Source organism: Camelus dromedarius, chromosome 6, assembly GCF_036321535.1.
Source record: "Camelus dromedarius isolate mCamDro1 chromosome 6, mCamDro1.pat, whole genome shotgun sequence".
Taxonomy (NCBI): Eukaryota; Metazoa; Chordata; class Mammalia; order Artiodactyla; family Camelidae; genus Camelus; species Camelus dromedarius.
Genome location: NC_087441.1, coordinates 8343051 through 8631408, shown reverse-complemented (window position 1 = coordinate 8631408; position 288358 = coordinate 8343051). Strand labels below are relative to the sequence as shown.

The 288358-nt window shown below is 43.8% G+C and overlaps 3 protein-coding genes and 1 non-coding gene across 10 annotated transcripts; 3 read left to right on the top strand and 1 right to left on the bottom strand.

Moving 5' to 3' along the window:
• The first annotated feature begins 8355 nt into the window (after window positions 1-8355).
• On the top strand, window positions 8356-103570 carry SNX9 (sorting nexin 9). Its single transcript, XM_031456611.2, has 18 exons — window positions 8356-8647; window positions 47444-47530; window positions 49996-50070; window positions 51263-51388; window positions 68197-68362; window positions 69964-70114; window positions 73376-73460; window positions 75550-75675; window positions 75795-75912; window positions 83631-83761; window positions 86824-86927; window positions 88161-88264; window positions 91063-91140; window positions 95551-95627; window positions 96686-96775; window positions 98590-98704; window positions 100701-100792; window positions 102032-103570. Exons 1-18 carry the CDS (start codon window positions 8636-8638, stop codon window positions 102077-102079), a joined length of 1785 nt encoding a protein of 594 aa, XP_031312471.2. The 5' UTR covers window positions 8356-8635; the 3' UTR covers window positions 102080-103570.
• A 4707-nt stretch (window positions 103571-108277) lies between these two features.
• On the top strand, window positions 108278-108350 carry TRNAV-AAC (transfer RNA valine (anticodon AAC)). The gene has a single exon. It is a non-coding gene; the product is annotated as a tRNA-Val (tRNA).
• Window positions 108351-125828: 17478 nt separating this feature from the next.
• SYNJ2 (synaptojanin 2) lies at window positions 125829-215614 on the top strand. 6 transcript variants are annotated; one of them, XM_064486530.1, is made up of 28 exons: window positions 125831-126409; window positions 151609-151695; window positions 160848-161118; window positions 165288-165513; window positions 171582-171665; window positions 180605-180666; window positions 182856-182952; window positions 185413-185585; window positions 186758-186839; window positions 187570-187719; window positions 187795-187960; window positions 190367-190558; window positions 192046-192127; window positions 192794-192934; window positions 194733-194925; window positions 197771-197929; window positions 199563-199719; window positions 200764-200881; window positions 202057-202275; window positions 202359-202437; window positions 203000-203168; window positions 203621-203797; window positions 205812-205946; window positions 207391-207503; window positions 208610-208718; window positions 210331-210482; window positions 210942-211073; window positions 212063-212142. In XM_064486530.1, the coding sequence occupies exons 1-27, from the start codon at window positions 126283-126285 to the stop codon at window positions 211062-211064; spliced, it is 3843 nt and encodes a 1280-aa protein (XP_064342600.1). In that variant the 5' UTR covers window positions 125831-126282; the 3' UTR covers window positions 211065-211073; window positions 212063-212142. The 6 variants fall into 6 exon arrangements, with proteins under 6 accessions (XP_064342597.1, XP_064342596.1, XP_064342595.1 ...); XM_064486529.1 differs by having other exon boundaries at window positions 210942-211091; XM_064486527.1 differs by lacking the exon at window positions 210942-211073 and having other exon boundaries at window positions 125829-126409; window positions 187843-187960; window positions 212063-215614.
• An 8042-nt stretch (window positions 215615-223656) lies between these two features.
• Window positions 223657-282694, bottom strand: SERAC1 (serine active site containing 1). 2 transcript variants are annotated; one of them, XM_031456613.2, is made up of 17 exons: window positions 282586-282694; window positions 261943-262040; window positions 259677-259713; window positions 257457-257593; window positions 254978-255067; window positions 253752-253883; window positions 251739-251860; window positions 250624-250752; window positions 242575-242688; window positions 240598-240760; window positions 232469-232619; window positions 231055-231196; window positions 229955-230049; window positions 228598-228695; window positions 227224-227406; window positions 225917-226060; window positions 223657-224254 (listed from the first exon to the last, which is right to left on the bottom strand). In XM_031456613.2, exons 2-17 carry the CDS (start codon window positions 262031-262033, stop codon window positions 224118-224120), a joined length of 1965 nt encoding a protein of 654 aa, XP_031312473.1. In that variant the 5' UTR covers window positions 262034-262040; window positions 282586-282694; the 3' UTR covers window positions 223657-224117. The 2 variants fall into 2 exon arrangements, with proteins under 2 accessions (XP_031312473.1, XP_064342593.1); XM_064486523.1 differs by lacking the exon at window positions 282586-282694 and adding an exon at window positions 279865-280004.
• Window positions 282695-288358: the final 5664 nt, after the last annotated feature.

The window sequence follows — 288358 nt, the reverse complement described above, 5'->3', positions numbered from 1 at the left end:
CACTGGGCTGGGCCTTTTGTGTACATAAATCCAGTCAACAACCTAACAATTGCCAACTGAAAACCACACTGTTATTCTACAAACGTTGTCATGGACAGATAACTGGTAGATAGTGACTGTTTATAAGGATCACATGTGAACAGTTACTTATTTAATACTTAAAAAAAATCAAGCTTGGAATATCTCCATTTCTACAAAGCAAACATTAAACTGGTTACATATTTTGAAACTAATGCAGAGCTTGCATTTGTAAGAATTGTGAGTTTCTATGCATTTATTTGCTTAAAAGAATATTTTGCATTTTGACATTTCCTGACTTAAGCAAAGGTTTAATGATCTTAAGAAGCAGAAGAATGGCTGAGGTGCTGTAAAAATTCTGAGAAACCAGAGTACAGATGTGAGACACACTGAGAGATTAAATATACCAAGTGACTGAAATGAAATACAATGAGGATGAACAAAGAACACTGAAGACAGAGAAGAATGACTGGGAAGGAAAAGAAGACAGAAATGCCATAGGAGTGAACAGAGACAGATACTGGATGTGAGTGAGAAAACATCACATCACATGGGTCAGCTTCCTAGGAAATTTGTTACAGATCTGAGAACCACAATAAGAAATTGGCACCGAGGAGTGAAGCCCACCAAGCATATAGTTATTGATAACTGTTTCCCTGAATCTTCTAAGTAAGCCTCAGGGCAGCATCGGTATAAAAGAAAATTGAGGATCAAGATTAAATAACCTGCTCAGATTCACGCAGAGAGTAAGCAGCAGAAATGAGTGTCAAGCCAAGGACTGTCAAGTCCAGGGCTACCTGCTCACATTCAGCACTCAGCAGTGGGTGGCTTTTCTGACCAAAGGCTTCAGGGAGAATAGGACCCCAAGGGACAGAGGTTATAAATCACAGTTCCCAACTCTAAGTCAGGGTGGTAGTGGCGAATGTCCTGCACTTGTGTTTCACAACCACTGTCTCCAGAATTGCCTTTCCCAAAGAAGGAATATAGGAACCTGTGTTTGTGTAGCTAGCATGATCAGTGGGACTTCAGCTTTAAAAGTAACTCTCCACAGCCTGTGACTTGAGCAATGACACATAAGCTAGCAAGAAGTCCTTTGCCACTATTCGTACCCCCACCACTGTTCACTTTGTGCCCAGACACTGAGTGTAAATCTGTTTCTGAGAACTCACACCAGAGTCTGTCCATGACAGGTCAGAGAATCGAAGCAAAATCCTAGGGTAAAGTTTTAGGGGACGTCAGTGATCCTGGAGGCTGGGAGCTCATTTTGGAAGCCAATTGGTTAGCCAATCTTACCTTTCCTACCCTGATTTCAATCTCCTATCCCAGCCTTCCTTCTGGGAATCAGGACCACCCAAACTGAGCAAACAGTCTTTTATGGGACCCGGAGCAAACAGTCCCTGCTGCAGCCCAACCCTGGCTGCCTGTGCCATCCCGGCCATCTGTGCAGCCTCACCAACCCCCAGCCTCTCTCCACCATTGCCTCCCGTCCCTTCCTGCCTGCTCAGATCCTAGCAATCCAACTCGCACTAAATCGTCAGTTATGAACTCTGTGTCCCATTATTATATATAGATTGTGTCTCCCAGGCATTGGAGAGAGAGAAGTGACTGAGTCAAAACGAAACAAAGATTAAACCAACAAATTAGCCAACAAGCAAAAATAAGTTAAAAAAACCAAACATTTAAAGACATATCATTGGCTATCATAACACCAAAGGAAAGCCTTCTTCTATAAAAGAACCTCTCCCACTTCTCTTTATACGCTTGTTTGGCTTGTTTTTCTTCAAAGGACTTGCTAAAGCACCGGACATGTTGGATGCTTATTTGTAGTTTATTGTCTTCCTCCACCCTCTGCAGATTGCAAGTTCTAAGGGAGCAGGGACTTTTATCTCAGACACCTGTAACAGTGCCAGGGACACGGTGAGGACTTAATACATTCATTGTGGTTGGAAAGGCACCTGCTGCACCCGTTTCTGCTGTTTATGTTCAAGGCCACCCCTGAGGTTCACTTAACTCATAAAGTGTATGAAAAAATATCTTTGTGCTGAACCCAGGCTGCCTCAGGGGTACGTACTATTCTCCCTCTTCCCATCCCCCACCACGTACAATGGGTGACCATCACGTTTTCATCCTGTTCACATTACTTTTCATAGTTTCATAGTCCCACATTAGTTTCACATTAGTTGACTGTCAACTGAAGAAAAACACACAACCTGGAAGTTGCAAGTTAAGTTTGATTTGAGGACCTTACTGAGAACCACAGCCTGGGAGAGAACCCCTCTGATAGCTCTGAGGAACTGCTCCAAAGAGGTAAGGGAAGACCCAGGATGTATAGGAGTTTTTGCTGGGGAAAAAAAAAATGTAGTTAAACAGCAAAAGATTACTGCTAATCACAAAAACCAGACATCTCAAGTTAATGATTTTAGTGCTTTTCTGTGTATGGGAAGATGCAAGAGTCTGGACTCATTGAAATTACTCCATAGAATGTTTCCCATTTTTCTCCATCCTTAATTCCTCCCAGGGCACACCTTCAAGGGGGCTGGGGCAGCTGCAGTGGCTGATGGCTTGATAGCGGTAACATTCTTTGTTTCCTGGAATGACAGGCAACATTCCCTTTCCACGTGACCTAGCACTCAGTTGGGCTCTGAACTATTGGAACATAGGACAATCTAATTTTGACTAAAGAAAGAAACAAGAAGACTTATAACCAATATTTATTGGGTGCTTATTCTGCTAAGTCTATGAGCTTATTATTTAGTTTAACCCACACAACAAACCCATGCAGTAAGTACTACTATTATCACCATTTTGCAGTTCAGGAAACTGAGGATGAGTGAAGTAATGAACCTAAGGTCACACGGTTTGTAAGTAACAGCAGCTGGATCTGTCAACAGGGGAAGTCTGCTCCTAAGGAAGAAAGGAGGAAAACAGAGAGAAAGGAAACGGGATGGGGACTGTACCTGTGTTTTGCTGAACCATCATAGTTGTATCTAAGAAATCTTCAGGTTTGTAAAAGATGGATTTTTAAAAACTATCATTTCAGTGTGAAAAAATGAGTTTGGGGCTAGAGAGTTTCTGAGTTGCAATAAGGAAGTTAATGTTAATTTCTGCAGTTAAAAAGGCTTTCAGTTCAGAAGTGTATAGTCATGAGGTTTAAGCGTTGCTGAACAAACCCAGAGCAAGAGCTAACGGCCATTCTTTCCCCACCACTGCCAGCTGTGTCACTAGCACAGGCTCCCTAGGAATCTTTATCTCTCAGTTTCCCTCCGCTTAATAAAAAGAGTGCAAAGCCCAAACGGAGAGGCTCTGTTGCTCTGGCTACAGCTCTTTTTTCTTTTTAAACTGCAATCTGCTAATAACCAACAGAGGTCTGCAGATGCAAATCAAATTTCTTAACCAATCAATTGTGTTCTCATCAATGGGAGTAGAGGAAATAATTGAACTTGGCATGTGCCAAGCTCAACATGAGGGCTCTGGCATCTGAGGGCCGAGATGTAAGTTGCCACGTCTGTGGAAGCCTGTCGAGGAAGGAGGGGGATGGGAGGGAAGAAAGAGGTATGAATGGGTGATCAATGGAAGCAAAAGACAAATGACCTGCTTCCCAACTTTGCCCAGGGCTCTTTGTGATGATCCTGAGTGAAGTCACTTTCTAGTTTGGGAGAAGCCACTGTTCCACAGGGTGGCTGGACTTTGTGAGATGAGAGGAAAGAATGTCATGCTTTCTCTGTCCTTCTGGTGTGGGTGGGTGGCTCCTAGTACAGTTCAGGACAGGAGTCTTTATCCTGTTCTTAGCAGTGATTTTTTTTTTTCATATTCAATTTTGAAAGGTTACTTTCCATTTACAGTTATTACAAAATGTTGGCTGCATTCCTCATGCTGTACAACACACCCGTGAGCCTGTCTTACACCTAACAGTTTGTACCTCCCACTCCCGCACTCCTATATTGCCCCCACCACCACTGGTAATCACCAGTTTGTTCTCTGTATCTATGAGTCTGCTTCTTTTTCGTTACATTCACTAGTTTGTTGTATTTTTTAGACTCCACATATAAGTGATATTATACAGTATTTGTCTTTGTCTGACTTACTTCACTTAGTATAATGCCCTCCAAGTCCATCTGTGTTGCTGCAAATGGCAACATTTCATTCTTTTTTATGGCTGAGTAGTATTCCATTGTGTATACATACTACATCTTCTTTATCCATTCACCTGTTGATGGACATTTAGGTTGTTTCCATATCTCGGCAGTTGTAAATAATGCTACTGTTAACATTGGAGTGCATGTATCTTTTTCAATTAGTGTTTTTGTTTTTTTCCAGTATATACCCAGGAGTGGAATTGCTGGATCATATGGTAGCTCTATTTCTAGTTTTTTGAGAAATTTCCATACCATTTTCCACAGCAGTTGCACCAGTTTACATTCCCACAAACAGTATAAGAGGGTTCCCTTTTCTCCACATCTTTCCCAACATTTGTTATTTGTAGTCTTTTTGATGACAGCCATTCTGACAGGTGTGAGGTGATATCTCGTTGTGGTTTTGATTTCATTTCCCTGATGATTAGCAATGTTGAGCATCTTTTCCTGTGCCTGTTGATCGTCTGTGTTTCCTCTTTGGAAAGGTCTATTCAGTTCTTCTATCCATTTTTAAATTGAGTTGTTTGTTTTTTTTAATGTTGAGTTGTATGAGCTGTTTATATATGTTGCGTATTAATCCCTTATTGGCCATGTCATTTGCAAATATTTTCTCCCATTCTGTAGATTGTCTTTCTGTTTTGTTGATGGTTTCCTTTGCTGTGCAAAGCTTTTAAGTTTAATTAGGTCCCATTTGTCCTGATTGTCACAAAACTCCCTTCAAACCTCTTATCTAAAATATTTTAAATTTGAAAATGATATGTTTTGAAGACCTGTGATAAGGGAATGGGCTCTTGTCCCTGCTCTGGCTTAATTTGTGGCCATGGGTAAGTCATTTAACTACCCTGGTCTTGTTTCTACACCTATAAATGAGACGATTGCCATTTTATCATTCCATGTACTTGGTAATTACTTCCAAGACAAGCAAATGCCAGCCAATAACTAGAAAGTATATAGGAGATGTGCACTTCAATGATAAGTCACACTGAAGAGTATTATCTTGAACATAATTAAATCTTTATTTATTGCATTTTTAATAATGAATTGGGCACTATATCTCCAGTAACTACTGCTAAATTTAGCAGTTTCATTTTCAAATGTACCAATCAAAATCAACATTACCTCATAAAATGTCATTAGAGGAATAACACTTCTGCAGAGTATTTTTTTAAAAACACATCATTGAATAATAAAACTTGCAGAAAACTTGTATTGTACAATGTTTCACATAAACTTAGGTAATGATAGACCACAGTTTTCAAATGTGTTCCACAGAATTCTCTGACTTGCTTGAAAGTAAACTCAGGCAAAAGCTGGACTGCAGATTTGTGATTTGCAACTCCTCTCATCCATTCATTATTCATTCATTTCACAAAGTATTAGCGGTGCTTACTCTGAGCTTGGTGTGGTGCGAAAAGGCAGGTGCAAGACGCGGGCATAGGGCCTCCTCTCCTTAACTTAGTCTGATGGGGGAGGCAGGTAAATGGTCACTCTAATGAATTACAGACTGACATGTTTCCAAAGGCAAGGAAACCAGTACTGTGAAAACTTTTAGACTGGGGACAGGGAAGATGTTCCTGAAGAATTTTAACTGCTGTGACAGTTCTGAGGAGCTGTGAAGGAAGAGCAGGAGGTTAGCTGGTGTGTGGGAGTGCTGGAGAGGAGTGGATGGTTGGTGGGTGGCAAGTATTTCAGACAAACAATCTCAGGAACATTTGAGAGTCCCAGAGCAAAATGAAAATGTGAGGCCCCTTCTTCAAAACTATTAAGAATTTCAAGACAGTGAGAGCAGAGCATTAAAATGAGGCTGGGACCCTGCAAGACTGCACAGGTCACATGCCCCAAAGCCAGTCCCGGTCCTCCCCATGGAAGAGAGTGTGATGCTCAGGAGTCAGGAGGAAGTGAGAGGTCAGCGTGGTTGGAGCAGAGCCCCGGGTCAGTGGTGTGAGGTGGAGCTGGAGGTCAGGTTCCTGTGAGCACTGTGTCAGTGACTACGCCTCCAGGCTCTAAAAAACAATGCCCACGATGTTGTTACCACCTCAGTAACATAGGTAGTGATTTCACTTTTATTTACACACTTATATTAATTTGCATTGGTCATCCTGAGTTTGGTGTCACCTAGATTAATCTAAAAATGAAACCAGGGCTACAGAAATCGTTCATGTTGGAAAAGCTTGGACTCTGGTCTTCCTGCTTTCTTGGTGCCAAGTGCCCAGGATGATTGGTTCCCTAGATCTTTGCCAAATAAGCATGTTCCCATGGAGGTCACAGGAGCGACCCTGAACTTGTACCCTCCTATGGAAACATGCATGGTTGAATTGCTGCGGGGAGCTGTATCCGGCTTTTAAATTTAAAAGAATAAGGAAAATTTATTATTTATAGTATCACCCAAGTTCAAATCCTGGCTTTCCCATATACCAGTGTGCGCCCTTAGTCAAGATAATTGTTTAGTTGTTTGTTAAAATGTAAACTTGTTTTTAAAATAAAGTAATATAAAACCAAACCAAAATAAAAATAAATAAAATTGATAGGATGAACAAAGAACATGCAAACAATGAAAATCAGAAAATTAAGAGAAGTTGAGTTTATGTAAATAAATAAATACATATGCATATTCAAAAATTCTGACAATAGCCTCTGGTGAATCTCTTCAGCGATTTTCTAGGCATATACAACTTATTTTCCTATTTTTAACAAAAATGGACTATATTATACATAATGTTCTTTTTACCTTTATTAATATTTCTTTAAAAACTATGATTTTTATGGGCTTCCTAGTATTTCATTTGTATGGATATACCATATTTATTGAAACAGTCATATTCGCAAGGATATAGGTTACTTTCTGTTCAGGGTTATTACAGAACAATGCTTTACTTTTTTTTTTTTTGCTCACTTCTACAGGTCTGATAGCAGAATATATTCTTAGAAGTAGAGCTGCTAGGTTCAAGGTTATGGTCATTTCTAATTTTGGTAACTATTACCAAATCAGCCAACTTATGTAAATGAGCCTTGATTTCTTCATGTCTATAAATAGTGGACAACAATGACTCTCAAAGATTTCTTATAAGGATTAAATGAGATTAAGGCATGTAAAAGACTTACTTAGACTACTATTTAAGAATATTATGATGACTATAGCTTTAGCCATGAGCTCAGCAAAGATAAAAATTCACAGAGAACTCTGTAGTACCATACGCATTCTAAACCCCATTGTTGATGGAACCAGTGAAATCTCTGAAGGTCAAATAGAACATTTTCGAGGGGACACAATTTGACATTAAATACCGCTTTCTTGGGCCAATGTTGATTTTTGATAGCTGCCTCTTTTAACATACATATATATACCTGATGATAAAAACAAAATGTATTATATTAAATATATCCATCAATATATGTCTACCAGTCATGTCTTTTGTACTTGAGTGAAAATCTTGCTGCTCAGTTTAAGTCATTTATTTATCAATAAAGCCCATACATCCAACTCTGAAGAAATACCTTTTGACAAGAAAATGTAAAATTTTAGACTTCACATATCCACTTCAGGAAACCTATTGTGTCTCCCTCAAACCCCTGGGGTCTTGAGACGTTTTTAAATTGATCAAGAGTCCAGAAGGAGGTTAATGGGACGCCTCAGAACGAAATCCCCAAGCGTCTGGGCCCAGAAGCTCCAGCCAGGATCACAGCCTGTGGTGACACTCCAGGCTGGAAGCACAACTTCCTTGAAGGGCCAGTCGGACCTGGAAGCCATTGCTCCGCGCCGTGCTGGCTGTTTACTGAACACTCATTCCACTCAGCCCCGAGCACCGCCGCCCCCACAGCAGTCCCGAGGCGGGACACAGATCCCGTCGGTTCCCCGTGCCCCGTGCCCCGCCGGGAGACGCAGACTTCTGGTCGCACCCTGGGGCATCTCGAACCGAAACTTTAGCCGCGGTAGACGGCCGGGGGGCGGACAGGACTCGGCTCTGCGGGCAGGCGCGCCCCCCAAAGAGTGTCCCCTCTCCCCTTCACCGTCGCCCGTGGGCGAGGTCCCTGACCCGGCGGCGACTCGGGCCCCGGCCGCCACTCGGGGACGCGGCCCCGAGCGGTGGAACAAAGGGCGCCCAGCGGCTGCGGCGGCGGGGCCCGGGGCGGAGGCTCCGGGCGGGGGCGGAAAGTGGGAGAGGAGGCCGGGCCGGCCGAGGGCACCGGGCGCGCTTCCGCCGGCCGCGCCGCGCACGCCGCGGTAAATGGGAGGCTCGGCCGGCAGGGGCGGGGGCCGCGCAGCCGGGGAGTTTCAGGAACTGGAGGAGCGGGCGGCGGCTGGAGTCGACCAGAGCCGAGATTCGGGGCCCAGGCGGAGCCGCAGTCGCCGCCGCCGTCGCCGCCGCGCCGGGGCCCAGCCATAGCCGCCACCGCCACCGCCCTCGCCCTCACCCGGACGCCTCGGGCCGACAGCCGCGGCGTGGGAGAGGAGCCGGCCGTCCCGGGCCGGGGGACCGGCAGCCATGGCCACCAAGGTGAGGGGTGCGCGGCGCAGGCCCGGCCGGCCGCTCGGCCCTGCGGCGGCGCGGGGAGGGTCTGGGCCGGGGGTGCGGGCGGCTGCGCCGCTGGGGAGGCCGAGGGGTCGCGCCGGGGCCCATCCAGCCCCCGCCCGGCTCGGTCACGCGAAGAGGGTGGGCGGCCGGGGGCTCGGGCGCTCGGGGCTCGGCTGGAGGTGCGGGAGGGTCTTGGGGCGGGACCCCGGCCGCTAGCGGCGCCGTCTGCAAAGTTTGCGCCTGAGCGTGGGTCGCGGCCGGGCCGGGCCGGAGGGAGGGAAAGTTCCCGCAGCCCCGGCGCCCGCTCCGAGGAGCCGCCGGACCGCCGGGAGCCCCGACTGTCCCGAGTGGCGTCCACTCCCCGCAGCCCCGCGCGTCCGGCCGCCGCGGGGAGCAGCGTCCCCTCCCTCCGCCAGAGGGTGGGACCCCAGCGCCGCGGGCCGCTGTCGGGGGCCCGACCCCCGCTGGAGAGGGTTGGGAATTTGAAATCCAGGCCGGTGAGCGAGGGCTCCCGGGGATGGAAAACGCCACTCGGACGCCCCGCGCTTCCACTTCTTTCAGTTTTCTGGGGTTTTTCCTTTTGTTTTGTTGCCTTTTCAGTTTGAATGTTATTTCCAGCATAAATAAAATACAGAGAGGGAAATGACTAGGCTTTCAGTTACGTGTTTTCTTGAAAAAAGGTCCAGGCCCGAATTACGTGGTGGAACTTTGACTCGCGCTTGGTAATTGGCCAGCAGTGGTGGCTTGCTTATTTCACAGTATTGCTGGTGGAATTAGCGGTCACCTTCTGCTACCTGAGTCTGCGGGAGCCACCCTCCCCCGCTCCCTTTGCTGGGGCGTTTTCTTTAGTTCTTGATGTAAACTAGTAATGAGAAAGCCAGGCCCGCAGAATGGGGACTAGAGATAGGGGACACCACCCCCCACAAGCCCCCACCCCCCCCGGAGCCAGTGATACGGTTTGAGTAGACTTTTTAATTTGATTGACTTTTGCAGATAGTTTTTATAATATCCTTTTTATACATATCAGGCCATTATTCCATATATATATGTATTTGAAAGCTCAAAGCTTCTCTTGGGTTGGTGAAAACCTTAAAATGTTTCTGTTGTTGGGTTTTGGGTAGAGAAAGAACTTAAAACTGGTAAGAAATTTCAAATACCTTTGAAAGGTCACGTCGCTGTCATTTCAGTCTGTTGAATTTTGTGCTCTGTATCTGTTCTAGGTGCAGTGTTTATTTAAAAAAAAACCGATGGAGATTCTTGTCCAGGGAACCTGTTGTCTGCTGTTACTTAAATAATTACCTTCTTGTTAATCTATTATTGGCTCCACTCTTCCTTGGTTTTATTAGATGGGCTAGAACTTTGCTACCTTTTTAAACATATATCATTTTGTATTGAAATTTGTGAAAACAAAACTTGAGCGAAAGGATTTCTAAGGAAATTTGATTTTGAGGTTTGTTGCCAAACGTTCCAGAAATTACCTATTATATGTCCTATTTTACACTAACCTTTCAGTCTTAAAAAGCTGTTGTGGTAGATACCTATGCAGTGAGATCAGTGTTGTTTTGTACCCTGATCTGTTGACACATTTTACATATACCGTCTTTTAAGTGGGGCCAACTTAGCAAATAGTGCTAGTATACATAATGAAAATTTTATTTAGTACTTAAACATGAACTTAGTTTTTCCATAAAATTAAAAAGAAGAATGTGGTTCTCGTACTAAACATGAATTGCATATGTTCTCACTAAGCACAAGCCCTTAAAGCGTATGTAAGCACTTCCTGCTTTATCATCTGCATTCCTCTGAAGGCAGATTGCAGTAATTCTGAGTCTTGGTTTCTTTCACCTCTCTAATCACTATTCCACATGGTACTCCTTTCCATGTTTACATTGTGACAGACCACTTCCAGTTTTTAAAAAAGGAAGAGCAGAGAGGCACTTATTAAAAAAGGACCCTTCCTCAGTTCTTTGGTTTTCCTACTTCCTGTTGATTCTTGTATCAAGCCAAGGTCTTCTGTTTTAATTGTTCCCAGAGGGTATATTTGTCTCTGTTCCTCTCACCCTGCCTGCCCTTACCAACGTCTGGGTAGTTTGGGGTTTTTTCTTCCCCTTCATTAGTTGAGTAGGTACTTCTAGCAAGAGGGAATATACTTTTAGTAAGTGATAACATCTAACTTTTTATAAAATTGAAGATTCATATAACACTCAGGCTCCTGCTTGCTACAAGCATTAAGCAATGAGAAATAAATACAATATCTGGATGTTTTAGGTCATGTTGGGTTTCCCTTTGAATTTACCAGAGGATGGCTTCAGTTCTCTTCAGATATAATTTTCTTATGTATTGTTCTTACATATTTTCTTGAAGATGGAGTTATCTTTGAACTGTCTTTAAAAAAAAAGCTACACTGGTATATTCACAATAGAAGGAAATTCTAGAAGAAAAACTTGGATTCAGCAGTTCTTTACTGTCAAAGAAAATTAATCTAACTACACAATTTAAAGAAATTATCTGTTCTTTGCTTCCAGTCATTACTCAGGAGAATGCTGAATTCACTTGTGAGTGCATGCATCACTCAGTCCCAATCCTATCTCACTTACTAAATACAACAAAAGGCTAGAGTGTGTAGAGTACTGACTTCCACTAGAAACCTCATAAAGTTATGTTTTGACACAGTCATATGGTGAATTTAGGAGTAAATCAAGTTTTATTTATTAAGTCTTGGGAAAGGAATTCTCCCCCCCAGATATATCAAAAGGAACATGAAGAGAATAGTCACTGGAAGTTAATCCATAGCTATGTAATTTCCCTGTAATTTCCATGTCACTGTTAACCTTTGGTAGCTAATGTGTATCCTTTTGTGCTCACATGGTCACTTTTAGGAGTAATCATTAGAACAGGATTCTAGGATGCTTTTTTTTCTTTTAAACTTTTCTTTCCAACCCCAGTATCTAAAGTTACACACTTGTGTTAGAGTCATTGGTTGAATTAAGTGAATGTGGAATGAAATTACTGGTAGGAAACGAGTGAGTTACTCAGGACTGTTCCATGATATACATTAGTGAGAAGAGTTTAGAAGCATACTTTGTAGTCTCTCCTGAGCACAAACCTCTTTATTGAAAAGGCTTATTGAAGAAAAGAATAGAAATATCTTTCTGGAGGGCTTTAAAGATTAAGTTGTTTTTTAGACTTACAGACACAGAAAACAAACTTATGGTTACCAGGGGGGAAAGAGGTGAGAAGGGATAAACTGGGAGTTCAAGGTTTGCAGATACTGACTGGTATATATAAAACAGATAAACAAGTTTATACTGTATAGCACAGAGAACTATATTTGATATCTTGTAGAAGCTTATGGTGATAAAGAATACGAAAACGAGTATATGTATGTTCACTTATGACTGAAGTATTGTGCTGTACACCAGAAATTGACACAACATTGTAAACTGACTATACTTCAATTAAAAAATAGTAAAAAAATTAAAAAAAAAGAAAGATTCAGTAGTTTAGTTGTTTTTGATAGGTTTTTTCCCCAAAGTATGGAAAATGCTAACTGTTCAATTTTGTATGACAGTAATATTTTTTAAAGTGTTTTCATAAATAGAATATCTAGACAGTATTTGTACAGTCACAGAAAAATTCTATGACAGTAGGAAGGTCAGCCAATTTCTTATTAAAGAAGGGATAGATGAGAAAGCATAACAATTTTGCAAACATTTCTACTGTGCCCTGCTTTTATATTGACCATCTAAAAATTTAATTACAGTTTTACTCTGATTGCTCACCAGAACCTTTAAACTTTGCATATGCTGTTCCTTTCTTTTTTGGAAAGCTGTTCTCTAGCTTCTTCCCCTAGAGCGTTAATTCCTACAGAAAGCTTTCTTTCTTCCCTTCCCCTGTTACAGGGTCACATCAAATGTCCAGACTGCCCCAGACTGCGGTTTTACCTGGGTGTCTAGGACCGGTGCGGTCTCCTTTAGGATGTTGTCAGCCCTAAGAGGCTGGAATTGAATGCGTTTGCTCATCTTTGTATCTTCTGTGGCAGGCACAGATGAGGATCTTGATAAACTGTCATGCTGCGAATGAATGTTGAATTTTCTTGCCTTGGTTCCTCCCTCTCCAGTTTGAAAGAGCAAAAAGATGTTCTAGTGAGATAGTGACTGCTAAAACTATTTATCTCCAACTGTAAGTTTTCTTTCAAGTGTGCATTTTAGTAAACATTTATTTTTAAGTACACATGTAAAATGGAAAATACATATCTACAGCTTAGGTATTAGCAATGTTTTTTTAAAAAAAATTTGATTGAACTAATGATTACATGAGAAATTTGTTCTTATGTTTTAAGGTAATTGGAAGAAACCTCATACTTCTGAAACTTTAAAAGAGTTCTCTCTAACCCATGAGTTGTTAGAGATGTGTTTAATTTCCAAAAGTGTACGGTTTTTCTTTGTATCTTTTTGTTAGTGATTCCAGACTTAATTTCATCATGGTCAGGGAATCTGATTGATACTAATACCATACCTGAAAATTTGTTGAGGCTAACTTTATACATAGCATATAGTCAGTTTTTATAAATGTTCCACCTGTGCATAAACAGAATGTGTGTAGTCCCTAATCAGTGTGTGTATGTGTATTTTGTATAGGTCCATACAAACCTATTAACTATGCTGTTCCCATCTGTATCCTTAGTAATTCTACTTGATCTGTTGTATCTAACATCTTTTGTCTACTTGACAGAGATGTTAAAATGGTGGATTTAAAAAATTTCTCAAAGTATAGGATTAGTATTATCTTCTAGGTGAAATGAACATTTTATCATAATGAAGTGACCCTTTTTATAGTGCATTTTTTCTTAAAGATGATTTTGTGTAAACGTTAATGTGGTTTCATTAGCTTTCTTTTGGTAAATATTTGCCTGGTCTATAAAAGTCTGTGGCTGTATATTACCTTTTCATCTCATCTGGTAATCTTTGTGGCTAGAGGGTTTTGTCTGCTTTTATTTGTGTTTATTGATGTGTTTGGATTTCTGGCCACCATCTTATAGTCTGACTAAGGATTTTTACCCCTTCCTCTTATTTCACTTTTTCCCCCTCAACTTTTCAGAAGGTTAGTTCTTTTTCGGGCAGACTTCAGAGATGTTGTGGGTTTGATTTCAGACCACTGTAAATAAAGTGAATATTGCAATAAAGCAAGTTGCATGAATTTCTTGGTTTCCCAGTGCATTTGAAGGTTATGTTTATACTATACTGTGGTCTATAAATGTGCAATAATAGCATGTCTAAAAAAAAAGGTATATACCTTAATTAAAAAATACTTTATTGCTGAAAGTGTTGTAGTAACATCAAAGATCGCTGATCACAAATCACCGTAATACATATAATGAAACAGTTTGAAATCTTGGTAGAATTACCAAAATGTAACAGAGACATGAAGTGAGCAAATGCTGTTGGAAAAATGGTGTCTGTGGTTGACTCGCTCCACTCAAGGTTGCATACACCTTCAATTTGTAAAAAGCAGTGTCTGTGAAGTACAATAATGCAAAGCAAATAAAAGGAGGTATGCCTGTTTGTCACTTTTTTCAGTGGTCATCAGAAGCATAAATGTTACTGTTTCTAAAATTACTCAATATCACTACCCTCCTCCTGAGACCTTAAGATACTTAACTGCAGTCATTTCTGCCAACATAGTCGGTTACTGACCAGTATTATAATTGTCTTTTCTACCACAAATTTAACATTATTTTTGGTTTTTTATACAGTTAATATTTATTTAGATTTTTTAACCACTTTTTAAATTGAAGTATAGTTAATTTACAATAATATGTTAGTTTCAGGCGTACAATCACAACAAAGTCATTCAGTTATACATCTATATATCTATTCTTTTTCAGATTCTTTTCCATTATAGGTTATTACAAGATTAAATATAATTCTCAGTGTCATACAATAGGCCCCTGTTGTTTATCTATTTTGTATAGTAGTATATATATATATATTAATCCCAAACTCCTAATGTATTCCCCCCCATTTCCCACTTTGGTAACCATAAGTTTGTTTTTTATGTCTGTGAGGTGAATCTATTTCTGTTTTGTAAATAAATTAATTTGTACCATTTTTTTTAGATTCCACATATAAGTGATACCATATATTTGTCTTTCTCTGTCTGACTTAGCTATGATAATCTCTAGGTCCATCTATGTTGCTGCAAATGGCATTGTTTCACTTTTTAATGGCTGAGTAATACTCCATTGTATAAATATACCACATCTTTATTCATCTGTTGGTGGACATTTAGGTTGCTTCCATGTCTTGGCTATTGTAAATAGTGCTGCTGTGCGTATTGGGGTGCATGTATCTTTTTGAATTAGAGTTTTCTTCAGATACATGCAGAGTGAGATTGAAGGATCGTATGGTATTTAGATTTAATTAACTTTTACCATTTCTTTGTTACTGCTCTTCTTTACTTTTCAGTTCTTTCTGAAATAATTTTCCTTTTGCCTGTAATGAATCCTTTGGAATTTCCATTAGGGAGGGTTTGTTGTTGGTAAATCTTTTATATGTGAAAATGTATTTTGCCCTATGCTTGAAAGATGGTTTTCTAGGTACAGAGTTCTGTTATTTGTTCTGTTTCCTACCAGCTTTCAAAGTTATTGCTAAGTAGTCAGCTATCTGATAATGATCTGACTCTTCCCTGTGCCTGTTTTTAAGACCTTCTCTGTGTCTTTAGTATTTTGCAGTTTCACCTTAGTTAAGTTCATGTGTGGATTTTATTTATATAGTCTGGGATTTATTGGGAAGCTTGGATCTGAGAATGGGTGTTTCAGTAGTGCTAGAACCGTGCAGTTCATTACAACTTTCTGTGATGATAGAAATGTTCTACATTTGTGCAGTCCCATGTGGTAGCCAGCTGCCACACGTGGCTAACGAGAACTTGAAGTGTGGGTAATGTGACTGAGGAACTCTGTTTTAAGTTTTAAATAGTCACATGTTGCTAATGGCTGTCATAGTAGGAAGTGCAGTTGTAGAAAATTCCCAGTGTTTGTATTTCATAAATATTGCTTTTTCCCCATTCTCTCTTTCTGGAACCCTAATTAGCATGAAAAGATCCAACACACATCTAATTTCCTAACTCTCAATCTATCATGTTTTCTTTGTGCTGCATTCTAGATAATTTCTTCGTCTCTTACCTGCAGTTTACTACTCTTTAGTTGGACGTAATCTGCTCTCTTACCAATTTAATTTTCCATTATATTCTATTTTTAGAAATTATATTATTTGGTTCTGTTTCAAATCTGCTTGATCATTGTTTATAGTCTCTCATTGCTCATATTTTTAAGCTTTTCTTAAGTATATTAAACATTTATTGTTTGTGTCTGTTAATTCTAGTATCTGCAGTTCAATTCAGCTCTCTGTTTTTGCTCATTCTCACTCGTGGTCCCTTGTTTTCTTGTGTGTTTTGTGATTTTATTTTCTTTCCTTCTCTGAGTTGCTCATTTTCCTGGGAACTTCAACTGAGGGTTTTGATACCTAAATCAAAGTTATATTCTTCCAGAGAGAATTTGTGTTTGCTTATGCCAGTCTCTTGGGTACAGTGTACTCTTGGGGTCACTTTAATTCCTGGCTTAACGTTTTTCCAGCCAATCTCTGGCATTAGTAGGACCTCAGGTCTCAGGTGAAATCTCCCTTGTTCCTCTATTCTGGGTCAATAATAGGACAAGTTTCTTTGCTATTCCCTTTTGCACAGCAGGTTCTTTTTCCTTTGTTGAGCTCCTTTTGGGGATCCCAGCTTTGAGCTTAGTACTGAAGTCTTCATCTCTCACCTCCTGCCTCCCCAGCATAGGCTGCAGAGTACAGACCCAAACTCAAGCTCTCCAGGCTTGGAGGAGACTCCTAGGGTGGAATCCTATCTCAGAACATTTTTCTCCCAGGGTTTCTTAGTTTCTCTAGGTCCTTTCCTTTTGTGCTGACTCAGCAGTGTGTTTTAAAAGGTGTTTGTGTGTGCACACATGTCTTTTGCATTTAGTGTTTTATTCAGCACTAGAGTTTCAGTCTGCTGGTAACTCATGATACCAGCCAGTCACGCGTGCCAAAACAAGATCCAAGTCAGAGCATGTTTTTTTCTTCTTTCCTTTTTTTAGGGGGAGGTAATTAAGTTTATTTATTTAAGTTTCTTTTTTTTTTTAAGGGAGGTACTGAGAATTGAACCTAGGACTTCATGCGTGCTAAGCATGCGCTCTACCACTGAGCTATACCCTACCCCTCCCTAGAGCATCTTTATAATAGTAAAGTGAAGGGATGGGCTATCTACACAAAGTGTGATCTGTTCTTTGGAGGGAAAAAGGTGAAAAAGCACAGTTGTTAAGCATTTTTGTTGAAACTAAACCCTAAGCCATCAAAACAACAGACTGTGGGCAGTTCACTTTCCAGTTCTTTTCTCTTTCCTCCCCTCTATTATCAAAGACACATGATAGATTTAGCCCATCTTATTCATTTTTAGGTGTCGTAAGTACAGTGCTTGCGGATGTTATTCAGTATGACTCAGTTCTTCTAAGCTATTTTTAGTCTCTGCAAACGGAGTCATATAGTAAGTAATATTACCTGCAGAGGCAGGATTCAGAAGTCACCTGTTTGTGTTTGCTCATTAAGTCAAAGAGACAGATAACTTTAGATATAAGTTAAAGAGGTGAAAAATGCACTTTGTTCTGGGAACTGTCCTCCATCATGATTCACTGACTCCTTCATTTGAACTTCAGTTGAGCTCAGTGCCGGATCCTCTGCTCCTGTTGCGGTGTCAGTCTGAAAGGCCTTGTCCTTGGCCCAAAGCTGAACTGTCCTAGAGGAGGGCGGGCTTCCTGCAGGGCACAGGGTTGCTCCTGCCCCAGTTTCGCAAGCCAGCAAGGCTTTCCAAGGAGCTGAGTCCTGAAATGTCTATTTTTTTCTTTAATTTATTGAGTGAACTTTAACTCTTATTCTGTCACATCAGTCATTTAACAAGTACTTACATAGTACGTCTTGACAGTCTGCAAGTCCAGACTTCGTCGCATAGGATCCCCGATAATCAGTTCAACAGACATTTCAGTGTCTACTATGTGCCCTCTTACGCTGGAAGCAAGGATAAGCTTTGGATCCTTGCCTAGGAGAGTAGACATTCAAAAATTGATGAACTATTTAAAATGTACCAGTTAAAATGCCAGTTTCAATGTATTTCTAATGCAAATTCACAGAAGAGGGCAAAAAATACAGATATGTGTGCTAATAGTAGTTATTTATCCCACACATAGGAACTTTGTTTTCATCTTCCAGCCTGTTTTGTATTCTCAAGCTTTTGAGTAATGAATATTGCTTTTGTAATAAGGAAGAAAACAAGTTAATTTTTTTAAAACTTGAAAGCTTATTGTCATTAACCAGGCCTCTAAAGCAGATTCCCAGATTTATCACCTTCTGTTAATTTGTTTTGAATTATGCTAAGATAAAAAAAAGGTTTAAATTAATGCTTATACATAGTAAATGGCACTTCAATAGAAAAATGCTAATGCATTCAGTACTACAAACAGAAACTTAAAATTTATTTTACTTCCTTAAGCACCGTATTTACTTCTTCCAAAGAAGAAAAAGTATGGGGTTTTTTTTAAATTTTTTTTACTTTTAAAAATAACTGAAAACTTTCTGAACAACTAGCACTGAACCTGACGTACAAGTTGCTCTGTGTATTTGACCTGACTGTGCTCTTCCCTCGGGAGCTTGAGGACTCCTGTGAGAGTCAGCAGCAGACCATCACCTCTACTCTCCCCACCTTCATCAGATTTCAGAGTCAAGAACTGAATTTTCAGATTTCACAGCCTCTTTGTTGATGTGTCAGACTTTGTCTCGTGATTGCCTCTACCGAAAAGTAAAGTATATTCTATTTCTTGTAACCAAAAAACCTAAAAAATCAGTAGACTCTAGACTCCTGAGATCTGTAGTTACATCAGATTGATCTGTCTAATCATTTAAAGTCAAAATGATACCAAAAAATCTGGGGATTGTTTTTTTAAATTGTAATATTTAAAGCTACTTCTGGCTCTAGCCTTTACTATTATATCTACGGTAGTTAAAAACCCACTCTCCTTTTTGGTAAGTAAAAATATCCCGTGCTCTTCCTGTGCTTTGTATTACAAAAGTGAAATGTGGTGGTTTTCTAAAATGCAAGTATTAAATATTTTCCCCAAAACTCCCCTCTTCTCTGACCCGTTAGGAATGCCTGCTATAAAGAAGATTATGGCAGTGGTAATAAGCTTCCATCTAAGAGAGAAATCGAACTCTTAGTGAAGTGCAGAAATATTTTATAGTGGTGATCATGTTTCCCGAGTTTGGGGCACTAAAGATCGAGCTGTGGTACCCTCCCTGGCTGCATCACAGTCCCCCACCTGGAGAGCTTGTTAAATCACAAGCTGCTGTGTGATTTCTGAGCGTCTAATTCAGGAGGTGGGGCCAGAACATGCATTTCTACCCATTCCAAGGTGATGCTGATGCTGCTGGTCTGGGGACCGCAGTTTGAGAACCAATGTTGTAGAAGATGGAGAAAGGAAGAAAGGACCTGGGTTCTGTCCTTGATTCATCTCTAGAATCTGTGGACTGTAAAATGTGTGGGCTCTAGCAGACTGTGCAGTGAATACTTGTTTCTTGCTTGAAGTATTCTTCTGAGTTCAAGTGATGCTAAAAACTAAAAGTTTGGTATTCTCAAAAACTGTTTAGTTTCTCATCAAATTGTGGTTTTCAATAACTTTTCAGTATTTTATTGATTGGTTATTTGATTGTATTATATGCAAAATGACTCAATCTGTTAGGGTCTCTGATTTTTATGGTAGTGAGGTGACCGTGGCTGGTTGTTACTTTTCCTGTTGCTTTTTGGTTAGCCAGAAAACATGCCGTACACTTTTGAATATCACTATGTTTCACAGCACTCAGTCGTTTTATTTGCTTTGTATTACATATTCCTAAAGTGATTGTATAATGAGAACAATTTTTAATTCACTAGGAGGGATTACCATGTAAAAGAATCCTGTCTTTTAATTATTTTGGTCATCTGTGATATTTGTATAAATCCAGTTTTTTATCTTACCTGTGTGGTACGCACCTATACTTAATTTTGATGAATTTAAATTTCACCAGATTCAACCATCCTGTTTGCCTACTTAGACGCCTCAAAGAAATAAAATGACAAATTTTTTTAAAGCCAGAGAAAAGAATGAGTATAGTCCGTTAACAAGAAAAACCTACCTTTGAATGACTGAGTTGATCTAGGACTCATATGTATGCAGGCAAGGCTGTGCTTTAGAAAATGGCCTGTGATTGAGAGGCTGTCCGTGTTCATGTAACCTGCCTAGGTGCTGTCAGTAAGAATAGACGTGTGGTAGACACCGACAGGTATATATAGTGGATAAACAAGTTTATACTGTGTAGCTTAGGGAAATAAATTCAAGATCTTGTAGTAGCTCATGTTGAAAAAGAATATGAAAATGAATATATGTATATTCATGTACGACTGAAAAATTGTGCTGTACACCAGAAATTGACACAACATTGTAAACTGACTATAATTCAATTTTTAAAAATCACAAAAAGAGGTAAAAATATTAATAAAAAATTTTTAAAAAGAATTAACTTGTGTCTATTTAAGAATAGTGCAGAAAAATATTGTGAAATCCTTGTTGGCATTTACACCATTCAGAGTCTTTTTGCTGGTCCACAAGCAGTATACACTGTTAGTTATGGAAGGAATACATTTAATTTTCACAGTCTGAATATCAAGGGATATTTACAGGAAATGTGAAGTATGCTTCCCCAAATCAAAAACATGTTTTTTTCATTCAACAGCCTCTCTCCAGAACTTATAAATACTGTAAGTGAACAATGCGTGCACATTTCCCTACTCCCAAAGAATGTACAGTCCAATGGGGGAAACAGGTACTTTAATCTCTTAGTTAGGAGTTCTCTTTGCTGTGGTGGAAGTTCTGCAGTGTCCAGCAATGGCACGGAATCTAGAGTCAGGAGACCCTTTGGTCTGTTTTCCTGTATTCACTGTGATTGGAAACTTAAGAATAAAAATGAGTTTATGTCAATAAAGAGGTCACAGTTCAAAATTTTTATGTAAAAATAAAAACTGGTTAACTATTCTTGAAGCAGGAAAACGGACGTGGGGTGTGAGGAGGGCCATGTACCAGGTCTCGGTTGAGCCCCTGGGACGTGCCCCACCAAGTGTGGGTCCTTGGCTTTGCGCAGGAAAGAATTCAAGTGCGAGCCACCATTGAGTAAAGGTAGATTTATTTAGAGAGATACACACTGCATAGAGTGTAAGGCAAGAGAAAGGCAAGGAAAGAGGTGTGGGATTTGGGTGCTCAGGTTAAAGTAAAAGCAGGTACACACTCCATGGACAGAGTGCGGGCCATCTCCAAAGAGGAGGGAGCGAAAAGGGCCACTAGGCTTGGTGTTGTCACTTTTTATGGTCTCAGTAGCTTCACACACCTACAGGTGGGATCAATCAACTGCCATGGGGAAGGGGCTGGGGTTCCCAGGGATTGGGCCACGGTCCATTCTTTGGCCTTTTGCGGTTAGCCTTGGGGCTGTCATGGCGCCTGCCGGCATCTTATTTGATCACGCTGTTACAATGAGCACATAATGAAGCTCAAGGTCTATTAGAAGTCAAACCTCTTAATCCTCAAGGCCAACTAGGAGGTGAATCTTCCACCATTTTGGTGTTAAATTGCTGTCATTCCTTAAGTGGCTGTGCCCTGCCCCCTCCTCTCCTGCCTCACTCTGACACACATCAGTCAGTGTAGAAGCTCAGCTCTCTGGGTGAGGTGGTGAGGGAATAGTGTGACGTAAGTGAGGATGCATTTAGTCTCAGGTCTTACAAACAGTTCACGGTGACTGCCCTTGCAGGACAGAAAGTACACTTCAGAGAAGGCATACATTTCCTGTCTCCCTAGTTGTGATCTAAAATTTTATCTAGGACTAGTCACACCGAGGCACTTTTGGGAACCAGTGAACAACACGTGTCATGCAGGTATTCTGATTCTGTGGCATAGCTGGTTCTAAATCCCTGTGGCCTTGGACGCAGTGTCTTGGAATGGTTAAAACAGGCCTGCTCCTTTGATTTCCATGTTAGCAGTTCAGTTAAAATATTTGGAGTGTTTCAGTTGCCTGGTTTGCAACACCCAGAGTTTATTCTAGATTGGGGATGCCCAGCTGATGAGTTTTCAAGGGATCTTTCAGTCTAAATCAGCAAACACTGTTATAGACTGTGTGTCTTCAAATTTGCAGTACTTTTAAAAAAAGATGTAGATTATGTTAGTAATGAAATACAGATCCATTTGAAAATGCTGATGACTTTACAATACTTCTTTGGCATCATTTCTTAGTGAATTGTACTTTTATGTATTCACTGTTGCTTATACGGTATGTCTGTCTGCAATGAGCTGACTTTGAGGTGGTTGGCATTCCTTTATGATTCAGGTCAGCTCTTAGATGAAAGCCCATCTCCCTTGTTTCTGTTTATTTGCTTTGAATTTTGTATCTAGAGGAGAAATATTGTTGTGTGTTCTGTTAGAGATGCAAAGAGTGAATAGTATCAGTTCTCTGTGATTACGAAATTTATGTATTTCAGTGCAGCAGTTGTGGTGTAGCATAGAGATTAGGAGTCTGGGTTCAAATCCCAATCAAATCCAGCTACGTTAATTTGGAAATTACTGCTTCAGCTTCCTCATCTGTAAAATTCAAGTAATAACATGAACTTGGTTGTGAATTCCATTGCACAGTCCAGACAGGGGGGAAAAACAACTTCATTTTTCTGTAGTAATTTACAACAAATTATGTCCACATCCTCCTTGGTGAAGTCAGCTGTAACCCGACCTCCTCTGCTTGCCCAGGGCTAGGTAAAATTTGAAGGTGGGGATATTTACATAATGCCTGGGGTGGGGTGCTCCTGTCTTGCCCTCCAGTAGGCTGCGCTTAGGTGTGGTCATTGTGTCACCCCTCCCGTGCTGTGCCTGAAGGAACGGAGCCATTCTGCTGTTGCCCCGCTCTAGTGGACACACAGCTCTGCTGAACCCAGGCCCTTTCTGACCTCATGCAGTAAATCGCTCTTTCCCCCTCCCATCGATTTGTTGTTTTCTCGGGTTCTGGCGCCCGTGGTAGGTCTCTGTCCAGGTCTCACCAGTGCCTCTGGACTCTGTACTTCCCCACTGTCTTTCCCCAGCCTAGATCCTCTTGTCTAGGCTTTGAGAGCGGAGGTGAGGTGGGAGAAACAGGGGCCTCGCCTTGTCTCTCTGTTGCAGGGCTGGCGTTCTCTCCATTCTCCATGCCTTTGGAACTCACGGCCATGGAGACTGTTACTGTGTTCTCTACCTTGTCATGTCCTCTCCCAGGACGGTGGACACAGTGGGCACTGCTGGTTTGGGTTGAGGAGATGGGAGAAATGATAAGGGGAAAAAAAAAACCCTAAAAATGAAAAAACAGCATTTCAAAAATGTTATCTCTACCAAATTATCTCAAGGATTAAGTAAAAACTTATTTAAAGGGCTTACCAAAGTGTCTGACTTGCAGCAAGGGCTAGTAGTTGCAGTTGGGTAGTGTTATTCATACTATTATAAAAATAAACTATAAACTGGAATCTGTTAGACTTCAAGATCTAGGGTCTACCTTAACTGTATTCAGGGAGGTGCAACAAATTTTTCTGATTTCAAGTTACTCTTGTGGAGGTGATGAACTTTCTATCTGCTTCTTATTTGTTCCCAAACTTTGTTAATCTAGTTTCCCAAATCTCGGTATCTGGCAATTTGAGTTTGATTCTCTTTGCCATTGCCTCATTGTGCCTTGCTAATTCTGGTAAATTACCTTTCATTCATCAAAACAAGATAAAAACAAGGCAGAATGTTAGCGGCATAGAGGCCAAAAGTATGAATGAGATTAAAAGCACATTGGCGTTTCCAGAAAGTCTATGATATGATACCATTACGTGTGTTTAGCAGATCTGTTTACTACGGTCACCCATAGCAAGTCGCATTGGGTCTTCATGTGGTAGATCATTATTATTTTGCTCCTTCAGTAAATTGTTGAGCACCTCCTATGGACTGGAAACTGTTGGAGCATCAGGAATGTTGTGGGACACACATGGGTTTGGGGTCAGTGGGGGTGGGGAGACTGGTGACATGGGTTGGTAAAAAAAATTACCAGAGACCAGAAAAGTTTAATAGGGACGCTGCTACAGGCACCAGCGGGCCACACCAGCCAGAGGTGCCTGCATAAGTCCCGAGGGCTCTGCGTGCAGGGTCTTTTCCTGGGGGGAGGAGGCTGTGCACACAGGGAATGGGGGCTGCGTGATCAATTTGTGCACAGGTACCTGATTGGTTGTAAGATCTGTCAGGGACTTCTCTGAACGATAGATTTTACAACTTTGATAAGTGCAGGATGTGAGGCCTGTCCGCCTAGGGTATTTCGAGGCTGTATCTTGGGGCGGTTTAGCTGTGTTAGGGTAAATACACATCGAGGGAAGATGTTTTATGTCTTGCAGAAATGCAGGTATGCGGAGGGTCCTGCAGTGGGGAGTGGGGGTTAAGGTGTCAGTGGCTCCAGGCACACAGAGAGCCCAGGAGTGGGGGTTTTATGACTCCAGAGAGTGCCAGCGGGCTCCACAAGGAATACAGCATTAAAGAAAATCATTTTAAATCTTTGCACTCAGACACAAATCCCTGCTCATGGACCTTGCATTCTAGTGGAGGAGATGGCAATAAATATGGTCAGTAAGGAGAAAAACACAGCAGGGAAAGGAGAACTTGTTAAGGGGTGTGTGCGAGCACACAGTGTTAGGTGAGGTGGCCAGGGAAGCCGCTGGGAAGGTGACCCTCAAGTCCAGACCAGAGGGAAGGCTCTGGAGGGAGCCCTGAGTCCCTCAGGTCACAGAGGGTGTGGTGATGGTAAGGGCAATGGCATTTATTCTAGGGAGATATGGAGCCACTGGAGAGTTTTCCACAGACCTAGAACAACTGACTTCTTTTTTCTTTAGTTTCTTCCTTTTTTCCTTTCTTTCTTTCCTTCTTTTTGGCCAAAGCTAACTGCAGGGAGCTAATGCTCCATTCACTTTTATATTGGATTTAGGTCTTATTTTATCCCTTCTTGAAACTAAATCGATTTTATCTAATTAAAGTCATCCTAGGAAAATCCAAGTACTTAAGCCAATCAGTGCACAAAAGGATCAGTAGATTATCCTTTTATATATGTATGTGGAATATCCCAATCCAGTCATTTGAAAATAATTTTTAAATGAAATTTAAAGCATCTCCAGCATACTGAATTTCAGATTCTATCTGATAGAAAATTTCACATCATGTCTCCTGGATATACTGAAGGTAAATACATACACCAGCCAGACCGTTTTTGGTTTGGGTGTCATCCTCCTATTGACTTGACTGGCGTTCCCCTAGACAGGAAGTAAAATAGTTCCAGACTGGCAGGTTTTAAGCAGATACAAAAATATTTATAACCAATTACAACCGACTGCATTCCTTTTCTAATTGGAATCACTGCTTGCTAAAGCAGTTTCTTATGTAAACTTTGTGAAGTCTCAGCAGTTTTGAGAACAGCAGTGTAAGAAAGCAGCTGGGACACTGAGAATTGGGTCAGAATGTTCTCATGGGCTTAGAAGAAGTGGCTCATCCTGGCTTAGGATTTTGAGATTCAGTGAATCTTTATTCTTTTCCTGGTTCCATTAAGTGGGGTGGGGTTTATTTGGGTATGAAATACATTGAAATTTCATATTATTTGTGCTTAAAAACTCTATGTCTGAGTTTTTAAGATGTTATCTGAAGCATTTGGCATAAGTCAATATTTTTTATTTTAACTTTTATTTATAAAAATTCCAAACATAGGCAAAAGAATAGGACAGTAAACTCACTGTGTACCCAGCATGTCCCCAGCCTCAACAGTTACTAGCTCCTGGCCACTTTTGTTTCCTCTAGCCTTCCTCCCGCATTTTCGTGTTTCTTCACTATTTTGGAGCAAATTCCAGACATTTTATTTCACGAAATATTTCAGTATATACCTCACAAAATAAGACTTTTTAAAAACACTTAACAATCTCTGTTACCATACTTTAAAAATAAATCCTTAATATCTTGAAATACTCAGTCTGATGGTATGCAGTGTAAACATATTCGTAAATTAGTAGTTTGATGTATTTCTGTGGCTTAATGTGCCTTAAGGTAAGGACAGTGCCATCTAGTTGAGCTAGATGCTTAGGTGACGCTGTTTAAAACGATTATTACTTGGCATTTGTATGAATCTGCCAGTGTTAATTTAAAACGAATTTTGCCTTAGGTAGTGTGACTACAGTTAACATACCCAAAGGTTTTAGGACGTGTGTTTGTTACTTTCCTCTTGTCAACTCCACACTTAACAAAATCCTCAGAGACAAGGCCTTTCTGTGCAGTTTAGGTGGTGCCGGCAATAGGAGGATGCTGACAACCGGAGCTGAGAGCAGGATTCAGTGTGTATTTATCAGAGGTGGGAGAGGCCTGGCCTGGCCGCTAGCCTCCAGGTGGTACCTGCAGTTGGTTTAAAAGCTGATGAAAATGAAGATTGAAAAAGAAATACTAACCATCTTATTTTAACTTAAAATACACAAATATATGTGTATTTACCAATCCTTTGATAGAAAGCCAAGGTCTGTTCTTTGAGTATGTACCTCTGTGGTGCTAAGTGATCCATCTTGTATAATATAATGCATTGCATATGGTTTCCACTTTTAATGTCTTTTAAAGAGCTTAAAGAATTTAAAAATAATTTCAAAGTATTGTGAATACAAAATCTTAGATTTAAAAAAATTATTTCCCATTTGTCTTAACTGTTGACTATGCTTACTTTGAAAGTAAGCTTTTTAGCAACTTATTCTTTATCAAGGCTTCTCAAAACATTCAACTTAATTTTCTTAGAAGTAATTACTCTTTTTTCATGCTCTTTTAATATTTTTATTGAAGTATAGTCAGTTTACAATGTTGTGTCAATTTCTGGTGTACAGCATAATACTTCAGTCACATAGGAACATACATGTATTCGTTTTCATATTCTTTTTCACCATAGGTTACTACAAGATAGTGAATATAGTTCCCTGTGCTGTACAGTATAAACTTATTGTTTATCTATTTTATGTATATTAGTTAGTGTCTGCGAATCTAGAACTCCCAATTTATCCCTTCCCACCCCCTTCCCCCACTGGTAACCGTATGTTTGTTTTCTATGTCTTGTTTTTTCACACTCCTGTTTCATTAGTTTATGTAATAATTCAATTGCTTAGCTACAACAGTAACTATAGCTTCATCTCGTGGGGTTAGAACTTCCCCTGTATGTTAGGGAATAGCCTGCTAAATGCAAGGGTTTGTTCAGTGTGCCATATGTTTTATATAGAACACAGAGCATGTCAGTAAATCTGGTAAATTGATCATGGAATATAGGCTGCATGATTCACTCTTGTTAGTGAGTCATATTGTTGAGATCTGTAGCTGATTACCTGGGACTGCTTAGGTTAGGGTATGGTTCTTGTGGCCCCATCAGGCTTTGAGGAGAAGTGATGGTGTGTGATGAATTTCCATTTGTGCCTTACTATTTTAACTTGATCAGCTGCCGTTATCAGTATCCTAGTGCCATATCATGATTTAAACAATTATCAGAAGTGCTTTTATAACAGTTTCAGTGAAAATGAATGTTGGACAATTATCTAAAAAAATAACAAAATGTAGTTTACAGAAGTAACTTATCATTTTCTATTTTACAAAAGAAAATGGTATCTTAGCTTTTTAAATTTAGAGGATCTTACAAGTAGGGGGAACTTATAGTTACAGTGTCTGCATTAATCTTTACTTTTACCCTAGAAGTAAGGGAAGACTTTGGAAAGAATACATTCTGCTGGTGGTGATGGGACATCATCTCATCTTTCTTGCTATTTCAATTTAGCCTATGTTCAGTGCTATTTATAATTTGCAGCTAAAGTAGCTAGGTTTACTAGAGAGGATATAAAGGAAGTAATCATAGCTTCTGTTCTTGGGTCTCTCATGGTTTTAGTACTTAGAAAAAAAACTATAAAGACCACATTCAATGGGAAAATAAAAGATACTGGTCAAATCATTAAGGTTCAGAGCACCCTCCCCGCGCCTCTCTCTGATCTGCCCCCTCCCAGCCCACAGAGCAGGTGCTGCTCTAATACTTGTGCGCCCCCTTTACTGCCCCGCGTTCTGGGGTAACTAGCGTTCTCTCCCACGGACCTTGGAGGGCAGTGGCTCTTCCTTGTCGTCATATCCTTGTGGGGTGTTCAGTAGGTGAGTTTTTGAGTAAGAGCGGAGCTGCCTGGGTGGACTGGAAAGGACAGTCCTGGGTTGCAGCCCCAGCTCGCTACCCTGGGCTCCGTGACAGTGGGCACACTAACACCCTGGGCTGTGGCCGCTCATCTGTGATTATGCCGGAGCGTGTCCAGGCTAGTCCCAGTGGAAAGGCTTGTCCTCCTCTGCCCAAACACTAATTAAACCACTGCTGAGAAACACTGACCTAGTCTAATCAGGCCTGGATAGTCCTGAGAGCTGGGCATGGGGTACCTTACCTGACTCACAAGAGGGAGAGATGAAAACCTGAAAGAAGAGCTGGGGGGAGTTCTACCCAGTAAAGAGCATGAAAGCTGTGAGTACGCCACAGCATTGACGCCAGTGGTGTCTGATGGAGTGAGAGCAGGGAGTCGATCTGGTACGGGGGTTAGTATTGTGGAGTCGGAGGCGGGGTTAGATTTTTAGGATGGAGTCAGATTATGGAGCATCTCGAAGTCCAGGGAAATGAAACTGAACTTGATCCTAGGGAACAGGGAGTCATTAGGATGTTTTGATACAGGACTTGATGCCTCTTTTATCAAGAGAGCCTCTAGCAGCAATGGGCAGATGTGACTGGCAGAGAGGAAGTTGTGGCAGGAGGGTCAGTTAAGGGGCGGTATCGGACCTGCTCCAGGATAACTGACTTCCCAGAAGATGTAAAGCAAAGAACTGGGTTAAAACTCCAGTTCTTCCGTTTGATGGGCATCCTGCCTCAAGACAGGCTACTTGATGTATGTAACTGATACTAGCTGCTGTTCCTCCTGGAAAACTGAGTAATACCATCATTGAGCATTGTTTTGAAAATTAAGAAAGGACATCTGTGAAGTGCCTCCTGCCTAGAAACTCGTAGCTAGTCCCACTTCACCTTTTCTCATCTGCTTGGTTTCTCTTTTTGTAGTGGTTTTTCGTTTGCAGAAGGACCAACTAGAAAGAGAGAAGAGGTTGCTGCACAACCAAACCTGTCAGAGGCATATTTCCTGCGTCATAGAAGGTGTCTGGTTTGGACCCACTAAGGGGCTTTTCTAGCTTCTCCATCTTTGCATGTGGTGACTCCCGCTTCTGAATTTTTCCCGTCTCTGTCACTGTTTCGTCTGAATCTCTTCATTTAATTAAGCATGATTCATTCTTCCATTTTTGGTGTAATAAACATTGTTAGCTCTTCAAATTATATTTTATTTCATTAACTTAATTCTCTCTGGCAGTCTTACTTTATTTACTATATCTTTTTAACTTTACACATGTGATAAGATAAAAACCAGCTGTAGTTCTGTGGTGAGTTTTAGAGAAATTGCTCTAAAGAGGAACCACTGATAAAAATAAAACATAGTTAAGAGTGCTGGCTTCCATCCAGGTGTCAGTTTGAAGCAGACACCCATATTCCTCGTGTAACCCAGTTGTATGGGTGTTTATGTAGGTGACATTGAGGAGAAACATCATTTTGAGTAGTTTATTTTAATTTAAATTCTTTAAATAGGCCCAAGGGACTTGGAGGTCATCTTGTCACTTTTCATGTGTGAAAAGTGAGACCTATTCAAGTGTCCAATGTCTTTTACCTTGTCCAGTAAATACATGGTGTGATGGAGACCCTGAGTCGGTAAGAAAAGACTTTTCTTCATGAATTATACTTTCAGGGTAATCTTTTTGAAACCAAGAAAATGTGTCATGCTTATAAAAGAAGAACCATGAAGTATATATTCTTTAGGAGTTTTCTAACTTAAAAGAATGTTTTAAATTTTATCCATGTTGGTTATTGTACTTTTAGAACAGAGATGGCAAGCAGGAGGGGTCTGGAGGGACTGAGGCCATGTGCAAACTGCACTGATAGATTAGTCCTTCCTGCTGTGGGCCCGGGAGGGAGGGAAGCCTGCATAATACATTCCACAGCTTCTGTTCTGGTTTTAGCAGTGCTTAATTCCTGTAACTTACTTTCAGTATATTTTATTCATAGGCTATATAAATAATATCCCCTGATTTCTACTGAATGCTAGTTTATTTGCATAGATATAAGAGAGAAGCCCTGCTAAAAACAAGGTGTTAATTTTTAAATCTTTTTTCTTTTTATTATTATTTTTTTTAATTGAAGTACAGTTGGTTATAATGTGTCCATTTCTAGTGTACAGCACAATGTCCCAGTCATGCATATACATACACATATTCATTAAATATATTCATTAAATCTGCTATTTAAATGTGCCTTTGTGTTTATTTGACCTCTGACTTGTGTTTTTACGCTCAGCTTTACACCGCACTTTACGCGGGCCTTTGCACTGGCTGCTCTCTCCTGCATACCTGGCCTTGCGTCCTCCCCCACAAGCTAGGTCCCTCATTCACAGGTCTCAGCTCAGAGGACACCTCCTCAAAGTGACCTTCCCCAACTACCTGAGAGTAGCCCTCTGCCACTGTCACAGCCCCTAACCAGGCTCTTGAATGGCGCCGGCCGCCGCCTGCAGTTGCCTTGTGTGTTGAGTAGCTGCCTCCTCCTCCTGAAACAAACACTTGGGAGGGAAGCTAGGCCACCTGACGCATTTCAGCACCGGGTCCACCTGGAACGGGGCCGGGCAGGAGTAACTGCCTGTTACACGTCTGTCGATAAGAGGAATCCTTTGTGGTAAATGGATTAATCATTCTTTCATTTAACAAATATGCATGTGATGTTTACTGTGTCAGAGACTGTGCTGAACAAGACCAAGAAGGAACTTACAGTTGAGTAGAGAACGCACCACAGGTAAACAAGCGAAAATAACACTGTGTGAATACAGTGACACTGTGGACAGCTTTTCTTAAAATTTAAATTTCTTAGAGATACTAAGAGAAGGCATTGGTCAAAGGAGTATTTGGCGTTGAGGGAGGATTTTTTTATTTTTAAAGATGTGACGGACATGAGTAGTTTAAAGGCTGATGGGAAGGAGAGAGCAGAGAAGTTAAAACTCACGGACCAGTTAGAAAGCGGAGCTGGCTGTGAGCGTCCCAGGGTGTGTATCTTAGAGTTCTTAGTGCCTCCTTGTAGGCCTACTTTGTTCTTAATTGCTGTATCACTGTTTACTTGAGCTGTTTCTGGGATGCAGTTAAGATTTCTCAGAAACTGTGTGATCCTTTTGAGGCTTGCTTTTGAGTTTTGTAAGGCAAGGTCAGATCAGCCTTTAGGTAGGGCTGTTTTCTCCACACTGCCCAGGGGGATGCCTGTGTGAGTAATCGATGGAGGCTGGTGGGAACAGCAGCTCCAGGTGAGCTTTTAGATAGTCCCTCCTGCTCGTTCTGCTGGTCCTTCCTGCGCCCTTGGGCAGCTTTATTGTGTTTTTGTCCTGATCAGTTCTCAGTGGGAGGCTCAGAGGGAGGGTTCAGAATAGTCTCTGTAGCTCTTCTGTCTCCCACACTCTGCCCTGTGAGCACTCACCTCTCGGGCCCCTCCCAGTTCCCATCGTGGCTCCACAGTGCGAGACTGACAGCCTTTGCCCGGGTCTCCCCTCCCCGCAGGGCAGTTCCTGGGCTCCCCTTGTTTTCCCCCTCTCAAGAATTAGTGTCCTGCTGCCTGAAAACTGTTATTTCATAGGTTTTGGTCAGTGTTTGATTTGCTGAAAGTTGGAGAGTAAATCCAGTACCTGGTGTACTATTTTTTCTCAAGTTGAAGTTTGCCCACTATTTATTATGAACTTTTTGTCTACTTTCTAAGGTATATTTTGTTAAGTTGGCCTCTTTCCGGTACCAGTTATCGTCAGAAAAAAGGGCCCCGGTATCCTCCTGCCCTCTTCACTGCTCACCCTTTCCTGTCTCTTGGAAGGTAGTTTTATAGTAAACATCTCCCTGCCTGCTTCTTCCACACACATCCAGTCAACTCGTGCAGACGTTCAGAGATCCTGAATCTTGGTTCTGTTAGGTGGATATTTGATGTGGTCACCCAGCTGGCTGGCAGAGCGATTCAGTCCTGGTGAGAAGTCTGCATCCACCTTTCCTGACTGCCTCTCCTGAATCGATGTGAGCTGGAGCCCCAGCAGCAGTACTGCCATACCTTCTTACTTTCAAGTCTTCTGTCTCTTTATACTTAAAGTGCATTTCTTATCGATAGCATATAGTCACGGTCTTGTTTTTTATCAGGTCAACAATCTGTCTTTTAATTGGCATGTTTAGACTGTTTACATTTAATATAATAATTGATTTGATTTGGTTCAAGTGTACCTTCTTGCTGTTTGTTTTTTATTTGCTCCATCTATCCTATGTGCCATTTTTTTCTTTTCCTGCCTTCTTTTAGATTATTTAATAGTGTTCCTTTTTATCATCACCACTGGCTTATTCTATATGCATGCATATATGTTTCTTTTTTTTTTTTTCTTTCCGTGATTGCCCTCAGGTTTACAGCTTGCATTGGTATCTTAACACATTCTAACCTCAAATAATATTCCAGCACTTCACATATAAGAACTCTGTAACAATATACTTCTATATCTCCCTCCTGTCCTTTGTGCTATTTTTTGTTGTACATTTTATTTCTCAGTATTATAAAACCCACAATACACTGTTTTTCTTGTTTCAAGAGACAGTTATCTTTTTTAAAAAACAGCTTTATTGAGATACAATTCACATAGTCATTTTTTAATTTTTATTTATTATTTCTTTACTTGTCTCTTCTGTTTGTGGGGGAGGTAATTAGATTTTTTTTTTTAATGGAGATACTGGGAACTGAACTCAGGACTTCGTGCATGCTAGGCACACACTCTACCACTGAGCTACACCTTTCCCCCTAATTATCTTTTTAAAGTCAGTTATTGCTTAGGGAAATTAAACAATGAGGATTTTTTTTATATGGCCCACATATCATTTCTGATGCTTTTCTTTCTTTTGTGTAGATTCAGGTTTTTATCTAGTATTTCCTTCTGGTTAAAGAGCTTCTTTAACATTTCTTATAGTGTCAGTTTGCTGGTGACAAATTCAGCTTTTGTTTATCTAAAAATGTCTTTATATCACCATTATTTTTGAAGGCTGTTTTTGCTGGACATAGAATTCTAGGCTGACAGTGTTTGTTATTTTTCAGAGCTTTAAAGATGGATTTTTGACTTGTATTGTTTCTGATGAGAAGTCTAAAGTCATTCTTTATCCCTTCATATATCATGTATCTAGTCCCTCTCCCACTCTGTTCTGGCTGCTTTTAAGATACTTCTTGTTATCACCCATGTTCTGCAATTTCATTGCAATTATCTCTGTAGTTGTTTCGTGTTTTTCTTTTGTGAAATTTATTCCACTTCTTGGATCTGTGGGTTATGGTTTTCATGAAACTGGAAACATTCTGCCATTCTTTTTTCTGTTCTGTCTCCCTGTGCTTCTGGGATTGCAGCTGCATGTATGTTAGGCTGCTTGTCACTGTCTCCCAGGTCACTAAGGCTCTGCCCGTGTTTTCAGACCATTTTCTTTTTGCTAATAGTTTCTGTTGCTATATCTTCAAGTCACTGATCATTTCTTCTGGACTGTCTAATCATCTGTTAAGCCCATGCAGTAAATTCTTTTCATTTGAGAAATTATATTTTACAGCTCTAGTCATTCTATTCGGTTCTTTTTTTATAACATCCATTTTCTCTTTGTTATGATTACGTGTTCCTTTAAGTCCCTGAACATATTTATAATAGTTATTCTAAAGTGTCTGCCAATTTTATTGTGTCTGTCTTTTCTTGGTTTGTTTCTATTGACTTATATTTTTGTCCTGGGTTATATTTTTTTTGTTTCTTGGCTTGTCTATTAATTTTCTATTGATACTAGACATTGTGTTGGCATGTTGTTGAGTGTCTGGATTTTGTTGTCTCCCTTTAAAAGGTGTTTAATGTGTTTTGGTAGGCATTTAAGCTACTTGGGAATCAGTTTAATTATTTCAAGGCTAATTTGTAAGTTTTGTTAAGGTGGGTCCAGAGTAGCCTTATCCTGAGGTGCATTCAGCCCTACCCCAGCCCTCATGGGGTCTGTACATATGAATGCTTTGGGTGTATTTAGTGGAGTTTCCCCACTCTGGCTAGTCAGAACTCTAATGTCTTCCAGCTCTGCCTGACCTCTGAGAATTTTTTTCAGCCTGTAGCTCTCCTGGAATTCTTTGCTTGGCCTTAAAGCGGTTTACCTGATTGTGTGCAGTTTAGTATTTATCAACAGACTCAAAGGAGACCTCTGCACAGGTTTCTCGAGCTTTTTCTCTGAGTAGCTCCATTGGTTGTTTGTCCTCAGGTTTCAGCTGCCTTCAGCTCCTAGAATTCTGGTCTCTGTCTCTTCAGCTCAGCAGGATCTGCGCTTTATGCTTGGGGCTCTGCTTGGCTTCTTCTCCCGGCATTTGGGTCAGAAAGTACCACCAGGCAGAAAGTTGGGGCCATCCCAGGGCTCATCTCCTGTTCCCCTTCTTTGATTTCACTCTCCTGTGCTGTCCTTCTGCCCAGTACCTGTAAACTGTTGTTTTATGTATTTTGCCCAATTTTCTAACTCTGTGGTAACAGCATGTCAATACCGGTTACTCCATTGTGGCTTTCTGCTGTTTGATGTTGATTAATTTAGCTACTTTAACTACTAGATTTTGATGTATCGCTTATTCATTTAATGTTCTAGTTTTTCTCTTCTCATTTTATTTGGTCTGTACTATATATAGCCTTTTTTATTTATTTATTTATTTATTTATTTATTTATTTATTTATTTATTTTTACTTAATTTTATTTATTTATTTTTAACTTTTTAAAATTGAGTTGTAGTCATTTTGCAATGTTGTGTCAAATTCCAGTGTAGAGCACAATTTTTCAGTTATATATGAACATATGTATATTCATTATCACATTTTTTTTTGTTGTGAGCTACCACAAGATCTTGTATATATTTCCCTGTGCTATACAGTATAATCTTGTTTATCTATTCTACATATGCCTGTCAGTATCTACAAATTTTGAACTCCCAGTCTGTCCCTTCCTACCCCCCTCCCCCTTGGCAACCACAAGTTTGTATTCTATGTCTATGAGTCTGTTTCTGTTTTGTATTTATGTTCTTTTTTTGGATTCCACATATGAGCGATCTCATATGGTATTTTTCTTTCTCTTTCTGGCTTACTTCACTTAGAATGACATTCTCCAGGAACATCCAAGTTGTTGCAAATGGCTTTATGTTGTCGGTTTTTATGGCTGAGTAGTATTCCATTGTATAAATGTACCACAGCTTCTCTGTCCGGTCATCTGTTGATGGACATTTAGGCTGTTTCCATGTCTTGGCTATTGTAAATAGTGCCGCTTATATAGGCTTTTTTGATTCCACCTTTTAATGGTTTTATTTTACGAGGCCCTCAGTTGATTCAGGTTACACCGGGAAAATGGTGAAGTTCGAGGGCACAAGTTTATTTTTTGCCATTTCACATATATTCAGTGTTTCAGTTTATCCACAAGGTCTCCAAAAAGCAATAAAGACTGCACTATAGGTTGGATCCCCTTTTCTGTACCTTTCCCCAGCACACAAGTGAACTTTCTGAGATTCTTTGAATTGTTTGAGAAATACGGATTTCGGGGAGAGTTCAGTCCGAGTAAGGAACTTAAAGCACTGAGTATAATGGAATATTTTGATAGATTCCTTTGTGAGGATTCTCTTAACTTTCATGAGCTAATGTGTTTTTTCCTAAATGGAATTGTTGGAGTACTCCCTACAAAGTCGCAGTGTGGTAAAGGGCTAAATTGTACTTTCCGGTAAAAGGGACTAATAGCTAAAGCAGGAATTTGTTTTATGGAACAGTTTAATCTTTCAACCTAATAAGGGAAATAAATATTTTAAGGTACTTTGTGCCACTTTGGAAACCATGCTAAGTTTGTCTTAAAGAGCTGGATGAAAGTGTTAAAAATCCTTAACCATACGGTCTCTGGCTGTCAATTTTTGTTTGTGGCCTTAAAGTGCTAAAAATAAAGTTTTGTCATTCTTTGTTTTTCAAATCATGGTGTGTTTCAGGTGCCTTTCTTTAAGTGAGCAGAGTACATTTGGGACAAGTTCATTCACAATTTCTCCCCCAAAAATCCCTTTGGGATTTTGGATGAAACTGCACTATATTTATAAATAGAAGTCTTTATGGTGTTTTACCTTTGTTCTGAGGAACATGGTGTGATGTATTAATAAGATGGCCTTCAATAAGTTTCTTCATGCTTTTGATCATCGCTTCTGCATTGTAATTTTTTGTTGTTGCTGTTTGGAATAACTCCCAATTTTATGTATGTGTGTGACTTTTTTCTTCACAGAGAAACTATTGATTTTTGCCAGTTTATTTTAAAATTGGTCTCCTGGTTAAATTTTACTATTCTAATATTTTTTCAGATGATTGGGGTTGAGGGACACCTGTGGACCACCGTCAGCATTGCTGGATCAGCCCTACCCACATACACATACTACACATTGGGGGGGGGTGTTTCTTGTTGACCCCCTACCCCGACCGCCAGGGAGTCTGGTTCTGGTACAGCCTAGTGAGGCATCAGGCTCCAGAAACACCTTTTGTGGGAATAAGCAACCCAGTGCTCAGCTCTTTCCTTGAACCCTCAGGCTGTTCTAGAGCTCTTGGTGGGCTGAAAAGAAGACATAGTTAGGCAACAATTTTGAGCGCGTGCAGGATGTAGATATAATGTTCAGAAAGACCAAAGGTCATGGTAGCTAACATTTATTGGGCCTTTTGTGCTAGTCACTGTTCTAAGCACTTTATATTTTTTACTTCATTTATCATTTGTGTCACGAGGCACATGCTTTTAGCCTTATCATATTCTTGAGGAATTTGAGACAGACTTTAAGGAATCCAGCTAAGTTTACAAGGCTGGTGAAATGGTAGGATGGGGAGTTGAACCCACGTGGTCTGGCTTCAAAGCCAACTGGTGATCGCTGTGTTGCCAATAATTACATTTCATTCCCCTTTTGGGGGGATGGGGGGATGGGGGATGAAAAACACATTGAGTATTGAACACCGTGTGGTGAGCATGGCGTGGACAGACACTGTTGCTGGGAACATACACACTTTCTACCTGTTGTCTCTGAGGTTTGGGACTTGGGGTACTTTTTGCTTTTAAACTTTCATCTTTTTTTCTGCAATGCATATGGCATTTTATAATCAGGAAGGACAGTAAAGCTGTTTTAACTTGGAGTGGGGTCAGGCCGTTTCTCAACCACAGCTAAGTTAAGTTTTCCTGTGCTTTGCCCTAGAGGTTGAGTAGTTGATTGAGTACCTTGCAGCTGTGATAAAGAACAAGGTAGATGGGCTGATAGGAAGAGCCCTACGATTGAATAAAACATGAAATGTAAAGGAATATGTCTACTATGGTTCTAGTCGGGGGTGTGTTTGTGTGTGTGTGTACAAATGCATGTGTCAAATGCATCACATTTTGAAAGGCACTTGCAAATCTGTTACCACTTGTGCCTTTTGGTGAGAATAGTATTTTCTAATTTTTCCTTTTTTAATTTCATTATATTATTTTTATTATTGTTGTAGAAGTGCCTCTATGTGTTAGGTATATATACAGTGAGAATAACAGTTCTGAGTGAGAACTCCAGGAATGTGTAGACTTTAATACAGATTCTGATTGCCTTCCAATCATTTTTTGAATTAAACTCTGGAGGATTTTGTGTTTTGTTGTCACAGGGGAAGCTTTCTCAAATAGACTGTGGTTTTTTTCAACAAGATTCTGAACTTCCTGGGTAGAGTGCTTTTAATTTTTAATTTTTTTTGACACGGCAATAAGTTCATGTTTAAAAAAAAAACCCACTAAAAAGTTATAAAAGGGATAATACTGGAAATTTCTCTTCTGTTCTCCCTTCTCTCAGCCAGCTGACTTCTCTCCTCAGAGGCAGTGCTATTAATTTCTTCTGTATCCTTTCAGAGACATTCTATGCATACACAAGCAGATGTATTTTCCTTTTTTTTTTTTTTTTTTTGTACCTTGCTTTATTTTCTCATTTAATACATATACAGTAAGAGAGAATTCCACATGTGAAGAACAGGGTGAAAGAAACCTTGTTCTTTTTTGCTGGAGCACGCGGTATACCACTCCATGGAGGTGCCTGCTTGAGTAATCAGTCCCTGCCTTTCGGGCTGTGTCTGCTCCTTTGCTCTTGTAAACAGTGCTGCAGTGACTGCTAACCTTCAGATGTGAGTGTTTCTTGAGGAAGAGCTCCTAGAAGTGGAATCTCTGAGTGAGAAAGTATGCATGTTTGTAACTTTGATAGGTCACCAGGTTGCCTCTCATGGCCATCGGCACTATTTAAGAGTTCCTGAAATTGACACGACTTTGTAAGCAGACTTACTTCAACTGAAAAACAAACAAACAAACCTACACCCACACTGGAACCTATACCCATACTGACATGACGTTGTGATCAGAGTTGTTTGGTTGGTTGTTTTGTTTTGTTTTGTTTTGTTTTTGCCAATTGATAGATGAAAATAATATTTGTTTAGTTTTATAAGTGAGGTTTTACATTTTTAAAGAGCCTTTTATTTCTTATTGATTTGTAGTTACCCTTTGTAGGGTAGAAGAACCAGCCTCTAGTCTGTGATAAGAATTGCAAATATTCTTCCCAGTTTGTCATTTATTTTTTATCTTGTTCATATTGGCTTTTGCCAGGCAAGGTAGGTATGTGTTATTTTGGGAGAAGAGAAATTTCTCCCTCTTGCCTTTTTAAGAATGTAAGGATTTTGTTTTGTAATTTAAGGATTTTGTTTGAAATCTTCCTCCACTGCAAGAATATTTTAACAATTCTAAGATTTCCTTTTGTACTTTTCATAGTTTTCTTAATAGACCTTTCTATTGTGGGAAAAGTCAAACATGCTCTAAAGTAGGATAGTACAGTGACGCCTCTGTACCCATCACCCAGCTTCAGCAACTGTCCACTCATGTTTTGTCTGGACGCCAACAGCTTGCATTATTTTGAAGAAATACCAGATATTTTATGATTTCGTCTGTAAATATTTTAGTGTATATCTCTAAAGATGGGAAGTCCTTTAAAAATATAACCACAATGAACCTATAATGAAAAAGAATATGAAAACAAATATGTATGTATATGTATGACTGAAACATGATGCTGTACATCAGAAATTGACACAACATTGTAAACTGACTATACTTCAATTTAAAAATGCCAATATATGTATTAAACCACAATACCATTTTGATACTTGAAAATTGAATTCTTTTAAATATCACACAGCTCTTAAGTATTCAGATTTCTAATTGTCTCAAATATTGTAACCTTTTTTGCATTTTGTTGGATTTAGAATCCAAATAAAGTCTATATATTGCAGTCATGATCGATCTTCTGAGCCTCTTAATTTATAGGTTCCCCACTTCCCTACCTCCTTCTTCCCATACTTGGGCTTATTTTTGTCTTTGGGATTTGTTTGTTAGAGAAAATGACTTGTGTAATTTCCTACACTTGGATTTTCTTATTGGACCCTCATTGCACCGTGTAATACATTCCTTTGTATTTCCTGTAAATTGGTTCTAGGATCTAAAGGGTCAGTAAGATGCAAGTTCTTTTTTTACGCATATAGCTGGCATTGTATTCCATCAGAAGGCAAGTAATGTCTGGTCATCTTTTGGGTGCACTGGACTTAGATGCATTAAATTATTAAGGATTGAAAAGTGATACTCTAATTCTGTTATTCCTTATGTCATTTACTATCCTCAGGATTCATCCATATTTTTACATATTGCAGGATTTCCTTTTTTTAAGCTGAATAATATGCCATTGTGTGTATATACCACATTTTCTTTATCCATCCGTCAAAGGACGTTTAGGTTATTTCCACATCCTGGCTATTAGGAATAGTGGTGCAGTGAGCATAGGAGTGGCAGTATTTCTTTGAGATCTGCACCATTTTGCATTAGCTGTAATGTTTTTAAAAAGAGAAACTTCTTACCTCCTACTTGATTAGTTAGTGGTACAGTTTGTAAAGGAGAGGCAGGATAAATGCCTGCTCTTTTTTTCACCTTTATTTACCAGTTTTCAAAATGAACTGGTTACCTAGTATCCTATAATGGTGACCAGTTAATTTTATCAGTATGAACTCATGGATTTAAAGAAGTTTGATATTTCAGTCTGTTGCAGTTTTTATCCTGATTGTCTCTTACTTGGACAGCAAACTCCTCTGCAAGTTGGAACCTGTGTCCTTTTGATACAACCATAGTAGATGTTGCTAGTGTCTTTGATATCTGGTAGGAAAGGATGTTCTGGGCCGTCTTATCACGCTGTGTATGGGTTTTGTTCTTGTTTTCTTCCCAGAAACTTGGAATCAGCCATTTCTCTAAGTCTGTTTTCTTTTAGTGAAAAATGCTATTTGGAGGGTCAGTCTAGGCACTAGGTAAGTGGTTTTTTTTTTTTTTTTTAGGTGTAAATCTTTTATCTATTTTGGAATTTATTTTGGTATCTAAGTTGTTGAGGTAGGGGTTCATTTTAGTGTTTTTCCAGATAGCCACTCATTTATTCTAAATAATATAATGCTGCCTTTATCATACTACTAGATTTCTGTGTCTTTGGGACTAGTTACAGACTTTCTACTTTGGGGGTTTTTGGTGAAAAAAATTTTGACTATTTTTTATTTATATGTCCAAATGAATTTTAGGATCAGTTTTTCCTATTTCAAAAAAAAAATCGGTTTGTATGTTTATTAGAATTATTGAAGAGAGTTGCTATTTTGGTGATAATTAGGGCTTCCCATCTGAAAACATGAGGAGGTTCTTTGTATGAATTAGTTTCTGTTGTGTAACACACTACCCCCAACCTTAGTGACTTAAAACAACATATTATTTCTTACAGTTCTTCAGGTTGGCTGTGGGTAGTTTTGTTGGTCTGGAAAGTCTGGCTGAAGTTGATGGCTTTGGGTGGGTGGCCTCACCCACATGTTGGAGTCTCACCTTGTGCAGCCAGGATGGCTAGGGTAGGATGGTGGTCTCTCTTCTGCAGAGGCTAACCCAGGCTGGTTCACTGGTCACAGAGGAGATCCTGGTCCAGGAGAGGGCAGACTCCAGTGGGCAGGTGCTTTTCATGCCTTTGCCTGTATCTCATTTGCTGTTATTCTGTTGACCAAAGCAAGCGTATGAACAAGTCCAGAATCAAGAGATGGAAAAACAGCCTTCACTTCTTAATGGGAGAAGTGGCAAAGTCACCTTGCAAAGGGGTGTTCATATAGGGATTGAAAGATTTATTGTGGCCATTTTTGCAAACGATCTACCACAGTCCTTAGTTTTTCCAGTTTTCTGTGTCTTTCAGGAACATTTTAAAGTTCCGGAAACATCTCCTTACTTTACACCTAGATATTTTATTTTCTGTCTTTTGCTGCTACTATAAATGGTGTCTCTCCCCCACAATTGTAATTTAGAACTCTTGGGCAGGTAATATATGTATACAGTTAAAATTAAAATGATACAAAAAGAAACATACTGAGAAATCTCACTCTGACTCCTGTTCTTATCCACTTATTTTTCTCTCCCATCTCTATAGGTAACCAGTTTTAAAATAATTTATTTATCTAGTGCTTCTTTATGGAAGTACTGGCAAATTTAAATATAAATATTCTTCTGCCTATAAGAAAAGTAACTATATGCCCTATTCTGCAGTTTGCTTTCCTTACTTAATGATATATTCATTCTGTGTCCGTACGCAGAGATTGTCTTCATTCTTTCATTGCTGCATATTTCATTGCTATGATATACCGTGGTTTATCTAGCTAATTACCTTTTAGTGGACACTGGAGTAGTCTACAGTCTTTTCATATTGCCCGTAGTGCTGCAGTAAACAACCTTGTACACGCATGCACAGGTGCATGTAGAGAATGGATTCTCAGAGTAAAATTTTTGAATAAAAGGTAAGTATATCCTGAAAACTATTCTGAAGTAGAATTTTTCACTTATCAGATGGGCAAAAATGCAACATTTGAATAAGTCACTCTGTTTGTGAAGCTGTGGAGAATCATTACTTTCATATATATATTGCTGGCAGAGCTTTAAATGGTACAGTCCCCAGTGGAGGGAAATTTGGTAACACCTTTTAATTAATTTGTCTTCCTTTATGTGTGAAATTTAGCATTTTTCCCCTTCGTTTAAGGACCATTTGTATTTCACTATTTTGAACTGCGTGTTCTTCTGCCCATTTTTCTATTGGGTTACTGATCTTTTTCTTGAGTTCTTGCTTTTTAAGATTAACCCTTTGTGATATGGGTTGCAGATTCTTTCCTTTATAGCTCTTATTTTATGTATCAGTGATTTCCGGTAGTAGTGAGTGTTGTGTGATATGGCCAGTTTTTGATGTTGTGCCACCACATCAAATAACGATTAAAATGCTTTGGTCTGATTGTTGTTATATACTCTACATGAAGAAGCTTTGATCTGGGTGAGTTAGGGTAGAAAGTCTCTTAAGGTCATCTCAACCTCCAGTTTGGTTATAACATGGCTTCAATTCAGAGGATTCCCTTGGTCCAAGTACTCTTCAGAACTGTTGTGCATGAGTGGGATGGAAGGAGGGAGGAGGAACATGGAAGGGGGTGGTACAATCTGATTGATTTATTGTAAGTATTCAGAAGGGTTTCTTCCCCTTTGTGATTGTATAATTGCCCTTTGTCACACTCAGATTTAAGATTATTCTAAATGTGTCTTGGAAATTCCCATATTGTCTAGCTGAGCAGTTAAAAAATTCCTCTTGTTCATCATATTTCAGGATAACAGATATAAACCCATTTTAGGAAAAAACATTTTTAAAAGAACATATCAATTTTACTGGTAGTTTGTTCTTGAAAATTTTGCGTAAGAAAATAAATTTGCAGTCATTCTCAATGGCTGCTACCAGTTCTTTGTAGAAATTTCCTTTACTGGAAAAAAGATCTTTTACTTGAGTAAGTGTTAAAGTAAAAACCTTAACAGAACTCTATCATCTTGACTATAGTCTTGAATAGATTATCAGACATCTTGCTTGTGAACATTTAAGGAAAGAAACTAACTTTATTTCCTTACTTGGAAATTTTAAGAGCAACATGACCAAAACATAATTAATTGATCCATGTCTCCTTGGAAAGAGTTTATCATGTGCAGCTATCTTGGACCATGACCCTGCCATATTTTAATAATTTTACTGATGGCACAGGTAAAACTATGGCACACATGCCCGTCAGGCTTTCTGGTGACATTCACCAAAAGAGGATGAGGGATAAATGGATCATTGCTTTGGAATTCAGAAAAGTCTTCCTAGGGTGGAGCAGTGGGCTGAACCTAAGAAGATGAAATTTTCCAGGGATAATTTAAGATTCTGTATTTGATTTAAAAAGCACAACTGAACAAGCACAGGCCAGGATTTAACAGAGGCTGTGGAAATTACAGATCAATGTAAACCGAAAAGCATTTAAGCCTTAACCACCTAGAGAAAGGACAAATACATCTATGTATATCAGTGGTATAATAATGCTCTCAGAGTCTATTGGAGTAAGTTCTGTTTCTTTGAAGATGCTGTAGGTTAGAGACAAGATATAGGAAGGCATTAAATATGTAAGACTTTATAAAAAGTCAAACGAGTGTGCTTAACAAGCTAACATTTAAAAAGATTTAAAACATATAAAAAGAATAACTAGTTATATAGAAATACCACCTAGAAGCAAAACTTAGTTCTCAAGAGCATCAAGTTAGTAAGGAATCCTTCAGTCCCCACATTTCTGAAGGTTTATGTATTTTGCTTGTTTTTTTGATTGGGTGTCTCTTTTTAAAGATTGGAGAGCTACACAGCTGAATATTTACTGCTTGTTTCCAAAAGTTAATAGTGAAGTATGTGAAACTAAAGAAGCAGATGTGTAAAATGGGGGCTTGTCTTCTGCATTCTAACCCCCATGTGACTTTCTTGCTGCCAGTTTCTTTGTTTGTTGGTTTGGTTTTTGTTTTTTTGTTGTTGTTGTTGTTGCTATTTTGAACTCTTTAATTCTCTATCATTGTACATTTTAGGTTGTTTTGGGGGGTTGTTTGCAAAATAGGAAATTTAGCAGTGAACTTCATATACGCAATGTTTTTCTTTATTTAGAATGTTTTCGTAATAAAGGTTTTGGTTTGGGATTATTGGTTTGTATCAGCTTGGACTCTCTTGGTTGCAAGTGACCACCTGAACTCACAGTAGCTCCAGCGCAGAAGGAGATGCACTGGCTCCTGTGCCAGGCGAGAAGTGGCTTGTCCTTCAGGCGCTCTCCTCTGGGTGCTGTTTCTCTCCCTCGTTCCACTCCACATTCCCCCACCTCCTTCTTCAGACTTCCCCATACCTCAGCTAGTTAGCCGCTGGCCACGCTTTCAGAGAAAAGGTCCCACTACCCCCAGCCACCCTATCGAATTCTGACTTTCCCTGTCTGGGTTACATGCTCACCAATCACTTGGAGTCAGGTAGGAAGTTTCCAGAAGGAAGGGATGTGAAGCAGACAGAATAACAGATGTTTACAACATCTGTCAAAAAGGAGAAATATTTTTATACTCTCTCCTCCCAAAAGAAGATGTGTGTTTAGGATGACGGGTTATGCACACATCAGGCAGGTATGTGGGGCACACTTAGTATTCTGGTGCCTGTAGCATTTAGTTTGAAGCTTTGAATCCACTGTTTATTTTACTGTATCTAGGTAATGAAACTTATGTATAAGATTGCTGTCTTCCGGCCATTCACTTCTTCTGTAATACTTTTTGAAATTGCTATTGAAGAAATTAGTCATCGTTCACAGTATGTATTCAGTATACAGGGTGAAGTTATATATCTACCAGGAATTGTGGAAATTTAGCTCTTGAAAATACTTGAGGAGTCATTTCTTAAAGCACAGCTAACATTGGAAAAGGCGGTATACAAAAACAGACCTTATCTTTCAAAAACCATATCAGAAATAGTTGGACTGATTGACGATTGAGGTCGAGGTCAGCAGCTTTATCTGTATGGAGACTAGTGGTGGGGAAGGGGGAAGGGAGAAGACACTGGAAGGGCGGGAGGGTCAGGAGAGAGGGAGCAGGTGGTGGGAGACGGTGCCCCGAGGTTTCCAGTCTTGCCTGAACTTTGTCAGAAGACTTGCTCCTCTAGGCTGAGTGGTTTTGTTTTTTCTGTTGATATGTTATGCTTATTTGAAGATGTGCACTTAAAATCTTTTGGGTCTCCAAAATTAGTCTCAGTTCTAATTTTTAAGAAACATTTCTAAAAAGGTTTTTTAAAAAAAGTCCTAAATCAATGTTTTAAATAAACCTACAGCGTTTGCAGACATTTTTCCGTGGGTAAATGTACAGTAAGTAATATTTAGCTGCGTAAGGGAGTTTCCATTTTTTATTTCTGATTTGTTTCACATTCTGTTTCACCAAGTTGTAAGTTTAGTAAACAAGAGGATTTGCTATTCTATATCTGCGGGTTACTTGGATTTAATTGAATCCAAAAAAATGTGTTAATCAGGATTCTTAAGAAACAGGAACAAAACAGCAAGTTCCTCATCTGGCTCTTGTCAGCCCGCCAGGCCTCTGCCCTGTCCTGGGGGTGGGGGCTGTTCCTGGCCTGGGGACCTTCCTTCCTCACAGCCAGGACCCTCCTCCTCTCCTTCCTCATGCCTGTGTCTCCTATCTGCCCTCATTGCACGAGGAGTTGAGGTTGGTTGACATGTTCTTAATAGTCCCCAACATGACAAGCAGAATTCTATGTGCTATTGCAGCTGTTGGAGAAAAACACCTCGGCCTCGTGTCCTTATCCTTTATAGTGAGCGAAGGTAAGCTGTGATGCTTACAGAATTCTCGCTCCGCCTGCAGTCCGTTTTTCAGTCCCTCCCTGCCGCCCGTGTACAGGAGTAAAGGATCTGATGCTATTTCTTGACTGACAGACTGCATGTTACTGTTTGTTTCTTTCTAACATTTTGTTATGAATCAAACATGTAGAAAAGTTGAAATCATTTTCCACTGAACACCCTAAACTCACTATCTAGATTCTATAGATAGCATTTTACTTACTGTATCTGCTTTATCACATAATCCTCCATCAGTTCATCTTATTATTTTTGATGTGTTTCAAAATAAATTAGGTTTTGGGGCCCCCCCTCACTCTTTTATCACTGGATGTGAATCCTTGATCTTGGTTAGAAGGATTTCACGCATCACTAAGCACGTGTGAAGAATGAGCCTTGGTGAGCGGAAGGGTCTAGCACAGTTCTTCCCATATGGTAGGTGTACAGCAACTGTTTGTTAAATGAATGCAATTCCATTCGTCCTGTTTGAGGCCAGCTTCACTTTGCCTGTTAGGACAAAGTTATGTTTAAAACAAACCATATGGGTGGGAGGGTATAGCTCAAGTGGTAGAGCATATGCTTAGCATGCACGAGGTCCCAGGTTCAAACCCCAGTACCTCCTCCAAAAAATAAATAAATAAGTAAACCTAATCACCTGCCCCCACCAAAATTAAATTTAAAAAAAAAAAACAATTTTCCTCAATATGTGTGATCTGCAGTTTATAAGATAGACTTCCTTTTGTAAGATAGTCCCTGAAAGACAATGATTTAGAATTTGAAATGGATTAAAAAAATTTTTATTATATATTATAAAAGTGTATATATATATATTTTACGGCAGTGGTTGTCTCTCTTGAAATATGTGCATGGCAGGTATTCCAAGGAGTCCACATTTCTGGGTTGGTGCCTCAAGGATCCTCTTGAGGAAGAGGCTGAAAGGGCAGCCCCACCTCATACCAACCAGAACAGCTTCCCTTTAGTCTGTTTTCTATGAAATTAAGATTCCACTGCAAGAAAAGGTTTGAGAATCACAGCTGCTTCTGTTACCTGCCCGTACACCCCAGCCCCGTGTAAGTCGTGCAGCAGGAGTATCACAGCAGAGGAGTAGGAATGCACCTTGCCGCCCGCCTCTTAAATTTCTGAGTTTAGCTGGCTCGCGATGCCGCACCCTCAGAATTTATCCTAGGTAAAGAATTGTGAGAGTTTTCTTGTAAGGGATTAAGCTAAAGGTGATGAATCTTACATGTGGTACGTATTTATATGTCTGTATAGATGTCGTGTCAGCCCCTGAGAGTGAGTGTTCCCAGAACAAACAATACCTGTATACCCACTTCTTACCCCCTGAAAGGAAGGCCGTGCCTTTTCCCCCTGGTGAATTGGGTGCATTTTGAGTACTTTGGGGGGCTGATCTCTAAATGCAGCGTGGGCGGCTACCAGAAACCTTCCCTGTTTCCAAAGCAGAGCAGGTCTCTCACTGTTGGTGTCATTCTTCCTCCCAAGAGGAAGGTGAATCATTCTGGTACTGTGTCTTCCTTTCTTCCAAAACAACCGCAGCCACCGTCATGAAGTGTCGTTCACACCAGCACGTTTGCAAAGTGAGCGAGGTAGCTGGTTCTTTCTTTTACTGTCAGGTTTACATCTGTGACTTCCTCTTTTTCTCTCCGCTCCCTGTAGGCTCGGGTTATGTACGATTTTGCTGCTGAACCTGGAAATAATGAACTGACAGTTAGTGAAGGAGAAATCATCACAATTACAAATCCGGTAAGAATTGTTACGTTTAAAGCTGCCCTTTAAGGACTTACTTTTAAATTTTTATTTTTTTAGCAGGTTGATCATTCAAACCCACATGAATTTTTTCCTGTTACTTATGAAGTATTGACAGTTAAGTAATAATCTGTTATATAACATTAAGGACAGTTAGGACCCCCTGGTAGTAGCTGGATGGGGTTGTACCAGGCAGAAACGGAGCGACATCCCAGACAGATCCCAGCTGGACACAAAGGTGTCAAGATTAGAAAGTAATCAGGGTTATTCGGCAGCCGCAGCTGCCATTTGTTGACGGCTGACAAGGCAGGCACCCGGCTGAGGACTGTGCATAGATTCTTTGAGGTATTGTCCCTGTGGGTCTGAGGTAGTTGTTTTTAATGTCTTTTTACAGATGAGGGTAATGAGCCTTAGGTCAAGTAACGTGCCCAAGACCCTTCTGCTTGTCAGTGGCAAAACAGGGATTCAGAACCATATCTGTCAGCCTCTAAGCCCTGTTTTTCTTCTCTGCTGGGGACACTGCATGTAAACAAGTGTTCCTGGAGCACAGATGTACGTACGCCAGTAGGAGACAGGCTAAGAAAACCGGCTCGTAGAGCCAAATCAGATAGGACCTGTGGGCCAGGCTACAGACTGGGATTTCATTTGGGAAGCAGTGGATTCATTTAAGAGTTTAGCCGGGTTTCACTGTTGATCCTGTTGTAAGGAGGTGACATGGTGAGACCTGCACGTCAAGGAAATAATCTTGCAGAGGTGTACCGGATGAACTGGTGCGGCTGGAGTGTAGGAGCCTGACTTCAGGTCATAGCAATAGGAGTAGAGAGAAGAACGGTGCAGGAGGCTCCTGAGAGTCAGGCCGGGAGGACTTGGTGGCTGATTAGATACTGTTGGTGAGAAATAGTCAAGGGTCCTTGGGGTTTTTGGCCTTTGCACCTGAGAGAATGGTGCAAATGGATTTATTAAAGCATGAAAGTCAGAAGAAGAGCTTCTCTGGAAGATTAAATGAGTTTTTTTTTTTGATGTTGAATTTAAAGACTCATAAATAATCAACCCTGCCCTGTGAGCTTTGCATCAGTTTAGAAGTAGAGGTGCAGAGCTAGAAATGATGCCTGGAGACCGGCCAGCTCTCTGGACGTCTGTGAGAGTAAGCGTGTGAAGAGAGGTGCTAGGAAGGCCAAGGAGACTCGAGGAGGAAGGAGAGATGCACCTGTTCCACCAGGTGGGAGGGAGGGGGAACCATGGCAAAAGAGATCAAGGAAGGAGAGCAAGGGATGACCAAGAAGATGGCTGTTTCTTAATATTGATAGTATTTTTAGACCTATTTTATGTCTTAGATTTAAAAAAAAAAAAGTTACTGGTTAGAAAAAGTATATGTAGTTTTAGATACTATGCAAAGTGTATATAAGTAAATAGGTTCTATTTTTAATCCATTAAGAGATAAAAGATTCTTTTATCTACCATTGAATTTTCTTTTTTTAATGAAAATGTATCTTCATTTCTTGGTAAAATAGTATTGTCTTTAAGTTGCTGTTGTGGTCAAAAATGAACAAAGTTGTGGCTTAAAATGACTTAAAAAGAATGTGTTATCTAGATTCAGGAAATTATTAACTAATGAGGGTATGATCTATGAATTTAAGACAACCCTTGCTATTTTAAGGGGGAAAAGTAGGACTTTCCTGAGGTAACATTGAAAAATGGAAATCTTGGGATAGCGTACTTATTTAGTTTATTAATACAACTTGCCCGGAAGAGCTGAGGAACCATGGATCTGTTTTTCCTAAATAACCATGGATCGGGACCCCTCCTGTCCGCTGGCCGGTTCTGCTGCCCTGGGCTCACCCGAGGGTCTGCAGTCACCCAGCGCGGGGCCGGGGCAGAGCTGTCCAGCACGGCTTCTCTGTCTGGGTTCTGCTGGGGGCTGGCCGGCTTCGGATGGGGCAGCAGGGAGACTAGGCCTTGTCTCTGTCATCAGCTGGTAACCCACATTTATTCTCACAGCAGCTCTTTTGGGAAAAAGAGTGAGCGGAAGCCTCACTTGAAGCCTCCTGAGGCCAGGCTCTCAGCTCAGCCATGTCATCCTCACCGCAGCCTGTTGGCCAGAGAGGTCACGAGCGCAGCACAGAGTCTTGAAGCGGGCGTGTGCACTCTACCTTTGACAATCAGAGCTGCAGACCATTTTTGTAATCTGCTGCAGACCAGTAAATAGAAAGGAATTGCAAAATGATGGCGTTCTATTAATAGACTTTATCAATCTTTGATCAATTAGTTGATTTTTCTTATTTTTAGATTATATCAGTTTCTGACATAAAGAGAGGGCTTAAGAATTTAAATTTTTGAACAGTGTTAGTTCTGTAGGAATGAAAAGGTTAATGTTCATTACTTTCTTATGCATAACAATGCCCAGAGTAAAATTTCTGCAGGAAATTCCAACTATAATCTTTTTCGTTCTTTACCTTTTTAAGGATGTTGGAGGAGGGTGGCTGGAAGGAAGAAACAGCAAAGGAGAACGAGGGCTTGTTCCCACAGACTATGTAGAGGTAAGAACTTACTGTCATTTATTAATTAAACCTGGTCTTGGTCAAACATCTTTTGATGAATTATCAGCTTAAAGGACAAGACTGGAAGATAACTTTATCTTTACTGAAAAAGTTCCATTGTGAAAGTAATACATGCTGATTATATAAAATGTGGAAAATACATTAAAGTACAAGTAAGGGGAAGTATTACCTACAGACTTAAGTTCCAAAGAGTGACTCCAAATATTTAGATTAAGTTTCTTCCAAGGTTAGCGACTTTTAATTATTTTAAATAAAACTCCTTATTTTTCCTTTGCTAATATCGTATAATAACTGCTGCTTACAGTATTGTTTATTGTAGAATTGGTTCACAAAGTTTAAGTTTTTTAAAGTAGCTTTCTTCTCCCTGTACTAATTTAGGAGATATCTCTCAGTTCCTTCTCTGGTCCCCAAAGTCAGAGGGGTCTCGGATGAGCTGCTGTGAGCTGTTGTCTGGTTTAAGCTCTGTTGTGATAGATGCCAAGGATAGTGTCACAGGCCCTGAAGGAGCTGTCCCTGCCAGGGACACACCCACGCAGCTGTCAGACTCTCTCCTGAGCCAACCTCCTGGCGCCCCCTGCTGGGTGTCTGTAGATCACTCAAAACTGAGTCCTGGGTAGTTGGTGAGCGTCCCTCTCACCCCAGGTGACAGAAAGAAACTAGGGTTGCCTGGTTCCCTGTGAGTGAAAGTGGAGCGAGATCAAGAATAAAGGTGCCTTCAGCCCCCCTTCCGTGGCTAGGAATAGTGCCTGGGCGGATGTGTACAGGTGCTGCCTGCAGAATGGGAAGCCGTCAGTCTTGTGCCTGACAGAGTTAGGGGGGAGTTTTGAACCCTCTCAAGAATCTGATGAAATCTCAGAAGTACATGTATGTGCAGGCACCACAGCCTTGCCAGACAGTTTACTTCTGTGCACTGTGCATTAAGGATCCTAAAAACTGACAACAATAAAAAAAAATGAGAATTTAAGTTGATTCAGGCATTCGTTGCATTTTCCAGAATTCTGCATACTTGTGGAGAGGAATCATTATGACGGATGTGCTTGGGCTTGCTTACCTTTTAAGAGCTGAAACCCCTTTTCCATAATAGACGACAATTCTTGCTTGCTCTCAGGGACTCTAACTCCGAAATGACTCTAATCTGTGAAAAATCACTGTGGTTCTTTCTAATGTTCAGATTTTGCCCAATGATGGGAAAGATCAGTTTTCTTGTGGAAATTCAGTGGCTGACCAAGCCTTCCTCGACTCCCTCTCAGCAAGTACAGCTCAAGCCAATTCATCAGCTGCCAACAGTAGTAACCAGGTAAGTCTTCGCACCTCACCCTGCTGGGTACGGCTGGCTTCACTGAGAGCAAAGCGCATTTGTGAAAGCCTGAGCTGCATCATCGCCGTTGCCATTCCCTGAAAGCGTGAACAAAATAGCTGATCGATGTTTGTGTGGCGTTCCTTGCTAGGTTTTAACAAAGAACTTGCCTATTAAACCTGCTGAAGACTGTTTTTAGAGTTGATTGTAAAAGACAAGGCCAGGTGTTCATTGAGAGTTGCTTTTAGAAGTCTGGCATGATATGAACACAGACCCCATAAGTTGGAAATAGCTTCTCAAGTGAGGGTGTGGAAAGAAAAGGGTCCTCTGCTGAGGGGCAGCGGTCAGTGTCAGAGCTCTGGCTGGACCAGGGCACGGTTTCTGCGGCCTTACGTGTTACTTGTGCTCTCAGCTCGAGCCCCCTCTCCTGCAGGTGCAGTGCCTGGAGAAGGGGCTGCAAATCCAGCGGTCAGTACTGTTACTGTGCTGCTTCTAGCGGGACAATTTGAGAAAAATGTATTGAAATTTTACATTAACTTTAATGAATTTGACCAGTTTAGTTGACTCTGCCTAGTTTAGTTATTGCTAAACGAGTATCTAGAGCAAGTGTCAACAACAAAATTCAGAAGATGGATATGAAAATGTTATTGCTTCCTGCATCTTTAGAAATGAATAGGCTTTAGGGGATGTTATTTATCAATATTTTTAACTACATAAAAGGTTTTAAATTATGTGGAGCCTAATAATCATATCACTTATAATTATTTGCTTACAGGATATTTATATCTTAACCTTTTACGAGACTTGGCAAAGTATTATTACCATGCGTTAACTGCAGATTTTATACCTTTTAAAATAGCTTTTGTGAACATCCTGAATTACAAATTAGTCTGGCCCAGATATTTAAAATTCAGAGGCAAAGTTTTCACCACAGTTGAGCATTGTCCTATATTTTGTTAACGTATAATGCCTGAGAACACTGGTTGGTTAAAGTTCACTCGAGATAAAATGTGAAGAAATAGTAGTTAAACCTTACTTGGTGTTTTGCTAGGTGACTCTCAGCCTGAGCACTGTTAACATTTGGGGCCTGATTCCTCCTCCCTGTGATGATTATCAGCATCTCTGGCCAGTTACACCCCTCTGGGGGGCAGTCATCAAAATTGTCTCCAGACATTGCCAAGCGGGCAAAGTCAACCCAGCTGAGATTCACTGAGTTATACAAAACATCAGTAAGAGGGTTTGAATTAAGTAAAAGACAACATTTCAATAAAGGGGAACTAAACTGAGATGATCATAGAATAAGTGAAGGAAACAAAAGATGGAAATATTCATCTTATTTTAACTCAGCAACCTGTTTCAACCATTATCTCAGGATAGACTGAAGCACTTTAGTTCATATGCAGATTGAAAATCAGGCTTAAATCTTGTTTGGTCATGAAGAAAATTCCTCGGTATTTAAAGGTAGTAATATAAACTGGTCAGCATGAGTCTAAATAGTTTTCTTCCAGGTTATTTAGAAGAAAATATAACTGGCTTTTTGAAGTTGGATTTAACTATTCCAGTCGGACATTAAATCTAGTCAGATCCTTTGAAAACAAAGAAAGAATGAAGTGAAACTAGGAGTAACAAAAGGCAGAAACATGACCATAGTAATTTTGAGCCTTTGAATTTAATTTAAATCAAGTAAAAATATTTTCAGTAGCCATCTATGCTATCAGTTATCCAAGATATGAGAACAATTTAAATGGGCAAAAATTGGCACTTTTCTTAGATACTATGAAAGATGTCATGAACAGGAAACCAGATAACCATTATTAATCAGTAGCTTTTAAAAATATTGCTAACAGGTTTGCCCACTCTTTGATTCTCTGAGTGCCAGTAAGGAAGTGCTGTCTTTGTGAACAACAAGGATGTGTCTCTTGGGATTTTCTAGTTATTCTGGCGTTGTGTTCTCTCCCAGAGGACTGTTTTATTTGGAGGGCGAGTATGTTGGAGGAGCCCGGCCTCTCGCAGGGCGCACCACCCCCAGCTTGGTACCCGCAGACTATCCCCCCCAGCACTGGTTTCGTCTTCTCAACACCCCTTGTGTGAAGTTTGGCTTTCTTCCCACACAGGCAGGGTAAAGCCCCACATTCATCTGCTCATTATCCAATTTTCTGACTGTTGTATCTTTCTTTTAAATCATATCTTCTTAGAAAGATCTCCCTAAAAGGTTATATGTCCATCTGCAGATTTTCTTGAATAACTTATTTTGAGCCTGCTATTTTTTAATTTATCTGAGCCTTCCTTGACTTTGTATTTTTAAGCTATACTGCATTTCAGAGTTCATACATTTACAACTTAATGTGTAAAATAGCACTTCCTTTTATTTTTCTTGAAACTCCTAATTTCAGGTTGCTTGGGGTACCTTCTGGTTCTAGCTTCTTACTGAGCAGGCACAGAGGTGAGTGCAGGAACCATTAGCGGCAGATGATGCTGATGCACTCATCCCCACAAACCGTTCAGTCTTTTTCTTCCTTAACTAGTATGTGAGGGAACCCTGTATCTGTAAAATATAGTGCAGGCACTTGGCTATGGTATAGACTGGAATTGTAATGTTAGAGAAATATAATGCATTATTCTTTAAATGTGTTGGAACAATTTAATTTGGAAAACGATAAAGCTTTTTTTTAAGTGCTTGGAGAAAATACAGACATTTTAAAATAACTTGGAATATAGAAGGCCTTTCTAAGCACAACAGAATTTCTAGCAGCCATTAAGAAAAGAATTGATACATTTAAGTCAAAAAGTAATATTAGACTAGGAAAGTTAATTTCTAACATGCCAGAGATATCAGCTAATTCTGTTAACCTGCAAAGAACTCTTATAAATCTATAGGAAAAGATAAACAACTCAGGAGAAGAAATGGACAAAGGATGTGAACAGATTTTCATTGGAAAAGAAGTACAAACAGCCAGTAAACATATGAAAGTGCTCATTTTAAAATTCTTCTATCAAATTAGCAGAGAATTAAAATGTTTCAATACCTAGTGTGAGGAAAGGCGTGTTCAAATAGGCATTCTGGTATGAAGCTGGTAAAGGATAAATTGATGAAGCTTTTTGGAGGATAGTTTGATAATATATATTAACATTTAAAGTGCATATACTCTAACTCAGCCCTTCTGAGTTTATCTTACAGCTCTACTCTCAGAACATGGCCATCTGGGCAGGAGAAGAGGTTTCCTGCAGCTCTGCTGTGACGGCAAAGCCTGGAATGTGCATGTCATCAGTGGGGGGCTGGCCAGACAGACGACAGGGCAGAATGAGGGTAGCTGTAGTGGGGAGGGTGTAGCTCAGTGGAAGAGCGTGTGCTGAGCATGTATGAGGTCCTGGGTTCAATCCCCAGTGCCTCCATTAAACAAACAAACTTAAATACTCCTTCCCCCAAAAAGAGTGAGGGTAGCTTTAGATGTACAGATAAGGATGAATGGGCTTTTTAAAAGTCGTATCAGTATGTGTAATGTTATCGTTCTTGTATTTAAATATATACACATCACGGAGGAAAATTGGGTAGAAGACTTACTGAAGGATAACCAAGAAATGAATCAGATTCTTACTGTTTTCTTCTTCTATTACAGATTTTAAGTTGGATTAGGACTGCTATTGCAGTACCTTTAGATATGAAGAATAGTTTTTAGTGGTTAATATTGGTTTCATTATTAGTCAAGTCATTTTTCTGGTATTTTACAGTTCAAGAGCATTTCCTATTAGTGGCTGTGCCACTAGAATGAATTAACCAGCTGATGGGAGTGAACCTCAGATGTCATTACAAGATATATGTTCACAGTTGTCCTTGTCTTATTTTTCACCCAGTGTTTAAATTATATCATTGCCTTGATTCTAAAAATGTTCTCAGTATGTCTTTAAAAAAAACTCTTAGATCACTGACTCTGTAGAACGTACTTTTGAGAAATTAGTGAGAAGTTTTTGTTTGTACTTTTTAAAGAACAATGGGGACTAAACATTAATTGAAAATCATATAAACCTAGATGTTTTATCTGAGGTTTTTGACTTGAGGGATTTATTTTTCTTTTTTAAGCACTAGAAAGATATACATACTTGGAATAAACTGCTTCTCCTTTTGTTAAAATTCTTGCTGCTTTTTTATCATACTGTATCCCAGTTCCCCGAATGTGTCTGTTTTTCTGTTTCACATTTCTCATCCATCCTTCCTCCTGGCCAGGGCTGGTTGGTGTGGTGGGAAGCATGGTACAGGGCTTGGCGTCAGAGCTCAGTTTGATTCTGGCTTCCCTAGGCAGAAGTCATGGCTTTGGGTTAATACCTGCTTCCTGAATTGCTGGAGGACTAGGCCACTTGTATAAAGTGGCATCGGACACATGGAAGACATTTAACAAAATACTTCCTTCTTTTCTCACCTCTTCCCTCCGAGGAACGATCCCGATTTTGTTCCTCTGACCTTTTTTGTTCCAACCTCTCTCCTTCTTCTGCCCTCTCTAACCACGGAGACGATTCCCTTATAAACATCTCTCCAGCCTTGAATTTTCTCTTCGGTTTGCTCAATGTCCAGCTTTTTGTTGAACATCTCTGCCTACCTCTCTGTATCTCGGACTCCACATGAACAGAATCACTTATTAATTCCCCACAAAACTAGTTTCTCTTCCTGACTTTCCCATTTCTGTTTCTCTGAAATGTTGCTTATTTCTGTGCTCTCTTTTTCATTGCACATTAAAACCCTAAGGTTCATTGTGAGCCATTGTTATGGACCGGAGTGGTCTGCACCCTGGAGATGTGCAAAGCAGAAAAACATTTGATTTCAATCCCAGACCTTGCCTGGGTTTAAATCCCCAAATCTCATACTTTCTTTTTGACTCAGGGTGAGGTACCCAGCTTCCTCATCTGTAAGACCTCACAGAATTGTTGGAAAGAGTGAATGGAAAAATGGCTCTAGTGTTTAAAACAGTTGGTACTTAGTAGGGGTTTAATAATTGTTCATTATAGTTACCTTATACACCACTGCCTCTAAAATAAGACATTATAAACTTCAGGGACTCCCGCATTGCTTCCTGAAACAGGTAACCTTTTCTGCATGTCAGGAGAAAGAGCTGTTGGGGAGACAGTCGCTGTCCTCTCAGTCTGAATATCAAGCAGACACTGAACAGCGCGTGGTAGGGAAATTGTGTAAGAAATTCCTCTGAACTTGAGATGGGAATAGATACCTTTCCAGTCTCAGTTATATGTCTGTGATTCCTTAACATGGCCCCATCCTTACCTTATCCTTGTACTTTTGTATTAAATCCCAGCCAAACTGGCTCTTCTCCAAGTAGACCTTTCTTTGTGTCTTGTGCCGTCTTTTCCAAGAATGATAAAATGACGGCCTCTGCCCACCCCTCCAGCCAGGTTCAGCTCAAATATCATGTCCTTCATGAAGCGTTTTTTGTTTTTCCCTTTTCTTCGTCTCAATTCTGTTAGTACCATTTATGACTCTAGTCACAAGTTATATTATTTGTAAACTTGTAAGCTTGGTGAGAAGCAGAGATTTTGTCTTACTTTTTCTATTCCCATAATCAGTAGGAGATTTTGCGCCATAGTATTCTGCATATGTTGGAATAATTTTTTTGTTGTTCAATCATAAATACGTGAAAAAGTACTTTGAATGGAAAATGTTATTTACAGATTTCGTCCTGAATCTCTGTCTAAAGGAGGTTTGTGTTCTCAGCTTTGGCTGTAGGACTGACTAGGAATTATTGAAGCCCTCCACTCTACCATCTGCTGGGTCACCCAGTTAAAAATAGGGAAATTCTCTTACAGAAAATCCTCTGGGATTGTTAATTATTTCTAACAGTTTGGATATTAAACGCCCAAAGTTAAGTGGGTACTTAAGGATATAACATCTTTTTATTATGTAGAAATTTTCAGTGTAATGGTGTTTTGTTATGACGGAATTTTTATTCATTAAGGAATGAGAAAGGTACTAGTAATTTTATGTTGAAACTACATTTTGCTTTCTCATTTCTCAAAAAAAGTCCATTTGTAGGCCATTTTAAGACCATTTTATAGCCCATTTAAAAACAGATCAGCAGGAGAAAACTTCACAAAGACTTACTACTTCATTATCTCAAGGTAAGGCCTGTCGCACGGTGGACTTTCCTCTTTACACAATCCTCAGCGCAGCGGTTCTGTTTCCCCACCCCTCCCCAGCCCCACAGGAATCCCTTTTACTGGGTTGCAGGGCTTTTTAAGGGAGGTTGTGCACATCTGTTCAGACGATTTGTTGACTTTTTCCCCAGAGCCGCATTAGGCAGTGCCAGCCTTCCGTGCCTTGTTGATCACAGACGCCTTCCTTATGTCAGACAGCTCTTTGCATCTGAGACCCATTCAGAAATACACACTGCTGAATTTTATTGTTTAGGTTGTTTTGCTGTTTGGTTTCATCTAACAAGAGAGAAATGACAAAGGCAAAAGGTGGTTTTGTTTTGTTTTTAACCTTAAAACTGCTGTGGTGAGGGGCTGGTCAGCGTGTTGCACCACAACCGTCACAGAGGACTGTCCGTAAAAGCCCGTTTCACGTGGACGTTTATTACGCAGTCCATCTGGAGGCAGGTGGCCTTGCTCCTTGTAGCACCATCCCGTCTGGCACATAAAGCTACCTGTCTTAAGACTTTGTGCGAAAAAAATAAGTAAATCCTCTTAGCAAATATTTTCTATTTTTTAAGGCAAATTTTTTAAGGCAAATCCCTTTAACTTTCACTATTTAAAAAATAAATACCTGGAATTGACATCTGTAGCTTCAGAATGTGAGTTAATAAAGGACCTGCTAAGCCATTTAAACTTTTTTGGGGGGTAACTTCCAGTCAGTAGTAGTGATGTGATTGGCTACAAATGGACTTTAAAAAGAGTGTACGGGTTTTATATTTCTGTTAGTGGTTTTTTTGAAGTAAGTAGAAGTTCATCTATAGAATTAGGTGATGTCCTTTGGGCAGAAGATATATAAGAACAAAATAGGAAATTTTGCAAATTCTTCTGTGTTTTGGGCTGAAATGGTTAGGCTTTTTATATGAGAGAATTTTATACCTTCCATAGGCCTTTTTGAAAAAAAGACCTTAACCTTTGTCAGAAGCTGATTAAAATGTTCATGGGTTATAGAAATCACAGTATTTGCTCTCTGTTCCCATGTCCTAACATAATTGGTATGTTGGTTATTAGATGTTTGATGAGTGAGGAATGTCCAGATAAAGACTTCGGATATGTAGGTCATGCAGGTGAGTTGCAACAAACAAACAAAAACATAATTGCCTCAGTCTTCACAAAACAAGTAGCTTTCCATTCATTTTTGTTCTATACCACTGGACAAAGTCTTTTTTTTTCTTTGATTTATTTGTTTTAGGATCTTTCTCCCCTTAATGGGGACACTGGGGATTGGACCCAGGACCTCACGCACGCACGCGCTCTACCACTGAGCTGTGCCCCCGCCCCACTGGTCAAAGTCTTGCCCTGAAGTCCTTTCTTCCTTCTTTCCTTCCGAGCGAGCGGGAGAGCATATATTAGGGTGTGGTAGTGTGACAGGCAGCATAACAAGCAGAACGTATATGTGTGTGACTGAGGCACAGCAGGAATGTCTCTATATGGCAATAAGGTAGGCCCTCAAATGCTTCCAGATCCTTTCCCCCAAGATGACAATATACAAGGCACTGCACCCATGATTAGCGACCCTTCTTACCTGGTAGACGTATCAAACTGAATGATCTGTATTGACCTATATTGAACTTTGTGCATCCTCTGTAAGGAGCCAGGTGGCCAGAGGGAGCTGTACCCACTGATCAGTATCTTTTGAACCTCCATATTTTCTTTGTACTTCAGTTGGCTGGTTTGGTAGTAAGCCAAACAGAAAGCAACCTTAATGAAATGTAGGTTATCTTTTTCATTAATTCTCAAACCTCGATCACCCTTGAAGTCTGACCTAGTGCAAGCAGACACCTGTTGCCCGTCTTCTCCCAGCCTCATAATCCGTGCAGGGAAAGTTGTTCTTCTTAGACCATGCTTTGAAGAACAACTGGGAAACCAGTGAACTGAGTTGACTTCACCATTGTTATCCAGACAGGCCCTTGCCCAGGTCTTACTGCATTTTCATTGATGCCAGTGTCAGAAGTAAGAATTTGATTCTTACTCTTCCTTGTCTCTCAAGGATGTCATATCCGAAGCAGAGTACAGTAAAGTAGCAAAATGCAACAAAACCAGACCTGTCATTTTTGTGGTCAGCAGTTACAGACTAGTGGGGTTTTTTTCTTTAGAAAGAATGTTTTAAAACAAACTTCTGTTGTTACAGAAGCAGTACATACATACTGTAGAGAATTAGAAAGTCAGACTGGCAAAGAGACGAGCATCAGATTCCCACCATCCACTGCTGTTTACACCTTGGTGCGTGTCTCATTTCCTCTATGTGAACGTGGGTAAACACATGCATGCCTGTGAGACATGCGTGAGAATATTTACTCTTTGTAACCTTTTAAAAATGGATGATCCTTTCTTTTCCTTCTCAGTAAGTTTTCATCTCACATAATCACCAGACCAGTTTTAATTTTCTCAGCTGACCCCAGAATGTCCTTTACAGCTTGTTTATGAAATGGTGTCCAATCTAAGGACCAAGCTTTGTATCTGCTGGTGTCCCTTAGTCCTTGTCAGTCTTTTTTTTTTTTTTTTTTTTAGCACAGTTGCTGCTTTTTAAATTCTGACTCACCAGTTGTCCTATAGAACTCCTATCTCCTAGACTTGTCTGGTTGGTCCTTTTGGTAAGTTTAAGTTGTTCCTCTATCCTCTGTATTCCTTGTAAATTGGAAGTTGTACCTAAAGGCTCAAAGGATTCAAATTGAACATTTTGGGAAAGAATAGGTGATATTGTATATTCATGCTACATCACCTCAGAAGGCATAATATCTGGTCACCCCACCATTAATGATCAGAATGACCTTGTGTCAAGTTAATGACTATCTTGTGCCTCCATTGTCAAGTTATGTTTTCTCCTTATGACCAGAAGATTATCTGTCTTAATTTAGTGCTATTAACCATACGATGGTTTGCTACCAGATGATAATCCTTGCCTGAATCAGTAATGTTATTCCTTCCACGCTGACTGAGTTGGCTTTCTTCTGTGTAAAGTAGCACTTCCCTTCATTACCTGGAGCTACTTAGCTGCCTTGAAAAACAGTTTCTATTGGAATTCAGTATAGATGCCTAATTCTTTCCCTTTAATTGCCAGTTTTCAGAGTAGGAAGTTATTTTAATAGCCACTGCAAACAGTGACAAATGAATTTTCCTCTCTCTCTCTCTCTCTCTCTTTTAAGCATTATCATAGACCCATGGACTGACATTGATGCAATGTGTTTCAGTCCACTAGAGTGGTTGTTTTTTCCTTTATGCTTATTAAATTTGACACTTCATGGAAGCCCATTCAAGTGTTTCTTCTGTCTCATCAATATTTGAAAGCTTTCCTGCTCTTAAGTATTGCTGATTCTGTCATCTGTGTCATTACTGGGTCAGCTTCAACTGATGTATTTTTGTCTTGTTGTGGGTCGTGTTTTCCTGCTGCTTTTCATGCCTGATGATTTTTTGTTGGATGCCAGGTACTGTGATTTTCCCGTTATGTGCTGGATATTTTTGTATTCCCATAAATATTTTTGAGTTCTGTTCTGGCATGTAGTTAAGTTACTTAGAAACAGTTTAATTCTTTATCAGTTTAAGCTTTTTAAAGTGGGGCCAGAGCAATGTTCAACCTAGGGCTATTTTTCGCTTATCTATTTAGTGCTGTACCTGATACCACCCCTGTGAATGAGGTCTTCCATTCTGGCTGGTAAGAACCGCCCCACCTGGGGGACTGATCCTTCATCCTTTCATATGGTAGCTTCCTCAGTGCAGACGCTGATCAGTGCTCAGCCTAAGTCCTGGGTCCCCCGGAGCTCTCCGTGCAGCTCTCTCCTCAGTACTCCCTGCCTCAGGCCCCCAGCTCTGTCTTCTCAATTCACAGACACTGTGGTCTGTGTGGTTCCCCGTCCCTGACCTGTGGCTTGGAAAGTCTTTCCGGGCTGGGGTCAGGTCCTTTATTGCCTGATCTCCAGTGATTTGAAAGCAATTTCATACCTTTTTTGTTTTTGTTTTGTTTTTTTTTAGTTTTAAATGGAAATGTAAATTGGCTGCCTGATACTCCATCTTGTTTGTCTACTTTGTGTATCAGTTGATTTCCAAAATCAAATTTGTTATGTCTACAAAATGGAAGTAATACCACCACTTACTTCGCAAGAGGGTTATACTCGAAAAGTGCATCCTCCTAACGCTGTGTAAATGTGGATAGTAATGCCTTCTCTACTAGATAGCTGTGGAGCTGGGATTCGAAGCCTGGAAATCTGGCTCCAGGGTTGTCCTCTCAACAGCGGTGCTGGTTTGGCCATTGACTCGCTCCATGGGGGTGTCAGTTATCTGTTCTCACGTCGGTGCCGCACACCGAGCCAGTCAGCGGCTCGGGAGCACCCACTGGGCTGGCGGGCTCTTCTGTGCTCTCAGCTGGGCTTGGTAGGTCCTCCTTGGCTCTGTGGTTCCTTTGTATCGTCCAGGCACTTTGCTCATCTCACGTGTTTGATGGCTTTGAAAGCACTGGTTCAACATCCTAACAGTTTTTAAAGGTTGGCTGTGTTTTTCCTCTGGAGTGTTTTTCATCGATTGTATGACTTGCATGATATTTGCTCCATTCCTTTTGTGCTGTTTATAATTGTTTTTAGTGCTTCAGTGATACTGTGTTGTGACAACAACAGCCTTTAGAGTACATACTAACGCATTGAAGAGAAGCCACTATACGCAATAGGGACTTTGCTTTTGCATGTAATGTCTGTGCATGAGTGGCATGCTGGAACTTTCTGGCGAACTTAGCCCGGATATGCATTTGCTGTTTTTAGCTTTGGTGTTCTCTTTTTCCTCTTCATTTACTGAGCACCTTTTTTTATTTCAAGGTGGATATTTTGGCTCAGATTGGTTGTATTGAGAGTCTCAGCCAATCACCACCTTCTTCATCTTCTCCTTCTCCTTCTTCTTCCATAAATAAGGTAAAATTCAAACCTGGATGCAGGAGGAAATAAACACTTAAACTCCCTAGAAGTAATCCTTTTTTCCCCAAGTGAGGTGATTGTTTCAGGTAAGCTGTTTTACTAAAGCTCTTCTTGGGGACATGGCAGCCCAGAATGTGGACCATATACGAATTGGAAGGGTAACGGAGATTTACACCTTGAAGGCCTTTTAGCTGAGACTTTCAGTGAAACTTGATTGATAGATTTATTCCATGGACAGCAAGGTCCAACGAAGAGTTTTTAATCATGCAGGTGACAGAGCCCAGATGGGATTGGTGCCGTACAGGGTGGGGAAAGGAGAGAATGGTGACGTTGCTTAGTAGAAAGAAGAGAGGAGGGAGAGCTGTAGAAGAGGACAGGAGAGGTACCTCAGAGTTTGAAACCTTAGTGCAGGAGCAGAATGCATTATTGTGCAACCAAATGTCTGCAGATGAGGGACAAAAGGGGTTATTGAAATTGAGAGCAAAGAAGTCAGGGGCCAAAGAGTCATTAAACCAGATCGTTGTAGCCCAGTTTGTTGTAGTAGGGGTTAGGCTTTGAAGAAAAGATCTCAGCATTTAGCACACAGAGGATGTGCCGAGAATCCCAAGAATTTAGAGTTGCTTTTGAATTTTATGGCAAAACGTTTCTGTCTTCCTCTTTCTTTTATGTATCTGAACTAAACAGACCTTTGGCTAAAATAGAAAATATCTTAAGTGTTTATAATCACCTGTTTAATCAGAAGTTTCCCTATTAATGTGACCTGGCATTGAACCATTTGGAAATATAACTGATCATTTCCTCTAAAGCATAAACTAATGGGGACTTACCAGTCCTCGTTCTTTTCTTTACATTCTAGATGAGCCCTCATGTAGTAAAATAACCTCTGCTGAACACGTACCATGTGCCAGATACTATGTTACGTGCTTTATATGCATTATGTCATTTAATCCTTACAAAACTTCTAGGAGCAAGTTAATGTTATGATACCCATTCTGTAAGTGTGGAAACTAAGAGAGGTGGAGGGAATTGCCCAAGCTCATACGGCTAGTAAGATAAAGCTGGGATTCAGACCCAGGTGGACAGCTCTAGAGCTTAAGTTCTTAACCGCTGCACCCATGTGAAATTTACTTGAGTCAAATTCCCACAGTTTCACAAGTGGATTTAAAATTCAACCAGCGGACCAGTGTTCTTATCCTTGCCCCCTTTTAACCCATGTTACGCATTTGTAAGATGCACCTTTCCTGTGGTTATCATCTCGGGAATACCTATCCCCGCCCACGCCATCATGGCCATTCTGACTCCGTTCTCTGTCTTTCTGCTCTACAGTCAGAGACAAGCCAGTCTCCTTTCGGTGGAGACATTAAAATAAGTCACATGATGTAAAGCCAATGTAAATGCATTTCTTTGCCTTATGAGGATAGGATAACTTTAAAATTTAGAGTGCCAAATCAGCAAATATGTTGAATACATTGCTTTGGGCCTTAAGGAGCATTTACTTTAGTTGGACTGGGAGTTAGGGGGAGAGTCAGATAATTGGCCAGTTCTAGTGCCAGACAGATTAAAATGCATTTATACTAGAGATCCAGACAAACATGCTTTGGGACTGTTTTAATTTAACAAATACTTAATTTACAAATCACTAGGTGCAGGCCCCACGTTCATAGACGGTAGGACATCACCACTGGTGACCCTGATGGGCACAGATCTTCTCTTGTCCCTTGCATGTATCCTCCCGCAATTCAGAAGACAGAATATTTGTAGCATAAGTTTTGTTGGTTGAATTTTCCAACATTTGCCAAAACTTTGAGCATAGAAAAGTTAAATGAACTTCATAATGAATGATTGTATACTTGCCTCTTAGATTTTACCATTAACATTTTACTGTTCTTGCTTTATCACACACATGTCCATCTGTCTGACCATCGATACCTGTCAGTATCCTCCAACTTGTCTATAGTGCACTGCTGCGCTGCTGATAACTTGGAAGGCTTTGTTCTCTTAAGAGGATGGTAGTGCTGAAAATCACTTATTCTGCAGTTGACCACAGTGAGGTATTTTCCTAGAAAAGGCTCAAGTCTGTATACATGAGGAAAATCGGATTTCCATCTTTGTGAAATAATGGTAATGGTACAAAGGTCAGATGTCAGCCAAAGAATAATATGTATTTCGTACACATGATCAAGAACATCATATTTGTCTACTTTAAGTAAAAATATTTGAGTCCTTGCCACTTTATTTAAGGCATTTTGAGAATCTTTTGGGGGAAGTGTTTGCCCAGGACTTCCTAGTGGAATGACCAGCTGATATGCAGATAACTCTAACAGAAGACGAACTTTGGAAGAAAGTGGAAGGATGTGACTGCGTGTCCGCCAGCAGGTTGAGGCCAGCGCCCTCAGTGGGTAGGACTGTGACAGAATTTAGGAAGATGAGGAAGGAGATTTTGCATGCAGGGAGAGTCTAGCCTGAGCAAAGGCAGGGATGTAGGGAAGTCTGGGAAACTGCAGGTTGAAGCACAGAGTGAGGGCTACTGGTGAGTAATGAGAGTACGAGGAAGAGTTAGGGTCTTGGTCAATGGATTAAGGAGCTTGGAATCTCTTCTGTTGTCCATTAGGTCTAAATGAATGGTTTTTAATTAATGTGATTGATAGAGTCAGAAGGGGTTTGTTACCAGGAAGGGAGGGAAGAGAAGAGGATGAAGACATGGAAGGAAAGCTGGAAGACAAGAGAGAAGAGGCGTGGATGACCGGATGCCTGCAGTTAAGGGACAGAGGGTTATTGGGAGCAGAAAGCAAAGGAGCCAGAGGCCAAAGTGCGGGAAGGGTGGGTTCAGAGAGACAGACCGTGTTGGGCCGCGTGGCTGATTGTTAGTTATTGATATTAGAGGAGGGGCCTAGAAGTCAGTAAAGGTCACCTGAGAGAGAGCGCGAGTGAAAAAGTCAATGATGGAACCTGGAGAGATTCTTTTCTAGTTGGCTAGATTTTGAAAGATTTATGAGTAGGAGTCAAGTTGAAACAAGGTAGAATGTTCAAGAGAGAAAAAAAAGACAGAAGCAATTACTAGATTTACCAACAAGGATTTCATAAATGAGGTAGAGAGCTAAGATCATACCCATCACCAAATAGTATAGCAATTATTACAAGCAGTTTATAAACAAAGAAACTTCTGAAAGAACTATCATGCCATGTGTTTCTGTCCTGGTAAGTTGTACCTTCTCCTGGGATACTTGCTGTGAGTGGTTCACATCCCGTTTCTTCCTCAGTATTGGTGAAAGCCTTTATCTGAGGTCGCCGGCACGCAGGCGCTGAACTTTCCCTCTTCCTAACGTTCTAGTTTATAACCCTTCCATTCCTTTTCCTCAGCAGTTTATAGAAATGCTAGACAGATGAATGTCTGTCCTTATTGTCATCAAACTATCCAAAATTTCTGTACCTTTTGAAGTTTTTATTCTAAAAACAAAACCTCATAGTTTGGAGCACAGAGTATAATATTGCTCAATAAAACTCTCTTCCTTAAAGAAAACTGTGAAAGGAAGGGATTCTCATAAATGAAGTGTGATTGTCAGGCCCTCAACACGACCGCCTTCCTTTCCAGTATCCACTGGAGTGGCTTGAGAGTAGCTCCTTGTGAATCATATATTCGAGAAATTCAGTCATAAGGATGAACTGTCTTTCTGCTATTAATAGTTGACTTTGAGCAAAATCACTAGTCACTTTTTTTTCTTAAAGATATAAAAGATGTTAGAATGAAGTCATACTTTCTCATGTAAAATGTGTGCTGTTTTTGATGCTTTCAGTAGGTGGCAGGCACTTACCCACCCCATGTGTCAGCTGGTAAAAAGTGAAAAAAAGACCCACCACCATAGCATTCTAAAACACATGAGGCAGTTTGGGTAATTTTCTTGTAAATCTCTCTCTTAATCTATCTTTCCATCTTTCTTTCTTTTTTTTCTTTCTTTTTTCTTTTTTACCAACACCAGATTTTTTTCATGTGAGAAAGAGGACTCAAGTAAAGGGGAAAATTTGCTATTCCATGTTCTTGAGTGAACAGATTCAATATTGGATTTTTTTTAAATGCATTATTTGTTTCCCCTGAATTTATCTGTAAATTTAAGGTGATTCAAACGAAAATAAATGCCTTTTTTAAAACTTGTTCTAACGGCATGCTATCTAGTGGGCTCTGCAGTAGCTTGATACTAGTATGAATGCATGAGTAGGATACAGTAGCGAGTCCAGAAGTAGGCCCAAGTCCAGTGTGTGATACTTCACATCAGTGAGGGAAAGATGGATTATTCATTAGATGGTATTAGGGCAACAGACTGACTACAGGAAAACGTTAAATTGGATTCCTTTATTATTTACTGAAGTAAGTGCCATATAGGTTGGAAATTTTAAATTAAAAAATTAAGGAAACAAAAACAAAAACTGTGGTTGCCTCAGGGGTGAGAGGTGGGTTATAGGTCCTCTTACTGAAATTTTTGGAATTGGGTGCCAATTATTACCTGTTCCTACATTTTATTTATAATATTAATAATTAAACTATAAAATTACACTAAGGAATAATGGGAGAAAATATTTCTTAAATTATTTTGGAGAATGGTAACCGGTTTATGCAAGACGAGACCCTTGGCATGTCAGTAGGAGTGTAGAACTATAACTTTATAATCTCTTAGGAAATCAATTTGAAAAAAATATATCAATTCTAGGTGCACACTTTCCTTAGCCCAACAATTTTTCTTCTGGGAATTTCACATAGATCTCTTGGAACCTTGGGAAAAGATGTACAAAGATGGGCCTTGCAGCATCATTCACAGTAGCAAAATACTGAAAACAAGATGCATGAGTATCAGCATATGCTGTTTAAATTATGGGAAATAAATACAGTGGAACTCAATGGAGCAGTGTGAAAGAATGATGTCATCCTAGGAGACATGCTAATGCACCTAGGAGAATATTTCAGGCTATTATATGGAAAAAGAAAAGAGCAGAGCAGAAAGTATAATTTGGGCTCACCTACAGTATGTTTAAAAACAGAAAGGATCTCTGCATGGCATGTTTGAGTAAGTATATGTAAGGTATTAGGAGCTATTATCTCTGAAAGGATGACTGGCATCTTAAGGTGATAGGAATATTTTTTAAATTTCATATTCTTTTATACTATTTGAATTTATTTTACTGAGAACATACTACCTTCTCAAATAAAAATTAGAAATTAAAAATACAACTGACTACTATAAATCAGTTAAAGTGAATAAAACAGATTCTTATCAGCATGTATAATCTCAAAAACATACTGTTAAGTGAAAAAAAGTTTACAAAGAGATACATAGAGTACAGTGTTGTTCAGATCAGTTTTAAAAATAGAAAACGATTGTTATTCATAAATGTGTTACACATTCCATTACACACAACAGGAGTATGAGAACATGCACAGGAATGAAAAAGTAGGAAAAGTAGTTACCTGGGGGGAAGGAAGAGAAAGGGAGTTTCTTTGTTACTGGTTGTAAAGTTCCGAGCAAATGTAGCAAATTCTTAACATCAGTAAAATCCAGCTGCTTTTTGTGCTTTCCTACATGTTTTAAATTTTTTATTTAAATTTTAAGTTATTTTAAAATTCTGTCAATTTTTCAGCAACCCTATTCAATTGTTGTGTGATTCCTGCTGAAATGAGTAATGCCTCCTGGAAGTCACAAATCCTTTCCCTTTTCCCCCTAACAACAGGTCAGCGGTGGCAGTGATCCCTGGTCAGCCTGGAATGCTTCCAAATCTGGAAACTGGGAAAACTCGGATGGCTGGGGCGCCAAACCAGAGGGGGCTGCAGCCCAAAGAAACACCTCCAACAACTGGGACACTGCCTTTGGTCATCCCCAGGCCTACCAAGGACCAGGTGAGGAAGGGGCTCCGCTGGTGAGGGAGCCCACCTTACAGGACATCCGAGTTACTTAGATTTAATCAAAGGAACTGTTCTCAGGCGCTCTGATTCATAGCAAACCTGTTTTTCGATGCAAATGTAGATAGTCCTTAATTATGATATTTAGTCCAATCTCAGTTACCTGCAAGGAGTCACACGTGCAAACGCTTGCAGGGGCCAGGTTCCTAAAGCAAAACCACAGTGCAGTGCTGTGGGGCTGCGGAAGGCGGAGATAGGCAGTCCTGCTCCAGCCAGCAGGTTGATGCCATCTCGGGAGAACTAAGCTAGTGGTCCTGGACCACCACAGTTCCAGAGAGACTGGAAATCTTGATTGTATCTTCCCACTTTAAGATCTTAGCAACCAACACAAAATTTTTTTTAAATCCTGGGCCAAAAAAATGTGCACAGAGATTGAATATCTCCCAGTTTGACCACTGACTTAGCTGCTCTATCTTTTCCTTAAGTACCTGTTTGACTCCTAGGTTATTAATGAAAATACCGAGGCAAAAGAGGAATTTCTAAAAGGAGAAACAATTCAGGAATTTAAAAAGGCTATTTATGTCTGCTCTGAAATTAAATAAAACAATACGAGAGCCTCCCACTGTTTTTGAATGATCCCTGTGTGAGCACATTGTGCCAAGAATTGAATGTGCTAAATGGCAAGAGACTCATCTGCAGGAGCTGTAAAGAGCGCAGGAGCTGTAAAGAGCACAGGTGCTGGTTCCGAGACAGGAGCTGGCTGCTGGCAGGACCAGGAGGCGTGGGCTGGGCAGAAACATCCAGACGAGACTGCTGACATCTGCTTCTGCAGTAACTTGGCATGGCTCCGGGAATCTTGGCCTGGATCCTTCTAATACTGTCTGTTCTCTTTTTTGTTTTGGCATTTGTCTCTCGGCCTCTCGCGGTAGCACTCTTAGAAGGCAGAGGTCCCAGGGCAGTTTCCTGCCTGCTGGTAAAGGGCCGTCAGCAGTGGGAGACAGAGGCCCAGAACAGTGGAAGAGGAGGGAAGGGGGCGGGAAGCTGGCAGCACCTTGTCTGACACAGAGATTGTTGTCAGAATCTCAGACTCCTGATGCTGGTTAATTACTACTTGTCTCTCATTTCTCTTCCACCCCCTCGTCCTTCTCTCACCTGTGTTATTATTAAGGTTAAACAATTTCTTTCCAAAACTCTATCATCCCTTTTGTCCTCCCCAGTCTTCTTGGCTTAAAGGGTCTCTGGTCTGCTTGTTTGCAAGTTTATAAAGCTAAATTTATCGATGTACAAAGGTCTGCCCTACGTACCACGGGGCGTTCTAATAGTCGGCATTTATCTGAGGTGACTCAGACCGACAGCCCTCTTCAGGTTGTTTCTGACTTGTCTTTCACACTGAAAGGCAGAATCTACAGTTCAAGCCTCGAAACCGTCTGGCCGCAGAGCGTGTACTCTTCACATGTTTATTATAATCCTCTACCCCACACCCTTTTCTCCTTTTTTAAAAAATTGATTAACCCAGTTGATAGTTGCAATCAGAAAATTAAGTCCTCTCACTTCTATTTTGTTTTTCTTTACTGACGATCTTGCGTGCCCACCTCCAGCAACAGGTGATGACGACGACTGGGATGAGGACTGGGATGAGCCCAAGTCGTCTGCCGCCTACTTCAAGGACCCAGAGTCAGCCGAAGCGGGGGGCGCTCAGCGAGGAAACAGCCGTGCAGCCTCCTCTTCCATGAAGCTGCCACTTAACAAGTAGGCTTCAGGGACTCGGGGAGCGTGACTCTGTAGAAACAGAAGATCAAAAAGGCTTTTTCTCTTTTGAGTGACTGCAGAGTTTGGGGAGTGATTTGATCATATTTATTTGGCTCTTAGCTTGGAAGCTTATTTTAAAAAATTTTTTTTTCATTTCAAAGTGAAATATTTGTTCCATTTAATCATCTGCCAAATACTGTTTCTACCTTTATCAACTCCTGACATTTTAAGGTTTCTTTGCTGATGTCACAGGGAAGCAAAAAATAATATTAATAACTTTCTTGTAAATGTTTTACTATTTATTAATCTTTTACCACGTGCCAGGCTTTGTGCAGAGCAGTTTGTATACACTCCTGTGTGACCCTCATGTCCCTCTATGGGACATATAATCTCTGTTTTATCTGGGAGAAACTAAAGCCCATGGAGGTTATAAACAACTGCCCAGGTTCACACAGGTGGGAAGTGATGTCGTCAGGGTTCCAGCCCAGGCCTTCAGCCTCCCGAGCACACGTGTACTCCACTACTGTGCCTAATGTTTCTAAGGCTTTGTTTACACTTAGATTATTCTTAGATTAAAAAAAAATGTTTTGAGCAATACTTGTAGAAACACTGCTTAGCAGGAAGGCATACTGGAAAGGGCGAACACAGACACAGCTCTGTGGGGTTCCTTGGTAGAGGTTCTGGGCGAGTCCATAGTTTACACCAGTATAGCCTGAAGGAGATGTAATTTATGATTTATCTTCAAATGCCCTACTTTAGCAGTTATATTTAAAGTAGTTTTTCTAAAATTACTAGTACTTTTTCTCAGTGTTCCAAGTTCATGATTCCAAGCAGATATCAAAGAATGTTAATCTATCTCTGGAAAAAAATTGTAAACATGCTTGATATATACCTAGATATATCAAGAGTCTAAGTTTTGATGTATGTGTATGTAAGTTTAATGAGGCCTACAAGTTCTGCTGAGTGTATTAAATAGCATCAGGTTATTAAATGAGTTAAAAGTCAGTCATTATCACTGACTGCATCCTATTTTTTAGCATCAGATTTGAAATTCTCAATATAGTCTGTCATGACTTTACCCTACCCTCAGTTGTTCTTTAAACCTAAGTACAAAGTATATTTAAAACCCATTTCAGTATAATATATCTCTCAGCCCCCTGTTGAAAATGAAGATGCAGAGACTGAGATAAATGACTGGCCGAGTCTGAGTTCTCGTAGCTGGTACGTGAGGTTCTGCCTCGTGCCAGGCCTCTGACCACCCCTCCCGTGCTCTCCACCACCGCACGCTTGCCCTCTGATTTGCTGCACGATCGTGGGGAAGTTGGGTGCCCTGTTCCAAACTCAGTTTCTGCATCTCTAAAGTGAAGGGATTGCCTTTAGTTTCAGTCCAGGTTGAAACCAATGGAAGGAGTCCTGATCTGCACCCCCACCTCTGAGGCATCCCCCTCTGTCTGTGGTGCTGGGAGCCATTTAAAATCTTACGTATTTTTATTTAACTAGAGTAATGTATAAATGACTCACTTATAACAGTTATAAATTTTTTTTTTTGATATTAACACTTTTCAGCAGTTAGTCCATTTTATATGACAGCTATGATTCCAGTTATGGAACATAAACCTTATACTAGAAAAGGAGATCAGAAATTTAAGTATATTTGGACATTACAAGAATACATCTTGATGGTACTCAGAGAATTAATAGATTGCATTGCTGTTCAGTAAGTGATAAATGAGTGCATAGTCAGCCCTAGAGTTTGTGGTCCATAAGAATGCCAAAAGGAGCGTGAAATGTGATCCCTGCACTCAGAAGCTTATAGCCTCATCAGGGCATTGTCGCCAGGTGTAATCCCAAATTTTTCCATTAGCGTTTTCTAGCAAAATTGTAGTTTCTTTAGTAAAAGTGTTCCAGGTTAGCCCATTAACTCGTGAAGCATTTAGTATATTTCCATAATTCCTCTAGGTCCATGAAATACATTTTCTCCAGGTACTTGTAGTTTGCTGTGATGTGCAGATAGGTAATGGCAGTTACGCGCAGTAAGTTTTATAGAAAAAGAAAGCTCAGGATGTGGAAGAGGCACAGAGAAACACAACCAGGGGCTGTAGGAGATACTTCCAAAGAGATGATGGAATAATTAGAAATGATTTTAGTGTATGAGAATATACTAGGGCCTTTATATAAATCTTTTCATTTAATTCCTTTATCACCTTAAAGGGTGTAGGTCATATTGGTCCCATTCATCACATAAGGAGACTGAAGCTGTAAAGGCACAAAGCTGTTAAGTGTTGGAGTTCAATTCAAACCCAAGGCCATCCAGCTCCTAGACAACTCTTCACTCGCTTGAATAGCTGTGTTTTAAAGAATGTCTGGGGAAGAGAGAATGAAGGGAGGTCAATAGAGAATGAGGAAAAGATACGGGCCCCTGAGAGTATCACATTGGCTGTTAACTTGATGTATGAATGAAACTAGAAGTAACGTAGCTGGGTTTTTGTAGAAATAAGATTTTTGTTTCCTATTTTAGGTATTTCGCTTTCTGGGGTTTTTTTTTTTTCCCTTCCTAAATTCTAAAACCCAAATTAATCTTGTCTTCTTTAGAACTAGCATATTGGATAGCTGTGCATTTATTCCAACTTTTCTTCAATTTTAGAACTTTGCTTTGGATATAGATCTCATTTCTGAAATAGCCAACTTTATTTTGTTTTGGGTCTCTTTACTAAGGAGACTAGTTTTTTTCTGTGTGTCTCATAAACTGGTTCTGAAGGCAGTTCCAAAAGAAAATGGCACAAAGACTTATGAACAGGGGCAGCTTCTTTGGGGTGATCATGGCCTCCGGAGGAAGACTGTTGAAAGGCAGCTTTAATGTAGATGTAAAAATGCCGCCATGTGGCCTTCACCCCGAGTCGTCCACTCAAATTGATACGCTCAGTATTTTCTGCCCCTGTGGCCCAGGGGACATTTTCTAGTCTGCCCTTCACTCTTCGTGTGGCAATAGTGTCTCGCATCCAGTTAAGCAAACAGAGTATCCATAAATATCACACTTTCTGGAGTCAGACTGTTCTCTTACCAGATAAAGCTTAATTAAATGACTATTTGGCCATTGAACAATCTGATTACATTAGGTTTCATTTACCACAGTTTCCTAGGTCCAGTACATCTGAAAGACAGGACAAGTTCAAACTGTTGTATTAAGTAAATGTGGACTAGAGTTGTAGAATTCTTACAAGGAAGAGCATAAGACTCACGAGCACTTGTCTTCATTATTAGATTTCCTGGATTTGCAAAGCCTGGAATGGAACAGTATCTGCTGGCCAAGCAGCTAGCAAAACCCAAAGAGAAAATTCCCATCATTGTAAGTTTGTCTTTTTTTTTTTTTTTTTTTTTTTTTTGCTTTGTTTGTAAGTAATCTCTTTTATAATACCTTAAAGCTGAGAGGGTTATTAGTCATTTGGAAAGTATTTTTAAACACATTTAATGCTCCAAGTAAGTAACTGACAATGTGTGTTAGTGTTTAAAGAGCAGGAAAGATCATTAGCATAAATTAATGCCCATCATTATATTGTTTAGGTATTCTTATTTTTTACCTTTCAGACTATTAGTAATTGAACCAACAACACCCATAGAATGTATGTTTTTTATTAATTTTTCTTTCTCTAGAGTATCCTGAAGTATCTTGGATAGGCTGTTTTTCTACCAGCCCTATATATTTAGCTAATAAACCCAATTCAGATATTTAGGTTTCTACCCTGGCAAAGTACTTGCATGTTATCAGAATAAGTTGCCTTTTCCACAATGTTGTTAATAATCTTTCTTTCAATAAACCAGCTATCATGTCATGATATGGAGCTACCAAATACAATGCCAGGAGTGCGTACACCGTTAAGAATATCTGCCTTCGAGTAGCTCATTACATGACATGACACAGGCGCTGTGGTTTCACCCAGTGTTAATTGCTGGTAGATTTTCTAGCTAGCTAGCTGCATATTTCCAGATGAAATTCTGGAAGAGAGAACCATAGCTGCCTTCTGACTCTGTTGATTTAATCCTGTAACTGTAAGTTAGGGGCAGGGCAGGAGGGCAGGGGCCCTTGAATGTAATCACCATGGACTCAAACAAGGAGGAAACATCTGATCTTATTCTGTAATCTTGGGGTCCTGGGAAACTTGATAAAATTGCAAGAATGATACTGGATTTTTTATATTCCTTATTCCTACTTCTTTGAAAAGCTTGAAATCCTAGAAACCTCCAGAGAGAAGGGCTGTGGCCAGGAGCCCTTTTCTCCTTCTTCCCTCAAAACAAACTTGAGTAATTATCTTCTGAGTGGTTAAGTTAAAGATTATTTTAGATTTGTTTTCATATTTCTTTAGACTTTCTTATAAATACTGAATATGTATCCTTGTTCTTTTCATTAAATTTAAAGCTCCACAGAATTAGGAGGCTGTGGGCTTGCCCCTCAGATGCTCAGAGGGGACTTTGTAACAAGCATGATAGTGTTGGAGCAGAGCTAAAGGACCCCGGCATCTGCGTTGTCCCACACGTTTTAGGTTGAATCTGGCCCGCGTATCCTGTAGGCCGGCCTGCCTGCCTGTGTGGGCTTCTTGTGTGGAAAACGAAGCTGAAGAAAGCCGTAGAGTCTTCAGAAAACCAAGAGAAAGCAGAGACCTGGTTCTTTGCTTTTAAGGCCCAGTAACCACACCCACTAGTAAAGTGTGGCCCTGTGGGTACTGGGCCCTGGTTGATAAGAATTGCCTCTCTTGGTCCCAGTTACTGAGAGAAGTTCCCAAAAGGTTCCTCTTAAAGATTCCTGCTCTGCATTTAAGAGCGTTTTCTGGACCCGGGCTTCCTCTTGGAGAGTCATCGTAACTTGTTGTCAGAGACCTTCAGTCCTTTATTAAAATTCTCTGGGTCCCACTCACTGTCCTGACCTAATAGCCTCTGAACTTTCCTGCCCCACCTCACTTTTCCTCCTTTCACATTTAAAAATAATTAGGACTGAGTTTACAGCAAATGAGAGTAAGTGTTGAGAAAGTTTGCTGGGATTTGACATTGTTGAGACATCCTAGTGTGTAATTTTATATTTCACAGAGCTATTGGTTTGCAATAGACTTGAAATTTTTAAAAACAGCCCTTAATTACATACAACTAAGACAGCTGGACAAGAGAGAGAAAAACTGTGTTCCATCTAGCACTCTTCTAGAGGAAAGGCTGTCTCTCCATGGCCTGAGATGCCCACATGGGAGCAGAAGGGCTTGTCCCATTAAGTGTGTTCTTTAAATGTAACCTTAACAGGAACAGAGAGCATTTATGTAACTTCTCAAAGAAGAGCGAGAATCACCCTCTAAGGACTTCTAGTCCTAAGAAGAATCATTTGATGACTTACATCAATTATATTTATCATTTCTCCATGTAACAGAATTAACTCTCCCTGCAATGTTGTGTAGGTTGGAGATTATGGCCCAATGTGGGTTTATCCTACCTCTACATTTGACTGTGTGGTAGCAGATCCCAGGAAGGGCTCCAAGATGTATGGTCTGAAGAGCTACATCGAATATCAGTTAACACCTACTGTAAGTGTCCGAGTTACCAAAACAGAATCGTGCTTGCATCGCTAGTAACAATTTGCTTTTTTCTTCATTTTCTGTAGTTGGCATTAGTAACTTCTTTCTTTCTTTCTCTTATTTTGTAGAACACTAATCGATCTGTAAACCACAGGTATAAGCACTTTGACTGGTTATATGAGCGCCTCCTGGTTAAGTTTGGGTCAGCCATTCCAATCCCGTCTCTTCCAGATAAGCAAGTCACAGGTGAGTGTGTGTGACACTGAACTCAGCGTGACAAATAAAAAGACTCCAGTTAGAGTATCCCCCATGTAAACCAGTAATGGCGTTTTCCATCCTCGAGTGGAGCAAGATGTAGGAGTTTGGAAACCACACACACGCACACGCACGCGCGCGCGCACGCACACACACACACGCACACACACACACACACACACACACAGAAGTTACCTGAACACCTAACAAGAAGGTTTCATGAAATTTTCTCTCAGAGCTCCTGTATACATATGTAGCTTGAATTCTGGCAAAGTCACTGTGTCTTTACTGCTTCATCCTTTCCAAGTCATTGTGTCTTTATTGCTAACTCTCTCCTATAAAAGAGGTATATGCATTTTTTAAATGTGAAAATGACACCTGAGAAAATAGAAATGATCCAAATAGCCTAAAATGGAAATAAAAATGTATGTCCCAAATGACGTAAACACATTACGCAGTCCAGCTGTGTCGTTTCATTAGAAGTCAGTAAACCTCAGATGTAGAAGCCATGGACTGTCGAGGTATTAGTGAAAGAGGTTAATAAGTCTTCTCCTCAGTTATCTGTATATTTAAATATTTTTGTTTATTGTTGATTATTACCCTCTCCCTTTTCTTATTTGTTTAGTGTCATGTTTCCCCCACTCCCCCCACCCCAAATAATCTAGTAAATAACTCACCGCGCTACCAGAGACCCTTGTAAATATGCAGTTGGAGAGTATTTGTTCCTGTCTGTTTTGAGAACTGTCATTGACTTTTTTTTAATCTCCAGCCTAATAATAGAAACTGGAATGTAGTTACTCAGGAGTCAGTTTATTTCTATTAGAATAAAAGTTTGTAAAGAAACTGAGCTTTACATAGAGATTAGAAAGGGTTTCCATATGTAGCTCGAAAATGTTTAGATGAATGAAACTGTAAGTGTAGAAAGGAGAGGATCAGAGATGAGAGTGAGACTTAACAGGTCAGAGCTAGAAAGGCTCTCAGAGAGGTGAGGTCATGGAGAGGCTCACCTAAGCCAGTAGAGAGAGGAGGAGCGGGTCCCCCAGAGGTCAGGGAGACCGAGACGGGTTAATCCTCACTGGCAAAAATTGAGACAGATTGTTTAGAGAGGGACTGAGAATCTTAACTAGCCGGATGGCAGAGCCAGCTCAGACGTGGTCAGCGATGCAGTGAGGTCTGTCCCTACGTGCCAGGCGTCCCACGTGCCCGGGCATTTCACATACGTGCCCTCACCTCAGGGACACGCCACAGGCCCCACTCAGTGCTGCGAGAAAGGGGACTTGAGGGTGGTTCCAGAGCTTGCTCTGTTCACATTATGAGATATGGCCTAGCTCATCTTAGATCCTAGCTTACCTTAGGATAAGAAAGTTATTCTCCTTAAAACTTGACTTTGTACTTTACTTTGTGTTATGTTTATGTTTCTCTGAAATTTTTGAAAAGATGGAAACTTGGTTTTTAAACACATTTTGATTTTGGGGGGAAAACTTCTCAAAAATTTCGAAGTGTCATAGCAGAACAGAGAGTGGGGCTGCACTGCCAGGCCGACAGGCACATCTGAGCCCTCGTGTGGGGTGACCTCAGGCAGCTCCTCATGGAGCTGGGGCAGCTGAGTGACAGCCCTGTCAGGGTGGCCAGGTTGGCGCAGACATGTCACTGCACCCCCAGTTCTGTGCCCAATTCAGATGCTCACTAACCCTCTTTTCAGTCATCCTTACTGTTTTAAATCACAGCTTTTTAAAAATTTGGATCTCTTTCCATGAAAACTTAACTTCTGCCTTTCTCCATATTTTCAAGTTTCAGTCTGTTTCCTGAATCTCCTCTCCTTTATTAACTTGATTAGCACATAATATGTGCTCTGTGATGTTTAAATAAGTGGATGAATGAGCTGTCAGGGTCATGAGGATTTCTCCTATCTCTTAGGTTTTAACACTGTTTATTTGAAATCAGATAATTCATTGCTATCTTAAAGCATCATAGTCACAGTTGTCCCATAGTAAGGTTTGGTTTTTTTTTTTTTAAAAAGTTCAGGCCTGAAGCTAAGGGGATGTCATAGAAAAGCAAGAAAGCAGCAGCGCCTCAGTCTGAAGAAAGCTGAGCTTTGATTCCCTGGCTGGGACATGTGCCGAGGAGACTGAAAAGCACAGAAGCCACTTTATTTCTCCCTTCTCTTGTCTGCCTCCTGCCTGTGATGCCCACAGGATCATCATTATATAAACTGCCCTCTCGCTTAAATCCTGGGGCAAAGGGGATGCCAAGTAGATGATGTCATGACATTTCTGTGGACTTAATAATCAATCCACGGAAAGCTTACAGCTAAGTTTTTTTTAATTTGTGTTAATAGATTTTGTTCTTTGTGGAATAATATTGAATGAATCTGGTTTTATTTCTGGGTTCCAGACTGGTATATTCACATACTTAATGAAAACCTAAGTAAGGGTCGTAGAAAATGGGAAAATGGAAATCCCTCCTCTCCCCCTTTTTTTTTTAAATTCTCTGGAACCTGATACGAAAATCCTAACAAGCGCAAGATAACATCTGAAGTCACAGTCTGGGAGTAAACTTGCTACGTCGGAAACCTTTTCAGGAGGAGTAAGGATCATTAAATTAACTAATTAATTTCAGCCAATGAGTAAGTTAGAAACTCTTGGTGCAGTTCACTCATTCATAATAGAGAATTCAGTATAACCCTTAGCTCCATGCTGATGTGTGGGGTCTTTCTAATTTATGAGGTGGGTCATCTTCTGCAGAGCTTAAGCTTATGTGTTACTTAATCTCTACTCCTGGAAAGTGCAAAATTTGAAGTGTTTTTATGTACAGGAGGTGTCCAGACCCATCATGCTGTTCCAGGGGGCCACTTTTTAGGAGGTTTTGATACATGCATTCATAATGCTCTTCTCATCAAAAGAAACTTGTGCTTATTTGTGCTTGTAATTTCTTTTAGCTTTTACCCAGCAAATGCATTCCTTTTGGTGTACAGTAAGTACCAAGAGTTTTGACAGCTGCCACCACAGTCTTGTAACCAGCAGGACATTGAAGATACAGAAAGTTCCATCACCTCCCCAGATTTTCTTGTGCTGGCCCTTTATCGTCAGCCCCTCCCCCTTATCCTAACCCACAGGAACACTGATCTGTTCTTTGTAGTTTTCCTTTTCTGGAATATCCTTATAAATGGAAGCATACAGTGTGTGTGTAGTCTGACTTTTGAATCTTTTGAGTCTGGTTTCTTTCACTGAGATCAATCTCAGATGCTGTCTGGTGAGTGTCAGTGGTTTGTTTCTTCTTCTTGGTGAGCAGTGTTTCACTGTATTGCATATACCATAGTCTGTTTATCCACCCACTCACTGAAGGATGTTTGGGTTTCCGGTTCTTGACATTTATAGATAAAGCTGCATACAAGTTTTTGTACAAATACGTTTTCATTTCTCTTGGGTAAATACCTAGGACTGGAATGATTGGGTCATATGGTAGGTATATATTTTACGTTTAAGAAATTGCCAGCTTGTTTTCCAGAGCGGCTGTACAATTTTGGAATCCCTACTAACAGTGGATGGGAGTGTCGGGGTCTCCACATCCTTACATACACTTCTGATTGTGTCGTTTTTTCTTTATTTTAACAAGTCTAATTGTCTGTGTAGTGGTGTCTCCTCATGGTTTTAATTTGTGTTTCCCTAATGACTAGTGGTGCTGAGCGTCTTTTCATGTGCTTATTTCCCTTCCATATATTTTCTTTCGTGAAGTGTCTGTTCAGGTCTTTTGCCCATTTTTTATTAGATTGTTTTCTTATTACTGAATTTTGAGACAGGATTCTTTATATATTCTGGAAACATGTCCTCTGTCAAATAATGTGATTTGCGAATAGTTTATTCGAGGTGTGACCAGTCTTTCTCTTAACAGCGTCTTTTGCATAACAACACCTTTTAATTTTAATGAAGTCCAGGGTGTCAGTTGTTGCTTCTCTGGTCTGTGCTTTAGGTGTCATGACTAGGACCTCTTTGTCTAACACAAGTTTACACTGATATTTTCCTCTAAAAGTTTCATAGTTTTAGGTTTTACGTTTAGGTCTACGATACATTTTGAGTAAAGGTTTGTAAAAGATGTGAGATGTGCTAAGGTGGTAGAGGTTTATATTATACATCTGGGCATCTAGTGGTTCTTTCACTGTATGTTGAAGAGAGTGTCCTTTCTCTGTTGAATTTCCTTTGCACTTTTGTCCAAAAATCAGTTGAACATATTTTTGTGGGTTTATTTCTGGACTCTGTTCTGTTCCTTTGATTTCTGAGTCCATCCCTTTTGCCAATATCGTACTACCATGATTAATGTAGCTTTATAGCACAGTAAGTCTTCAAATCAGGTACTGTAACTCCTCCAACTTGGTTCTCTTTCAAAATTGCTTTTGGCTATTCTTTGTCTTTTTGCCTTTCTACGTAAATTTAAGAGTCAGCATGACTTTATAGTCAGATAGCTATAAATAATCATGCTGGGATTTTTATTGGAATTTCATTGATTCTTTAGATCAGTTTTGGGAGAATGAAATGTCTTCTAATCCAAGACCTTGAGTGTATCATGTTTGCTTTCCATACAGGGTTTTGTAGTTTTCAGCACACAGATTCTGTACGTAGTTTCATAGATTAATATGTAAGAATTTCATGGGGAGGGTTCTATTGTAAATGGCACTCTTTGTTTTTTTAATTTGTTTTCCAGGTGTTTGTCGCCTCTGGAGATACAGTTGATATTTGTGTATTGACCGTGTATCTGCAGCTTTGCTAAAACTCACTAGCTCCAGAGGTTCTTTTGTGAATTCTTTGGGATTTTTTTTAATGTAGACAGTCTCGAAACAAAGACAGTGTATTTCATCCTTTCCAGTCTTTGTGCCTTCTGTTTCTATTCCTGCCTTATTGAGCTGATTAGGACTTCCAGTATAATGTTGAATAGAAACGGTGAGAGCAGACATCTCTGCCTTGTCCCCAGTCTTAGGAATAAACCATTGCCTTTCACCATTAAATATAACGTTAGCTGTAAGGTTTTTGTAGATGCCTGTTTATCAAGTTAAGGGACTTCCCTTTTATCCCTAGTTTGCTGGTAGTTTTCTTCATGAATGGATGCTGAATTCTCTCAGATGCTTTTTGTGCATCTGTTCTGTGATCACATACATGCACACCCCACCATGCATGATGAGTCTTTTTTTTAAAGAATGTTTTTATTTTTTAATTTTTTTTTTAGTAGTTGGGAAAATTAAAGGCAGGTTTGGTGAGATATGAAAATTATTTCAATTCAAATTTCGGTCCTAAACAACGTCTTACTGGAGCACAGGCCTACTCCTTGGTTTCCGCCTTGTCCGCAGGTGTTTTTGCACTACAGTGCGGAGCAGAGTGGCTGCAAAGCCTCTAAAATATTTACTATCTGACACACGACGGAACAAGCCTGCTGGTCCCTGCCATAAGTCCTCCCCATGATGAGTCTTTTTCATTCGCTGCTTTCCGAATTTTCTTTTTGTTTTTTCTTTCAGTGGTTTGATTCTGTTGTATCTTATTGTGAATATCTTTATGTTTATCCTACTGAGGTTTGCTGAGCTTCCTGAAAGTGTAGATGAAAGTTTTCCGTCAAATTTGGGAAACTTTCCCCCATGATGTCTTCAAATATTTTTTTCTTCTTTCTCGCTTCTCCTTTGGGGGCTCCCTTTACAAGTATGTTGGTGAGCTTGATGTTTTGTGAGGCTCTGTTCATTTCACGTCAGTTTTTTCTGTTTCTCAGATTTGATAACTTCTATTGATCTATCTTCCGATTCACTGATTCTTTTGTCGTCTTGAATCTGCTCTTGAGCCCCTACAGTGAATTTTTAATTTCAGTTATTTTCAATTCCAAAATTTCCATTTGATAATTTTTTAAAAAATTCTGTCTCCCTCTTGAGAATCTCTGCTTGTTGATTCCTTGTCCTAGTTTTCTTTAATTTTTAAAACATGGCTTCCCTTCGTTCTTCAAACATATTTATAGAAGCTACTTTGTTTGCCACTTAGTTTTGTCTTTTTTCAGCATCTGGGGACACAGAGACAGTTTCTATTGACTGCTTCTTGTTTTCTCAGTATAAGCCATACTTTGCTGTTTCCAAGCATATTTCTTAATTTTTGTTGAAAATTGGACATTCTAGAGAATATATTTTAACAGCTCTGAGTTCTATTTTTCTCTTCTCTGAAGGTCATTGTTGTTTCTGCTTTACGTTTGGTTGGTTGCTTGGTAAATAACTTGCCTAGGCTAAGTCTCTGAAATCTGTTTGCCCTAAGTCAGTTATTTTTGTTATTTCTTTTAAGTTTGGCTTCCTAGGGTTCACCTCATGTCTGTAGATTGATGGTAAGCCTACCTTAAGCCAGTAAGGCTTCTGTCCTTTGCTGACGAATCTGTGTGTGGGTAGGGAGCACATTCAAAGCTCAGATTATTTCAGATCAGCCACCCTTTTACTTTCTTGTAGGTCCTTTTGTGTCTCCCTTGCATGTGTGTGCAGCCTCAGAGTTGGCCAAGGGAGGGTGTGGCTGTCTTGGACCCCAGCTAATCTCCGCTGTTTCTGCACACAGCCTCCACCAGGATCATGCTTGTCTCAGCCGTGCAGCCTTACCTAGTTAGCTGTTGGCCCTCCCTGTTCACCAGCCTCTGGGTTGTCACTGCCACCAGCACCACGTCAGGGCATCTCCCACTGCTCCAGATTGAGTGCACCTCACCAGGGAAGCTGAAGCCGCCAGTCTTCACAGCCTACTCCGCCCTGGCAGAACCACTTCCACCAAGTGTGGGTGGAGAGGTGCAGAGGCAGCAGAGGGAGATGGGAGCGGACCCAGGCCGGAGCACCACAGGTTTACACTTCTTGCCAGAAGTTCAGCAGTTTTGCGAGCGTGAACACTTCTCACGGCTGTCTGCCTTCGGTTGATTTCCAGAGCACTTATATTTTGGTGGGGTTTGTCCAGCTTTATAGTTGCTTTTGGGGGCTAGGATGAGCTAAGTGTTTGTCGCACTTGGCTGTAGCCAAAATTTCCATCTTCAGAAGCCTTTTAACTGATAGTGATTTTGTTCGTTAGGCTTATAAAACTTCTCGATGTTCACTTGATGTTTGGTATCATCAGGTTTGTTGAGCTAATTTTCTACTTTTAAAATAGAAATATCACTCATTAAGCTCTGTTTTAGGATGGTTGTAAGTTCTGGGATAGCAGCTTTCATTACTGCACTCATGGAAAAATTGCTTTTTCTCTTTTCCATTTACGTAGTTTAAAAATCAAAACAGAAAAAAACTACATTCTCAGTTATTTTTCGTAAATACTAAATTTAAATTTGTATATTTGAGATTATATTGCATTTAGACACATTTTTATAAATATAGAAATATCATGTACTTTGTAAGCATTACTTATTGATTTCCATTTTATCACTCTTTTCTTGCCTATCGGACTTCATATGGCCACACAGGGACTGGCATGTTAGTTTATAAAAAAGAAAAAGGTTTTCATATTGAGATAAAATCTGCTTTCAAATTTGTTGAGTATCTTTCCCGTGGGTCTTTGAGCATTCACTGTGCTGCTTGTTTCTAGGTTAGTGAAAAGTGACCGTGGTCTGCCTTTTACTAAGTAGCTCTCCACCAAGTAGCCAGTGGCTGTATAAACAGCTTTTCAGTTATGGTAACAGTAATTCATCTTCGACAAAGTTGCACATCGCTCTCGGCATGTCCCTTGCAGGTCGCTTTGAAGAAGAATTTATCAAAATGCGCATGGAGAGACTTCAGGCCTGGATGACCAGGATGTGTCGCCATCCAGTCATCTCAGAGAGTGAGGTTTTCCAGCAGTTTCTGAATTTCAGGGATGAAAAGGTAGGACGTTTTATTGTGATAATCTTAGGGGATAGTGAGAACTGTCACATTCACACCAATTTTATGTCTGAAAGGAGTTAAATCATGTTGCTTTGTTGGTTATTTCTCACTTCCTCCACAGGCAGTGAGGGGACAGAAACCTAAATCCCAACCACAGGAAATTAGTCTTAGCATGTGAGAGAGATACTGCCAGAATGGTTTCCCATGAGCCAGGGCCCGGTGGACTGGCCCAGTGTGGGCAGGGGTGAAGAGGGTGATAGCATGTGCAATTTCCCCTAGATGCTTTTAAAAACAGAATAACCCCAAACTACGCAGGACATTATCCGCGTGAAAGTAGGGAAATAGTGTGAATGATTTCTTATGATTACATTTTGACCTTACAGTGTGGAGCATCATGAAGGGAAAAGTAGATTCACAGTTGAACCAGCTTTCTCACAGCCAGGTTGCTTTTCCAGAACTGTTGTTGTGCGTCCAAAGTAAATACTGGTCTGCCTCTGCCCGCCCCCATGGGCAGTCTTCTGCCAGTGGTCGTCTGCTGTTTTTTTAAATCGAAAAGAAGTTGACTGTTGTCATCTCACTGTTACTGTCTGCTTTGGAGATAGTGTGTCACTTTGACCTTCCATTGTGTGCAGTCATTTGTCCGCACCTGGTGTAATTTATAGGTTAGAGATCATTCCGCTCAAACATTGGTAGCCTTTTTGCATTTCCTGGTGGATGACACATGTGAAAATGTTTTGTAGCTATAAAAATTACCTGGAACCCCCTCCAAATTCGTGCCTTACCGGTCACCACCACAGGACTTTAACAAGGGTTTATTTGATTGATTTGTCAAGGATTCAATTTAGAAAGCACTTCTAAGCATTGTATTTTATGCAGAATATTATTATTAAAAATAATAAATCTATATCTTTTTTCTTTTTTAATGTTTTTGATGTAAGAAAAAAAGAAGGAACTTGGGGTTGGGGTGCTTGGTTTTAGTGTTGTCTCTGCTTCTAACTACCTGTGACCATGACCCCAAAACATTTAATTTCTTTGGGCCACAATTTCCTCACCTGCTAAATGACAGTATAAAGCTAGAAAGTTACTAAAAATTGTGATTCTCTGGGCAATAGTAACTCATATAGATGAATAGATGTAGAAAATCCCAAAGAATCTACAGGAAAATGTATAAAAAAGATCTATATAAAAACACTATGAAACATTGTTGAGAGAAATAAAAGAAGACCTAAATAAGTGTTCTAATACTGTGTTTCATGGATTGAAGAACTGGAAAGATGTCATAAGTAGAAAATTAGAGCTCGAAGAGTTGCCAGGTTTCTCTCAAAAAAGAATAAAATTGGAAGAGGACTTTATTGGATATTAAGACTCATCATAAAGCTAAAACAATTTTGAAAGCAGATCAGTGGAACAGAGTAGAATGAACACTTGATTTATGGCAAAGACAGTCCTGAGTAAGTGGGGGAAGGACAGGCTTTTCAGTAAATGATGCTCCGTCAGTTGGATACATCGCTTGGAAAAATGAAATTTGGTCATTCCCTCACAACGGTCTGTTGATTTTGTTAGGTTTGATACTGATACTGTGGTTATGTTTTTAAGACATGGCCTTATCTGTTAAAGATACATGATGAACTATTCACAGGTGAAGTGATACTATATCTGAGATTTCCATTGAAGTAATTATGCAAGAAAGAAAGTAGGATGGAGGAGAAGAGATAAAAAAAAAGACTGGTAAAAAGCTGACCATTGTTGAAGCTGGTCTAGAGGGCTTTATTAAAGCACTTTTCTTTCTACTTTTGTATGTTTGAAAATTTCCACTGTATTAAGTTAAAAAAAAATTCTGATGGTTCACAAGTCTGAATGTGAAAGACAACACGATAAAGCCTCTAGGTCACAGAGGAGAAAGTCTTCATACCCCTAGAGTCGGGCAGGATTTCTGAAATAAGACACAAAACCAACTAACCAGACGGGAAGAGACTGACAAGTTAGGTGACATTAAAATGAAGAAATTCTGTTTATCAGAAGAAGCCATTAAAAAAGGAAAAACAAGTCAAAGATACGAAGATATATAACCAAACCAAGGGCTGCAGTTTAGAATATGGGAAAACTCATACAAATAGATAAGAAATGTAAACCAGTAGCAAAACAGGAGATGTGGTAATGTACTTCACAAAAGAAAATAGCTGAGTCATCAGTAGATGTATAGACAAGTACTTAATCTCATTAGTAATAAGAAATGCAAATTAAAACCACAGTGAATACCAGTACCACTTACCAGAATGGCTAAAATTAGAAAGACTGACTACTAGTGTCTTCTTGGTGAGATGAGTTTCTGGGACGCTCACACACTGCTGGTGGGTGTGAAAATTGGTGAGACCAGTTTGGAACAGTTTGACATTATCTATTTGAACAACCTTCCCCGCCTGAATATACACCTACAGAAACGCATGCACACGTGCACCAGGAGACATGTGCATGGCAGCTTTATTTGTCAGGTGGCCAAGGCTGGGTTTGCTGTCAGTAGTTGAAGGGGTAATTAAGTTGGGGAATAGTCATATGATGGAATATATAGTACAGCAGTGAAACGAGTGGACTACAGCAATCACAACAGTGTGAATGTAGCTCTTCAGCCTCAGTTGAACAAAAGAAGCCAGGCACAAAAGGATATGTAGTGTAGGGTTCTTAGCTGGTTCAAAAAACCAGCAAAACCATGGTGTAGGGACTCAGGTGGTAAAACTCTAACTTGAAGAAATGATAACCATGAAAGAGAAGATAATGGTCACCTTTGTCAGGGAGGGAGGGGGTAGTGATTGGGGAGGGGGCTTCGGAATGCTGGCCCTTTTCTCTTTCTTGGCCTTGGTGGTAGTTAACACAGGAATTCACTCTGTGAGAATTCATTGCACTGTGTGTTTTTGTTTGGGGCACTTCTCTGTGTGTGGAGATAGTATAGGAGCTGCTTCCCCAAAATTAGGAAGATAAAGATGATCAGTGAGCCAGTTCTGTCAGGGGATTGTGAAAGACCGGTTTGACTCTGCTCCACTTTGACGTAATGTTCCTGTTTACAGGAATGGAAGACTGGGAAGAGGAAGGCCGAGAAAGATGAGCTGGTGGGAGTTATGATATTTTCCACCATGGAACCAGAGGCACCAGACCTGGACCTGCTAGAAGTGTAAGAGACACGGCCAGACTATCCTTCTCACACTGTGTTCGCCTCCTTTGCTTGCAGATCCTACCCAGTACGACCGCAGCTGGAATTCACGTTGTCAGACCAGAGTGTGTAAAATGAGTGGGGTTTGTAGTCAGATGATGGGGAAAGCATCTTATGTACACGACGCACTGTCTTTCTAACCATAACTGCAGTTGAAGTCTGCTTCCTTTCTACCTTGAAGTCAGTGATTTCAAAGTTGACATAGTGGTTAGTGGTTATTTCTAGTAAAGTATGATGAAATGGTGGCACAGGGCCAGCTAACACCCACAGAATAGTCTACAGGGCAGAAATCTCTTTGAACGTTGCCTTGAAGGAAGCAATCCCAAACCTGCCTTATCTGTGTTTTTTTAATCTGTTGTTATTAATCATGCGATCTTCTTTTCAATGTAGGCTTGGTTGAAAATCTGGAGGAGTTCCTTTTCTACATAAAGACCAATAAGAAAGAGGGGTGGTTAATTTTAAGAAGCTTTTTTCCTTAGCATAAAATCTTCATTGCTTGTGTATTACCAAAAATATAGACAGTCTTCCAACGACCCAGAGAGAAAAATCAATGCTAATATACCGATCTAGGTCTGTGGTCTTCCAACCCTCGTATACATATGTATCTAAAGGAATAATTGATTATTTAAACAAAAACGACCTCACACAGTGCATTCTCTTTTTTTTATTTTAAAGTATATTGTGATGATCTTTTCAGGTTGATGAGAACTTTTCAGTCCTTAAGGAGCTGATACGTTCAGTATCACGTGCTGTGTATCTGGGTTATTTTCTCTGATTCATTAAAGTACTTGCTGGAATGAATGAACAATGACCACTAGCAACTCATACTACATGTTTATAGATTCAGTGGTACCTCCAGTGATCAGATGTCAATAAGTAAGATATTCAAGAAATGAAGATTTTATTTACTTTACAATAATCTTACTTAAAATTCACATAGAGTTGAGGGGAAAGGAAGCAGAGTTAAAACACAAACCGCAGGTTTTGAAGTAGTTCTTTAAAAACCTGAATCAAGTCTGTTTTAGGACTGATTCAGCTAAAGGGCAGCCGTTACAGTGGAAGAATCAGGTGCCTGTGGTTATGTCGGGTGTGAGCTCCCCTGCCCATGTGGGTTTCTCTCCTCTCGCACCTCACACTGTTTGGACATGTGATAATGAAGTCAAGGACACGCCTTCTTGTGTTTTTGCCCCACAGAGAACAGAAGTGTGATGCTGTTAGTAAATTCACCAAAGCCATGGATGACGGCGTGAAGGAGCTGCTGACGGTGGGGCAGGAGCACTGGAAGCGGTGCACCGGACGTGAGTGCCGGCCTCAGCCGCCCGCCATGGGGGACCCCGCCACCTCAAACAGAAGTGCACGTGGTGAACCCAAGGGATGTCTTCCCCACGGCCTTTGATGAACCTCCCTTCTCAACCCTCGTTAAACAATAGAAAATTGGCTCTAACAGAGCCAATTCAGGAACGCTCATAAAAAACACCATGTGCACTAAATATTTTTTACTTTTAATTTTACATTTTAATAGTCATCATTTGGTAGGATGTTGTATACTTGACTGGAGCTCTCATTAGGAGGAAAAACCAGCATAGGCAGTGGTGGAAAGCACGGAACAGGGGCCGGACCTGGCGCACTGCTGAGGAGGAGGTGGCGCTGTCACCCTTGCCTTCTGCCTGCTCTTCCGTGTCCCCCTCCCTTCCTTGTAGTGCAGGCCGTCATTCTGCTGAACTGATTCCCTGTGTCCTCAAACCCATGCTGCTCGGTTGTCACATGACCCAGGAGAGAAGAACAGTCAGATGTCCAGCTGCCCTGTCACTCGCTAAGGCTCAGGACACGACGGAGGCTGGCCCGCCCGCAGTCAGTCACTCTGCCCGAGGGGACCCAGCCTTTGTCACCTGCGTTTACCCTGCCCTTCCTGCCAGCACAGCCTTCCGAGTCCCAAAGAGAAAACTGAGCTCCAGCCCTGGGTCACCTGTGTTAATCTCTGGAAAAAGAGGTCTAGTCTGTCACTAAGAACTGTCTGGCCTTCCACTCATAAGCCCTAAGAGCACACTGGTTGCATTCAGCCATTAAAAAAAAAATGGCTTCTACTTTGAATTATAAAAAATAATACATATCCACTTTTAAATTATATCAATACTTTGGTACTCAGCATAGGAAAGAGCTTAATTATCTGTTTCTGTAAAGAATTTTTTAAAGTTGGTTTTTTTCTTCTAAATAAATGGAAGAAATCAGAATTTGACATCAAAAAATAATTTTAGTGAACAAGACTTGTGAGTGAAGTGACTTATGGATGAACTATAGAAATAGCACAGTGAGGGTAACAGTAACGCTCAGATCTGCTGAATCCAGACCTAAGGTCATGGCCTTACGTCAGGAGTGGCAGACTACAGTCTAGAGCCAGCTCTGGCCTGCTGCTTGTTTTTGTAAATAAAGTTTTATCAGAACACAGCCATGCCCTCTTATTTATGTATTGTCTTGGCTACTGTCATGTTAGTTAACAGTGGCTGAGTTGAGTACTTTCAGCAGACACCTGCCACCTGACAAAGCCTAAAATAATTACTATCTGGCCATTTGTGGGAAGAAGGCAGGCCTTACACTGAATGGCCCTCCACCATTCACATGATGTTTTATATCAACAGAACTATTTGTAGTGTACCAGCTGTTCATGCTTGAGGGGAAGACACCAGGAGTAGTGATAGTTGCTCCTTTTCCATGGCAAAGAAATACCAAAAATAGAACTGAGTCTGAAAAAATAACATACATACATGCAGCATCAGAAGGCAAAATCTGTTTCAAGCCTTTGGACACAGAGAATAACACATAGGCAAAAAAGGGAGTGACACTTCTCTAAGAAATAAATGAAGTAATTTAATTTTTAAAATTAATTTTAACTGTAAACTCATCTGTTTCCTTTTTTTTTAAGAAAATTTTAAATGAATGCAAATCTTACAGTAAAGTCCAAGGATATCATAAAAATCTGAGATTTTGGTTTCTTTTAAAGCATTAAATCCCTCATGTGTAAACATCTGGTTAACTCCATGTCCTGTATAATTCATAAGCCAAATTTATGAAATAATAATAGCTTTAGGCTGCTCTCTTTTGCCAGGAAAGGAGGTTGAAATGCTTTCTTTAGAATTTGATTCAGGCATAATTTCTTTTCTCCCATAAAAGAATTTTTTTAAATTCCTAATCTGTGAAGTGATACATCTAGCACACACTCCGCGTGGTGAAGCACACGGCAGGTGTTTTTAACCCCTGGTATAGAGGCAAAAACTGACTTACAAAAGGGTAAACAATTTATTAAAATTAAGTAAGCTAATATAGTTTGAATTTGTGTTTCCTGATTACTGCAGCTTACAGACTACATGTCAAATTTCTCTGGCCTCAATTTTTTTTAAGAAACATTTGAATCATTTTTCTTTTTTAATACTGCACTATCATCAGATGCAAATAAATAATGGTTTCTTTGGAAAGACAACAGATGTGTTTAAGGGGATTATATACAGATGCAAAGATAGTAGCCTAAGATCCAGAGACTTCTATAGGAAGTTCTCCAGAGCGATCCTGGAAGCCCAGAATTTTAGCACTAGAAAGAGCCTTAGAGGTGATTTAATTAATCTTATTTTTATAGATGAGAAAGCTAAAATCCCTCATCCCTGGTCCTGTGAGGTCCCACTGTCATGTTTTTCTCCACACCTCTTTGCTTTTGATTTTGTTTTACAAATAATCATTCATTCATACATAGCAGACTGGGAAAAGCAAAGTATTAGGAATCATAAGTGCCAAATATACCATTTATTAGCTATGTGACCCTCTAATTCCATTCAGTGAATGCGAATGTGGGAGGTGGTTATAGTAGTCTTCATGGTAACAGCATCACCATTAACTAAACAACTGATTAGTTAAAATTTTTTTAAATAATTGAAACAGTCAGTTTTTAAAAACAATAATTTTGCATCACTATTTTATTAAATAATATAGACTATTTTGAACCACTTTAAATTTTTTTATTATAAAAGTAATCAGTTTTAGAAAATAGTTGAATCGTTTCATTTTGCTTAGCCGACTAGTTAATAATTTATTCCTTTTTCTCTTCCAGCATTACCCAAGGAATATCAGAAGATAGGAAAGGCCTTGCAGAGTTTAGCAACAGTCTTCAGTTCTAGTGGTTATCAAGGTATATCTTTATTTATTTATTCCTGGGCCTCCAGTGTCTAATCCAAACCAACAGGCCTCCCCAGGCTCTTACAAACAGTCACTGTGGTTAAGTATCCTTATCAGTGATAATTAAACTGGTTCCACTGCTCCACTCAGGACTTCTGCAGCCTCACCTTACTACTTTTGAGAAAAGTGGAGGGTTATTATAATCTGTATTTTCTTGCCAACTTCTTTGCCTTTGTTGTGCTCAGATATGGCTCTTGTGATTTAGTAAAACAAGCGGCTGTGGTATGTGACACTCTGACCTCGCTTTCATCTCTCTGCCAAACTCTGATGTCAAGTCCGACTGTCAAAGCCAGATCTTATCAAGGTCATGAGTAACAAGCTCCTGTTGCCTTACATCTCTGCATGACTGATAATTGTTCTCAGTTTATCCCATATTGTATATCTTTCTTGTGGTATTTTGAGTTCATGTGCATATACATTGACAACACTTGTAAGAACAAGTTAGCTGTTTTCTTTCGTATTTTGGGTTCTATTTTCTTAATGTGGCCTATGGAACAGCAGGAAGTAAAAGTATTTGTCAGGTGAGTGGCATCTATTCGAGGGTGTCCTGTCACTTACAGAAATGATAGAGTTGGCACTTTCCCCGTGGTGTTTATCCTGGTACCCAGGGAAGGTAGGTCTTTGGATGTCAATGTGTCAATGAGTGTTTTCAGGAACAAGAAATTAGTCTCTTACCAAAATAGATTTGGGGCTCCCATATATGAGTATTTCTTGTTGGCCAGGCTGAATTGTGTCCTAGAATCAGAACGTTTGGTCTGGGCAGGAGCTTTGAGGATTCATTAGTTTGGCCCCCTCATTTTTGAGGTGAGGGACCAAGGCCTGGAAAGATAAGTGGTTGCTGGAGGAGCCAACCAAGATGGGAACCACAGCCATCGCTTCGGTACTGGGCTGTGTCTGGGAGCCCTTTCATCTGTGTGGTTCTGTGGTACTTGACAGGATGAGCTTGTGTTCTGGAGATGCTGGAAAAACACCTAGTCGGTTCCAGTTATGTCCTTACAAGTCAGAACTCCTCTGAATCCACGCCTTCCCCTAAACCTCACCTGAGGCCCCTGTTCTCCAGCCCCGCCCTCACTTCCCACCATCACCCTTTAGTCCACAAGTGGGGAACCAGCTCTGCATTCGGCTCCCCCAGGTTCCGGTTCCTCACAGCAGTGTGTCCAGGAGGTGCTTAGTGGGGTCCCCCTTGTCCCAGCAAAGTTCCTCTGTCTGTGGGAGGCTCCCTTGTCCACCCACCCAGCGCCCCAAAACTCAGCAGCTTATCTTGGGTGCAGGGCTCACCCCTCTCTGGATTTAGTTCACTTGGATGTCTTCTTCCCTGCAGTGCCTCATGACTTTAAGGACAAGTATGACTTTTTAGTTGATTTGGTGTTTTCTTATTTTGGTGAGAGTGACAGTCTCTTGCAGTCATCCACATCCTAACCAGACATGGAACCTCTCCAAGATTAGGTGTTTAAGCCTAACAATGGTCCTTCCAGTAATTCAGAGTTTGTCCCTAGATTATAATACATGTACCCAGATTTGAGGTCTCTTGTCACCTGAAGTCATATATAAAACCTAGGAAGCATTCAGAGCTAGATCATAGAATTTTTAAATAGCAATCCACTTGTTCTTCTGGTCAATGAGACAAAGGTATTACACACTAGTTCCTAAATACAGCATTCTTAATGGAGGCTACAGGTAGTTGAACCACACATCTTGGAAAGGGGGGGAAGAGAAGACACTTGGTAATCTGGGAAATGAATCCTAAAGAAGTTCTTTGATGACTTTATACTGTAAATAAATCTTCTCATATATTACTCATTCTTTAAATTTTGGTAGAATCCACTTACCTTCAAAATGGTCAGGTTCTCCCCAGAGTTTCATCGTCTATAAACGTTTAGCCTAAAGCAACATAGAGGAAAGGAAAGGTAATGATGTGGAGAAAGGAGGAACAGAAAGTGATGCAGGCAGTGGGGATGAAGCCCTGCAGTGTAACAGGCATCCTGGATGGAAGGTGGCAGTAGGAGATGGCCCTTAAGATGCTGTGCCATCTGCAAACTGCCCGTCCATTTAACCCCCTCAGAACCACGCCTCAGAGAAGCAAATTGCCACCTAATGCTTCCCCAGTATTTTCTGTGCATATAATGATTAGTCAATACATTATCAAATATTCATATTGCAAATAGCACCTTTTCAGGGATTAAAAGGACTCAGTCTAACACATGTTTTGTGTTGAATATCATTCATCTTACTAAAGATCTTGTTTTTAAGAAACATTCAAGGGGAGGCTATAGCTCAGTGGTAGAGCACACGCATAGCATGCATGAGGTCCTGGGTTCAATCCCCAGTACCTCCATTAAAATAAATAAATAAACCTAAGTAACCCCCCAAAAAATAAATAAGATTTTTTAAAAAAAAAAAAGAACCATTCAAGACCCCCATCAACTAGCTTCTCCCATTTCAAGGAAATGAAGGTCAGCCGCACTGAGCGCTGTGTCTCCACGTCTTCCCTCGCTCAGACATGCTGATATCTTGGGCAGCGCTGTGCTCTTCAGTCTTGCAATACTGCAGATGATTTCAATTCCTAAGGATATTCAGCTTTATTAAATATGACTTGCCATGCTCCCTCTGATAGCACATACACCAACGCTCCAACACTACCGAGACGATTATGATTAGCATGGCCCCTGCACAAATCCAAGATGCTTTCCTTATTCTTACAGATTACTGTGGAAATATAATCGATAAATATATTCAAATATTTACCTGTAGGGAAGGATAGGAGCAGATATAGAAACTAGTCTTCTGATAATATCTTGATTTATAGATTTGACTTTAGAACCATGTGAATGTTTTTATTTGTAATTATTATTTATTTCAAATAATGTAATTATTTGAAAACCAGTTAAATCACAGTGTAAAACAAGTATCTCTAGAAAGCAAAAGCAAAATAAAACAAATGACTGAGATCAAGATGAAGGCATAACCACACAGAGAGGAATTACTTCAAATCAACAGTATTTTGACTGTCGCTAGGAGCAGATGCCTTAACGTCAGAAGAACTTAAAAATTTTTAAAGTTGTTTTCAGTAACCATATAGTTAGCAACGTGCAATGTTGGTATTGTAATTCTAAAACTGTTTCACATATTGTAGAGTAAAGCAAATAAGTAATTATGCTACTGTTATTAGGAACCAAGGTTTTTTTTAAATAAGAGGGATAAGCATAAAAATCAGAAGTCTTAAAATATATTAAGAAAAGCACTAAAATCCTAAATTTGAATTGAAAATATCAAGTTGAGTTCATTATGCTTTTTTCTCTTTCTAAAAAAATACAGTTTGCCTTGCTCTGTTCACTGAAAAGGCTAGAAACAATTATCCAAGCCAGTAGCAAGAAGCACCCCTCACACTGCCCACCTGGCAGTTTCTAGACATTATGTTCCACTGAGATGAACCAGAGCGCCCAGCCAGAGAACTCAGGTGCCGACATGAAGAGCCTTCTGCTGGCCAGTGAAGAGAAAATTTGAGCATTAGTGAAAGTAGCAGTTGCCATGCTATGAAGTATATCAGATACATTTAAATCCAGAGTTGCAGTGATACTTTTTTAAAAAGTTAATCTCTGTTGCCTTTGGAGGATGGTAGAGGATCAACTCATTATTCTGAAACTTAAAGCGAAAGAAGCAGTTAACCTGCTTTTCCTGTTCCTATACCTCAAGGTAACCAAAAAGTTGATAAAGGAAAGTTTCTCTTCATAGAAGCACTTCGGCTAGTAAAGAAGTGAGAGCAGGCGAATAGCACCATTTGGCAAACCTGTACTAAAAGTAAAAGATCCAGGCAGTGCAGGGAACAGGGCTGTGTGACCCCCGCAGAGGCTTAGTCAGCAAAACCCAGACTGGTACCAAGGCAAACGACCTGGTCTCTTCCACACCCACAGAAAGGAATTTGCAAGAAAAACAGAATGGAGGAGAGAGAACTTACGGATGCAGGAAACAAACCAGCTCCACACCATGTGGACGGTCTTCACATTCTGATTCAAGCAGCCAGCGTGGTTGGAGACAACAGACAGCTGCACACTGGCTGGCTCATTTGTATCAGGAATGGCTGTCTTTTCTTAGGTGTGAGATTGGTATTTTTAGTTTTTAAACAGTCCATGTCTTTTAGGTAAAATGTATGGGTGAAATGTTACGTGAGCAGTGAAGGGGAGCAGTAGGGAGCCGGCGGCATAGGTGAAAGGGGGCTGGTTACGAGCTGTCATTGGGCAGTCAGGTGATGGACAGTAGTCGGGGACTCCACACTGTTCTGTAGTTTTTAAAGTTGGAAATTTTCTATAATTAAACTTTAAATGAAAAGGAACTTATAACCACTCTTGTAACTAATGATTTTCAGGTGAAACAGATCTCAATGATGCAATAACCGAAGCAGGAAAGACTTACGAAGAAATTGCCAGTCTTGTGGCAGAACAGGTATTAACAGAACCACACAGTTCCAGTTAAGAGTTTATGCTACCTAATCCACATGCTCAATTTAAAACCTGTTTTAAGACACACTTTCCAAGTGGATATTCTCTTCTTACCTATCTTTGTTAGTTATACTTGGTAATAGTGTTTCTTAGGTTAAGCTAAAGTGATGGATAAATTCCTCATCAAGACATTTAAATACCTTCCAGTGTCGATGGCCCATTCTTAGCTATCGGGGGATGAGAACTTAGAGGAAAGAGCTTTGCTCAGGTCCTTCTTTTGACTCTTAGCCTGTCCGACCCTTGGTTTCCTGGTCTGATAAATGGTGATGGCAGCACCTTTGTAAGGATCTCAGATCCCATAGCTAAAAAAGAGAAAGCAGCTGCTCAATTCCCAGCATGGAGCAGCCCTCGTTATAGCTACATGGCTTTTACTGGCGTCTTTAATAGCCCGATTTCGATTATTTTTACAGATAGCAGATAAATTTCCTTAAGGGGACTAACCATCTAAGTTATTTCAAATCCCTAAAATTAAAAAATTTTGTTTCATGTGATTCTTGAAATATGTGTGTGCATGTACATTCATGTGGTTATTACTCTCCTGACACTTGTAAAAAAAGATTAATTTTTAGAATTGTGCATACCATAACCATTAAAAATTACAATCCAGACAAATGGAAAAATTTTAAGTTGCCACTTATAATGATTACTAGATTTTTAATGTTTTTTATTCTCTGCTAAAATTTAGACATTGAATTTATCTTGCTTGTCTGTAAACATGCAGTATTAACTAGTTTTTTTTCTAAGTGTTATATTTTGGGCCACCTCAAAATAGGTGATTTTACCAACCAACCTAAAAATTACCTGTTTTATCATTTTCTTCAAAACCTACGATGAGAGTAGTCCTGGAGATTATTCTCTTACAGGAAGACTAGGTTTGACTCTCAGTAACTTAATGTAGCTCCCAGTGGAGTTGGCTGATACGATCCTCAGATAGAACAGTCTTCTCCTCCTTGATTGTCTGAATTCCTCTGCCAGTGATAACCAGTCTGTGTCTTATTTCAGCCAAAGAAAGATCTCCACTTCCTGATGGAATGTAATCATGAATATAAAGGTTTCCTTGGCTGCTTCCCCGACATTATTGGCGCTCACAAGGTAACTTGGTCGTGGAAGTTCACAGAAGACATCAGGGTGAATCGGGACCCAGGTGCACGAGCCTCACATTTCAGTGCACCCCTCCCCGCCCCCGTCAGGAGCCGCTTTCTGGGATCAGCTGGAACTGCTTGGGGTGTTTCAGTAGTGAGGTCCCATCGCGCCATGTTGAGATATATGGGTAGTTTTTTAGTTTCTTTTATTCTATAGAAAGATTATTTTGAGAGAACTGGAAGTATGAAAACTATTTCTTCACGGGTATCCTCAGGTCAGGCATCAGACACGCTAATCATGGCGTTTGGTATAGAGACAGCGTCAGCGAGACCCTGCCCCCTGCTTGGGCGGGGCCTCAGAGGAATGAGATGTTCTGTCCCTGAGCCTGACGGGGGTTCCGAATTAAAGTTAAAATGGTCAATATCGGTTTTATGTGTTTATGTTAATAAAAAGAAAACCATATAATTCCCATCATACAGGGTTTTTTAAAACTAAATAAAAGAGTAGTTTGGGGTGTCCTCACATTTTGATTCAGGTTAATTTTTCTCTCTCTTTCAAAATCTGTGTGTTACCTCAGAACCGTGGGTATTTTTATCAACTGCAGTACTGGGGATATGGTGATGTACTTGGATTTATTAAGAAAATCTCTACAGAGAACTGGTCTGTGCTCCTAACAGTCCCGGCGGGTGGGCATTTTAGCATTTGGCTTTATAACTGGAGTATCGTGAAGGGGTAGCACAGGTAACCAAGCTTTGTGCAGCTTCAGATAACTTAGTGTGGAGCTCAGCACATCATCTTTACCCACTCATTTGTCCATGGACACTTGGGTTGTTTCCAGGTCTTGGCTGTTGTGAATAGTGCCGCAGTGACCGTGGGAGTGCAGATGGCGCTTTGAGACAGTGATTCTGTCTTCTTTGGGTGTATACCCAGCAGTGGAATTGCTGGGACGGTGGATCTTAAAAATTCTCATCACAAGGAAAAAAGAAGTTTGTTACTCAATGAGGTGATGGACGTTAACAAACTTACCATAGTAATCATTTTGCAATATGTACACATACCAGATTCATTCTGTTGTATACCTTAAACTAATAAAATATTTTTGTCAGTTATATCTCAGTAAAACTGGGGGACAAAATAAATAAAATTAAGATTAAAATTTCAGAAAAAACCTCAGAACAGTTAACTTGTTGTAGGAGTTTATGCCTGCAGTTAGAGTTCTAGGTGTGGAGCATGATTTATACATGAATACAGGATTTTTCTTTCCAGACAGCTCCAGTGAGCAGTGTGATGATACTGGTGTGGGACATGGTTGGCAACTTTTACAGCTGTTTCCATCTAAGTATTAATTTAAGATTAACTCAGTGCTTCTTATAGAAATTATAGTAAAGCTTATGATCAGCACACTTAGGCACCAGCTTATGGAACCCTCTACAGCAGGGGACACAGCACCTGTGCGCACGTGCTCGGCTGTCCCTGATTGGATGACTTCCTAACCCTAGTGCCTGTGTTCCTGTCATGTCCTGCTCTTATCCTGCCAGTGGCTTATAAATAGCACAGAAATAGAGTGCCGTTTAGTCTTCTGCTTTGTTGCAGCCTGTAGATTTTAGCTTAGTTCTGTTTTGCAAGAATAGCAACCTTTTTGTTTCTAAGTGACTTACAGGAAGTTACATTTAGATGCTGCCCTTATGTCCTTTTTTTGAGGGGACTTTTTCCTATTCAGTAGCAAGTCAATGATACAATATGTTAGCTTCGTTATATTTTAAACTAATGACCAATCCTTTTAGATTTGTTTCGTTAATACCACTGCAATTTATATTTCACAGGGAGCAATAGAAAAAGTGAAAGAGAGTGATAAACTGGTCGCAACTAGTAAGATCACCCCCCAGGACAAACAGAACATGGTGAAGCGCGTTGGCACCATGTCTTATGCATTACAAGGTAAGACAGAAGGTTCATGTGTACCTAGTGGAGGTATTTCCCTCAGCAAATTTTCCGTTTTCCTTGCTGGAGAGAAATTCAAATGTGAACAGCAGTTAAATTACTTAGAACTGATTTAAAATACTTTCATAAGCCTTTTGTTTACAAGATCCCAGTGTTAATGAAAAGCTGTACTTACTTTTCCACACATTTACCTGACATAGCACCTTGATTAAAGCTGTACGTTTTATTATTTCTTAGAGACCTTGAGGATTCCTTTTATAATCTTTAATATCAGCCCCTAATGCAACCCTCTGTTACATTCCAGAGTTCAGCTTTTAACGGTATGTAACCTCCGGGCCCTGAGACCACAGAATGTGAAGGGAGCTTGTACATAGCATTTTTGGCATAGTTAGCCTGTTAGTAAAAAGAAGATAGTACTTTTTTGAGTGTTTTCCAGCAGATAGAAGCAGTGAATGGATTTTTCCTGTTTTGGTGGATGGAAAAGACAGACATGGGCAGAGTGGGGAGCAGAAGGATGTTCTAGTGTGAACAGAAGTGCGCAAATCGTGATACCAGATGATGTCACTGGCCTCTGGGAATAAAACACACTTGCAGGTTATTAGGGGAAAAGTTTGGTGATTGTGGAGGGCCTCAGAAGCCAGCAGAAGAGTCTAAACTTGCCGTGGGCATTAAGAAGCCATTAAAAAGTTTTGAGGGAAAAAACAAAACAAACAAAAAAACATTGCTTGAGGGAGAGGGTTTGCTAGTGACAGGGGGAGGGCGGGGGGCGGGGGGCACGTTGCTGGCCAATGTTAGTCAGACAGCCCAGCCGGACACGTGGCTCCTGTCATCTGAGATTCTGAGGCCCCAGAGAAGATGGAGTGCCAGGGAGAGAACAAAACATGTTTGCGGGCTTTTCCATGGACCAGCCATCAGGACCCGGGAAGTAGTGGGGGAAAGAGAAAATGTGTGAACCATTTCCAGAACTAGGGCAACTCGGAGCAGAAACGGGGGAGCCTTGATTGAAGCTTTGGGCTTTGAAGGGTTTCACATGGGGAAGCTGGTTTTGAACTTGTGTTTGAGGTTATTCAGGTAGGTAGAAGCTTTGTATGACTTCTGATAACAACATAAAGCTAAGAACAATGAGCTTTTTGTAGGAATTTATGCCTGCATTTGGCTTTGTAGTGCGGAGTATGGGGGACAGACAGGTGGAGAGGTGATAAGGAACCCTGGTGAGGATGGCCTCTCCAGAGTTGGTCATGGGTGGAGGGGGTACTGAGAGAATTTTGAGAAGGTTTATTTGCTGAGTCAGTATATTCAGCAAACATGAAGGATGGGCGTCTGACCCTCTGCCTGCCAAGAGGCTGAGTTCTAGCAGCCCTGGTTCTCAGCAGCACGAAGCTCCACTCAGAAGAAGGCCTCCCAGGGGGGAGGATATAGCTCAGAGGTAGAGCACGTGCTTTACATGCGTGAGGTCCTGAGGTCTTGGGTTCGATCCCCAGTAACTCCATTAAATAAGCAAATAAATAAAAACCTAGTTGCCCCCCTCCTAAGACAAGAAGGGCTTCCATCCTCCACCCAGTCTTTCAAAGGGGCCTCAAGAAACCTGCCTGGGCAGTCCCTGTGCAGGAGGGGACGGGCAGGGCCCAGTGGGCACCTGGCTAGGTCCACCGTAAACAGGCTTGACGTTCTGAACTGCAGTCCCCTGTAGGGAACGGGCCCAAGTCGGTTTCCTGCTCAAACAGCAGGCCCTTACAGCAGGCCCGTTCGGGTGATGGCGTTGGGCTTTGTAGTGTTTAATGTGCAAATCAGCAGTGCTCATCCATCCACTGGAAATGCTGTCAGCCTTTAACTGTTCACATGGTGTTTCTAGCCTCTTGATAACATTTTGTCAGAAACTGGCGCAGGCCAACCGGATCACTCTGGTTGGTGATTAATCGTAACCGAGCAGAGACACCAGGTGCTGCCGTGTGACGTCTTGGGGGAACTGATGGATGTCTTGGTTTGGTTGTAGCTGAGATGAATCACTTTCACAGTAACCGGATCTATGACTACAACAGCGTCATCCGCCTGTACCTGGAGCAGCAGGCGCGGTTCTACGAGACGGTGAGTCCCGCTGCCAGGCCTCCGCGCCCCCGGGAGAGCAGGAGTCCATGTGAAGTTGATCTGCTTGTAGTTTTTAATCCTAGCTAATAAACCAAAGGAAGCTAAATGTTGAGTAAGGTTTTGGGGGGTTTTTTTTGTTGTTTTAACCTCTTTTAATCATATCTGCCTTTTCCTTTTGAGTAACTGTGGGTTAAAAAGGGGTTGGTTTGTTTTTTAAGGAGTGTTGGATGCCGGTTGTGAGGCCCCAAGAAGCCCTCATTGTGTGGTCCCTTCCCCTCCCTCCAGCCCCTCTGTGCACCGGGACGCTGTGAATGAGATGAGGTCACCCCGTCCCTGCAGGCTCTCGGCCGGGGAGGGAGCCTGGCACTGCTTGGACAGCACAGGCCGGCTTTGTTCGTGATGAGGTTTTTGCAGTGTAGCAAAGGAGGAAACGGAAAGGAGAGGGAGAGCGAAACCTTACTATTTTCAGTCAGTTCAGTTTGGTACCTCTGCTGAGCAATTTTGTTGTTTACCAGAGTGTATGGAAAATAAAGATCTAGCATGTAAATGGAAACTGAGACATCTGAAGACAAGTTCTGTCACTTCATAATTGACCATGTGCTGGCTGCCATGTTTCTTACTAGTTTCCCACTGTTTCCACGGTGTCACCTCATGTACGTTCAGGGATGAGGATAGGCGAGCCCCAGACTGACATCCACGCCCGTGTCCCTTTGGGTGGACCTGCCGCAGGTGCCTGTCCAGCAGTCGGTTCTTGGAAGAGCTGTGACTGATGGGCTCGGTGCATATTGTCAGTCGTGTGTCAGAAACAGCTGGTTTCGGGGCCGGGTTGAAGGTGCATCCTGTTTCCTCACTGTGTGGCAGTAGCGGGGCCTGACCAGGGGGGTCTCAGGAGTTCACAATTGTCCGGGAAAGCAGGAGATTCCGGGCAAGCACAGAGACCCCCCCCCCCCGCCCCGGCAGACTGGAGGACAGGTGCATGGCCTTGAGATGCTGCTACACGGAGAGGCAGCCGCCGGGCATGGGAAGAAGCAGGGCTTCCTGCAGCCCCTCCCGGGGCTTAGGGAGGTAGGTCTCTCCAGCTGCATGGAAGCTGGGTTTGTGCTGGGAGAGACTAGAGGCATAGACCGGTTAAAGTATTTGATGTTTTGTAATGCTTAACTCACAAGAGACGGAAATAACAGGAGTGCTGTGAAGTCGTGGTGGGAGTGACGTCTCACAGTTGTTTCGTTCTTTCACCAGATTGCAGAAAAGCTGAGGCAGGCCCTCGGCCGCTTCCCGGTGATGTAGAAAGAATGGATTGTGAAGAAAACTCCGAAGTGCTTCTCTCTGACTTGGGGCAGCGCAACTTCATTTTTCTCCCCCATCAACTAAAAAAAGAAAGAATGAAAGAAAGAAAACCAAAAAGAAATAGAATGGGAAAAAACTGCATTTCCTTAATTAACCAGCCTAAATGCATTGATTATTTAGAGCTAGCCTTTTGTTCATTTCCACATCCATTATTTAAACCAGTGGAAGTTGTCTATTTTTGGAAAGTACTTAAAGTTAGCAGAATTTTGAATGGGAAATTCGGGATTTTCCCCACTGATATTTTACATAAAATTGTCGTTTATGAGTCACGCACGGTCTCTTCCAGTTCCTGCCCAACGTCAGATTATTGCTAATTGCTTTCTTAAAAATAAGAAATAGGCCAGAATAAAAAATATATATGTTTGTATATTTTTATAACTTTTTTCAGCCCTTTGGGGTTCCTGCCTATTTAGGAGAAAATCTCGATGCCTTTCACTGATGTATTTATGACACAAGTACTTACGTTTTCAGGAGAGCAGGAGCAGAGTGGGGCCCCGGGCTGCGTCACCTCATGTGCCTGTGCGTGGGCGGCACGTGTGCCTTCAGAGGACAGGCTTGCAGAAGCCCACGGTCGGACCCCGTTGCCCCGTGCCTCTCCCCCTTCCCGGGAGAAGGCGTGAGCGCTCTGGGGACACACACTCCTCCCAAGCTCTCCACTCGCTTTTAAGTCTTGAGCGGTTCAGACATAATGAGAAACGCCGGGGAAAGTGTGATTTGCCACTTGATTGGGATTGCAGAGTCGCGGGCCAGTGGGTATTGTCTGGAAAGACAAAGCACAGGTTAGCAAACCTCTCCCGTCCCCACCAAATGGAGAAGTTTAGGGACAGTAAGGGTGGCAACTGCATAATGTGGGGTAATCCCCGAGCTGTATGTTCGAGGAAAAGTGCAGGGTGCTGTTCCTCCCGACTGCATCCTGAACTTCAGCCAGAATTTTTTTCATCACTGGTACTTCACTTAACAGCATAAAGTGAACAGGATCTTTGCAAAACCGTCAGCTTTAAATCTGAGACTCAGACACGGTCTTATTCCTGCAGACAACACGCCGGCCTCCACAGCTGCCTTACTGCATCCATCACCTCCCACTGCTTTCATTTTCCTGACCTAGTAGTTTTAGAAAATGGAAATTTTGGGCCAGCACAAATAAAGTGAAACCAAAAAATAAGTAGAAGAGGAAATCAAATGAATATGAGAACTTGTTGTTCTTCAATATCACGGGTTTTTGTTAATGTTTTATAAGTAATTTTCCCTACTTGATTTTTCTTTTATAAAATCTCATAGAACAGTGTTTATGATACAGCCATTTAATATATGTACAAATTGTAAAGAATATGTATAAATGTTTTACACAAATGTAAGAGCATGTAGAAGCCAACATATAAATAAATTGTTTTTAAAAATGTACAGTAAATTCTCAAGCACTTTTTCAAAACATTTTTTGGTGTTTTTGTGTGATTTTTTTTTTAATGGGTAATTGTTTCTTCTTGCAGCTGCTGAAAGAGTTCAGGTAACGAGTTTTTCCCCAAAACTTACTTCTCCTGACATGAGATAATGATTCTGATCCCTAAATCAGAGTAATCCATCCTGGGAGCGTGTTATGATCACCTGGACGGCTGTAAGAAACAAACAGTAATGCTGATGCCAGTGCGGTGGGGCTCTCTAGAGAATCAGCCTGCGGGGGTCGGGGATGGGGGCGGGTGTTCATTCCTTAAGTGACGTTTATGCCTCCTGCTTTCCCATAACTTACTTCTGTGGTGTCAAAATCTTACACTTCAGCAGGCACCTCAGGCGGTCGTCGTTCTTCACCTGGTGGGATGACCCGAACCTGCACCCCTGAGGAGCCTGGGCTGTTAGTGTTCCTGCCCGGACCTGGGTTGTCGTTTTCCACTGACCTTAATCCCAGGTCCTGGTAATACTGAGAGATGCCCTAAGGGACCTCCTCAGGTGTACTTCTCCCTACCCCAGCGTGGAGTAGAGTCCAGTTCCCCGTGGTGGTCAGGGTCAGCCACCCCAGCCAGCACAGGAACCCCCTTCTTTGCCTATTGATTCTGAGGCACAAGGAGCCCAAAGTGGCGGGGTGGCGGTGTTAACTTCCAGTTCCGTGAGATCATTGCCGTGTCTTGGGGTGGAAGCCTTCCTCCCTGTGGAACTAAGACCTCTAGGCCAGCAGAGCACAAGATCACAGGGACAGGAGTCAGTATTTTGCTAGTCACTGCAGGTAATAGTGAGGGGCACCACGCCCATTTCCCCCTCTTGACTCCTGGACCTGAGGGTCCTGGCTCTGGGAGAATCAACACCACATATTAGACGCTAACTTGGAGCATATGCAGCATCCAGGGAGCCCTGCCCCAGCCTGCAAGGTATTGCCACTTAGCTGGCGCTGTCACTGAGTCTCCTAAAGGCCATTCCACCATTCCATCAAACCAGCTGCTCAGGATGGTGAGGAACATCGTAAGAGCAGTGAATTTCATGACTGTGGGCCCAGTGCCACAGCTCTTTTGCTGTGAAGTGAGTTCCTTGATCAGGAGCAATGCTGTGTGGAATAGCTTGACTGTAGGTACGGTGTTCGGTAAATCCATGGATGGTAGTTTTGACAAGAGCATTGGGTGCAGGGAAGGCAAATCCATACCCAGAGTAAGTGTCTATTGCAGTCAGGACAAAATGCTGCCCCCTTCACGTTGAAAGTGGTCCCGTGTCATCAGCCTGCCACCAGGTAGCTGGCTGATGGCCCTAGGGTATGGTGCAGCGTCGGACTCAGTGTTGGTCTCTGCTGCTGGCAGGTTTGGCAGCTCAGCGGTGGTCGTAGCCAGGTCGGCCCTGCTGAGTGAAGTCCGTGTTGTCCACCCCACGTATCACCTCCACGCCTGCCAGCATTTCCCCTTTGTTCATGAACCATTGGGTGGTGATGGGTGGCTGGGGAAGGAGGTTGACTGGTATCCACAGAATAGGTCATTCTCTCCACTTGATGATTAAGATCCTCTGCTGCTGAGGTCGCCCTGTGGTGAGTGTTCACATGGGACACAAACAGCTTCACTGTTTTGCCCATTCATAGAGGTCAGTCCATGTACCTCTTCCCCAGATTTCTTTGTCACCAATTTTCCAATCATGTTCCTTCTAAGTAACTGACCATCAAGCAAACCACTGACCGCAGCCCAAGAACTGGTAAATAATCGCACTTCCGGCCATTACTCCCTTTAAGCAAAGCGAATGGCAGGTGCACTGCTCGAAGTTCTGCCCACGGGGAGGATGTCCCTCTGCCATGTCCTGGAGGGGAGTCCAGGGAAGGGCTGTAGTGCTGCAGCTGTCCACTTGGGGGTGATGTCTGCATATCGTGCAGAACCGTCTGTAACCCAGGCCCAGTCTGCTCTTCCTCTGCCAGCTTAATGTGGGGGAGCTCCCTGTGAGGCCACAGGTGCAGGCTGGGAGGAGAAGGCAGTGGAGCAGGAGTGGGGACCTGGCATTTGGGCCACTTCCTCGTGTAACGTGAGCCTTCAGGGTCTGCTTGGGCCAGATCACGTACGTACCGCTTCCACGTGATGACAGAGCGCTGCTGTGCATGCCTGACTTGGCGGCTGATGGGTCGCCCAGTTCCTGATGGCAGCTCAGGTCACGTGGTGACTTGTTGATCATGGGTATGCATTCAATCTCTCCCGAGGCCTGGTAGCAGGCCAAGAGCTGTTTCTCAAAAGGAGAGTAGTTGTCTGTGGAGGGCGGCAGGCTTTGCTCCAAACCCTAAGGGCCTGCCCTGAGATCCACCTGTGGGGCCTGCCAAAGGCTCCAGGCAGCACCCCTTCCTGCCACTGATGCTTCAGGCACCACTGGATCTGCTGGACTACGTGAGCCGAGCGGCGGAGCAGCTCCCGCGGCAGCCTGACCTGTGAGCTGCCTTCTCTTGTTTGGGCCCCACTCAAAATATCTGGGCCCCTGGCCTAGGCAAGTTGACACATAAAATCAACCACATACAGTGTCCACCTCCCATATATCCTGATTTAATTGGTCTGGTCTGAGGAAGGGGCCAGGAAAATGGAAAAGGATTCTAAGAAAAGGAGATGATGTGGGATACTCAAAATAATGTCAGCTGACAGTGAGCCTGGAAAAGTAAGGGGAGTTTGACAGAAAGTGAAGATTTATCTGTTGGATGTTGATATGTGGAAGATTCTCCTTCAAGTGGCAAAATTTTAAGGACCTCGTGTATATTTCATTCTCTTTGAGTTCAGACACATCAGCTGGTTCTTACATATGTTGATATTTTGATTTTTTTGATATTTTGGTTTTTATTGTATCAACCTTTAGGTATTACAGAAGAGCTTTAATTATAGAACATAATTTTTTAAAATCTTGACAATGTACAAATAGTAGATAAGTACCTGGAGAGGAGAGGTAAAGGCCTGGTGGAGGAAAAGGTCAGTCTAGTTGTCAAGCATGTGACACCAGTTGCCTGCCACCAGAAAGAGCAGGTCCATGATGTCAACCCCCTATAGGGTTTGCAGGGGTTGGGGTCACCAAGAAAGACACAACTCACATGGGCACTGGATGGGACATACAGAAGAGACAGAGCTCAATCAGTTTCAACAGTGAGCGTCGGTCCCCTACAGCCAGTGGGAGATGGTCCACCCCGACCCCTCTCATGCAGCCGGTGACAGACCCCGACCCCTCCTCACTGGGGGCAGGTATGGCAGTGGAACTGGCCAGCAAAGACGTACACATCAAGCCTGGAACAGGGAAGGTATTCCCGGATAAAGGGAGAGGCCTCCCCAAGCCGTGAGGGCTCTGTATCTCCATGTAGAGATGTCCCAGGCTTGAGACCGCTCTTCGTGGTCATGCGGGGGTGGAAAGACGGTGCCCACGAGACTGCCTTTCCCCACACTCCTGGGCCACATCCTCAGTGGGGGGACCCACCAGATCCTGTCAAAAGGCTGGGAATCCAAACTAACAATGTCCACTATTTAAAGTAGTAAAAGCACCCAAGTAACTGTTTTATGGTTGAGTAATTGCTGAGTGGAACTAATAGCAATAATGAAGGAGGAAGTTACTTTTTTCCTATGTGTATTTCTTAACTTTTCCAACCTGTTTGATGTAAACTCCTTTTCTCCAAGAAAGTAAGAAGAATTTGAATTCCTTTCCCAAGGGTCTCTTGCATGCCACCTGGCTTTCCCGGCTGTGCCAAGATTGCAGAGTCCTCACCGCTTTTTACCCAGGCCGCTTCTCAGGACTATTGGCAGCCAACGTCCTTGATGGAGGAGGTAAGTTCTGGGAGGAAGAGCAGGCGTGCTTACTGCTTTCTATAAAATGCGAGTTTCCCAGCTCCAGGTTTCTTTCCTGTAATACAACCAACTGTCTGAGCAGGCGTCCCTCTGGGTCCACTAGTTGCCCCTGAGGGACTTGCAAGGCGGGGGGGGTGGGGGGGGCAGAGCCTGTGAGAAGTTCCCGGGGCCAGCTGTGCCCCGGGTGAGTTATCTGCTGTCTCTGACTCAGGAACCTCCCTCTCCTGCTGGCATCCATGAAACAGTAACAGACTCACTTATTTGCCTGTAAATAGAGCACAATCAAATCCCAGACCCAGCAGTTACTTCTGAAAGAAAACACTTTTAAAAATAAGAAAATGAGTAAAGCCACCCAAAATGATAATTAGCATAGACCAGCAAGCAATATAAAAGAACCAGCAGAACAAATGGAAGTTTTAGGAAATCAGAAAGGAGATTTTTTTCCCCCAGCTTTGCTGAGCTATAATTGACAATATAACTATTGTGAGATTAAAATGTACAATGTGATGATTTGATGTGTGTATATCTGTAAATGATTACCACAGTAAAGTTAGTGAACACCTCCATTACCTCACAGAGTTATAATTTTGTGTGTGCGTGGTAAGAAGTTTTAAGATCTATTCTCTTAGCAGCTTTCAGATTTATAACACAGTATTGTTAGCTCTGGTCCCCATGCTGTACAGGAGGCTGTTTGAATGCTGTTGACAATTCAAAGGCCAACAATGGGCGGAGCTGTCTGAAGGCCATTAAACCTCTGTGGAGAAGATTGTTTAGCTTCTGAGTCAAGAGTAAGTTCAACAGTCTTTAGGTGGGAAAACATGTACTTATCTTAAGCCAAAAAAAAAAAAATTGTAAAGTTCAATTAAGCAGTCAGGAGGGAGGGTATAGCTCAGTGGTAGAGCACATGCTTAACACGCACAAGGTCCTGGGTTCAATCCCCAGTACCTCCAACAAAAAAACATACATAAATATGTAAACTGAATTACCTCTCTCCCACCAAAAGAAAAAAAAAAAAAAAAAGAAAGAAAATCAAGCAATCAGTTTGTAGAATCTACAGAACTCTAGGGGGAGAGAGAGAGAGAGAGGTATGTATCATGAGCCAGGAACCTGAACTATGCAAGGCCAACTGCTTTTAAGTTTTGAAGCACTGGTGGGTTTGTTTTTTTTTTTTTTTAATGCTGAGGGCTTCTCAACTAACTCATCTCAGGGAACTGCCCTGCAGAGGGGGTGTCTGGTGCACAGCAGGGGAGTCCCAGGGGGTGGGGTTGGTGGTGAGTCATCAATTCCAACGAAAAGCCACCAACATAACTGAAAATGATGTTGGTTTACCAGAAGCCAGAGTCAAGCTCTTCTCCTCTGGGTATGACATGGTGAGCATGGGCGAGGTGGCCACCCACCGTCAGATGTCGGGGCCCAAAGGGAATGCACAGCCCCATCACTTGTCCTGAGACCATCAGTTCTCTGCCCGAGGTCACCATGCCCTCTGGAGACACTGGCAATATCTGGAGATGTTCACTGCCAGTTTACTGTCATCCGGTCAGTAGAAGCCAGAGAGGTTACTGAACATCTTCCAATGTCCCCATGAAAGAACCGCCCCCACAAAAAGTTATCTGCCCAAAGCGTCAACAGCTCCCAAACTGAGAAGCAAACACACTGCCATTTGCCTGGGGATCAGCAGGTGTTTTCAGGATCAGACAGAAGACACTCAGTAAATGTATGTGGATGAGGATAAAAAGCTATTATCAATAAATCTAGAAGTGCCCAGGGCAGTGCTGGAACAGAAGGAGCCCCGAGAAGTTCCGAGGCTGAGAAGCAGCCCTTGGGGCCAGGCAGCAGGGTGTGGGCTGAGTCTCTCCAGTGGTTCTTTAGGGGGATGATGATGAAGAGTGATCTTTATATAAACTTATATTTTTCTGAATTTTTAACAATGAACTTGTATTATAATTCAAGAAATTGTCTGTAATGTACAACCTGACAACTGTAGCTACCACTGCTGTATGACATACAGGAAAATTAAGAGTAAAATCCTGAGAGCTCTCGTCACAAGGAGAACTTCCTTTTCCCTTTTTTTCTTCTGTTCTTTTTATCATATCCACGTGAGGTGGTGGATGTTAGCTGAACCTTTGACAATCATTTCACAGTAAGTGTAAAGCTGTTATGCTGCACACTTTGAACTGACACAGTCATGTATGTCACTTATTTTTCAATAAAACTGGAAAAATCAATAAAAATGTACTTGACATTTACTAAAAAATATTTTTTTTTAGCTATTGGAACAATCTAGTTTCCCAAATTGTCTGTTTCCTGGGCGTCCTCAACGCCAACCATGCACCGTGCTGATTCCCTCCACACGTGCAGAGGTTAGTTCAACCCTGTGACGTGGGACTCATCAAAAATTTGAAAATCTTCCTACTGGTGAAGAAGCCCTTGGTAACGTAAAGAGAACTGAACTGTGAATTGGAGCCCTGGGCTCTGGTCCCAAGTCTGACACCAACATCTGTCACCTTGAAGAAGTCGTGTGAGCTGTCGGGACCTCAGTCCCCTCAACCATGGAGCAGCCAGGATGAGAACAGATGTGTCCCAGAGCCCGTCCCGGCCTGGGTTCTCCCTGAGTTGCTCACATAAGAGCAGGGTGGCTGCAGCTGGGGGCAGCTCCCCTTTGATATAGCCACCCCTGGGCTGCCTCCAAGTGCCCCTAGGGGACACGGTCCCAGTGAGTTTAAGGGCAGGGCAGGGTGTGTCCCAGCTTTCTGCTTTCATCACTCATCAGAGACCCCCAAGTTACACCTGCTCCTCAGGGCACATCTCACTGGGCAGGCGGTAAATGTGAGCTTATAAGCAGCCCTGATCCAAGGTGAACGTCGGGACAACTTTTCCTTACAGACCTTCTCAATTTCACCGTGTTTAGCAAGCGTGAATCGTCTCCAAGGCCGTTGGGGAGGTGAGATGCAGATGCCTACTTTCTCTTCTGCAATGGTCATTGTCACTGTTGTCACAACGGGGACACTGACGAGCAGGAGGAGCTCCTCCGCCCCACACCTACCAAGCACCTTCCGGGCTCAGATCACCAGCTGGCACTCACTCGTGTGTCCTTTGCCTTGATCAGCTCTGACCCTTCCCCAAATGATGGGCCTCTAAAATAATGAGGGAGTTCTGTCATCTCTCTGCCTCCCCTCTTGGGCGTTAGTGGGGCTACAGGAGTGGAGAATGGTCCCTGCCGAGGCTCTTCAAGTTATGGCCAGCACCCTGGCCGGCAGCCTCCTCCTCAGCACAGCACCGTTTCAGAGAAGTCAGAAATTGCCGAGACCCTGTGTGCTTAGAATTTGAACATTAAATCCAATATCCTGTGATGCACTTTGGCTGGAAAGCTAACCTGACGCACGTAACAGGCTGAGAGGGAGGCCGGGGGCCCGGAATACAATTGAGCCTGGGTTCCAGGGGCAGGGCCCCAGCTCTGAGCTGAGCTCCTGCTGCCTAATTTACATCCTTCTTTAAACTGATTCTGTTCTCTGAGTGGCACCCGTGTATTTTTGGCAGTCAGATATTAATAGTGGTTTCCTATTTTGTTTCTTAGCCATCAGAGGTGAGTAGTTCCTGGGTGAAGGGAGGAGCAGTGGTAATAATGGAAAGATTAGATTTGGGGGTGAAGCTGGGGTCACAGCGGGCTTCCCTCTGTCCAGGTTATCCTGCGCCCGGTCCTTCCCGCGCAGGTAAGGAAGCAGCGTCGGGCTAATCCAGTTCACTCCCTCATTAATACCGCTGGCTCTTGTGATGGCTGATTCACCTGGACCTCAAGGACTGCGGTGTTGTAGCCACAGAAGACCTCAGTCAGCCCAAGGGACAGTGAGCAGAAAGGCCAAGAGGCTGGACACCAAGAACTGAAAGGCCAAGAGCCGGAGCACCGACACATGGCTGGGCTCTGGGATGGCCATCCCCGCCTTGCTCCTGGAGTCACCCGCTCTGACCGGCCTTGCGGGTTTGACGCTCCCTCTTGGACAGACAGGAGAGTGACAGTTATGGAGCACGTGCCTGAGCCCCTACGAGGGGAAGCCTTTCTGAGGATCCAGACCGATGCTTGTGTCAAGATGTCTTCCCGCTCTGGCTGGCAACTCCATGACGTAGTCCCAGTCCTGGGGAAGTCCTGGGAGTTGTTCGGCCTATTGCTTCCTGCTGGCTGTATCCCTGTCCTCACACAGTGTCCTCACTGGGTCGCCTGGAGCAATATTCAGTCACAGTCTTGTCTCTAGGGAACTCTCCAGAACACACAGTCTCTGTCTGTTTCTGTCTCTATTTGTCTCTGTCTCTATTTATCTCTGTCTCTGTTTGTCTCTGTGTCCGTCTCTCTGTCTCTGTCTCCATCTCTGTCCCTCTGTCTCTCACTGTCTGTGTCTCTCTCTGTCTCCATCTCTGTCTGCAGCCCCTCCTGTTCCGCCCTCCTCTCTTCTAATCCTCACCACCCACGTCTCCCTGAACTCTGATCTGTCTCTTCAACTCAGTGAGACCACAAAACTCCCCTCCCTGTCCTGGGCCTGGAATCTGCATTCAGGCAGAAACCTGGGGCCATCACGGGGCTCCCCATTTCTCATCTCTCAGTGATCAAAGTCCTGTTGTCTAAAGTCAAAGGGATGCCTGTTGTCTAATGTCTGAACCCATTTTTCATAGATTCTGTTTTTCTCTTTATTTAGGGAGGGGTCACCTGTCCTCTCTTACTCCATCAGGGATGGAAGTGGAAAGCCTCTCATTTATTTGTAAAATCTGATGTGAGGATTGTTCCCCATCTGCAGGGAACATCTTGGCACATGTTCTTCAAAATGTATTTTGATTTTCAGGTATGCTCCGGTGGCGCCTGCAGCAGATGTTAGAACTTCAACATCTGGTCCTCAGCTTTCTCTGTGCCCACCCGTGGATCACGCGTCCCCACCTCCGTGGAATTAGGCATCACCGTGTGACCTGCTTTGACTGAAGAAATGTAGTCTGGAGCACTACATATACTTCCAGGGGACGCACGTGACCGCACATCTCTCCAGCCTCTCTCTTCTGTCACGTGGTGACGGTGAGGGTCAGTGTGGACGCGGTGGGGCTGAACAGCTGAAACTCTCAGAGGAGGGACCACCAGGAGGGTTGCTGGGACCCACAGCGGGATTTGCATGAGCAGGAAGCAAACTCCTGCCTTGCTGAGCCGCTGGGGTTCGGAGTGACTTCTTATGCAGCAGGAGCTACAGCCGCCTATCCTGCCAGCATCTTCCCTCTTTACTGACCCACAGTACGAGTTCAACCCCGACCCCAGACAGGTGTCCACAAATGTGTTGGCTGAACGAAGCAGGAGTTCTTGAAAATGTGTAATAGCCATAAAACGAAGAGCAGGAGGAAGTGACACCAAACAAATAATGACAGAAACAAACCATTTTTTTGAGATTCATTTCTTTGGTTGATGTATTTAAATCACATTCGGCTGGATCAATCTGTTGTAATCCAGAAGGGTTTATACTTCCCTTGCCGCAAACCTACACAGAATGGAAAACGGACTAGCAGGAATGGTAGATATGTGTCCACGACAGGAGACCTGACCCCGATGAATGGAAATTTTTCTGAGGCACCATCTGTCCATGGTCCTCTTCCTTTACCTGAGGTCAGCTGTGCATTATTTAGTGCGGGAGGAAATGCCTCTGTGGTTAAGGTTTATTTCCCAACCACCTGTAGAGGCATTCTCCTCCCAGCTTTACCGAGCTATAACTGACATATAACACTGTGTGAGTTTACAGTGTACAGCAGAATGACTTGCTATATGCATATACTGTGAAATGATGACACAGTAAGTTTAGTTAACATCCATCATCTCACATATTACAAATTTTTCTCATGATGAGAACTTTTAAGAGGTACTTTTCAGAGCAGCTTCCTCTAACTTGCTTCCCAAAGAGGAATTCTTAACCTTCAGTCCATATATTACTGGGGTGTGTGTATCAATGAATCACACGCAATTGTAAGCAAATTATGTGCCTGTTGTACATTTTTCCTGGCGAAAAATCATCAGATTCTTAGAGGTGTGGGTGACTCACTGTAAAGACAAAGTCAGTTTCCTCACCTAACTTTTAGTCTCACATTTCATCAGCCGAGTCCTGTTCCTTTTCTTGTAATTTCTCCTCCTTCTCTCTCCTTTTTCTTCTAATACAGAAACTGAAGGACCGTCCTGAAGAGGGAGGCTGAGTCATCTCACAAGTGAACAAGAGGCAGTTTCCACATGGCCCTTGAGGTTCTGGCTGGTTCCCCAGGTCAGCAGGACACAGGGATTTAATCCAGGCCATCCTTGTGCAAAGTACCCAGCGGTGCTTGGCATTTCGTGCTCAGAACCACTGCGGTGAGTGACTGGGCAGAGCACAGGCCTACTCTCACCCTTCGGCCAAAGGAGGGGAGAAACGGAAAGCAGCCAGGCTGGAGGGGAAAGCAGAGAAGGTCCTTCCTCCGAGAAGGAGCCCTGCCTCTCACGGCTGACGGCCCTGTTCGGCTCCATGTGCAGCTTTAGATTTTTGGATCCAGGGTGGAGCGGGAAGTGTTGTGGCAGAGGGAATGAAAAGGGAGGGCAGAGAAAGTTGTAAGTGTATCCTCACTGTTTCCTGGCACTGAGAGTTAGAGAAAGTTTATATAACTAATTGTGAGCAAACCTTCTAGATATGAAGAGAGTGAAAAAAGTCTGGCTATCTAGTCAATATTAATAATCTCCAGAAATCTGTGCAGGCCCCCGGGGGTTCCCTGGGCCCTGGGAGGCAGGAAGCAAGTCAAGCTTGAAAGCAGCCGCTGTGGCTGAAGCCCCCCTGCCCCCTGGAGGTAGCTTAGGGGGAACCGGGCCTGGTGTGCAGCTTTCTGCTCACACATCACAAGTACGCTTAAAACACAAACTATGGGACACTGTCATAGTATAAAAGCCATGTCCTCAAGGAGAATCAAACAGGATAGGGGGAGGGTATAGCTCAGTGATAGAACGTGTGCTTAGCATGCACGAGGTCCTGGGTTCAATCCCCAGTATCTCCATTAAAACACAAACAAAAACCCACCAGAATATGTCTTGACTTTAAACTCATCCAACGTTATATGTCAATTATACCTCAATCAAACTTGGGAGATAATTGGGAAATAAATCTTAACCACAGAGGCATTTCCTCCAGCACTAAAAAAAAAATGCAAAGTTAACCTCATGTAAAAGGAGAGGACCAAGGCTGGCTGGCTCCTCACAGAAGAATTTCAATTGAACAGGAAGCCACAGAAGGAAGGACTCAGAAGGTAAGGCGGAAGTGAGCCAAGTGACCGGAGGTAGCAGCTCCCGGGCGATTTTTATTGTGCTCATGAAACTGCGGCAGATCCCTTCTTGGTTACCATCTTTGCTGTGTCTTCCATGGGCTTGTGTTCATTTTTGTGGTTAAAATAGTCACAGAGCTTGGTCGGCAAAAACGCTGTAATGTTTTCTCGGTTGCTGTCAGCTTTTTGTTATCTGATCCACCTTTTCCTCCTCACTCCCTTGGATATATGTCCACAGGACAGTGACAAGTTGGCCTCCCATTTTCAGAGCTACAATGAACATACCAGTGATCTAGGCGTTAGTCAGCAGATGGGGAAAACCACCTAAGCCTGCTCAATTTGTCAGCCAGCCAGTGGAAAAACAAGTTCTCTCAAAAGGTAAAATATGAAATCAGAGAGTCAGAGGCCAACAGAAAAAAACACCAGGTGGGAAGTTTGGAGACCTAGTGTCTAGGAGCAAATCCTATCAGGGCTTCAGTGTTCTCGTGAGCAAAACAAATCCTTCCTGCCCCTTCTGCTTCATCATTATTGCCTTGGGAGGAAGTAAATGACATAAGGAAAAAGTTAAAATAGTTTATAACTGTTCTTGGCAGCATTAAGACTTACACCAAAATAACAAGGTGACCAGATGCTTGCTGTGCTAGACATGGCAGGCATTGCTGGTCATCCAGCCCAAAGCCCACTCATTCCCAACCCCTTTCTCTCTTGTTCACTTCAACTGAAAAGACTGGAAAATTATCTATTGTAGCTAATGGGAGTCACATGACACAGTTCTGACAAATGAGTCTAACGTGGAAATTTGTTGGGGGCTTCTGGAGAAGCTTTTGCCTTTTTCTTATAAAAGGGCCAGATATAGCTGACCTAGATTCCTCTCCTTTCTACCTTGAATATCAGTGTGATGCCTGGAGCTGAAGCAGCCTTTTTGTGATCGTGAAACAACAGGCCAATGTGTTAAGACTGATGGCAGAGAAAGAAGGACCTTGCCTCAATCCTTGATGACATTGTTGAGCTGCTGCCCCAGCCCCAGATGACCTACCTTGAGACTTCTTGTTTATTTAAGACTTCTACAGTTGAGTTTCCTGTTACTTCTAGCCAAAGCATTCCTAAGTACCTCTGATACACTGCTATAATATGTTATTACTGGAAGATTGAACTAAGTTAATTTTATTCAAAAAGGAATCATCATGTAGTAATCTTCAATTTCACTTTACTTTTGGGAAAACTATATGATGAAGCAAAATTTAAGAGAAAAATTTTTAAATTTTATATTTTGATAATTTTTAAGTATACAGAAAAGTAGAACAGCATAGTTTATTTTAGATGTATATTTTATTTGTAAAATTTATATTTCACTTAAAATTTATTTTATTATATTTTATTTTTAATTCTATTAGAAGTTTATATTTTGAAAGCTTTCAAATGTACATAAAAATAGAAACATAAAGAAAGTTTCTCCTTTCTCACATACCCACAGGATGGGGTTAGTATCCAGCCTCTGTCTGCATCCCTGCAGGGATGGGGAGCGCCTACAGGCAGCTTTTTTTAATTTATGTAACAGTAACACACATCTAATTGCTAAAAAGGACTTGTGAATGTTGAAATGTTGAATCAAAACTCACTCCTCTGTAACTTTCTTCTTGCTCTCTGGAGTGACAATGTACATGCATTAATATTAAACACTTCATGGCATTTTTCTTCATCTGTGGATCTGTATCCCACTTAGAAAGGGGGCATTCCTGGTGAAGTGTTAAAGATAGAAAGGAAAGAGGCCTCCCCATCCTGAAAGGAGAGCACGTTTGGGAGGCCTGCTCTCCCTCGCGTGCAGGGAACGCTGGGGAGGAGGGGCTTGGCACCTGAGAGCCTTGTTATTTTAGCATAAGGCTTAATGCTGCCTAGAAACAGTTATAAATTACTTTAATTTTGTCCTTATGTGATCCTCCCCCTGCCGCCTGTCTGTCTGCCCAGCTCTTGTGCAGGGCCGTGGGGGCTGCGGGGGACAGACCTTGTCGGAGCTCCTTCAGCTGACTATAGAGCCAGATTACCGTCTGAACAACGCCCACCCCCGAGTGTGGAATTGGACTGAACAATGGACAGGAAGGCCCTAGCTGTTCTTGGCCTGGGAGAGGCCCCACCCCCCCCACCTGTGACAGGTGTGTCTTGGGTTGTTTTTCCAATTGTGGTGCTGGGCGGGGCCCAAGGCCCAACTGGCAGCTGGTACACCTGTGTGTGGAGCTGGGTCTTGGCCACAGAAAAGAGTAGAGCTCTCCCGGTCCCCAGGGCTGACAGGCACCCCCACAAACCCATCTCTGCGCGACCCATCTGACCTCGGGGATCGCCAGCTTTCAGCAGGAGACCGGGAGGAGGGGCCGGCGGCCACAGGAGCCCTCGAGGGGTCCTGTATCACCCCGGCTTCTGGAGCTGCAGAGCACCCCATGTCTGCGGGTAGCCGAGTTGCCTGGCACACTCTGGTCGGGGTTCAGTTGGCATCTGGGAGGCTCAGGTGCAGTCCTCTGAGAAGTCGTGGTCTTGGGTTGAGGTGCATGAGGAAAACCAATAACAGCCTACACCCAGTTATCTCCACCTGAGGTCCTAAGTCCAGTTTTGTGTGTGTGTGTGTGTGTGCGCGCGTGTGTGGATATAGAGAGATAAATGCCTCATGCTCCTTGTTTACAAAAGATAACTTAATAAAATGAACTTGCAAGCAAGCAACCCCTCCTATCAACAGTGCCCAACACCCACCCCACAGTCCAGGCCCGCAGAGCCAGGCAAGCTTTCCCAGGGAGCTGAGCCAGGTGACCTCAGGCCTCACCTGCTCTGTGCAGCTTCCCAACCCTGGCAGGGTGGACGGTGGCCAAGACAAAGAGTTGTTTCTGGAATGGCGACACCAGAGAGCTAAAAAGGAACTCACCTTCCTCACAGCTGGTAAAGTCAGCTTGGTCTCCAGGGCAGCCCTCTTCTCCTGGGCTGTGGGCTGCCTGCGATGGAGAACACAGACCAGCCTCCCACTTCTCTGATGACTGTGGCTACTCAGTTCTCCTCTTGCGTTATCCATGCCCTGTGCATAGGCATTTCAGTTCTAGACTCTGGGCGCAAAAGATGGAGGCCCGCATCATCTGAGCTGCCCTTGGCCCAGTGTCTATGTAAGAGGCTCAGTTTCCTAGCCAGCTCCATGCAGGTGCTCATGCATCCTTCATCCCTTCACTCAACAGGGACTCATTGACGCCAGGTGCTGGGTGTCCAACAGTAACAATCCAGACGTGGCCCTGAAGCCTGCAGGACAGTTGGGACACGCGCAGTGATGACTAACCCCAGCGTGGTGCCCCTACTTGCCAGGCACTGTTCCACGCCCTTTACTGTATCTTAATGCTCACAGTGTTCTTAATTCTCACACATACAAGGTGAGGAGTCTGAGGCACCAAGTTAGGTAAATTGCTCAAGATGGTGCAGTGTGGAAAGCGTGGATCCAGGATTGAAGCCCAGGTCAACACGCTGCGTTTAACTCCTACACGATTCTGTCTGAATGAGGGTGACCACACAGAGCACAGCTGTGTGAAGGTTTCAGCGTGAACTGCCAGCGGGGGAAAGAACAGGGACGTGTGGTAGGGAAATAGTGTGGTGAGAGCCCTCAGAGGGGCCACGTGGAGGCTGAAGAAAGGAGGCTGAGAAGGATGCAGCAAGAGTATGGTGGTTCACACTGGCGTCTGGAGTCCGGGGACCAAGCGAGGGCAGCATGCCTGGAACTCAGGGGGGAGGGGAGGAGAGGATGGGAGGACAGCAGGGGCAAAGATGGGACCCCACTCGGGGGGGACCCCCACCCAAGTGCTAGCAGGAGCTGTGACGAGGGGTGATGTGACTCACCATGCTGTGAGGAGAAAGCAGAAGGCTAGTTACTGCCAGAGTCCAGCGAAAGGTGGTCGCAGTGGTCAGGAGGAGAAGTGGGCCTGGAGGAGGCTGACCTAGTTGGATGTACATGGATGGACAGATCCAGCTTGCTTCCAGTGTCCTTGAACCATGCTGGGAACCTCCCCACCCCCAAATCCTGCAGACTAGCTTCATTTTAAGATCATGATCTCTGAGAAGTGCAGAGTGAGGGGCATGTGGGGCGGAGGGAGGGTCTCCTCTTTATAGTGGGACTCACTAGTACTTTATAGTGTACTCTGCTGGGGACAATCCAGGAGAGAGGGCAAGATGGGTGATCTGGGACCACGAGGCTAAGGGAAGGAACAAAGTCATTGGTTAGGGAAGTGCATGGGGTCCGAGCACGTGGAGGCAAGTAGGGACTGGTCCTCCCTGCACTGCAGGGAAGAAGAGGATGGGGGAGCTTTGGTGTTGGGAGATGAGGGACTTCTCTTCAGGTGGTTCTACTTCCTCAGGGAAGGATGAGGCCAGGTATACTACTGAAGGTAGTGGGTGGATCAGATGGGATGTGTGAGGAAGGAGAAGGTGGAAACAATTGTCTTAGAGAAAATGAGCTTAACTGGGTAAAACTGGGATTAATAAGCAATTACATTCTGAGATCATGAGGCTAAAATTCATAGATGGTATAGCACACAACTGTGGTCTTGAGAGTCCTTTTTTTACCAAAAGGAATCAGAGCTTCTTGGAGAAACAATTAATTCCAGGTCTTAGGAGCAGGAAATGTACAGGAAGAGCCTGAAATGGTCATACTAGAAGGCATGGAACTGTCAGAGACCACTGGGGTCATGTCAAGAGGACCCTGGAGCCAATTCAAAGGTGCTCCCACTGGCCAAAGAGGGAACATTCTGAGCACCAACAAGAAGAATACAGTGGACCGGACACATTAAATCCGTTTCAATCAAATATGAAACATATTGAGAGTGAAAAAGAACCAAACGAATTGGTCACCATTGGAGGATGTTAATGGACAAATTCACTAAGTTCAGAGTAACTCATAATTTTGAACAGTAGTAAATAAAGGAAAAGAATCCTACCTGTTTTCTTTGTGTTACCATCAGGTAAACAAATAGTAGATGGGAATTTTCTGTATATAGAAGAATTTCAGCGACAAATGAAGAAAGAAGGATAGAATAGAACATAACTGTTTTGCAAGGACTAGGGCATAGACAGTCAGTGGCCACTACATCACATCTTCCCTGATGGGAAGAATGCACATCACCCAGGAGACAATTTGCTCTAGCTTCTGTATCCAACTGCTGAGCTACAAATGATGCAGAGCACAAAGGAACCCTTTAATACCACAGGGATACAGCAATGCATGGTCTGTGAAGGCTGCTGGGCATACAACCTAGTTTATTCAACAAATAAATTGCAAGGGTGAAAAAGAAATGGAAGGGAAACCTATATATTAAGAGTGGTTTAAGAGACAACACCCATCATGTTGTATAAGCATTACTTGTGTGATTCACACAAACTTGGGAAAGTGACATGGCATTTATGAGACAGTTGGAACCGTGAACACTAATGGAATATCTGATCACATTAAATAATTATTGTTTAGGAAAATGACAGCAGTCTGTAAGGTTATGCAATTTCTCCAGTGATGCTGAGGATTCAGATTTAAGAGAGAGAAAGGCCACTAAACAAATTGGTAGGAGATCGCAGTCTGGGTAAATGAATGAATCAGTTCATTAGTGACTTGAGAATATTGGGTTTTAGCTTTACATATTCACAGTGTTGTTATATCTAATGAAATACTGCATATGAAAAACACCTTGAAAAACTTTGAAGTTTTATTTAAAAATTAGGGCTAGGAATCTTTGAAAGCTAGTCAGTCGGTACACATAGAGACGCAATAAAGACATCATTTGCTGATGGGTTGATTTGCTTTGCCAGTATATTTATGGTGATCTCATTCTTCTGAACCCCAAAGAGAGCATGTGGTCTGACAAAAGGATGTTTTCTAATTTGTGAATGCATTTAGATGAAAACTTTTATTACGGTATCAAATTTTAGTCACAATTAGTTGTATGTGTAATGAATCCATTTTAGGGAAAGTTCAAAGCTACATGAAATTGAAACGAACCCAGAAAATCCTATGTATCATCACCTTAATTTTGCTCCACGTGAGTCAGAGCCTTATTAGAGAATTGTCTGGTGTGTGCACCAGACTTTTGTAAGTGGGGAAACTGGAAGATGGTCCAAGGGTAATTAGAGTTATGGAGAACTGGTGGCATGGCGAGTGTCCAGAGGAACCTGGAATACTTCACAGGGAGATGCTGAGGGGGTTCAGAATCACTGTCTCCAAGTTTATTGCATGCTTTTAATAACCTGAAGTCAATACCTAGATCCTTGGCTATACAGAAGGTCAAGCAAGAAGAAATGGGCTGCATGATGGGAAACAGTATGGAGATTCCTTAAAAAACTAAAAATAGACTTACCATATGATCCAGCAGTACCACTCCTGTGCATATGTCTGGAGGGAACTCTAATTCAAAAAGATACATGCACCCCAATGTTCATAGCAGCATTATTTACAATAGCCAGGACATGGAAACAACCTAAATGTCCATCAGCAGATAATTGGATAAAGAAGTTGTGGTCTATATTTACAATGGAATACTACATAGCCATAAAAAAGAATAAAATAATGCCATTTGCAGCAACATGAATGGACCTGGAGATCGTCATTTTAAGTGAAGTAAGCCATAAAGAGAAAGAAAAGTACAATATGATATCACTTATATGTGAAATCTAAAAAAGAGACACAAATGAGCAAAACAGAAACAGACCCACAGACATAGGAAACAAACTTATGGTTACTGGGGGGAAATGGGTAGGAAGGCATCAATTGGGAATTCGAGATTTGCAGATACTAACTACTGTATATAAAATAGATAAACAACAAGTTCCTACGGTATAACACAGGTAATTATATTCAATATCTTGTAGTAATCTATAATGAAACTGAAAAAGAATATGAAAAGGAATATATGTATGTATATGTATGACTGAAACATTATGCTATATACCAGAAATTGACAACACTGTAAACTGACTATATTTCAACTGAAAAAAAAAGTCTGAAATTAAAAAAAAAAATAAGGAAGACAAAATGGGCTTTAAAAATAGCTACTGGTACCACCTGGTACCACCTCCCATGTACCAAAAACTGCTCTCATAAGGGGCAGCCATGATCTCCACATGGTTAACCCAAAGGACCAGTCATTGTCCTGCTGGACCCAGAGCAGCTTTTGCCATTGTTGACCGCCATCTGCTCCTTGGGAACCCTCCTTCCTTTGGATTCCAGGGCAGGTAACTGTAGGTTGTCCCCTACCTTATGGGCCCCCTCCTTCCCCTCACACCCCTGGGGGGAGCTCCTCTGGGCTCAGTCCTCACCCCTCCCTTTCTGACCAGCACTCAGCCCTTGGTGAACTCATCAGGCCAAGGTGCTAAACACCCTCGGGATGCTGACAGCCTCCATATATATGTCTCTGCCCAGACCTCACCCTCGGACTCCCAACTTGCATAACCTACTGCCCACTCAACACCTCCACCTGGATTTTTAACAGGCATCTCTAACTGCCCACCTGCCTGACCACCTGCTCCCTGCTCCTCCCACAGCTGTTTTTGTCTCAGCTGATGACACTTCCAGCTGCTCTGGCCAAGATCGTGACGGCATCCAAACTCCTGCCTTTTCCTCTCACCCTTCAAAGACCTATCAGGAACCCAACCGTTTCTCTCGACCCCACTCTCCTCGCCCTCATCCCCACACCACCAGTCCCCCACCCCCAGGTTGTCATGTCCCTCCCTCTCTGGTCTCACCGCTCCCTCAAGTTTCAACACAGCTGCTCGGATGATCCAATGGAAACATCATCTGAGCATGTCATTGCTCTGTTCCCTCAGAGGAAAGCCAAAGTCCTGAGCATCCAGCCCATGTGCCCTCTGGAAACCCTGCACCTCTTCTGCTCTCCTCAGCTCCATCCCTCCCTCTTCTGCTTACTGGGAGTCCCTGAGGGCCCGGCCTCTGGAGGATGGTCCTCCTCTTCTCCACCAGCCTGTCCCTCTGCTCCCACTTCAGTCTCTGCTCCTACCCACCCATCGTCCCCTCCCTCCAAAGAGCCAATCCTTCTACCTGCATTTAGGGCCTTCCTTTCTCATCTCTAGAGACGAGACACTCCCCTTCCATGCAGCATCCTTAACTCTCCTTCTTCATTCTTTTGCTGCTTGATCTCCCATGTGACACGTGCAGCCCTGGCCCGTCTTAGAAAGGTCTCCAAGTCCCCTCCAGCCACTGTCCAATATATTTTGTGTTTCTCCTAGCCCGGCTTCCAGACCCAGCAGACTATACTTACTGCCTGCATTTCTTCCTTAATTCTTTGCAAGCTGACCAACTCTCTAATCCAAAGGCCACCATTACCTTCTCACAAAACCAAGGCTCCTTCCTGAGTCCTTGTGCTTAGAGGCCTTTCTGAGGTTGTCAAGCCAGTGACTGCTCCCTTCTTCCCAGAGTGTCCCCTGCCGCACCAGGGCTTCCTCAGTGTTGGGCTATTTCTTTCTGATCTTTTCTTCCTGCCCCTCCCAGGCTCAGACACTGGCCTTCCCCCACCTCACCCACTTTGGAGAGCTCACACCCTCTACTCTTCACTTCTGGCCTTTCCCATCGGGGGACCCTCCACATATTAAACTCAGCACAACCCAAACCAGACCCACTCTGCACCCCCAGCTCCTGTCTCTGATCACACCAGCTTCTGCCTTTGTTCTCATCTCTCTGGTGATGGGGCCAGCACCGTCCCATTCTCTAAATGCTGGGCTCCTTTCTAATTCCTTGCTGCCCTTTTGCCTCTCATGCCATCAGGCACCAAACACAGCCTTTCATTTTCCCCGAGCTCTCCCCCTATTTCTCTCTCTGCTTTGACAACTTGCTGGGCTCCCTGGCCCCCCAGGTCCTGGCTGACTCCCTGGCCACAGCTACGTGGCATTTCCTGCAGTGGTCAACTCCAGGGGCTGACGGAGCTGGGGTTTCCTTCCTGCCTCACCTCCTCCCCTTCCAGTCATAGGCCTTTAGAGAGCTCTACCTCTCAGGAGTGGGATGTGCCCAAACTTTCCCCACTCAGGTGGGGCCACTGGCTTTTCCAGGTTCCACTCACGGCTTAGGTATTGGAGCTGACATTTTTCTTGAATGTCTCATGATCTGTTACTTTCTCTATTTGCTAAATGGACCAGTGCCCAGGTGACCCTCAGCCTGTCAAGACAGTGTGTATGTAGGGGCTTCCTCTGCTGTCCTGTTGACTGTCCCACACTGAACCAGAGGGCAGTAACCTGAAAACACAGCAGATTCTTGGCTTATTCAGCCAATTCTCAGAGGAAGGGGAGCAGCACTATAGTTCATTGGAGTCCAAGATGCACATTGTAACATTGCTGAAATCAGGGCATAGCTTACGATTTAATTAAATAATTTATAATTGGCAGCATTTTTTTTCTTTCTCATTGGTACATAAAATAGTGGTTCATCTTACAGTTGATTGTGTCTTAGATTCTATGGGCTGTAAAGCTCAAGTGCTGGTCTGGACTGTAGGAAATTTTTTAAAATATGTACAGCATGCCACCATGCAGAGCTGTAAAGTATGTGATTCTAGAGAGAGCAGGAAATAGGAGGCGAGATAACATTTTAAAAGACTTGGTCCTCTCCTCAAGATCTTACTACCCAATTTGTGAAAAAGGGCTAAGAGAAAAGAAATATACAAATACTCTCAGGCAACACATGAGTAGGTGAGAGCTGAAGTGGGTATCTGTGAATCTGAGTGTACATAAACACTGTTATCTGGAACCTTAGCATTCCAGGAAGGCTTCCTGGAAGGAGTGAGCTTCGAGTTTAAAGGGAAAGGAAAAGTGGGCACAGTGTTTTCATGAGGAAATAATGTGTCCATTTTACAGGGAAACTGTTTGGATACCTTATGAGCATCATACCATGGATATCCACCACATCATAATTGAGTTTGTGAGCAAGAGAGCAGAAGGCTCAGGAGTGACTTGAATCTCTGCTGTTGTTCACATTTCCTTTATTCCCGGAATCACCACCCAGGAGGCTGTCCACAGAGGATGGAATGTCTGGTTGTTCCTGGTCATTCCTGAATGTCTGCAAGGGCACTGCTGTGTCCTGCTTAGCACCGGGGTTCTGATCCTTCTGGAACATGCTTAAGAAACAAACGGCTCAACCTACAGTCTTCTCAATGTGAGCAGAATGGGGTGAGAGAGGAACCACCTGGGTTTGGGGCCTGACGGAAACACCCTGATGAAGGTCTCTGAGGCTGTCCATACACACCCATTATAGGAGAAGGAAATGCAACCTTTAAATCCACCCAAAGGGCGATTGCAGGTGAGCCCTCTCCCTCTCCTTTCTCCCCTCCCCTGCAGACCAGTCCTGACTTCCCGGCTAGAACCCAGTGGCAAGAGGGGCTCTCCCTCCCGTTACTGAGCTGTCGGTCATCCTTGGATGGGCCATGTACTCCAATGGAGGATGCACAGATAGGTGCTGGTGTCCCTGTGCGTGAGTACAAACTGGCTTACTGTAGTATCAGCCCCTAAGTCAGGGACTACATACTGAACAGAGTGGGAGGAGGGATTGTATGTTGGAGGGGAAAGGGCACAGGCAGGGAGACGGAAGAGCCCCCTCACTCCCGCACCCACCAGCCCCTCACAGTTGCCCGGCTTCTTACTGCAGAGGGTCAGCTCCTCTTGCTCCGCACCCCTCCTGTAAGCCAGCCGGTGGGGCAGGTGCCGTCACCAGCGGACAGGCCAGGAAAGCGGGCTCAGAGAAGCCAAGGTCACGTGGTAAGTGGCAGATCTCGAGGTCATGGTCTCAGTTCTCGCCAAGACAGCACACCTTTGATACCCCCACATTCTGCTTGGTGTGGACAGTGGGCCGCTGTGCCCTCGCATATAGAAAGCTAGTAAAGGGCAGCATTTATCGAACGCTTTGCACTCGCCAGGCGTTCATCAAGCCCTTTACGCGAATTAACGCGATCCTCACCGCAACCTCATGCGGTAGGTACAAACTAATCCTGCTTTACCCGCAGGGCAACGAGGCACAGGGAGTGGAAGTGACCCGCCCAGGGTCGCAGAAGTAGACGAGAGGGGGAGGCGCAGCGCCCCCGGCGGGACTGGGGAGGACTCCGTACGGCAGCGGAGGGCCGGGTCCCGGAGGTTTCCAGCCTTGCAGCGGCGGCCAGGCCCAGGCTGTCCATATAAGGCCGCGGGCGTCCTGTAACGTTTCAGGCGCTTCAGGGCGCCCCGCGGACTACAGCCTCCTCCGCGCCGAGGAATGTGTGGAATCTTCCTTCCTGGCTGCCGCCCACCGCAGGGAGGACTTCCCCTCCGCACTCAGGCCCCCCGATCAGCCCCCCAGCCAGCCCCGGGGGCCGCCCGCCGCTGCCCGGCCGCTGGGGGGAGCGCGGCGCCTCGGCGGAGCCGGCGGGGAGACCGGGAGGCGGCCGCGCGCCCTCACCTGCCCGGGGCGGCGAGCGCGGGCGGAGAGGAGGCGGCCGGGCGGAGGCCGCGGAGGAGGCCGGGGAGGAGCCTGAGGCCGGCCGGCGGCGTGGACACAAAGTGAAACTCCTGGAAGTTGCGGGAGCTCGGGGATCGCGGAGAGCCGCGCCGGGCGGAGCGCCCATGGCTCTGAGCAAAGGGCTGCGGCTGCTCGGGCGGCTGGAGGCCTCGGGAGAGAGCAGCGTCCTGCTGGAGGCGCGCGGCCGCGGGGACTGCCTGCTCTTCGAGGCCGGCACGGTGGCCACGCTCGGTGAGTACGGCAGGCGGCGCCGCCCGGGGCTCCGGGCCGTTGACTCCGCAGCCCGGCCGGGGGCTGGGGCCGTGCGCTGGTCTTCTGCCCCGGGAAGGATGCCCAGAGGAGAGGGCACTCGCCTTTGCGGAGACTTAGACAAACTGGGACCTCCTTCCCCGAGGTGACCAGTACCGGGCGCCGGAGGTAGCTGAGGCGTGGGGGTCACTCGCGTGGGGTGGAGGGTGGCCTGTTTGAATGAAGTGACGCCGGGGACGCCGGAGAGCGCATCTGGCTGCGCCCGGGTGCGCAGGCGGCCCTCAGCGCCTCCTCGGGGTCTGCCATCTGCGCGCCTGTCGGAGGGGTCCGTTCTTGGAGAGCCACCTCTAGCCTCTTATGCCCGCGCTCCGCTGGGACTCTTGCGGTGCGGATTCACGATCATTCAAGGGGTCTGCCTTAGGAGCCGGCCCGACCAAGCGCCTGGCACTCTTTCTCATTTGCACCTGTTGATGAAACCAGTGAAAGCCCGTTGCTTTGGGATGGCCTGCTCTATCCCCAGAAGGGATGGGGACAAAGCAGACTCCGGAAAATGCTTGGCGTGTAGATCCTTGGCTGAGAAGCGTCAGTACTGCAAAGTATAGAACAGTTGGCATATATATTACCCGATGATTCTGTGCTGGGTGTTTTTGAAATTAGGCAGATGCCAAGCCAGTGTATTTCACCTAGGTCCTTTGGGAAGTCTTGAGACTGACATTGTGTCAAGAGCTTTGGAGGCCATCTCATTTAATTTTCACAGTTCTACAGAGGGGCTATTATTATCCCCATATGACAGAGGAGTAAACTGAGGCCTGAAGAGGCTAAGAAACTTGCTTGCCCAAGGTGACACAGCTCTTATGTCCATGCAGCTATTTCTGTATTGTTGTCTAATGCATGGCTTCCTGGAATCACCAGGTAGGCTGCCCTTTGTTTTGTGGCCAACGTGAAGAAGGCGAGGCAATACCAAAGTGAGTGAAACCAGGTAGGATTATTAGAACTTGAAACTTGAACGCCGGAGAGTAGGCTTACAGCTGGTGTCCAGCTGTACCATCTTCCTTTGTTTGTAGCTAAACAAAGTGCAGAAGAGGGTCACTTGTCCTCTAGGTGGATGACCAGTGCACTCAGCCCCACCACACTCTGTAACTGAATCTAGTCTTTCTTTCACATTGTATGCATCAGTTCTTCAATTAGATTCTTCAGTATACACCTTAGAAGGACCATCTCTTCTATTTCTGCTTCCCCAATCATTTCATTACCCTATAGCTGTCTGGCTTGTTTTCATTCACTTGATGACTGAAGCAACGTCTCCAGTATTGTCAGCACCATAAATGTGCAGCAAACCATGGATTAAATTATTATCAGATTATTCCAATTTGTGCTGTGCCCCGAAAAGTCCAAGTGTGGTCATTTGCTAAGGTCTTGAAAGAAAACCACAGAAATTTCCATTCCATTTTAGATGCCTACTTCATACCACATATATCAGAACCGAGGGATTAACTGCATGATACAAAACAACTGCTTCATCAAAGAGATTAAAATATCCTTTGGCTGGATTACAGCAACTTTAAGCAAGGTTCATATACATGTAAGAGTTCCTTTGAAGCCACTAGATAAAAAGGCTTTATTTTTTCAAAAGTGAACATTAAAAAATGATTAATGAAAGTAATATAAGGCATATTTTCCTTTTGGAAATTAGGTTTGGGCTGAGATCATGTACGTTGTGTTGGTGATTACAAAACACTGGATTCTAGAAAAGACGATGTAATGAAAGGAATGGGCACCGCCTCAGTGCACGTGCAGCCCACATTTGTCACTTAATTTTTAAAGTCTTCTTTTCTTAAATTAAGTGAAACTATTTTTAGAAAACAGCTGTAGCATTTGGTGGTATTGCTGGCCCAGAGAAGGGTTGTAAGAGCCTTCTGTTACTAGAAAGTTGTTGTCTCAGACTTTGGGTATTGCGACTATGTCACCCTTGGCTAGAATGGCTGTGAACGTGACATTTCCATCTGTGTTCCAAAGGTCTAGCTTTTCGCTTCCTTTTCTGGAGAAGGTTAAGAGTGCTTTCATTTCCCTCCCCACCCAGAAAGTTGCAGTCTCCACTTTTGTGTAGGATGGTACACCTGTGGCAACTGGCATGGCTAACAGTGGAACCCTGACCATTCCATGAGGTTCAAGGTTGGAGGCAGCTTCCTGTTCATGTCAGCTGTGACTTCCTGTGATGGCCTCCCCAGTGAGGAATGAGAGGCCAAGCCAACTTAAGCCAAGGTCTAATGTGTGAGTGGTTTCTCCCCGGCTGCTGAGTGGTGCTGAGTTCTGCGCAGCTCTGTGGCAGATGCAGCTGCAGCTTTTCCCGGGAGGAGCAGAAGAGCTAGGGGGCCTGACAAACATAAGGACAGCTTTTTAAGGCACATTTTAACCCATAAGAATCCTACCTTGGAAGGGCCTCCCCCTGGAAGGGGCTCGCCATTGATTGCTTAACGTTTTCCTGCAGTGCTGAGATAGGGAGTTGAATTGGGTTGTGAGTTTAGGAAAGAATGACCCTTAGCTGATCGATTGCTAGGTGGATCCTTCTGTTCCTGCATGACTTAGGTGGCCACCTTGACTGCTGCCAAGAGGTTGCTGGAGGAATACTTCCAAATTCCAGCATCTAAAAGAATTAGGTTGGGAATCTATCTTTAGAGTGGATCAGTGAGAACAGAAATTCCAGAGGCAGAAAAGCCAAACATACTGGCACCAATTTGAAAGGTTTTTATAAAGTTTTCTTGGTGACCTGATTCAACAGTAGGACTCTCAAGTTTAGATTAAAAAGCCGTAGCCTGTATTCCCTCTGGTCCACAATCCACAATTAGCGTGCAGATGTTCTCTTATTTGCATACTGGGACAAAAAGTACTCGCTGTCTTCTTTCTCTTTGTTGCTTTTTGACTTACTGTGGAACAGATGAAGGGAACTGGGCCTATTGTTCATAGATTTTCAGAACCAGCACCCATGCTCCAAAGTTCAATGTTCTCCAAACAGCACCTCAGGAGGGGTGGCCTGCGAACGTGCATGTGTTTACACGAGTGTGTGTGTGTTTGCATGAGTGTGTGAGCTCACGCAGCCCCGCCTGTCCCTCCCCCAGCCACACTTACTGTGGAACAGGCAGCAGGGAGCCGGGTGGGAAGGAGACTTGCGAGACTTAATTAAGTTAATTAGTGAGTGCCCCTAAATTACTTTGAGCTTCTAGGGGAAAAGGTCCCATGTACACACTGTGCAGAGGCCACAGTGTTACGTTTCGTTTGACTTGGAGATGTGGCCCTGGGACCCAGCAAGGCTCTGTCTGAATTGGTGCTTTGGCCACTTTGTCAGGCTTCGTGGCCTGGGTTTATTTGCTCAATGACTTGACGTTTGACACGCCTGAGAGCCTCTGAGAGAGTCACCTGAATCCTCCTGGGTGAAGCCCGAAGCGCAGGCAGGCCCGGCAGAGGCTCTGGGCTCCAGAAACCCAGGCAGTGACCCAGGGTCATAGCGTGGCCTGTGGCGTCCGTGGCTCGGGCACCGTCCTTTCCTCGTGGGAGGTTTGCTCTGTGTAATATTTGCAGAATTGAAAACTGGGTTAGTGTGTGCTTCTGCCTGACATTTTTGTCACTCACCAGTAGGAATGTGATTTCAAATCTTGCCAGCCTCATTTTTGGGGCTCTGTGGCTCCAAAACTTTTCTTTAAACCTTTAATTGTGAAAAATTTCAAATGTACACAAAAGTGGAAGGGAAAAATGAATCCCCTGTATATGTCACTCAGTTTTGATAATAATCAATATATTTCAATTCTATGTCACCCATCCTTATATTTTTTACGAAAAATAAATCTCCTAAAATGTAGCTGGTTCATTGGCAAAAAAGGTTTTAATTTATTTGGCTTGGCTTTTTCTCCCCCCTGACTTGCATTTATGTGTGGGTAAGTTCAAAATTTACTTGATGAATTTATGAAAAAGAATATGAAAAAACAATAAAATTGTTCTATGATAGCAAAAAAAAATTTACTTGATGAATTTAAGTGTGCGCAACAACAGAAATGGTGGTGTGAACTGATTCTGAGTTTCTGGCCAAGATACATTTTTTTAGAGTAAAATGATCACATGGGAAGAGCAGACCACAGCCCGGAAGAGCAGGGTCCCCTCCTGTGGACAGCATTGAGGGGCTCAGAGGATACAATCTGCCCCAGACCGTGGCAAGAGGCAGCCTTCCCCTGTGCCTCTCATGGGAATGAGGAGTTGGCCAAGGGGCCGTGTCGCCTGCTGTTTTTACTCCCTGCCCCCAACCACACCCCAGGGACATGGGATCCTGGCATCTCCTGTACAAATGGTGCCCAGCCCACTTCCGCATCCAGCCTGCTATGGTTTTCCCCCAGGGCCCCCAGCAGACTGCACAGTGAGGGTGTCCACTCAGGTCCGGGGATGGTTAGGGTGTGGGTGCAGGGTGGGGGTGGAACTGGATGCAGACTGGCTGGGGTGTCCTCACGAGGTCCCTGCAGGGTCGTAGGGAGTAGGGGTGGCTCCCTCCGCTGACTGCTTTCTGGATCTGGCCTTCCAGTTAGTCCTGGGGAGTGTCCTTCTCAAGCCAGGAAGATAGAATGTGTTTTTTGTTTAACAGTTTGTGAGCTTGATTTAAACCTGACAGATAGTTGGACATAGAGGTGCTGGGCTCAATGGAACTCTGGTTCAGACCCTGTAGGTGTCAGGCCAGGTGTGCTCTGAGCACCTGGGTGGATTCAGGTCTCACTCTGGGACGTTCCCTGGGCACCCAGGGACCCCATGGTGATTTGTGGCTGCTCAGCTTCTGTTGCTGCACTGGGAACCTGGGGATGGGGAATATTTTCCCCTGTTTGATGTGTCCTGAAAGCCCTGGCAGGCTGTCCCAGGCTGAGACTTGGGAATTAGGTTGGGGTCCCTAAGCATTTCCCAGAGGGGCTGGGTGGCATGGTGGCCAGCCCACCTCCAGGGGAAAATCGGATTGAGCTGGCAAGGGTGTGTGCACCTGAGCGAGCAGAGGGCTGGAAGGCGAGACCCCAGAGCTGCACTGGCCTCTCCAGGCTGCAGTGACCCAGGGCCTTCACTAGATGGGGGATTGTCTGCCAAGGGTGACACCATACAGCCCTATTATAGGCAGTTCCTGTTTTGTGAATGCAAGTCGCTCTTGAGGACAGTTTAATGAAAACCTTAAAAATAGGCCTACCTTTGATCCAGGATTCTCTGGGTAGAATATCTCAGAAAATATTCACATACAAACCCATTTCACTTCAGGGATGTTTATTACAGTGTTTTGAATTTTCAGCTGGTCAAATAAACTGTGGTTCAACTTGATTATAATAGCTAACACTTAGGGGGCGCTTACCATGCACCAGGCACTGTCTGTGGTTTATATGTGTTGACTTATTCCGTCCTCTTAAAGATGCAGGTCCAATGGTCTCCGTTCACACTTGGAGGAACTGAGGCGCAGGGAGGCCTGAGAACTTGCATGAGGTTCCATTTCCAGTTAGTGGCCGGGCCATGATTTGAACAAGGCCAGAGGCTCCAGAGAGCAGTATGTTCACTAAGGAAATTCAATGTGTGTGTCGTTGTCCTTGTGCTTATCTGGGGTTTCAAAACGCATGCTCAGTCAGTGGAGACACGGGCTGCCGGTGAGCGTGGGCATCAATACGACATCCCGACTGTGACTGGGTTCTCATCACTTTTTGAGGAGTATTCACTCTTGGGGAAGCAGTCACCCACTTTCTGAGCAGTGCACGTGGCATTACAGAGGGGAGATCTTCGGGAGAAGAGTGCGGGCTTCAGTCCTGCGTTACTGCAGATCTGAGGCTCGTGCTGGGTCTAGTTCTTCGGTGAGGATGCCCCGACACCTAGAACAGAGCCCGATTAAACTCAAGGCTCTGAAGGAAGGGCTAGGTTTCTCCTCGTAGAGGCAGCAGGGAGACACCAGGCTCCCCAAGTGTGTGGGCTTGTTTTATCTGTCTGTTTATCATCTGAATGCAAGGACTGTCAAACAGGTAACATGTTGGACTGTGTCTTCCTGAAGCTCTCCAGTGTTTTGAGTGGGGAGAGATTCCTGAGTGAGTGTGCTGGGTGCCCTGCGGGAATGTAGCTTCCTGTCCTCTACTTGCTTGTTCTGGGGGCCTAAGGGTGGCTCTGCTAAGTGGGTGGATAGACTGTGCTTTGCACCCAAGGTGGGCACTGGGCGCCTGTTGTGGGGCCAGTGGAGCCAGCAAAGGGCCCCATTTAGGAAGGCTGGATGCACCTGGCTGGGTGGTGGAGGGGAAGCAGTCTGCACTCGTAGCTTATGAATAAAGCTGGAGAGTTGCCATTTGCTTGTCAAGCTTCCGGGTTCAGAAAGTGACTGCGGGCGGGAGGATTCACTCTGAGCATAGTAGATGTGAAGGTGGGCAGGGCAGCTCCTTCCGCTGGCCCAGTTCATGGGAGCAATTCCAAAGCACAGATGCAAAAGCCTGAACTTAATTTTAAAGCAGTTTTTTGAGGATATGGGACTCTCCCAGAGAGGCTTCTGTAATATCATGGGAGCTGGTACTTAATTCTATTCCTGCATCTGTGCCCACTTCTGCCCCGCCTCCCCCCCCCAGGGGGCTGCTAAAGCACAAAGAGCTGTCCCCCGACCTCCTGGACCCTCGTCCAGCCTGATGACAAGCTACTGTGCTCTAGCCTCTGACCCTTTCCTTGTTTCAGTGAAGCCGCGTGTTACCTGAGAGCAGGGCCTCAACTTCCGCCCCTTTTGCTCTTTGACAAGGTCTGAGGCGATGCTTGGGGCAAAACAGGTGTTAAGAAGGAAGAGGGACTTCCCCTGTGTCCTTTAAAGCACTGTGAGGTCTCACCGAACGGAACCCGGGCCACAGACATTCTCCTAGTTACGGTGTTGATGTGGGATTTGGGGGTGGGTCAGGAGAGGGCAGGGTGTTCAGGACTGATGCTCAGACCCAGTGGAGGACTGGGATTGTCCAGTCATCCATGAGGATCTAGGAAAATGGCCAGATTTAAGCAAGCAGGACTATGGCTTTTCTCTGCTGGTCAGCTGCCTGTTTGCTTTCAACTTGTATTGACTTATTACAATTGGTGGTAGCAATTCCTGCTCAGAAAAGGCAAACTACCTTCCTTTCCTCAGGTCTGACCCTGGAATGTCCTAGTGATAACACCTCCAAACCCTTCACCTGTTTCTGCTCCTGCCTTTTGGCAGGAGAAAGACCTGAATTCTAGCTCTGACTCAAGCTATTCCTTATCTGGGGGAATTCAGTTAAATGCTCCAGGTCTCAGAATCCTAATCTGAAAACAAATGAATGACGACCTGTATTGCCTCTCCTAGTCTCAGATCCCACGTGTCTTTAAAAAAAAAAAAGAAAGCTTAAACAGTAAGCATAAGCAAATAAGCAACACCCCTACTTTACACACTTACTTAAACTACCCAGAAATTTGAATATTAGGAGAAAGGACCTGGCAAGGTAGACTCTAAGGTGGCTCAGATCTAAGTCTGAGCTAAACCTAGGAATCTGATGCTGAACGTTTTTTATTGGAGAATTTGAAGAATTACGAATTAATTAAAATGCATCAGATTGTCTCTCCTTGAGCCTGTATCCCTTTCCTATAACCAACAGAATAATTTTAAGCCATAACTATTTAAGCTTAAATTATGAACATATGGTATTTATTAAAATATAAACTATGCTAATTCAGTAGCTCTTTTAGCAGATTCTTATTAATATCCACTGGCATTCTGAAAATCATACCTTTGCCATATTGCATCACTTTTTCTTAACAGTCTGGACTGGAGAAGGGAGCTGTGTGTCTGGGGATGTGTGGGCTTGTTTTATCTGTCTGTTTTTATTGCCTGTGCCTTGCACGAACTTAGCTTCACCATGAATCTTATCCGTGGCTGATGAATATTGTATGTTGGAAAAACTCTTTAAGCTGAGACAGTTCTCTGCTGCTCCGACTTCCCTACAAGCAGAGCCGAGGTCAAGCAGGCCGACCTGGATTGTCCTGGCAGAGAGGAGTGATGGGGAGGCTGTCAGGTGTGGTGGCAGTGCATGTGCCCCGGCCAAAAAGAACAGTGATGCTCACGTCACAGCCTGTTTCAACGATGGACTTGTTTGTTTTTATTGAAATGGTGTGGATAAATGAATATTGGAAAACGAGGACTAGAAATAACTTGCCACCCACCCAGGCCTGAGCCGGCCCCTTATAGTGGTACCTGCTTCTCCAGGATGGGAGGAGTCAGTAGACCAGGTGGGAAGGAGCCAGTGGACCAGGAGGGGAAGAGCTGGTGGACCAGCAAGGAAGAGCCATAGTCAGAACACATCTGTTTGGGTAGCATGGGAGGGCCAGCAGCAGAGCTGCAAGAATGGAATTCCACCGTGCAATTGTATGTCTCTGGAGTGGACAAACAGAACCTTATAGTCCTAATTTCTAAAGGCTACTTGCCTCTTTCTCCAGACACACAGTGTTTGGGAGTGAGAACTGAGAGATTTTGTCTGGTAGTATAAATTGATTTTAACCAGAAGTAATAGAACTTTATTGTTATTCCTTCTTTCTTTCTTTTAAATTGAAGTATAGACAGTTAACAATGTTGTGCCAATTTCTGGTGTACAGCATAATGTTTCAGTCATACATATACATACATATATTCGTTTTCATATTCTTTTTCATTATAGGCTACTATGAGATATTAAATGTAGTTCCCTGTACTATACAGTAGACACTTGTTGTTTATCTATCTTATATGTAGTAGTTAGTATCTGCAAATCTTGAACTTCCAATTTATCCCTTCCTACCTCCTTTCCCTCCAGGTAACCATAAGTTTGTTTTATATGTCTGTGAGTTTCTGCTTTGTAAAGAAGTTTATTTGTGTCTTTTTTTTTTTTTAGATTCCACATATGAGTGATATCATATGGTATTTTTCTCTTTCTGCTTACTTCACTTAGAATGATGATCTCCAGATCCATCCATGTTGGTGCAAATGGCATTCTTTTATTTTTTATGGCTGAGTAGTATTCTGTTATTATTTCTTTAAGTTTTGCTGTTTGTTGACAGGGGAAGAAGTATGGTTTCCATTAGGGTGTTAAAAGTATTGACATTTGCAAAGCCCGCAGGAGTCTGGGATGGGAACACAGGGGATCACAGGCCCCCATGCCAGGTTCTGGGGTGAGGTGGGGGGTTTCCTCCCAGCAAGGGTGAGGGGGTAGGAGTGGTGGGTGAGGAGAGCTGAACTCCTGTTCCCTTCCCAGCTCCCCTGCTTTCCAGTCTGTGACTGTGCGTCTGAATCTGTCCAGAGGGGACACTTCTGCTAATTCACAAAAAGGTACCATATGGACTGGAGGCTGCCCTGGAGAAAAAGTGGACAGTTAAAGGCCTTTTCTAACTTGTGTGGTAGTGATAAAATTTTCATCCAACCACAGAACTGGTGTTTGCAGCCTGCCTCTACAACACAGGAACAGATGACATAAAGCACATATATGGAGTGAGAAATTCTAGTAACACCCATCGCCTGCACATGAACGGCTCCAGACTTCAGGGGTTTCTGGGTGTGTCCAATTTCAGCGGTACCCTCCCCCTTTAGGTTTCTGGGTCAATTTGCTGTTAGGAAAATTAGGTTCCTGACAGCTTATTAGAATTTTGTCTTAAAAGGGTAAACAGACCCAGAAAAAAGAGTTGAGGGGGGATCCTGTACGGAAAGGCTGTGAGCTTTAGAGGATGAACTTTGTGGCTTCAGTTCAGTCCCTGCCTTTGTCCTGGGCCTTCTAAGAGTCGTCTGTCTTGTGGCTTCTGTCTTCCCCACCCCTGAACACTCTCAGGTCTTTGGGAGCAGATGATAAGATCATACACTTAGGAAACCCAGGAGATGGATCCGAAGTCCCTATGAGTGCGGTGATATCACGTCTGGAACTTGCTTGGCAACACTCCAGGAGACAGACAGACGGACACACTTGCACACACAGTGGAGATGGGAGAATAGCTGAAATAAGATTGGGAAAATGTTGATCCCATTGCAGCTGGGTGATAGGCATTCATTAGACTTAGTGAATTAATACATTGGCTGCTTTTCAAGCTCAACAGATAAAAATCGATAGTTTTCCCATATACCATCATTAATCAATCAGAGTATGTAGTAGGAAAAAAAAAAGATTCCTCTCCCAGTGACAGCAATTTCTGGAAACAAACATAATAAAATATGTAAAGCCTCAAAGAAGAAAGTTGTAAAACTTTACTGGCATACTGAATAAATGGAAAAGTACAGCATATTCTTGGGAAAGGAACATCGACATTGTAAAAATGTTTGTTCTCCAGTTAATATGGAAGTTCAAGTGTCTGTGAGTAAAATCCAGTTAAACTCTGGGCAGTGGGAGTTTGATATAAAACTTAACTGGCTGATTTTGTAGTATATCTTGGGTGGGTAGAGCTCAGTGATAGAGCACATGCTTAGCATGCACGAGGTCCTGGGTTCAATCCCCAGCACCTCTGTCTAAAAAAAAAAAGTACATAACTTAATTTTTAAAGAAATAAATTGTATCTGGGCCTCCTACACACTTAAACTTGCCCTTCTCTTAATCCTCCCGTTTTGTAGTGGCAGCCCCTGTGGGTGGACAGATGCTCGGACAGAACCGTGAGTCATCCAGTCCACCAGCAAACCTAGACCACTTTACCTCCGAAATATATCTGCATCCCACTCGTTCCCCTGTGGCAGCTGCTACGGCGCTAGTCCAGCCACCGCCCTCCCGCTCGTGGACTGCACCCCACCTCCTAATGAGCCCCCCGCTGCCACTCTGGGGCCGCCCCCCGTCGATCCCACACGGCGGCCTGACCACGCCTGCATGGCCCAGTCCTCTGCCCTGGCTCTTTCTCCAGCCTCGTCCCCCACCATTTCCTGGGCTCACGCCTCCTGAGTAACCCTGACCGGTTCCTGCCTCCGCATCTCTAAACGTGCTGTGCCCGCCGCCCGCGATGCGCTTCCCAGACCTCTGCCTGACCCCCTTGTCCTCACGTAGGCCAAACTCAGGGACTCGGGCGAGATGTTCCTGACCTCCCTGGCCAGCTAGCCCATGACCTTCACGCCCCCTGTCTCTGTCCCCTCACCTGTTTTCTTGTCTTTGTAGCACTCATCACCGAAATTACCTTACTTATTTACTTACGATGTCTGTTGTTTGTGAGAATGCCAGCTTCTTGGGATGCTGTAGGTTGCATTGTGTCTCCCCAGAAAGATACATTCAAGTCCTAATTTCCAGTAAGTCACCTTACTGGAAAATAGGGTCTCTGTCACCATAATTAAGATATAAATTAAGATGAAGTTGTACTGGAGTAGGGTTGGTCTTTAATACAGTAGGACTGGTGTCATTATAAGAAGAGAGACACAGAGACAGATACGCACAGAGGGGGGAATGTCCCGTGAAGACCAGAGCAGAGGGAAGACGGCCTTGTGAAGACAGAGGCAGAGAGTGGAGGGGAGCTGCCACCAGCCTGAGAACACCTGGGGCCACCAGGAGCTGGAAGAGGCAGGAAAGATCCTCCCCGGGAACCTTCAGAGGGAGCGTGGCTCTGCCAACACTTGGATTTTGCAGCTGTTTAATAAACTGCATTGCTCCAATCCCCCAGTTATGGTACTTTGTTACAGCAGCCCCAGGAAACTCGTAAGAGTTGGGAGGTCTTCACAACACTGTCGGACGTGAGGGGTGGCTCAGGAAACACCGCTGCATGATGAAGGAATGACCAAAATAGCCGATTTTTTTTTAAAAGATTGGATTAGACTTGATCTACCAGACAGTAAATCATACTGTAAAGCTGTAACAATGGTGTGTTAGGCAAAAAAATCAATAGACTAGAGGAGAGGGCTCAGAACAGACTCATGTAAATAGAGTAATTTAGTTTATTATTAAGGTGATCATTTAAATCAGCCAAGGAAAAGGTAGATAATAAATGGTGTTTGTGCAGTTGGGCCCTTCCCTTATTCAGCCAAATATTCAGCCCCCCTCAGCTGTCTGGTCAGAAAGGAGAAAGGTGGAAACCTCACCTGCCCGCACGTCCCTGCCGGCTGACGCTCTTCGGGGACCAAGTGGTCTCTGCAGCAGTTCATGCAGGTGACTGACTGCTTGTACAGCCGTCCATTGGTAACTAGCATCTCTCTGGCTTAAAGCCTCATGCCCAAAGAAGCCAGTATCTCTTATAAAACCCCCATAGATGTGGATTCCAGGGTTCACGGAGGGGCCTCCCTAGTTGCAAGAGTTGTCACGCTTAAGGAAGCCCCAGGCCTAGTGTCCTCATCAGGGGGTTATCATTTATGAAGTTCATTTTTACTGTAAGCGGTGTTGTCTTAGTGACATGGCTGATATTTTACCTTTATAGAGTTCCCAGGGAACCAGAGCTAGAGAGTTAGAAAAAGGTGGTTTTCTTTTTTTTATTATTCTTTTTTGTGGGGGGAGGTAATTAGGTTTTTATTTATTTATTTTAATGGAGGTGCTGGGGATTGAACCAGGACCTTGCGCATGCCAGGCATGCATTCTACCACTGAGTTATACCCTCCCCCCTAGGAAAAGGTTTTGTCAAGCCCATGTGGACATGAATGAAGTTAGAGCCCTACATTAAATCATATGTTAAAATAAATTCCTGAGGTATTTAAGAGTTAAATGTAAAGAAATCTCACTTTTAAAGTATTAGAAGAAAATATAGGACATGCTTTCACAGTGGTATGGAAAGCCTTTCTAGGCAAAGCATAAAACTCAGGAGTCATAAAGGGAAAAAAGCTGAAAGATTTAAGAACTGCTTTTTATTGAAATATAATGTCTACAGAAAAATGAACACATCCTCAGTGGACAGCTCCATGAATTTTCACAGAGTGAAGGCACCACGCACCAGCGTGAAGATGTGGAAACAGCGTCGGCGGCACCCTCAGACCCCTGCTCCTCCTTCACCCCGTGTCAGACTCATAGATTTGATTACATAAAAATGTAAAACTCTGGGATATCAAAAGACACCATAAATGCAGTTAAAAGACGAGCGACAGCCTGGAAGGACTGCGCGCGGCCCTCTGCGGCATCTGTGAGGGCAGAGACTGACGAGCACGGTGTGCTGTGGAAGCACACCTGTAGGTCACGACGTACCAGGACACGTAGTTCAGCAGAAAAATTGGCAAAAGCCATAGTAAGTCATTCTTAGAAGGAGGAAAACAAATGGCCCAAGCAGCAGAGCGAGCGGGTGGCTGAGGGCAGCCTTGGGTGGCTGGGTGCCTTCCTCTCTCTGCCCCATTCCTCTTGCGTCCCCCTGCTGTGATTCAGGCGCTGAAGTCCGGAAGTCCCGGCTGACAGACAGTGCACTCAGCGCCACCCTGCCCTCCTGGCCTGCTGCTGTGCCGTGTCTGTTCCCCTGAGCCCCTTCCCTCCCCACCGCCGCCCCTGCACACATTTGGTTCTCCTGACTGGTCCCCAGCTCAGCCCCATCCACTCCCAGACAAGCCCAGGCTTGACTTGTCCTGTAGGGGACACTCCTGCTCAGGCTCCTGCCAAGCTCGGCGCAGGGCCGGAACGTCAGGGCAGGGCTCTGGCCCTTGGGGCATGAGCAGCAGCTGCGACAGGACCAGGAGTGGCAGGAAGTGGGACGGGGCCACCATGGCCAGAGTTTGGGGCGGGAGGGATGGCATCTGTCTGAAAAAGCCAGGGTTGGGGAGGACAAAACAGGCCCCCTGGAGGGATTGTGGGCAGGCGTCAGAGGCATTCTGTAAAGGCAAGCTTCCTCAGAGAGGGGCTCCCCACACAAAAGGATTTCACGGGCAGATGACTGGGGGAGTCTGGAGCCGGTCCCCCTTGGAGATGGGTGACTCAGGGCAGCATATGAAGGGTGGTGAGGCCCTGCAGTAAACCCACCTGCTGAGCCAGCCCGGCGTTCCCCAAACACGTCTGACCTTTTGTTCACAGAACACACACCAACATCTGAGGGTAACCGGTGTCCCTGGGGGTGCACCTGGGGACTCCCTGCTGGGACGCAATGAAGACTCTAAGGCCAGGTTCTGACCCTGCCTCAGGCCTCTCAGTTTCCAAGACTGGAGCTAATTCCAGGTACAGAAAGCCTTTGAGGGGTGGTTTCCAGATCAGTGAAGCGGTGTAACTGGGTTCACTTGAGAAGATTTCTTCTGCCCTTTTGTCAAAAAAAGTGTGGCCGTTTTCCTTGGACGCTGGGTGGGGCCTCCGTGAATAAGCAGGTGTGTTTAGTTAATAGACACACGTGGAGAAAGAGGCCAAACCAGTCACAAGCTACGCCCCCGCACATCGCAGATATGTGGGGGTGTATCACAGTGTTATTAGTATGTCTGTTTCGAGTTGAGCTTCCCCCATCTTCCCTGGACCCATGTGCCGCCGAGTGTCACAGGTCAGGGGTCCCCAAAGAGCGTGGCTGCAGCACCTTGACAGTGTGAGCATCTGACACAGGTGAACAGCCTGCACCGGTCAGGTCCCTGATGAGTCTGTCCAAAGAAAAAATTTCCAAAAATCAGAGAAGCCTGAGAAGTGAGTTATGGGCTGTTGTCTGGATGCTGGATGAAAATGTAGAGTAGGAATCGACTTTCAGGGGGTTGATCAGCTCTCATCCCAGCCTCCTGGAACCTTATCCTGTCCTCACCTGATGCACTCCCCCAAACCCAGCCTCGATGGAGGCGGGGTTGGTGTCTGTGCCTTGCTGCTGCTCCCAGACCCCAGACCCAGTCCCTCCTCCCTCCCTAGAAGCCTGCCTTCTTCCTGGCCACCTCCTGTAATGGAGGGCTGGGCTCCTGGCGCCCCAGGCTCTCCTGCCACGCCTCCTGCCCCATCCTAGGGGAGGTCGTGCGCGTTAGCCCCGCTGGCCTCTCACTGCCCTTCGTCCCTTCCATCTCCCGTCACAGCACTAACCGTCTCATCACCAGTTAGTGCGACCCCTGCAAGTGCAGCATCAAAGGTCCTTCTCTGCTGCCTTCTGCCCTCCTAACCCCTCAGAACCTCCACGCAGACCGTTGGTCTACGGCCCCTGATCCTTCCCACTGTCCTCCCTCCCCTCCCCTCCTCTCCTCCCTCCTTGTCCTGCGTCGATTCTCTCCATGCTGCAGATTCCTGTCTGGCACAGCCTCCACTCTCTCTCCTTCGTACTTGCCAGGCAGAGTCCCCATTGCTGCGTAAGTCCTCTCCCTTCCAGTCCACGCCGGCCCCCTGCTGCTGGATGGGCTGGAGGAAAACCCCATCAAGTGGACACGTCTGTCCCAACTTCATAAAGGTTCTGGGTGCTGCTCAGCAGTCTTCGGGCATTTGCCTTGCCAGACTTCTCTTCCGCTCCCCAGGGTGATGACTTCACATCGCCTCAAGCCTTGCACACCTGGTCCCTCCCAGCTGATGATCTCACCCCCTCTTTCACTGAGAGGATGAAAGTAATTAACAAGAGGACGTTGACAAGCCCCGTCACCTCATCCGCCTGCCCTGCGCTGCTGGCACCGCCGCCCTGTTACAGAGCATGACCTCGGTTCTCCTGCTCTTCCGCCTTTCCCCCTGGTCCTGTCCCCTCTCACCTTTGAAGCCTTTGCTCCCAGCTTCCCCCTTTCCTGCTTAGCTAGGTGATGTCCTCCATCACACCAGCAGACTGTCATATCTCATGGTAAGAAACGCCCTCTCTCGACCCCACCCCTCTGCCTCCTTTCTCCGTTCCCTGACATGAAGGGGTTTCCGCGTGTGCTGTCTGCACTCTCCCTCCTCCCGCTCTCCCTAGACGCGGTTCCAGCCAGGCTTGGGTGCACATCACCACTCTGAAGCCCTTTCCCCAGAGACTGCCGCCTTGCAGGACCCCGTGCAGATCTGTTTTCCTTCCAGCAGCATTGCCCAGGTCATCACACCTCCTTTCTGAAGGACGCTTCTTCCCCTGGGCATATTTCTGCCTCCCTGCTGCTTCCCCAGGGCCTAGAGCAGCACCTGGTGCACAGTAGGCATCCAGCATCCTTCCTGAGTGATGGAACTGAAGTGTGAAAGGGTGTGACTTTCCCCTTCTCTCCCTCCCTGTACTCCTGTAGCATGGAAAGATGTACATGGATCACACTACATGGCTCTGAAGGTGTGTGTGTGTGTGTGTGTGCGTGCACATGGAAACAGGGCTTCTCTGTGAGGGAGGAGGCACTCAGGTGGGGCTGCAGCAGGACTGGGAGGGGCATTCGGGTGGAGTAAGGAAGTACTTCTTCCTGAGTAAGTAAGAAGATGGAAAGTACTGAGAAACTGGCTTGGCCAGTCAGAGAAGAAACTGGAAAAGTAGCTGGGAGTGGAACCTCCAGCGCCAGGCCCAGACCGGGGACCTAATTTGTTAGTCATAGGAGGCAAACTGAAGGGTTTGTTGAATGAGGAAGTGACACACCAGGCCAGGATCCGGAGGAGTCGTGTGGGGCAGGGGGAGGGATGGAAGGCCCCAGTGCGAGGTCTGTGGCCGAGCCTTGCAATTTGCCCCGAAGGATCTACCTCTCCCCTACGTCTAAAGAGCACACGCACACGTGTGTAGACTTGCGGGTATTTTTATGCTCATTCTTGTTCCCTGCTGGGTGGGAGGACCTATGGCCACCCTGGCCCTGCCCAGGGGCCTCCATCGCCTGGCACTGTCAGAAGCTTAGTCAGCACTGCGTCTTTTTAAGACCTGGATTCCTGGGGAAAAAAAGACTCAACTAGAAAGGCTCAGTGGCCAGCCATGCCCTCAAGCCCTCTTGTGCGAGGAGCTGGCCTCCTCCCCGAGCCTGGTCAGCTCAGTCACCACTGACCTCGGTGCCAGGAGGGGCATTGATCCAGCTGCTTATCCAGCTGTGGCTGCAGGACACCATGTGTTGTCCTCTGATTTTCTCTGGCGGGTGATGCACGCGAGCACAGCCTTGGTGGAGGCGGTGCATCTGCTTAGTAATGTTTTTTTGAGTGTCCTCCCCTACCCCCCACTGGCTCCTTCATGTGGCTTGGACTTTTGGAGAGAGAGGTGGTGGGGAGGGCAGGAGAGTTTCTTAGTGGGGCTGACGTGCCTGCCCAGTGGCTTTTGTCTTGGCTCTCAAGCTTCTGTTTCAGACCGATGTTTTGATTTCCACTTTGCTTAGCAACCCTCCTGTAGCCTCCATCACCCGCCCAGGGAGGAAAGCCATTGTCTGTCTGGAGAGTTGCATTAGCTCCCAACTGACAGTTCTGGAAGGAACAGCCGCAGGTCAGTCTGAGCTGAGCTCAGAATTAGCCCATGAAGCAGACACCGACCTTGATCTTGATTCTATCCTCTTGAGACCATGCAATACAAGAAGCTGGTTTAATATCGGGCACAAGAATGCAGCCACAAATGGTACCTTCATCTTGAGTCGTCTGCACTGTGGGACTGTCCTACTTATTTTTCTGACCTGTGGGCTGGACTTTGCTGGAATTTCCTTGAGGCGTGTTACTGTGGAAAATATTATGACAGCAAGAAGCACATGTGGTTGGTTTGAGTATTGATCCAGACCGGCTGCCTGCTGACCAGGAACACGGCCTTCCTGGCCCGGGTTCTAAGGAGCAGAGCCGACCCTGGCTACGGCGGTGAGCACGGTGGCTCCCACGGAGACCTGCCCGGCCCCGGGACGTCTGATGACAGAGCCCTGCCCTACGAACCAGAATCCCTGGTCCTGCTTTGGGGCAAACACCGTTTCCCCTGCAGGCCTCTTACAGGGGGCCTTTCACCCCCACTCCCCGTGGCTACTAGACCTGGAGGTGGGATGCGTGTCCCCCAGGCTCCTCTTGGCTGCCTCCACATCGTTCTCCTTCCCTTCACCATAGAAGCACTCAACTTGGAATCTCATGTCCTGCACCCACCAGGAGGTCCTCCTGGGTTCATCTGAGCATCCAAACTGTCAGCACCCCGCTTGGCATCCAGGATGGGAACCACAGCTCGCTGGTGGGGCCGCATGGAGTGTCCTTCTCTGGAGTCATCCACACAGCAGCCCTGTGAGTCCACACGGCCTTTGGGAGACCCCAGGTGCTGCTCGCTCACGGGCCATGGGCGCCAGGGCTGCCTTGCTGAGAAGCCTCCCTCCCGCAGGGTCTGGTGTCAGGTCCAGTGGCTGAGCTTCCAGCTCCCCTTAAAGGACAGCTCCACGCAAGAGTCTCCGCTGGCCTCTCACTGTCTGGTCACCTGTGGTTCCTCCGGAACAAGGCCTTCTATCGGGTCTATTTTTATCATGAGCTATGTTGTCTAGAAACAGAGACAACATTTATCCGGTTTCCAAGGAAACAGGACTAGAAAGTTAACCTAGGGTCAGATTCTCTTGCAGGCTCTGCCAATCCTTTGTCTGCACTCACCATGGAACCACGTCACTCTCTGCCCCTCCTTGAAATTTGTTCCTTGATGGTTTTATCTTCCTCTCTGTCAGCCTCTTCTGCACTGAGTCCTGCCCTCATTCTTAGAACCTTCAGTTGCCTGTTGATCCTTCTGATGGCCTTGACCTTTCGTTCCCGCCCTCCCACCCTCCAGGGAGTGTGTCCTCCACCTGGGCTCCGCTGCTCCCTCCCATGGCATCTCCCTCTGCCCTCTTGCCAGACGTCCTGCTTTTCATCTTCCACCTTCGTCTTTCCAGCTCATCCCTCAATCCCCCAGTTCCCACCATCTTGACCGGCAGGGGCTGCACGAACCTGCCACCTCTTTCAGTCCCTCCTCAACCTCCTGCCCTCTCCCTCCTTCCCACCCCTGCCCTTCTCTTGCTCCGTCCTACTCACTCTGTGAAACCACTGGGGAGCGCCTGCTCTCCTCACCTGGACCTGCATCTGTGCAGCTGGAAGTTTCTGGAGATGACCCCCGCCCCCATGCCGATGGGTCTCATTGCCCCTTCGGGGTCCTGGGGTCCAGGTGGGCCTTTCAGTTACACTCCTGTATCCCACTCGCCCTCCCACCCCCCAGACAGCTGCCCCACACCTGTCCCTCCCTGCTCTGCCGCACCTCCGCCTCCTCTCAGAGCTGATGGGTTGCTTCTCCTGTCACTGAGAAAACTGAAGCAGGAGAGGATTTCCATCTGTGCCTGCGCCACAGCCACCCACCACCACATCTGTCCCTGTGTCTCCTCTCCTGTTGCCACGCGTGGACTCGGTGTCCAGTAGCCCCCAACTCACTGCCCCGTCCAGGGCTCTGCTCCGGCGGGTCCCGCTCTGTCCTGCTCCAGCAGCTCTTACCCGCCCTGGACCATTTCTACTAGCGCACTAACTGGTGTTAACTCCCCCTCTTGGAGGAATCTTTAGACCCCACTTCCCACTCTACAACCTCCCATTTCTCTACACACACACGCATACACGCACGCACACACACAAACACGCACATGCACGCACACACGCGTGCACACACATGCCCACAAGTTCCTCAAAGAAGTGTCTCTGCTCATCATCTCTGTTTTCTTTCTTCCTCTCAACTCAGGTTTTTGTCCCTCACCTTTATGGCAATCGCTCTTCTTGGCTCACCTGTACGTAACTAAAATGACAAATGCTTGGCCCTCACGTTACGGGACATGGAGCAGCGTCTGGCCTCTCGGACCCCTCTTGTCTCCTTGAAACGCTCTTGTCCTGGCTTCCGACACCACGCACTGCTGGTTCTCCTCGTATCTTTTTAGCCACTTCTCCTCCATCTCCCCATCCTATGAACACACTGTCCCCTAAACGCACTCCCTAGACGGTCTCCCCTGATCTCATGACTTTAAGTACCTTCTGCTTGCCGGGGAAGCCCAGTTTCTATCTTCAGCCAGACGTCTCTGCTGGACTCCAGATGCACAGCTCCATCCTCGACATCTCCACCCGGGGGCCGATGAGCACCTTGGGCCTTATGGGCCCGTCTGACTGACCCGAGCTCCTGGTGTGCTGCCCAGGCCTGGCCCGTCTGTCTTCTCGGACACCGTGAGCGATGGCCACAGCATCCTGTTAGGTGTTCAGGAGCAAGGCATGGCATCATCCTTGAACCCTGCCTTTCTCTCATGTCTGTGCACAAATCCTTTTGGTTCCACCTTCAGAATATTTGCAGCTACTTGATGATGCTAAGGAATTACGGTTAAATTTGTTTTAGATGTGATAGTATTAAGATTTCATTTAAAAATTTTTTTTATTTTTGGGGGGAGGTAATTTGGTCAGTTGGTGTTTGATTGATTCATTCATTCATTCATTCAGTGGAGGTACTGGGGATTGAACCCAGGACCTCACTCATGCATGCTACCACTAAGGTATACCCTCCCTGTTACATTTTTTAGGATAACCCTTATCTTTTTGAGACTTACTGAAATATGTATAGATGAAACTATTCAAAGTCTGGGATTCCCTTGGAATAATCTCAGGCAGCGGTTCTCACCGGGAGGACTCATGAAAACACAGATTCCTGGGCCTCAGGCCCAAAGTTTCTGATTCAGTAGGCCTGGGCGGGGCATCTTATCTCCAGCACCGCTTGATGCTTATTGTCCGAGGGCTACATTCCAAGCCTGATCTAAGGTGTAGGAGAGCAGGTGCGGGGTGTGAATGAAATAAGGTTGGGCGTGAGTTGATAGCAGTTGGAGCTGGTGGATACACAGGGTTTGTTACACTACCCTGCTTTTCTTTATAAGTTTCCATAATAAAAAGTGTGTGTGTGTGTGTGTGTGTGTGTGTGTGTGTGTTCCCAGCACCTCCATTCCTACCACCCTGGTCTGAGCATCGTCTCTTGTCTGGATCACTGTCGCCTCCTCCCTGGTCCCCTTGCCTTTCCCTTGCCTCTCTTAGAATCTCTTTTCAACAGAGCAGCCAGAGAGACCTTCAAAACCCTGCAGTGCCTCCCTCTCACTCAGAGTGAAACCCCAAGTCTTTTTATGACATAGAAAGCACTTTGCAGTGTGTCCCCAACTCTGTGTCTTCCGTCAGACATACTGATCTTGTTGGTCCTTGGACATACCAGGAATGCTTCTGCCTCAGGACCTTTGCGTGTGCTCTTTTGGGCCTGTAATGCTCCCCAACTCCCCCTCAGCCACCTGTCTCTTTTCCTTTGTCTACATTCAAAGGTCTCTTCAGCAGTGAGGCCTTGTCAGACCACCCTGTGTAAATTCCACACCCCCCACTCCCTCCCCCTCTTCCCTGCTCCCTTTTTCTCCTCAGCTCACATCATGGTCTGTATTGTGCTCTTGTTCCTGGCACTGCACAGGCCCTGCCACTCCGTCACCTTTGTGGGTGCCTCATCAGGGTCACTGCTTCCAGCCTCCACCCCCACCGGGTTGGCCTCCACTGTCATCACTCATCCATTCATGACATGTGTCCCTTCTGCCCAGTGTCTGCCTCGGCTGGCTCTGCTGTAGATGAGTTTGGGTCTGTTTGGATCCCCGCCGGAGCCCCATCTTAGGATGGTGCCAGTTGCAGTTCGTTCCTGAATACATGTTCACTGAATGAATAGCTGAATCCCAGGGCGAGAGGTAGGAGGAAGAGAGTGGGAGAGTGAATGAGGGGCCCCGATGGCGAGGGTGTGGGGGAAGCAAAAACATTCTCACATGGAAAAAGCTACCGGAAATGCCACATGGAAGACAGGAAAGTTCTATTTTTGAGACATTAAGCAAGGAAGGACAGAAGTTGCGAATGGGCAGACCAAATACAGACTGCAGAGGTGTGTGCAGCCCACATGCTGCTTAAAATAAATCTGGATTGGTTGCCAACACTGAGAAATCGGGAGTGTCCTATTTCTCTCAAAAAACTGGAGCCCTGAGGGCACTGGGCTGGTTTGCCCGCCTGGGGGCAGCTGGCGGGAATGGACCGTGTGTCCCCTTGGCGGGGGGGAATTGGCCTCTGGTCACCCACGGCCCCTTCCAGCAGTTTCATTCATTCGTTAACTCCCTGGGACTTATACACATTTGGTTTGTGACCTCCCTTTTGAAGAGCAAACTGGATTTCTTCTTCCTTCGAACTTAAGTGAGGAAATAGTTATTTGGGGCGAGCAGCGGTGTTGGGTAGTTTTGAAACAGGCTGCCTGGGAGGCCAGGCCTCTGGGAGTGCTGGCGGTGGGGCTGTGAGGTCAGCGAGGGGGGCCCTACCTCACAGGGCTGGGATGCATCCTACTTATACATTGGGGGGGTCAGAAGGAGCCTTGGAGAGGAAGACGTTGGTAAAAGGAGAGATGGTCTGCAGCTAGTCTGGGCTTTGACAGGACTGGCTCATCAAAGGAAAAGGCTGCCGAGTCTCATGGGTTCAGTGTGTCCCCAAAAGATATGTGGATGTTGTAACTCCCAGTACCTCAGAATGTGACCTTATTTGGAAATAGGGTCATTGCAGGAGTAACTGGTTAAGTTGGGATGAGGTCATCCTGGAGTCAGCTGGGCCCCAAATCCAATATAATGGAGTGTCCTTTGGAGAGCAGAGAGACACACGGACACACAGGGAGAAGACAGCCAGGTGATGGAGTGATGCAGCTGCAAGCCCAGAAGGACCAAGACGGACGGCCACCACTAGCCAGGACGAGGCGGGGAGACCCTCCCCTGGAGCCTGCAGAGCAGGTGTTGCTGCTGACACCTTGCTTCCAGGCTTCCAGCCCCCAGAGCAGAGAGCTGATAACGTTTCGTTGTTTTAAGCCACCAGCTTGTTTACAGCCGGTCTGTTTGTGGTGCAGGAAAAGCATCTTCTCCCAGGACTCTCATGCGCACTAAGGTCGTGACCCAGCACGAGTCACTCCGTGTAAAAGTTGGGGATAATGGCGTTGATTACGTATTAGGGCGTCAATAATTTACAGGATTCGACTGGGACAAGGTGGCCTGGTAGTGTTGTGCTTGTTTGTTTTAAAAATAGGATGAAAAGTCTTCTTTTATCTGTGTTTAATTTTCCCAGTGATGGGGGGAAGTGAAGTGCACACTTGTCCTCTGAGATCCAAGGGCTCAGCTTTGTTTCCAGTTTTCTCCCGCGGTCACGTTCCCGCCTCTGACGTGTGGCGGTGACCATGCTGCTTTGGCTGGCAGTCTCCCGGCACCTTTTTTCTTGGGTCAGGATTGCTGGCAGCGGGGCACGAGTGCAGAGACTCCCTTGTTTTATGGTCGACAAAGTGAGACCCAGACGATACTCAGGATTTGGGGTTCTGTTCAAAGGCTTTATAAATCCCTGAGGGTTGGAATATATATATTTTGCAGTTATTCACTTGCACTTGATAACTTGTCCACAGAGGTGAGCCCAGGAGCTGCCCAGTTTACCTCTCCCTGGTTGGACCAGGAGATGCTGTGTGTGGCTGTGGAAGGGCCTGCAGCAGGGATGTTTGCTTCCACCTATGAGGTTGGGATTTCACAGGACTTAGCTGTCCTGGAGCAGGCCGTTTCCAGGACGGCTCTGTGGGCACATGGCACCGGGCCCGTCCTTTAATGGCAGGCTTGTCACCACCCTGGGCAGAGGATGCCTTTGATCTCGGCTGGGAGCCAACTCTGGGATGGAGAGGATGCCTCGTCCTCCTCGGTAACGTCAGTGTTGGAGCAGGAGACCCGTGGGCTCTGAGAAGTGGGCTGTCTCCATCTGTGGGCCCCACAGATGTCCACATCCTAACCCCCAGCTCCTGCGAGTGTCACCACATGTGGCAGAAGGGACTTTTCAGATGAGATTAAAGGCCTTGAGATGGGAGAGATCAGGGTTATCTGGGGGCCCAGTGTACTCACACAACGGTCCTTAACAGATGGAAGAGGGAGGCAGGAGAGGGAGGGAGAATGAGACGTGGAGATGGAAGCAGAGATCGGAGTGATGCTTTGAAGAGGGAGGAAGGGACCAGGAGCCAGGCAATGTGGGCGTCTCTAGAAGCTGGAAAAGGCAGGGAAATGGGTTCTTTCCTTGAGCCTCCAGAAGGAACACCATCCTGTCGACACCTTGATTTTAACCCAGTGAAACCCACTCCAGAGACCTCAGACCAGCAGATTTACAAGTTCACAAATTTGTGTTGTTTAGGGCCCCTGAGTGTGTGGTCGTTTGTTAATGCAGTGGTAGGAAACTAACACATCATTCCACCACCTCCCAGCTGCTCGGCATCCTCTGAGGCAGGTCGATGGAGTAGGCAGGGCTGTGGCTTCCCAGTCCTTTTAGTAATTACCTTTAGGTTACTCTGCTCCTTCCCCTCCATCCGCCCCCCCCCCCCCCGCCAAAAGCCTAATCAATTAGGGAAAGACACGTGACTATTAGAAGGAAATGTAATTTATTAAACTGGTTCTTAACCTTTCTGGTGTCACTAACTCCTTTGAGATTCTGATGAAAATTTTGAGTCCTAGCCTCATAAAAATATACATCAAAAAATTCTCATACAATTTTAGAGATTATACAGATTCCCCCAAAAGCACTCTGTGAAGCTCCAGGGTCTGCGCAGGCCGTCCTGTCTCCCAGATAGAGGGCCCTTGCGGTAGATGAATTCATTCAAGGCTGAGTGACCGCTTCCACAGTCAGTCTCCCTGAGGGTATTTGCCAGGTCCTTGTTTGAGGATTCATCCGTGTTCATGTTTTGTTCTGTGCATTTAGAAACATTCTTCTGAGAAGGGAGCCAAAGCCCTGGCCCCTAGAAGAGCCAATGGCACCTGCCACGGGGTCCGTGCATCATTGTCAAGCTTAAGGGCTCCTGGTCCTTCCCTCTGCCAGTTTTTCTCCTTTTGCTTTTGCACCAGGCTGGGTCTTGCCCTGGATGTTGCCAGTAACTGCCGAGGACCCAGGGCCCTCTGTTCATCAGCCCACCTTGGGATTCCACTGGACCTAGGCCTGCGCACCTGGGCACCCACTTAGCCACCGCAGGTTAGCAGGTACCTGGGGGCAGGTGACCCCTGGCACGACAAAGCCTCCAGTGGACGATTCTTAGGAAGGAAGGTTCTCCGCATCAGGGAACGATGACTCATTGCCGTTTCTGAGCACGGGGACTGCGGCACAGAGTGACCACACTTCCCAAGGCACCTGCTGCCGGCTCCCACTCCAGCACCTCCGCCAGCCGGCCACTCCCCTCACCTTCTCCTGCCCCCAGGTGGCTGTCAGAGCTTCCAGAGAGCAAGCTTTTGGTGGGATGGTCTAAATCACTGCAGCCCAGTGATTTGCTAATCCTAAAGCCTCCAAACATATGATTTGGGGCTGAGCTATTGTCTCTGCGTTTTCTTTTCCGAGTGGGTGGGGAGCCGCGTTGGAAGGCAGCAGTGAATGAAGTCCAACAGGAGGCTCGCTGATGCTGTCTGTGCTGTGTTTCTCCTCCAGCTCCGGAAGAGAAGGAGGTCATTAAGGGCCAGTATGGAAAGCTCACCGACGCGTATGGCTGCCTGGGGGAGCTCAGGTTCAAGGCTGGTGAGTATGGTTTGGAGAAGAGCGGCCGTCAGACGCCCGGTCCTAGACTTCTAGCACTGGGGAGAGCCTCTTTTATGTTAGTTTGGAAAGACCGTGGGATGTCGGCATGTTATTTTAGCAACTGTTATCATCTTTTAAAATGTTTCTCTATTTCACTGAGCCTGCTCCTCCAGGCTAGGGAGGAGGTCACGGTGAGCGCAGCCTGGTTCTCAGCTGCCCAAGCCGCTTCCCTCCGGGTGCAGAGGAAGTGCACCTTCATTGTTCACCCACCAGGATCTACATTTTTCCAGCCTGGTCTGGGGAGGGGAGCCCAAGGGGGTTGTTTGTTGTTTACAAGGGATCTGTATTCTAGAATGGGTGGGTGTCAGAGACCAGAAGCCCCTGGGCTCGCTGGGTGGGTCTTGAGGGAAAGGAACTGGGATGGGCGTCGTTGGCAGGGAGAGAAAGCCACCAGCCCCTGACCACAGGCCCTGAGGATGGTGTGGGAGCAAGAGCAAGGGAAAATGCTTCGAAACTGGACCGAGCGGTCTTCCTAGAAAGGGCAGAGAACTTACAGGAACACCGGGCTTCCTTGCTCAGTAGGAGACTCGGGCTGAGCCATCAGCCCAGTGTCACAGCTTCCCCGTGGGGCCACTGGGTCACCTCTGCACTCCCGGACCTCATGGGAGCCCAGGTGCACTTCTGTGACTGCAGCCCCCATTTCCTTCCTCCTCTCTCAGCTGCCTCATTTACATTGTCCCCACTCAGCATCTCTGGTGACTTATGGGGCCAAGACCAGAGCAGGCTGTGAGTGGACCAGATGCAGGCTCGGAGGCTCTTCCCGAACCAAGCACACCCATCTCCCATCCACGCAGCAGCTGTTTTCCTGAACTGGGGCTTTTTTTTAAGCCAGCAGAGAAGCACTGTTGTTTGCCATTACTTTTCTGGGTCTTTTCTTTAGTGGGAAGATTTTTTTCTGAACTATGATGATGACTTTGATCATTGCCAAACAGTGTTTAGGAAAAACACTTAGTACCCACATGACAAAATGCATTTATTTAATGTCTGTTTTGTGCCAAGAGCTAAGTATTCATTAACTTCTTTAAGCCTAAAATCAAGCCAATGTTATGCTGTATCTTTATTCTGTTTACAATAGAAGAAACAGTTTCAGAGGGTTAAAGTAACTTGCTTAAGAAGCTTGGGGGCAGGGTATAGCTCAAGTGGTAAAGTGCATGCTTAGCATGCACGAGGTTCTGGGTTCAATTCCCAGTACCTCTTCCAAAAAATGGATAACTAAATCTAATTACCTCCCCTCCAAAAACAATAAAGAAAGAAAGAATTTACATTCTAAAAAAAAAAAAGAATCTTAGCTTGGATTCAAACCTGGACCTAACTGCTTCCAAAACCTTGCTATTTTCATGAAGATGTGCTGCCTGCCATGGGTTTCTGTAGGTTTTTTCCCTGCAGTGATTTTTTTCTGAGGTTACAAAAAATTCCTGTGGCTTTTCCTTAGTCACGAGGAGGTGAGGATGACAGCTAACCTTACATGGTACTTACTCTGTGCCAGGGACATTTTTGTTTTGAGGGGGAGGAGATAATTAGATTTATTTATTTATTTTTTTAATGGACGTACTGGGGATTGAACCCAGGATCTCATGCATGCTATGCATGCGCTCTACCACTGAGTTATACGCTCTCCCCCCAGGCACAGTTTTTAGTGTTTCAGTTTATTAACTCATCTCTCCCTGTGAGGGAGGGACAGTTACCATCAGAAAGCTTAAGAGTTTTATTTCATCTATTCTGTGACACATTTTTTATATTCTAACATCTGGGCATTTAAGATATGTTACAGCTATTGGCCTCTTAAAATTATAACTGAAAACATTTTTTTTGTATGTAAATTAATGGTCCATTTCTCATCTGTAAGTTGCCCAAGGTCAGGCATCCCTCAGGTGATGACTGAGTTTTAAACTCCTGCTTTCTAACAGCAGGGGCTGCCTTCAACCGCTAGACTGTTCTGTCCTGAAAGGGGCAGAAAGTCTGAGAGTCCAGGGACAGGAAAGCAGTTCCTCCCCCACATCCCAGGGGAAAGCTTTTTACCCTGGGCTATGATTTTAGATCAGCTCTAGGGAATTAGTCCTAACCAGGAAGGGTGGGAGCCCCGAGAGACATGTTGTCAGCGCGAGTCAGGGTGTCTGCTGGTGCCTGGCTTCAGCAGGGTCTTCCCGGGGCCAGAGTGTGAAGTGACCAACTCCTGGAGCTGTCCCCTCCCCTGAGGGGTGAGTGAGCACAGCCTCTGGTCCCCTGCCCCTGTTTCTGGTGTCCTCTGAACACCTCAGCCTCATCTGCAGGCATCGCCCTCCAGGAAGGACCGAGAAGGCGAGTGGAATGAGTGTGTTTGTCTTTTGGAAGGTCAGGATTATTTGGCCTTTGTCAAACATTTCTCCAAGTGCCCAGGGTATCTGAAGGATGGAAGGATTAGGCCTTGTCATTGAGTTTTTCAGATTCCCTTTGGCTACACGGAGGAGTGTCTGGCTTTAACTTGATTTTCTTTTCCCTCTGCAAGTCTTCACCTCAGATCTGTAATCTGTTTTGTTTTTTCCTTCACTTGTTGAGGGAGTTGGGCAGCCCCGAATGAAATTCCAACTTCCAGTTTCCACCAACAACTGGCCCGTGGAGGAGATGGGCCTCCCTTTTGACGTTTTTAGGCTGAAGGTCTCTGTACAAAGAGAGAGACTTCCCCTCGGGCTCTTAACTTTGGGCAGTTATTCAGTTTCAGTCTACTGAAGTGAAAATAGCCTTTTATGCTAGAAATTAAGAGACATGCACAAGTTGGTAGATTTTCATGGGGAGCCCAGAGTCCCGCCTTCCTCTGAAATGCCAGCAGGAAGCGGGTGGAGCCCCCACAATAAGCCCAGAAGTTTGGCTTCCTGACACATACACAGTACAAAGCATAGAAAGTGAGAGTATAGTCATAAAAAGAATTGAGCCCAGTGATTATAGGGATTTAACTCTTTTTTAACCTAAGCTGTCAAGGCCTCCCTGTTTCACAGCCTCAGGGGTTGAATAAATTGAGGTCTATAAAGATTTGTGTCTCCTGGCGTTGTGCAGTGCACAGCCTGTGAAGCTGTACGTGACAGTCCTATAAACTTTCCACTAGACAACCCTCCTAAATTCTAATTTCATCTTCTCAACAGACTGACTTTCTGAGTTCATTTCACCTCTTTAGGGCTGTTTTCTCATCTCTCAAGCCAGGAAAACAACCTCACCTCTATCTTACATAGTACTTCAGAGACTTACATGAGAGAATGAACATAGCCCTGAACATGGGTACTGGGTGGGAGGGGGCTGTCCCACAGAGGGGTCTCTCTGGGAGAACGAGGTATGTGGCCCAAGCTGAGTGCCTTTGGGTCGGTGACTCCTGGTGAGTGGTTAGTCAGCACAGGCTAGTTGAGGGCTGACTCCTGTGGATAGTCACTGCAGAATGGACCACCTCTGGAGAGGGAAGTTTGGCGGTCTTTTGAGATTCCAAGAATGCAGCATTCTCTAGCAAGTCTTGAAAAGGAATGGTCATCAGTCTTATTTTAATACTTGTACCCAGTGGTGTGATGACAATTATTTGATATCCAGCTCTCTAGGGGGAGGTCCCTGATATGTCGTGTTTGCCAATTTCCATGGTGTAAATGCACCCACGGTGGCTGATCTCAGGCCAGTGTGGAATTGGGGTACGATGTGCTCAGCTGGCTCTCGGGAGCTGCTGAGAGCTGCCGGTGCACTGCTGCCTTCACCGCCCTCGGGTTCTCGGCAGGGAAGGTGAAAGCGATTCTTGTGATGCGCCAGGTAGACACAGGTCTTTAGAATTCTGAGCTCCTTGCTACGGGGGTGAGGACAGGGGGCTTGGGGCCTCTGGCCCCGGTTCCTCACTTTACAGATGAGGGCAGCCTAGACTCCCCAAGTCCTTTGTTTACAGATCTGAGAGGATCCTGTACAAGCAGACAGGAAGGTGAGCTGGTCTGTAGGCACCCAGGGTTGAGATCCCCACGAACCTGGCTGGGGAGAGAATGCTGAGGCTGAACACAGAGAAATTCCAGCCCAGACCATGCCCAGCATTGTCCCTGAATGAACAAACCATTGTGTCTGTATGTGACTCATCGTGACCCCGCAATGACGAATGACCACAGCCAGATAAGACTGTTACTGCAGGGTCCAGGTTTCTACCGAGCAGCTCTGATGTGGAGCTGAGCTGTGAGGCAGCCCTCTTGAGGGAGAGGATTACTAAGTTGATATTGAGGCTGAGGAGTTTTTTTTTTTAAATTGCGGTAAAATATATGTAAGATAAAATTTACCCTCTTAACCAATTTTAAGTGTACAGCTCAGTGGCATTAAGGGCATTCACATTGTTGTGCAGCCATCACCACCATCCATCTCTAGAACTTTCTTCATCTTCTCAGACTGAAACCCTTTCCCATTAGATGGTGTATATAGCGAGGGGGTGGGACTCCATTGCTCCACTCTGCTCAGGCTGCCTCTGTGAGCACGTGTGACTCCGCTGGTTCTGAGGTGTCCTTTGGCCTGTGACTCACTGCTTGCCCTCCCCACACCCTCACCTGACTGGCCTGCGACCTCTGACCCAGGCGTGGTCATGCTTCGGCCAGAGCCCCGGAACCAGAGTGTTGGAGCTGGAAGGGATGGGGTGCCGATCTGATACCCAGAGAGGATAGGAAACTTACTAGAGGCCACCCCCCAGGCCACTGGAGGCGTTCAGAGCCCAGAGCCCTGTCTTCTGAGGCCAAGGCAAGCTTGAGTTTTGTCTTCTCTTGCTATAAGATCCCAACTGGTTTCCAGCATCTGGACTTGGCCTTGACTAATGACTTCTGAGACCCCATCCCCACCATTGCCAGGCCCAGTTTACTTCTGGGCCCTGAGAAAAGTGAGCCTGCCCTACTGAAAACAGCTTAGATCCCATGCTCCAGGTGACATCACAGGGTATTTCTCACGTGCTGGGGCAGGTGAGTCCCTCCAGCCTCACTTCAGCCCCTAGAGATGCGTCCTCTGGGAGATCACAGGCCGACACTGTACTGACAGTCCTGCAGCCTCCTGCAGCACAGGAGAGCACACGAGGGCACAGGATGGGTAGACCGGGTCAAGCCAGTACTGGTTTGATGGGAAACCACCTGCTGGGCTGGGCAGGCTGGGCGAGGCCCCCTCCTGGGGAGTCAGAGGCCTAGTGCATTTCTGGGGTCACAGAGCCTGTCCGCGGTACACGGACATGGTTGGGCCCGAGGAAAACAATTTCCAGGTCCTCAACTCCTTCCAGTACTCATTTTGCCTAAGGATGTCCTGTGATGAGGGGCTGGTTTCTCATCCCCCCTGTTCCATCCACAACCATCCTTCTCCCATCTCACCTTTCCCCTACCCAGAATCTGACCGCAATGTGTTGCTCCGGAAAGTAAATGCCTCTAGGATGCCAAACAAAGGCACAGTTCAAAGTACTGGCAGCAGTTGAGGAAGTCAGTCACCTCAATGACCACTAGGTAACAAATTTATTTATAAGTCAGGTGACAGTCCATCGTTTGCTTTCCACAAAATTGAAGAAGTAATTGTGGTATCAGCTGACAGCGTTAACAGTAATTTTGTCAATAGATTATTGTGATTTTTTTCAACATGTAACAGAAAGACTTTAAAGAATTGAGTGGCATTTCTGTAATGACAGCCTTTCTATTTTTGTATGTGAATAAGTTGCCTCGATGTTTACATCTGTGAAAATGAAAAACAGAACTACGATTGGTATGAAACCTAGTTTCATTCCATCAGTAAATAATATTTACCCATGAAATAGCCGTCCCCTCCATCTCACTAAGAGGAGCTTTTCCAACAAATCTTTACTTTTTTTGTTAAATGATTATTTAGCAAAATGTTTCATTTACAATGTTTGCCCAGTCATGTACTAAAAGTCATTACAGGGGTCAGAAAATAGCTCAGTGGCAGAGTGCGTGCTCAGCATGCACGAGGTCCTGGGCTCAATACCCAGCATCTCCATTTAAAAAAAAAAGAAATAAAAAATTTTTAATTAAAAATAAAAAGTCATTGCAATGATAAGTCAAGCCAGAAGAAACTCTCTAAAGACTTTGAGCTTTAGGATCAAATTACTGTACAGTTTGATCAGGTGATCACTACAAGGCATGGAAGCACAAGATGTTACGTTAGGATGAAATGTGGGAAAAGTGGACTGGAAATGAGTAGAAATCCCATCTGTTAAAGAAGATCTTCATGGATCCTTTTAAACAATAGATGATGATGAATGTAAATCACCATCTAGAATCCACAGGATATCAGTAAAGAGGCCCACAAGGGTTTTATTTTTACATGTCAATATTTAGCATATGCTGGAAAATATTACTCACGACTGTTTAAACTAATGATGAAAATTTCTGATAGCAGTTTGAACACGAGGGGTGCACTGGTCAACTGCACTCTTAGGGAGACAACAGCAAAGTGGTTGGAGGCTGCCAGACCTTAGGGCTGGATGGAGTCTGGGCTCCGTGAGACCCATGTTTGCATCTTAGGTCCAACACAGACCAACTGTGCACGGGGCAGGCAATTCAGCTTCCTGGGGATGGCCCCTCCTGTGTACAGTGGCAATCCTATTAGGCAGGTCAGCCATCCTTCTGCAAGGATGTGGTTAAGAGCACCAGCTCTGGAGCCAGACTTGGCTTGAGTAACTTGCCCAGGTGGGACAGCCGCAAAGTGGATTTGAATCCCAGCTCCCCACTGTGTCACCTTGGCCAGGCTCCTTAACCTCCCTGTGCCTCCGTCTCCCTCCCTGTAAAATGGGACTAAAAGTGGGGCCTCCCCGTGGGAGGAAGTTTGTGGAACCCTGCCTGACACACAGTAAGCACTGCCCTGAGGATTAACTGTCACTGAAGCATCTGCTTCCAACGTGCTGCCATGTGCTGGCTCCTCTTATTCACCTGCACCCTCTCCTGAGCCCCTCGTCCCGGGACTCAGGAGCCTGAATCCCCTTTGTTCTCATTTATTTCAAGAGCCTTTCGTGCCTGCTGCAGCACGCCCTCCCGGGCCTCCCCCGGGCCGCTGCCCGGCACAGGAAGTGCCTACTGCCTTCAAAGCAACCTGGGACTCTTGCCAGGGACTCTGTCCTCCCACACAGAGGCTGTTGAGGAAATGGTACTAGAAGTCAGCTTCACGACTCAGATGGAGAGACGTAAAGTAAAATTTTCCATGCCCCTCCTTGAACCCACCGCCTCCGGGGTCTAATCTTGGGCTTGCAGCCCCGACCACGGGGCTGTCCTTTGGCCACTGCAAGGGGACCGTTCTTCAACTGTGCTTGTCCCTGTGCTGAGCCCATCGGAAGAGGCAGACGGGGTGCCTGGGCGTTGGTTCTAGCGCAGGCTGTGGGAATATTTGCACTCGTGAGGCTGACATTTGAGGACGTCAACCCCGCCTGTCTTCTAGAAATGATGCCTGTTCTACTTAAGACCCTCAGCCCCTGACACCTGTCACTGTCCACAGCATAACTGCCTTGTTCTTATGTTGTTTTAAAATGGTGTCCTGGTCATCTTATTGGAGAGGGGGGAATGTGAGCCAGGATTGTCACCTGTTGGACACTCCCCCCACCCCACCAGCAGGCATGGTACAAGTGGTGACCTGTTTGTCGAATGAAGGGACAGTTAATAAAAACCAGACATTACTGGCCCCAGCAGCACTCTTCTTCCTACTAAGTGTGGGGCAGGCGAGTGGTGGAATTGGCAGTCTCGGGGCCTTACCAGAGAATCCAGAGATCTAGGAGCATTGACCACCATTGCTCCAGGTAATGACTGCTGATCACAAGGAGAACGTTGTGCTGGGAATGGGTCCCTTAAACCTCAGTGGGAGTGGGAGGTGTGTCCTCTGGACCAGAACCACACCAGCCCCTAAAGGCCAGGTACTCACCCGAGTTATCTCTTGGGCCTCCTTCTAAAGTGGGGACGGTGGGGCAGTGGGGATGTGGAACAGAAAACAGCCACGGATGGTGTGGAGGGGTCCCCAGAGAGATGTGTCTCCTTCTAGCAATAGGGTCAGCGATGGTCTGGGTCAGCGATGGTCTGGGTAACCTTTCGCAGAGGGCAGGGGAGGCTCGAGCTGCTCTCTTGAGAGCTCATTTAGGAAGAGTTGATCAAACACTTGCCGTGCGAAGTGCTGGGGTGCCAGGATAAAACAATCGGACAGAGCCCTGACCCTACGGAACCCCAGTCTGCTGGGGGACACAGACAGGGAAGGAAGGTATTAGCTTTGCATGTGACAAGGGCTAACAGGGATGCTGTTGGCACTTAGAAGGGGCAACTAGCAGTGTCTCAGGAGAGCAGGGAAGGCTCCCTGGAGGAGGTGCTGCCGACTTGAACCCAGAAGAGTGGAGAAGAGTTTCTTCTGGGAAGAGGGGTGGGCGGAGGCATGGGGAAAGTCTATAAAGGGTAGAGCGGGGAAGTGAACTGGGAGGGGGCTACGGAAGGCCTCGCTAGCAGAGGCCCCGGGGCTCCAGGGCACATTTGAGGAGCTGCAGAGACAGCCCGTGGAAGCTGTAGGACCGTGGGTGCTGCAGATGGGGAGGGACAGGAGGACAGTGCGCGGGGCTGGGTGGGAGGTCCCGGGAGGAGGTCCCACTTTAGCCTTGTGGGCCAGTGGGAGCCTGAAGGATTTCAGCAAAGGAAGGAGGGCTGTGATCTGGCAGGGGTGAGAGCACTCCAGTGACGGAGCGTGGAGGACTGACCCCCGCTGGGGACCCCGAGTCAGGCGGCTGTTGAGGATTCGTGGAGAGGTGGATGGGAGAGGCTGGAGTGGCAGCTGTGGGGAGGGCTGTGGGCTGGGCAGGCTCCAGGCGGTGCCTCCGGACCCCGGAAGGTAGCAGGTCACCTCTACTTGTTAGGCACCTATGGCTGGCCCAGCCCTGGAGGCCTGGTGGGGCCCAGAATTCTCGTTTCTAACAGGCTCCAGGGGTCTCTGGGCAGGGGCCACAGCTCCAGGCTTCAGGCTCAGGTGATGTGAGGGGCCCTGGGCTGCCAGGGAGTGAACAGGACGTCTGTGGTTGCAGCAGGAAGCTGGGCTGTGTGTGGCCCCGTGTGACCGCAAGCTGCCCTGCCCACGTGATCCTCAGCTCCCGTGTCTCCTTTCCCTCCCAGGTGGCACCTCCCTGAGCTTCCTGGTTTTGGTGACAGGCTGCACGTCTGTGGGCAGAATTCCGGAGGCCGAAATCTACAAAATCACTGCCACCGACTTTTACCCTCTTCAGGAAGAGGCCAAGGAGGAGGACCGCCTCACAGCCTTGAGGAAGATCCTCAACTCAGGGGTCTTCTACTTTGCGTGGCCCAATGATGGGTCTCACTTCGACCTCACCGTCCGGGCGCAGAAGCAGGGTGATGACAGATCCGAGTGGGGGAACTCTTTCTTCTGGTGAGGGCCCCGGGCCCAGGTCTCCTGCCCCCAGCTCACTCGGGGGGTGGGCTCTAATGGGCGCCTGCATCCTCTGTCTCAGCTTTGCATCCCCTCCAGGAGTATGGGTTTCTGAGAGCTGGGATCTGTGCCCGCTTGCTCTCCACACAGCAAGAGGAAAACTAGCCCCACTCCCCACCCGGGGTCAGGGAGGCTGTTCAAAGTGGTCTGATGTAGACTTAGGAAGGCAGATCTGCTCCGTAAGTAAAGAGCATAAGGGCCAACATCTGCCTGTGCTTCCTAAGAGCGTGGGCACATGCTCAGTGCGTCCCTGGTCCCTCCTGGTCCCCTCAGTTCCCCTGGTTACCCATCAGCGCACAGATATTTACCACTGACGTTTATAAAGCACTTATGTTCCAGCCACTAAATTCTCTGCAGGTCATCGCTCACATAATCCTCCTAGTAAGCTATGAGGTAGGGTCTGTTGTCCCCATTTTACAGGTAAGGAGACTGAGGCTTGAACTACTGAGGGAATTTGAACCCAGGCATCCTGGCTCTGGATCCCATGTTGTTAATCACAAAACTAAATCAGCCACATCAACAGCAAATGGAGTCATCCTGCCAAGGTGACGGGCAGGAATGTGATGATATGACTGGAGGCCCGGGCAAAAGTGGGTGGGTTTCTGTGCGTTTAGGGTCACCTGATGACAAGCTAAGTGTGGACGATCCTATAAATATGTAAATTATCTATTTCTCTTTCAGGGCCCTGGGGGCCAGGACCCTTGACAGTGCTGGGAAAGGGAGGGGGAACTCAGTGGTTTACATGCAATGCTGCTGTTCCCTTGAGATTTACCCGGAGACTCGTGAGAAGGGAGTCAGAGCAGAAGCGATGGAAATCCTGCTGTAGAAATGGTCCCAGTATACCTCACATGAGATGTTCTTCAATTCCATTGTTGGTCTGTGGGGCTACACCAGCGTCCAGCCCTGAGGCAGGATGGGTGAGGTTATATATGCCCTTTATTTGTGCCATCCTCCCTTTGCCCAAATAGAAGAGGTCATAGGTTTCCATCACCAGATGAATGTTCTTTCTCCTTGGTGCTTTGGACCCCCACAGGTGAATTTCTGACTTCCGTTTGGAGAAAGAGGGTTGTCACCACATCCTTCCATGTGTCCCAGTGCTCCTTGCCCCACCCTGGGTTTGTTGAGTTTGGGGGGCAGTAGTGTGCTCAGACTTGAAGCATGTGAGTCTCCTTGTTAAAATGGAGATGCTGACTGAGCAGGCCTGGGCTGGGGTCTGAGACTCGGTATTTCCAGCAAGGCACGGATGGTGGCACCAGTGCTGCTGGTTGAAAGGTCCAGGGGATGGTGTGTCTGTGAATCGCCAGTTCCATTTTGCAGGTGCATGTGCCCCTGAGGGTGGCCGAGCTCAGGGACGCAGCGGCTGTGGATCATGAGCGGTCTTAGTCCACAGGGCTATTCTCAGCTGGGACTGTCTGAGAGCAGAGGCCGGAGGTCTCCGCGGCCGTAATGTTCCTTGGAAAAGCACAGGGTTGAACGGGCTGCCTGGGGAATCGAGATGGCCCTTGTAACTGCTTTTTCCAGGCCTCCTTGCACCAGCTCTGTTTGGAGATTTGAGGGACACAAAGAAGAGTAAGACAAAGCAGAGATTCATGGAGTGAAGGCTGAGAGGGGCTTGGGAAAGGGGGAGGCCCCAAGTGGACGCAGGACTAAGAAGAGTTGGAGAGAAGCCTGCTCCGGGGGGCTCTAGGCTGCTGGCCCATCCCAGGGCACCCAGGGAGCTGACCACAGCTGAGTCGGCCCCAGCCGCGTGCTTACAGTCCTGATTGCCTACACCCACCATTTTGGGTGCTGTGTTCAAGGTCTGAGCCCACATCAGGAGTCAGATGGGGTCCACCATGAATGTGGCTGGTGAAGGAGTGAGAGTGTACGGTGGGGTGCAGTCACTTTTCTGGGCTGGTTACTGTTCACCACCGGTAATTGCTTCCCAGTACAATCAAGTCCTGGAAGGAAACTCGAGCTGTTTTTCTTTATGGACTTGGGTTTCTTCCTTCAAGGATACGAGCCGTCCTCCCACAGGGCGTCAGTGCAGCGTGAGTACAAACAGGGAGTACTCAGAGCTGTCCATTGGCGCAGGGGTCCTTCTCCTGACCCCTGGTGACTGATGGTGGCTGTAGCTGTGTGGCTGGAAAACTCTGGAATATTCTGGAGGCTTTGCCTTGATGCCACATGCAGATCTGGTACATTGATTACTAAAGCTGGAGTATTACCTGAATTTTAGCCAGTGATTCTGAAGAGGGAAATGTGTTTTTGTAAAGTAATGCTTCATGCTCGTGTCAACTGAAAAAAAAAAAAAAAGCACAGCCTAAAAGTTGAGAGTTATGCTTTATTTGGCAAACTTTGTGAGGACTTCAAGCCCGAGAGACAGCCTCTCAGATAGCAATAAGGGACTGTTCTGAGGGAAGGGGCAGAATGTATGGGAGTCTGCAACAAAGACCAAAGGTAGTGGGAGCACCAAAAGATTACTGTTAGTTAAAGAAAATCAAATATCTCAAGTTAAGGAATTTGGCCTTTCTCTATGGATGGGGAGATGCAGGAGTCTGGGCTTGTTGAAATCATTCCTTTGATGTGCACCTCAGATTATCTAGGGGCAGATATCCTGTCCTTTCCCATCCCAAGTCCCCTCTGGGAGCACGGCTGGGGGTGGCTGCAGTGGCTGAGGGCTTGGCAGCAGGCAGCCCCTTTGTCTCCATCCTGGTTCCCTCAGGGCTCACCGTGGGGGCAGCCGGAGTGGCTTGATGGCTGCGACTTCCTTGTTTACTGATACGGTGGGCACCGTTTTCATTCACACTCAGCCAGACCAGTGCTTGGTATGAGAGCTCAGATACGGCCCTGCTCCCTGAGGGGGTGTCTCTTAGCACCACATGGTCCCAGTTTCCATCTGGGAGGCTGGCCTGAGAGCAGGGAGTGGCTGCTTTGAGAAGCCGCTGACTGGGACACACTTCTCCAGAAATGAGTGAGAGCTGCTACCCTTGAGGAAGGCTCAGAGCAGGAATGGTGCTGCCTTTTTAAAACAAATAGGGCATTGTGATCTAGATTTGCTCACTGACCTGTATGAGCCTCCCGGGGAGCGGGTTAGGGGTCTCAGAACGGCACTGCCTGGGTCCCAGGCATGACCTCTGTGGAGCTCGGAAGCAGTCTGAGGTCCATGCACCCACTCCGAGGCTCCACAGCTCAGAGCAACCACTGACCTGCTCAGTAAGTTCCAGTGGGTGTTGGGGAGATCCAGTGACTGGAAGATGAGAGAAGGGTGTGGCTTGCACAGGTGCAGCCATAAAGGTAGGAGAGGCTCGGGGTGAAGAGCACAGCTCCCGGCTCCACACTGCCGCTTACTGGCTCCATGACCTTGGGCAAGTACTTCATCTCTGTGCCTCAGTTTCTTCATCTGTACAATGGGGTAAATGATACTACCTCTTCCATAGGGCTGTTTCAAGGAGGAAGTGAGTTGATCCATCCCAGAGTACTTAGAATGGTGCTCGGTGCCCTTGATCAACGTTGGCTGCCATCCCCATCATTCTCATCATGGACGCGAGACCCAGGACTATCCACTGGGTGTGGGGAGGAAATACTGCAACCTTCATTACGTTTTATGTTCATCTCTTCCTTTTTTATTTACTTTGGATTGCTTCATAATGCTCTCACTATATTCACCTTGTGGGATTTGTATATAATTTGAATAAGCTTGCATATATGTAATTAGTTTTATCATGTATCATTATTCTTTCATCATAAAATGTGATTAAATTTTATCAATAGGATTTATGATCAAAAAATGCAGAGAACACTGGTGTAAACAATGGCTCCTCTGAGATTCCCTGAGAGGCAGGTGATTTAGTCACACCTGCACGTGGCTTCCTGTCACTGATATTGACACCCGGGAGTAGCTTCGGGAAGGGACTTATAGCCTTTTCCTGATGCGGGCGTCTCTGTGGCCCTGCTGTCTGAGGCATCTCTAAAGCACATGAACATCCCAGGGCACATGTCCCAGGTGCAGAGTTCACAGGGAATGAGCAGTGTGGGAATGCCGGCCCCCAGGCCCCTCCCCCTGCTCTGGGCACAGTGTTTCCTGGACGATGTGAGGCGACCCCAGTCGCTGTGGGGCTGTTTTGCAGGAACCAGCTGTTGCACGTGCCCCTGAGGCAGCACCAGGTGAGCTGCTGTGACTGGCTGCTGAAGGTCATCTGCGGGGTGGTGGCCATCCGCACGGTGTACGCCTCTCACAAGCAGGCCAAGGCCTGCCTCATCTCCCGCATTAGCTGCGAGCGCGCCGGCGCTCGCTTCCACACCCGCGGCGTGAATGACGACGGCCACGTGTCCAACTTCGTGGAGACAGAGCAGGTCAGTGCCCAGGCCAGCCCGTGGCGCCCGATGGTTCAGCTCGGGTGCACTCGGGCACACGTGTTTCTACTCGGGGGTTACTGGAGGCAGTTTCTGATGAATGTGACTCCTCACTCTCACAGAACAGAACCTGTCACTGGGGCTCTGTCTGCAAATGTGGCCTCTGCTTTGCATGGTGTAGCTTTTCTGATTCATTTCTCATGCTGGGAAAATGCTGCATTGTGAGCTATTTTCAGCTAAAAAGAAGCAGGTATTTTTGCCATAATTGTGAAGGAGGGGCAGTTATTCAGAGAGCAGCTGATGGATGAACCAATAGGATTTGAAAATCTTTAAAAAAATTTTTTTGGTGGGGGAGGTAATTAGGTTTTATTTTTTTGAAGGAGGTACTGGGGGTCGAACCTAGGACCTGGTGCATTGCTAAGCATGCACTCTACCACTGAGCTATATATACCCTCCTCGCTGCAAAAGCTTTCTAAGACCAAAGTAAGTAGACCAGTGATGGAAGGATGAGAGAAGAAACAGTTATTTTTCATTCTAAATCAAGGGAAGCTTCCTCCTAGAAGCAGGTCTCAGCAGCTGGGAGTTGTGGAATCTGCGTGCTGGGCGGCAGTTGCTGTTAGCTCCGTGGAATAGAACCATCTGCTTAACTTCTCATTGGCTTTTTCTCCCCCTGAATTTTGTCCTCAATCCTAGAGATGTTGTCTTACAACTGCTTTACTTTTTCTACCGTGCGATCTGTAGGATAATACCGCCGTGCAGACTAACAGGTGGAATAAATCATAAAGGAAAGCCTGTGAAAGGCGCAGGTGCGGTGTCGCTGTGGTTGTCAGGCTGCAAACAGCCTGTGTTCACTTAGTGCTGATGTGGCTTTGCATCCCCTCTTACTGCTGCAGCTGTGAGAGGTGTGTCCTACGGGGGCTTGAGCCAATTGAATTCAGCACAGATTTGCCTTCTGTGTGGGAGCTGCACCTGCCTGGGCTCTCAGAGGGGAGGAGGGTCCTTTGGGGTCAGACGCCGAGTAGGGATGTTGGACAGAAGCCTAAAGGTGAGCAGTAGGGGCAGTTCCTTGCCTGCGACTTTGGCTCACGTTGTCTGCTCCCCTGCACCTGGACGAGGCTGGCAGATAAGTATCTGGTTAAAAATGACAGAAAATGGGGCCCCCGACTGGAGGCTTTTTTTTTCCCCCTTATTCCCGTCTACGTGATGGAAATAGCTTCCTCATGTCTCATGCCCCACCTTCCTTACCACTTTCCACCCCTGTCTTTATCCTTGTATTATTTATTGGTCTTCAGACCATTCCAGTTCATCCCACAGATCTTCATTCTTTATCACTTGGGTGGTCTGGGCTGGGTGCTGTGCTGGGAACTGGGGGGCCAAAGGTGCCAAGCATATTTGTACAAAGCAAAACACCAACGGTGAACCTCGTAACTGAACCAGATTTAAGCGGTTTTCCCCGGGCGGCCCGTGCGGCTCAGCCCCGCTCCCCATCCAGCCCTTGGGCCGAGAGCAGTTTGTTTGGTGCTCCCCAGAGTTTTGGCTTCCAACCAGTTTTATTTAAAATTTGGGGTCTCATCTACTGTGTCTTGTCGAGTAAGTCACTGGGAAAGTCCTTATCACCGTCTGTCTGTTCCTAAAAGATGAGAAGGCAGTAGTGGCTTCCTGGGGCTCCTGTGACAAGTACCACAAAATTGGGAGGGGGTGCTTAAAACTACCGAAACGTATTGTCTCACAGTTCTGGAGGCCGGAGCCCGAAGTCAAGGCGTGAGCAGAGCTCCCTCCGACGCCCCTGGGGGCGGGTCGTCCCTGCTCTTACAGCTTCCGGTGGCCGGGCTGGCAGCGTCCCCCGTCTCTGCCTCCATCTTCACGTGGAGGCTTCTCCCCACGTGTGTCTTTCTCCCCTTCTCATAAGGACACCCGTCCTGTGGATTAAGGGCCCATCCTTCTCCAGCCTCACCTTCTGAACTAATCACATCTGCAAAGGCTCTTATCTCCAAAGAAGGTCAGGTTCCGGGGTGCTGGCGGTTAGGACTTCAACACAGCTTTCTGGGGGACAGTTCAGTCCATCACAAGCACATCACTGGACGTTGCTAGACTAGGACTGTCCTTAAGTGCGGCCCCTGTAGCTTTATGAAAAATCTCCCTGTTGTCCTTGCTTTTCTAGTTTTTCTGCAGACTAGGGTTGGGCCTTTGCTCCGGCTGCTTCACCTCAGTTTGCCTGGTGACTTGGGCTTGTCGCCTGTGCGCGCGCACCTTACGTGCTGCAGCTGGGGGCGGGGCCTTGTCCGCTCCAGCACCTTAGAGGCGCCAGCGGCCCGCCCCTCAGCTCCTGGTGCCTGCAGCCCCGCTGCTGCCTAAATTGCCTCCACCTGCCTCCCTTCCTGGGCATAGGGAGGGATTTCTCGACTCCTGCAACCTTTGTGGCCTTCCGAGTTTGTGTTTTTCCTCCCTTTCCTCCTCCGGGCTGCGCTCTGGGTGAGGCCTCACCTCAACTTTCCTCCCAGGAGCAGCGGGTGAGCTGACAGGTACACTGCCGTCCCACCTGGACCGAGGGGCTGCCAGCGAGCCCCAGGGTGATTTTGTTTTCATGGACACATACAGGGCAGGAGGTCGCAGCCTTGCACCCAAAGCAGTTCCTTGCGGGGTGCCTCTGTTTCAGGCTGCTCCTCAGTGACGTGTGCTCTCCACTGCAGGAAGGAGGAGCCCGGATCCAGGCCCCTAAACAGCGTGACCCCCTGGCTAGAGGGAGCAGGGGAGAAGGCGGCCACAGGGGAGGAGAGGGGGCGTTTCCCAGAGCTGATTCCAGGGTTGTCCTTGCAAATCCTGAGCCCCTCGGCCGAATCTGATTAAGAGCCTGCCAGGTGGGAACCCAGCAGGAATGAGACAGACCAGCTGGCCCTTGCAGACAGGCAGCTTCACGCTCCAGAGGGGCCTCCCACAGTCAGTGCTCAGCCACAGCCCTCCTGCCTAAAGAGAGACGGAAGGATAGCAGAGCAAGTGAGGGCAGGGAGAGGCCTGTGTGCTGGGGGAGGACTTTGGAGATCGGAGCCATCGGAGGACAAGGGGGATGGACCAAGGGAGGTGGGGAGCCGCGGAGGGAGAGGAAGACACAGATGAAATCGAGGAGAGCTTTGAAGGCGTGCGCTTCTTTGGAAAGCATCCTACTGACAGACGTCCTGATGGCACAGCTGTGATGGAACACGAGCCACTCCCCGACACCAGCTCCAGGCAGTGTCCACCGCAGCTGCATCACCCCCTTTTCTAAAAGGTTTATGGATGCAGGAGCAGACGTGGCTGAAGGGAAGAAGCTGCTCCCAGAGGTACAAGAAACTCGTGTTGCTCCTGCTCGTACAAGCCACTTGCTGCCTGTCTCTGGAATCACGGGGTTCTGTTGATGGCTCTTTGTAGCAGTAGAGGTGCTTAGGTTGATCTGAGTTGTTTTTTGTAAAACACTAAAATCTTTCTTGAAGTGGAATACACACTTCCCAGTGTTCCTGCTGAGAGGCAGCTCTGCCTCCCTCCTGTCCTGGCCACCTCCGAGGGAGGGTTCCTAAGGGTATGTCAGAGATGGGAGCTGAGGGATGCCGAGCTCACTCAGGGAGGGCAGACTCACAGGGAGCCGGAGGGAGACTGCCTGTGGCCCTGTTGAGGTTTGTCATTTAGGACTCCCGGGAGCCGATCGGTTGGGATGCTGTCCTGGGGCTGAGTGTGCCCTCCATGTGTGGTCTTGGTGGCTTTGCTTATGGTGACAGAGCAGATTGTGCGTCGCATCCTGAGGTCTTCAAATCAGAGTGAGTCAGCAGAGCGAGGCTGGTTCATTCAGGGAGCAAAGTATCACCTGCTTTGTGACCCGGTGTTTAGAGAAACGGCAAGGTCTGAAACCCCGGGTCCATGCCTGAGGGTGGCAGGCGGTGACCTCGAGGCGTTGGTACCCAGCCCCTGGTGGGAAGGAGCCTGGTGGGGACAGCTCGGCCCCTCTTGTGGTTGCTCTCAGGTCACCTCCAGCCTGTGCCCCCTGCTAAGGGGCTGACAGCTTGCAGTGCTGCTGTCATTCAAACAAACGATGGCACCAGGCAGAACAGGCTGGTTCCCTGACATGGGGACTCTCTGTGGGCAAACGGGCTTCTCCTGAGTCAAATTCTCAGGGAGCCAGAAAAGGGTGGTGCTCCACTCCCACCTTGCGTTTACATTTTTCCTAAGGGGAAACAACCAGGGCAGGCTGTGTGTGTGTGCACGTTTGTATGTATGGGTGTTGTGTGTGTATGTGTGTGCGTGCAAGCATGTCTGTGTTGTATGTGTGCACACGCATATATGTTGTGTTGCAGTTGTGCTGTGTATATGCATGTGTGTGCAGGGGCATCTCTGTCTCCCTGGGAAAAAGTCTGGAGTCTTCGGCTCTGCTGGGAGCCATACCTTGTAGGCTTGCTCTGCAGCCATGACTCACCATGCAGAAAGTCCCCTAGTTTATCAAAAGAAAACAAAAGATAAGAAATAAATATTTGACTACTAAAGATAAGGCCACTGATTAATCGAGGGAGGTTGGGATGACCGTGAGTGTCCTCCCAAGAATGCAGACTTGGGAAAAATTGGTTTGCAGACACTTCATCTGGGAACAGAAGTTCAGCGGAAAGCCTTGTAGGGGAAAGTGAGTGTGCCCAGTGGCGAGTCCTCCTGCTTTGCGCCTTTCTCTTTGTGGTTGTTGAGTTTCAGCTCCCACCCCTCTGGTCTAAAGCTGTAAGCAGTGCTCGTAGCACGTGCTAAAGAAAGTGAAGGGTAATAGCTCCTTAGCTTAGATCAGATCCTGGGCAATGTTAAGAGTTGTGTTTACCCAGCTGTTGGCTGATTCTCAGGGATCGAGACCCCCTGTGCCTGTGCCACAGGCAGCTGGGTTGTGTGCATTTAATGCCATTGTAGCCAGCGCTGCCTGCAGCCGTTTAAACAACCTGCTTGCGTCTGCTGTCAATAGAAAAATGGAGAGCAACAAATTTGCTGGTTGTCAATATCTGGAAACTGACCAATTCTTAACCCAGTACATTTTTCCTTTGGGGCTTAAAGGGTAGGGTTTCAGCTCAACATTGTAACTAACAGGCTCCTATAATTCCTGGAGTCCAGGGAGCCTTAGGGTCTAATGTTCAAGTCCTCCACTGCAGAATTACTAATGCATGTGTGATCTGAGTGTGATCTAGCTGCATGGAAAGCTACCCTGTAAGGGAGCAAGCCGGTAAGAACTGGAAAGGGCCAGCAGCATCGCCCTGGCCGGCCCTGCCAGGCCAGGGTAGAGTTACCCAGATAAAGGGCAGCATCTGAGAACTGCCATGGCCTCCCCCTCGTGATGCTCAGGGCTGGACTCTTTGTCCTTTTAGAACGCCTCGGCACTGCGGTGTCAGCAGGGGCCTGCAGGCAGGTGAGGAGCTGGTGCACCCCAAAACAACGGTGTGTGGGGGTGGGGAGGAGATACTTCTTTAGCTGGTAAGGGTCATCCATGTCTATACAGGTGCTGTCACACTGGAATTCGTGGAAGCTGTGTGTGGACTGTGTGGCACATTTAAGAAGACGTGGTGTAGGGCCAGGACCAAGCACGAGCTCGGGTCGGGTCTTGACTTGCATTGTCAGTTGCGGGACCGCCGAGTGCCACCAACTAGGGCTTTTGGCTACAGCTGGTTCATTTCACTTCCTTCAGTCCTCTTCCAGTCGCTGCCCACTACTTCGCCAGTTGACAGGGTGACAGCAGAGGAAGATCTTGACCTAGTCCCAGAGCCCATTTGCTTCTGTTCCTAAAGTTGTGGTAGGGGAAGGAATTGCTGGGCTTTTCAGGGAGGTCGGGAAGGTTGTGGGAGTTCCTGCCCCGCTCGGAGGCTGGTGGGCAGCCAGCAAGCCCGAGAGCGCTGGGCGGCCTGGGGGTCGGGGAGCAGCGGGGCCAGGCCCAGAGAGGGCAGAGGGCGCTCACGCCCCACGGTCGCCCTGCACTCTAGCTGGTGTCGGGTCTCAGGCCGCCGGATCCCGTTACCCGGCTCCAGGACACTCGGTTTCATTGAAGAATACCTTTTCCTTTCTGTCTCCCTGTGGTGCAGACGATTTACATGGATGATGGAGTGTCGTCTTTTGTCCAGATCAGAGGCTCCGTTCCGCTGTTTTGGGAGCAGCCAGGGCTTCAGGTAAGTAATGAAAAAGCATGTCTACGTGTATTCACTCATTGCTTCTGAATGGCTGTGGGTTGTTTCTTTCGACCCTGTTTCTCCCATGGCACAGTTCCTGGGTTTTTTCCCCCAGCCCAGTTGGACTGAGCTGAGTTGTCACCGTGTGTGTGAGTGTGCACGTGTGTGTGGTGTCGAACACAGAAACATATACTTTGTGTGTGGTTTTCCGATCATGAGCTCACTGGTGAGGTAGGAAGGTCTTTGCAGGTAAGTGGACCACATTGTGGGATTGAGTGGAGTTACTTCCAGTAAGACCCAAGTTCAGTGTGTTGAGAACGTGGCCCAAGATGCCTTTGGAGAGTTGTGACTCCTGGAAAGCTCTGAAAGGCTCTGGGGGCCCCAGTGGCCGTGCTGCCAGTCTGGCGTTTGGAAGTGCCTGTTGTGGGGCCACGTGAGAATTGCACAGGGCTTTCCCGTGATTTCTAAAAATATACCTTGCTGTCCCGAACAGGGCTCTGGCCGGTGCCAGAGGTATTTGGCACTCTGTCTCCTGGGAAGAGTTCAGGGTGTGGTTCCAAGAACACATTTGTCGTCAATGGAACGGCGTGCTGCCTCATTCAGTGAGTTCCTACCAGTAGGGTCATGGCCAAGTGGACCTGAGACCTCCCTCCCTGGCCGGAGGGAACATGAGTGCCCTCAGAAGACCCCTCTGCCTGTGCCTCCATGGCTTTGGCTCTTCTCCCCGAGAGCTCTGTGTGAGGACGGTGGGTCCTCAGTCAGTGGCTGAAGAGGCCCAGGGCCACCTGCCCGGTGCTTGGGCTTGTTTGACACCCTGGGGCTCACCTGCCCTTGACTTGACCCAGCATCCGCAATGGGCACTTTGTCCTCATGGCTGTCACCGTGCAGTTGGCAGCTGTGATGAGGAACCAAGTCAGCCCTCTGGTGAGGCAGACAGATGAGTGTCTCACTTGGGCCCTGAGTTCTGTGCAAAAAAGCTTTATTAACATTCAGTCTTCCCATTAGAAAGGAGCAACTAAGACGTATGAGGAGCTGGTGGCATTAAGTGGTGGCAGAACGAAGCACTCCTGAGGAAGGTTGTAACTGGAGATTTCCTCTGGGGCGCATCCCAAAAGAGCTTTGTTCTTCAACAGTTCTGTTGAGATATAATTTACATACATAAACCTCACCCATTTAAAGTGTACAATTCAATGGTTTTTAGCACATTTACAGCGTTGTGTAACCATAACCATAATCTAAGTTTAGAACCCTATCATCACCACTAAGAAAACTCTGGACCCACCAGCGGTCACGGCCCATCCCCTTCCCGCTCTCTGAGGCCTGGGCAACTGTTCCATTTACTTTCTGTCTCTGTAATTTGCCTCTGCTGGACATCCCAAAAGGGATTTTGAAACCTGATTTTCTTTAGATTTAGAGTTTTCCTTCTGAAACCTCTGGAGCTCTGTATTTAGAAGATTAAAAAGCAAAGATGAAACGAGTAGAATACAGGAAGGAAGGGGGAGACCACGTCATGTGTAAGGATTCGTAAGAAACCCCCAGCTGGGGGATGGTCATGATAGAGTCTTAGAATTTGGGATGGACCCATTGAAATTCACCTGTTTCACCCTCTCACCCAGTTCAGGGTCCTTCTTCCAGGATCTCAGAGAAGCTGACCTCCAGGCGCTGGCTCAAGGCCACAATGTAGGGTGGCTCCATTTTTATCATCATTAGCGCGTTTCTCCTTGCCTTGTACTTGGTCTGTCTCTGTGGGGTGTTCCAGGGGACACACCAGACAAATCTGAGTCCTCAGACCTTCAGAGACCTTCGCGGTTCCCCCTTTCTCCATTTCATCTTCTCTGGGACCTTCCAACTCTTTGGCCATCTCTGTCATACTTCTAGGACTCCCTGTGGTCTGGTCTCCCTCTTCTAAAAACCAGACAAAACTTATCATCCTCCTCTCTAACTCCTGTCTCCAGCTTGACCCCCTTGATGCTCCAGACGCAGCCTGGCCCTGCAGTGGATCAGCGGTCCCCCAGTCTGACTTGGACCAGCATCCGTGGACCTTGGGTGGCCCCCTTTTCTGCAGCTGTGGCATCTTTTAGACTTATAACACCCGTGTTCCTCCAGAGCCTCCATGGTGTCTTCAAAATAAGTTTCAAAAGGCTTTAGTGTTCATGAATCTTACGGGCTTGGTAACCCTTGGGTCTAATGAATATCTGTTTATCCTCTAAATACTGTCTGTCATCAAAGAGAGATGAGATCATCTTAGGGGACAGGAAGGCAGCGTTCAGTCACCCTACCCGAACCATCAATAGCAAGCCTAATGATGATCAATTCTGGTTGTTTTTCTCCGTTTTGAAAAATTTCCCCCACTTCTTCACTTAGGTTAGAAGAAAAGGGCAAAGATTTTGGGGTGAAGAGCTTGCATTTTAAGTGGCAATGTTGTGCCCTTGCCCTCTTGGGGCTCCCCCAGGGAGGGGACAGAGCGGGTGGGCAGAGAAGACTGTGGGATGATGATTTGTCTGCATGTTTCCACAGGCGTGGCATCTTCATTACAAACTCCTGCATCCTGACTGCATTTCTAGCAACCATATATTTTTAGCAATTCATCTTTCTCATGTTAAAAGGCTATGCGGTTGATAAATAGCCACATTGAAATGTTCCCCTTAAAGCTAATTGCTCTTCTGGTATGGTTAGTTATAGAGTATATTTTGTATATACTGTTAGTCTGTTGAAGAGTTTGTTCTCTTGTCATTTTAGAGTCTTCCTCCCCCATAACATGCACATATAGACACATGTCTTGCAAAGGGGGACCTAGGTCTGTGTGACTAAGCCAGCTGGAAGAGGATGCAGAGTAGGTTGGTCCCCTCTGCCGCTCCCTCCTTGCCTGCGTTTGCCTCCTCCCTGTCAAAGGCAGTTTACTAAGCTCTGCGGTGCAGGGCACTGTAGGTGCTCATTTGGGTAGTTGTACCTTTCTTTGTTCCAAAAAGGATGTGAGGTGGATTACAGCACAGCAGATTCAAAAGTAATGCCAAGGTTGGGGGCAGGAGGAAATAGCTCAGTGGTAGACTGCGTGCTTGTGTGCACAGGTGCTGGGTTCAATCCGCAGTACCTCTGCTAAGCAGGTGGAAAGAAAAGTAATGATGAGGTTGGGATGAAGGGGAAAAAATATTTAAAATGAAAGTGAACTGAAGCCAGGAAAAAGTTGTACACGGAAGGCGGGCCGCGGGTCCCGTGTGCTTGCAGGGAGCTCCTGGGCTTACCAGCAACATCGCGGGAAGAAACAGGCTCGTGCGGCAGCTCATCATGTGATTCAGAGCGTAAGCTGTGAAGTTACAGGGACCTGCGTTCCAGTTCAAGTTCTGGCTCCCTTACTTGGGAACTATATGCTTTTGAGACGTTTTAATCTCAAGAAAAAAAAAAAAGTTCTTATCAAAAAAAAAAGTGGAAAAATTCTTATCTTTGCTAAGCCTTAGTTTACTCTTCTGTAAAGTGGGGTTAACAGTATCAATCTCATAGGGTTATGGAGAGGATGAAATATCATAACATGTATTAGAATTTAGCACTGTATCTAGAATCTAAAAAAAGACTAAGAAATGGTAGCTGTTAATGTTATTACTAACATAAATTGTAACATCTAAGAGATAAAAGCATGTTGCATTAGGAGAAGCGTGGCTCTTTGAGTCCTGAGAGCTGAGTAGGGGTTTCCCCTGAAGTCTCCATGAGGACGCTGAGGTGTGGTGACAGTGTGCTCACCTCTCTCAGTTCATGCGCAGCACAGGGACCAGTCTCCTAGGCTGATCCATCTCCCAGGCCTCATACGCACCCCAGGGTAAGCCGTTTATTCATCCCACAGACACTCATTAAGCACCTGGTACATGCAGGCACCTGACATCAGATGTCACCCCTGCCTTCGGGGAGGAGGTGACAGGACATGACAGTGTTGTGTGAATACAAGATCCTTGTGGCAGCTCTGGGGAGGGACAGCCCACCCAGGCTGCAGGGGTAGGGGTCTGAACTGACCTGGGAGGGAATGGGTGGAATCACCAAGGCCAAGGGGCAGCCTTGTAGAGGGAACCATGGATGCAGATGGTGCGACCCCTGAGATCAGTGCACATCCAGGGAACCCTGCTGGCTCGCCACTTGCAGTCCTGGAGGTCGGGGATCGTGGTGAGAGGTGAGACTGGAGGCAAGGCCCGGATAAACATGGGCTTTGTATGTTACGCAAAGGAGTTTGAATTTTACCCCAATGGTACCCAAACTGCTGCACATTAAAACCACCTGGGCAGCTCGTCCAACTCCTGGTATCAGGCTGCATGCCGTCCAATTAAATCACAGCATCTGTGGGCAGGAGCCAGGCATCAGTACTTCTGGAGGACTCTTAGGTGACTCCAGTGTGCAGGAGGCTCGGGAAGCACTCAAGGTTACGCTGGTAAATCAGCTTTTCTAGGGCCAGGAGGGAGAAGTTTTGGTTTGTGGCATTTGCCCATTTCCAGCTCGACATGACTGAACTTGGAGCTGTGAAGAGGAGTGCACACAGCGGCTAGTGAGCTGCAAGGAGCTGGCTCCCCCGACACCCTGGATGTGGCACTAAAGGGTTTCATGGGGCGGGTGGAGGGTGAAGATCGAAGGTAGAGACATCAGGTGGGGCAGTTGCAAGGATCCAGATTAGTGAGGCCGGCAGCTTTAACTGGGGGAGGGGGCAGGGAGGGGCGGGGAGAGGTCTGGAGATGCTGTTGGTGACGCTGGGACCCTCTTGAGTGCCCATGGGGTCTCTGCATCAACTCACTCAGCCGGGCGGCCTTGGGACTTCAGTTGGTTTTCCAGCCGCTCCCTTAGGTTCAGCTTGGAGTCTTGAGGATGGAACCTGTGACTTTCAAGACCAGACAAGAGTAATTGGCTAAGTGTCTGCCTGGCCCTGGGGGAGGAGGGTGGGTGACGGGGGAGGAGGGAGACTGAAAAAAGCAGCGTGGCCAGTTCCCGTGTGCTGGGATCAGCAGTGGTTTCATTCTATCCTCGACTGAAGCTTCCTTGAGGCTGTGACACACAGTGGCCTAAGGAGTAGGTGACACCGAGAGGAGCGATTCGGGTCCGTGTCAGAGCCGGGCAGCGGCGGAGGCAGGGCCTGGGTGGGGAGGCTGGATGTGAGGCCTGAGGCCACGGGACCTAAGGGTGATGGAGGGAGGATGCCCTCCCAGAGAGCAGCCCAGGCCCCCTCCTGCCCACAGCCCCATCCACCTTAGGAGGTGAGGGGGATGCAGCTGGGGGCAGCCTGGGCCTGGTCACCGAGTGCAGTGTGGATGCCGCCCCCAGGGCCACTCCTGTCCTGCTGCCTTCTTTCCTCACAGGCATCCTAACTCCGAGCAAAAAGGGAACAAGGAAGATAAGTAGAAACCAGCACTTTTCAAACTTCAGCGTGTAGAGTGTGTGTGTGCGCACACATGCACATGTGTGCACTTGCGGGAATTACCTGGGGGCTTGTTAGAACACAGAATCTTGGCCCCACCCCCAGAGACTTTCATTCAGGAGGCCTGGGGTGGGCCCACATCTGCATTTCTAACACACTCTCAAGGGACGCTGATGCTGCCGGTCCAGGGACCACACTTTGAGAACTGTTAGCGGCAGGGATCCTTTCTACCCCTTTACTGCGCTGGTCCTTCACTGTGGGTGGCGCCCTTGACGTCTCAGTGTTTGTCCTCAACAGTGACTTTGGACTAACTGCTATGGGGGATGGGAGCAGGCCTGTAGGGGTCCTTCCTTGCCCTGACCACAAGGAAAATCTGGGGTGAGGGAGACAAGCTGGAGGCACGACCAGGGCGGTGCTCTGCCCTGGGTCTGGGCTGTGTCCTCTCCTACTGTGGGCTGCTGCGTCCGCTCTGGTCCCCGCCTTCCCTGAGTCCTGCCGATGCAGTCGAGGGCCTGCGGCGTCTCACCCTGGTGGCTGCTTGTTCTCAGGACAAAGGGCACACTCTCCATCAAATTAATTTGCACTTGTGCTGACTTGTTAGAAACATGTAGGTGTGTTTGTGGGTTTTCTGCGGTGACCCCGATTGGTGGTAATCGTCCAGGGCAGGGAATTCAGGGTCTCCCGTCCCTTCCCATCTTCCTAGTGCCATGGAGACCCGAGGTGCCTGGCTCACTTACTCAGGCCGGGACTGGGTGTGCAGTTTGTAATGGGACTTAGGTGATGTTTACAATGGGCAGTTTAGAGACAGAGATGGGACACTCCTGAGTCCAGTCGTCTGTGACTACACTTTCCACCCGTTTAGAAGAGGAAACTTTGGGTTATGACTCAGGGAGGTGACGTCTGGGGATAGAACTTGTCACAACGAAAAACCAGGCTCCTGAGCTCTGAACTTTGTTTTCTGATTCTCTTCTTACTTGTTCCCATGGAGCAAGCCTAAAAGCAGCCGCGGCTTATCCCTGAGGCCGGGCGACGTCTTGTGTGACTGACAGACCGACACAGAGCAGGCAGCCCCCTCCCCGGGTTTTCGTCCTCAGGGGTCCCTCAGAAGGTGGCTGAGAGGAGCGTGGACCCGCTTTCCACCAGCACCTTCCTGGTAGGCTCAGAACAAAGACAGGAGCCTGGGTGTCGAACTCAGGGGCTGTGAAGGTTTTGGGGATTAGGCATGTGGCATCCCGTCCGCCAGGAGTCGGGGGTCATCAGGAAAGAAGGGCGAAGTACATGCAAAATAAAGCTGTTCCGGTTGAGCCTGTGTTGGGCTCTCCCACTGGTTAACAGCGAGATGCCTGATGTTAGATGCCTTATTTTGCAGACTCATTTTCCTTGGTGACCAGGTTTCTTAGGACCAAAAGGAATCTGAGACTTTATTTGTAGACTGTCATTTCTGTGGACAAACCTAATTCCAAATCTGTTGCTGAGAGACTAGCTTCCCAGATGGGTTCTCTCCTCAAGTATGAAGAGTAACGGACGCGTTACCCGCTGTGGTAGGAGCTATGAAAGATCACTCCGCACGTGTTCAGCAATGGCTCCGTCTGAGGATATGGATGAATCCAAAGACACCACTTTTACACCCTTCAGGACCAAGCAAAATGAAGCAGTATGTTTTAAGAAACTTTTTATCTTGAAATGATTCCAGACCTACAGAAAAGTTGTAAGAACAGCGCAAAGTGCTCCCGTACGTGGTTTACGCAGATTCACTAAACGTCAGCTTCTTGCCACATACGCATACGCTGTTATTTATTTCTGAACCAATTTAGAACAGGTTGCATACATTGTATCTCTTTACTTCTTAATGTTTCAGGATGTTTTTCCGAAGAGCAAACATGTTCTCTTACCTCACCACGGGTAGGTCCAGGGTCAGGAAGTGGAACATAGACCCAGTACTTTAATCTGATGTGCAGTCCAGACTCCGGATTTATCGATGGTCTCCGTGATTAATGTCCATCATGACTCCTTCTCCCCTTCAGTCCAGAATCCACTCCAGGATCACATCCTGCATTTAGCCATCACATCTCCAGTCTCCTTTAATCTGGACCGGTTCCTCCGCCTTCCTGTCTGACATTGACATTTTTGGAGAATGTAGGCCTTCTTTTTCTGTAAACCAAATGTTCCTCATTTGGGAGTTTCCTGGTGTTTCATTACAATCAGGCTCAGGGTATGGATCCCTGGCCAGCATGCTGAGCGACCACGTCCTTCTCCGATGGCCTTTCCCACCTGGAAGCCCACGGTGTCCCCCTGCCCTTCATTAGTGATGCCAATTTTGATCACCTGGGCAAGGGGTTCTTCAGTTTCTCCACTTAAACTTAATCTGTTTTCCTTTTCAACTCATAAGCAATTTATGGGAGACACTTTGAGACCATGCAAGTATCCTACTCCTTCTCAAACTTTCCCTGAAGATTTATGGTCAATGCAACAGATTTTGTGATTTGAAGTCTTTGGAAGGGTTCCTTCACATAGAACCTGAGAGTCGTATATTTCTTAAACATCTGTGCTTTTCTCCCCACCTCTCCAAACGGGCTTGGAACCAGATGACCCGAGTTTGACTTCATGCTTTGTACCGGGTCACGTTTTCACTTTAATATTTCATGTTTTTAAGTTATAATGATGAAACTTTTAATAAAAGTGACTTTGAAATATTTTTAAAAAAGAAATTTATGGTCAATGGATGATTTTTGCTAAACAGCTCTTTACCGTGACAGGTATAAGATGATGATTTCTCACCACTCCCTTCGTATTTATCAGTTGGGATTCCACTGTGAGGAAGAGCCCTCTCTCCTTCCCACCCCCCACCACCCAGCTGGCCACCTACCCAGCTAACCATCTGCCCATTCACCTGCCCACCCATCCATCCATTCATCCACCCGTCCACCCATCCAGCCAGCTCTCGTCTGTATAGACGCATGGATTCCTGTTTTATTCATCAGGTTATAATCCACTACTGTCCTTGTATCATTCGTTGCTCAGATTGTCCCAGATGTGTCCAGGGAGAGCCCCCCTCAAACTGGCTCCAATACCAATACATAGTTTTATGTTTGTTTTTTAAACTTCCAGTATTAAATAAGTAGTTCTTAACAATAAGGAAAATTCCTTTGCAGGTAGTTATGATAATTCAGATTTGGGGGCAGTCAAGGTCCCTGGGGTTGCAGAAGAGGCTGGGAGCGGTTTCTCTCTCCCAGTTGGCTTAGCCGCACCTCTGCACCATGGAAAGGTTTGTGGATTCGACATGGGCCCCATGGTCTCCCCTGAAGTTTGTCTCTGTCTTTGGAGGAATTCCAGCTGGTGTGGTCCATCCTGCAGTGAGGATTGGGCTGCAGCAGAGCCAGACTCAGGGACCTGGGTTTGGGGCCTGGCTGACTTGAGCTGTGAGTGGGCCGCAGAGGGGCTGAGGGGCTGCTGCAGGTGGCCTGGCTGGCAGTGCGAGGACCAGTGGGAATACCATCACGTCCTGGGTTCGCAGGGAGGGATGGATTGCCAGTGTTGTTTCTCTCTGATTTAGGTTGGCTCCCATCATCTGAGACTCAACAGAGGCCTGGAAGCCAACGCACCTGCTTTCGACAGGTAGGGTGGTCCGGCACCGGCCCGAGGCTGTTGTCCTTCCTCGCATCAGACAGCAGCGCCAGGGACAGGGTGCAGCTGGAAAGGGGGGTGCCCCAAATCTGGACTCTAAATCTGCCTTTTACTTTGGTTCTTTATGCAGAAAAGCAGTTTACAAAATGGAATTTTTACTTGCTCTCAGGTTTCCCTGAATGTTCACTAATAAATGTTCAGGTAACACTTTGCAATTATTTTATCTCATTAGTTCCTTCTGCAGTGAAGCTTTATCTATTTGTCCTGGTTAATAAGGGAGCATCTAAACTATAGGATATTTGTATGCTGGTTTGTTTTTATTTTTAAAGCAATATATCCATAGGCCTTAAAAAGTCACAGTATAGGAATGTATAAAGGAACAAGTGGACATACCCTTACTCCCAATTTCCACTGTTAGTTTTTTATATAGCAGTATCATTCTAGAAAAAATTCTGGCTTATACATAGTTCATATTTTAAAATACAAATTAGGGGGAAGGGTACAGTTCAGTGGTAGAGTGCATGCTTAGCATGCACAAGGTCCTGGGTTCAATCCCCAGTACCTCCATCAAAAAATAAATAAATAAATACACAAACAAACAAACAGACCTAAAACACAAATTGGATCATAGTACACTTACTGCTTTACAACTTACTTAAGAAAAGCCACTGCCAACCTGAACTATTAGTCATTTGTACTTGAGACAGCTAATAGCTTCTTAAAATATTTGTTTTTTACTCTAAATGCTAATTTAAAAAATTAATGGATATAAAAAATTCTCAAAGTCATTTTTTAAAGTATTTTAATCATTCTGTCCGAAGCTACCTTTGGGCTTTAACTTTGCTTGCAGTCTTCTTATTGAGCTTAAGACTGGGAACACCAGCCCAACCGTGACCCCCTAATTAGCATATTACAAACAGGGCACGACTTAGTTCTGGGCGGCTCTGACTCCCCACCTGAGCAGGGCCTGCTCTGTCTCCTTGTATCAGACCGCAGGCCAGGATGCACCTTCTTCGGGAACCAAAAGAGCCCCAAGGGACCAGGCCAGGCATGTTCTGTTTCTTCCAGCACCTTCCCCAGGGGCTGCCATGTTGCACAGCTCCAGGGACAGTGCGCAGCCTGCCGGCTTGTGCAGGGACCCTGATGTCACAGATCTGATCAAGCCCTACATCTTCCCCGGGGAAGGGCTGCAGACAGGGCAGGGCTGCCAGCAGTATGGCCCTGGGAGAATTCCTCCTCCTTCTCCTCCTCACCTTCAGCTGTCTGCAGAGGAATATAAACTGCCCACTTCGGATCCATGTTCTCCTACACAGTGCTATTCCTTCGAGTTAGTAAGGGAGCCTTTCTTCTCTTATCGGGCTAAAAATGGTTCTCATGTGATAATTAACTTTTAAAAATTCCATTTATAAAAGAAACACGTTATTGTACAAATTTGGAAAATAGAGAAACGTTTAAAGAAGAAAAGAAGATTAAATCACATCGAGTTCTACCACTTTAACATTGTGATGTATTATCTTCCAGTCATTTTTTTCCCTAGTTTTAGGCATAAAGTTCTTACTGTTAAATTAATTCTGCATTTGCTTTTTGCATTGTGTCTTTTTACTGTTTTTTAAAACTATATTGAAGTATTTCTCACATTATTAAAATTATAAAGTTACTTTTCAAAAGCTGGCGATAAAAGAGAAGTATCAGCTTGAGTCTCTCCCTCCTGTTTCAAAATGTGTATTTAAAAATCATCTCTGGTAGACAAGTAATTTTCCTTAAGACTGCAGTTTCATTATACCTTCTTGCTTAGGTTAAACATCATGATATGCAGCACTTAGATGAAAAACTTAGGCACCGAGGAGGATGGCTCTCCTACCAGTTTTTCTAGTTTTGAGAAGGTACCAAGTGAAACAGATTAACTTCAGAGATATGCACATCACATTTATAAGGCTCTGTTAATGAAAGGCCAGGCCGGCTGTTCTGGATTTAATGGGGAGCTTTATAGAAAGCCTGGCGTACCCTGTGTCTCGTACTACAGTGCGTTTAGAAGTCTGATGTGCCTTTTGTGGGGAACAGCTCATCCTGAACCTACTGTGCTCAGAAGGTCCCCTGAGGGGTGGGGAGCGGGCATTGGGAGGCGCATCCATGTGTGTCCTGTGGACATGGCGTCACGGCACTGCCCTGCTCTGTTGCAGGCATATGGTGCTTCTGAAGGAGCAGTATGGAAAGCAAGTGGTTGTGAACCTGCTGGGGAGCAGAGGCGGAGAGGAGGTGCTCAACAGAGCCTTCAAGGTAACCGGCTTCACCCTCCTACCCGCCACCCCCTACCCCTCTACCACCCCCCACCGTCCCAGGGCGGGGGCAGGGCATGAGGGAACCCAGGGACCCTGCTGAGGGCGGGGACTGGGAATGACGGCACTGCTCTCACTGTGTTTGGGGAGGTTTTTTCCATCAGAGCTTCAGCATTAGGTGATTTGGGCTCCTGATAAATGAAGTTCAATTTTTGTGAAGCAGTGATTGGGAGAATTTGCTCAAAATGAGAACAAGACATCCCCCGTCTCCAGCTGCATTTCCTGCAGTGCTCCCCACTGGGGCATGGAGGACTCGGGCCGGCCGGCCTCCCCACTAGCTCTCTCAGGCAGACATGTTGACACACACACACACACACACGTGTATGCACGTGCACACATTTGTTTGGGCTTCACCCCACGTATCCCTGACCAGCTCAAGGAGCCAGAGTCCCTCTTCCCTCGCTGGTCTGGCCCCGCTACTGGCCGGCACCTCCTGATAAGTTCACACAAACACCCACAGGGCGTTTGTGCCTCAGTGACTCTTCAGAGCCTCTGCTCCGTCTAAAGCAAGCAATCTTATGTGATTTCCTCCTGCTAACTTGGAGCCTTCAAATCCTCCATCCTTGTGGACTGCCTCTGAAAGCTGCTCCCTGTGCCAGCTTTCTGTGGGCTCCCAGCTCTGTTCAGGGGCAGTGCAGGGAGACACCCTGGACAGGGGAGGAAGCAGTGAGCAGGGGCTCTGCCCACCTTGCTGGCCTGCGTCTCTCCCTGTTCCCAGTGGTCCTGGGTGGTTCAGTCTGCTGTGGGCAAAGCTGCAGGATGAGCTGTGGGCTGTGAGCCTCCACCGTCCTTTCCCAGCTGCTCACATGCCCCACTGAATGGGAAAAAGCCCTCTGGTTGTTCAGAGCTCAAGGAAGCCCCTTATGGAGAGAGTCTGAAGTCAGACATCGCTTCACAGGAAGCGTGTTCTCATGGTCCTGGCCCCGGCCGGCCGGTGGAAGCTGAATCCTGCTGAGTGCTCATTTCCCTCTGCTTAGGAAAGCTATGTGCTTGGAGCGGAGACTTTCTGGTGGCCAGTTTCATTTGGCCAGACCTGCTTTTCCTGTTTGGTTTGTTGCTATTGGCAACAAGCTCAAGAACTGTCTTCCCTCCCACCAATCTTGGCAGCAGTGTTGGCAGCTTATTTTAAGGAAGAAGACAGAAGAAAGAAACCTTAAGAATCTTTCCCCTTTATGCCTTGATTCTGGGGAGAGGGGGTCCTAAGCATCCCCCTCATCAGCTGGTGGACCCCTGGGTGGGACATGACCGCAGGCCCATGGCCCGGGGGGGAGGGCAGGTGGGCGGTAAGAGGCGACACCACCTGGAGGAAACCAGGGTTGTGGTCCCAAATGGGGTGTCACACGGAGGGAGCTCACTCTGCCATCCCCAGGTCCACGTACCAGCAGCTGGGCTGTGACCCCCGGGTTTTCAGGCCGCAAGGAGTCAAGGCACTTGCTCCAGAATGTGCAGCCACCAAGCGCACTTCGCAGCTGGGCTGACTCCTCCACAGCAAGACCTTTCTGACGGCGTCACTGTGCCCTGATGTGCATTCTAGCGCATGGTGGACGGACGGCCCCTGAGTCGTAGGGACCTGGCGGTCTAAAGTCCTTCTAGCCCTTCAGGGTCATTAGACTCTGGCTGGGCGAATGCTGGACAAGTCCGACCTGAAGCCACGCAGGAGGGCGTGGGTCGGGGATGGAGGCGGGGTGCCCTGGGAAAGCAGTGCTTCACCCTTTGCTGCAGGGCTGTCTGCTGAGAGTGCTGAGGAGTTGCCGGCTGAGGTTCCTTGTGTGGAAGAGAGGCCTCTGCCGGCGTACCATGCCCCACTGGCACCCGCTTGCTGTGCTTCCCCAGCTCTGGCCCCACCCTCACCCCAGCTCCCATGCTGTTCCTGGGCCTCTGTCTCCCCAACCCTGGGCTTCCACTGGGCTGCACCTCGCATCACGGGGTGGTCCAGAGGACCCGTGGGGAGACTTGGCCACCTCTGAGCACACCCTCCCGGAGGCTTGGCTTGACAGGATGGGGCTGGTTACCGGGGCAACGGGAGCTGGATTATGAGCTGCGCTGCCCTGTACCTGATGCGCCTTGGTGCTTGGGTGCCTGCAGAACAGAGCGGTCCTTCCCCCATCAGCGCCCTCCAGAGAGCCCTGCAGGAGGTGATGTCAGTGCAGGGGCCCTGGGCTGCCCCGGGGAGCCACACTCGCTCTGGCTGTCTTTTGTCCAAGGTGGTCCTTCTGCCCTTCTGCAGGCAAGACCTCCTTTATGGTTTTGTCCCCAGGGCCTTTGTTCTGTGCTGCCCTTTTCAGGTCAGGGCTGGTGAACAGCCTAGTCGCCCCTAAGCCTTCAAGCTAAATGCTCTGCTCTGTTGGGTGATGCGGTAAGCTGTTCAGATGCCCTGCCACCTTCTCCCTTCCCCTTTCAGAAGCTGCTCTGGGCTTCCTGCCACGCCGGCGACACTCCTATGATAAACTTTGACTTCCATCAGTTTGCCAAAGGTGGGAAGCTAGAGAAATTGGAGAACCTGCTGAGGCCCCAGCTGAAGCTGCACTGGGATGACTTCGACGTGTTCACCAAGGGCGAGAATGTAAGTCCACGGTGAGTCTCGCCTGCGTCTTGTCGCTGTGCTGGGTGAGCCGGCAGGGGCTCTCCTGGGCGCATGCCCTCCTCTGCTTGGAGTTTCCAGGGCTGCAGGCCAGTGACGTTGGGCACTTGGGATCCAGCCTTCTCCTTTCCCTTCCTACAGTCAGACATGCTTTTGAATTCTGAGTAGAGGATAAATCATGGTTTTCTGGCAAAATAAATGTGCTGATGGGACTAGGTTAAACTGTGGAGTCAGGGTGACCATATACCTTATCATCCAAACTGTGATGAAAGCCGGGGGGGGGGGGGGGGCAGCTGGCATAAACCCGATTGCCCAAGGAAAGTGGGATGTGGCTTCCTTACTCAGAGTGGAGGAGAAAGAAGTCGAGCTTCCTCAAATCAATGCAGTGGACCCTCACTATTCCCAGATTCCGTATTTGCAAATTTGCCCGATTGCTAAGGTTTATTTGTAACCCCAGAATCAGTACTCTTGGAGTGTTCGCCATCATTCATAGACATGCTCAGAATGGTGAGAAATTCGAGACGCCCGCTAAGCGGTCCTAAGCCTGAGAAGGCCGTGACACGCCTTAAGAGAATCTTCGCTTAAGCACGAGTTCCAAGGCTGAAGGTTGAGGTGTCATTGTGAACGAATCAACAATATATATTAGGTATCTTTTGACAGAAACACCCACAGAGCAAGGTTACAGATTGATTAGCTGATGCAAATATGTGACCACAGGACCTGCCCCCATGTTCCTCCAGGAGTAGTGACTTGGCTTTTGTTACTTTGCTAACAGTTTGATTCACTAATAGTTCATGGACAACTTTCTAGAGCATAAGTATGGTGAGCAAGGGGAACTGACTGTATTTATAGCGCCCCGGGTGTGCAGGCTGCTGAGAGTGTGCTCTGGGGGTCGGCCTACCCGTAGCAGGGCTGGGGCCCCCCACCGCAATGTGCACCATTGAGCCCCCACTGGGGTTCTGTGGAACAGACAGGGCTGGGCAGACAGCTTAGGATCAGTTCATCTACATAATTCCAGCACTCTGGGTGGGGGGCGTTGGGCTCTAGATGGCGGGTGGGCTACCAGGGAGGAGGTGAGGGGTTGTCTCTTGGGACAGGTTTCCTTGGGGGACCACTGCTCCTTCCAGCAGAACTTGTAACCATTGGCGTTTCTTGTTTCCCTAAGTTTGCAGAAAGGCACTTTGCGGATGAACTGTCTGGACTGCCTGGACCGAACCAACGCGGTGCAGAGCTTCATCGCCCTCGAGGTCTGTGTCTCGGGCCATCCGTGTCCTGTCCTGTGTTTTTTCAGGGGGACAGGCTGGGCTGAGCGCCCTCGTTGGCAAGATGAGGGAGGCATCACTGGGCTAACTTTCTAAGTGTTGGGGGCAGGGGGCAAGGATGTGCCCGGCATATAGAGCGAGGTCTCCCTGGGTGGCTGGCCTGCGGGAGCTGCGATATGCCTTTGACCTGTCACATGCACACCTCCTCACACTCTCTGAAATGCATCCCAGCCGTGGTGGCCCAAGGGTGCCACCCTGAGAAACGGTGGTTGTATGTATGATTGTTGTGAGTATTCCGTTGGATGAAGGCAGAGTGAGGCTGGCTGAGAAGAGGCTGGGTTTGCAGCCTGGGCGGGAGACCTGCATTTGTCTCTGTGGCCCACTGCCTGGGTGACCTCTCCTGGCTCACCGCTGGGAGGAAGGGCGGGGTCAGCGCCGCCTGCGGCCCACCCCTTGCTGTCTGGCCCTCTGGTAGTGGAGGAGAAGGGGAGGAGTAAGGGATTCAGAGGAGGGCTGGGTAGATAAATTTGGTGTGTGGTGGCAGGAAGCCCCGTTCTCTGCTGTGAGGAAGCCTTGTCCTCTGGAGGCTGCAGACTAACCCACAGCAACATGCTGAGTGGGGAACTCATGGGGATGGCGCTTGCTGGTGTCCCCTAGGCGACAGTGAGGCAGCTTCCAGGTGAGAAGTCAGTGACAACTGTCTCTTCTCTCCCAGGTCCTCCGTCTGCAGCTCGAGAGCCTCGGACTGAATTCCAAGCCCATTGCCGACCGCTTCGTGGAGTCCTTCAAGGCAATGTGGTCTCTGAATGGGCACAGTCTGAGCAAGATGTTCACAGGCAGCCGGGCCCTGGAAGGCAAGGCCAAGGTAGGGGCCGGCCGAGGGGCAGGGTCGGGGGTCTGCGCAGGCCCCTCTCACGGCCTATCGTCCGGCCCGTGGCAGGTGGGGAAGCTGAAGGATGGGGCCCGGTCCGTGTCTCGCACTATCCAGTCCAACTTCTTCGACGGGGCGAAGCAGGAGGCCATCAGGCTGCTGCTGGTCGGGGACGTCTACACCGAGGAGTCTGCAGACAGGGGAAGGGTGCTGCTGGACAACCCGGCCCTGCTGGGTAAGGCAGCCCCCGCTCCACCTGGGGGGAGGGGTGTCTGGCTGTCCTGCTGCCTGGAGGGAAGACTTCCCAGCCAGCCTTCCCACCCCTCACGGAGCCCCAGAATCCCATGTGGTGGGGGGCGGGCACTGCCCTGAGCTGTAGGGCAGCAGGAGGGAGCTTCTGTGCTTGGAATCTGGCCCCTGACTTCAGCTCCATCAGCCTCACAGTCTGACCAGCTGATCTCAGCAGCTTTCAGCCATGTTTTGTATTTGATGAGATGATCAGTCAGGTGCAGCCACAAGAGGAAGCAGAGTGGAGGCTCAGAAAAAACGAGGTTATCATACTCAATCCTCAAGACAGGAGGCGTGCCATGTGGGGCCCCATGGAAACCCCCAGGGTGGCCAGGAGGCAGCAGAGTGCTTAGGCCATGGCCTTTATTGGGGTTTCCTTTATTGGGGTTTCCGTAGGAAAGTCAGGGCAAGGTAGATAATGTAGGATGGGCTAGCTTGGGTAATTTGGGGGGCTTTGGGCTCTACGGATGGGCTCTAGTTGGGTGGTACCTGGTCTTGGAAGGATTCATTGGCCAGGGAACATTGTCTCCAGGGTGTGCCAGCCAGAAAGAGGAGGTGAGGCCCCAGATTGGTGAGTTTGCACATTACAGGCTCTGGCTGGGTCTGAGAATTGGCTTAGCCCCAGGAGGGGCAGTCTCTCCCCAGCCAGAAAGGCTTTGTAAGATGTCAGACACCACGGTCAACAGGAGATAAAACTGTATCCACGACGGCAGCCGTCACTGTGGTCCCTGGGCTCCCGTGAACGCTCGCTCCTCTACTTTCTAAGTTGGAACTATTTTCCACACTGAGAGGAGGGGAGAGGTTGGGAGGGTCCTGCAGGAGTCAGCGTGCTCCTCCCAAAGTGTCTTTGAATGCCAACTCGCCCCAGGAATCTTTGTTGGCCCACATGCGTTCCTGGCCCCGTTGCAGGTGTCCTTTGTGGAGAGTCTCCCATGGGGGCGGCCTCCTGTTTCCGGTAGGGCCCCAGGACCCTGTGCAGGTCTCCCAGGGATGGAGATGCCTTCCCTCTCAGGGGAAAGACTATCCTGATTCCCTCAATAGCTAGAGATTTCTTTCTTCTTTCTTTCGAAATTGAGATAGATTTGGTATGTAGCTTTGTGTTAGTTTCAGGTGTACAACAGAACAGCTCGGTATTTGTACAGTCGGCAAAGTGGTCACAGTAAGTCTGGTTACCTACCATTCATCGCCATACATGGTTACAAAAGGTTCTTCTTGTGATGAGAACTTCTAAGAACCACTCTCTTAGCACCTTTCAAATATATGATACAGCATTGTTAACACAGCCGTGCTGTACTTTGCATCCCCAGGGCTCATTTATTTTATAATTAGAGTTTTGGAGTTTGTAACATCATCCACTGCAGCCTGTGGAAACTCTTTTCTGAATCTGTGACTTCATTTTTTTAAGTGTGCGTGTGTGTGCGCACGCGCGTGCGTGAGTGTGTGCGTAAGACCGTACATACAAGTGAGGTAGAGGTTTCTTTGGGAAAACTTTAGTGGCATCTTATCCTCTAGAGCCTGCACACATTATAGTTTCTTAGAAAAGAAGGGGAAACCCGGCATTTTTTCTTTTAAAAATGTATGAGTCTTGTTTTAGAAATTGTTGGTGTTTTTGAAAAATTAGTTTGCCCATGCTTAAAATAGTTCCACACTCCTTCTACTTTCATCCTTCCGTCATTAGGGGAACTTTTATTTGGCTCCCAATAGCCAAGGTGATGTTTGTGTTGACCCTGGAAACCAGGCCTGCTCAGGAAAAGTGGAAAGAAACTCTGAGTTTCGTATTATTAAATAGCCAAGTAAACACGACAGAGATTTGGGTTGAGTCATTTGTTTAAAAAGTGGAATATATTTTGGCTATCTAGAGGATGGACGTGGTTCAGAGTAACGCTTTTTTAAAGGCTTCAGTCTGAAGTAAAACAAACAAAACAGAATATTTCATGCAACAGAATGCAGGATGAAAGGTGGGAAATGCAAAGATGGGTATCAGGCACTTAAAGTTACACGTGTGTATATTTTACCAGGGAAAGTTGTGGTGTCCACTTGCTTGAATTACCACGGGATTGTGGAGCGATCCCCAAAGATGGGATTCCCTGGGATCTGATGCCTCCGTGGGTCTGGCTGGGATAAGGGTGTGGAGGGGGAGCATCTGGTTCTGTGTTTTCATGACATAATGGAAGTGCCACAGGGAAGTGTTCTGGTCATGGTGGTTTTCAGCCTCTTAGCACCTTCGTCAGGAGCGTGCGTTGGTCCATATTGATGGGATCCTGCATCCCTCTGTGACACGGAGCCTGGCCATGTTTCTGGGGGTGCGTGGGGTTTGGGGGTACAAACATGCCCTTTCTATGCCTCCTGACAGTGACTCCCAGGGTCCTGAGAGCCATGTCAGAGCGCCAGGCGGAGTTCACGCACTTCAAGCCGGTGCGCGTTGCCGTGGGCACCTGGAACGTGAACGGAGGGAAGCAGTTCAGGAGCAACCTGCTGGGGACGGCAGAGCTGGCCGACTGGCTGCTGGACGCGCCCACACTTTCCGGAGTCACCGAATGCCAGGGTGAGTGTGGCTGCTGCGGTGACAATGAGGCGCACACCCAGACACCTGTCCGACCTCTCCCCCAGGCGGACTTGTGAAGTTTGGTACTTGGTGGTCTCACTCTTTGAAACATGTAGAAAGCACTGTGGTCTAACTTTCCAGCACACGCTGATGCCTTCTCTTTCCCAGACGTTTGGAAGGGTTATTAAAGCAGTGAATCCCTTTTCTCTTCACATGTAGAGATTTTGCAGTTTTAGGTTTTGATGATTAGAACCTTCTTGTTATAAGGAGGAAGGTGCTGGGCAGAGCCAGGCACCGACCCAGGACATCTGTCCCTGCCTTTTCCCAAACCGACCATGTCAATACACAACTGCTTTAGAAGTCGTGAGAGCATTTGTGTACCTTTTAAGAATAATTCAAGTTTGACAACTCACTTTTTGATTTATATCATGCTAGGTAATGTTTAATGGCCTCAGAACTCAGGATTCAAACACATTTTCTCCAGTCAGTGTTTATCTAGGGCTTTGCTTTTTCCTGCTCACTTGAATTCTGGAAAGACTCGGGGTCCAGTTCTCTGCCTGTTGGTGTGCAGTGGTGGAGGGCGGGTCGGCTGTGCGTACGTCCTCAACAGCTGTGCTGGGGGGTGCCCAGAGCCCCATCTCCAGCTGTCCGAGCACCGGCTGCAGGGGTTGAGGGTGGGGGGTTGGGGTGGGGGAGAGCGTGTATGTGGTTCGGGGTCACTGGGATGGCTCAGGCAGCTGAATGTCAGAAGGACACAACTGGAGGGCAGTTGGTGCAGGGTTTCCATTAACCTAAGCTTCCCTGTTAAAGGGAGCAAGCAGGGGGAGGGTAAAGCTCAGTGGTAGAGCATGTGCTTAGCATGCACAAGGTCCGGGGTTCAATCCCCAGCACCTCCATTAAAAAAAAAAAAAAAAAGGAACAGGGAGAATGGATGAGGAACACCTCTGCTCACTGTGCTGCCTGTAAACCAGGCATTTCTGGGGCAGATTTCATCAGAGTGGGTCCCAAGCAGGGCTGGATGTCCCCTTCTCTGACCACCAGGACAACAGTGCCCTGGGACAGGACCACAGTCAGTCATTAATCCAGCGAGGCAGGCCCAACACCATGAAAAGTCCTGAGGGGCACATAGAAGTGTGAGCCCCGGCTGCCCCCGGGGACCTTAGGGTCTGGCTGGTGGTGGGGTGGGGTTCATCAGTCCAGGCCCTTTACACGTGTCATCTGAGAACTTACTCTTCTCTACCGCCCTGCAAGGTGGCCCTTACTGTCCTTTTTGCAGAGGGAGCAGCAGAGGTCTGGAGCGGTTAGTGGTGAACCCAGGATGCAGACAGGGAAAGGCCATGTGCACGGTGGGAGCAGGAAGGGGGTCGGCTTGTGGGGCTCGCCGCATGGTCTAGAGAGGCCACCCAGGCGGTGGGATGGCGGGCCCATGACTTGGCCAACTCAGGCCTCACGGGTCTGATTTCCTTCGTCTTCTGCTTGTTCCGCAGATGAAAGCAGCCCAGCTGACATATTTGCCGTGGGGTTTGAAGAGATGGTGGAGCTGAGTGCAGGCAATATCGTCAATGCCAGGTAGACAGCGGGCCTGGGGCATCGGCTGGCTAACCCACGGCCCTCGGCACGTTGGTACTGCTGAGCGTGCCCTGGCCCCGTCCTTGCAGACTGCTCCTCCCTTTTCCTCCTTCTCTGCTGATGAAGGAAACGGAAGGAAGGGAGGGCTAGGCTCAGTATTCCATGAGGTGCTGCTGCCTCGACCACGTGTGCAGGCTGATTTGTGCTGTGAGTCAGCACGCATGAGCCCGGAGGGCAGGGGCCGATTCACGTTTCCTGGGGAAAGTAAGAGAGCATGAGTGTAAGTGATAAACTAGGTGCAAAGGAAGAAAACCACTGGATTAACATCTGGTATGAGGTCAACTGGACTCTTTCCTAGTTCATTGCAAGGAATTTTCTGAACAAGTAGCAAAACCTGCTTCTATGGAGGTCTGATGAGCAAGGCCCTGGGCTGGGTTTCAGGTGGCAGGGGTTGGGGTGGCGCACGTGCTGTGATGTGTACAACACAGCCAGAAATACGCGGATGGTCCCCCGTGGGGGTTAAGGCGTGACGCTGGTGCAGGAGTCCAGGCGGTAGGATGTCGGTCGGTTTGGTAAAAAGAAAGAACTAAAGGCTGGAGGAGTTTGTGGGAGGGAGAGCCTGCTTCCAGCTGATGGCAAACAGCATCCTGCTTTTCTCTTGTCCAGTACCACCAACAGGAAGATGTGGGGTGAGCAGCTTCAGAAAGCCATCTCACGCTCTCATAGGTACATTCTCTTGACTTCGGCACAGCTGGTGGGCGTCTGCCTTTATATCTTTGTGCGTCCGTACCATGTCCCGTTCATCAGGTAAGAAAATTTCGTTGACAAACATCTAGGGGTACATGGGACTGTTTTATTCTGAATTCCTTTTCCCCTCCTTCCCGCAGCAAGAATCAGGACCTGCCATTATTCTAGGTAAATGTAATAAACCCCCCAGGAAAACCCAGGCTGAATAGAATATTGTTTAGCATTTAAAAAGCCACAATAGAAACCTTCTAGCTCAGGAAGCTGGACCCTGTTAGGAGGGGGTTTCATGGTCATTGTCACCCAGGCTCAGTTTTGCACAAGGAAAGGGATTCCCTGCTGAAGTGTTAGACGGGAAACCTCTGACCGAGAGCCGGGTAACTCATCGGGAAATGCCAATTCTATTGTCTCTTTTTAAAAGAATTCTAAGTAAGATGTGTGGGCAGACACTTCTACCACTGTCATCCCATTACTGAGTGCCCGAGTGACAGCTTTGTGAATGTCAGAAAGGGAAACCTTAGGAGAAGGGTGTCTTTTAGGAAAGGGCGTGTGCGCGTGGCGTTGGAACGTCTGTGAAGGACTCCCCTTCTCCCTCAGCGTCTCAGAGCCTCTCTTTACTCCCTAGCCTCACATTGTTACAGTGTCCTCCGGTCTCGCTCTTTGCCAACACCAGGCGTCCAGCCGGCCCCTTAAGCCCAAAGGAGTCGCACCTGGTTGAGCACCTCTGGGGAGTCAGAGGACCGTGGGCGTGCCCGTGGCAGCACTTGGGGAGCAAGGCTGTGCTGTGTTCACAATCCTCTTCTGTGACGTTCGGGAAATGCTAAAGTTCTTGTCCCCCACTTGGGGAAGTCTGGCAGGGTCCACAGTGAGTGGGTAAAAGTCATTCATGGTGAGAGTAAAGGTGAGGTTAGGGTCGGAGTCAGAGATAGGCTGCGAGGAAGGAGTGACGCCCTGGGAGGGGCTCCGCATTTCCCAGGTGTCGCCTCAGGTCCTGACACCTGTGTCCTGGGCCTCGCGCTCCTTCAGCCTCAGGCTTGCTGAGCTCACACACCTGTTGGCAGGTCATCCCCATACCTTGTCTGCTGGGTGACAGTCCCAGGGAGCAGGTGGAGGCTTCAGTCTGTTCTTCCGCGGACCTCCATGCTCCTTTGTTTTTTGGGGTTTTTTTTGGTGGAGGGGAGGTATAAGATTTATTTATTTGTTTATTTATTTAACAGAGGTACTGGGGATTGAACCAGGACCTTGTGCATGCTAAACATATGCTCTGCCACTAAGCTGTACCTTCCCCCACACTCACTTGTGTGCATTATAAGTTGGCATTTTAATGTGAACAGCTGGCGTCTCCATGGAAACCCCCCCCCCCAGCCCAGCACAGATAGCTGGATAGTTCCTTTTTCCTAAAACGCATTGATTACCTGATGTCACATCCTGTGCTTTGCAGGAAAGCCGCCCAGGGTGGGGTGGGGTGGGGTTGGGGGCGGTGAAGCCCAGGCTGCTTCTGCTGCAGTGAGAGCGGAAGTGAGTGGGATGGCAGTGATTCAGCTCCACGCGGCTTTGTGAGGTGCTTCTATGAGCACCCTGGAGCTAGGGCTGTGGAGAGGGTGCCATTGACACCTATGGGGCCATTGACAACAGTAAGAGGAAGGTCAGGAGTGACATCTGAGTTGATGGCAGTCATGCCATCACCATGTGGCCTGGCTGCTGGAGATGCGATGAAACAGGCTCAGAGCTGATGGTTTTGAAATTCTCGAAGCTGCAAGCCTCGTGCTGCTGCTCGGCATTTTTTAGTAGCAAAACAATTTGTGCTTTTCCTTTGGAGCCATGAAGAAGTCCCTCCACGTGCACACGTTCTATGTTCCAGGGATGTGGCGACTGACACGGTGAAGACGGGCATGGGCGGAAAGGCCGGGAACAAGGGCGCCGTGGCCATCCGCTTCCAGTTCCACAGCACCAGCTTCTGCTTCATCTGCAGCCACCTGACTGCCGGGCAGTCCCAGGTGAAGGAGAGGAACGAGGACTACAGGGAGATCACCCAGAAGCTGAGCTTCCCGACGGTGAGCAGCGTGGCGTCCAGGGACGGTGCCACCAGTAGCGGGTGGGGCCGGGAGATGGGGCGCGCGCCAGCCCCCCACTCAGGTCAGTCCCACACGTGGTTTTCTGAGCTGCTAATACAGGCAGGCAGTCGGGGACATGACCTAGGAGGGTCCCTGCCCCTAAGGGCTCAGCCCTGGGGGAGGGGAAGTGACCAGGGCTTCTGCAGTAGAGGGGAGCAGGGGGTCCAGCCCCAGAGTGTCTGTCCCCCGGTATCTCTGCACGTTTCCTAATGTCCTCACATGCCCTGCATTTTCTCACTCTAACTCAACTTTATGGTCGGGGAAAGAAAACCAGTGTGTTTGTACTTTGTCCAAGTTAGTGAAGAACATTTGAATCCAAACAGCATAAGACTTGGTTTTCTTGTGATTCCCACATACATTCTGCTGGGGCTCAGAAAAGAATACCCCTTTTTGAAACCAGTGAATTCTTGACCCAGGAGCCCTGGATCCAGGTCTGGTCTCACCGTTGCCGATAACGTGCATCATGCCGCCCTCTAGTGATGGTCCAGGGGTTTTCATTCTGAAGCCTTGGGATCTTTCAAAATTCAGATTTGAATGTTTTCCTTCCTGTGCAAAGCTGATGGCCTGCACACCTTCAGCCTGGGGCAGACACCTGTTTCCCAGCAGTGAGGGCAGACTTCAGCTGTTTCTGCCGCCGAGATACAGTTGGGTGGCTCATGGAGCTCTTACGTGTGAGGTCAGATCTGTTAAAACTCACATCCTGTTCACCAGGCTGCGCTCCAGGCAAAACTTCCTTAGTTTTCATTAAGAAGTGCTGTAATCCTTGTTGTAGTTTTTAACTTCTTGGATTAGAAAAGAAAGAAATGGGTTTGGAAATTTGCAATTGTAATTTTTCCAGATTACGTAGGGCTGATATTTTCTTTGGATTGTCTATGTAGTTAAAAAGAAAACTTCAACCCTTCTGACTTAAAAAGTGCTGTTTTACTAAAAATAGACTTATCATATGATCCAGCCATCCCACTCCTGAGCATATATCTGGAGGAAACTTTAATTCAAAAAGATTCATGCACCCCAATGTTCATAGCAGCACTATTTACAGAAGCCAAGATATGGAAGCAACCTAAATGTCCATCAGCAGATGACTGGATAAAGAAGTTGTTATACACACGCACGCATGCGCACACACACACACACACACACACACACACACACAGTGGAATACTACTCAGCCATAAAAAAAGAATAAAATAATGCCATTTCAGCAACATGGATGGACCTAGAGATTATCATACTAAGTCAGACCAAAAAAAATTCCATATTATATCACTTACATGTGGAATCTTAAAAAATGGCAGAAATGAATTTATTTACAAAACAGAAACAGACTCACAGTCATAGGAAATAAATTTCTGGTTCCCAGGAAGGAAATGGGAGGGGAGGGATAAATGAGGAGTTTGGGGTTTGCAGATACTATAACTACTATATCTAAAACAGATAAACAACAAGGTCCTACTATTTAGCTCAGGGAACTATATTCAATATCTTATAATAACCTGCAATGATAAAGGATATGAAGAACTTTATATATATGTGTGTATATATATATGTATTTATATAAATAACTGAATCACTAAGCTGTACACCAGAAACTAACACAACATTGCAAAATCAACTATAATTCAATAAAAAAAGGATTGGATGGAAAAGTGGTGTTTTAAAATAGTAACCCTGGGACACATTCAAAATAATTAAAGGGTTTAAAATAGTTTTTTTCAACAACAAATATTGAGGGCACCTGTAAGGTAATACGCTATACCTGTGCTATCTAATAGAGTGGCCACTGGCTACAAGTAGCTATTTCAATGTAAAATATGTAAAATTAAATAAAACTAAAAATCCCTTTGTCACACCAGCCACATTTCAAGTGTTTGATGGCTCCGTGTGGCTGGCGACCCATTCTGGATGGCGCAGGTGGAGAGCATTTTCATCGCTGCAGAGTGTTCTGTTGGGCAGTGCGCTTTCATTTGACTGTGATGATGTCAGTTTTGTCCGGAGTACGGGTGTGGGTTGGGGGAGTGGAAATACCACGTAGTGTAGTAGAACAGAAACAGATTTTTGTAACTTAGCAGATCTGAGTTCTTTATCATGCACTAGCAGTGTAACCTTCAGCACATTTTCTGAACTTTTTTTTTTAATCTAAGAGAGCCAATAGTGTGTGCTTCCCAGGGCTGCCGTGAGGACATGTGCCCCGGAACAGAGCCCAATGTTGTAGACTGTCGACCCTGTGCTGCTCCTGTTTTTGTGATTCTGGAGGGAAGAGAGGGGAAGATGTCAGGGCTCTCCAGGGCTGGACAATGCGCACAGAGACTGGGCAAGATCAGGGGTGGGGGGTGAGATGGAGGATCACAGGGTGAAAATGTATAAAATCCACCATGTTCTACGAAGTTGCATGTCCTGAGCATTTATACTTATTTTCTTAAGCCTCATCCTCATAACACCGAAGGCTTGGGTAGTTCTTTTTAGGATACAGATACAACAAAGCAGGAGACCTGATGGTCCGGGTCCGATCGGCAGGGTAGATATTGGTGGTTATGCTCCCCTTAGACTTGGAGCTTTCTCCAAACCACTCAAAAACACTACAATTTTAAAAGTAAGCCATGTGAAAGTTCTTCATTGGGTTATGGGATTAGTGAAAAATCAGATGCTCTAGCAGACTTTTCTTTTTAAGTAACATTTGAAGAAAAAAACCTGTGCTTATTGTCTGTGCGGTCAGTTCTCTTTTCTCCCGCCTCCCACCTTCCTCACAAGTTGGGCCAAATCATCTTTTTTTTTTTTAACAACTTAGGGAAGAAACGTTTTTTCTCACGATTATGTGTTTTGGTGTGGCGACTTCAACTACCGCATTGATCTCACTTACGAAGAAGTCTTCTATTTTGTGAAACGCCAAGACTGGAAGAAGCTTCTGGAATTTGATCAGCTACAGCTGCAGAAATCGAGTGGAAAAGTGAGTAGTGCTTTTAAAATAGTTTTTAACAGCCGCTCCAGCGTGGAATAGCATCTCCTAATATACATACTGGTGTTCGCAAATTCAGCATCTGATTCCGATGTGGTGGAAAACATGTGCGGCATAGGAAGTTAGAGGAATGTGAGCATCAGTCCACACGCTTCCTGTCCCTTCTCTCACTGGCCACAGTCAGAGGCTGTGTGTCTTCTCAGGGCCAGAGGGGCCATCACTCAAAAGGACAGGGGACACACGTCAGCCACCACAGGAGCTCAGAGCTTGGGAGGCTCTCTGCTGGTGCCCTGTGGTTGGAGGGGGGTCAGCTGTCCCTTCATCCTACAGACAAGCTGAGCCCCTGGTCCAGGGTCTCCCAGTGAGTTAGTAGCTGCATCAGTTTGAGTCAGAGCTGCTTTCAGAAGGCCCCACGCCAGCATCTGAGCGTACGGCTGGGTGAGGACGTGATGTGCGTAGTCCCCCCCCGCCTCATACTCAGGGCGACGCTCGTAGGCACGGCTGTGTGTCAGACACGCTCAACCAGCAAGTGACACGCTGGACTGCTCAAAACACACCGATTTGTACATACAATCCTCAAGACCAGCCCACAGATGAGGTATTACACCCATTTTATAGATTAGAAAACTGATGTCAAGGTCAAATACCTTGTCCAAGGTCACACAGTCAGTGTACAGAGCTGTGATACAGCCCAAGACTGTCAAACTACAGCGCTCATACTCCCCCTGTATAACCCAGCACAGGTTTTTAGTGCCTCCTTAGACCACGACGTGATAGGAAAGATTCAGTTACAGGGTCTGTCCTCGGTTCTTCAGGTCACACCGGCCAGCCTCCACATGACTCGAAACTTATCTTCTCCAGATGATACTGTTGGAAGCCTATTCGCTTCCTAGCAGGACAGGTCGAGGGGAGGGAAGCACAGCAAAATTCCATTTCCCTTTTGAAAATGCAACAGGTTAGATGGTGAGGAAGGGGAAGTTAAGGTCCCTCCTGCAGCAAGATTTGGATGTTCTTACAGGTTTTCTGTTGCCCCGACTCAGTGACATGGACCACTGAGGGCAGGGAGTCCTGAGGGGACCGTGTCCACAGCAGGCCTTCCTGCTATGGGTTTTCTGTCCTCTTCCTGCCGACAAGCTCCACACCCTTTGCCCAAGCACTGAGTGAACATCTGTTCCCGGGCCTTCCCACGGCGCCAAGGCTGGACCCGGGGCTAACCAAAGATGGAGGAGAGCTGGACTTTGGTTCTGGGCATCTTTTTGCCCAGTTGGTTTAGTTAGCAAATACAGATCGAGGGCTCGCTGGGTCTGGGCCAGGTGTCACACGCAGCCCGGAATGTGCATCTGCCTCATGCCTGTCACTGTCACCGGGTGCTGATGCGCAGATGTGTGACCGATCAGGTGCTGAGGCAGGTGGGAGACCCCGTGGTGGTATGTAAGTCAGCGGAGCAAATAGATAACCGTCACTTTTTGCTAATTAAAAAATGCCCAGCTTTCTACATATTTGTAAATATGGTGTATATTCTGTTACTCTAGGAATAAAACACTCTGAAATGTGCCTTGTATTTGCATGTAACGTACAGAATCTAGGAGAACTGAGGTGGTCTTGTGACTTCTTTTCCCCATAGATTTTTAAAGACTTTCACGAAGGCATCATTGACTTTGGACCCACCTACAAGTACGATGTGGGCTCTGCCGCCTACGACACGAGTGACAAATGCCGCACCCCTGCCTGGACCGACAGAGTCCTGTGGTGGAGGAAGAGGCATCCTTTTGACAGAACAGGTGCGTGTGACGTGCGTGCTGTCAGAGCTGGTGGAGGGCGAATGATCAGTACCTCAGAGGGAAAGTCACTCTTATTTAGTCCAGAGCTCTTTGCTGTATAAATTTCTCTTGATAACCCAGAACTACGCAGAAGTTAGCCTAGATGTTAGCCCTAAGATTTGAGAGGTGTGTTTTGGAGAGGCTCTCCTCTGGGCTGTTTCTAAAGACTGTGATCTGCAGATGGACCAGCTTCTGGCTCCCCCTCCCCTGCCTCACTGCCCCCCACACACACCACCCGCCCTCTCTTGTTCCCGGCGGGGACGAGGACAGAGGCCACGGCTCTTCCTCTCCAGCGTCTCTACCTCTCAGACTCATGCATTTTTTCAGCCCATTTTGCTCAGCCAAACTCTTATCTGCTTAAAGCCCCAATACCAGTCAAACACGGGCAGGACACAGGAAAGAGTATTTTATAAATTAGTTGTTGATCATATTTTGAAGGATTATTGATGCCCAGCTAGGAGGTGCAGTTTGTTTAAAAATTAGAACACCTCTAAACTAATACATAAACAGCTGAACTTTTCTGGTGAGGTGGATGCTGAGATTTCAAAGCCTGGAAATCCCACTTGTAGCTTGATGCATTTGTGTTCACATCAGTTTGTGGACATCTGCATGGCCGTAGAGCGCTAAGGCTGGATGCCTCCAAGTTCTTAGTTGCCGCATCTCCTGCTAGACCAACAGCTGCAAATCTCCTGTTTCCTGGGGGCCTGGAGCAGAATCCCTGCAGCAGGGACTTCTGTGTTCCCACCCAGTTTTCCTGCTGGGGAGGATGCAGGCAGCACTGGTCTTACTGTTTCGGATAATCTACGTGGGAGGAGTTTTTCTACCCCAGGCCCCAAAGCCACCTTGATATGGTTTCAAGCCCGAGGGGTTAGAGCGAAGGAGTCTGAGCCAGGAGGTGGTCGGGGACGTGGATTGCTGGTGCAGCTGTCCCGTAATCGGCATTCACGTATGTTAACGCAATTTTGTGTTGTATGTGCGTCTCTTGATTGGAATCCCTGTGAGCAGCTGGAGAACTCAATCTTCTAGACAACAATCTGGAGGCTGGCACCAGACTCAGACACACCTGGTCTCCTGGTGCCCTCAAGTATTACGGCCGAGCAGAGCTACAAGCATCTGACCACAGGTACGGTCCTGGCTGCTGTGGGCACATCCTCGGCTGAGAAAGGCAGTGTCTGCTGCTCTCTGCAGAGTGGACCTCCGCCCCCATCAGAATGCGTGTGTGTGAAATACCGTGAAGAGGGAAGAATAGTGTGACAAATCGCACTTGCCACCAGGAATTAATCAGCATTAGCATTTTTTCATCGCTCCGTATCATAAATGACATCACTTGTGAAAATTGCCAGGACACAACCTGTAGGATTCTGTGTCACTTACATTCTCATATAAATGATGTCATTGTGCAACTTGCTTTTTGGTGAGTTAGTATTTTTGAGATACAGTCACATGGCTGTCAGAGATCTGGCTTAATTTTTTCAGTATTCTCTAGTTTTAAAGGTTGCAACCATGTTATATATTATTTTGTCTTATGCTTTGCTTCCACTTAATATTATAAATGTCTTCAATAAGGTTACATAATCTCTATAATAAAGAATTTTCTAAATGTTTTTGTAGAGTAAACCCATCCTTACAAAAATTACAAATCAGGTTTGTGTTTTGCATTATCTCCTGCTGATCTGTTTTTCTGCGCCTGTCAGATGGATTTCTGCAACATTATCCTTGATGAGTGCGTAGCACGTTCTCACATGGCTGTATCGTAACTTAACTCTTTCCCTTTCATGGAACCGTTAGACTGTTTCCCTTCTCTCCCTCCCATCAACGGTGCTGTAATGATCAACCCTGTGTACAAGTCTTTGTCTGACTCTCTGGTCATTTCCATAGAACAAAGTTCTAGATTGAGATAAGCTGGTCAAAAGAGATGGGCATTGTGATTCTTAACACAAATTGCCAGACAGGCCCCCCACCCCAGAAAAGCTTGAACCCCAGGCACTGGGAGAATGCCCACCTCTCCACGCCCTCAGCAGTGCTGGCGATTACCATGTAAAGAATCTGCTGATGGCTGGCACTGTTTTCCCTCAAACCATCCTTAAACAGAAAAGCCAAGATAACACGAAGGCTGGGGATAGACAGATGGAAACCCCAGGACGGGATGGACAGCCCAGCGATGGGGTCCGTGGGGGGCCGCACACCTAAGCTGTGTTGCTGATGCTGGCTGTTTACAGCAGAGTCGGGGCTGAGGCGGGGCTGGGGGCGGTCCTGTCCCAGGTTAACTCACCCACCTTCCCTCCATGTCTCACGCAGACCCGTGCTGGCGATCGTGGAGGTGGAAGTGCAAGAAGTTGACGTGGGTGCTCGGGACAGGGTGTTCCAGGAAGTGTCCTCTTTCCAGGGCCCCCTGGATGCCACTGTCGTAGTCAACCTTCAGTCGCCAACCTTAGAAGAGAGAAACGAGTTTCCCGAGGACGTGCGCACAGAGCTCATGCAGACCTTGGGGAATTACGGGACGATTGTTCTGGTCAGGTGAGTGCTGCGGGCGGTGGGGTCCCAGCGTGCACGCCGGAGAGCGCCCCTGGGGTTGACCGGACGGATCTCGTTTATTCCAGGATCAACCAAGGGCAGATGCTGGTGACTTTTGCAGACAGTCACTCGGCTCTCAGCGTCCTGGATGTGGATGGAATGAAGGTGAGTCGTGCTCGGTCACCCGTGCAGCAGGGCTGCCTGTCCCCAGGGGTCTCTTGTGCTTTCCCATGGCCGGGTCTTCAGGAGCAGGGCAGGAGCCAGGCCTCTTTATCCCGCATCTCATTCTGGTATCTTTGTTGAGGTGTCTGCTGGCCAGCCCTGGAGATTCTCCTGCAGAACTGGGGAGAAAGCGCAAGCATTGGAGCGCAGTTCCCCCTGTGTGACTGGGCCTGTCTGCGCTCACACCTCCACCTCCACGTGGGATGCAGCGATCTTTCTCTTTAGTTTGTGGTTTGGAACATGCAGCTCCTGGGTAGTTTCCATTTTGATATACTACCCTGGTTTTAAGTCTACACAGAAAGAAAAGCTGGAGATGATAGTTCAGCTTTTATTTAGACCAAACGTGAGCTGTGCCGGGCCTGCCCAGGGTCCAGACCCTCTGTTTCTTCTAGCAAAACGCAAAGGCTGGCCCTGCTCCCAGTGTGTGCGTTTGAGCGAGACGCACTCTGGGTCAAAGCCATCTGACGTCTGTGTTCATGCTCTGGCGGCTGCTCTGTCCCCCCAGGTGAAAGGCAGAGTTGTGAAGATCAGACCGAAGACCAAGGACTGGCTGAAAGGTTTGCAGGAGGAGATCATTCGAAAGCGAGACAGCATGGTCTCCATGTCCCCCACCGCCAACTCCTGTCTGCTGGAGGAAAACTTCGACTTCACGAGTTTGGACTATGAGTCCGAAGGTGAGCCGCCCTGCGAGGGCTTCGGTCAGGATGGCGAGGTGGGCGGGTGGTCAGGAAGTCCTCCCAGCAACCGGTGTGAGTGCTTCAAGTTCCCTTCCGAGGCCCGCCCTCAGGCAGGTTCCAGAGGCTGCTTGGAGCGCAAGCCTTGCTCCATGCAAGAGGTTGGGCGGTACTCACGTGTAGGCGTGATGCCTGCAGGGGTCAGACCTGAGGCATCTAAAATGACGTTGAAAACAGTGCTTTTGAGGATGTCAGGGTTGTGGGCTTGGTGCTGTGTCTCAGGCCTGAATGGAATTGGGGTCCCAGCCCTGCTGCCATGTGGGTGCCCTGGGCTGCTGGCAGCTGTGCCCCAGGTGTTCTGACACGAGCCATAGGCTTCAGTGTTGAAACAGACCCACTGATGAAAGACTAGGTCCTTTTACCCTGATTGCTGTGATGTTTCCTTCTCCAAGGGGATATTGTCGAAGATGATGAGGACTATTTGGTGGATGAGCTAATAAGCCAGCCTATGGTCTCAGACGGTGAACTGGGGGGAGATGAGCTCTCCGATGCCCCCAGCTCCACTGCAGTGGCCCCTCCCAGCAGGTTACCTGCACTCACCAAAAAGCAGCAGCGTCCAACCTACAAAGGTAACCAGGACCTTCCTTTTCTAAACAGCCTCTGGCGTCACACTCACTCTTTGTCTCAGCAGCCGGGTCATGGTGCCACCGTCATGTGTGCACGTCCCACGAAGACGGGTGAAACAAGTCATAGCTTGTGGTGGAAACTGGGCCCAGCCACCACCACACTGATTTCCTCTAGTGATTTAATTTTTTTCCAACAACTGGTACCCCTGTAACACACCAGATGCATGATAATTTGTTTCCTGTATATATTTAAATGGTCATAGCTCTGAACTAGTTTTACATTTGTGATTTTTTTCCCCTTGTGATTTTTTTCCCCCTTCTCCAAAACTTTTCTGATTCAATCTCATAAGAGACATATTCAATATCTATGTCTTGAGTTGCTGGTGTCTTGTTACATTCATATAACATTATATTATTATATAGTAATATGATAACATCAGCATCATTATATCATTTTAGACTTAAGAGGGACTGAAAGTCATAGGATTGAACTGCAGGCCCCTCGACTATATGGTATAATGACTCTTCTGAGTAAGTTTTAAAACCCACTAGTGTTCCATGGGCTGTAAAGTAGTGTAGTTCATGCTCCCCATCAGACTCCTTCGGCTCAGTTTCATCCACAGCCACGAATGCCTTCCTGCTGTTGGTCAGTGTCTCCCCATTGGAGGAGAGCTATTACTGGCAGGTACAGGGGTTCAGCCACGTGTCAGGACCCTTTGAGCTGGAGCCGAGAACCAAGAACAGGAGTGAAAATAATATGCTTCGCAGGGAAGGTACTTCCCTGGGAGAGGTGCGAAGTACCCCAAGCCCCTTGACTGTATTTGGTCCCAAAGCCGGTCAGTAGCCTGGCTGCATTGAACATCAGGAGCTTTTAAACTTACAGGTCCCTGAGCCCCGTCACAGAGATGTGGACTTGGCAGGTGTGGGCTGGGACCCTGGAAACCTGGTAATTCATGACGCTTCCCAGGTGACTGGGACGTATGTGCAGGTTTGGGGTCTGCTGCCCGATACAGTAGCAGCAGCCTTTGTCAGCCCATCCAGATGGTTCTGTGCATTGCACGCCCAGAGGATTCCTGCCCTGGAGTGGAAGTGGCTGAAGGGATGTGCTCTTGAGACAAGAAGCAGTCCTCTTCTGCAGGGTGGCCATCACTCAGGCAGCCCCTCGAGGGCAGGGCAGGTGTGAGCACATGTGCCTCTGAATGAAGAATTAACAGTTGCATGGGGCTATGACATGAGGGCAGCCCTGCCCCCTGGTGGACATCAAGAGAACATCTCCTCAATGTGATGGGTGATCAGGGGCTCCAGTTAGGAGAAATCTTGCCTCTTCCCGGTGGAACTCTAAAGATACATGAGGCTGAACTATTGGATTTGAGGCACAGGGTGAACGAGCCAAAATGAAGTGAATCGGGGTGTGTTGTAGTGCGAGAGAAAAGGCTTAAGATTGTCTTGAATTTAAATGTAAAATAAATGTATATGTAATAAAACAGAAGCTGTCACCTCCCTGTGCCCCTGTTAGCCTTAGAAGGGTTTTGCAGGGTGAGTCAGGATGGCAGTGCTAGGGCAGTAGCTGGCATGGGGTGTAGGATTTGGGGCTTGGATGAGCAGAGTTCTCCACACTGGGCCTTGCCGCTGAATGGCAGGCTGCCCTGCTGCAGAGAAGTGAAAATATTCTTGACTCCGAAACCGCTGTCCTGTTTTAGAGTGAGGAGTTAAAAATGAGGGGCTCTGGTTTTCAGCTGTCTACTCTGTGTGGAAGTATTATGGATTGTTCCAGAAGGAAACATGCCTACACTTTAAAATGTGTCAGTGTCTCGCGTGTCTGGATAACACATCTCGTCCACGCACAGTTCACTGACTGTTCCAAGCAGGCATTGGGTGCCCTTCCCCCTGCCCCCCGTGCCAGCAGAAAGGGGGACCCGACAGCTGTCCTGTGGGAGGAGCTCCTGCCACGGCCGGGTCCCTGCCGGCCCGAGTCTGAGCCTGACGTACCTGACTCACGTCCCGCCGTGTCCTCCAGATGATGCTGACCTTGTGGAGTTAAAGCAGGAGCTGGAAGCAGTTGGGGACTTCCGCCACCGCTCTCCGAGTAGGTCTCTGTCGGTTCCCAATAGGCCTCGGCCGCCTCACCCACCGCAGAGACCCCCCCCTCCAAGTAAGACCTCGCTCGCTTTCGGCTCACCACGGTGCCCGCTGGGAAGGATGCGCACCTCCTGCTGCTGAGCACGTGGCTCTGAACCTAGCCTTTGAGTTTCCACAGTGCTTTTTCCCCTCCCTGGGCTCCCGTCTGTCTTAAACCCATGGCAAGTTTGATATCAGAGGTAGCTGTGTTTCTCATGGCAAATCAGATGATTCCTTTATAAAGCTGCCCTTCGTCCTCTGGTAGCTGTGCTTTCGCTTTAAGCTGCTTGCAATTTGAAACCTAATAGGATGGAAAACTGGGGCCACAGACAAGCTAGGGATGTTTTAAAATCCTCCGTCCCCCACACTCCACAGCATCTTTCAGCATCTTCTCTCCTGGGCTGCTGCCCCCCACCCCCTGCTGATCAGGACTCCAGTAGCCCAGGTGCCCTAGCAGGCAGGGTGACCACACACCCGCTTCTGACCAGGTGCCACTCTGTCTGTGAGCCCCAGCTTGCTGAGGACGGCTCTTCCCAGCCTGGGTCTCAGGATAGCACTGTTCTTCCTGGTCCGCAAAAAGCAACGCTCTGTCCATGAAACATTCCTTAATAGTCTAAAATAAAGTTGTGACATGCTTTTGATCAGTTTCTATTTACTTCCACTGTTTACTCTCCCCCCTAAAAAATGTGACAGTCAGACAAAGGTTTTCCTAAGGCTGTGCTTTCACAATTGGGTTGTCTTGACTTACATCACAGTAATGACTGATAGCAAGCCAGAAACATATGGCTTGTTCAGCATATATTTTACTTTTCTGAGTTGGTACTCAGAAAATAAAATATTAATAAATAAAAACAAATGTGTGTCATATATTATTGTAGCAATTAAAAAAATAAATACAAACATTAAAATTTTTAATGTCACCTTCCTAGAAATAATTGTTAACCAAAAGATTTCCATCCTTTTTCCAATTAGCTATTTCTACACGTAATTTTTAATTAAAAAACATATTTTATTTTTACAAAATTGGTATCATTTTGTTTGGTGATCTGTCTTTCATCTAACGTGTGTCATGAAATGTTCTAAAACATGATTTGTTAATGACTACAAGTATTAGGTAATACAGTTTACTGCCCAGCTTTGGGTTTTTGGGTTTTTTTTTAGATTTTGCCCACAAGACATTTAAAAATTTTGGTTCTAGTAACAGTAGTGATTGATCAGATTTTACATCAGATTTAACCCCGCCCCCAGGATGTTAGATTAAAATTTGCATTCAAACAGCGCTTCTCCAGAGAATCTACACTAATAGACACAAGTTACTGGAGAATCAAAAGAGGAACTCAGTAGCGCCTCTGGACCCCAAAAGGCCTTGGATGTGCTCAGACCCTAACTGTGGCCTGGCTCTCAGCTGGCTGGGAATTTGTGTCCAAGCAGCTGTGACTTCACTGAGACTGACAGTCTGCCTTCCTTGGTTTTTACAGCTGGTTTAATGGTGAAAAAGTCTGCTTCGGATGCGTCCATCTCCTCCGGCACTCACGGGCAGTATTCGATTTTGCAGGCGGCAAAACTCCTGCCAGGAGCACCTCAGCAAGCAGTAAGTTCTGCGTTCAGATCAGAGCGAAGCAGGCCAGCATCTCACCCCAAGAGATTTGCCTAGTGGTCCATCCTCAGCCCCTGACATCATGCAGGATCCCCTCTTTTCCGTGCATATATAGAGTTACGTCTTTTTAACCCTCTGCCTGTCCACCACTCGTCCCCGAACCCTATAACTTAGTACCAGGTCCTCCATAAGGTTTTTAAATGGTCGCACGGACCATCAGAAAATCACATTTGATGAAAACTGTCGGTTTCCAGACCCACCAGCTTCTCTCCCTTCCCATGCTTGCCTTTGACGTGGTGTATCAAGCAGTGGTTGGTGGAGGGGAAAACAGGAGAAATTCAGACCAAGTGTCTTGAGAGGAGGCTAGAAAGAGACTTAATGGGACCTAAATAACGCAGTAAGGGACACTGGTAGTGATAAGAGTGGCGTAGGATTTTAGAGGCAGACAGTTCCAGAGGATGGCTCTAAAGAAGACTGTAGGTGAAGGTCAGTGGACTAGAGGTGAGGGACGAGGGAGGGGAAGCTGGCTGCTGGATGGATGCTAACGTGTCCCAGGAGAGTGTGGGGAGCTGAACCAGCCGCTGGTCACGGTCATGGCAGGAGTAGGCAGTGGACTCGACCTCAGTGGTTTATAGTCATGAAGGCAGGTCCTCAAAGGTGACCCAGAGGTTTGGGATGAGAGGTAGACAAGTGAAGAGGTAGAAAAAACACTTGAGAAAACATCTGGAAGGTGTTTTAATGACTCCACTGGACTGTGGAAGGAGTGACTTCTAATTATGCTTTCTGGCTTTTACCTGGTTACTGAAATAAAGATAGAGGATGGATTGTCCGCATTGCAAAGTCCTGTAACCACTCAGTGTGGGAGATGAGGGCCCTCCAGACATGACTGCCTTCCTCCTCTTGGTATGCGAGTGCTGGGGGATGGGGGTGGGGGGAGGCCGGCGGGATGCGGGTTAGATTGGAGCTCTGTTTTGGTCACCGTCTGGCGGCGCTTTGTCCATCTCAGGCTGGAGAGCAGGTCAGTAGGCGGGGAACTCACCAGGCGAGGCTGTTTTCCTACCTGTGCTAACATGCGCTTCTTCCTGATTTTTGTCCTCAAGCCCAAAGCTAGGACTGGAATAAGTAAACCTTATAACGTTAAGCAGATCAAAACCACCAACGCTCAGGAGGCGGAAGCAGCGATCCGATGTCTCCTGGAAGCCAGGGGAGGTATGTGTTCCCCTGGGGCTCTCCCCCTGAGTCCGTGTTGCTTTTCATCCTCCTACTAAAGGGGGCCTAGAAAAGAAAATAACTTTTTTTTTTTCTGGAGGCAGTATTCAATGGAAATACCCTTTAGCAACGTTTTATAAAATTCCGCTGTTAAGATTTATAGATCATTTAAAACTATATGTTTAGAATTCAGTAAGTATATAAAAATCACCCCAAGATTATTAAGCAGCTCTTAAGGGAGAGACTAAAATAAATGAAAATGAGGTAGAAGAGGTCTGTGCTCCAGGCACTAACTCATTCATTCTGCTGGCTCTGTAAAAAGAGATAGCTAGGTATGCGTCTTCTTTCAGGCAAAACATGTACTTTTTTAAATTGCCAGCAACTGTAAATTCTTTTCTGTCAGGCAGGGACTTCTCCATCGTGCTGCCTGTTAATTCCTGTTACTGTTCACCTAACCCATGTGAATAATAGCTTCACTTGGAATTCCCCCCCATGCATTCAGTATCACTGGTAACTGACAATTTTTGGTGCTTTGTTTTGACTTTGTACTAGAATCTCTTTGGGGGAGGGGAGATTATGCCCTCTGAAAAGCCAGGTGCAGTTAAAATCACCTGGTTCACTTTTAGTCCGGATATTTCATTTGTTTGGAATTCCCAAATAACATTGAAGAAAGGCATGGATTAAGAGGCTGGGAAACACTGTTGTACGATAACCCCATCGCAAGCGGTTTCTTTTATATTAAGGAAACAAAAACTAAACTAAAATTGTGTGGATGTAACAATCCAAGTGTCTGTCAGCTGATGAATGGATAAAATGTGGTGAATCTGCAATGGAATGTTACTCAGTTATAAAAAGAATGAAGTACTAACACATGCTCTCTCATGAGTGAATCATGAACATAATGTGCTCAGTGAAAGAAACCAAGCCCAAAGGGCATGTATTGTATGATTCCATTTATATGAAGTGTCCAGAATAGTCAGTCTATACAGAGAGAAAGTTATAGTGGTTTCCAGGGGCTGGAGAGGGGAAGGAGTGAGGGATGACTGCTGTGGGTATGTGTGGAGTTTCTTTTTGAGGAGAATGAAGATGTCCTGGAATTAGACAGTAGTGATTGTACAATTTTGTGACTACTGATAACCACCAAATTGTATCCTTAAAAAGGTAAATTTTTTGGTATGTGAATTATATTGCAATAAAGCTTTTTTTTTTTTTTTTAACTCTATAGATGTAGAGGTTAGGAGAAGTTTGAGGTTTGAAATCTTCCCAGGGTCCCAGCTTAACATTTTCTTGATCACGGGCCCTGCTGAGATTTTGAGGAGTTTTAAGTCATCTCCCCTGAGAAACACAGGTACACATGAAACTGTGTGTGTGATGTCAGGCCTCACTGATCCTCCCCTACACAGACTCCACATCACCATCCCTGTTAAGATGAGCATGAGAAGCTGGGAGCCAAACCTAGCTGGTTGGTCCTGACGACCATCAAAGATTTATTTTTAGATAAAAAAGAAATACATTGCATTAGTAAATTGTCTTTAAAATAGACTGTCTAAAGAGTAAACCATGCATTGAATTGCCTTGTCTGTTACACCAGCTATGCAATTGTATGTTTCAGGCGTCCCAGGAGAGGCCCTAAATGCCATGGCCCTGAGGGACCAGGGTTCTGCCAAACCAGAGCCTGCAGTGGGGGTGGCCCCACTCCTGCCCCGTCGGCCTGCACCCAGAGTTCCTGCCATCAAGAAGCCAACCTTGAGGAGGACAGGAAAGGTACGAACTTGGCAGTGTTAGCCTGTTGCTCCTAGGTTGCTCAAATGTCTTGTTAGATAAGAATACATCCCCGATGGGTCTGGTCTCTTTATACACGTTCACGAGTCCATCCTTGAAGAAAATGCCTGGCAATCGCTTTATCCTTCGTGTCCCTGCTGCTTCTTAGCTCTCGCTGAGCAGAAAAACTGGGAATTTCTCACCAAGATAGGAACAGCTTGGAGGTACCACACGTCCCACATGTTCCATTTCAGTCTCCATACTGAACCACTGTGGGATGCCTTATTCCAAGTGTCCCAGTATCTCCCTTTTGTGTGTGGTCTGTGTCACGTGCCCCGGGTTTCATGGGGACAGATTTGATTTGCGTTAGAAAAACAGTCACTGGTCCCTGGATTAGCCATGTTGACCAGCTAGTGCGCCTCAGATCCTGGAGGCTCGACTCTCTTGCCACTTTTCTTGCAGATTGTTTTTTGCTCTGGCTCTCCAGCTTCTCAGCCTTGCTTGCTGCTTCAAAGACATGAGTTTGTCAGGACAGTAGCAGCCCAAAGACTGGCACCTATAGAGACGTCTGGATCTCCTGTTTGAGCTCAGTGTGTTAGTAACGGACACTCGGTAATCTCTCGGCTGCTCGTTACAGAGTGGCTGCTTTCCCACCTGTAGAAAGTGTGAGCGTGGCTTGGATGCTTGGTTCTGACAGAGCTTGCTTGGTGTTTTCTGGGTTGCTCTGCTGTCCCACTTTTGCTCGGTCATCTGTCTGTTTTCCACGCTGCCTTCAAAACAGACCTCTTTCCTCCTCCTCTCTAGTTTTGCTTTGTCTTTTCAAAGCCAGAGGCAGAAATGGATTCTTTTTCCCACCCGCTGCTCAGGAGCTACAGGCAAAGGCTTTTGGAGAAGGGGTTGTTTTTGCAGCTAGTTTTCTAAAGAACCAGTGGAAATACTGAAATGCTGGTGCTTCGGCTGCCAACAGTTGTGTCTGTACTAAAGCTCCCTCCCACCTTTTGCGGTTGTTTTCTTTGTGATCCTTTTGAATCAGAATCCAGGAAGTGAAGTTCCTGCGTGAAATTTTCCATTCTTCTGTAGTCAAGGAGCAAGAATACCCTTTAGTCCTTAAGTTAGCTTAACATTGAGACATAAGCTACTTCTCCCTAGAGTGGTACAGACTGAATTATCAAAGCTGTGGACTAGAAGAAGATAGTTTTCAGAGAGGTTCGCTGTTCATCAAGGAAGAGTGTAACTCTGTTTCCTTGGTAACAGGGAAACTTGTTTCAGATTATTCATGGTGGCCCTGGTTTTAAAGCTTCCGCTCATATTTCATCCCTCCTGCCAGTCCTCCGTGATACGTATGTGTGTGTGTTTCTCTCATGTGCTTTCGTACCTGGTCACATTCCCGCATCCCAGACATTCTCAAATCCTGAATTTGCTAGAATGCCTGCTGAGCCCCAGCTCTGCTCCCCTGCGGGCGCTGTCGTTTGCTCTGAGTCCCGGCCCGCTCCCCGCCCCCCCCCACCCCCACCCCCCACACCCCAACCCCACCCCGTGCCGGTTTCTTACAAAATTACACTCTTTGTCCTGCCTTTCCTCAGCCCGTGTCACCGGAAGAACAGTTTGGACAACAGGCTGTCCATTTTACAATTGGGCCCCCGGAGACCAGCCTTGACACCCCTCCTCTAGCGACAGTCCCTCCTGTTCCCAAACCGAGAACACTGCAGCCCGGGAAAGGCGCCGCCAGGAAGCCAGCGCCCGGCGAGGCCCCTCCCGCGGCCGCGCCGCCCCCCCTGGAGGCCCCGCCTCTTGTGCCCCGGGTGCCCCCGCGGAGGAAGAAGTCGGCCCCAGCGGCCTTCCACCTGCAGGTGCTGCAGAGCAACTGCCAGCTTCTCCAGGGCCTCGCCTGCAGCAGCCCCGGCAGCGACTGTCCCCCCGCACCCCAGCCTGCGGGGGGCACTCTCTCCCCACCGCCGGCTTTTCCCAGCACCTCAGCACCTGCCAGCCCGGAGGCTGATGGCACCAAGGACACCAAGTCGGAGGCAGCCTCTCTTCCCTGTGACTACCAGGATCCCTTCTGGAGCCTCCTCCACCACCCCAGCCTGTTGAATAATTCGTGGCTCTCCAAGAGCTCTGACCCCCTGGACTCGGGGACAAGGGCTCACACAGCCCCACTGCACGTCAGCCCCTCAGCTGCCCGGGAGCCGCCACCGGAGCACACACAAAAAGACTTAGGTGACTGGGTGACAATCAGCGACGAGGACAAGAGGACGGTGCTGCAAGTGTTTGACCCTCTGGCGAAAACATGACTGGGAGACTTGGACAGCCGCTGTCCTGCAGGAGGTGTGCCGTCTTCCGTGAGCATCACTTTCCGGGGGGAAGCCCACCCGCCTCAGCCCCCGAGTCCAAAGCGACATCTATTTAAAGGCACACTGAAAAAAACATTGGTACTTCTGTCACTCTTGCGTAGTTTACAAAAACTGTGTCTCTTATTCAGTAATATTATTATTCAGCCACCGAGATACATCTTATTCCAGACTTGTGCATATTAAGTGTCCTCTTGGGGGGATGGGAAACCTGGGTTGGATTCAGTGCATAGATTTTAGGAAAGAGAATCCAGCAGACGACGCCCAAGACGTTCCCTCCTGTTACATTTTAAATGGTTGTTCAATTTATGTGTGTATGTGCTGTATTTTTTTTAATATTCTTTGTATTTTACAGATTTGGAATAATTTTTTGGCGACTCACTTGAAGGTTGATGCATATAGTGAGCCATTACACTAAAAGGTGGTTGGGACCATTAAGAGCTGTACCTGGCCAGCTGACACCAGGTGAAAAAAATATCAGAGTAGGAGGCAGCAAATACCCAAAGATAAGACTGCACATTCCCGTGAGCCCTTGTTTATTTACGTACATGGATGTTAACCTTGACTCTGTAAATCTTGTGGGAGATGGTGTCATTCCCTGCTTTGGTTCTAAAGCACATACTCTTAGCTTATTAACCTGAGCTTCAACTGGCTAAAGCCTCCTGAAGCACGTCTTAGACTTCGCATGTCCCCTTAAATGGCTACAGTCCTGAGCTCTGGTGTGCTGCTTAAGCCAATTTTTGCACACTATTCCCTGTTAAAACCTTGTGGATTTCTTTTTTCCCGTATATGCTATACCCAGTAAAAGCACAAAATGTGAAAACTCATACTTGCACATAATACTGATCCTCACTGTTAGAATTCAGAGAATATGTGTTTGCGTCTGGTCCACCTGGCTGTGGCTTCAGAAAGGAAAGTACCGCCTGTCCCTGTGTGTAAGAAACCCCAGGATGTTCTAAGTTAGCTCACCTACCTTTTATTAGGATTTTTTCCCTGTATGTTTCTAACACCATTTCTAGTCTATTCAGTCTTTTAAAAAGACAGCACCCTACTATTTTACATTTTTTAAAGGATGTTATAAGGCCGGATGTTATAAGAACCCATTTGGAGCAGATATCATAATTTCCTGATAAGAAATTCACTGGTAAAATCTTACTCCGCCATATTTAGGAGTCTTCCATGTCATAGAATCATATAGCAGTGGTTCCGTGTTGTCCCTGATGTGACCAGGGAGTTCCTGTACTCAACGCTAATAATGGTTAGGATGGCAGTAATCACCTTGCCTGGGGAAATACCACTCCCCTTTTACCAGTCAGACCTCTGGGATTTCAGACTTAGCCTCTCATTGCCACTATCAAGATCCACTGCAGATTAGTCACATCTGGTACTCAAAACAAAACCAAAACTGTATTTATCTCATTTCATCCGAAAACTAATAAAAGAAAAAGGTATTAGTGACCTGTAGAGATAAGCAGATAATGCTAGTAGTTAACCAGCCATAAAAGACAGTGTTTCTGTCCAAGGCTGGCTAGGACACCTTCTATAGCTTGTATCATTACACTTAACATCATTACATACTTACATCATTTCTACCTCTCTAAGAAATGCAGGAAGTAAACCTCTCCCCCTGTCAGGGGGAGAAAGAGAAGCAAGATGGGTCAACAGGCTTGGGAGGAAGGTGTATCATTTGCCAGGATTCACTTTAGTGCTAAAAGGTACCGTTGGGAATGGAATCAAAGATCTCTTCATTCAAATGTTTTTTTCTCTATAACATCTTTTCCCACCAAAGAGGATGTGAAGTTGAAGGCATGCATATGTAATAACCAGTCAGAAAAGCAGAGGGAAAGTAAGCCCATGGAAGTTGCTCCCAGTGCTGGGAAAGTCCTGATTTTCAGATTTCTTCTCTGTTCTAGATGGCAAATAGCCAGTACACGGTACAGAGAAAAGAATTTCTTCTAAGATAAAAGGTGTTCATCACACCAGTAGTTCTGAATAATCTCACAGTAAGTATTAACACACAGAATTGTGCTGAGGCAGGTCACAGGAAAAATTACAAGTAGTTCTAACCTTAAGAAGTGAATATCACTTGATCATGGCTGTTCACGGTTAGTGGACAACACAGACTGGATTTTGAGTTGATAATGCATAAGATTCTTGCACTAATGTTCTCTTTAAAAAAGAAAAAGTAAAGAAAAAGAAAAAGGACAATTGGAATTGCCTTATTTTTTTCAATGCTTAACAGTTGGTGGGTTTCCTAGGTTAGCAGTAAAGTCGGTTCAATAATCTCAACAATGAGCAGCTACCCTCCTGGGGATTTCAGTCTGTGGTTTTTATTTTTGGTCTTTCTTTGATGCTCCCACACCGGCCTTTTTTATTGGGACCTTGCAATTTATTTCATTACTGTTTGTAAAGTGTTACAGTTCACTGCAGAGTATTTTAAGGACAAACTTGACAATTCAGCATTGTCTCCCTGACCCCTTTTAGATTCCCTTTTTACAACATAATCTTAGACTTCTTGCCTATTTTAAAAATTTGTTCCAATAAATGACTGAAACTAGGACATCTGCGCAAGCAATTCCTTTAAAGTTGTTGAAGTTCGAGACTTAATAAAATTCTCCTGACCTGTGTATAAATATAAACAAAGAAATGTATTAAAACATTAGCTTTATAATGAAGTAATTCTATTAGAAAGGAAAACTGCAGAAATTACTTATTGGGTGACTAGCAATTAATAAAAACCCTATAATGTTTATTTGAAGTGATAATTTATATGGAAATTGTAAAAAAAAACCTATTAAATGTTTTGCCTTAAAAAATCTTTTTTTGGCTTATTTCTTTTCAGATATGAAGAGAATCTTGGGATATCTTTGGCTAGCTTTTTTTTCTGGATGAAATGTGATTACTAGTTATTCCTCTGTTTGAATTTATTTGTTTTTGTTTCCTTTTCAACCATCCAACTAAGTTGAAAAGGCAAAAAGTAACAACCTGGTTAAGAATTTCTGACTTGAATGTTCCTAGCATTCTCTGACATAACATATATAATAACTTTGTTCTGTAATACTGAGAGATGCTAGGATTCATTTTCTATGGGATCTTATAGCAAACGTATAGAATCTTTGATTGCCAGTGTTTGAGTACATTACTCAGAGGCTGGACAAGGGAGTACAGTCTTCCAGTTCTGTCTAGGTTTATTCTTAGCTAATTAACACAGAAAATTTAGGTCATAAATGTTCTCTGATTGATGCCTTTCAGGAATAAGAATATACCAACAATCTCAACATAGATTGATGTTGGCTAGTCCTTCCTGACCAGTAAGTATATACTGAATTCATTTAATCTGATTGCACAGCCTGGAACTTGGATGGAGAGGAAGTAAATGGCCTGCGGCAGTACCTTTCTTTCCCAAGGTAGCAGGAGAGAGGAACTGAAACTCACTGTCATGCAAGGCAAACTGTTTGCACTTGTATAATCTCTTCTGTCTTCATGAGGTAGGACAGTACAAATGGGAGAGTGATTACTTGTGAACAGAGGTCCAGGGGAGACTTGAGAGATGAGGATTAAGAATTTGACACATAGCAAAGTGGATTTATGTCCATGAGGATTAAGAATTTGACACGTAGCAAAGTGGAATGAGTTGATGGGAAAGAATTTCAGAGCACCTTAAATGAGTTTGGGATTTTATTCTATTTTTAGGATTTTAATATATTTTTGTAGGTAATACAAGTAGTGGGTGGTAAAAATACCTAAATAAATCTGAGTGTTTTAGAGTGGTTAAGACCACAGGCTTTGCCTGGGCTAAAAGCAACTCTTCAAAGCATCTGGAATACCGTTTATAAGTGGTGTGAGGTAGGGGGTCCAACATCTTCCTGAGGGATAGTTATACCAAACTGTTTATTAAATAACAAACCATTGCTCTTGCTGTCTTAATTGGGTTTCTCAAGGGGTTATTGACGTTTTCAAATAACATTTGAATTTATTTCTATATCCTTTCTATTGTTTATTTTTATTTCATCAGTTTTTAAACTATTTTTCATTAATTTCAACTTATCTTTCATTTGCATCCTTTTCTACTTTTTGTTCCATTTTGTTATTTTCCTACTTTCTTAATTAAAAGTAGCAGTTTCTTCATTATTTTTAGTCTTTCTTAACAATAAGGACATTACAGTTATATATTTCCCCGATTGTAGCTTTAACTGCACCTTACGTATATTGGAATGAAATAGTCTCATTTTCATTAATTTCTGAATTGTAATTTGCTTTTATTTTCTCTTTGATTCAAGGGAGACTGTGCAATTTTCCAATAGTCGAGTTTGGCATTTTTAAATTGTTTACTCCTAGTTTTATTGTATTATGACCTGAGAATATGGCCTAGATCTAAACATCTACTTTTTAAAATTTATTGAGGTCTGCTCCATGGTCAAAAGTGCAGTATTGATTTTTCTGGTGATTTCATCAATACAAAATCAAAATGTTTTTAGTTGTAGGGTACAAAAGTGTGTGTGTGTGTGTGTGTGTGTGTGACATCTGATATGTTAATTCCACTGTACTCCAGAGGAGCAGGTTTTTCTGGAAGGCAGATCTGTTGGGAGTGGATGCAGTTTCTAGTTCTAACTCCACTGCAGTGACCTCCCACTGTTCTTACCAGGAATTCTTAGTTTTTTTTAAATAAAATGCTTCTCAATTTGTTATGTCTTTTGATCAATCTCTGGACACTGTGTATGACTGCCTTTGCTAACTTTGACTCGTTTAATAGGTCTCTCTCTGGGGGAGAGGTTTTCTGAGCTGCTCACATGGCCATTGCAGAATCTCTGCCCCCTGGGCTCTCTCTTCCTGTGCCACTGGTCTACTTGTCAGTCTCTGTCCCAATACCGTGTTGTCTTGTTTACCTTTGATATCTGGTAAAACAAGCCCTTCTCCCTTGTACTTTCTTTTTAAGAATATCTTGTCCCTTCTTGACCACTTGCATTGCCATATAGAGTCAAGTCCCATTAAGTAAGCTAAAACCTACTGGAATTTTTGACTGGGATTGAATGGAATAGAACAGACATCTTTACAATATTGACTCCTCAATCTAAGAACATGGTATATTTCTCTAAGGATTTCATTAATGGTTTTCAAAGTTTTTAACTTATAAAAATTTTCAAACACGTGAAATCAGAGGGACTAGTTTGAACACTCATATATCCATCACCAGGATTTCATAGTAATTAATGTTTTGCTATATTTGCTTTATGTTTTTCCTTGCTGAAATATTTTAAAGCAATTCTGCTATCATATTTGACTCCTAAATACTTTCAATGTATCTCTAAATAACATTTTCTTTTATAACCTTAATACTTCATTATATCTAACAATTACCAATAATTCTTTAAATTCATGTTTTGCTAGTATACATAAATGTAAGCTTTTTATTCATTGAAATGCATCAAACAACCTTGCTTTTACATAAACTGTCATAAAATCTAACAATTTACTGTATTTCAGTATACCCAATATACCATCAATTATAAGATACACCATTTATATACTGTTATTTTTAAGAAAATGCTATGGGCTGAATTTTCCCTCCCAAAACACTCCCCATTTACATCCTGATAAATCCATTGTAAATTAAAAATATCCTAATTTGAAAATGCATTTAATACACCTGACCTACCAAAAATCATAGCTTAGCCTAGCCTACCTTTAATGTGCTCACAACACTTACATTAGCCTACAGTCAAGCCAAATTATCTAACAATGCCTATCTTATAACAAAGTGTTGAATATCTCATTGTAGTTTATTAATACTGAAAAATGAAAAACAGAATGGTTTTAAGTGTATTGGTTGTTTACCTTCGTGGTCACGTGGTTGACTGGGAGCTGTGACTTGCTGCCACTACCCAGTATCACAAGAGAGTAGCATACCACATATTGCTAGCCCAGGAAAAGATGAAAATTCAAAACTTGAAGTATAGTTTCTACTGAATGCATATCACTTTTGCCATCATAAAACTGAAACATAAGTTGAACCATTGTAAGTTGAGGACCATCTGTATTTACCTTTGCTGGTGAGATTGATGCTTTCATATGTTTTCTTATGACTAAATGGCATCCTTCCATTTCAGCTTGAAGTCCCTTTAGCTTTCCTTGTAAGTCTGGTCTGGAAGTGATGAACTCCTTCACTCTTCGCTTGTCTGAAAAACTCTGTAATCCATTCTTCCATTCTGAAGAAAAACTTTGCCAGGTAGAGTATTCTTGACATTTTTTTTCTTTCAGCACTTGAAATATACTGTGCCACTCCTTTGTGGCCTGCAAAGTTCCTGCGAAAAATCTGCTGGTAGTCTTAGGGGGTTCCCTTGTACGTAACAAGTTGTTTTTCTCTTGCTGCTTTTAAGATTCTCTCCTTGTCGTTATCTTTTGACAGTTTAACTATAATGGGTCTCAGTGTGGGTCTCTGGGTTCATCTTATTTGGAACTTTCTGGGACTCTTGGTTAGGGAAGATTTATCCTTTATTTCTTTGAATAATTTTTCTGCCCATTTTTTTCCTCTTTTCTCCTTGTGGGACGCCTTTCATGCAAACATCATTCTGCTTGATGGTATCCCATAGGTCACTTAAACCGTCTTCACTCTTTTTCCATCCTTTTTTATTTTTGTTTCTCTGATTGGATGAGTTCCACTGCCCTGTGTTTGAGTATGCTGATCCTTTCTGCCACTGAACCCCTCTGTTACATTTTTTCAGTTCATATTCTTCAGCCCTGTGATTTCTGATTGATACTTCTATTTTCTATGTCTTTGTTGAAATTCTCACTTTGTTCAAGCATTACTCTCCTGATCATGGTGAGCATCTTTATTATGGCAATTATCACCTATCTCCATTTAATTAAGGTTTTTGAGTTTCATCTTACTCTTTTGTTTGGAACATATTCCCCTGTTTCTTCATTTTCTTTGACTCTCTGTGTTGGCTTCTGTGCATGACATAAAACAGCCACCTTGCCCTGTCTTGACAGCGGGGTCTCATGTAGATGAACCTAATATTGAGCCCAGTGAGCTCTTGGTTGTCTCTAACTTTGTGATTGAGCCTCCTATTGTTCTTAGTGGCTCCAGGTAGTTGGGATTCTGCCAAGATCTGGCAGTGTTCCAAAGAGGAGCGGGGAGCATCTCAGTACCTAGATGTAGGCTGATTGGAAACTGAACCCTCAGAGCAGTTTTTAAAGTTTACAGACTTCTTTCAGGGAAAGACTGAAGATGGGTGTTTCTGCTCCCTCTGTGCTGAGCAATAGGGGGATGGAACTGTTTGATTACTACAGTCCTGTGGGATCTACAAACAGAAGGCCTGCTGGCCACCGGAGCCAGGTAATCAAGAGGTGCATTCCATGGGCAGCAGCCACAAAAGCGAGGGCACCAGAGAGGTGCTCAACTCCTTCCAGGGAGACACCAGCAACCTGGAGTGGATCAGAGGGAGAATGCAGAGACAGAACCCACCAGCCTCCCTGGTCTCCAGGGAAGATCACAGTCATACTCTAGATGTGTGTTCAATTTAGAAGCCTGACCCTCAGGCTGCAGCTTTTAAGATACGCAAATAGGCATCTTTCAGGAAAAGACTGGGAGACAGGCATTTCTGTCTGCTGCCCTTGTGCTGAGCCCTGGGGGGGAATAGACACTGTGAGTCCTTACAAGCCCATTCAGAACTGTTTCTTTGCTATAGTTTCATGGGTCTTGTGAATGCAAGCCCTGCTGACTTTTAAAGCTAAGTGTTTTGGGGGTGGGGTCCATCCTTCAGGTAGAGGACTTAAAAGTTGGGGCACCAGACGTTGGGTCCAAACTCTTCACGCCTGAGGCGGAAGCTGGGACTTGTGTGTTGCCTCCTGATTGAATCTCCCTGTGCCAGGGATGGGATTCATGGTGAGAGTGTCTCAGCCTCTCCTACCCATTTCAACGTGGGCATTTTCTCGTTCACCCAGTGTGTAGGAGTTGCTCAGCTAGTTTCTGAATTTATTTCAGAGGAAACTGTTCTGTGCGTAGCTGTAGATTCGGTCTGTGGAGCAGGTGAGTTCAGGAGCCTCCTAGGTCACCATCTTGGACAAGAACTCTTAGAAATGTTTTAATCTAGTAATCCCAGTTGTCAGAATATTCTGAACTCTAAATTATTGCTGTATACACGACAAAAGTCTTTTCTGCTTGAACACTGTGTTCGTATCCAGGCACTCTCTAGTGGTCCTAAGAATCAGTGACTATCTAACTTTCAGTATAAATTGGCTTTAACAATCCTGAAAGTCTGAATTAAATTAAAAATCAAAGGTTCTGGTAAGCTTAGTGTTTCCAAACTCTGGGTCCAGGTGTTGAACTCCGTGTCACTGTTTCCAAGGCCAAGCAGAAAGCAGATTAAGAACTGGAATTCTTACCAGAATAATTTTTTCTAAATTTGGAAATTTCTTGGATATTAAACTTTCTATGTCTTTTGCTTTATTAAGGAAATTTATAATAAAATATTACTTTTTATAAAGTAATTTTCTAATAGATTTTAAGCTTTTGGGAGTATTCAATATCTAACATAAGGGCACATCCAATTGTACTGAAGTACTTTAAAATGTATTTATTGATATTTAAATTTTTTTTCATGGACATCATTTTTATACCAAATGTCAATAAAAACCAAACTATGTATTAACATACTTAATATTACAAAGAGATGAAAACTAGGAAGGTATGCCTAAAGCTCAAATTTTAGGATTTGGAAATAATTTGAGGGGCAATGTGAATTACGAACCAAGTTCAAAAGAGATATACACATCACTGTATCACTGTGCTGTCTTTCTCTCTAGGAAATCAGTGCTGGTGCCCACCACCACGGGCATCCCCACTGAGCAGAGGCCCGCACCCTCCACCACGTTCTGGCTGTTGGTGTAACCTTGGTTGAATGGTTGAGATAGTGTCGAGAAAGGTACCACGGCCTCTGTTTGGGTCTCTTTCTATGATGACATTTAATTTAAACACTGGAGTAAAGGGGAACTCAGTGCTCTTGACTTTCACAGTAGACAACGTAATCAGAAAGAGAAAAGGTTATGAATAAGAGTAACTGATTTTTCATTTTCATCTGAGTTTTACTTACAGCTTGCTTTCAGTAGTGTCAGCTTTCTATAAAGCTGTATTCTATTTATTTCCTTCTTGGATAGATCATTTAAAGTGACTTTTCACATGAAGGGAAAAGTAATATAAAACATTTGAAATTTTTTTTTTCAGAAAAGATACTTAAACAAGGCTAAGAACCATTTTATTGATGATCTAAGTTTAAAACTATTTCAAATATGTATGTTTTCATACTCTGTTCTTAGAGTTTTTCAGGTGATGATTATTTTTAAAACATTACTGACTTAAATCTCACAAACCTGATGAAGTGAATCTGTGTGTATCACATCCATTTTATAAATAGAATAAACAGATGGTAAGTTACTTGTCTGAAAAACTATAGTAATTCAGAAATACATTGGATCTCTCTCCCAGACCTTATTTTTAAAACACAGCTATAATGGCTATATTGAGATTTTAAAGAGTAGGGTTTCATCCTATTACTCTAGGTTCATGAACAGATGTTCCAGCCATGGCATATCTGCCATGGTTCATGGAAAACAGAAAAAGAAAACGAACCAAACGTATCTATCCCCCTCCCCATGTCATCTCAACAGCTAAGAGTTTATTGTTAGCTATCACCCTGTTTCTACATAATAAAATAAAGAGTTAGGTCACCTGCTAGTTTTTGCATAACTAAACAATTAGTTATTGAGAGTTTACTGATGAGCCCAGTTTACCTTCAGATGCAATACTCCAGTTTTAGCTTTGACTATCCCATTCTATGTCGATCATTTTCAAAATGGGAAACAAGCTTAACATGTCCCAGCAATTCCACTCCTAGTAAACACCCAAGAGAATGGAAAACACGTTCGCACAAAAACTTTGTATGTGAACGTTCACAGCAGCCTCGTTCATAACAGCCCCAAAATGGAAAGAACCTAAACTCCATCAGCTGAGGAACAGATGAGCAAATGTGGTACATTCATGTAACAGTGTATTATTTGGCCATAAAAAGGAATGAAGTTCTACATGTACACATGCTACATCATGCATGGACCTTGAGAATGTGATGCTAAAAGAACGAAGCCAGACAGAGAGGGACACCTACTGTAAGATTCCATTTATATGAAACTTCCATAATAGGCAGATCCATAGAGAGAGAGAAAGAAACTCAGTGTTTACCAGGGGCTGCGAGGAGAGGAGGAATGATTGCTAACGGGTGTGCAGTTATTTTGGGGAATGAGGAAATATTCTGAAATTAGATAGTGGTGATGGTTGCACAATTCTGAAAATACACTAAAAATCAGTGAACTGTATATTTAAAAGGGTGAATTTTATGGTATGTGAACTGTATCTCAATAATGCTATTGCTTAAGAAAAAGTCATCAATATAATTTCCTATTTCTCACATGCTAGAGACCAGTTAATACTGCTTCTAAATGAGCAAGAGGAAGGTATTCTTTATTTAGCTAAAAAGAATCTGAGAATCTTGATACTAAGTACTGTTGATATTACAATGGCTTAGAATCATTTTATTTCATACTCTGATCAGTAATGGATTTATTCTTTTCTGGGAAAAATTAAAAGTACTGGCAGCTGCAGTCTGGAAAGAATTATAGGCTAGAACTTTTTAAAAAAAAATATGTCTCAGCAATATGAAAATAAAACTTACAAGAAACTGGCCCATGGGTGACACGAGGTCTAACAAAGCTAACATGTTAGACAAAGGTTTTACACTGACAAGTTTTTTAAAATTTACAGCACATGGACACTCAGACCCAAAACAGAGTCTTTTATGTTCTAGTTCATTCTCTCTCCATTACAGGTGCTCTCCAAAAGGCATTTTTATGGTAAGTTGGCGATGGCTCTCCCTTCAGAAGCCATCAGTGCTCCTCCCAGCATAAGCCATGGACAGGCACAGATGACAAAAGTCACAGGTCACATTCTCTACCCCACAGTAGTTTGCTCCTCGTCACCAGGGACACTGCCGAACATAACCTGGCACACAGGGAGGTTCTTTTAAATCAAAAGAATCCAGTTTAGCCCTTCATTCTCCGATTGCCACTTCTGTGCTGTGTTTGTGTTTTACAGAACAATATTTTGTTGCCTGCAACATACTCCAGGCCACAATGATGCCACAGTGACTATGTCTGCATGATTGCTTAGAGCTTAAAAAGAGAAAGAGAATACCACGTTTCTTGCACTGTGTTCACGTATGAAAATGGAAGAAGACAACTGTCAGTTTTCCAGGTCTTTGGCTAAAGCATCACGGATGAATTGTAAGGTACGCTGGTACAAAAAAGCATCCTTTTTCTTTGGCTTACAAATGTTCAAATGGTTCACATCCACAGGAATTAGATCTCCAATGCCTAAATCTGAAGAAAACAAAATGTCAATAAAATCTGAGTAAAAATACAAGCTTCCCCTGTCAATATTGAGAGGCCAAATGCGTAGTTGTAATGTTGATTTGGTTGTGACAAAGGCCTCTTTCAAGAGATAAAAGGACTTAAAGTTTGACTGTATCGCTAAACTGTATTTGACTCACCACGCACAAGTGGCATCTCAGTAAGTGTATCATAATTTTATGCTTTTCTCATAAATTCTGCCTATGTGTGCTGCCTACATCTTAATTTAGCATGAACAGAGCCTGAGCACTGTCATCCTCAAAACTTTTATACACTGGCAGGTTATTATGCAATTATTCCACACTTCTTTTAACCACTTCATACTAGAGAATATTAGAGGTAAGGAGCTCCCTTGTCCTGATGAAAAGGATGGGAACATCCCACGTGGGCTGCATTCTATCCCCAGACCTCCATGACCACTCTCCCAGCGGAGGAGACAACGCAGCACTTGAGAGAGTTGGTTGAGTTTTTGGTGTTTCAGCCTAACGCAGTCTACCTAGATGGAAGGGAGGGAGGTACCAGTGAGGCCAGGTAGGCGAGGAAGTGCAGGTGGTGGTTATGAAGGAAGACAAGCCACCTGGTGACACAGAAGAAAGGGTGGACAGAATTGTGACAAGGCTATGTCACTACTAGCAGCTGGTCCGCAATATTAATTTTGCTTTAAGCTTCCAAAGTCATTGTTTTAAAAAAAATCTGTTCTTTGAACTCTTCAAGTTCTTCAATTATCAAATCACAGCCCCTCACCCTGTGGCACGTTACTTTGAGGTAAAGCCTCTTCAGGTCCCACTATCAAGCCTTTTCCATTTTATTTAGATAACATATTAATGAAGTAAGACAAAACTTGCTCGGCAGACAGAAGGACATCTGGCAAGCGCTCAGATCCGCACCGTCCCTGGCTGCCAGGAGCTCTCAGTATGGCCAAGTGACAACAGGACAGCACCTGAGCCAGCCTCCATGGTGATCAGAAAAGGATCTGACAAGCAAACTAAGGAGTCAGCCGGAGAAAAGCCCTTCGGGGAGTGAAATGGATGGGCTGCTTACTACACAGAGAGCAGCAGGGGAAGCTCTAAGCAGAACTGAGACTTGGGCCCTACCCTCCGAGGGCCGACGGCACACCACAGCAAAGCGCAGGCACCGTGGCAGCACGTACTGCGCACCTCCCTCGGCCCCAGCATTAGGACGAGCCTGAACTTTAACACTAGTTTTCTTCCTTCGACGTCTCTGTGGCTTGAATACTCCCCATTAGCTTCCATTTATTTCTACTAAGCTTCCACATCTTTAGTTGATTTTCTTTAAGGTTCCTGCAGGTGGCGATCAATCTACTAAATGCCCCTTTTAATCCAGCTGAAAGGACACTCTGTAGTCTTATCTAATGCAAAAGACTTCACTGTTGAGGGCTAACTCAGAGTTAGTCAATTAACCTTTGCTCTGACCAGTTAAATAAAGGGAGGGGAGGGGAATGCCAAGGTTAAATGTTTGCAGAGAAATTTTAATCTATTGCTGAAAAGAATAGTATAATCTAAATCTTCATAAAACTGTCTCCTAAAACTGAGAAACTGAATATAAAAGTTGACACTTATGGTGACCACAATCAGGCATCTAAGGACCAACAAGCTGCAAAAGAGTGAATACCTGCTGATTCCAGGGGCACCACATGGAGCTTAATCATGCTACCGATATAGGTTGGTAGTGTCTCTACAAAACTCAGCACCTGGAAATTTTTGTCTTTCGCAAACTCCAGAAAGTCATCCTGTAGTGTTTTAAGTGCAGGAGAATCTGTAAAATTATAGAGAACAAGGTTGTTACAAGTTCTGTTTATCTATTTCACTATAAAATGGACATCAACCCTCCATATTTAGAGAGGAAATTACAGTTCTGATTCAAGACAGTGGCTTGTTTATTTTCTCTCCTTCCTAAGAAGCCATTAAGAGGAGATTAAGGGCTAAAATCAACCCAGAACAGAGACCAGTGTCAGAGGGAGAGGTTTCTCACATTACTGGCTGACAGGAGGCAGTAGCCAGAGCAGTTTGCTGTGTGGGACTGAAGGGTCCCCCAGTGTGCTGCCGGCACCCCCACAGCCACCCTAAAGCACAGCCTCCATCAACAGGGCCTGTCTATAATCACAGAGCACACGGCCCTTCCTGCCCCCCATCCTCAAATATGAAAGGGCACCCAAGAAGCACCAGGTCTTAAAGGCAAGCCTACCTACAACTTAAGAGAGACAGACCCAGCAAGCAAACAGAAAACCTGAGCACAGAAGACAAACAGAAAGGGGGAAAAAAAAAAAACCAATCCCCTAATAAGTATCTTTAGAATGATTTCAAAAGAAAATGGATCACAAAACAAGAAAGAGCTTGTGGAAAATAAAATCTGATTGCAAAAAAATACAATTCAACAGAAGATTAAGAATATAAAAGTCACATAACTCTAATAACTCTCCACAAAGCAGAACAGAGAACATATGAGCAAAAAGACAATGGCACATAAAGGCTCAAGCCAGGGGTCCCCAGATTCGGATTAACAGGTATTCCAGAGAAAGAGAAGACGCTTATTAATCCCCCTAAAATACAGTACTTTATAATTATGATGAATCTTTAAAGCTCATGTATATTTTAAGAGCTGATGATTTTCCAAACACAGAAAAAAGCAGTTCATTTGTAATTTGGAATAATACTTAAAGCAAAACATTATATAACTTTAAAATTTTTAAATACTTAAGATAGTATTAAAATTATTGTTCTATTGGAGCAAATACTTGCTTAAGAACAAAAAGGGAAGGGATCAAAGAAAAATTAGTCTCAAACTAAAAATCTTTCCTGACAGTCTAAACATAATTGATACACAGAAAATGAAGCAATACAGTCAAGTTAGAAACTGTTTTTCCTCCTTCTCCTGTGAAACTGGTGTTAATACAATGCCCTTCTGACAGAAAGTATTACCTTTGCTGAGCTCTTTGACTTCCAAAGAGGGAAAGAGAAGATAGCGAATATTCACAGAGTATTCAGCCAGATGGGATCCATGGTGAGGGACACTATAAAAAATGATTCCTCTGGTATTGTTTATAATAGTATTCATTTCTGGCTTCTTAGAGGCTTCCAACAGCATCTTTTTAACAAGAAGACCTAGCCACAGAGAAGAAAAACAATGCATAAGCTGTTTTCTTGCCCTCCATTAAAAAAAAAAAAGACAAATACAGGAAGAAGTACTTTCTTTTAAAAAAAAAGTTTAATAATTCTCTGCAGTCCAATAAACAGAGCCTTAAATACTAATATTTGGTAACTCTTAATCCTCTAAAATATATAGTGCAAGCCTACAAATGGGTGAGATTCTAGAAACTCATTTGTAAGGCAGGTCTTATATCATAGGATGCACTTTCCCACAGAAGAAAATTTAGGCATTGCTATGTTGTGTGTCCATCAATGAAGTGAAAATGCAGCAGCCAGCCTCCCCAGCCTGCCTGCAGCAGCCACTCCACTAGGTCACCAATGACCACTCCATTAGGTCAGAACTAATATTTTTTAAAAAAAACATAATCTCCCAGTCCACCACCAAGAAAACAAAGCTGCTAGGGGGAAAATGCACCTCAGAAGGCAGCTTCTCCTCTGTCCCCCTACCTGGGCTTGGCTGATAGTGAGACAAAGGTTACATGGATGGTGACAGTGGGTCTCTGAGGACACAAAGGGCTACATCCACCTTTCTCTCAGCAAAACACCCAGACTCAAGAGTCAGCAATCCTGAGCATTTATTTCATCAGATAATCTAGGCCGGGGGCCCTCTGCAAGGTGGATGGTGAACATTTAGAACTGGATTAGGGGAGGGGTTTGGGAGAAGCAGGAGATGTGGCTTAGCAAGCAAGCACTAGGACCAAAGAGTGGACACCTGCGACCGCGTGGACTTGGGCATGAAGGGGGCTGGGGCTGAGGGCACTGAAGCAGTGATGGACTCTGCGATGGCTGGAGGAGCAGGGAAGAAAGGGACTCCTGGAACCAGCCAAGATGCTGAGGGGTATTTACAAATCGGGCTTCGATAAGCCATGGGCAGCTTCTGATACTCAGCATCATGCTTAATGCCTAATGAATGCATTAAGTTGCCAAACGCCTTTTCTCGTTATATGGTTTGTTACTACTTGTCCCTCCTCTGAAAAAACAAATAGCATGGAAGGAGAATAGTAATTTTAAACCTCCTAGCCATAGCCAAAACCATTAATTGAAGGGGAAAAGGGCTATTAAATAAAGCAGAGCCACAGTAACTTATGTTAGCCCCGAAGGCTGACCGCCTCACAGTACTTGCTGGCAAAACTGAAACACACTTACCTCCCATGCTATGTGATACCCAGACCACTGGCCTATCCCCAACACCAGCAGCTCTGAGCTTCCTAAGAAGTTCGTTGCTCCTGAATGCAATGGACTTTCTGAACAAAATGAAAACAACAGGCATGACAGGAGGCTATCAACAACGCTCCCCCACCAATTTTGCTAGCCACTTTTTAAGGCAAGAACTTTTGTTTATTGGACCAATTCTACATGCTACGCTTTGGAGTCAGGAACACCCCTATTCTCTCTGGTTGATTTCTGCAACTGCTCATTCCTCATTTTAACTTAGTCACACTGGCGTAAGTGGGAACATTTACTAAACAAGCATTGTTGACACATCTAACACGTATCTGGCAATTTTCACGGGTCAGGCCTGGGACTCTGCCCCCACCACCGAGGACGTGTGTCCCTTCTCTGTATGTGGCCCCCACCACCGAGGACGTGAGTCCCTTCTCTGTACGTGGCCCAAGACAGGCAGCACTGGAGACCGTGCTGTCCCTTGCGAGTTCACCTGCGGAGTCAGCTGTCACTGCTGTTTAGTTCTACGTGTATTTATGCTACAAACAGTACGCTTTCATCATTTTGGTTTGTTACTTAGAAACAACAGAAAGCTATTTGAATCAGAGAATATCAAATAAGTAATTTTCTACCTAAAAGGGAACCCCAAAGCTATCTGGTCTATTTCAAACTGTGTATTTGTAGAATCCTTTCTTTGAAACCAGAGTTTGTGAGAGTTCCTCTGGGTGAAATGGGGAAGGAGCCCTGGGGTCGTGCCCCCTGACCCTCAGCACCATTCCTCTGGCACCTACATGGGGGTCACTCAGAGGTAACACTCAGTTTGATAACACTGATTCAGACCAACTCTCAATTTGTAGGCCAAACTTCCCAGACCAGTTAAATGACCTAGGATGGCACAGTGTGTCACAGGCAGAACTGGCCACACCTAGGTCCTGAAGCCCAGGCTCTCTCCTAGATACACAACGGCACCTAGTACGTCCGAGTGACATAAGGAGTCTACACTGTTCAGCATCTCTTTCTTTGCTTCCTTTATATGGTGTGCTTGTGAACACAAAAGCCAAAAGCCTCATGTTTGCTTCCAGGGTAAAGAAGACTTTGATCTAAAATCCACGGTCATTACTATGAGAACAGCTGTAAGTGAACCATGTTAGGAACCCAACATTGACACTATATCTAAGCTTTATATAGTTTCATTGTTTATTTACCGCTAACTCCCTCTAGAAGGAAGAGAAAAAAGGTTAGGTTAGTTTTCCATAAGAAAATCCTGTCTGTGGCATCAAAAGCTAAAACTCCCCTCCATCCCAGAGGCCTTGTGGCCCGGACCCTTCCCCTCAGTTACCTTTCCATAGGACACCTTGCTCTCCAGTCACTAAGGCTGGTGTCATACTCCACAGATATAATTCGGAGAGCAGGACAGTCGCTTGCTAACCATGACTACATAAAACAAAAGGTATAAAAGGAAAAATATGAATTTCCACAGTCCCACTTATTTCCTAGCAACTGAAATCATAACTAAAGGACTCTTGTAATACTAACAACTAGTAAAACATCACGCTGGAGTCATGTGTAAAGGTGACTAGAAAAACAATCCTGGCAATTTTATCTTTTTATATCTCTGGTCACAAGGAGGTATCACGATTAATAGTGTAAGGTCTCTGCAGGTTTCAAGAGAATATTCTCAGTTTTAATCTGCTATAGCTAAAAGCAGAGCCTGTTTTTGGAATCTAGATCAAACTGGCTTTTTGAAAGCATTTCATAGAAAGCTATGATCTCAGGATAGAACAGTGTGATGGTCAGGGATCTGACCTGAGAACTCAGATTCTAATTAGTCACAGTTCTGTCTCTGTGGGCCTGAGTTTTATCATCTCCACATTCAGTGTCACCAGAGACAGTGCAAACCATTCTTTCTACTTGATAAGCTCTTGTGAAGGTGAATGAGCAGCAGTGGGACAAAGCCCCAGAAACTGTTTATACATATTCATTGAGCTTTAGATAAATATCATTCAATGAATTCATCCCAAAGTTAAGGCTCTTTAGAATAATGTCAAAGAAATCCAAAGTAGAACTGACTTCCTTAAAGTCTTTATTTTTATAATTATTAAAATCAGAAAACTACCCAACTATTATTAACATATTATTTGTTCAATCATATTTTTAATGGAAGTGATCTATTACTGACCCTTGCCCTTTGCCCCTGTTTTTTACTTAATAGAATATTCTTTTAGAGTCATATAGACTGCACCCTAAATTATACAATACAGAGTGACAAGCCCAGTTGTCCATGTAACATACTATAAGTGCCCCTAAGGGAAAGAAAAACTGCAGAGAAAAAAACCCCAATAAAAAGTCATAAGCGCGTCACAATGGGGGCTCCAGCGGGCAGGGACACGGCAGCGTGTCGGGGTAAGGGTGGCCTGCCAGAGTCAGCCATGTACGTACCTTGGGCCAACAGGTTGTGTACTTGGTTTCATCCTCTGAAATGTTTTCAGTTAAATCCTGATCATTGTCCTGCTGGCGCCACGTTTTGAATGCTGCTCCCATAAGGCCGTGAATAAAAAGGACATCTGCTTTAATGGGCTGACTAGCCGGGGAGAGAGTTTTAAAAAGAAGCAGAATAAATGCATTACTGCTTTGTTAAGAATCCACACAGCACTCTCTTTGGAGGATGCTTAGCAGGTTTATATAACAAAAGAAACTTAAAGTATGCTTTACAGGCACAGCTTTGCTGAGGAACCCTTCAAGAAGTTTTGGCAGAGACATACATAAAATGTGTTCACTGCTCTCTCTATAAAGATGGAGGCATAGCTAGCCAGGCAGACAAACCAAAATCAACTGTAATGTGCTTAGTGATCAATGAAGTGACAGATGTCACAGATTACCCTCCAAAGAATTTCATGAGCATGTTGTACAAATCAATTAAAATAGTTAAGAAATTAAATAATACACTAGTGTAGTTCACACTCAGTATGCATGAAAGAGATTGTTTCTAATTTATCAAGGAAAATAAATAATATTTATCAGAAGTGGAACAAATGAGATTTTAAAGTAACTTATATTCTTTCTTTGGATACGACACTCTTAAAAACTGCAGCCGTATATTACTTGCAAGCTATTTAGAATATACACACAATTACATAACAGATGTAAAATACTTGATCATATTCTTTTACCTACAAATTGGAATTAACCAGGCAATCTATTTTTCAGATTTAAAAAAGTTCTTGCTATTTTCTGAGGTGTTATTTTTAAAATGCCTGGCAAAAACCCAAGAAACATGTAATTTTTTTTCATTGTGGTCCTTTCTATATTTATTGTCTTACCTGTGATACAACTGGAAACAGTGACCAGAAATAACCTTAAGAAGGGGCATGAGTCAGATTTATTACAACTTATTCCTTCTGGTGCATGCTTTTGTACTTGGCATAAACTTTCTCCAGTCCCTTGAGTTCTAGGCCCAGGCTAATCTGGCTGCCTGCATGTAATTATATATAACAATATCCTATCTCCTTCCCATCCAGACTGACTTCTACAACCCTCGTCAGTTAATAACTTAGATTTACATGAAAAATGTAATGAAACAAAGAAGAAATACCAATACAAAGTTTAAGTGGGACACGTTATAAAAGGTGAACGCAGCCATCCTGTAGGTAAAATACCCAGGTAATTTAGCTAGTTCCACACTTTCATGACAGCCTGCAATTCTTCTGAGGTTATTAGGGGCAAATTGTTTCAGTAAATAAGGTATTCGTAAGGTACTTAACTTACCTAAATTATGCAGAAATAAATTAAAATATTAAGCCCTCTAAGCTTAGGGTCCCCACAGGGGCAAAGCAGCCCCACTCTGCTCTCCTACCTCGTGCGGTGCTGGGGGTGCAGCACGTACACCCCGTCCTGGTATTTATCTCGCACAGTCTCTCGGTCTAGATTAGCCAGCGTCCTGGCGGCATGTGAGGCCTCCATAATGTGCTGAGACTTCATTGCTTCTGCCAGTATGGATACCCAGCCTGGTGAAAAGAACATATTCCTTAAATATCGGCACTTACCTATCTCGGATTGTTGAGAGGTTTCAGGCTGAAAATGACGGAAGGAAGGCAAACCTCAGCGTCAGTCTACGTGGAAAAGCCCGACCACTCCAATTCCATTCTTCCCTAAGGTCCTCTGGGTCCCATAACTCAATGCCATGATGTCCCCAGCCAGGTACTCCTTAGGGGTCTCAAAGAAGTTAAGAACCATTTTCTTTATTAGAAAATGTAACAAAAGTTGTAATTACTAGACATGAGTTCATAAACAGTAAGAAAATGTATTTTGCTTTAGCAAGAAATATTAAGTTTGGTGATTTAATATTAATTATTTTATTCAGACTGGCAGTCATATTAGCAGCCCTTAATACACACGAGGATATTGATTCTTAATAATGAACTCGCTTGACAGACAAAAATCTTGTAAAACTTGAGGTTCAGGAAGGAAAAACTATTTCTTAAAGGGAGACAAAACAGTACTTTGTGCAGTATGATTTCATTTATGTTTTATGTTTTTGTTGTTTAAAACAATGTATTGCTTTATGCACACAAATATGTATGCAAGTGTACGCGTGCACACACACACATACACACAGATCTAGAGAGGCACCAAACTAATGAACAGTCACTACTTCTGAGGTGGGAACTGGGGTTGGAGAGGGCTCTGTATAGAGGTGGGTGTGACCTTTTGGCTGTGTCTATGTTCTCTGAAGCATTTACAAAGACAGTCTATTCTTGTATTATTTAATTTAAAGTAAAACGAAACATGGGCCTTGAGGTTAGAGAGACTTGGGCTTGTATTTCTGTCCCCCACTTACTTGTTATGGAACCTCAGTCAAGTTACTTGGCTCCGTTGAGCTGGAGGAAGGTTCTAATAAATTAATCTATATCAAAACTGCCCCGCAGGTGCTCAATAGAGATCATGTCTCCATGTCCTCCTCCCACTCTCTGTGGCAAAAGTGATGAGAATCATTGTGACGATAAGAGGCCATTATTTAGTAATCCAAAAGAAATTTCAGTCCTAATAATTCTTAAATATCCAAATGTGTAATATCAGAAAATCTCACTTCAAAATCTGTTATAGAATGCTTTATAATAATAAAATAAGAATGTTTTAAAATGCTACCTGTAGAGATACTGTAGTATGTTATTGGTATGTACAAAAATATGGCTTTATTTTTAATGAAGTTGCAAGAAAGACTCCACAAGAAAGGACACATAAGAGAAAGCATGGCACAAGCCAGTTCTTCAGCATTTTTTACTTGACAAAGTATTTTTACAAAACCTGAGATATTTCACCTTTTATAAACCATCAAATGCTTCTTGGAAAACCTGTGTCTTTCTTAAATGTTTACTGTTTATAAATTATATAACCTCTGGATACATTTTAATTGTAAAAATAAACGAAGACAGCATTTAATAATGAATGTCCCACTTTAGCACTCCCAGCATTTCTCAATTCCCATGTATGTCCTCAGAAGTAACTATAGTTAAGTTTGGTAGACACTCTTCCAAAACTTTTTAAAAATTCAGTTATATACCTTTAATTTATACATATACACTGTAGCTCCATATGCATTTTTTCCCAAGTAGCAATATACTATTCCTACTGTCCTATGACTTGATTTTATACTTCAGCCACGTACACAGACCAATTACCAACAATGAAACTGAATCAGTAATTAAAAAAAAAACTCCCAGCAAACAAACTCCAGGACCAGAGGGCTTCACAGGTGAATCTACCTAACATTTAGAAAAGAGTTAACACCTGTCCTTCTCAATCTGTTCCAAAAATTACAGAGGAAGGAATGCTTCTGAACTCATTCTACAAGGCCAGCATCATCTTCAGACAAAGATATCACAAAAGAATAAAATTACAGACCAGTATCACTGATGAATATAGAAGCAAAAATTATCAACAAAATATTGGCAAGCTGAATCCAACGATACATTAAAAGGAACATACACCATGATCAAGTGGGATTTATTCCACGGATGCAAAGAGTTCAATATCTGCCTATCAATCAATGTGATACACCACATTAACAAAGTGAAGAATAAAAACCGAGCGATCATCTCAATAGATGCAGAAAAAGCTGTTGACAAAATTCAACATCCATTTATGATAAAAACTCTCCATAAAATGAGTATAGAGGGAACATACTTCAACAAAATAAAAGCCATCTACCGCAAGCCTACAGCTAACATCATACTAAATAGTGAAAAGCTGAAAGCATTTCCTCTAAGACAAGGATGCCCACTCTCTTCACTTTTATTCAACACAGTTTTAGAAGTCCTAGCTACAACAATCAGATAAGAAAAAGAAATAAAAGGAACTCATATTGGAAAGGAAGAAGTAAAATCGTCACTGTCTGCAGATGACATGATACTTTATACATAGAAAATCTTAGCCACCACCAAAAAACTACTAGCATTCATCAATGACTTTGGTAAAGTTGCAGGATACAAGATAAATATACGAAAATCTGTTGCATTTCTATACACTAACAATGAACTGTCAGAAAGAGAAATTAAGGGTTCACCAATAAGGATTTTATATAATAAAATACCTAGGAATAAACCTACCTAAGGGGGTAAAAGACCTGTAATCAGAAAATTATAAGACACTGATGAAAGAAACTAAAGGTGACACAAACAGATGGAAAGACATACTGTGGTTCACGGATTGGAAGAATCAAAACTGTTTAAATGACCATACTATCCAGGACAATCTATAGATTTGATGCAATCCCTATCAAAATACTAATGGCATTTCTCATAGAATTAGATCAAACAATTTTAAAATCTGTATGGATACACAAAAGACATTGAATAGCCAAAACAATCTTGAGAAACAAGAAGAGAGCTTGAGGAATCATGCACCCTGACTTCAGACTATACTACAAAGCTACAGTAATCAAAACAGTATGGTACTAGCACAAAAACAGACATATAGATCAATGGAACAAAATAGAGAGCCCAGAAATAAACCCATACAGTTATGATCAATTAATCTATGACAAAGGAGGCAAGAATATACAATGGAAAAAAGACAGTCTTTTCAATAAGAGGTGCTGGGAAACTGGACACTTACATGTAAAAGAATGACATTAGAACATTTTCTAACACCATATGCAAAAATAAACTCAAAATGGATTAAAGACTTAAATGTAAAACCTGAAACAAAACTCCTAGAAGAAAATATAGGCAGAACACTCTTTGATATAAATCATAGTAGTATTTCTTTTTATGTCTCCTAAGGCAAAGGAAGCAATAGCAAAAATAGACAAATGGGACCTGATTAAACTTAACAGCTTTTGCACAGCAAAGAAAACTGTCAATAAAGGGAAAAGATAACCTACCAAATGGGAGAAAATATTTGCAAATAATATGATTGATAAGGGGTTAATATCCAAAATGTATACACAGCTCATACAACTCAACATCAAGAAAAAAAATGTACAAATAGGCAGACCACCTGAATATACATTTTTCCAAAGAAAACATACAAATAGTCAACAGGTACATGAGACAATGTTCAACATTGCTAATTGTCTGGGAAATACAAATCAAAACCACAGTGAGATATGACTTCACACCTGTCAGAATGGCTATCATCAAAAAGACCACAAATAACAAACGATGGTGAGGATGTGGAGAAAAGGGAACACTTGTAAATTGGTGCAGCCACTGTGAACAACAGTATGGAGGTTCCTCAAATAACTAAAAACAGAATTACCATATGACCTAGCATTTCCACTACTGGGCATATACCTGAAGAAAACGAAAACACTAATGCAAAAAGATACATGTACCCCAATGTTCACAGCAGCATTATTTACAATTGCCAAGATATGGAAGCAACCTAAGTGTCCATCAACAGATGAATGGATAAGGAAGGTGTGCTGTATACAAACAATGAAACATCACTCAGTCATAAAAAAGGAAATTTTGCCATTTGTAACTACATGGATAGACTTCGAGTATATTATGCTTAGTGAAATAGTTGGACAAAGAAAGACAAATACTGTATGATATCACTTACATGTGGCATCTAAAAAATAAAACAAGAGGAGTGTATAGCTCGGTGGTAAAGTGCATGCATAGCATGCATGAGGTGGTTCAATCTCCAGTATCTCCATTTAAATAAATAAACCTAATTATCTGCCCCCCTAAAAAAAATTGAAAAATAAAAAAATAAAACAAGCTAGTGAATATAACAAAAAAGAAAGAGACTTACAGATATATAGAACAAACTAGTGGTTACCAGTGGGGAGAGGGAAGGGGAGAAGGGACAAGACAGAGGAAGGTGATTAAGAGGTACAAACTACTATGTATAAAGTAAATAAGCTACAAGGATATATTGTACAGCACAGGGAATATAGCCAGTATTTTATAACAACTATAAATGGAGCATTATCTTTAAAAATTGTGAATCACTATGTCGTACACCTGAAACTTACATAACATTGTACATCAACTATACCTCAATTTAAAAAAGAAAGGTAAAGCACAGAGAGAAAAAAAAATTTGAAAAGACATCGACAGAGTCTTAATGACCTGTAGAACAGAATCAAGAGATCTAATATACATATTTGAGGTCCCAGGAGGAGAGACGAGAGAAAAAGGGACAGAAAAACATCTAAAGATATACTAGCTGGAAAGTTTCCAAATTTAATAAAAAACATCAACTTATAGGTTCAGTCAGCTCAGTGGACCCCAAGAAACATAAATATAAAAACAGACTAGGCAATTCATAGTCAAACTGTTGAAAATCTTAAAAGAAAGCAGAGGGAAAAAGACACATTTCATATACAAGAACAGAAGTGGGCATAAGGAAACACTTCTCATTAGACAACAGAAGCCAGGAGAGAATCAAATGATATTTTTAAAGTGCTGACAGAAAAATAACACACTGTCAACACAGTATTCTTTATCCATGGAAAATAACCTTTCCCTGGATAATAAAGGCAAAGTCAATACATTTTCAGAAAAAGAAAGGTGACAGAATTTGTTGCCGGCAGACCCAGGTCTTTAGGCTGAAGGGAAATGACACCAGGTGAAAATTTAGATATACGGAAAAGTGGGAAGAGCACTGGATATTATGACTATGTAAATAAAAAACCTTTTCTCTTATATCCTTAAAATATCGCTTGACTGTTAAAAACAGCAACATATTGCAAGTTCTGTAACGTATGTGGTCTACAGCATATTATGGTCTATAATGATGACAAAACTATAAAGGATTTATACTGAATTAATCTATTGTGAGAATCTTACATTACATACGAATGGTATAATATTAATTCAAGACAGACTGTGATAAGTTAAGGATACAGCCATTAGAAAATACAGCAAAAATCTTCTATAAAAATCTAAAAGAAGAGAAAGAATAGAACATAAAAAATACTCAAATAACCTTGAAAAAGTCAAAGAGAGAAAAAAACAAAACAAAAAACAGAGAGGGGGCTAATTGCAAGCGCAAAACAACAGACACAACCGAATAATATCAATAACTACATTACAGGTAAAGAGACAAAATATTTCAATTAAAAGGGATTATCAAGCTGAATTTCTTTAAAGAGATACAAGTATGTGCTGTCTATAAAAGATGTGCTTATTTTTAGTCACAGAAAAATGAAAGCAAAAGAAGAGAAAAAGGTAACAGATATGCAATGCAAACAGAAAGCATAAGAAAAAGCCAGTGTAGCTATTTTAATACCTGACAAAGTAAAACTTGAAGAAAAGTAGTAGAGACATTACTTGATAATAAAAAATGAACATTCACCAGCAAGAAAAATCTGACAGAGCTAAAGGAAGAAACAGACAAGTCCAAGAATTTAACACATCTCAGTAATTCATCAAAGTAGACAAAACTCGGTAAAGGTCTAGAGAAGATTTGAAAAACACAATCAGCCAACTGTTATGTATAAAACACTTCACCCAATAACTATAGAATATTAATTCGTTTCAAGTGCACATAGAACATTCACCAAAACAGACCATAAAATAGGCCATCAAATAAGTGTCAATAAATTTCCAAAGACTAAAATCTTATAGGGTGTGTTTTTTGAATACATGGAATATTAAACTAGAAATCAGAGACATGTCTAGAAAGCCATTAATACTTGTAAATTATGCAGCACACTTTAAGTAACCCATGAGACAAAGAAGAAATTCATTTTCAAACTGAAAAATGATGAAAATACAATATACCCAAAATTTGAGGGATGCTTCCAAAGTCAGATTAGAGGAAATTTACAGCTTTAAATACTAGAAAGTAATTGTAATGATTTTAAAACATGTTTTCTTTTGACACTATTCCTATTAAGAGGTGATGAGTCTAAACCCCTTCTAAATCCCTTCCCCTCGAATATGAGCTAGCCTTAGTGACTAGCTTTAAATCAACAGGTTACGGCAAAAATTACTTTCAACGCTTGATTATAAAAGGCAAAAGTGCTTATACCTCGCTGTCTTTTGAAACATCTGCCCTGAGAACCCAGCCATCATGCTTTAAGGAAGCCCAAGGCACATGCAGAAAGCAGCCAATGCCTCAGCCCCAGCTAAGCTCCCAGCTGAGGGCCAGTACCAATCTGCAAGCCATATGAGTGAGCGATCTTCAGGTATATTCTCCACACTTTAGCTGAGCTGCCCCAGCTGATGTTGTACAGAGCACATAAATGCCTTTCCCACTGAATTTTGCCCAAACTTCACATTCATGAGCAAATGTATGATTGCTATTTTAACCAGTGAGTTTTGGGGTGGTTTAATACATAGCAATAGATCACTTAAACAAGAAAAAAGGTTAAAATCTGACTAAGTTTCTACCTTAAGAATCTATAAAAGAGAGAAACAAATAAACCCAATATAGTAAGTGGTCCTTTACAGAAAAGTTTTCTGATCCCTGAATTAGACTTCATCAAATTAAAAACTTCTGCTGATCAATGTACTCTTAAATGTAAATTCAAAAAAAAAAGCAGATATACAATAAAAAAGTAAATTCATAGTTTCTAATAAATGTGTATGAACATATGCATATATGTACATATATGTATATCTTTTGTATGTGTACATATATTTTTATATATCACCCTGCTTTTTCCATTAAAAGAGCCAAGCAGCAAAGACACTCCAGGAGCAATAGCACATCTAGCTAGAACCCAGATCTTGGTCTCTAATAATCATTCTCCACTAAAAGGAAATAGGATTCCTTGGAGAAATGAGCCTGGAACATCTTGTTATACCAGAAAGTAAGGAATGCCTCCCAAAATGATGTGGGCAGATCACAAGGACACAGGAGCCAGTTTGCCAGCATCCCACTACCAAAGCTGAGACAATCTGGCATCAAATTATTAAGTACAGTAATAAGTTGTAAACCATTTTAAAAAAGGAATCCATGTGCCCGTACAGGTAGGGAGGGAGGGAGAAGGAAAGAAAGGAGAAGATGAAAAAAAGGAGGGACAGAGAAAGCAGGAAAGGCTCTTGCTTACAGTAAAATGCCAGATGCTAAAACGTAAATGAGGAGGGCATGCTGCCGCTGGAAAATCATCACTGTGCAACCATCATGATAAAGACTGGATCAGGCAGGAATTTTCATCTAAAGTATCTCCCCACAGATGAATTATTAGTTGCAAGGGGGAAAGTCACTAAATATACAGTGAACCTGTTTTTAGTCTGACTATACGTCTTGGTTTAGATCATATCAAAGATAATATGAACAATTAGATGGTCATCATGGCAAACAAACTGCTCTCCAGTGACTGTCCATACATGGATTATCGTAGGTCTGAATTATCCACATGTTTCAAGCACTTCCTTGCCCCTATTAAAATGACATGCTCTAAGGACCCAAAACTAATGCTAAGTAAATTATTAAGCCTATTGAAAAATTAATGTACCATGAGGGGTGGAGGTGGGAGAACAAAGGGCTGGATGCAAAATACTCAGTATGTAAAGTTGTTACCTGAGTGAACTATAGCAGAATGAAGATGTTCATTCAAAGCCATATTTCCAAGGATACGCATTATATTTCTTTGTACTTTAGGATAGTCCTTGTGAAGTTGGTACAGCCTCTGAAGTAGTTGCAAGCCTCCATTTGCTTCAATTTTATCACAGTGTGTGGGTATCTAGCACAATAAATTAACGAAAGCTCACTTTATGTTGCACAAATTCACTAACCAGGTGACACAGCATGCTGGTGGGCAGCAGGTGGCTCCTGCTCAAGGAAGAGACCCAGAGATCCCCAAACTCTCAGCTCACTCAAATAAGCAAGCCCCTATCTGTGTGGGAAGTGCTTTAAAATCGCTGAAAAATTAAGGCCACCAGGACTTCTAAAATTTTTATTCTTAAAGTTATTCTGCTTAGCTCTTGGCTGAATGTAACCACAATGTCATTATTACAGAATTGTCTCAACTTATAGTGATATTTTGATTGTCTTGATACTACCTTAAAGGGTTCTCTACCCTTAAGAAAACTGTCGCCTGATCACAGGAAATAATCCCCTGTGTAAGTGGCAGGTTTTGCTTCTGCGTACAAGAACTTCCAGATAAAGCAACACCTGTGGGCCTACACACCACCCCACGCAAGCCCACAGCTATGGGGGCTCTCCTAAAACTCAAGAGTCAGAAAAAATTTTTAAAGAGAAAGATCCAGTGAAAATAAAAAAGAAAGAAAAGGGGATGTGAACTTTTAATGGAGAAGAGATAAAAGAAAGCCAAAGGAAATATATATAAAAAGATAAGGTGACAGAATTGACCAACAAGCCATTACAGCCCACCAAGACACCAGCATGACCTTGACTCTTCCCAGCACTAGTTTTATTATTTACGTGACATCATGTCATATTTATGCAATTATTTTCATTCTCTAAATTTTCATTAAATTTTATCTTATTTCAAATGCATTTAAAAGGATGCCTTTTAGACATATATCAAGTGAGATATGTAGTAAGTTGAGAAGTTTCCAAAAGGTAACTATCACATTCCACGTACTGGACGTTCTACTGCAGATGCACCTATTGCTTCAGAAACTAGCCGTAAGTCACAAAAAAAAAAAATCAAGCTCATTTTCCCACATGCCCTTTTGAACTGTAAGAGTAATGACTCTGCTTTCTGCTGGATTCCCAATTCCACCCGTGGGAGCTGAGATGACCAGAGAGCACCATGCTTCTGAGCCCTGTCTAGTGGTTCCCAATTAAACTGGAGCATTTGGAACCTCCAGGATGGTGTTTCTAACGATGTGGGATGAACCACCTGCACCAGCTTCACCAGGGATGCCTGTTACAAATGCCAGTTCCTGGACACTAGCCCATACCTACTACACTAAGATTGCTAGAGGTGAGCAATAATGTTCATTTTTAACACGCTTCCTCGATGATTTTTATGAACTGATGTTTGAGCACCACAAAGTTTGTTGCTTTTTTCTTTTTAAAATCAAACTCTGAATATGACAGAAAAGTTGTCTTAATGCCAAAAATTTTTAAATCATTGACATATATATATAGTTACAATTCAAGTTACAATTCAAGACCATGGTCAAGTAAATATATTTTCTAATATTTACTTTTTTTCTATCTTGACACATCTTTCTCAAGTCTTTTACTGGAAATTAACTCCCTGATAACATTACTTGTAAAAATTATCTGAGATAGGTAACAGAAGACAGCATAACTCAAAGGTAAATGTCATATTTAGACAATGAGTTGCTTTATGTGCAATGAAGACTAAATCCGTTTTTTAGAACTACTTAGCAAAAGTGAAATTCATATACCAGTGCTAAATCATGATTATCAATTCTAACAATTGAAAAAAAAGTAATTTTTTTTAAAAAAGCTTTTTTTTCTTTTATAGAAAATGAGAATTATTTCCTTTGAATAACCAACATATATAACTTTTTCAGTGTCATCATAAAAAGTAAACCAAATTTTGAAAATGTAAGTTACCTCAGAATGTTTTACTAAAGCTTCTAAACAGAACATTTCCACTGTAGCTGAAGGAACTTCTCCAAAACTTTCAGCATAAGGAAGCCCATTTCCTCCAAAACACCATAATCCACCCTGAAAGTGAGATAATTAAAATTTTTGCTGAAAATTTTGCTTGACCAAAATAAAAATCTCTGTAATATATACAATACTAGAAAGAACTAATACGCAGGACTCAAAATATTTTGGAAACTTAGAGGGAACTTTCAATATTCAAACTGTTGCTTACTAGACTAGAAAACGTATGGAATTATTCTTAGAAGAGAGCAATCTTTGAGTCTTTCTCAATTCTTTCCTCTGTGTCCTCTTATCTGAAAGCATGAGGACCAACACATAAATCTTACCAAGTAGGAAAAGCCCAGGGCTGATCAAGAATGTTCTAGTATCAGATTATGCCAGTAGAGTCTACTTAAAATCTATCCATCAAAATAACAGAAAAGGCATTATTGGAAAAATTTAAAATAAAGCCAATGATAGCAATGATCAGAGAGCTTTTAATTCTTCTTAAATTAAAATTCAAGTTCATACTGAAGAATAAACAGAAGAAATTAGGAAAATTTTGAAACAGAAAAGTAGTAGGGACCAGTCCTAATAGATATTAAAATATATTTAAGAATAAACTGGGAAAAGAAAATTTCAACTCTTACCACAGATCACTAACATGCAATAATTTCCTAAAAATCAGTGAGAAAAATACCAACAAAGCTATGGAAAATGAGCAATAGTCATAAATGGAAAGTTCTTAGGAAAAGAAATACAATGTCTCTAAAACGTACCAAACAATGCCCAACCTTGCTCATGATGAGAGGCGTGCATGTGTGAGATTACACTTAAGAAAGGGCATTTTACATCCATCAGACAGGTGGGGAAACAGGCATTCTTATTACCCTGCGGCTGGTAATGTCAACGGGGCTACTTCTGTGGAGGACAATTTAGTGACAGCTGTCAAAATTACAAGTGCCCATGCCCTTCAGCAACTTATCTTACTGAGACACTCACACATTGGCAAAGTGATACAGGTACAAATTTGTCCATGGCAGCTTTGCAAGAACAAAAAATTGAAGCTACCTAATGCCCTTCAATAGGGGGTGAGTTAAATAAATGATGGTACCATTATACAATGGAATGATATGAGTATAAAAAAATCTTGAGTCTCCTCATGTATTGATATATATCAGTCTCCAGGATAAATCACTTGTGTAAAAGAGTATGTATAACTACGTGTGTGTTGTTGGGGTGGGGAGATGGAGGGAAGATTTATTACTGTATCTCCTCTTTGAAGCACTTTATATTTGAACTAGTGGCACAACTGTGTGTATACAGACTACCTGCTGGCAAAAGAGACAACTACAAGGTAGTGTCTTTCAACAATGTGTTTTCTGTAGGAAATATAGTCCATTAAGTTTCTACATTTTGAGTTAATTTATAGGGTCTATGGTTCAGTAAACTTAGTAACGTTCAAAATGTTTGGCCACTCTTTAATTCTTATTCATGCTATCCTCTCTGATGTAGTAATCTGTTTTCCTGAGTTTAAACACGTCTGGATCTCAGAGATGCACGCTATTCAAGTGGAGGACTGGGAAGGGACTAACTCACTGAAAGTCTCTGCCTCCTCTAGCAGAGAAAAGGGTAGAGAGTGGACTGGTGGGCTTTGCAGGGTGGGAAATTTTTCTTAAAAACTTACCACCACAACCTCCCCCAAATCCCTCTCCTTCCCTCACACTGTCAAACCATCTGACCTCTTTCCAGTCTAAATGATCCAAGGAAAGAACAGGGAGAAGGAAAAGAAAAAGGATCTAGGATTTTCATTTTTCTTGATCATTTTTTAAGAGGAATATAAAAATGTAATTCCAAGTCCATCCTTGTTGGCAAAGCTTGTAAGTTATTCATGAACTGGCAAATTGTGTGGCAGTAACAAGCATAAGCAAAAGGAATGACTAAAAAGGTATAAACTCATGGTGTGGTCATATGGATTATTTTCTAACTCCTAACACAAAATAAATATACATGGGCCCTGCTTCTTTATCACTGGATTAAGATATAGTAAGATTAAATAAATTTGTAAAGATTTAAGAAATGTCACACATCAAATTCCATATGCACAACTGAAAAACGATGTCTTAAAGATCAAAGAAATCCACAGGAAAAGGTGGAAAGACTGACAATGTTAAAAACAATAATAAAGGGTAAGGCATAAAAATTAAAAGGCAACAATAATAAAAGTATAAAGGAAATGTGAACTAATCAAGTCAGTTACTAAATAATTTATATCCATATTATATATTAACCATAGGTGTATAACAAAGCATTTTATGTATCATTTTCCTATTAGGATACCCAAATTGAGACACAGCATTACTATGAGTTAATGTGGTATTTTTCAAATGCATTCAAAAGGTTTATAACAGCCAAATGATTTAATATATAATGGATATTTTCTTACCATATAATCTACCTTCCAATTAAATACAACCTTTAGTTATCTCTATTTTTGTCTCTGTCATACAAAAATACTTTGATTCATAACAGAAATATGCCAGTTGTTATTTAAGTATGTATAAGATTGTGCACAGCTGGCTCTTTTAGTAATGTCATGATTCATCCATTCATTATTCAATAAATATCTATTGAGAGCATATTGTGTCTGAGGTACTGTGTTTGACACTGGGGAGATTAAAGGAAGAGAAAAAGAGAAATAAGCAAGCAAATAAATACATAAAATAATTACAGAATGGGATATATGTTATGATGGGCAATAAACATTTGAGATAAAGAGGAAGGTCTCTTTGAGGAGTTGACAAGCTGAGATCTGAAGGACAAGAATGAGGCAGGCATGTGACATTCTGGCGGCAGAGCATTCTAGGCAGAGGGAACACAAGTAGACCCTGATGGCTAAGCTGATTTCAGAGAGACTCTGGGAAATTACAGAAGATGGTAATACTAGAAATGCAAGATTTTAGCTGGACTGTCCTTAAGCCACGACCACAAAAGCTTTATGATGGGAAATCATTTCAATGCTCCATATCCACTGTTCTCTTGATTCCAGGCAGTTTGCCACATTAGATCAAAAAGAAATCACAATTGAAAATGTCCAAACTTCTACATCCCTGGTTGCGTCCTTAGGCTCTCACTGACCCAGTTTTCCTGAGGAACAAAAAACATAAAAGAAGGGAAGGCAGACCACTGCCAGGGCAGGTGGGGAGCAGGGGGCACGGGAGTTTTGCTAAGGCTTCTCATTGTCAGTCCCTTTGTATCAGTATGTGTGAGAGCTAATCTCTACTGTTTCTTCATAAAAAGTCACAACCTTAGAGCTCTGCGATTTGTGCAAACTAACTGGGCATAAACAATGTTCATTCTAAAGCATGAGTTTGTAACCCATCCCAGGTCATCCTTAAGGGCCTGGGGCAGATAGAATTCAGGGCAGAGAGGATGTAAACTTGGATAGGAAAAAATTACATCCTTCCTTTCCTAACCTTTAACAAATTTTTCATCGTATTCAATTACAGACATGGACAGTAAGCCACAGTAATGGGAGCAGTCTGTGCAACTCTGTCCACGACTGAAAACACGGCTATCTCCCTACCACATCGCAGCTGCCGCAGCTACCTGAAAATAACATTCTGCTCATCGCTCCTCTGAATGCCAACTGCACAGTCTCATCCTGGTGACACAGAATCCACACTGCATCTAATTCTCAAATGGTTCAAAGTAGAAACAGTATATAAATAGACATATAAAAATATACCTATAGAACGAGGAAGAGTAAATGGGGAATGATAAAACAAAAGGGACAAAATATGAATAACTGGCAAACCCAGTGAAATGTATTGTTGTAATTCTTTTTTAAGTTTGAAATTAAAGTACATATATTAATTATATTACACTTTTTGAATTCTGATAACAGTATCTCAATATAGTTGGCTTCCCATGTATGTACTGTATTTTACGCATCTAGAAATGAATTCATAGACTTAACCAAATCTCTAAGAGATCCATGATGTACAAAGGTTAAGAAGCCCTGCTCCAAAACCAAACGTAACTGTAGGCTGTAGGCTAAGGCCCAGAGGAACCTCTGCACGTGAGCAGTTCTGTGCAGAAGCAGCATATTCCACTTGACGGCTGCGTGGGGACTATCACCAAACAGGTTTGTCATGAACTGGTCAGATCACTAAAAACCAGACGGATGACCCTCCTATTCCTTCATCCCCAACTTCCTGGCATATAGAAAGATCCAGAGCCTGACGAAACTGGGGTGGGGGTGGGGGAATAAGAATAACTAAGATGGAGTTGCTTACTGGTCTGATGAGATGGGACCTCAGAATTGAAATTAAATATTTATTTCACTATTAAATTAACTAAAGATGTGCTTAGAAAACAACTGGCACAGTGTATTAAACCACTCTCTCTCTTCACTTAGCAAAAGATAAGGAAACACAGTGGAAGGTAATAGAACAGTACAGAAGGGAGAGGGATGTTACCTGAATAGTAATGAGCAGAAGAAAATCTTCTGTGCAGAAAATAAGAACGCCAGGCCAGGTACCAGGAGCTCTGGCAGGGGGATGAGGAAAGGGGTTGGTGACAGCAGTGGGAGACAGAAGTCAGGAGGATGCCTTGGAGGAGCAGCTGGTTCCCGTTGCAGGACAGGAAGAATCAAGAAGAGCCAGGGACATCCTACTGTCAGAAAACAAAGGTGCTCTCACAGCCACCTTGAGGATGGAATTCTAAAAAGGATAATGAGGTCAGCCTAAAGAACAGGCCCCAGTGGCTGGGCAGTGGCACTCTGAGCATCAAAAGGAAAACAATAATTACAATTCACTGGAGCCATTCCCAGACATGGCCCAAAGGGGAAATTATAAAAAGCACACTAGAGAAGTGGTATCTACTGATGTGTCCCTAATTTCTCATAAAAAGGGAAGTGAGGAAAAGATAAATTATTCAATTGGTAAAAGAATATAGAATAAATACTATGATTTGTTTTACAGATAAAATACTTTCCCCTCACTGAGTAGGTTATATAGTTACTATAGTAATAGTGACTGTAATTTGTTCGGATTTCTCTAATGATGTAAGAGATATTTTATGAAGACAAAAGTACTGCTGAGATGATCCCACAAGAATAATGGAATTCAGTAACCACCCTCGGGGGGCCGGAGTTGGAGTCTGTGTAGGATGCTGTGCCCAGGACAGTGCTTGAATTCACTTAGAAGCCCTCTGCTGTGCATGGCTAGTTTTACTCCAGGTATTTACATGCAGTGAACAGGCCATGGCTGAAACAGTAGGAGTAGGGGATCTGGGCAGAGAACATGAACACCTCCGTCGGAAGGGATGACTTCCTGTCTGAAGGCAGTCTTATGCCAAAGGCGTGGGCTTCCCCGTGGAGCACTCTGAGTGCTCTGACGAGTCTGCACCACAGCCAGGGCCTGCTGTGCCCTCCTCACCTACGGCACGGTCTCCTTCAGTTTTCAGACCCTTTGCCACCAAATACACTTCACACCCTCTAACTGTGCTACCGGTGCCTTCCTGTCAATCTCATCACCATCCCTGGGGGCAGGCACTCTGTACACAAGGGCCAGGACATGCTGGGATCACAAAAAGTGAAGGGCCCATTTAACGTGAAACAGGAAGCCATTTGGAGGGCTTTAAGCAGGAGTATGACCGAGCTCTAATTCATGTTTCTTAAAAAAAAATCACTCCAGCTGCCGTGAGGACATAGAACTGGAGAGAGAAGTTGGAGCTTGGAGGCTGATGCAATGCCTGTAGCTCACAGAAGTGACGGAGACTGTGATAAGGAAGCTTTCTGGATGCAGCAAGATGGCAAACTTGGCTTCTAGTTGCAAACAAAGAATGTAGCCTGTCATTCCAGTAAACAAAAATGTTGCCCTCCATCAAGCCATCAGCCACCGTAGCACCCTCCACCCACTGTGAGCCCTGGGGGGGATTCAGGATGGAGGAAAACAGGAAACATTCTGTGCTCTGGATACTGGCCCTAGATAGCTAAGATGTATATTTAAGGAATAATTTCAATGAGCCCAGATTCTTGCATCTTCCCATACGTAGAAAAGGACTAAAATCATTAACAAGATGTCTGGGTTTTTTGATTAGCAGTAATCTTTGACGTGCGACTACATGTTATTTTTCCCAGCAAAAACCACATATATCCTGGCTTCTCCCTTACCTCTTTGGAGTAGTTCCTCAGAGCTATCTGAGAGGCTATCTCCCGGGCTATAGTCCTCAGTAAGGTCTCCCAAATAAAACTTAACTCTCAACTTTTAGGTTGTGTGTTTTTCTTTAGTCAACATGGTGAACCCTTCCTATGACATACATGTTTAATAAAATATAATAAAAGCAATGTTAAAACAAAGCCAAGCTCTAAAGATAATAAGAAGAACTAAAGGGAATCCCCTGGGTGCCAGAACTGAAAACAGAGTATTCAGCAGAAGTGGTAAGCACACAACGGGTGGTGTAAAATTTCTGTAGGCACCTCAGGATGGGATTTTTAACACCTGTCCAGTGCAGGAGATACGGTTTTGAGTCTCACGTTCTGTGGGAGCTAGATTTGAGATCCCTATATAAAGGCAGAACCCTGGAAAGATTACCTCCTCTCTATGAGAGAGTTTAGAAAAACTCTGCCCACCAGTCCATGAAAGCAACAAGAAGCCTATTTCCGCTTCAGGCTTTGAGAGAGAAATGACAATCCTAAAACTATGCCATGTACAGGTATATCTGAATTTATACTACCTATGTGCGACAGAAATTCCAAACTAAGGAATTAATACAAAAACTAGTCCTGTAACAGTGAATTCCTGGGGTATCCAAAAGAAGTAAACATAAAAACTGCTCTGTAGAGATAAATTTAGAATCTGAGGTGCTTGGGACTCCCAAAGAAAACAATCAATCTGGCTAAAACTAAGCTCACAGTAAAAATGACTAACCCTTGCTTGTGTTGTACACCAGAAATTGACACAACATTGTAAACGGACTATAACTCAATAAAAATAAATTAAAAATAAAAAAAAATTTTTAATGACTAACCCATGTTAATCCACAATCTAACATAAGGGGGAGTCAGGAATTAACCCAGTAAACTAAGTCAATAAAAGACTCTGAAAGGGACTTTAAAATTATTTTAAAAGGAAAGAAAGAATAGAAGCCAAGATGAAAGAAGAGGATACTATGAAAAAGAGATGATGGTGGCCAGGAGTAAGTGGCTACAGTGAAGATGATAAGACATATGGATTCAAGCTGTATTTGAAGGGACAGCTCACAGTAACTGCTGATTAGGAGAACAGGAAAGGAAGGAATCAAGAATTCCTAGGCTTTAGCTTATGCAACTAGGTGGATGCTTTGCCCTCTGCTAAAAGGAGAAAGAATAAAGGAGGAAGAGCTTTGCAGAGGGAGGGTGGTTTTGGCATGTAAAGTCTGGGATGCCTATGAAATATCCAAGTAGAGACATCAAGTAGGGGGCTGAATGTTCAAATCTAGAGCCTAGGTTAGAACACAGGGCTGTAAGACACTGAATTTAGGCATCACCAGCACAGAGGTAATATTTTAAAGCTTTGTCAATTACTATCTATTCATTCTTCAAAATGCAACCTCAGAGTACTTCCTGTGAAGCCTTTTTACAATGACCTCTTAGAGTTCCGGTCAAGATGGCGGAGTAGTAGGACCATGAGCTCGCCTCCTCTCATGGACACAACAAAACCACAAATGATTGCTGAACAACCATTGGTTAAAAAAAAGACTGGAACCTACTAAAGTGGCCTCTTAAACAGAGAGGTGGGCTCTCCAAGTATCCTGAACCTCTCCTACACACTCCATGACTTTTTTTATTCACTCGTCTCCCCATTATGCCAAACACCTAGCCCAGTGTGTGGCATTCAACCAGGAAACAGTATGTTTATTCAGTTTCTGGATGAATGACTATCTAAAGTTCTAAGTGCTAGGCCCTGGCACAGTATCTTGGAAAAGTGGGCCCTCAGAAATATTTACTGAATGAAGAAAGGAGCTAACCTTCTGAGCAGCGAGACTCTGACTGCTTTCACTCAGAGCCAAAGATGTAAAATACCGGATACACTCATCAAGCTCTGTTTGAGGTAGAGAAGCCAGCAACTGTCTGAGCTCTTCTTCAATGGAAGAATCCTGAAATAAAAGGAAATCCTTCATAATCAAACTCAACAACTGAGTATAACAAAAAGCACCCAAAGAATCAAAGTCAAAACAAAACAAAAAAACAAGAGATAAATCAGTGCTTTTAGCCTTGAAAACACTCACCCAGGTAAAAACAGGAAATCATTTAATTTTGAATTCTGTGCTTTCATGTTTATTACCTGAATCTGAAAGGCCTACTGCAAAGCACGGCTCTGACCTTCACCTTACTGGCTACTTCCCGTCTTGACTCAGAATGAATTATTACACTCTTTCCAACGAAAGCTGGCTTTTTAATATCCAGAACTTGTTCTTATCTAATTTTCTAATAATTTACATCTAGCATATTTGTTTTTCTATTTTTCAAAAACTGATTTCAAGTTTACAGATTTTAAGTTTTCAGTTTTCATTTTCCAGAAGTCTAGGAAAACTGCTCAAGAAACATGCTCTAATATCTATATTAGTGGTTAATGATTTACACCCATATATAGTAATACATCAATATCTATATGTAGTGGTTCTCCAGGGACTCTTTTGAACCCCAGGAAATAGCCTGCAACACCTGGAGACATTTTGGTTGTTATAACTGGGGGGTGCTACTGGCTTCCAGGGAGTAGATGCCAAGGATGCTGCTAAGTACCCTACAGTGTACAGAACATCTTCCAACAACAAAGAATTATTGGGCTCAAAATGTCAGTAGTGTTGAAATTGAGAAAAACTGATGTATGGACGCTGATATGCTAATAAGCAGCCACTTTCTAGTGTACAGAGACTCTCAACCCCCAAAAGGGGAAAATAAAAGAAACAGCACCTCCTGTGGAATCAAGAAACCTTAGAATGGAAACTATAATTTCAGGTTGACACCCTAGTTTACCTGCTTGTATAAAGTAGCCAGCAAACTGCTTTTTGAATGGTTATTTTGTACCCAAAGTGAAGATGATATACTGAACTACTTCCACTTACTGGATTATTTTACTTACTTCTTTTAAAGATGGCAAAGGAGGCGGGCGGAGAAAAAAACGAAGATCACTCTCTTTGCTTCGTGCCAAACCAGTAAGAGTTCTCAGATCACAGGCTTGAGCAATTATCCTATACTGGTAATCTATTGTAAAAGTATATTGTTAGCACCCAAATTAACTATGTTGTTTCAAAGATTAAATGAACAGCTTAATTTTTAAACTACTAGTTTGTAATTCAGAATTTCCCATTTTTTTCATAACTACAACTGCATTTACAATACCAGTAAGTTAGCTATCCAACACTTCCATGAATTAACTTATAAATTCTCAACATATATTTAGCTAGGTATATCACAATCTAACTAACCTTTTTGAAAAAAAAAACCTCAAATATGTAAACTGATAGATCAGAACCAATTTAATTTCTTCTCCTTAAACAAAATAATTCCAGCGTTCAAAAGCTGTTTTGATCACTACTCAAAAAACCTGAGGTTGTGTTTAGATCTATTGTCCCCTGGTAACAGTATGGTGCTTTGGCATTCAATGATGTTCATGAATAATCTGAGGTTCCAGATGCTGGTACTCTGTTTTAGCCTTCCTGATTTATATATTGCTATAAACTGTGTCCCTCCCAAATTTATGTATTGAAATCTAATCCCCAATGTCATGGTATTTATATGGAGACAGGGCCTCTGCGAGGTGATTAGGTCGAGATGGTGGAGCCCTCATGATTGGAATTAGTGCCCTTATTAAAAAAAACCCAGAGAGCTCTCTCCATCTATGAACCAGAAAGCAGGTCCTCACCAGACACCAAACCTGCTGACACCGTAATCTTATATTTCCCAGCCTCCAGAAACTGTGAGAAATAAACCATGTCTAGGTATTTTGTTACAGCAGCCCAAATGGACTAAGACGTATCAAAAACAAAACTGTAACCACTGAAGGAGACATTTTTAATAATGGCACTTCGTAACTTGGGTGAGTTCTTCAGAGTCAAGTGGGGAACTTTTTCAAAATCTACATACCAGGGCTCCACCTTTGATTTTTATGATACAATGAAAGTCTGAAATGCAGTCCTGGAAGGCAGATTTTAAAACAGATTTTTATCCTAAGTCTCCACTCACATTAGGTAGGCTTATTTTTACATTGTAAGTTATAATTATAGCCACCAATCAATCAAATTAACTGCTATGGAGACAGAGATCTTATTCGGAGACTAAACTTTTCTTTGAAAACGTTATTCTTTTTCATTTGTTTACCCATTTTTATAAGGTGACTCTACTAACAGAGTGTACTTTAGTCCCTGTACTCAGAGCAGATTTGAGCTCTTGCTCATGTACTTTTACTGTACAACTTGTGATTTTAAATACAATTAAATATTTTAAATCTTCCTTAAAAAACAATATATACACACAAATGAGAGACATTTGACTATTAGTATTAGTGCCAAATAGATTGTAAAAGTGAAAGCAAATATAACTTTGGTGCAGCCAGCAAATAAAATATATTTCATTAAACAGGAATCAAAAGAAAATGCAAACACAACATTAGGCCATAATGATCAGAATCAAGAGTTTCTCTAATCACAAATAACAAGCTTATACTGTACAGCACAGGGAACTATTTTAAGTATCTTATAGTAATCTATAATGAAAAAGATTATGAAAACAAATACGTGTATACATAAGTATGACTGAATTATTATGCTGTGCACCAGAAATTGACACATTGTATACTGACTATACTTCAATTAAAAAAAAAAAGTGTTTCTCTAATCAAGTAAAAATTCATTCTGGCAGAAAGTTATACAAACATATCTAGTTTTGTTTCAAGAGTGTTTTTAACCAAACATATCTGGATACCAGGCCAGCAGGTTTTATACTTTATCACTGGCATTTCTTTTAAATGTTTTGAAACTTTTTTTACATATATTAATATTCCCTGAATTATTTTCCTTCCTTAATATCTCCTTCCCTTCTCTTTAACAGCAGAAGGCAAAGGCGGACTATGTTCAGTGCACCTTGGCCTTGTTACCTTGCCAGTGGTGGGTCTCTGACATCTCCTGCACAGCCTGCAGTCGCGCGGCTCTGTCCTCGGACCTGCTCTTCTTCAGGAGCAGCCACACAGCACACTCATGATCTTCTACATCAACTGTGCTAAAAGTGTCTTTGCAAAAAGAAAAGGAAAAAAGACAATGTGAACAGCAAAAACAATATTTTCATCCTCACATTTAAGATGGTAATAAATATTTGAAACCTACACTAGGAAAGTTAAATCCATTTCTAGGTGTTGATAATAAATAATAGATTTGTTCTCACTTCTGTCATATTATTTTATTTATTAAGCATATTATGGTGTGTGCTTTTGTTTTATTATATTATGTTGCTTTCACACTGCAGTCTTTTTTTGGTTTTTTTCTGGCTCCTTTTCCCCAAAGAACTTTTTATCATGAGAAATAGCAAACATATGGAAAGATTAAGAGAATAATACATTAAAATTCACATGCTTATCACAACTAAAATTAAAAAGTGTTATTATTTTGCTACATTTGCTTCATCTATGTGGTTACGTGTATACTTTTTTCTAAGCTATATGAAAGTTGCAGAAACAATAACATTTCACCCCTTCACAGTTCAATATGCATCTCTTAAGAAAAAGCCTGTACTTCTTCTATATAATCACAAAGCCATTATAACACCCAAGAATACTAAAAAAAACCTTCCAAATCATCCAAAATCCAATCTAACTCCATATTCAATGTTCTCCAATTGTCCCCCAAGTTATCTTTAGAGCTGTTTTTTTAAAACCATGATTTGATTAAGTCTTTGTAGTACTTTAATTCTAGAAAGTTTTTCCACCTTTTCTTTTTCATGATGCCAACTTTTTAAAGAGATCAGATCAGCTCTTTTATAACCTGCTCACAATGTAGATTTGCCTGATTATGAAATCTACATTTGTGATGCAGTATTCTTATTATGAGAAAGCACAGGAATGATTTTCTAACAAATTTTAAATTTTGAAATATTCAAGAGGGTATATTTAGTCTCAGTATTTATTTACAACTATCTAACATTTGTGTATCCACAAAGATAGAAACTGTCCAAGATATCAATCCCTAAAATTAAATATGTCCAGAGTATATTTTTACTCAATTTTCCACAGCTATAATAAATGTTAGTATAAGAAATGGAAAAAAAAATCTCAGGTTGATCATCAAATGACTTTCAGATCACTATCCAAGTTAAATATGTGATGCTTACCAGCAAATGGGCCCCGTAACATCCTGGCTGATGTTGCCAATACTTTTCTTACTGCTTTGTGAAGCTCTTTTCTTGCCTGGTAGGTGATTCCTAAAATGATTACAAATTTAAATAAAACCAAGCACATACTATTAATGCTATGCTCCAATACTTCAAAGAGAAATATATAAACTCCATTTTTTTCAAAAAGAAAATACAAAACAGCATCTTTCTTTTTTATTGTCATTATTTTATTATCTTTATTGTTTCTATCAAACCAACCAAACCACTATGGGGACACATAACTCTAGATCCCAAAGTAAGACTGCTTTCCTAGTCAGGGAAAAAGTGAAAACAAAACAAAGGCAAAAACACTAGCTAATGCTAACAAAAATCCCCATATACAACATAAGATTAACTACATTCAAGAAAATGTCACTTAAAAATATCCCTCTCAAGTGAAATTTGGAGATACTATACTAACTAATGACATTAAGCTTTACTATATGGGTAAATTTTAAGCTATAAAAATTATCTGTGTAACTGAAACTGTAACACACCATAAAAGTATGTGGAGATACAGGAAGGTGAAATAACAATAAACACCAGGAGGAGGGAGTGGTGATATATACAGCTCGTAGACAGGGGAGCAGCAGAACCTGCCCCACTCAGGGAACACGTGCTCACAGGCGTCGTTACGTGGCTGACAATGCAGGAGAAGGCAGCTGTAAACCTAGTGTGATGACTCACCAGGATACCTGTATCCTGATGAAAAGATACTCCTCTGCTCTAAAATTTCATGTTCACCAAGCAATTGTCTGATTACTAATTAGATTTCCATGTGACCAAATGTTCTGATGAGTAAAGACAGGTTTTCCAGCTTTTACAACAGAATTTTTTCCCTCTGTAAATACAGTGGTATTCATATTTATGAATCCATCTCATGAGTTTAGTGGCATAAATAAATGCCTTAGAGGAAAAATATCTCTGAGCTAAGTGACAAAATCATGTTTTTATGCTTCCTAAACTGAAGACCAGCCTTCCAAACTGACAGCCCTCATGAAAATGTGGAAGTCCAAATGTAGACTAAAATAGCTAGCTGGTCTTCACCTGACTTAGTTATAGAACTCCAAATTTGGGTTTAATGTGAAAGTCCAAAATTTGATCTTCAATTGATTCTTTAGGAACTTGGTTCTCACAGGGTTTGGTAATTCTTAAGAGTAAACTGAACCTATTTTACTAATATTGTGTTTTAAATATTTATTTTTATTTTTAAAAGGTTTTTTCTTCCAGTTTCATTGAGATATAACTGACATACAGCACTGTGTAAGTTTAAGGTGTACAGCATAATAATTTGACTTACACACATCATGAAATGATGGCCACAATAAGTTTAGTGAGCATCCATCATCTCATATAGATACAAAATTATAAAAACAGGTGAGAACTCTGATTCACTCCCTCAACAACTTTCATGTATAACGTAACAGCAGCATTAATTATATTACGTTGATAATCATATTTATTAATGTTGTACATTACATCCCTAGTACTTATTTATCTTATAACTGAAAGTTTGTACCTTTGTCTGACCACCTTCATCCAATGAATTCTCCCTCCTTGTAACTCACCCCTGCCTCTGGTAACTACAAATCTGACTTTTTTTTTATGAGTTTGTTAGTATGCTTGTTTGTTTTTGAAGTATAATTGACCTATAACACTGTGTTAGTTCCTGGTACACAACATAGCGACTCCAAATTTCTCTACATTTCAAAATGATCACCACGATAAGTCCAGTTATCATCTGTCTGTCACCACACAAAGGTGTTGCATAATTACTGACCATATTCCCACGCTGTACACTTCAGACCTGTGACCTATTTATTTTGTAACCAAAACTTTGCGCCTCTTAATCTCGCTAATTTATTTCTCTCCTCCCCCTACTCCCATCTCTCTGGCAACCACCTGTTTGTTCTTTATAAAAATGATTCTATTTCAGTTTTGTTATGTTTGGTCATGTTTTATTTTTTAGATTCCACATATAGGTGAAATCATACAGTATTTGTCTTTCTCTATCTGATTTATTTCACTTAGCATGATACCCTCTGGGTCTATTCATGGTGTTGCAAATGGCAAGGTTTCATTCTTTTTCACAGCTGAGTAATATTTCAGCATGTGTGTATACACATACGCACGCACACACCTCATCTTCTTTATCCATTCATCTATTGATGGACACTTACATTGCTTTTATATCTTGGCTATTATAAATAACGCTGCAGTGAATAGAGGGGTGCATACATCTCCCAGAATTTTCTTCAGATAAATACTCAGGGTGGAATTGTTGGATCATATGATGGTTCTATTTTTAATTTTTTGAGCAGCTCTACAATGTTTTCCATAGTGGATACATCAATTTACATTCCTAAATACTCATTTTTAAATTCAATAACTAGCTTCCATTTTTCACAAAGATGGTATTACTTTACCATAAACTTACCAGGATTTTCTCTTTTATCTAAAGAAACTGTGTGCACGTATATATATGACTTCATTTTCTCTCTTTCTACCACTTGAGTATCTAATGTCAAAGACTTCTTCAGGGCCAGAACTTCATATGTAATAAATAAAGAACCTCTTAAAAAGAAACAAAAAATTCATTGTAAATATATGATCTAAATATAACAGAGGAGCCACACTTTTTTAATTAAACTTTTCGTAGAACCTTTTCTTTCTTTTATATTGGAAAACATAATATATATACAGTAATGCACATATAACATATATTATATATATATGTATAAATGTATACATGTATTTCAGCTTAGCAAATAGTAATAAATACCTGCATTATGATATCCAGGCAAAAAACAAAATAGTAACAGTCCCCCAGAAGCTCAAGTGTGTCTCTGCCTGATCTTGACCCATTTTCATCTCTATAGCTGATTATTATTCTGATTCTTATTATAATGTCATCCTTGCTTTTCTTTATAGTTTACCACCTTAACATGCACCTCTGAACAACAGAGCTTAGATATGTCTGTCAGTGAATTTCACAGGAATGGAATCACACTGTATGTATTCTTTTGTTCAGCCTTCTGTTTGTGAGATTCATGTTGTTTGTCAGATACATGTTGTTGCATGTATCTGAAGTTCATATGTTTATATTTTCATACGGTATGTGATTCATCCATTGCATGGTTATACTATGATTTATTCATCTGTTCTAGATTTATCTGTTTTAGATGGGCATTTAGAGGATTTCTAGTTTGAGTCTATTACAAATAATGCTGTTACACATCTTATACATCTACACTGTATACATATGTGTATGTTCCTCTAGGGTACATATCTAGAATATTACAGCCTTTCTGATAGTATGTATATTGTTCAATTTTACTAGATAATGAATGCCAAACTGTTTTTTCAAAAGGATTGGCCAATTTGTACTCCTATCACCAGCATATGAAAATTTCTCCTCTTCTAATAGTTATACCTAAAATTAAATTTTAAATGTGAAATACGTTGTTTGTTGTATACCCCAAAATGAAGGGTTTTTTTCCTCCTAATCAAATTGACCTACACACTTCCTAAGTTCCAACACAAAGGCTGCACTCCGTCTGGATTCAGAGCTTAGAAACAACAGTTGTATTAACCCTGCTCCTGAGCTTCCCACCCTGAAGCAAAAGCAAGTACAACAGAAAGGCCAGACACTGGCCAGCACCAACAGAATGGAAAGAAAGCTCTCAAGAATCCTCTCCTTTCTTGGGGATCTATCTGAGCAGCCAAAAAGAACAAATCTATTCAGTATTTTTATCATGTTTTCTATGAAAGACAAAATTCTTTACTAGAAATTGTGACTAATTTTCACTATATTCCTGAATATAATTATGATATAAACAAAGAAATTGAATTATAGAAAAGAATATATATTTATCTTTTGCCTGGAATGAGTCAAAGAAAAAAATTATCTAAATGTGTTTTGCCTTAACTTATAATGTCATGGAGAAATGTACATGTTTAGATAAAATGCCAATTATATCTCATTTATCATTTTAGCACCTAAGAGTTGATTTTATATTTATACTAATGAAAAAGAATATTAGCAAAAACACTAGAGCAGTATTAGCCATACACTTAACATAATATCCCCCTCGCCAAGAAAAAAAAAAAGGAAAGAAAAGAGAATGGAAAATAACAATCTTCAGAAAGTCACTCCATTCATTAAGCATGTACCTCTGAAACAGGATGAGATGCAAGATGTTAATCTATTGGTTTTCTCAGTCAACCTCAATTCCTTTCATAAGAACTTTATGGTGATTTAGAGGATTTTCAAAAATAATTTTGACTACAGTCGATTTTTACCTTCTTCACCTTTTCTATAACCTAACATACAAAGTGATTTTACCTGTGTGAGAGCTAATTAGTGAGTGCCTGCTCTGTACATGCCAAGTGCTTTCCTCAGAGCAGCAGTGCCAGATGGGTAGGATCCCCATCATGTACTTGGATCCAAGAGAAAACACTCCTCAGGAGTTGAAGTAACTGGATCAAGACAACACTGAAGTGGCAGAACCAGTGATGAAGCAGTGACAAATCCACACGTTTATAGATTCCAAACCCTATACCCTTTCACTATCCCATGCTACCTATAAATCACTTCCATTTAGATTTCAAACAATAGTATAATGAACTCAATTAATATTTCACAATTGACACTTACCCTAAAATAAGTGATCCAGTAAACTTTATTATATTTCCTTCAAAAAGAAAGGAAAAAAGTTAACTCAATGAGTTTTATTTTCAAAATATGATAAGAAATAGGCAATAGTGTAAGTCTCTACCTATGTTTTACATAACTGGATTAGAAGTTCTTGGTATTTTTCCATTAATATAATCATTTGCTATTAACACATGGCTTTCTACCTTCAGATACAAATGAACCAATAAGCACTGAGTAAAAAAACACAATCTGTATTTCATACTCATTCTCATTTCATACTTATTACCCACTTCTACCTCTTATTCTGCCATCCCCCATCAAATCAGTAAGACACCCTTGTTTTGCTGCACTACGACATTGCCAGGCCTATAGTGCTTCCACTGAATCTAATGTCCAAAGGGCTAATTTCCCCTCTGATTTTTCAGTAGTTCACAACCAATTAAATGAAGGAATAGGGAGAATTATCCCTATCACTACCTAAGACCATATTAAGGGATCAGGTTTGTGAACTAGGGATACAAAATGATTCTTCCCAAAGTAATTATGTTATAATTGGTGCTTAAATGCCATATATAGGTAGTCCTATTTAAAACATAGATTATATTCTACAAGTTTATTTATAAATTTTTTGTTTGGAACTTGGAAAACCTTTTTTTTTAGTATTAAAAATTCCTAGTGCCAGACACAGCTAGTTGCCTATCTAATACACATAAGACCCTTAAACTTTACTAACACAACCTGATTATTATCTAAAATTATTCAAATTCCCAGACTCCTCTGCAGCCAGTGCTGTCTGTGCAACACAGTTGTAGCCAATATACATATAAATGTAATATATCTATATAGATATTTGGATATAGATGGAAATGTATAGGGAGAGATCCCTTCCCAAATAAAAAGACAAAGCTTCATAACATGACTTTTGGCCTTTCTGCCTTCTTGACATCCTCGGATTCAGCAACCATCTTGTAACCAAGAGGACAGTAAAGATAATAGAGCAGGAAGACAGGAGAATTGCTAAACTGCAATTCCTGCCCTAAACTGTTATGTAAGAAAAATGAAAAACTTACTAATTTCAGCCATTATAGTCAAGTTTCTGTTACATGCACTGAACACAATCTTAACTAATATATTACCCATGATGGTTAGGTACTCAGGGCACTCCATAAAAATCTATGTAACCTATAATTTATTGGATGTATAGAGGTAGCCCTTTGTTCAGAGTTTCAATTTATGCTTCCAAGAACACATTTCTCCTCCCTACTGAGGGATGAGGAACTTTCCTCCACTGACTTCCCTATGCATTAGCCAAAGGAGACAGACATTCCTCCCAAACTCTAGGACCTAGTGGTTCCAGAAGAGAAAAGAGGACAGCTCTAGAAAGTCTGCAGGGATGAGGTAAGAAGTTGTGACACACAGAGCCTCCTGACTGTGAAATCCCTCTGGAACATTTTGTTTCCTCCTACACTGCTACCACTTATTTCTTCTTATAAAGATGTTTCTTTTTTACTGGGCCCTGAGAATAGAATACAGACTCAAGGCCTTTTCTCCTACCCTGAAGTATATTCACTACTATGGAGTTTGTTCTGCTAGAAATGATAATTAGAAAAGCTTCCTTTTTGTCCCCACTTTTCTTTTCTATTTTTAAAACACAAAATTACAGAATTTTCTAAATGAAAATAATCTATCCTAAAAACTGATCTCTCTTAAAGATCAAAAAGAAGCTCCATGGGGACAGGGACTTTGTCTTATTCAATACTGTATCCTCAGGGCCTAGTAATAGAAGCTGGCACATGACCCAGGCCAATATTCTCATTTTACAAATAAAGATTAGTAACAAATAATATAAATAAAATTTTACAAATGAATGTAGTAGATTAGTGCTAGATCCTAAGTTCCTGTAAGTCAAGCAAAACATCTTCCTGGCTCACCACTGAATTCCCAGCACCTAACACATGTGCTTGGCTCCATATTTTATAGGAGCTTAATAAATAGCTGCTGAATGAACATGCAGTGGTCCTTAAGTTGACTTTGGACGGATAAGTATGAATCTGATGGGAAACACAGGGGAGGGAAAAGATTCTTAAGAAAAAGAAGCATGCATGGCTCTGAGCCTACAGATCTGTGGTGAACCTATTAGTATAGAAAAGACAAAAAAATCTGAGATTTATCAGGGGTTGTATGTTTTTGTGGACCACCCTGGAAACTTACCCACAATTCTATCACTGTTTCTGCAAGAAAATGTTGCTGTTTAAACTGTACTCACTGATATCTCTCCAGTACGTGTTGCTTTTTGGCGGAGAAGTTGAGGTTCCCATTCTTCTGCAGCAGATGACACAGTAAGCAGCCAGGGACATTCTGTGTCTAAATAGAACAATCATAACAAATTCAATTTAGCACCTAATTAAAAACATTTCCTTTAACTATAAGAACATGTCACAATCACAGTAGATTATCCATAGAGTTAGATTTTTCAAGACCTGGAAAAAACTTTTCAATTAAAAACATTTTTTTCTCTCTTAAAAATTTAAAGCAGACGTATTAGAATAGTATTTTGCTAGTACCTTGATTCTTCTTCTTCAAATTGTGTCCAATTGTGAACACTGATTAGTAGGAAACAGGAAGAGATTATTAATCAGAATATCAACATAGGAATTAAAATTTTTAATGTCTTTTTTTGGGGGTCTTTCTTTTTTTAACTTTTTTTATTGATTTATAATCATTTTACAATGTTGTGTCAAATTTTTAAAATATATATGCATATAGATAGATATTTATATTTATCTTTGGTGACTGAAGGCCCTACAGAAATGAAAAGCAGCTCCGAATAGAAGATATACTTAAGACCTATGCAAGCGTTTAGCTTTTCTCCAGCTCCTTCAGGATGGTACCCAACATGGTTTAAAATCTTTGAAATTTAATTGTTACTTGTTGGCATCCTGTCAAAGAGAGATGTTGTTTAACAATTTCATCACTAGCCCGTCGCTCAACTGTTTCATCAACTGAGCAAAGATGATCTAAATATGATGCAATGTGTCTAGAACAACTCAGTATTCTAGAATCATACCAGATTGTCTTTGGATGAGACATTTTTTCCTTCTTTTTTCTTTTGCAATAAGGGAAAAGAAAGAAGGTGTCTTAAGGATCTCATGTGAGAAACAGTCCTTTGGTTCAACATTAAAAAAACTTCTGGCAGCTTTACAGGGATTAGGGGGGAGATTGCTCCATGTATATGTGTTAGAAACATCTATTAACCATAACCCAAAATAAAAACCTTTAAGATTTTTTTCTTATGATTCTAGTACATCAATTGTTGACCAGACAAACTAGTTTAGGCAACAGGTAAACTTACAAGAGGTCACTGCTTTAAAGGTCATTATTTCTTACTTTCTCATTTGTTTAAAGGGTTGCTGCTACTTCTCTCAGAGACATAAGGATAACGGTAAAAATAATGTAAAGACAGCAATGAAGTAGGGTCTTATAAAACCAGGGCAGAATGCAGTGTAAACTACTTTAAGAGTTCATGTATAGATCTGCATTTCAGTTACTACGTGAAAACTTTTGACTGAAACAAAAATTCAGAGCAAAAATATCTATGCTGCCTTCAATCCTGATACCTATGAAGAGCGGCCAACTATAAAACATTATACAAATATTGTTTACTATTACTTCCCTGGCCTAAAAACCTTCACCATATTAACTTAAACACACCACCCCTCTGCAGGTTTCCCTCCCAAGCCCTGGGTATAAATCCGAGTACACTGGAAATTTACTTCCTTATCTTACTTCACTCTAGATTTCCTCAGATGACATCACTGGCCCTTTCAGCTTTTCCCGTGGAGAATAAACGTCTCCATTTCTAATTCTCTTAACTTTCAACTCTCTCGGTATCTTGACTGTTTCCAGTGCTCATCCTTGCTTTTCCAGGAGTGAGCAGTCATCCCATGGTTGTATGTCCTTCCCCGCCCAGCCTCAACTCCAGAGGCATCACTTCAATCTCTCTCTGCCTGCTCCGTCAACATACTAGAGTTCTCCTCTTTCCACTATCCTGCAGCACTAACCCAAAACATGTGCTTTCTCTGTGCCTACACTTGGACAGCCAAAGTGGGGGGATAAAAGACAAACCGGGAGTGGGCTCTCGGAATGATTTTTGCTGCCCCTAATCAGTTCTCTTCTCATCCCCACAATGACTGCTCTAAACAATCCACATACTCTGCCAAGCATCCTACCCTACCTCCATCCCTCTCAAACAATCTTGTCTCTTATTTCACTCAGAAAATTAAGACTATAAACTCCCTCAGTTTCTGCCTCCATAGCTACAGGCAGGGATCAATCCAGGTATTGAGGAAATCAACATTTATTCAAATGGTGTGTGTGGGAAGGAGGTGCTTAAAAAACCCCCACAAAATCACAAATATCAGATTAGGTACTAAAATGAAAGTGATTTAGAATGAGAAAAGATTCAATAAATAACTGGAGTCTTAGAAATTTTAATGCCTTTCTTTTGAGATTCATTGGGCAGTTTGTCAGAAATGCTTACATAGAAATGCATCAGGATTACACTCTGGTGTTCCCTCCCTCCCGAGGACATTACAACTCTGAGTAACTCCTAGCACTTGAATGGGGCCCATGTAAGTAAGGTACTCTCAAGCCAAAGTTTCCTAACTCCACAGGAAATCCACCCTGGCCGACATACATATCTTTATCTGCATCACCTTTTCCAGATTCCAAGTGGATTTTTACCTGCATTGTTCTTTCCTGTTACTGAGGGAAAGGTCTCACTTCTTTCTCAAAGGGAAATGTACTGTCTGTGTTCTAGACCCCATCCCTTACACTTCCATAGGGACCTTGATTCATTATCTGCGTCTGCCTTCTTAATCTTCACGCACTTCCTCTCTTTCAGCTGTTTCTACTCCTCCTCCCTAAATACTAGATGTCCACTGTTCTCCCATCAAAACATAAAAATAAAAAACAAATGATTGGGAAAAAGCCCCAGAACTCTCCCTCTATCCAAGTGCCCTCCACTTACTGCCTGTTCTCCCACCCTCCCTAAGATTCTTTCCCCAGGGTGACTTCCTCCAACAAAGAAACAGCCCTCCCTAAGGTTACCAGTGAGTGACATCTTCGTTGCTAAATCCACTATTCAGTCACCATCTTCCTTTCTTGGTCTGAAGCATCTGACTACGCCCTCCTTTTTCCTCTAGCTACTCTTCCATTTCTAGCTACTTCATTCCATTACTCATTCAACAAACATTTACTGAGCACCTATCACCTGTCAGGGACAGAAATTTGAGATGTGAAAAAGGCAGCACAACTCCCTGCCCCTACTAAGCTTGGAGCTGGATCTGCTGCCTCCACCCAGCCCTTAAATATAAGTGTTCCAGTGGGTTCTACCTGCGGTCCTCTTTTTCCTTCATGCTACATTCTCTGGCTGAGTCATATCAGTGTTTTCATCACAAAGCTTTACCTGTAATCACGATAACTACCTTAAGTCTCTCTGTGCTGAGCTTCAGACACACAGAAACAACTGCCTAATGCACATTTGACTTTGAAGCACCACAAACACCTAAAACCCAGGAATATCAAATGATCCTGGTCAAATCATCAAACCAACTCTTAAAAGCAAATATCCCAAGACATTTATTACTAAACCACAGTTTCCCCGTTGATTAGAAATGACTCCTTCCTACACCAAGGTCTAATCTATCTAGGGTCCATTTCTGGAGAGTTTTGTTCTACTGATACATTTGCATCAATGATATAACATCTTTCTTAATTTACATACTTTTAAAACAAGCCTTGATAGCTTCTAGAGTGAGCACCCCTGCTCCCATTCTTTTCAGGACTGTCTTGGCTACTGGAACTTTCAGTAGAACTGAACTGAATTTACAGATTAATGTAAGGAGAACTGATACCATGGAGGCCCTCCATTCATGAATAGTATATCTTTAAGTATTCTTTTAGATTTTTTGTCATTTTCTTCACAAAGGTTATGCATGTTTTTTCTGTTTTTTGCTTTCATGGAAACATCAAATGTATATCAATGTAGAGAGAATAATACAATGGACTCTATCATTCAGTTTCAAAAATTATCAACACATAGCCAATCTTGTTTCATCTATAACTGCTCCACCCAATAAAACTTTCACATGACAGACACTTTCTGTATCTGCACTACTAATGCGAAAATACACCGGTGTGACTGAGGAACTGAAATTTTTATCTTTTTAAATTCTAACTAATTTCAATTTAAATAGCCACATATGGCTAGTGGCTATGGTAGTGAAGAGTGTAACCTATACTGTAACTCACACTCACTTTCCATCACCCTAACAATCAATTATTTTGAAGCAAATCCAAAATGTCATGTCATATTTAACCCATGAATACTGTAGTATGTAGCTCCTAGAAAAAAAAAATTAACCATCATTATGTCCAAAAAAACCCCACAACTTAAAAACTAATTCCATAGTATCATCAAATATCCAACAAATTCTTCAATTATTTCATAAACTTTTGTTTTACACTATTGGTTTGTTAGAATTAGGATCTAAACAAGGCCCATACGCTACATTTGGTTATTAATATGCCTCTTTTTTAGAGTCATTTCTACAATCACTGGTTTATTTAGATTTTCCTTCTTTAGTTTTAATATCTACTTTTCAAGAAAAATGAGCATTTAAGTTTTCAAAATCATTAACATAAAGTTGTTCATCCACCTGTCAGAATGGCTATCATCACAAAGAACATAAATAACAAATGCTGGCAAGAATGTGGAGAAAAAGGAACACTTGTACGCTGTTGGTGGGAATGTAAATTGGTACAGCCACTGTGGAAAACAGTATGGAGGTTTCTCAAAAAGCTAAAAATAGAACTACCATGTGAACCAGCAATTTCACTGCTGGGTACATATCCAAAAAATCCAAAACACTGGTGCAAAAAGATAATGCACCCCAAAGTTGATAGCAGCATTATTTACAATTGCCAAGATATGGAAACAACCTAAGTGTTCATCAACAGATGAATGGATAAAGAAGATATGGTATACACATACAATGGAATATTACTCAGCCATAAAAAAGAATGAAACTTTGCCATTTGCAAGAATGTGGATGGGCTTGGAGTGCATTATGCTAAGTGAAATAAATCAGAAAGAAAAAGACAAATACTGTATATCACTTATATGTGGAATCTAAAAAACATAACAAACTAGTGAATGTAATGAAAAAGAAGCAAACTGACAGACATAGAGAACTAGTGGTTACCAGTGGGGAGAGAGGAGGTGAGAAGAGCAAGACAGAGGTAAAGGATTAAGAAGTACAAACTACTATGTATAAAATAAATAGGCTACAAGGATATACTGAACAACATGGGGAATATATTCAATATTTTACAATAACTATAAATGGAGTATAACCTTTAAAAATTGCAAGTCACTATATTGTACACCTGTAACATACAGTATTTTATAGCAACTATACATCAATTAAAAATGCATGGAAAAAAAGTTGTTCATGCCATTCTTAAAATATTTTTTAGCCCTAAAATTCCCTACCTTTTTGTTCCCAGCATTATATCTGCTTCTTCTTTTTTACTTTTGAGTGGTCTTCTAAAGTTTATTAATGGAAAAGATTTATCAATTTTTATTATCTATTGGTTTTGCTGATCATCTCTACTTTTTGTTTTCTATCTCTGCTCTTCATTGCTTTCTCCTTTCTTTCTTTTGATTCACCCTGTTGTTTTCCTAACTTCTTCAATAACACTTAACTAATACATTATGAGTATTTCTTGCTCTTTTGTAAAGGCACTGAAGACTATAAATTCCACTCTACGTTTTGCCATACCTCAATTTCACAGGTCCTGACATTTCCACTGTGATTTCCTCTAATCTGTGGATTGTTTAGTTTTATTTTTAGTTTCCAAACACATGAAATTTCTAAAGATTATCTTTTTATTGTGCTATATGACAGATTCTTTGGAATTGTGGAGACTTGCTTTGTTAGCTAGTTGCAGTCAATATTTATAAAATTATTATATAAACTTATTCTTTGTTATGGGTAAAATTTAGTATATCCATTATATCAAACTTGTTAATTGTGTTGTTAAAAGCTTCTACAGCCTTACTAATTTCTGTCTCTATGATCTACCAGTACCTCAGAGAGGTTTTAAAATTTTTCATCCTGGCTTATACATTTGTCAACTTCCCTTTGTCCATTATTTCTTTAATTCTTTATTTATTCACTCAACAAATACTTACTTGAGTCCCTATGAACTAGGAACTGTTGTAAGTAGTGGAGATACAGCAATGAATATGAAAACTATATGAAAGCAATGAATATGAAAAGTACCTGCCTTCATGGATCTTACCCTCTACTGCAGAACTCCCCAGTCAGAAGCCTTACCACCAGGTACTTCCTCCCAAAAGGCAAAAATTATCGCTCTCACCTGCATCTCGGCAAAGGTAAGTGGATCAACATCTTGCCAACTAAAAATTGACACTTGCCATCTGCCTCTACAAGGATTAAGTCTCTACCTACTGCAGTTACTGATCTTTGACACACCCTGAAAGGTGTTCAGGATGGCGATGAGGAATGAGGCACTCTGTGCTCTGGGAAAAACTGGTAGAACAGGCCTTCAGATAGTTATTCTCAGGAGAAAATTTTATGAGCTCAAATTCTTGCATCTCCTCATATCTAGAAAGCACTAAAATCATTTATGGTGGGGACATCTGCTCCTCGTGACTAGCAGCAAGACTCTGCCTAAATGTGTGCTTGACTGCAAGTACCCCACTTCACTGAAATTATATATAATACTAACCTTCCCCCCTACTTCCAAGCAGTTTCTCAGAGCTATCTGAGATGCTGTCTCCCGGGCTAGCAGTCCTCATTCTGCCCCAAATAAAACTTAAATAACAACTCTCATGTTGTGCATTTTTTTTTTCAGTCAACAATCTATACTGATTCAAAATATGCTTTCTCAATAATGCATGGAAACCTGGAAAGAGAGGGGGCTGCTCACTTCCGAAAGGAAAGAAATCAAACATGCCCCAAGAGATCTTAAGATATACTAGAGGCAATATAAAAACTGAAGGAAGTGGCAAATATGCTTGCCCAGGACATCAGTAGTCTGATTGTCTAATTTCAAAAGGGTACAAAAGAGCAGATCAGGAGGCTAAAGAAGCAGCCACAACTAAAGTTCCTCTGGTCATGGCCATTCCAAGTGGGGACCTAACCCAGTTTAGCCCAAATACTCACCCAAGGACTCTGAAAGGTCAAGAGAATAGGAATCAACCCTACCAGTTTAGAACCCACAATCTGGCTAGTTAATAACCAAGAAAAGGTTTTGATTCCTGAAAGCTTAATGGAAGAAATGATTAGTTCTATACATCAGAACATGTGATATGAAATGGCACCCTACCTACAATGGATACAAGATTTTATTCAAGGACCTAATATGTCCAGGACTGTTCAAAGAATTATACATAAGTGCATGACTTGTGCTAAAAATAACTCTAGAAATGAGCCTCCTCCCCCCTCCTATGAGAGTTCAAGGGAGGAAGGAAGGCCCAGGGAAAGATGGGCAAGTAGATTTCAGTTATACCTAAGACTATAAAGGAAGGTTTCATTATCTGTTACGGAATGCAAGTTAACGTGCCTGGTGCACGGTGGGGCCAAACAAACCGAAACGTCGGAGTTTGGAGCAGAGAAATGTGGACTGTAGGGCCAAGCAAGGAGAACAGATGATTTATGCTGAAAAACCCCAAACCCTTCAAAGGTTTTTAAGAAGTCTTCATAGGCAAAATTTGGGGTGAGGGTTGGAGGGTATGTGACTTTCTTTAGATTGGTTGGTGGTGACATAATGCATCAGTGTTTCAGGAATCCTGTGTTCAGCCTGAAGTTACCATTCTCCACCTGGGTGGGGGCCTAAGTTCCTGCAGAAGAACTCAGAGATATTGTTAAGTCTATTCCTGCACTGCAGTTTCTTGACTGCACCTCCTTTCTTTCTGCATTCCCCTCCCACCCTGATTCGCAACTGCTTGAATCTGCCCTTTGGAACTCAGGGAAGGTCAAGGAAGCTGGATAAAGCCTATTTCCTACAAACAAGAAATGGGAGACACAGAAAGGATTTGTACCAGAAAGGGCCCCAGAAGGTCTTCTCCATTTCATATTGAGGCAGGAGGGAAAGAGGCAGGACACATGCTAGATAAATGAAAAGGGGCACAGCTGTTGAAATGTTATGAAGACTAGCTGGAACCAGCTGAAACCTAGGTGGCTTTGAGAATAGTCTGGTCATTGACCTTCAGCTCACTATACCTTCATCGTAATACAAAAAAATCACTCCCCCTTAAGCCATGACAGTTCTGAGGGGGACCATGAAAGGCCAAAAAGTGGGGAGTGGCCCAATCCCAGGAAATCCCCACTCTTCCCTGAAAAAGCAGGAATATTCCTCCCACTGATTAGCCTATGAAATTACTTAACCCATAAAAACCTACCACCCCATGCCTGGGGGCCACTGTCACTTTCTGAGACAGGCCACATTCTGCCTGTGGAGTGTGTATCTCTGTAAATAAACTTACCTTTGATTTCCTTTGGCTGGCTCTTGAACTCTTTCCCACGCAAAGCCAAGAACTCTCACTTAGCAGTCTGTCCTAAGGACTCCTGCAGGTTCCAGGATGTGATACTTCCCTCTCTTGCAACAATATCTACTGGTAATGATAGACACTTTAACAGGCTGAGTGGAAGCATTCCCATGTCAGACAGACAGGGCTTCCAAGGTAGTGAAGGCCTTACTCAAGGAAATAATTCCCACGTTTGGACTTCCCAGCTCAATTCAGAGTGACAATGGAAGTGCTTTTGTTGCCAGTATTACACAGGGTTTATGAGCAACTTGGAATAAAATGGAATTTAATGCGTCCTGAAGACCCCAGTAAACTGGGAAAATGGAGAAGATGAATTATACTTTGGAAAGGATTATAGCCAAAATCTGTCAAGAAACTAATTTAACATGGGTCAAAATATTTCCAGTTGTACTGCTTACAATCAGGGTGGCCCCTAGAAGCAGCCTGTAACTGAGTCCTTATCAGACACTGTGTGGGAGACCATTCCTCTATTCTGAACAGCTAAGCAGACAAACTTCTGATAAGATAAAAGAATTAGATAAATCAACTGAAAAATATGCACAACCTTAAAGTTCAGAATTATGTTTTATTTGGCAGACAAAACTGAGGACTTAAGCCTTGAAGACAGCTTTTCAAACAGCTCTGAGAGACTGCTCCGAAGAGCAAGGGAGATGCCAGGATAAACAGGAGTTTTGCAACAAACTCAGGTAGTTGGAACATCAAAAGATTACTGTCAATTAAAGATAACCAGACATCTCAAGTTAATGAATTTAGCACTTTTCTATGCATAGGAAGATGCAAGAGTCTGGGTTCAATGAAATCATTCCTTTGATATACATCTTAACTACCTAGGGCCAGTATCCTGTTTTTCTCTATCCTGAACCCCCTTTTCAGGGCACACAGTTGGGAGTCACTGAAGTGGCTGGTGGCTTGACTGCCACACCAGGCAACATTTTTCATCCACAGATACTATAAAATATGTACAAAACTGGGATTTGTTTTGAATGCTATTCATAAGTTTCCTAATATCAGAATGAAGTACCCTACAGATGTCCCCCTCCATCAGATAAAACTGGGGAACTGGTAACTTTTAAAAACCTGGCAATAAGTACTCCCAGAAAACCAACTCCAACCCTGATGGGTGGGGCCTTCTCAGGTTTTGCTAGTAACTCATTCCTGAAGGTGTTAAGCCTAGGATCCACCACTCCCAAGTGAAGGAACTTCCCTCCAGCGACTTCTGACTCCATCACCACATCAAAGGAGAGAACTGCTGCTCCCAAACAGCCCCCTGCAGAGTTCAGCTGGGAGTCCTTAACTGATCAACATTCTCTTTAGAAGAAAACAGTAAGAAACAAAGGGGATGGCTCACTACATTAAAGTAATAGCTGTAACTTTTCTGTTGCTGGGGTAAAGTCAACCTACTGCATACCAAAACCCCTGCCTTTGTTTGATCCTGGGGTTATTCCTGGAGGCTGGTTCCAAATCTTTCTCAAGATAAAGTTACTTTATTCTTTCATTGTAATTACACTACTCTGGAACTCAAGTACTCATTTTTATCACACTCTAATTTAGATTTAGCCTTTAGTACCCCATTTTCAGGATTTATTTACCCTATAAGGTCTAGGCTGAGAGGGACATTTTTAGAAATACTGTCATGCAATCAGCCAGAAAGAACAATCTATAACTCCCGAACTAGATATCACTGTGTGCCAAAAGGACTAGATGATGAAATTCTCCAGAGCTTGGGGTTAGTAAAGTGCTGTATGCCGCACGTTGTTTCGTGTCATAATATACTTTGCCCTCACACATACTAGCCTTGTTTTTGCAAGTGAGCCCCACCCTCAAGATTACCTCCCAATTCTGCTAACCCCTGGCCAGAATCAATTAGCGTAACCTAGTGGGTAAATGTTAACAATGCTCAAACCCAGAGGAGATCTGGAAGGTTATGGGGGGCCTTACGGACCACAGAAACCACCTGTATTTGGGCACAACCACTACTCATATTACTTTAGTCTGGGGAACCCAACACTTTTGGGTGGACACTCTTAACCTGAACTGCACCAAGCAATCACTTCCCAACTGAACCAGCACATGCGGTGGCTCGAGCAACACTGGCCACAAACTAAGAGAACAAAAAACGATATACTGGGGAAACCTGGGAGCCGGGTTAGGGGTGCTGAGTCAGGCAGAAATGTCCGCCAATGAGTATGGTAATGGAAAGGAGAAGGGATTGCTAATCCAGGTAGGTAGATTAACAGGGGTACTATTTCAGGAAGAAAAGAGAAATTAGAAAGCAGCCTGGGAGAAAAATGAAGCTTTGAATCAATGGATAAATCAGGCCCATAAAATAACAGCAAAAAATGCCAGCCCTGGGAATGAACCTGTTTAAACACCCAGCAAAGCTTATTAAGCGTGTTGATCCATTGGAAGCCAAAGCGGCATCTAAGCAATAGCCATGCCCCTCCCACCCCGGGCTACGGGATACTTTGAGCAGTAACTGTAATTTACACCACTGTGCCTTGATGGCCCCAGTTCCCTGGATTAATTAAAAGGGGCTAGCAGGTAGCACAATTGGTAAGCACAGGGAATATTTTCCAGAGACAGCACATATTGCTTACGGGAAGCTACTTGGCCTGCTGAATAAAGATACTGGGCCCCAGATTTGGACACCAATCTCCACACTGAGCTGCACTTTGAAAAGCAGCATCTGATTATGTCCTCAAACCAGTGGGACCTAGGAAACATTCTGACTTGGCAAGATAACATATGGTATATGGGAAAAGGAAAGTTCTGCTGAGACGAATCAGTAATGAGACAGTTGTTCTATCTGATCAGGATTGTAACAATAACACCTGCTGTATGAATGACACAGGGATCTGGTGCAATTACAGTACAGTTAGGAAACTATAATTTAAAAAAATGTATGATACCACTGATGTAGATGCCTATGTGTACTGGGAACTGGACTAACCACCCCACCCCACTACGCCATTGTGCAAGTCATTTGGCCTAAGGATAGACTGGAGGAAAAATCTGAACTAGTCCAGTGGGACTTGCCACAGAGCACTACAGAATTCCACTGAGTACAGATAATGGTAGACAAGGGAGGAAAGAGAATAGTGCAACTAACAAAAGACTATGCAAACACTTGTTCAGGAATCATAGGTCGGTTTTCTTTTCTTTTCCAGTCCACGGGGAGTTTTGATTATACTAGAGAGATGGCTGCTCGCTTCCTGATAGTCATCTCTTATTTTTCCTGCTGAAGTGTTATTGTGAGAGGAGAAAGCAAGCCTATTTGTTTTGCAGTAGTCAGAAAAGCCACATAGGACACAGGACTTCTTTGAAGTAAAGGCTCAAGAATTTCTGTTCTCAAATCCTCCCCCCTTTTAAATGTCACCCCTATTCAGCAGGAAGAGCTGAGAGGTCACCACCACTATTCCCCTCAGGATTGAGTAGAATTACAAAAAAAGGGGTGGGGGACTGAAATGGAGCAGACCTATGTGGGGGCCTTCCTGGTGACAGAATGCCTAGGTGTCCCCTACTTACTGATGGTTAGGAAAAAAACTGTAAGAATATACTGTGGCCTCCTAGATCTTCCATAAGTGGAAAGAAAGAAAGAAGCCGTAGCAGTTGATGGGAAAAGTAAGGAATGTAGAAAAAAGATACAACAGGCAGGCAGGAAATAACCATAACTTAAACAATGAATCTGCCCCAGGGACTCCCAGTTCTGTCTCAAAAGTAAAGATAAATTCTAATGCATATTCCTCAGTTGTTCTGAAGAAATCAGACCCCAACCAGATCTCCATCTGGTGATGACCGTTAGTATGCAGCCCCTAGATCGGATGGAGCCTGAAGATTAATAATGTTAAGCCCTGTGATGTTGCCTGATTACCTGATCCCCTACCAAACAGAAAACTGCAGGAACTGTTCACATTCCCTATGACCCTCTCTCCCTTACCTTGCCTTTAAAACCTCTTCCCTGAAAGCCACTGCAGAGTTAGGGTTTTCAGAGCATTAGCCACCTGTACTCCTTGCTTAGAACCTTGCAATAAATGCTGTACTTTCCTTCACCCAGTGTCAACAGATTGGCTATGCTGTGTGTGGGGCGAATGGACCCAAGTTTGGTTTGGTAACACACTCTTAAAAGGTGCACAGAAAAATCTCACATGCTCTGGGACCTAGGGCAGAAGCAGTAATTTGAAAGGAAGCTGGGTCAGACCTACTTGCAGATCCTGGAGAATCTCCCAGAGAGGCAGGAAGCAACTCCAGCTCACCCTGGGGGGTTAGACACTGGCTGCAGCCATTTTGGGGAGCTCATTCTACCATGTGGACACTGGTACTGGCAAGGGCTATTTAGAATCCTCTCTCTAGCTTATCAGCCTCAGGAACCAGCTTATCCTCGCCCAACAGCCTACACATATCAGTACTGGCAACCCTCAGGCCAAACAACAAACTGAGTGGGAACACAGCCCCACCCACCAGCAGATAGGTTGCCTTAAGGCTTCCTGCGCACACAACCACCGCTGGACACACCTTGCCCACCAAAGGGACCAGAATCTGGCCCCACACACCATTGTGCAGGCACTAGACCGAGGGCCCTGCAGCCAGAGACCCTGGAACCCAGTTCCAAGCACCAGTGGGAGGCACCAGCCCTAGAATCCCTGGCCCTGCCCAACATAAAGCCTTCTCTAGCCTATGGACCAGCCTCACCCACTAGCAGGCAGAGCAGCCATAGTACAACTGCATCCCCTCCCAGCCTATGGACACAGCCCAGCTACCAGCAGGCTAACATCGGCCCTGGGACTGGCTGGGTCCTGGTCCCGCCTACTAACAAGCTAACACAAGCTTTGGGACAATCCAGACTCTATAACCAGCTGTGTCAGGAACCAGCCCCTCTCACCAGTAGTCTGACATCATCTCTTGGACCCCTGGGACTTAAAGCCAGACCCCAGGACCTGGCTCTGTCTCCCAATGGGCCACCACTAGCCCCAGGAACTGGCATCACCCATTAGTGGGCAGACACCAGCCCCAAGGTTTCCTGGATCCCAGCTCTGTCCACTGATGAACCAGCACTACCCTGAGGGCCCCCCACCAGGGTTCTATAGCCAGCTGTCCTGTGACTCAGCCCTGCCAACCCATGGCCAGTAACCTCCACACAAGGCAGAGCCTGGCAAACAACTGGACCAGGGGCCAACCAAGCCTACCAGACCAGACCATCCATAGCAGTCAGCCCACCACAACAGAAGGACACATGCAGCCCACATGTGGGACACCCCTAGAGCATACAACACTGGTGACAAGATGGGAGTGCACTGCTGGGACCCACAGGACACCTTATACAAAAGGCTACTTCTCCAAGGTTGGGAAATGTAACCAACCTACCAGATACATAGAAATAAAAACAGCAAATTAGGAAACAATGAGGTGACAGGGGAACATGTTCCAAATGAAGGATGAAGATAAAACCCTAAAAGAATTAAGAGAGGTGGAAATAGGTAATCTACCAAGAAAGACTTAAGGGTAATGATCTTAAAGATGATCAAAAAACCTGGGAGAGCAAAAAGTAGTAAGTTTTTAACAAAGAGTTAGATGATATAACAAACAACCACACAGAGATGAAGACTATAAAAACTGAAATGAAAAATACACTGGAAGGAATCAGTAGTAGACTAAATGATACAGAAGAACGGATCAGTAAGCTAGAAGACAGAGCAGTAGAAACCACTGATGCTGAACAGAAAAAAGAAAAAAAGATGAAAAGAAATGAGGAAAGAATAAGAGACTCCTGGGACAACATCAAACACATTAACATTTGTATTACAGGGATCTGAGAAGCACCATCCCAAAGCAGCAGAATATACATTCTTTTCAAATGCACATGTAACATTCTCCAGGAGAGATTACATGCTAGGTCACAAAACAAGCCTTGGTAAATTTTAAAAAGTTGAAATCAGATCATGCATCTTTTCTGACCACAACACTACAAGAAAAAAAACTGCAAGAAACACAAACATGTGGAAACTAAACAATATGCTACTAAACAACAAATGGATCACTGAAGAAATCAAAGAGAAAATTTTAAAATACCTAGAGAAAAATGAAAATGAAAACACTATGATCCAAAATCTATGACACAGCAAAAGCAGTTCAAGGAGAAAGTTTATAGCAATATAAGCTTACCTCAGGAAACAAGAAAAATCTCAAATAAACAATCTAACCTTACACCTAAAAGAACTAGAAAAAGAAGAACAAACAAAACCCAAAGTAGTAGAAGGAAAGAAATCATAAAGATCAGAGCAGAAATAAATGAAATAGAGCCTAAAAAAATAAAAGATCAATAAAACTAAAAGCTGGTTCTTTGAAAAGATAAATAAAATTAATAAACCTTTAGCCAGACTCATCAAGAAAAAAATTAAGAGGGCTCAAATCTATAAAATCAGAGATGAAAAAAGGAAACATTACAATCAACATCACAGAAATACAAAGGATCGTAAGAGACTACCATAAACACCTACATGTCAATAAATTGGACAACCAAGAAGAAAGGGACAATTCCTAGGAATGTATACCCTCCAAAGACTGAACTGAAAAGAAATAGAAAATATGAACAGACCAATTACCAGTAATGAAAGTGAATCAGTAATTTAAAAAATTCCCACCAAACAAAAGTCCAGGACCAGATGGCATACAGGTGAATTCTACCAAACACTCAGACAAGAGTTAACACCTATCCTTCTGAAACTATTCCAAAAAAATTGCAGAGGAAGGTACATTTCCAAACTCATTCTGCGAGGTCAGCATCACCCTGATACTACAACCAAAGATAACAGGGAAAAAAAACAAAAAGAAAAGAAAATTACAGGCCAATATCACTGATGAACAAAGATGCAAAAATCCTCAACAGAATACTACTGAACTGAATCCAACAACACATTAAAAGAATTATAACATACACCATGATCAAGTGGGATTTATCCCAGGGATGCAAGGATTTTTCAATACATGTAAACCAGTGAGTGTGACACATCAGATTAACTGAAGAATAAAACCATACAAAATAAAAACCATATGATCATCTCAATAAATGCAGAAAAAGCTTTTAACAAAATACACACACACACAAACACACACACACACACACACACAAGAGAATGCTACTCAGCCATAAAAAAGGATGAAATTTTGCCATTTGCAACAATGTGGATGGGCTTAGAGTGCATTATGCTAAGTGAAATAAGTCAAAGACAAATACTGTGTATCACTTATATGTGGCATCTAAATATAAAATAAACTAGTGAATATAACAGAAAAGAAGCAGACTCACAGATACAGAGAACAAACTAGTGGTTACCAGTGGGGAGAGAAAAGGGGTTTGGGGGCAAGATAGGGGTAGGGGATTAAGAGGTACAAACTATTACGTACAAAATAAATAAGCTACAAGGATATATTGTACAGCAAAGCAAATATAGCCAATATTTTATAATAAATGTAAATGGGAATATAATCTATAATTGTGAATCACTATGTTGTACACCTGAGACTAACATAATATGGTAAAACAACCATACCTCAATAAAAAAATAAAGCATTATATTTTACTCTCTTACATAACATAGTTAGCTGGGTTTAGAATTCTAAATTAACAGTAGGTTTCCTTAAGCATGTTAACCATACTTCTACTGACATTTCACCTGGTATTTATTGTTGCTCATGAGAAATCTGTTACAAGTCTTTTTGTTTCTCTGTAGGCAAAGTAAGAAAGAGGTTAGGAAGGTTCTCTGTGGAACCACACTGGCTAGTTTCAAATCCAGTTCCACCAACAACCTATATTAATTGTGTCTTTTATTTTACTATGCTTTGACATCTTGGTGCCTTGAGGACCCAGGAGACAACTGCCCCTTCAGAGGTTAGCTGATTTCTAGAAATTGCAAACAACCCGCTTGTGAGTACACCATTCATGTGCAAACCAACCAATCCTCAGTCCTACTCGCAAACCTCCTTTATCCATCATACACCAAGTCAATATTTCCCCTGCCCTGTATCAATCCAGGGCCAGGTATCAGAAAACTAAGGACTTTCCCTATAGCCCAAAGGCTGCCAAAATTATTCAATCCATCCAATCCTAAACTTGTTCAGCTTGACTACCCCATCTTATCCATTCTTTCCCACGAAAATCATAACAGGCTCTGGCCCGTGGCTTCCCCTCACTCCATCTGAGCAATCCCAATGCCTCCCTAAGTGCACAGCATGGCACGCCCCCTCCTCTTGAAAGCAATACTATAGTAAACTGTTCTTTCAAGACAGTTGTCTCTGTGTTTGTCATCTTACCACACGTGATTAAAACAAAGTTCTCAGTATGTTTTAAAACACAACTAGACATATGCTTACGAGCTAATTTACCTCTCTGTGCCTCACTTTCCTCACCTACAAAATGGCAATAATAGGACTACTTTAAGGAGTTATATAAATATGACATAATACATGTAAAGTACATATAATAGTGCCTATTCCAAGTTAAGTGCTCAACAAATGTTACTTATTATCATGATTACTGTACTTCATCTGGCAGTTTGAAGATATTTGTTTTAGATGTTCTTAAACTTCCGTATGTTATGTCTAGGTACTGGTTTGCTTTTATATGTATTGCTCAGGATTTGGAGTGCTCCATTCTATTTTTTCCTTCTGGTACTCTTATTGGGTATACTTTAGACTTTCTGATTCTACTTCCAAAGCTCAACTTCTTCCATATTTTCTAACTTTTTCTGTCTCTGGACATTTTTATGGATTGTTTCCCCAAATCTGTCTTACAATTCACCAATCTTTTATTTAGCTGTATTTAGCCTGCCATTCAATCTATCTACTGAGTATTTCAATAACTTTCCCTTATTTCTAAAATTTCTATTTGGCTCACTTCACACTTGCCTGCTCTTTTCACATTCTACTCTGTTTTTTGTCTTAAATTATGACAGATTGTGAAAAATGGCCACAAGTTATTCCTTTTCCCATATCTATGTTCTTTGGTAGTGTCTTCCCATACTGACCATGGACTGGCCTTACAACTGACTTCAAATGAGACTTGAGAAGCAATGCATACTGGGGTTTCTGTCTGTTCTGCCTTGGGAAACTTGTGACGACCAGCATGTAAAGACACCCAGGTTATTCTGCTGGAGGAAAAGAGAAATGCTGCTCAATATCCCCCCATTAGCCCAAACACCAGTACCAATTGACAGCCAGCACAAACTGCCAGGCTTATGAGGTCATCCCAGACTAACTAGCCCCTAGCTGACCCTATAAACCCCATATTCAACCCTTAAACTTGTAAGCAATAATAAAATGGCTATTTTAGTGACTAGGTTTTGGGATAGTTCATAGTGCAGCAAAAAGCTAACTGATACATGTGGTTTCTAAACCTTCCTTTACACTTTGAACATACTTATTTTAAAGTTTCTGTTAGAACCACCATTTCTAATAACTGGCTATCCTTCTTGGTGGTTTATTTATTTATATGCTTCATAATTTTTGATTGAGAGCTCATCTTGAGTGGCAGTATTTCCTGTGAGTCCCTCTTACCTCTTGCTATGAGCAGGTGGCATCTGGAATTAAAGCAGCCATCTCAACCATGAGGCAGCATGCTAAGGATGGCAGAACAGCAAGACAGGAGTCCAAGTCCGTGATAATCATGGAGCTGCTGCCATACCAGCCACAGCCTGCCTACCTACCTATAGAATTAGATGCATATTTAAGTCATTATTATATTTTCTATGTAATGCAGCCAAATCTAATCCTAATACATCAGTTTTAAATATCTATATGCCAGTGATCCTGAAGTTGTAACTCCAGTCACCATCTTTCCAGATGTCTATCCAACAGCTACTGGAACATTTCCACTTGAATGTCCAACAGATCTTTCAAACTTAACTGTCCAAAACAGAATTCTTCATTTTTTTCTTTCCAAACTCTTCCTTCTCCTACTCTCATCACCACCAAGCAAATGGTAAGTGGTTTTTGATGATATATGGCAAATAATCTACCTCACAGGTCAAGCAAAAAACTTGATATTGCCTTTCATTCCTTGCTTTCCCTTCACATTATCTAAACCAAGCACAGTAACTGCTGTCTGCCATCAAAACATATCCCAAATTCAGCCACTTTTCTCCATCTTCACTGTTAGCACTCAAGTGCATGTCACCACCATCTCTCATTTGGAGTAATACAACAGGATCCTCAATGGTGCTTTCTGTAACTTAAGAAATCCTTTCCAGAGAGATGAAAAAGTTGTGGAGAAAGACAGTAGTAATAGCTGCACAATAACATGAACTGAATTGCACACATGAAAGTGTTTAGAATGGCAAATTTTACGTTATGTGTATTTAACAGCAATAAAACAGACAAAAAACAGAAATCTTCCCTCAAGACAACATAGCCTGCTTTTTTTTTCTAAATACTTTTCACACATATCTTTAATCCATTTGGAAATTACTGTCGGAAATGGTGTGGAAAGGAATCTAATTTTGTCTTTAATCTATTTGGATATCACATATCTCAGCATCATTTATTGAACAGCCTGTACTTTCCCCCATGCTTTGTAATACCACTTAGTGGTAAACCAAGCTCCCACATGTATGTAAGTGTGTTTCTAAGCTCTCTATTCTGCTCCATGAGTCTACTTTTCTGTCCTTAAACCAATACCAGTAATTGAGACAGTAATCTCAATTATTATGGCTTTATATTGTTTTGATATCCAGGAGGAACAGATTTTTTTCTTCAAAATTGACTTAGCAATTCTAGGTGCTTTGCCTTTCCGTATACATTTTACAGTCAGCATGTCAACTTCCATGAAAAACCATATAGCAATTTTATTCAGAACTGCAATGAATCTGGAAAACTGGGAAAAACTGACATCTTTATGATAGTGAGGTTTCCTATCCATGAATATGGTATACCTCTCCATTTACTTGGGTCTTCTTTTATGCATTTCAATAGAACATTATAAGTTTCTCACTAAAGGACTATGCAGCTTTAATTTGATCTATTTCTAGATACCCTTAGTATTAAATACTGTTATGAGTAGTATTTTTTTAATTAAAATTCCTACTTAGTACTGGTGTATAAAAGATTTTACTTCAGAAGTCTGCTTGAACTGAAGGCCATTTTTGACACCCTCTAAACCAAAGCAGCCTTTCCAGTCACTCTTTATAAGATCACATCGGATACCTTCTTATTAACTGAGGTCAGTGTCTCTCTCCCCCACTGTAATTAGTTTACCATTGTATTTGCAGTGTCTAGAACAGGGTCTGGCACATACTGCACAAAATGTTTGTTGAATAAATAAATTGAAGTTTTAAATCTGGACGACTTAGAAAAACACAAGAAGAAAAGTAGGTTTGGAAGTTAAAATGAAGTGAGAACTAGTTCAGTTTGAGAGGTGGAGAGTTACCACAGGTCATTAATGCGCAGGCATCAGGCCAGCACCTGGAGCACAAGAATGGAGGTCCAATGTGATGGAACTGATGGGACAGTCCAGGAGATAAATGCATTCAAGAAGAAAAAAACTGAAAAGATACTTGGGAAGAGCTATATTTGGGAGATTAGAGAGAGAGAAAGAGAAAGAGAGAGGGGGGGGGCGCGCGAGCGAGCATGCGCAGCACTATGGAAACCAACCATAAGAGAAAGAGTTGAGGGAAAGAGGAAAATAGATGGAAAAGCTAGGTTCGTAAATCACATGAATACACCATTGGAGAAGTACAATTTTATCTTAGGAACAGAAAGCATGAACCTCATTTCTCCACTGATGTGAAAACAATTGGAGAGAGAGCTCTATTAGACTATAGATCCTAATTTGGGGAAGGAACTAATTTTAGAACTCTCTGGGGTCTTTTACTTTAAAATGACAGTTACCCGTCTTAGACACCTATCAGCCTTCAATCTGTTCAACCTCTCGGTCAGAGCCAGAAGCTGTGGTCTGGAAGGTTCCGATTTAAATGAGGAGACTGTTTCCTTCTCATTTTCATTATCTTTCCCTGACCAAAGCGCCCGGGCTGATGCTCTTGGGCTTGGGCTTCGGAGAGGAACCACAGAAAAGCGGCGACCAGGAAAGAAGAGTCGAGTTGCAGACTCTGGGAGAGAGGCCCTCACCTCACGCCGAGCGGCGGGTCAGCGGGTCAGCCAGGGTCCGTGCGTCCTCGCGGGGGCGCACCGGCCGCGCCCCGTCAGCGCCCTCCCCACTCCCCGCAGTGCCTGGCTTGGCCGAGGCCCTCGCCCGCCCCTACGAACCCGGCCTTCCCTTCCTACCTGCCGGCACGCTGACTCGGCCTGCCCCCAGCCGCTCACCCGGGACCCGGTCGGCGGGGAGCCCGCCCTCTCCGCGGCTCCCAGCCCGCGCCCTACACCGGCGCCGGGCGGCACGTGACCGCGCCCTCACCGCGCCCCGCCCCGCCCCTCGGCCCAGCCCGCGCCCCGCCTCCTGCAGAGGTGTTCCGCCCACGGGAGCGTCGCTGTCGCGATGACGTAGCTGGCGCAGGCGCACTCTGTCGGCGACGCCGAGGCGCTGCTGGATCTGTGGGCGGAGGTGCGTGGTGACGGCTCTTGGAGTGTGAGAGAAGAGTGGGAGATCGGGGGTCTAGAAGAAAAAGAGGAGAGGGAAAGTCCAACAAGCCTGTCCTTCAGGTGCTGGGGTAAAGGGCGGTATCCCGCCCCCTTTCTGGGCTCTTCCTGACTAGGCCGGTCGGCTGTCCCGCAGGGAACGTTGGATTTCCTTTGGGGAGGCATTGCCGGGCACCCAGGTGTAGAAGTTTAAGGGTTAAGTTGGCGGGGCTGAGTGGGTTCCTTTCCTTCAAGCTCACATCATTGGGGAACGTAATTTACTTGGCAAAGGAACACGAAATCTAGAGACCTGGATTATACTTTTATTGAGTAGGGGCGGGCGGGAGCTGTGGCTTAATCTCTTCGTCAGTAAAACGAGATGGTCGGACTCGCTATACAATTTCTAAGGCCCTTTTCAGAGCTACCATTCTGTGAGTCCTGTCTCCAAGGATGTTATGTTTTATCATACTCCTGGATGGGAAGAAATCTTTTGACTAAAGAACATGCTTTATACCTTGGTTGGGGCACAGTGCTGTGGAGTTAGTCCCCTTGCTTTCATTAGGATTGACAGCGGGTAGAATTTGTTTGCAAGTAAGATTTATGCATTGCTAGTATTCCAAATATTCATTTTAATTTCGCTAGAAAATCAGAATATCTGTTTTCCTAGTGTTAGCTCTGTCTCTCATAGACGCACATGTTTTGACACTTAATTTCTTGCCTCATTTCGAAAGTAAATCCCCAAAGGATATGGAAGTTGATGGTTTTGTGTTTTGTTACTTTACACCCCCCCCCCTTTTTCTTTCTTTCTTTTTTTTTTTTTTTCAGCATTTTTATGGTCATCTGCACCTTCTGACTCGGAAAAGATGGTCAACGTCTTGAAAGGAGTGCTTATAGAATGGTTAGTTTTTTGTTTGTTTGTTTTTTGAGGGGAGGAGGTAATTAGGTCTATTTAATGGAGGTACTGGGGATTGAATCTGGAACCTTGTGCATGCTAAGCATGCACTCTTATGACTGAGCTGTACCCTCCCTGCTAAATGGTTAGTAGTTTTGATACTTAATGAGTTTTAAATCTGCACATTGAATCTTGATTTGCATGTATACTTCCAAAATGCATTTTTTGTTTTGTTCTAAGATCTAAATGAATCAAGTCTTTCAGCTTTCTAAACTTCATTTTTCTTACTTAATAACAAGTGGGACAGATTTTGTTGCTGAGTTTCTTCCTACTGCCACATTTGTGTCTTTGTTGAATTGATGTAATTGGCATTATTTCCAAGAACTTTTGGTCAAAAGCAGCATATTTGTTAAATTAACCCTCTTTAGGTGAACAGGCCTTGTTTCTCAAATCATCAGGGATTGACTAGAATTTTAGGTTCTGCCTGAGTCTTCACAATCACAAATTTTGGTCTTTAAAAAAGAGAAAGAAAGCCAGTTGAAGATTTCTTAAACTAGGCACACATTCCGAAGGAGAAACTAGAAACATTGGGCAGAATTGAGCTCCTCATAGCTAATGTAGGGCTTAATTTTTCCCAGTCTGAAAACCTGAATCGCTAGATCACTCTTGCTCAGTCTCCACTTGTATGTTTGCCCCACCAAACAGTTCTGTCTCATCTGGGTGTCCTGCCCTGTGGCACTTCCATTGTCTGAAAATACTACTTTCTACATTTCTCTGCCCCTGACAGGAGCCACTGTATGGATGATGGTACTGTTTCTGTAATGGCAAGGCTGGGGGAGAAGCAAGACCAAACCCTACAATACTCTGGCATTTAGAGCAGCACTGTCCAGTAGGAATATAATGGGATCCACATATGTAGTCTTAACTTTATAGTAACCACATTGGAAGGTAAAATGAAACAGGTGAACTTAATGTATTTTATTTAACTCAGTATACCCAAAGTATCTCAACAGGTACTGAATCTTCAAAGTCCATACAAACACTTCAAAACTTTACTAAGTCTTTTTTCATACTAAAGCTTCAAAATCCAATGTATATTTTGCTTTTAGAGCACATCTCACAAAGTAACCACATTTCAAGTGCTCAGTAGTGTCACGTGACTATGGCTACCTTACGGATAGTGCAGATTTAGAGTTTGAGTAACACAGGCAATTAAGAGAACAGCCAGTGAAGTAGGAAGGAAACTAAGGGAGGGAATGTTTCCTGAAGGCGCAAGGGCTGTGTCTGGTGGTGATGAGAGGTGGGATAAGGTGAAGACACCCTGGAGGTCGTCAATTTTGTGTGAGAGCTGTTAAATGGAGAAGTGGGATAGATGCCGGATTGGAGTACTTTAAAAAGAGAAAGGGAAGCAAGGAAGTGGAGACTATTTGGAGAAGTTTTGTTGTGATAATGAGCAAAGGAATAGAGAGATGGGGTGGTAGCTGAAGAAGACTGTGTTAAGGGACTCTGGTTTTTGTTATTTTTGTTGTTTTAATGTGAGAGACTAGAATGTATGTTCATAAAAACAAACCACTAGAGAGAAGAAAGGTAGTCACTTGGGAAAGCAAAGGGACAGATTTAGATCCTAGAAATTCTAAGCATACCATGCTGTTGTCTTTTGGAACACTTTTTTTTTAATTGAAGTACGGTCAATTACAACGTGTCATTTTGTCAATTTCTGATGTACAACACAGTGTCCTGTTCATGCATACACATCCATATATTCATTTTCATATTTGTTTGGAAAATACTTCTAAGCTAATTTTTGTATTTTATTTTTCTTATCACTTTGTCATAATTAATAGAAACATTTTACTGGTTGGTCTTTTAATGTTAATTTTTAGCACAGAGAATACACACACACACAGTGTCAGCTATCAGTTTTTTCCCTTTTGTTTCTTCTAACTCCTAAATGTAATCTTTATCCTGGATTTGATCAATATTCACCCTCTCATTGGGTTTTCATATTTTTGTTTTCGTTGGTACTTTAAGCTTCATTCATCTAGAATTTATTGGAAGGAGGGACATTTTACAAGGTGAAGATCTAAGTTAGCTGCTTCTTTTGGTCAAATAGCTGAAAAATTGTCCAGCACCATTTATTTCCTTCCCTAGTGATTTGTGATGACTTTTATTGCACAGTTTCACTCCCATTGCTACTTTCCCTAAGTCTCTCCCACATCCTTTTTTTTTCTTTGTCATTGTTACCTATTCAAGAATAACCTTGGAATAATTTAGTCTGTTTCCAAAATAGTCCTTTTGGAATGGTGGTTGGGATAGTATCATGCCTATGTATTTTTTTAATGATGGCTGGACTGCATTTTCAAGAGCAATACTCTGGGAAACTCATTAAAATTTCAGTGGTAGATGCTCAGTTTAGTCTTAAGAGCAAAGAGTAAGGATCTGTGAGAGAAACTGAGGTATATTCTTTGCTGATTGGGTGAGCTCTCCTCTAGTTTGCTTGTTATCAAGCCTCTGAACTCTGCCTGGGTGCCAGTGGCCCTCTGTCACCTTGCTTTTCCATGTATTCCCCAGGCTAGCAGCAGCAGCAGCATCACCTGGAGCTTGTTAGAAATGAAAAATTTCAGACCACACCCCACATCTACTAAATCAAAATTGTACATGCAAAAGGATCTTGTCATAGTGCATTTTTAGTTTGAGAAGCATTTAGTCAGCTTAAGTTTGGTAATCAGTTCCCCTTTAGGGAATTGTTTTGCACCAGTGCTACTGAAATTTTATTTTGCAGATGGATACTGTCCTTACAAAACTACTTTTTCCCTTCAACTTTCTAAAGTAAAGCTTGCATGATTTTTCAAAAAGGTAACTGTCTTCCCAAATATACAGCTCTTCCAAGAAGACTCCAGGCCTAAGAAACAACAGATTCATAAAGGGTATGGCCAGAGCCTGTGAGTCCACTTTCATGATCAAGTACACATGTTGGAGTGGTAACTGGAAAATTCCTTCAATTTCCCTCCTGTCTTTGATGCCAAAGAGAAAATTGTTAGTAATACAGTATCAGCATAAGTCTGTTTATTACTTCATAATAGTCATAGATTATATGAAACATCTAGGTGCATCAGAGTACAGCTTTACATTAAAGAAGCAAATAAACCAGTTTGTGATGCTGGCCACTTAGACCCAGCTATCAGTGAACTGAAAAATCAAAGTACTTGGATATAATAAGATTCTCTCCTCCCAAGGCTTATCAAATACCAAAATCTAAAGCTAAATTCAAGTTTTTTATATTTTTATGTCAGAATGAGGTAGGTGAGGACTTCCTCTTTGTTGGGATCTACCACTGTCAACTGCCAGCCTCACACCAAGAGTTTTCCCAAGTCTAGCCAACCACAGCAGTCATCGAAGCAAGGAGCATATGCACAGCAAATGTCTGTGTCCAAGTCCAGGTGCTGGAGCAGACCTCTGGTGTGACATTTATCACAGTTGGTTTGGCAGGTGCTTCAGCAGGGAAGATACGTTGTCTGGGTGCGCACTCTAACCAGTATACAGTACAGCAGCAAAGAATCTGGAGAAACAGGTATTCCTAGTCCAGTTTTATCCTATGGGTTTGGCTTCCAAACCTGTATTGTATATGAAAAACAAGAGCTAAGGCAAAACCTGTCTAACCACTGTCCTATTCTTTCACAGCATTTATGTATCTTTTGTGAGCTTTTGCTGCTTATTCTTAGCAGGGCCACATTCACTGAAGTTTCCTGGGCACCCAGAACAGTGCCTGAAATATATATATATCTTTGCATATATATAGCTATATATATATCTCTATTTGAGTGCTTAGTAAATATTTGTTTACTGAAAGAACTTTGTTAATAGAATTGAATCGAAGAATGTAATCTCAGCCTAAATTCTAGGTTATTAGTGTCCTTTAGAGCTTCTCGGTTACCACAGTGAGGATCAGAGTGGATAAGAATAGGTTCTTGATAAATTGAATTCAAGTTTCAGTACAAAAAAGGTGTGCACACTAGACTTCCTTTTTGGCAGGTTACACCAGAATAGCTTCGAAATGAAGTGACTGTTGTCTTCCAGTCGTAGCTTTTAAAAAGCAAGCTCTCACCAAGCTGCCAACATGATGATAGAAGTGCAACCTTGAGAAGTAGCTGATCTGGAAAGTAATTTGATCGGTCTTTTGGGCTTTTATATGCTTTAGCGCAATAATTCCATTTCTAGATGTTTATCTTATGGAAGTGATCATAAGGAAAGAAGTGATCCAAACTGCAGATAAAATTTTAGGTAGTTAAATGTGCTAATAAAACAAGGTGTTGATTTATGACATTCTTATAATCAAATAATACAGCTTTGAAAATATTTTAAGTGATATGAACAAAGCCATTTTCACATTCAATAACAATTTTCTAAAACATTCTACTCTCAGAACATAACAGAATTTACAGACAAATACTTTTTAAAATTTTAAGTAATTACATCTGTTAGCTAATTACTATCAGGAAGGATTGTTTACCATTGACTAAGCAAAGATTATTGTTCTGATTGGATGGACAGTACTGATAACTTTATCCAACCGTTTAATGTTGCAGTCTC

Excerpts from the sequence above, each read along its gene's own strand:
- SYNJ2 (XM_064486525.1), top strand. The coding sequence starts at position 126,283 with ATGGCTCTGAGCAAAGGGCTGCGGCTGCTCGGGCGGCTGGAGGCCTCG. Across the intron at positions 187,720-187,794 it reads CCCTGGAAGGCAAGGCCAAG|GTGGGGAAGCTGAAGGATGG; the intron begins GTAGGGGCCGGC and ends GGCCCGTGGCAG. Across the intron at positions 194,926-197,770 it reads AGAAGCTGAGCTTCCCGACG|GGAAGAAACGTTTTTTCTCA; the intron begins GTGAGCAGCGTG and ends TTAACAACTTAG.
- SNX9 (XM_031456611.2), top strand. Across the intron at positions 83,762-86,823 it reads TGAATTTCAGGGATGAAAAG|GAATGGAAGACTGGGAAGAG; the intron begins GTAGGACGTTTT and ends TCCTGTTTACAG. Across the intron at positions 96,776-98,589 it reads ACATTATTGGCGCTCACAAG|GGAGCAATAGAAAAAGTGAA; the intron begins GTAACTTGGTCG and ends TATATTTCACAG.
- SERAC1 (XM_064486523.1), bottom strand. The coding sequence starts at position 279,887 with ATGCCACCTGCTCATAGCAAGAG. Across the intron at positions 250,753-251,738 it reads CTTTGCCATCTTTAAAAGAA|GATTCTTCCATTGAAGAAGA; the intron begins GTAAGTAAAATA and ends CTTTTATTTCAG. Across the intron at positions 242,689-250,623 it reads AGAGTCTCGCTGCTCAGAAG|GGTGGATTATGGTGTTTTGG; the intron begins GTTAGCTCCTTT and ends TCTCACTTTCAG.